Here is a 288358-nt window from a genome sequence, read left to right as displayed (position 1 = left end):
TACTTCCGGGTGAATGCACGTAAGTTCATTAGAAATGCCGATATGGCATATCCTACTGCGCATGCCCAGAGAAAGTGGTTGTCACGGTAACCAAAGGACGCCAATATTGAGAGTGATCCACTAAAAGTTACGTGCATTCACCCGGAAGTGATGGGGTGTCACAGGTGATGCCTCCAGTCTCCGCCTGACGGCGCGTCCTCGTGCTTCCATCTAATGTGGCCGATCAGGTAATTTACCTCAGCTGCTATTATGTTTATCATGGAATATACTTATAGGACTTCCTTAGGACACATTCTGCAGCCCCTGATGAAGCCACCTCGCGGAGGCGACACACGTCGGGCGCGCCACAAGCTCCCCCATGTCACTGTGTGCTATCAGGGTAGTGCGGGCAGGAGCTTTTTCTTACCTCCATTTGCTATATCTTGCGCTCCTCTCTACATTTGGGTGATGCGGGGTAGGGTCCTTCCTCATTCTGGATCTATTTCAGTCTGTCCTTGTCTTCTACCTGCACTGTCTGCTGTATTGTAAGATATGGTTAGCGTCTATTAAGACCACGGTTCATTTACTGTTATGGACAAAGCTAAGGATGTTTCCACATATTGTGATTACTTTAAATAATTCCTTGGTTACTTCTCAGGTCATTCGGAGGCATTTATGCAAATTGTGTGTTATTAATTCTATTGCCCATTATTCGGTTTTACATACATCTCAGATGCCTTTTCATACTGCTACAGTACTGCGATTTATAGGTAAATGATAATAACCATTACTACTGTCACACACAGGGGATGGTGATATTAACAATCACCTGAGCTGTATATAATATTTTTTATAGTATACCATATGAACTTATCATCACAATCCATTGCTTGTCATTTGTTCATATATTACTTTGAGCTGCTCAGTTACTCTCCCTTTACGTGGGGGACGCTTTGGTAGCTTTATCATGAGCCTTGTGTTTGCCTTTGTCATGTTGATTGACTTTTAAGTGTTTTTATATTGGTGTTGTCTATGGTTGTCCAATAAAATTTATGATATTTTTTGGTGATCCCTGCTTTTCTTTGGTCAGTAGCTCTTCTACTTTTTTCAGTGTATGTTATTTACTGACTGCGGGACTATCCCTAATCTCTACCTAGTAGTGCCCTCCTTGGTTTTACTATTATGCTCCAGGAGAACCTGCAGCAGAAGCATGTGGTGGCCAGCATGGCGAGCTCTGGGCGCACAAGGTCGCAGTCAGGTGGCAGCAGTAAAAGTGCTGTGGAGCCTGGAGCCACGAAACCAGCGGTGGTGAAAGTTAAGGAGACGTCTGGTTTCAAGCATCCGGGGACATTGCTGAAAGCAGGATCCCAGGAGGAGACGCCATGTGCACCTGAGCTTCAGGTCGCAGAGGAGATCCCAGGACTGGTCAAGAGGCTCGGTGAGTTACAGCAGCACAAAGACTTGCTGCAGAAGCAAATAGACATGGGCTATAAGGTAAAGGCTGCTAATCCTGGTGGGGATCACACCTTTTGTGATCAGACTCTGAACACACTGGGTATACAGCTGGCAAAAGTGGTGACAGACATGGACTGTGTCCTAGAGAAGATGGGGCCCCTGGCAGAGACTTATAGGAACCAGGAACTGTTTATGTCACACAAGCAGGACTCTGCAGGTTCCAGCTCAGACATCGTCCCAGGTGGGCCTCAGAAGCCGGTGCGGCCAGTGCTGCAGCCTGCAAGTTTCTGCTTCCAAAAGGGATTCCAGCAGGTGTACCACAAGTCTCAGAATGCCAAGCACAGCAGCCTGCAGCAGATTCCAAGCAGCAGCATGGACTGCACTCTCCAGCAGAGGGACTACAAGTCTCAGAATGCCAAGCACAACAGTTGGGAAGTGGACATGTGCTGGTCATTACTGATGGTGCCCAGCAGGGCTCTGATGCTGGGGATAACCGCACTGTATCTGGGGAGTCGGGGGCTTGGGGGAGCACAGTATCTTTGGTGGACGCTGCACAGTCTGATAATGACATTGATGCTGATGATAACAATGTGCATGATAATGTCTGTGATTTCCCCCCTTTAATTTCAAGCACACAAGGTGTGGCTGATCCTCCTGCTGCAGACCTTCACCCCGTCAGTCAACCCAATGTGACCCCGCATGGTCCCCCCAGTAATGCCTGGAGTCGTGGTGCTCCGTCCTTTACCTAAGGTACCAATTATACAGGCCAGGCGTTTAAACAGAGAAACATCGTGCATTTCCGGCACAGAGGTGCCAAGGAGGACCTGCCAGACAGGAGGTTTGTGGTCAGGGAGCTCTTGTGCCACCAGATGGGGTTTGTGCCAGTCAGCATCCTGGCAGTGATTAATCTTCCAGACAGGCAGGGCTATGATGTCAGCTTTAAGCTCATGTCTGACCTGGACAGATTCTGGTCTAGTTTCCCCAAGTTTAGAGACACGGAGGGCTGGAGTAAGTTCAGCTTTATTCCTATCTCTAAGCCAGATACCGTTACTGTTAGTGTCATCTTCTGGAATGAGTCTGTTCCCCCGCAGGACATTGTGGTGTGGCTCCGGAGGCATTGTGACCTGGTCTCTGACCTCACCAAAAGCAGAGACAGTGATGGGATCTGGACGGGAGGGTGGCGGGTTTTGGTGAAACTGCGCCAATGCAATAACATCACTGCCCATTTACCCAACTCTTTCTTTATTGGGAGGGAGAGGGGTGTGTGTTTCTATCCTGGGCAGCCTCGTAAGTGCTTTAAATGTGGCAAGGCAGGTCACCTGGCAAATACCTGTACTGTGGTGAAGTGCAACCTGTGTGGGGAGGTCGGCCATCTAGCTGCAGACTGCCAGAACATCAGGTGCAACCTCTGTGGGAAGATCGGTCACCCTCACAGGGACTGTCCAGACGCCTGGCACAATATCTGTAAGGACTTTCCTGACGAGGACTTGGTGGCAGGGGCAGAGATTCTGGAGGAGGCAGCTTTACTGTCAGGGGAAATACTGACCAGACCAGAGGTCCACCAGGGGTCTACTCAGCTAACACCAGAGCAGCAGGGTTCAGAGAGAGAACAGGGGAGTATGGAGGTTGTACCTCAGGGGCAGCGGTCACAGGAAGGCATTACTTCAGTGCTACCATCTGTGTCTGAAGAGTATAGCAATAATCAGAAAAGGAAGAAAAAGGACAAGGCCTCCCGTAAACCTGAGGGGTATGACACTGGCCAAGGAGCCGGGAAGAAATTCCAGAGTTCTGCAGGTGTAATGGTCGTATCTAACAGGTTTGATGTTCTGTCTGAGTCTGACGGCGATTTTGAAGATGAGCTTAAAAGAATTGATGCAGAGTGTGATAGGGACGTAGAGGACTGTCCTCCGCCAAAGCGGAAGCCCTTACCTGAGGGCACTCGGGTGGAGTCTGAGATGGAGACCGGTGGTGAACAGAATAACTCCGACTCAGATCTGTGACGCTGTCAACCAGATAATGTCCAAACTCAGACAGGAAAATCATTAGGAGAAATTAGAAAATGATAAGATACGGAAGGATGAGTCACTGGGTAGGAACATGATGAGCTCTGTTTGTAAAGTGGTTTTTTTCTTTTTTCTTTCCCCAAGCTAGGAGTATGGACTCTAAGTTAATTTGATATGTATAATCTGGATATGTAAAGAATGTATGTACAATCCTAGTGAATTCAGTTTTGTATTATTGGAGGAATGTTATTTGTATTTGTTTGGTTTTTACAATAAAAATTGCCCCTATGTACAAGAATATAACTACTATAATACTGCTCCTATGTACAAGAATATAACTACTATAATACTGCCCCCTATGTACAAGAATATAACTACTATAATACTGCCCCCTATGTACAAGAATATAACTACTATAATACTGCTCCTATGTACAAGAATATAACTACTATAATACTGCTATGAACAAGAATATAACTACTATAATACTGCCCCTATGTACAAGAATATAACTACTATAATACTGCCCCTATGTACAAGAATATAACTACTATAATACTGCTCCTATGTACAAGAATATAACTACTATAATACTGCTCATATGTACATGAATATAACTACTATAACACTGCTCCTATGTACAAGAATATAACTGCTATAATACTGCCCCTATGTACAAGAATATAACTACTATAATACTGCTCCTATGTACAAGAATATAACTACTATTATACTGCCCCTATGTACAAGAATATAACTACTATAATACTTCCCCTATGTACAAGAATATAACTACTATAATACTGCCCCCTATGTACAAGAATATATCTACTATAATACTGCTCCTATGTACAAGAATATAACTACTATAATACTGCTCCTATGTACAAGAATATAACTACTATAATACTGCCCCTATGTACAAGAATATAACTACTATAATACTGCCCCTATATACAAGAATATAACTACTATAATACTGCCCCCTATGTACAAGAATATATCTACTATAATACTGCTCCTATGTACAAGAATATAACTACTATAATACTGCTCCTATGTACAAGAATATAACTACTATAATACTGCTCCTATGTACAAGAATATAACTACTATAATACTGCCCCTATGTACAAGAATATAACTACTATAATACTGCCCCTATATACAAGAATATAACTACTATAATACTGCCCCTATGTACAAGAATATAACTACTATAATACTGCCCCCTATGTACAAGAATATAACTACTATAATACTGCCCCTATATACAAGAATATAACTACTATAATACTGCCCCTATATACAAGAATATAACTACTATAATACTGCCCCCTATGTACAAGAATATAACTACTATAATACTGCCCCTATGTACAAGAATATAACTACTATAATACTGCCCCCTATGTACAAGAATATAACTACTATAATACTGCCCCTATATACAAGAATATAACTACTATAATACTGCCCCCTATGTACAAGAATATAACTAATATAATACTGCCCCTATGTACAAGAATATAACTACTATAATACTGCCCCCTATGTACAAGAATATAACTACTATAATACTGCCCCCTATGTACAAGAATATAACTACTATAATACTGCCCCTATATACAAGAATATAACTACTATAATACTGCCCCTATGTACAAGAATATATCTACTATAATACTGCTCCTATGTACAAGAATATAACTACTATAATACTGCCCCTATATACAAGAATATAACTACTATAATACTGCCCCTATGTACAAGAATATAACTACTATAATACTGCCCCCTATGTACAAGAATATAACTACTATAATTCTGCCCCTATGTACAAGAATATAACTACTATAATACTGCCCCCTATGTACAAGAATATAACTACTATAATACTGCCCCTATATACAAGAATATAACTACTATAATACTGCCCCCTATGTACAAGAATATAACTAATATAATACTGCCCCTATGTACAAGAATATAACTACTATAATACTGCCCCCTATGTACAAGAATATAACTACTATAATACTGCCCCCTATGTACAAGAATATAACTACTATAATACTGCCCCTATATACAAGAATATAACTACTATAATACTGCCCCTATGTACAAGAATATATCTACTATAATACTGCTCCTATGTACAAGAATATAACTACTATAATACTGCCCCTATATACAAGAATATAACTACTATAATACTGCCCCTATGTACAAGAATATAACTACTATAATACTGCCCCTATGTACAAGAATATAACTACAATATTGCCCCTATATACAAGAATATAGCTGCTATAATACTGCCCCTATGTACAAGAATATATCTAATATAATACTGCCCCTATATACAAGAATATAACTACTATAATACTGCCCCTATGTACAAGAATATAACTACTATAATACTGCCCCCTATGTACAAGAATATAACTACTATAATACTGCCCCTATGTACAAGAATATAACTACTATAATACTGCGCCCTATGTACAAGAATATAACTACTATAATACTGCCCCCTATGTGCAAGAATATAACTACTGTAATACTGCCCCCTATGTACAAGAATATAACTACTATAATACTGCCCCTATATACAAGAATATAACTACTATAATACTGCCCCCTATGTACAAGAATATAACTGCTATAATACTGCCCCTATGTACAAGAATATAACTACTATAATACTGTCCCCTATATTCAAGAATATAACTACTATAATACTGCCCCCTATGTACAAGAATATAACTACTATAATACTGCCCCTATGTACAATATATCTAATATAATACTGCTCCTATATACAAGAATATATCTACTATAATACTGCTCCTATATACAAGAATATAACTACTATAATACTGTCCCCTATATTCAAGAATATAACTACTATAATACTGCCCCCTATGTACAAGAATATAACTACTGTAATACTGCCCCCTATGTACAAGAATATAACTACTATAATACTGCCCCTATATACAAGAATATAACTACTATAATACTGCCCCTATGTACAAGAATATATCTAATATAATACTGCTCCTATATACAAGAATATATCTAATATAATACTGCTCCTATATACAAGAATATAACTACTATAATACTGCTTCTATGTACAAGAATATAACTACTATAATACTGCTTCTATGTACAAGAATATAACTACTATAATACTGCCCCCTATGTACAAGAATATAACTACTATAATACTACTCCTATCTACAAGAATATAACTACTATAATACTGCTGCTATGTACAAGAATATAACTACTATAATACTGCCCCCTATGTACAAGAATATAACTACTATAATACTACTCCTATCTACAAGAATATAACTACTATAATACTGCTTCTATGTACAAGAATATAACTACTATAATACTGCTTCTATGTACAAGAATATAACTACTATAATACTGCCCCCTATGTACAAGAATATAACTACTATAATACTACTCCTATCTACAAGAATATAACTACTATAATACTGCTTCTATGTACAAGAATATAACTACTATAATACTGCCCCCTATGTACAAGAATATAACTACTATAATACTACTCCTATCTACAAGAATATAACTACTATAATACTGCTGCTATGTACAAGAATATAACTACTATAATACTGCCCCCTATATACAAGAATATAACTACTATAATACTGCTCCTATGTTCAAGAATATATCTACTATAATACTGCCCCTATGTACAAGAATATAACTACTATAATACTGCTCCTATGTACAAGAATATAACTACTATAATACTGCCCCTATGTACAAGAATATAACTACTATAATACTGCCCCTATATACAAGAATATAACTACTATAATACTGCTCCTATGTACAAGAATATATCTACTATAATACTGCCTCTATGTACAAGAATATATCTACTATAATACTGCCCCTATGTACAAGAATATAACTACTATAATACTGCCCCTATGTACAAGAATATAACTACTATAATACTGCTTCTATGTACAAGAATATAACTACTATAATACTGCTCCTATGTACAAGAATATATCTACTATAATACTGCCCCTATGTACAAGAATATAACTACTATAATACTGCCCCTATATACAAGAATATAACTACTATAATACTGCTCCTATGTACAAGAATATATCTACTATAATACTGCCTCTATGTACAAGAATATATCTACTATAATACTGCCCCTATGTACAAGAATATAATTGCTATAATACTGCTCCTATGTACAAGAATATAACTACTATAATACTGCCCCTATGTACAAGAATATAACTACTATAATACTGCCCCTATGTACAAGAATATATCTACTATAATACTGCCTCTATGTACAAGAATATAACTAATATTACAGTACATAAGGGGCAGTATTATAGAACTACTACACTACTTTCTTTTCCCATGGTTATGTAGGCAGAATGACCGGGTTTACACACCTTATTCTCTTCGCGGTGACCATTATTGGCACCATTATCTGCCTGTGGACATTCCGGCCTCGGAGTTGTCTGGCCCGGATAAGTTACACCTTAAGAAAACTGTTACTCCTCTTGTTTACCCGTATTTTCACCAATTAGCCGCCTTGCCCTGGTTTTACCCGCTATCTCCCTGTGTGGAGTAAATATCTGTTAGAGTAAATACGTTAACCTTTGCTCTGTCTCCTGTCTGTCACCGCATCCCGTTCAGTTATCTAATTGAACACAGAGCAGACGCTGTACATTTCTCCTCTTTATTATTGGTGGCTCAGTGTCGTGACTCCTGTGTGTGGACATCGTATCGGTAGTACACATCTATGAACTCTATGTATCTGCTGTAGCAGTTTTCTGGGTAGCAGTGGCGGGTCCTCCTGAATCCCATCTTATCATAGAGGTGGCAGGAGCTGGCCTGGTGCAGTGAGGTATCTAGCACCACCGCCTTGTAGTCTCTTTCTCGAGCAAAGTCAATGATGGTTCGGCACAAGGCTGCCCCTATTCCTCTTCCTCTGTGTCTTCTAGGAACCGATAATCTCTTGAGCTCCATTTGCTTCTCTCCTCCCTCTTGTAGTTTTGGAGCTGCCGCCACGGTCCCTACGATCTCGCCATCTGATTCTGCCACCCAGAAGCAACGGTCCTCCCGTTGTAGATAATACTTCTGAATGTCCAACATGTCGTCACTCAAACTGTGCTCTGTGTAAGAGGTGAAGATGCGTCTGTTCATGAACCAAATGACACCCAGGATGGTGATCCCTATCAGAGCAGAGGCCAAAGGAGATCCTGTGATCAGGAGAGGAAGCCAGGTCACCGCCAGAGCGGGGAGCCAAACCTGCGGGAGACGCAGCGTGTAACGGAAGGCAACGCCAACATGTTCCGTAATACCACGAGCAAAGATGTCTCTGACAATATGGTAATCAGAGTCCTGGTAGAAGCGGATGTGGAAGCCGGACATGACCGGGGTTTTCTGCAAGTAAATACAACAGACGCTCAGGTCTAATCGGAGATGGAAAAGAACAATTTCTAATAACTCTTACTATACAGTTACTATTCGGTCTCCCTCCTTCTACACTCTCCCCTCTGCAATCTATCATGAATTCAGCAGCCAGGATCATGTACCTGTCCAACTGCTACACTAATGCCGCCACCTTGTGCCAATCTTTCCACTGGTTGCACATCAGCTACAGAATCCAATGTAAACTTATCGCTCTGAGACACAAACTCTCCATAGTTCTGCACCAAACTATATCTCCTCCTCATCTGTCTACTGCCTACCCGTCCTCTCCACAGTGCTGAACCGCCCTACATCTCCTCCTCATCTCTGTCTACCACCTACCCGTCCTCTCCACAGTGCTGAACCGCCCTACATCTCCTCCTCATCTCTGTCTACAACCTATCCATCCTCTCTACAGTGCTGCACCACCCTACATCTCCTCCTCTGTCAACCACCTACCCGTCCTCTCCACAGTGCTGCACTACCCTACATCTCTCCATCTCTCTACCACCTATTCATCCTCTCCACAGTGCTGCACCACCCTACATCTCCTCCTCATCTCTGTCTACCACCCTACCCATCCTCTCCACAGTTCTGAACCACCCTACATCTCCTCCTCATCTCTGTCTACCACCTATCCATCCTCTCTACAGTGCTGCACCACCCTACATCTCTACATCTCTCTACCACCTATTCATCCTCTCCACAGTGCTGCCCCACCCTACATCTCCTCCTCATCTCTGTCTACCACCTATCCATCCTCTCTACAGTGCTGCACCACCCTACATCTCTACATCTCTCTACCACCTATTCATCCTCTCCACAGTGCTGCACCACCCTACATCTCCTCCTCATCTCTGTCTACCACCCTACCCATCCTCTCCACAGTGCTGCACCACCCTACATCTCCTCCTCATCTCTGTCTGCCACCTATCCATCCTCTCCACAGTGCTGCACCACCCTACATCTCCTCCTCATCTCTGTCTACCACCTATCCATCCTCTCCACAGTGCTGCACTGCCCTACATCTCCTCCTCCTCTGTCAACCACCTACCCGTCCTCTCCACAGTGCTGCACTACACTACATCTCTCCATCTCTCTACCACCTATCCGTCCTCTGCACAGTGCTGCACCACCCTACATCTCCTCCTCATCTCTGTCTACCACCTACCCGTCCTCTCAGCATTGCTGCACTGCCCTACATCTCCTCCTCACCCATCTGTCTAACACCCTACCCATCCTCACCACAGTGCTGCACTGCCCTACATTTCCTCCTCATCTCTATCTACCACCATACACATCCTCAACACAGTGTTGCATCGCCAAACATTTCATAGTCCTGCACCGCCCTGCATCTCCTTCTGATCTCTCTACCACCCTACCCGTTCTCTGCCCAGTGCTGCACCACCCTGAATCTCCTCCTCATCTCTTTCTACCACCCTACATCTCCTCCTCATCTCTAACACCTACTCGTCCTCTCCTCAGTGCCGCACTACCCTACATTCTACTCTTCATCTGTCTACCTGTCCTCGCAACAGTGCTGCACCACCCTACATCTCCACCCCATCTGTCTACCACCTTTCCATCCTCTCCACAGTGCTGCGCCGCCCTACATCTCCTACTCATCTTCTCTGTCCACCACCCTATCTATCCTCTTCACATTGCTGTACCATCCTACATCTTCTCATCTCTGTCTACCAACCTACAGGTCCTCTCTACATTATGTGCCCCCCCTATTTCCTCCTAGATAGCAGTTGGTAAGCAGTCCTCTACAGTTAGGACACATCTCATGCTCCTATACACCGTCTGCTCTTGTACGGTCTCTGCCTGTCCCGCTCTGCCTCTACCTCCCACATAGTGTCATCTACATTTAGGATACACCCCATGCTCATGTACACCGTCAGCTCCTGTACAGTCCCTGCCTGACGCACTTTATCTTCTGCCTTCTGCATCAGTATAGCTGCACTGTGGTTTTATATCATTGCTAGCTAGTTTCTAGCAGAGCACAACTGTTCTGCACTGCTCCACAATAAAGACTGTAATAACTGAGCAGTGCAGAGCTGAGCTTTGTCTGTGTTCTGCTGCTGAGAGATGCTTATCTATGGATGCATATGGCAGAAGATAATCTCCTAAAATATGGATCAACAGAGCAGCGGTTGCAGGGTGACAATATTGATCTCTCAGCAAGCAGCAGGAAACATAGCTCAGCCCTGCCAAGCTATTACAAGCTCTCTGTGCAGGAGATTCAAGTTCTGCTATAAACCAGCTAACAATTATACACAACCTCCCTGCAGGTACGCTGATGTCAGAAGACAGAACTGATCAGGCAGGATCTGCACAGGAGCAGAGAGAGAATATTTCATGGGGTTAGTCAGGAGCAAGCATGAAAAGGGGGGGGCATGCAGCACTATGGTGCAGCAGGTGCTGCTGGGAAATGTAGTTTTAGCAGCTCTGGGAAGCTGGGTGCACTGAGGGGCAGAGAGAGATGGAACAAACACAAAGCTACCAGGCAACATTCACAAGAATTCTACATTTCCTTAACTTTGTGAATGATTCTGCAAATAAACCAATAAGGACAAAATTAAGAAAAAAGAGCCTGAAGAAAAGAGGAAGAAATAAAGAGAAGAAGATGAGGAAGAGAGAAAAACCACACTGGAGAAAACACGGAAATAGGAGAGGTAATAGTAAAGGAAAAATCCAGAAGAGAAGAGGTTAACCATAAAAGTAATGTAGGTGCAATGAAGAAGATGAAGGAGAACCAGGCAGATAAGACAGAAGTGAAAGGATATTAGTGGGGCCACAGCAGTGTCAGCAGAGGAACCTTTGTAAAACAATGGTGGGAAGTCCAGCAATGATTATATATATATATATATATATATATATATATATATATATATATATATATACGGTATATATACAGCGCTAGCGCTCCTCCTGTGACATCTACAGGACATCACCGGGGCAGCGTCACCGGTGGGACCAGCCAGGTGGGAGATGTGTCTGCCGGACCCCTCGTTACCTCTGGTGACTCCTCACTGATTACAGCTCTGAGGTTTCCCTTCATTATTAACAAGCGCATTTCGCATGTCATTGGTCACTGGAGTCAGGGGGTCTCAGCTCCAAGTCATATGGATCCAGAGGGTCTCAATTATGAGCTATGTGCCCTGTAAGTCAGGGGGTCTCAGCTCCAAGTCATATGGATCAGAGGGTCTCAATTATGAGCTATGTGCTCTGTAAGTCAGGGGGTCTCAGCTCCAAGTCATATGGGTCAGAGGGTCTCAATTATGAGCTATGTGCTCTGTAAGTCAGGGGGTCTCAGCTCCAAGTCATATGGATCAGAGGGTCTCAATTATGAGCTATGTGCTCTGTAAGTCAGGGGGTCTCAGCTCCAAGTCATATGGGTCAGAGGGTCTCAATTATGAGCTATGTGCTCTGTAAGTCAGGGGGTCTCAGCTCCAAGTCATATGGGTCAGAGGGTCTCAATTATGAGCTATGTGCTCTGTAAGTCAGGGGGTCTCAGCTCCAAGTCATATGGATCAGAGGGTCTCAATTATGAGCTATGTGCTCTGTAAGTCAGGGGGTCTCAGCTCCAAGTCATATGGATCAGAGGGTCTCAATTATGAGCTATGTGCCCTGTAAGTCAGGGGGTCTCAGCTCCAAGTCATATGGATCAGAGGGTCTCAATTATGAGCTATGTGCCCTGTAAGTCAGGGGGTCTCAGCTCCAAGTCATATGGATCAGAGGGTCTCAATTATGAGCTATGTGCTCTGTAAGTCAGGGGGTCTCAGCTCCAAGTCATATGGATCAGAGGGTCTCAATTATGAGCTATGTGCTCTGTAAGTCAGGGGGTCTCAGCTCCAAGTCATATGGGTCAGAGGGTCTCAATTATGAGCTATGTGCCCTGTAAGTCAGGGGGTCTCAGCTCCAAGTCATATGGATCAGAGGGTCTCAATTATGAGCTATGTGCTCTGTAAGTCAGGGGGTCTCAGCTCCAAGTCATATGGATCAGAGGGTCTCAATTATGAGCTATGTGCCCTGTAAGTCAGGGGGTCTCAGCTCCAAGTCATATGGATCAGAGGGTCTCAATTATGAGCTATGTGCTCTGTAAGTCAGGGGGTCTCAGCTCCAAGTCATATGGATCAGAGGGTCTCAATTATGAGCTACGTGCCCTGTAAGTCAGGGGGTCTCAGCTCCAAGTCATATGGATCAGAGGGTCACAATTATGAGCTATGTGCCCTGTAAGTCAGGGGGTCTCAGCTCCAAGTCATATGGATCCAGAGGGTCTCAATTATGAGCTATGTGCCCTGTAAGTCAGGGGGTCTCAGCTCCAAGTCATATGGATCAGAGGGTCTCAATTATGAGCTATGTGCTCTGTAAGTCAGGGGGTCTCAGCTCCAAGTCATATGGGTCAGAGGGTCTCAATTATGAGCTATGTGCCCTGTAAGTCAGGGGGTCTCAGCTCCAAGTCATATGGATCAGAGGGTCTCAATTATGAGCTATGTGCTCTGTAAGTCAGGGGGTCTCAGCTCCAAGTCATATGGATCAGAGGGTCTCAATTATGAGCTATGTGCCCTGTAAGTCAGGGGGTCTCAGCTCCAAGTCATATGGATCAGAGGGTCTCAATTATGAGCTATGTGCCCTGTAAGTCAGGGGGTCTCAGCTCCAAGTCATATGGATCAGAGGGTCTCAATTATGAGCTATGTGCTCTGTAAGTCAGGGGGTCTCAGCTCCAAGTCATATGGATCAGAGGGTCTCAATTATGAGCTATGTGCCCTGTAAGTCAGGGGGTCTCAGCTCCAAGTCATATGGATCAGAGGGTCTCAATTATGAGCTATGTGCTCTGTAAGTCAGGGGGTCTCAGCTCCAAGTCATATGGATCAGAGGGTCTCAATTATGAGCTACGTGCCCTGTAAGTCAGGGGGTCTCAGCTCCAAGTCATATGGATCAGAGGGTCACAATTATGAGCTATGTGCTCTGTAAGTCAGGGGGTCTCAGCTCCAAGTCATATGGATCAGAGGGTCTCAATTATGAGCTATGTGCCCTGTAAGTCAGGGGGTCTCAGCTCCAAGTCATATGGGTCAGAGGGTCTCAATTATGAGCTACGTGCCCTGTAAGTCAGGGGGTCTCAGCTCCAAGTCATATGGATCAGAGGGTCACAATTATGAGCTATGTGCTCTGTAAGTCAGGGGGTCTCAGCTCCAAGTCATATGGATCAGAGGGTCTCAATTATGAGCTATGTGCCCTGTAAGTCAGGGGGTCTCAGCTCCAAGTCATATGGGTCAGAGGGTCTCAATTATGAGCTACGTGCCCTGTAAGTCAGGGGGTCTCTGCCATAAGTCCTGTGTCTCTGCTGGTCCTTACTATAAATAATTTGGGTCAGTCTTGGCTATGAGCAGCAGAGATCGAAGTTACATGTGGTCCTTGATTCTTCAGGAGGCCAATGACCGCTTTGCCAGAAAACATCACCCCAGGATTATATATAGGAGGGGGCCTCCCTTATACCGATTTTTTGGGAACCTAAAAGTCTAACAATGGAGCGTTAATATTTGAGGCGTTGAGTTACCAGAACCCGGTGTCTCCATTATATGAACCCTGGAAGACCCCAGAATACAAACCTGCAAGACCTGTGGACGCCGAGTGGAAATTGTGTGGACGCCGTGGGGAGTCATGTGCAGGATTAATAGTTATAGGAGTGTGGTCATAGTCCTCGGGACGGCGGACCCCTGTCAGCTAATATACAAGTGAAATCTTTAATGATTTACTATGAATCCATCAACAGTAAACAGGTAATTATTCCACCAGGGCGATCTACTCACCATGTGTTATACAAGGGTCGTCCTCCACACTGATGAGAATCACTGCAGCAGGTGGGATTACTAGTCTTAAGTGGACACAGCAGGGGGTCAGGCAGTGGGCAGACACAGTGAGGGGGGACACCAGAGGTAATAGCCCCTCTTGCCTGTGATATGGCCCTGGAAATGGTCTCCGATTACTAAATGTATCCCGGCTATCCAGAACTAAAACACTGAAGTCTGAGTCTTCTGATAGGACATTATTGTGTGATTGAGGGTATCCAGCCTCCGGAACTCCCACAAATCAACTCACCATGGGCAACTTCCCTTTATTCTTAGGCAAGTACAGTGGTGGACCAACTTGGTCAACCATGCCAGGTGCTGTGGAACTCCCCAATCTCAGAGAAGATCTGCAGGGATCCTGGAAAATGGACCTCCATCTATGTATATGGCCAATTTTAATAAAAGGCCACCATCATGGAGTCATCACAAGATGTTCTGCTTGGTCATGTTGTTCGTTGGAGTGGAGTGTTATTTGTTACAGGGAGGACTAGACGATGCATCTGGCTTCATACGGCCAATATTCCACCCTCGCCAATAGCACCAATATTTTGTTGCACAATGGTGGCTTTTGGCTCAGTCTTGGAGAGCAGAGCTTTAGCCGTAAGGATGTCACACCAGCACCGCACCGTCTGGCTCTTATAGATTGTCATTTGCTCCTCACTGAAGTGACAGATATTCCCCATGATCTTTAGGACCTGCCCTGTCTTCCTCGCACGTTCTTTATTCCTCTAAAACATCATACTTCATAGAAAAGGAAAACAAGAGTTTTATATTTCCAGCTTTTTAATGGTGAGTAACAAGAATGACTTTCTAGGAAGCTCAGGTTCCTCCATATTGATCGTGGTCGATCTGTATAAAAACCTGAAACTTGACATTTCTGCACTTTTCACCTGTGAACAGGAAGATTGTACTGGTAGAACAGTAACGTAAAGCCGATTAATTTTGCCTTCAGTGACGGGGCAAAGAAGGTTCTCATTCTCCTAAAACCCATCTTCTCATACATCCGCCAGGCATCAACCTGAGGATATGAGGTCTCCAAGATCACCGCCTCACAGCCTCTCTCCCGAGCAAAATCAATGACCACCCTGCACAAGGCCTTCGCAATGCCTTTGCCCCGGTATTTTCTGGGTACGGACATCCTCTTGAGTTTCACTTGTCTCTCTCCTCCGGGATGATCTGGTGGGGTCGCAGCCACCATCCCTGCAATCTCTCCTGAAGACTCCGCCACCCAAAAGCAGTAACCGTCTCTCTGAAGGTAATATTTCTGAATCTCTAACATGTCGTCACCCAGACTGTGCTGGACATATGACACGAAGATGTTCTTATTGATAAGATATAGGCATCCAATATCAGTGATCACAGCTAAAATGGACACCAGCAATGACCCAGTGATATGTGAGAATAGAAGGAACGTCACCACAAATAAGGCCCAGATGCGGGGGAGACGGAGTGAAAAATGGAAAGCTTTGACGGTGTGTTCAGTTATGCCATGAGCAAAGATCTCTCGAACTCTCTCATAGTCAGAGTCCTTGTAGAGCCGGATCCGGTATTCAGACATGATTTCCTGCAAGAGAAGAGGAACTGTGAGTTATCCTTCAGGTCATGGACTGCACATGCCCCATACAAGGGTGTGTCTATAAAACATACTGTCCCATTGCCATACAGTCTCCCGATAAATAGTGAACATTGGAGACTACGAAAGCCGTACAGAACTCTTTAGCTTCATATAGTTCTCATACGTTCCCCATAGAGGATCATACTTTGTCTGTAAAACATCCCACAATGGTCACATAATGCCATATTGTGTTCAGATGGTGACAAGAAGCACAACAAATACCAGAATAGAGCTGCAAAGTGCTAACGACTGCCCATAACCTGCCACACAGTCTTGCCATACATTGTCCCGGTACGGTATATAGTACCTCACTGGAGAGTATGGTGTCCGTTCAGACTTTACCACCAACATATTGTCTAGAGCTCACAGTTACCTCCTCACGAGGGCTCAGTCCTCAAGGGTTGCATATTAAAGTCCATGTCCTCTCCACCCTTGTGTATCAGTATGGCTGGGCTCACACGTAGCGGAACTCTCGCGGAAATTACCGCAAGAATTCCAGAATTCCATTCCGCGGTGTGAGAATCATGTGGGAATAGTGGATGAGGGCAGGTATATCTCGCCCAGATTCCTTTCCTATGTGGCCTAGTCTGGTCAGTATCGCACCTGCTTACTAATGGATAATGGGAGGTGGATATAAAAGGATGCAAGGTGGTTGTGTGAGTGTCTCAGCCTGGGACACAGAGAGCCTGTCTGTGTGAGAGACACACGTGAGTGGAAGCAGTGCCCACTGCAACTGTGGTTTGGCTGGACGGGAGAAGCCTGCCAGTTGGTAGTTAGGTTGTACTTTGTTTAGTTAGTGCCGGACAGGCAAGGATTTGTTTTATGTTTTATTTCTTTATGCATTGCTTTCACCATTAATAAACCTGACCCAGTGTCAGTTATACCCGAATCCCAGCTCTGCGCCTGAGTTTCATGCTGAACGCACGTGACCTTTGACCCCAGCAAAGGCGATCCCGGAGTGTTTTATCACATTGTGGTGGAGAATGCGGGCATCACGTTGCAAGCATGAGCATGGAGGACGTGGTGAAAGCGCTGGTACAGTCCACCGCCGTCCAGCAAGAAGCTAATCGGGTGATGATGGCCCAGCTGAAGGAGTTGGTGGACATGACAGCTACCGATCGTTCGCTTCTCCTGCAGGTGGCGCAGCGCCTGGCAAGCCTACATGAGGTTAACCTGGAAGCCGAGTCGAGAGTGATTCACGTGAGTCGGTACTGGCAGAAGATGACGACCGAAGATGACGTCAAGGCATACCTGACCACATTTGAACGGACGGCGGTACGAGAAAAATGGCCGAAGGCACGATGGGCCGGCCTGATTGCCCCGTTTCTTTCCGGTGAGGCCCAAAAGGCTTATTATGACTTAGAGCCTGAAGCTGCGCAGGACTTTGACAAACTGAAAGCCGAGATCTTGGCCCGGCTGGGAGTGACGACCGCTGTCCGTGCACAGAGAGTGCATCAATGGACTTATCAGCCGGATAAACCACCGCGGTCACAGATGTTCGACCTGATCCACGTGACGAAGAAGTGGGTAAGCCATGGAAATCCTACGACGGCAGATCAACTGGTGGATCTGGTTGAACGTTACTCCGTGGCTGGACTCCGAGACGACGTTACCCCACCTCGTTCTTCATCATCTCCACGTGGAACCGGTAAGACTGTTCCAGGGAGTTGGGGAGATGGAAAAATCCCTAAGACAGTGGGGGAGGAAAATGGGACTGCCCGCACTGCGAGGCCGAGAGTAACGAACTATGGTCTAAGCAAGGGGCCCGTTAGGTGTTTCCGATGCCAAGAGATGGGACATATTGCTGCGAACTGTCCGGTCACTACTGAACCCATGCAGTGCGACGTCACAGACTCTAAAAACCGCATGTCTAAGGTTGCACGGGTAGTGAGTGTGAATGCCGGTCAAAAGGATGCGGAAAAACACTTGTGTGATTTAACTGTTGATGGCAAAAATGTGGTGGCATTGTTAGACTCGGGAAGTGTGGTGACTCTGGTGAAGGCCAGTCTGGTGTCAGCCCCGACTGGACCATCAGACAAATTTTCTGTAACGTGTGTGCATGGAGACACCTGTTCGTACCTCACCACGGTCATATGCATTACTACTTCCTATGGGTCTGTGCAACATAAAGTGAGACTCGTCCCGGCGTTATTGCATGATGTTATCCTGGGCTGGGATTTTCCCCACTTCTGGCAATTGTGGGAGAATCAGTTGATGCCCTTGGGTAATCGTGTACATGATTCTTCTCCCAGGGCGCGTGGGGGTCCCGAACCCCTGGAAGAGGTCTCCCCGGAAGACTCGGGGGAAGAGTCTGCGGGAAATGACCTGCAGTTCCCGTTTTCAGTCATGGCGGGTGATACGGAGAAGACCGGGGAAGAGGCCGACAGCCGTCCACCTCCCCGTTTGCCGGATTTAGAAGTTCAGAAAGATGACTTCCAAAGCGAGCAAATAAAGGATCCTACCCTTTCTCAGGCTAGGACAAATGTAAAAGTGATAAACGGGGTACCCGTAGAACCTGACTCTAGGCTGGCATATCCTTACATGGTTCTGGAGAATGATTTACTCTATCAGATAGAGAAAAAGGGGGAAGGTACGGTGCAACTATTAGTCGTGCCAAAACCCTACCGGCGGCAGTTGCTGGACCTGGCCCACGGACATGTGATGGGAGGTCACCTGGGAGTCCAGAAAACCACCGAAAGGATATTACACTGTTTTGTTTGGCCAGGCATGCATCACGATATTCGTGTATATTGTGAGTCTTGTCCTGACTGCCAAGCCTCTGCACCTAAGCCCCGGTTCTGTAGCCCTTTGGTACCCCTACCTATTATTGAAGTCCCGTTTGAGAGGATTGGGATGGATTTAGTTGGACCCCTTCCACGGTCTGCACGTGGACACCAACATATCCTGGTCATCTTAGATTATGCCACTCGTTACCCTGAGGCCATCCCTTTGCGTAACACGGCCACCAAGACGATTGCCAAGGAACTGGTGCATGTGTTTAGTCGGGTCGGTATACCAAAACAGATACTCACCGACCAGGGGACCCCCTTTATGTCCAGGGTAATGAAGGAGCTCTGCCGATTGTTACAAATCGAACCGTTACGCACATCCGTGTATCACCCTCAAACAGACGGGTTGGTCAAACGGTTCAATAAAACTCTGAAGCAGATGCTGAGAAAGGTGATAGACAAGGATGGGAAGAACTGGGACTATTTACTTCCGTATTTGCTTTTTGCCATCAGGGAAGTACCCCAGTCTTCCACGGGATTCTCGCCTTTCGAGTTATTGTACGCCCGACGTCCTCGCGGACTGTTAGACGTTGCAAAAGAAACCTGGGAGGGTCAGGTCACTCCGTTTAAAACGGTGATAGATCACGTCACACAAATGCAGGACCGTATTGCGGCTGTTATGCCTATCGTCAAAGAACACATGATACAGGCTCAAGGAGCCCAAAAAAGAATCTATGATAGGGGCGCCAAGATCCGTACGTTTGCACCCGGAGATAGGGTGTTGATCCTGGTCCCCACGGTGGACAGTAAGTTCCTAGCAAAGTGGCAGGGCCCCTTTGAGATTAAGGAAAGAGTTGGTGAAGTAAACTACAAAGTATACCAGGCAGGTAAGCGGAAACCTGAACAGATTTATCATGTAAATCTGATAAAACCCTGGAAAGATCGGTCTGCCTTGTCAGCGGAGCTGGCCCGTCCCGTCTGCTCGCATACCGTACCGGAGGTACGGGTTGCAGAGACTCTCTCGGAGCGGCAAAAGACTGAGGTCAGGCAGTTTCTACTTCATAACCAAAAGTTTTTCTCAGAAAAACCAGGGCAGACTACGCTAATGAAACATGACATTGTAACGGAACCTGGTGTCACAGTTCACGTAAAGCCCTACCGAATCCCGGAAGCGCGCCGTGAAGCCGTTTCCCGAGAAGTGAAGGCAATGTTAGAGTTAGGTGTCATTGAGGAATCGCATAGTGCGTGGTCCAGCCCGATTGTGCTAATTCCTAAACCGGACGGCACCATCCGGTTCTGCAATGACTTCAGGAAACTGAATGCGGTCTCAAAATTTGATGCCTACCCTATGCCCCGGGTCGACGAGTTAATAGATCGGTTAGGAAAAGCCCGGTATATTACGACCCTAGACCTAACAAAGGGGTATTGGCAGATCCCTCTGGTGGAGGCTGCCAGAGAAAAGACGGCATTTGCTACGCCGGAAGGTTTATTTCAGTATGTGTATATGCCGTTTGGACTGCACGGGGCACCGGCGACCTTCCAGAGACTGATGGATCGAGTCTTGAGGCCACATAGGCGGTACGCTTCGGCCTATTTGGATGACATTGTCATTTACAGCTTGGACTGGGAGACTCATCTCCAGAAAGTACAAGCTGTGATTGACGACCTGTGGGAGGCAGGTCTAACCGCGAACCCCAAGAAATGTCACATCGGGCTAGAAGAAGCCCGGTATTTGGGGTATGTAATTGGGAGGGGTGTTGTTAAACCCCAGGTTGATAAGATGCAGGCGGTTCAGGACTGGCCACAACCTGTCAACAAGAAGCAGGTGCAAGCCTTCCTGGGGATCGCCGGCTATTATCGCCGGTTCATACCCAATTTTGCAGCCATCGCTACCCCCCTGACGGATCTTACAAAAGGGAAAGACTCCGTCATGATTAAATGGAATTTAGCGGCTGAAGAATCCTTCCATAGCCTAAAACGGGCACTTTGCTCTCAGCCCGTACTGGTGACTCCAGACTTCCGCAGCGAGTTTGTGGTACAAACGGATGCCTCTGATACCGGTATCGGGGCTGTACTCTCACAAGCGAGGGACGGAGTGGAACACCCAGTCCTCTATCTCAGCAGGAAGCTGAATAAACACGAGCAAAGGTATGCAGTCGTAGAAAAAGAGTGCCTCGCCATTAAGTGGGCTCTAGAGGCCCTGAAATATTACCTGGTGGGCCGAAAGTTCAGGCTGATCACTGACCATGCCCCTCTCAAGTGGATGCACTTGAACAAGGAACGGAATAGCCGGGTGACCCGGTGGTTCCTTGCCCTGCAGGCCTACACTTTTACTGTGGAGCACCGCCCAGGGGTACAGATGGGAAATGCAGATGCTCTGTCCCGAGTGCACTGTTTGGCGGGTGTCATTGCTCGACCAGAGTGGTCTGAGCAGAGGGGGGGATATGTGAGAATCATGTGGGAATAGTGGATGAGGGCAGGTATATCTCGCCCAGATTCCTCTCCTATGTGGCCTAGTCTGGTCAGTATCGCACCTGCTTACTAATGAATAATGGGAGGTGGATATAAAAGGATGCAAGGTGGTTGTGTGAGTGTCTCAGCCTGGGAACACAGAGAGCCTGTCTGTGTGAGAGACACACGTGAGTGAGAGCAGTGCCCACTGCAACTGTGGTTTGGCTGGACGGGAGAAGCCCGCCAGTTGGTAGTTAGGTTGTACTTTGTTTAGTTAGTGCCGGACAGGCAAGGATTTGTTTTATGTTTTATTTCTTTATGCATTGCTTTCACCATTAATAAACCTGACCCAGTGTCAGTTATACCCGAATCCCAGCTCTGCGCCTGAGTTTCATGCTGAACGCACGTGACCTTTGACCCCAGCAAAGGCGATCCCGGAGTGTTTTATCACAGCGGGAAAATCGCATTTTAAATTCCAGCGGAAAAACTAGCATTTTGCAAGCGTAATTAGCTTGCAGAATTGCTAGCGTTTTCCAAGCGATATAGAGCATCACTTGGAGAACTGATTGACAGGTTGGTCACACTCGTCATACATAGTGTTTGACGAGTGTGACCAACTTTTTACTATTGAGGCCGCCTATACGGCCTCAATAGTAAAAGATAGAATGTAAATAATAATAATATTTTTTTTTTGTTATTCTCACCTTCCGACGTCCCGCGCAGCCTTCCCGCCTCTCTCCACGCTCCCGGTCCAAGTAATCCTTTGTGACAATTACCGCGATGACGTCTGTTCTCGCGGGATCGCGACGTCTTGTGGTAATTTGCGATGACGTCGCGCGAACGACCACGAGACTTCGTGATCCCGCGAGAATGGACGTCATCGCTCGCAAAGGCTTACTGGGACCGAGAGAGTGTAGAGAGACGGGAAGGCTGCGCGGGACGTCGGAAGGTGAGAATAACAATATTTTTTATTTTAAATTCTATTTTTTACAGGGATATGGTACCCAGAGCCCGGAGGACAGTCTCCTCTCCTCCACCCCCTGGGTACCATTCGCAAATGTTCTGCTTACTTCTCGCATGGTGTGCACAGCCACATGCGGGAAGTAAGCGGAACAATGCATTCCTAAGGGTGTAGGATCGCCGCGATTCCGCGAAATTAATGAGCATGCTGCGTTTTTTACCGTGAAGCGATTCCGCCGCGGTAAAAACCGCAGCATTAGCACAGCATTGCGGAATCCCATAGGAATGCATGGGATGCTTATTTTTCACGTTTTTGCGGCAAAATCACGCGGTTAAAACCGTCGCGGAAACGCGAAAAAAACGCCACGTGTGAACTCAGCCTAAGGCTATGTGCACACGGTACGGATTCTGCTGCGTTTCCCCAGCGGTTTTGGCCCTGCGGAAACGCAGCAGTTCTATGGGTTTTCAAAAACGCTGTGCTGACGGTGCGGTTTTTTTCCGCACGGTTTTGCTGCAGTTTAGAAACCGCAGCATGTCAATTGTTTGGGCGGTTTCCGCAGCGGTTTCACACCTTTAACATAGTAGAGGTGTGAAACCGCAGGGCAAACCGCAGACCAAACCGCAGGAAATCCGCAGGTCACTTTACCTGCGGTTCCGCGCGGAAAAAAACCGCAGGTGAATCTGCAACGTGTGCACATAGCCTTAAGGGGTGGTGAGCAGAAGATGCACCCACTCAAGATCTCACACTATTTAGGCTGAGTTCACACATGGCGTTTTTTTCGCGTTTCCACGGCGGTTTTAACCGCGCGATTTTGCCGCGAAAATAAGCATCCCATGCATTCCTATGGGATTCCGCAATGCTGTGCTAATGCTGCGTTTTTTAACGCAGCGGAATCGCTTCACTGTAAAAAAACGCAGCATGCTCATTAATTTCGCGGAATTGCAGCGATCTCGCACCCATAGGAATGCATTGTTCTGCTTACTTTCCGCATGTGGCTGTGCCAACCATGCGAAAAGTAAGCAGAACATTTGCGGATGGTACCCACCGTCCGGAGGAGAGGAGACTGTCCTCCGGGCTCTGGGTACCATATCCCTGTAAAAAGTAGAATTTAAAATAAAAAATATTGTTATTCTCACCTTCCGACGTCCCGCGCAGCCTTCCCGCCTCTCTCCACGCTCCCGGTCCCACACTATGTTTGACGAGTGTGACCAACCTGTCAATCAGTTCTCCAAGTGATGCTCCAGATCGCTTGGAAAACGCTAGCAATTCTGCAAGCTAATTACATTTGCAAAATGCTAGTTTTTCCGCGGGAAAATCGCGGGAATTTAAAATGCGATTTTCCCGCGGAATGGAATTCCGGAATTCTCGCGGTAATTTCCGCGAGAGTTCCGCTACGTGTGAACCCAGCCTTACAAGTAAATGTCACCATCTGCTGGTCTGACTGGACAGGCAGGAACTGAAGGATTGCAAAAAAGGAGAAGGAGTGTTTGCTTTTCAAAAATGCATACAAAATGGAATTAATACAATTGGACAAACAATAACATAACATGCAAAAAGTGCAAATAAGGACACGCAGTAGTGATACCCAGTGTATAAACTCAGAGTCACCAACTGTTAGAATTCATCATTACGTGACAAGATAAGACGTGCCGTATAAATATATATATGTTATTGTTTGTCCAATAGTGTCAATAAAATATTGTATGCATTTTTTAAAAAATCTCACAAGTTGCTATGAGACTGGGTTTCTGTCTAACAGGAACTGAAGGATGAAGTGTTTCCCGAGGGAAGAGTTTGAAGAGGGCGCCGGATCAGGTGTCAGCTGTGGTGCAGTTGCTATATATAAAAGGCCGGGATGATAACGGAGGGATGCAGTTGGTGCCAGGATATGAAAGGAAGAGTATGTGTACACAGCGGAACAGGTTTGTGGCTAACACTACAGTAGAAGTAGCTGAGAGCCATCTGATCCTGGAGAAGACCAGACTTCTCAGGTCAAGTGCTGAACACCAGACTTCTCAGGTCAAGTGCCGAAGACCAGACTTCTCAGGTCAAGTGCCGAAGACCAGACTTCTCAGGTCAAGTGCTGAAGACCAGACTTCTCAGGTAAAGTACTGAAGACCAGACTTCATAGGTCAAGTGCCAAAGACCAGACTTCTTCAGGTCAAGTGCTGAAGACCAGACTTCTCAGGTAAAGTACTGAAGACCAGACTTCTCAGGTCATGTACCAAAGATCAGACTTCTCAGGTAATGTGCTGAAGACCAGACTTCTCATGTAAAGTATTGAAGGTATGAGACTGGGTTTCTGTTTAACAGGAACTGAAGGATGAAGTGTTTCCCGAGGGAAGAGTTTGAAGAGGGCGCCGGATCAGGTGACGGCTGTGGTGCAGTTGCTATATATAAAAGGCCGGGATGATAACGGAGGGATGCAGTTGGTGCCAGGATATGAAAGGAAGAGTATGTGTAAACAGCACAACAGGTTTGTGGCTAACACTACAGTAGAAGTAGCTGAGAGCCATCCGATCCTGGAGACAACCAGACTTATCAGGTCAAGTGCTGAAGACCAGACTTCTCAGGTCAAGTGCCGAAGACCAGACTTCTTAGGTAAAGTATTGGAGACCAGACTTCTCAGGTAATGTGCTGAAGACCAGACTTCTCATGTAAAGTATTGAAGGTATGAGACTGGGTGTCTGTCTAACAGGAACTGAAGGATGAAGTGTTTCCCGAGGGAAGAGTTTGAAGAGGGCGCCGGATCAGGTGACGGCTGTGGTGCAGTTGCTATATATAAAAGGCCGGGATGATAACGGAGGGATGCAGTTGGTGCCAGGATATGAAAGGAAGAGTATGTGTAAACAGCGGAACAGGTTTGTGGCTAACACTACAGTAGAAGTAGCTGAGAGCCATCTGATCCTGGAGAAGACCAGACTTCTTCAGGTCAAGTGCCGAAGACCAGACTTCTCAGGTAAAGTACCGAAGACCAGACTTCTCAGGTCATGTACCGAAGACCAGACTTCTCAGGTAAAGTACTGAAGACCAGACTTCATAGGTCAAGTGCCAAAGACCAGACTTCTTCAGGTCAAGTGCTGAAGACCAGACTTCTCAGGTCATGTACCGAAGACCAGACTTCTCAGGTAAAGTACTGTAGACCAGACTTGTTCAGGTCAAGTGCCAAAGACCAGACTTGTTCAGGTCAAGTCCCGAAGACCAGACTTAGACCAGACTTCTCAGGTAAAGTACTGAAGACCAGACTTCTCAGGTCATGTACCGAAGACCAGACTTCTCAGGTAAAGTACTGAAGACCAGACTTCTCAGGTCATGTACCGAAGACCAGACTTCTCAGGTAAAGTACTGAAGACCAGACTTGTTCAGGTCAAGTGCTGAAGACCTGACTTGTTCAGGTCAATTGCAGAAGACCAGGCTTCTCAGGTCATGTGCCGAAGACCAGGCTTCTCAGGTCATGTGCCGAACACCAGACTTCTCAGGTCATGTGCCGAACACCAGACTTCTCAGGTCATGTGCCGAAGACCAGACTTCTCAGGTCATGTGCCGAAGACCAGACTTCTCAGGTCATGTGCCGAAGACCAGACTTCTCAGGTCATGTGCCGAAGACCAGACTTCTCAGGTCATGTGCCGAAGACCAGACTTCTCAGGTCATGTGCCGAAGACCAGACTTCTCAGGTCAAGTGCCGAAGACCAGACTTCTCAGGTCATGTGCGCAAGACCAGATTTCTCAGGTCATGTGCCGAAGACCAGACTTCTCAGGTCAAGCGCTGAAAGCCAAACACTGATCACCAGACAGAGAGGAACGAAGAATAAAAGAAGTTCAGTGTAGCGGGCCATCGCTTCCTGTGCAGAGGTATGTACTACTTGGGAAATGTTTCTACCTTGAATTGGACTTGCACCATGGTCCCTATAGGCCCTCCATGCAATAGTGTGGAATCATCTATCTGTATATTGAATTGTAGAATTGAGCGAAACGGGTCAAAAAATTTCAAAAGTCGCCGACTTTTGGTAAAGTCGGGTTTCATGAAACGAAACCCGACCCTAGGGTGAGGTCGGCCACGAGCTCGGCGACTTTAGCGCCAAAGTCGCATTTCAAAAGTTTGTTTTCCACCCTTTTCCAGCCAATCAGGATCCACGGACACTGTGGGCAACGTGATGACATAGGCAGGGGTCACCACCATCTTTGAGAAGGGCATGCAAGTGATTGGCTTGCTTTGGGGGGCGTCACAGGGGGTATAAAAGGGCGTGCACGCCGACCGCCATGTTACTCATGCTGATCTCAGAATAGGGAGAGCTGCTGCTGCTGCTGATTCTGTAGGGAGAGCGTTAGGCAGAGAAGAAGACACCAAAAACTGCTGCTGCTAGCGATTTTGCCTGTACAACACACCAGTCACTGTGTGTGCAGTGCAAGGGGAGGCTATATTTTGCTGGATCAGCTGTGTTGGTTCTTAGGCTGCCTTATAAGGCTTCCTGAGAGCTGCATTGCTGTTTTCCCACTGCTCTGCAAACTGCTTTTTTAAAAGCAATCCAAATTTTTTTTTTTTGCCCTGGTGAGGTACTGAGCGTGCATTTTTTCACACCATACAGCGATGTACGCTCCTCACACAGTACCGTGTAACGGCTGTTATCACGGCCACAGTGAAGCTATCTGTGTGTGACTCTGTAAGAATAAGTCGTGGACATGTTCCGTTCTTACAGACCTCCACCTTCTAGTTTTGTCTGTTTTTCAAACAGTTAAGTAGATTTGCTGTTTGATCACATTCAAAACTATAGAGAGACAGCGTGTGTCAGACCGTATACTTAAAAACACGGAGCTTGACAATTTTACGGACACCGGACAGCGGTGTACGTGCACGCTCCTCTCTCAGTATCGTGTAACGCCTGTTATCACGGCCACAGTGAAACTATCTGTGTGTGACTCTGTAAGAATAAGTCGAGGACATGTTCCGTTCTTACAGACCTACACTCTAGGGAGATTCCTATTCTGCCCAATTCTATATACACCTTGTAGTTTGTCATACACTAGCCAATTTCTGCCTGTGACATAGCGGTGTGATATTCACTGGGCCTCACACAATCCAACAGTGTCCACAAGTGTGTTCAGAAATTCTTCATCTCCCCTGTCCTATAGTGACATTTTTCACACCTGCGACACTGAGCCTGTGACATAGCGGTGTGATATTCACTGGGCCTCACACAATCCAACAATGTCCACAAGTGTGTTCAGAAATTCTACATCTCCCCTGTCCTATAGTGACATTTTTCACACTTGCGACATTGAGCCTGTGACATAGCGGTGTGATATTCACTGGGCCTCACACAATCCAACAATGTCCACAAGTGTGTTCAGAAATTCTACATCTTCCCTGTCCTATAGTGACATTTTTCACACCTGCGACACTGAGCCTGTGACATAGCGGTGTGATATTCACTGGGCCTCACACAATCCAACAATGTCCACAAGTGTGTTCAGAAATTCTACATCTCCCCTGTCCTATAGTGACATTTTTCACACCTGCGACACTGAGCCTGTGACATAGAGGTGTGATATTCACTGGGCCTCACACAATCCAACAGTGTCCACAAGTGTGTTCAGAAATTCTACATCTCCCCTGTCCTATAGTGACATTTTTCACACCTGCGACACTGAGCCTGTGACATAGCGGTGTGATATTCACTGGGCCTCACACAATCCAACAGTGTCCACAAGTGTGTTCAGAAATTCTACATCTCCCCTGTCCTATAGTGACATTTTTCACACCTGCGACATTGAGCCTGTGACATAGCGGTGTGATATTCACTGGGCCTCACACAATCCAACAGTGTCCACAAGTGTGTTCAGAAATTCTACATCTGCCCTGTCCTATAGTGACATTTTTCACACCTGCGACATTGAGCCTGTGACATAGCGGTGTGATATTCACTGGGCCTCACACAATCCAACAGTGTCCACAAGTGTGTTCAGAAATTCTACATCTCCCCTGACCTATAGTGACATTTTTCACACCTGCGACATTGAGCCTGTGACATAGCGGTGTGATATTCACTGGGCCTCACACAATCCAACAGTGTCCACAAGTGTGTTCAGGAATTCTACATCTCCCCTGTCCTATAGTGACATTTTTCACACCTGTGACATTGAGCCTGTGACATAGCGGTGTGATATTCACTGGGCCTCACACAATCCAACAGTGTCCACAAGTGTGTTCAGAAATTCTACATCTCCCCTGTCCTATATACACCTTGTACCTTGTTTTACATTACTATATAGTTTGTGGGATTTTGTGTACATTTTTACCAAAAATGAGGAAGGCTGGTGGAAGAGGCCGTGGAATTGGGCGGGGGTTGCCAGCTGGTAATGATGGTGTTGGTGGTGGATCTGATGGTAGTGGCAAAAGCAAAATAGGACCGAATGCAGGAGGTGTTGAGCCTGCGTCATCGTCTGGCTCCACAAGGCCTCGAAGGCTTAGTTTTCTAGGAGTTGGCAAACCGCTTTTAAAGCCAGAGCTTCAGGAAAAAGTTTTGGCTTACATTGCTGACTCATCCTCCAGCTCTATCGCCTCCTCTTCTGAAGTTGTAAAAAATAAAAGCACTGAGTCGTCATTGGAGGCTCATGTTCATGAACCACACCTTTCCTTGTGTCCTTCACCCCAACCAAGATTGAAGGATGACGCAGGCCATACAACTGATTACTCCATGGAGCTGTTTTCACATACCATGCCTGGATTATCAAGTGAAATGGTGAATTACCCAGGCCAAGATGAATCTGACATGGAGTGCACTGATGCACAGCCACTGATAGATGATTCTGCTGGTACATTCACTCAGAGCACTACATTGTCCTCGCAGTGTACAGAGCCAGATTCTGACCCTGATGAGACTCAGGTGCCCCTTACCGCATACAATACCACCATACACGGTGACACAGAGGAAGGTGCACATGACATTGAAGAGGAGGTGATGGATGACCCAGATTGGCATCCATTGGGGGAAGAGGGTGATGCTTCCAATAGCTCAGATGAGGAGGAGGAGCATCCACAGCAGATATCGACATCGCCACAGCTGTTATCTGGCAGGCCCGGAGCACTCCAAAGACAGGTTCCAAAAATCAAAAGAGTTGCTGGACAGCTTGTCCAGACGGTCAAAATAGCACAGCGTGCTAGGCCGCAAAATGTCTTCCAAAGTAGGAAGAGTGCAGTGTGGCACTTTTTTGAACAAAATCCTCATGATCAGGGCAAGGTTATCTGTAAGAAGTGCGCAAAGACCTTTAGCCGAGGGAAAAATCTGAAAAATTTGAATACCAGTTGCATGCTTAGACATTTAACCAGCATGCACTTGCAAGCATGGACACAACACCAAACCTCAAGTACCACATGTGCAACTGATCACAAAGAAGGTAGTCAGCAACGCTACATTGTTTCCCCCACTGTAAGCCCACCGGTTAGCACAGCAGCAAATGTTGAGGTGTCGTTGCAAGGCCAAAGCAGTCAGGGAATCCCACTGTTATATCAACGAAAGACTGAATCTAGGCCATCAGAAAGAACACCAACTCCATCACCATCATCAACCCTCTCTCAGTCCACCCTGTCCACCGCTAGTTCCACCATATGCAGCTCTCAAATCCAGCTCACCTTCCAGAGACTATGAGTAGGTCAAGAAAGTACTCAGTCTCTCATCCGCGTACACTGGGTTTGAACGCCCACATTGCCAAACTAATCTCGTTAGAGATGATGCCCTATCGGTTGGTGGAAAGCGCAGCTTTCCGCGAACTCATGGCCTATGCAGTACCACGCTATGACCTACCCAGGCGCCACTTTTCTCGCAAAGCCATCCCAGCCCTCCACCATCATGTGAAAGACCGCATTGTCCATGCACTCAAGCAGTCAGTGAGTGGAAAGGTGCACCTCACAACAGATGCATGGTCCAGTCGGCATGGCCAGGGCCGTTACGTGTCCATCACTGCGCACTGCGGAGGTGCTGGCCGAGTACTTTCAGCGACAAACTGAGTCATGGCTGGGCAGTATACATCTTGAGGCAGGCAAGGTAGTGATAACGGCCGTAATTTTGTGGCAGCCATAGCCCTTTCAAAACTCAGCCATATACTTTGCTTGGCTCACACCTTGAACCTGGTGGTGCAGTACTTCCTCAACAATTATCCGGAGTTAACAGCCCTGCTCCAGAAGGTGCGAAGACTGTGCGCGCACATCCACCGGTCGCCTGTACACTCCATTCGTATGCAGAAGCTGCAGCGATCGCTCCACCTTCCCAACCACCGCCTCATTATCGACATTGCAACAAGGTGGAACTCCACCCTGCACATGGTTGAGCGGCTGTGCGAACAGAGGCAGGCCATAATGCATTTGTGGGAGGATACACGGCCAGGCACTTTGAGAGCAGACATGGAGTTGACAGGTGTGCAGTGGTCGAAGCTGAAAGACCTCTGTAAAGTCCTTCAGTGTTTTGAGGAATGCACATGGCTGGTGAGCGCAGACGACGCCATCCTAAGCATGAGCATCCCACTTATGCGTCTGCTCATGCAAACTTTGATGCACCTTAAGGAGCAGGCGTCTGCAGCCAATGTTGACGAGGAGGAAGAGGAGGAGGGAATCCTTGATGACATTCAGCCATTGTCTGCTCAGGGATCTCTCCTGGACGAGGTGGAGGAGGAAGAAGAGCAGGAGGAGGATGATGATGGGGATGATTACTTAAGGGTGGAGGATGCATCTCGTGGGGCAAGTGAAAATGTTGTCGTGGCAAGGTCTGGTACAGGGTTTGTGCGTGACTGGAGGGATGTGGATTTGCCAGAAAGTGCTCCTCCAACCAGCACTCGCAGTGCATCATTGACACCGGGAACATTGGCCCACATGTCAGATTATGCCTTGCAGATCCTAAAAAGGGACCCCCGCATTGCCAAAATGATGAACGATGACGACTACTGGTTGGCCAGCATCCTGGCAAATTACAAAACATCATGCCACACGAGAACCTTGACCTAATATTGGCTAATAAACAAGCAACTCTGGTAAACCGGTTGGTTGAGGCATTCCCAGCACACAGCAGCGGTGATGGTTCTCACACGAGCCGTACGGGCCGGGGTCAGCTTGGCAGAGGTGTTCGTGGTGCACACAGCAGAAGTGGCGTTGGAGACAGGGGTTTCATGACAATGTTGTGGAGTGATTTTTCCAGTACCGCTCACACAACTGGTAATACTGCATCGATGGAACGTGACAGGAGACAGCAGTTGTCAACTATGGTTACAAACTACTTTTCCTCCCATATCGATGTTCTCCCACACAGGTCATTCCCCTTTGACTATTGGGCCGCTAAACTGGACACCTGGCCTGAATTGGCACAATATGTCTTACAGGAGCTCGCTTGCCCAGCTGCAAGTGTGCTATCGGAAAGAGTCTTCAGTGCAGCTGGATCAATCCTGACAGAAAAAAGGACACGTCTGTCAACCCAAAATGTGGATGATCTAACCTTCATTAAAATGAACCATGCATGGGTTTCCAAGGATTTTGTCCCACCTTCCCTTGATGACACATAGGTTGCCAGAAAAATGGCTTGCTTTGGTCCTCCTCCTATTCCGCGAACTTGACCTATTTCGCCTTTTGCAGCAGCTGAATGTCCCACATCAACATATGCCACTTTGTAAACCTCCATAACTGGGCTGCACCCCCCCATGGCCGGGGTCACCACCTAGCGCACGACACCGTGCGAGTGCCGTTGCCCTGGACAGGTGGGTAGGCCGACTCTTGGGCGCGGGCACTGGCACAGGGTCCCTTGTAGTGCAATCAAGTGTCTCTGACGGTGGTGGTGCACACCCGCCGTCAGACACACCGCCGTACTATGAGGGGCCCAGTGCCAGTACCGACGCCTACGAGTGTGCCCCCCTTGCTTGGGCAGGGCCCCAGCATTTGCAATGATTACCTCTCCCTGCTCCTCCGCTGTGTAGTCTGGGCTGTCAAATCCTTCACTGGGAGTGCCACTACAAATTGATTGAACTGAAAGATGATGGTTAAGATGCAGCTATGCCCTGTCCTGCTGGCCAGGCTCTAGCTCCAGATGATCAATGGCTTCCATTTCTTATGGACGTCGACTCACAATTACATGCAGTGGTGGTTTATCATCAGCTTTCACAGTTTTCCTACTCACAAACGTGTGACATTCCGGCGCACATTTTAAAATGTGCCCTCTCATGCCAATCAAATAGAATCGCCTATGGCCTGTGGCTTCTGTCTTTTGCACTCCAAAGTTACGTGACAGATCATGATAGCCAGTGAGCACCATGTTTACATCGCTCCCTGTGATAAAAATTTGATTGAGATGAGTAACAGTGATGGAATCAACGGAAGTGCGATACAGCAAGACTTTATTCACAAAAAAATTTTTTCACTGTCTCAACACACAAATTAATTGAGGGTCAGCATCGCCTATGAGAATTGTGACGGAAGTTTTTCCCATGAATAGTAATTCCTAGATTTCTGCAATCACTAGCCTTTATGTCAGTAATTGTATGCATCTCATTTCCTATTGCGGAGAGGCTGGACTGTATTACTGAGACAGAAATATATATGAAGATTTAAAAATAACACCAAAAGTATATAGTTGTGTACGCCTCAAATGCATTTCCTTTTTTCCACTTTTTAGATTGCTGTGTAATCCATACTGAGAACACGGAGATTTTACATGTTTAAACCAGGGCTGTGGAGTCGGAGTCGGAGTCGGTGCTCATTTTGGTGGAGTCGGAGTCGGAGTTGGAGTCTGTATAAAATGGACCGACTCCGACTCCTAAAATATATAATAAATTGGGTACAGTAATTCAATGCAGGATGTGCTGAATATTTTTTATAGGAGTTTGGGAAAGTTATGAAATGTCCTATAAATGACTGTTCTATTCCTGATCTAAGGCTACATTCACACACAGCGTTTTTCCTGTGTTTTTTGAGGATACGTTTTTCAGCTGCAAAAGTTGATCATCTTTTTAAAAAACTGCATCACCTGAAAGGTTTTTGAGCTCATAGATAATGTTTTCAATAGCAAAAGCAGATTAGAAATCTGCTCTATCTATATATCCATTTATCCATATCTGTCTATCCATATCGTATCTGTACCAAAAAGAATGAAAACCGGGTAGTACACCAATATATATTCTGTTCTATCTAAATATCTTGATTATTGGATCATAAAAATGATTAAATGTCTGAGGTTCACATTGTACTACAATAAATTTTTCACTTAAATATAAGCAATATGTGTGGGAGTCGGAGTCGTGGAGTCGGAGTTGGAGTCGGAGTAAGGGAAATTTCGGAGTCGGAGTCGGAGTCGCAGGTTTGGCTTGCCGACTCCACAGCCCTGGTTTAAACTATGCTATATATACCTGCTATCCAGTGATAAAGTACCCTTTCTCAACTTTGTACAATCTGGTCAAATCCATACTGGGCCTGAGAACATCTGAGTCTGCCTCCTGATCTATAGACATATATTTTTAATGTGTAAACTAGGCTACATATATACGTGTTATCCGGTGAAACTGTACCCTTTATCAACTTTCTACAATGTTGTTGAATCCATACTGGGCCTGAGAACGGCTGACGAGCTGTTATGCAAGCTACAGCACCTGTGGTTTGGACACGTAATTTTTTCACGAATGACGGTTAGGCCTAACTCCGGAATTGCGGTTGACCTGAACTTACTGGGAAATCATCGTTCGCAGGGAATAATCTGAATCCCAGATCCCCATCACTAACGGAGTTCAGCAGGTTATCTGCACCTATAAGCGACAAAAGCTGGTCCTTTCAGTGTAGCGTGCATGCAGCCCTGGACATGTATGGGAATGCTAGACCTGTTATTGCTCGATCTCATGTGCCAGAGCCTCGCTTATCCCTCTAGTAAGCTTGACGCGTACCGCGGGGCCATGCCGGAGTCTCGGTTGTTAACGGAATAAAGCTGAGAAATCGCTAGCACAACTACAAACACACATACCACACCACACACAGAATCGACAAAGCTTTCAAAGTGTGCATCTTCTCTTTAGGTGGCATGGTTGTGGTTTCCCGGGTAGAGTCCAATTAAGCCACAGGCTCCACTCCTGGTGGTGCCCTTTTGGACATTCCTTTAAGGTTCAGCTTTGCAATCATACTGCCCCCAGAAACCAAAAACTTTGCCTTCATGGACGCTGTTTGGAGGTTCATGGGAATAACGCCGCCCGATCAGCAGTCGGCATATGGGTCGCCCTCCCAGGGCTGTGGGGTACTGGGTACCGGGCCGGTGTCAGTGGGATGTGTCACAGCAGCGGTGACCCGGACGGTGGCCCTGGGCGCCCATGTAAATGGCGTGGTATAATGGTAAAGAGTTTATATAGATAGTTTGACGCCACCTGTGGTGTTCAGTAACATAAATGTTAGGCCGACGCTGCATGCAGATCCTCTGGGACTGATGGTGTTGTGCAGCAAAGATGGTGAAGCTCCCCGCAGGTGGAGCTGGAGTCCCAGGGAAGTGTAGATGTAGTGATGGGGAAAGGCACAGGCGGTGTAGGTGCTGGTACCCAGATGTAGCGGTGCTGGAATAACTGTAGGACACCAGAGCGTGCAGTTCCAAAGCTTTACTCACAGTCTGCAGGTTACACAGATGCCTGCCTCCGTGCTGTGTCCTCCGGGTCAGGACCTCAGCCAACCTCTGGGACCAAAATGGAAAGCTCCCTTCCAACACTCCGCCAACATGTACCTTCCTGAACGTCTCCTTTCTAGCGCTTGTGGGGGAAGCACTCACAGGACCGTGGTTCACTGAAGCGCCTCCTGTCTAACAGATGTTCCTCAGACTTTACTTGTATGGCAGACAGCTGTAGCCTTTTCCTTCTGGCTCCCACACGTCGGTGCTGGGGCCTCCGAGCCTTAGTTGGGTACAGAGCATTTATAGCTGCTACTTCCCCCGGTTTCTGCTGCAAGAACGTCAGTCTCCCTACAAACTCGGAGACCAGAATCGGGACCATGCGCTCCAGCTAGGAGTGAGCCTTAACTCTGCTCATCCTCCAGCTCCCCTTCTCACGTCCACACACTTCCCCTTCCCTGCACAGAGTGCCCTAACTTACCTCCTCCCGACCACAGAGAGCAGCTCCTCAGCAGTCAGGTTCAGAGGTCTCCCTGCTGGCCTGGAGTGGGAAATGTGTTGTGTGTTGGTTTCACAGCTAGAGAGATCCTTCGTTGCTCCCAAGCATGACATCACACTCCCTAGGAGGAAGGTAATGCCACTGTGGCGACCGTACTCTTGGGGATGCCACAAGTGCACTGAGGCCCAGCCACTGCTGGATGATGCTGCTGGTACATTGACCCAGACCACTACATTCCCCTCGCACTCTACACTGCCAGAATCTGACCCAGAGGAAACTCAGGTTCCCCTTCCCGCATACTATACCACCTTACACGGTGACAAAGAGGAAGGTGCAGATGAAAGTGCAGGTTCCTCGAGCAGGTGGGGGGGCATACTCATGGGCGATGGCACTGGCACAGGGCACCGCATAGTACGCAAAAGTGTCTCTGCCGGTGGGAGGGCCTAAACAGCCAAGTGCAGTGAGATGGAAGATGGGGACGACAAGGAGTTCAGAGTAGTGCTGGGATTCCCTAGCAAGGAGACTTATGTAATTGTTTTCAATGTTGGGACAGCAATTTTTGGGGAGCACTATACTCTGGTGAATGATATATGGTGCCCACCATACACTGGAGCATTCCAACGGTGGACATCAGACACAAGCAGCATTTACAGGGCCCATTATACACTAGAGCATTCCAAAGGTGGACATCAGACACAAGCAGCATTTACAGGGCCCATTATACACTAGAGCATTAGAAATGGGGCCCATTATGTATGGAGCATTATTTGGGCTGATAAGACAGTGGAGCTTCATCCATTGGGACCGACATATACTGTAGCATTATGTGGAGCTCATCATATACGGTTTGAAACATTATATGGGATCAATGATTCTGTATGGAGAAATATATGGGCCTCATTACTCTGTATAGCGCACTAAGCGCTGGCCATAATACTGTATGGAGTTATATACTGTCCGTTTTTGGAGGTATTGGAGAATTTAAAATGGATATCAGTCATGAGATGTAAGAAGTGAGGTATTTTTCATTGTACTATACCGCTATTTCTCTGCCGTATCGGAGCATGATGAGTTGTGGTAGGTGTTAAAGGGGAGCTCTTTGGCCCTGGGCACATGAAAACTTGGAGCCAGCCCTACCCCCCTCAACTGTAGCCAAATAACCCCCATTTTTCAGTGCGTAACTAGTATTATGAAGTAAATTAAGGTTGACAAGCTTCAGTAATAAGAATTTATGCTTTTGGCATTCAAATGGGCACTGTTGGTGTGTTTCCTGTCCTCCTCTCACTGCCGACTTTAATTCTCCATTGACTTACATTGGGTTTCGTGTTTCAGTCGGACCCCCGATTTTTCCCTATAATCGGCCGATTTTGCTCGACCCGACTTTTGGAAAAGTCGGGTTTCATGAAACGAAATTCGACCCTAAAAAAACAAAAGTCGCTCAATTCTACTGAATTGTTCTTATATGGGAAGTGGTGACTGGTTAGGATAATACTGATGTTCCCCTGACCGAGAGACCAGGGTTACATAACGTTAGGTTATGTCTATTCTACAGAAATATTGCCTGAATACTTCGTATTTTATCGATCTGCCTGTTGATAGTGATCTGTAATATTTCCTTCTTATCACTACTGTTTTCTTTGTTTTGTAAAATAAACACCCCTTGTGAGTTATCACCGAGCCGCCCTTCCTGCGCGGTGTCATTCTCGGACATTGTTCACATTTCAGTCTGTGCTACAACTACTTCTATACTGGAAAAACAGATATTAAACTATCGAAAGAAGAATCATAAATGGGGGAAGTAAGAATATCAGCATGATGCGCCTTCACAGGTCCGCCTACAAAAAGTACGAGTGAGACGGTCGGTTCTTACTAGCAGTGTGGCCTTCTGCTGGCCGTCTGTGTGTACATGGGTGACATCCATGTGACATCTATGACATCTGTGTGACATTCCTGTTTACATGTGTCCCATGTGTCTGACATCCATGTGACATCCGTATAGATGGTAAACATAATAGACAGAGGAGCCACGACCAAGTACTGAGTGCATTTACTGATCATACATTTCAGGAGGACAACATTCCGGATTTCACAATCAGGTTTCAGGCCGGTGTTATAAAGTATTCTAATTTCCTGAGATAATGATGTAACGGGGTCTTCCAAGCTGGGGTACCTCTTTCAGTACCACCCCGTGTTTTCGGAGGTCCGCTCTGCGTTGGCTGGAGTCTGAATGAAGGACGCTGGCTGGAATTCCTCTGAGTGCATGGGCGCATATAAAAGATCACTGCTTCTCCACGTATTTCCAGTCTGCCAACACTTTACTCACAGGACACAGAATATATCACACAGCTACAGAGGGCCGTCCAATAGACAAGCGTCAGGCCAGACATGCATTACAATAGCCACAGGTGGCCGGAGCCTGTGGATGTTTACTGTGGGAATTACAAAGGTGGGGGGAGGGCACACACTGCTGATACATTAGGGACATGCATCTCACATGGAACCTATTATATATACATATAACTGCACAACATATTCTGGGTGCTGAGTGGTTCTGTAACACGGCTCCCCCTTTTCAGCGACGCGATCGGCATACACAGTCTGATCCTCAATGGATCAGTTTGGGGATGACCGAAGTTTATGGGGTTGGTACAAGTTCCGTTTGTCGACTTAGTCCATTGGCGTTACCATTTTGTTTGCCAGGTCTGTGGTGGATGGTGAAGTCCAGAGGTTGTAGGGCTAAACTCCACCGCAGCAATCTGGCGTTGTCTCCAGAGACCCAATTAAGCCAGACTAGGGGATTATGGTCCGTTAGGAGGGAAAACTGTCGTCCATACAAATATTGTTGCAACTTCTTGAGTGCCCATACTACCGCCAGGCACTCCTTCTCGATGGCCGCATAGCTTACTTCACGGGGCAGTAGTTTCTGACTCAGGTAAGCTACCGGGTGTTCTTGGCCGTCCGGCCCGACTTGGCTCAGTACTGCCCCCAATCCAAACATAGAAGCGTCTGTATGAACAAGGAAACGTTTAGTTGGATCGGGTGCGGCCAATACAGGGGTATTGGTGAGGGCGTCCTTTAGTTGGCGGAAGGCTTCCTCACACTCTGAGGTCCAGGTTACCTGGCGGGGTTGATTCTTACGGGTCAGATCAGTGACGGGCTTGGCTACGCTGCTGTAATTGGGAACAAATTCCCCGTAATACCCCGCTGTCCCTAGAAACGCCATGACCTGGGTTTTAGTGCGTGGGATGGGCCATTTGGCTATGGCCTCAATCTTGGCTGGTTCTGGTCGCTGTTTCCCACTTCCCACCCAATGCCCTAAATACTGAACCTCTGCTTTGCCCACGTGACACTTGTTTGGGTTCAGGGTGATTCCGGCCTGGTGGATCCTGTCCAATACTGTCTCTAGGTGATTTAGATGCTCTTCCCATGTCGCACTGTAGATGGCGATGTCGTCCAGGTAGGCACAAGCATAGTCCTGGAGACCATCCAGACGCCGGTCAGCCAGCCTTTGGAAGGTCGCCGAGGCATTCTTCATCCCGAATGGCATAACTCGAAACTGGAATAAGCCGAGCGAGGTGACAAATGCCGACTTGGGAATAGCGTCAGGACTAAGGGGAATCTGCCAGTAGCCTTTGCATAGATCGTTGGTGGTCAAATACTTTGCCCCCGCCAGCCGGTCTAACAACTCATCCACACGCGGCATGTGGTATGCATCCATCACTGTTTTCTCATTGAGCTTACGATAGTCTACACAAAACCGTGTAGTCCCATCCTTCTTGGGCACTAACACTACGGGGGATGCCCAGGGACTATCTGACTCTTCAATGACCCCTAAACGCAACATCTCTTGTCGCATCCCCGCTCGTACAGACTCAGGGACGCGGAAGGGGTTTTGTCACAGGGGGGTCTGATCCTGGGTCTCAACCTTGTGTTGTGCCAGGCGAGTGTACCCCGGTCTCTCTGAAAACATCCTCTATGGCAGCCTCAACAACGCCTCCGCCTGCTGTCTCTCCCGGGGGCCTAGGTCTTCACCCAAGTGTACCTGGTCCCATGTTTTAGACTGAGTCCTTTCCCCTAAGACATCCGGCAAGGGAAGTCCGACTAAATCCTCTGCTTCAGGTGCACAGATGGCCACTACCTCTTCAGGGCGCTCCCGGTAGGGCTTCAGCATATTCACGTGGAACATGCGGATAACCCTGGGGTCGTCACAATCGGCGACATTATAGGTTGTGTCGGCTATTTTCCCCATCTACCTGGTAGGGCCCCTGCCATGCAGCTTGAAACTTATTCTGCTTAGTGGGCTCTAACACCAGGACCTTCTGTCCTATTTCCAAGGTGCGCTCTCTGGCCCTCCGATCGTACCATATGCGCTGGCGCCTCTGTGTCGCCTGCAGGTTCTCACGTACAACCTGGGTCAGCTCCTGTAGGCGGGCCCGGAATTCCAACACATAGGGTACAATAGGTACCCCTTCTATGAGGCCCTCCCCTTCCCAGTGTTCCAGCACTAAGTCTAGGGGTCCCCTTACCCGTCTCCCGTATACCAGCTCGAACGGGGAGAACCCCGTGGATTCTTGGGGCACCTCCCGATAGGCAAACAGGAGGTGTGGCAAGAATTTCACCCCGTCCCTGTAGGTCCTGGTAAAAGTCCCAATGAGCTGTTTTAATGTCCCGTTAAAGCGTTCACACAACCCACTGGTTTGCGGGTGGTACGGGGCGCTTCTAATGGACTTTACGCCGCACAGCTTCCACGGTTGGTTGGTCACCTCTGCTGTAAACTGTGTACCCTGGTCCGAGATAATCTCCCGGGGAAATCTAACCCGTGAGAACACCTGGAGCAGGGTGGCCGCCACCGTCTCTGCCAGTATGTTAGGTAACGCAACCGCCTCTGGATACCGTGTGGCATAATCTACCACTGTCAATATATACTTTTTCCCGGACGGACTGGGTTTGGCTAACGGCCCTATCAAATGGACCGTTACTCGGCTAAATGGTTCCTCCACAATGGGGAGGGGGCGTAATTTGGCCTTGCATCGATTCCCCCTATTGCCAATGCGCTGACAACTGTCACAGGTCTGGCAGTACTGACGAACATCATAGGTTACCCCCAGCCAAAAGAAGTTTTGTGTCAGACGATGCCTGGTGCGACTGACGCCAAAGTGCCCGGCCAAGGGTATATCATGACAGATTCACAGTAGCTCCTGCCTATACTTCTTGGGAACTACCAGCTGTTGTTTTATAGTGGGGCTCGTCCCTGTGTGGTGCTGCTCTGTGATCCGGTAGAGGAGTCCCTGCTTCCATACAAACTGTTCCCCTTCTAGTACTCCTCTCCCCTCCTGTGCCTTCCCACAATATCCCTCCAATGAAGGATCCTCAAGTAACTCCCTCTTAAATTCATCTGGGCTGGCCCAAGAAATGTGTCTGGCTATGGGAATACGTGCAGGGCTGGGATGTCTTACCTGGGCCTCCTCTGAGTGTGATTCCGCCTCCGCAGCTCGAGCTTGTCTCCGGGTGGTCACAGCATAGGTCTCAGCCAGAGGGGCCACCGAGAATGCAGACAACATGGGCCCCAAGTCATTTCCCAGCAAGACGTCTGCAGGCAAATCCTCCATCAAGCCGACCTCAACAAGGCCATCCCCGACTCCCCAGTTCAGGTGAATCCTGGCAGTGGGTAGTCGATGTATGGCTCCCCCTGCTACACGGACTGCCACTGTCCGGTCCGTCTTCTTTTGGTCCCGGACGAGATGAGGCTTCACAAGGGTCAAAGTTGCTCCGGAATCTCTTAGTCCCTGCATATGTTTCCCATTAACCCACACGACCTGTCGATGCTGTTGTCGATTATCTGCCCGGGTTGCCTGCACGGGGTCTACTTCATGCAGCACTTCCTCCATCTCTTCCACCCCTTGGTTTGTCGTAGCCCCCAATGCCGGGTCAGCTTCGCCTTGGTAGCAGTGTACAGCAGCCCGGCTGAATGTAGCTGTTCCCGCCTTTGGCCACTGGATATGCTGAGTCCGGTTGGGGCATTGTCTTTGCAGGTGGCTCAGCTGACGGCAGGTGTGGCATCGCGCCCCAGGGGGACTGTGGTAGGCCGGGTTTCTAGCTCATCCCCCTACAATCTTCGGTGGTTTGGGGCCCTCCAGGTCCATGGGCGGGCCCCTAGTGACCACCTTTGATCCGGAGAACTGCGGCCTCCTGGCATCATGATGTTCTTCGGCCAGACGACCGGCTTCCTCAAGAGTCGTTGGCCGCCTGTCCCGAAGCCATTCCTGTGTCTCGGGGTTTAGTCCATTAAAGAATCGCTCTAACAGCAAGAGCTGGAGGACGTCCTCCTTAGTGGTTGCTTGGCTTCCTTGTACCCACTGTAGCAGTGACCGCCGTAATTTACAGGCCCATTCAGCGTGGGTATCGGTTACGCATTTTATAAGTCCGCGGAACTTTTGGCGATAGGCCTCTGGTGTCAGCGCATACCGGGCCAAGATCACTTCTTTGATCCGCTCATAGTCCATACAGTCCTCATCAGGTACCGTGCGATAGGCGTCCGCTGCCCGGCCTGTCAGCTTGCTGGCCAGAATCTGAACCCGTTCCTCCGGCTTTACTTGATGAAGGGCACACTGCCGCTCAAAGTCCTGCAGAAAGCCATCAATGTCTTCCTCTGCCTCCCCCAACTGTCGGAAGGCACTGTACTGGATCTTTTTGTGGCTTACTGTTGAAGGTACCTGGTCGAAGGCCAGAGCTCCCCCTGCTCGCTGACTCTCCTCTCTCTGCTCTGCCATCTCCATCTTGGCCAGCTCTACTTTGGTCCGCTCTGCCATCTCCATCTTGGCTAGCTCTATCCTGGTCCGCTCGGCCATCTTTTCCTTCAGATCAGTACGCACATCAGCCATCACCTCTCTTATGATCTCTACTGCAGGGTTTGGGCCATAGAACGCCAGTCTGCTCTTTACCTCCCTCTGGAATTCGGTCTCCTCCACGTTCACATTGGGGGGCGCTGCACTGTCGTGTTCCATGATGGCTGCTATCAAATCCGCTATTGTTTTGTTGCTGGCGATCAACCCTCGGGCTTCCACCAGGTCTTTTAAAGTAGTCCTCTTTAACTTCTGGTAGTTATTTTCCATTCATTCCTTTCCTCCTGTAGAAGGGGTATCATGTCCCGCTGTCTGCCACCAGTGTAATGGGGTCTACCAAGCTGGGGTACATCTTTCAGTACCACCCCGTGTTTTCAGAGGTCCGCTCTGCGTTGGCTGGAGTCTGAATGAAGGACGCTGGCTGGAATTCCTCTGAGTGCATGGGCGCATATAAAAGATCACTGCTTCCCCATGTATTTCCAGTCTGACAACACTTTACTCACAGGACACAGAATATATCACACAGATACAGAGGGCCGGCCAATAGACAAGCGTCAGGCCAGACATGCATTACAAAAGCCGCAGGTGGCCTGAGCCTGCGTATGTTTACTGTGGGAATTACAGTGGGGCAAAAAAGTATTTAGTCAGTCAGCAATAGTGCAAGTTCCACCACTTAAAAAGATGAGAGGCGTCTGTAATTTACATCATAGGTAGACCTCAACTATGGGAGACAAACTGAGAAAAAAAAATCCAGAAAATCACATTGTCTGGTTTTTTTTCATTTTATTTGCATATTATGGTGGAAAATAAGTATTTTGTCAGAAACAAAATTTCATCTCAATACTTTGTGATATATCCTTTGTTGGCAATGACAGAGGTCAAACGTTTTCTGTAAGTCTTCACAAGGTTGCCACACACTGTTGTTGGTATGTTGGCCCATTCCTCCATGCAGATCTCCTCTAGAGCAGTGATGTTTTTGGCTTTTCGCTTGGCAACACGGACTTTCAACTCCCTCCAAAGGTTTTCTATAGGGTTGAGATCTGGAGACTGGCTAGGCCACTCCAGGACCTTGAAATGCTTCTTACGAAGCCACTCCTTCGTTGCCCTGGCGGTGTGCTTTGGATCATTGTCATGTTGAAAGACCCAGCCACGTTTCATCATCAATGCCCTTGCTGATGGAAGGAGGTTTGCACTCAAAATCTCACGATACATGGCCCCATTCATTCTTTCATGTACCCGGATCAGTCGTCCTGGCCCCTTTGCAGAGAAACAGCCCCAAAGCATGATGTTTCCACCACCATGCTTTACAGTAGGTATGGTGTTTGATGGATGCAACTCAGTATTCTTTTTCCTCCAAACACGACAAGTTGTGTTTCTACCAAACAGTTCCAGTTTTGTTTCATCAGACCATAGGACATTCTCCCAAAACTCCTCTGGATCATCCAAATGCTCTCTAGCAAACTTCAGACGGGCCCGGACATGTACAGGCTTAAGCAGTGGGACACGTCTGGCACTGCAGGATCTGAGTCCATGGTGGCGTAGTGTGTTACTTATGGTATGCCTTGTTACATTGGTCCCAGCTCTCTGCAGTTCATTCACTAGGTCCCCCCGCGTGATTCTGGGATTTTTGCTCACCGTTCTTGTGATCATTCTGACCCCACGGGGTGGGATTTTGCGTGGAGCACCAGATCGAGGGAGATTATCAGTGGTCTTGTATGTCTTCCATTTTCTAATTATTGCTCCCACAGTTGATTTCTTCACTCCAAGCTGGTTGGCTATTGCAGATTCAGTCTTCCCAGCCTGGTGCAGGGCTACAATTTTGTTTCTGGTGTCCTTTGACAGCTCTTTGGTCTTCACCATAGTGGAGTTTGGAGTCAGACTGTTTGAGGGTGTGCACAGGTGTCTTTTTATACTGATAACAAGTTTAAACAGGTGCCATTACTACAGGTAATGAGTGGAGGAAAGAGGAGACTCTTAAAGAAGAAGTTACAGGTCTGTGAGAGCCAGAAATCTTGATTGCTTGTTTCTGACCAAATACTTATTTTCCACCATAATATGCAAATAAAATGAAAAAAAAACAGACAATGTGATTTTCTGGATTTTTTTTTCTCAGTTTGTCTCCCATAGTTGAGGTCTACCTATGATGTAAATTACAGACGCCTCTCATTTTTTTAAGTGGTGGAACTTGCACTATTGCTGACTGACTAAATACTTTTTTGCCCCACTGTACAAAGGTGGGGGGAGGGCGGACACTGCTGATACATTAGGGACATGCATCTCACATGGAACCTATTATATATACATATAACTGCACAACATATTCTGGGTGCTGAGTGGTTCTGTAACAAATGACTTTTGGGTTTTCATTGGCTGTAAGCCATAATCATCATCATTACCAGAAATAAACCCGTGACATAGATCAGTCTGTGTGTAATGTCTCTATAGAATGGAGGAGAGTTTCTGTCTGTATTGAAGGACTGAAATAAATTTACTTTTTGATGATATTCTAATTTTGGGAGAAGCTCCTGTATTTGACAGATAGACAGATAAAAGGTAGATAATTAGATTAATATATAATAGATAGATACACACGTGGTCAAAATTGTTGGTACCCCTCGTTTAATGACAGAAAAACCCACAATGGTGATAGAAATAACTTGAATCTGACAAAAGTAATAAAAAATCAAGAATCTATGAACATGAACAGATGAAGGTCAGACTTTTATTTTTTATATAAATTCTGTGGCAGCATGGCTGAAAAGCAAACTCATGAAATCGGCCTGGACAGAAATGATGGTTCCCCTGACAATAGTGTGACAGACGGGACATGTTACATCGCGGTGTGTCCACTAATGATCATCACAGGTGTCTACAATCCTGGAGTCAGTGAGCGGCCTGTATAGAGGCTACAGATCCTCACTGTGCTGTGTGGTGACATGGTGGGTATCACACTCAACATGGACCAGAGGAGGCGAAGGAAAGAGTTGTCTCAGGAGATTAGAAAGAAAGTTATAGACAACCATGTCACAGGTAAAAGTTATAAGACCATCTCCAAGCAGCTCGATGTTCCTGTGACTACAGCTGCACATATTATTCAGAAATGTAAGCTTCATGGGACTGTAGCCGACCTCCCTGGACGTGGCCGCATCATACGAATGGTAACAAAAGAGCCCAGAAAAACTTCTAACCAGATTAAAGGTGAACTTCAAGCTCAAGTAACATCAGTGTCAGATCGCACCATCCGTCGTTGTATGAGCCAAAGTGGACTTCATGGGAGATGACCAAGGAGGACACCATTATTGAAAAAATTATAAAAAAGCCAGACTGGAATTTGCCAAACTACATGTTGAGAAGCCACAAAGCTTCTGGGATAATGTTCTATGGACGGATGACACAAAAATGGAACTTTTTGGCAAGTCACATCAGCTCTATGTTCACAGATGGAAAAATGAAGCATATCAAGAAAAGAACACTGCCCCTACTGTGAAATATGGAGGAGTCTCTGTTATATTCTGGGGCTGCTTTGCTGCATCTAGCACAGGGTGTCTAGAATCTGCAGGGTACAATGAACTCTCAAGACTATCAAGGGATTCTACAGAGAAATGTGCTGCCCAGTGTCAGAAAGCTTGGTCTCAGTCTCAGGTCATGGGTGCTGCAACAAGATAATGGCCCAAAACACACAGCTAAAAACACCCAAGAATGGCTAAGAGGAAAACATTGGACTGTTCTGACATGGCCTTCTATGAGGCCTGACCTAAATCCTATGGAGCATCTTTGGAAAGAGCTGAAACATGGCATCTGGAAAGGCGACCTTCACACACGAGACAACTGCAGCAGGCTGCTCTTGAGGAGTGGGACAAAATACCTGCGAGAGGAGCAGAAGTCTAATTGACAGGTACAGGAATCATTTGATTGCAGTGACTGCCCCAAAAGGTTGTGCAGCAAGATATCAAGTTAAGGAACCATCATTTCTGTCCAGGCCGATTTCATGAGGTTTATTTTTTATAAATTCTGTGGCAGCCTGGCTGAAACGCAATGTCTGACCTTCATCTGTTCATTTTCATAGATTTGTTGATTTATTATTACTTCTGTCAGATTGAAGTTATTTCTGTCACCGTTGTGGGTTTTTCTGTCATTAAACGAGGGGCGCCAACAATTTGACCACGTGTGTAAGAGATAAATAATAATAGATAATATATAGATAATAGATATATGATACAGTATATATGGGGTATATAGGTGATAGATATCCGTGAGATATAGAATTAGTTCCTTGCACTGTACTTGTAAACTCATCCCCAGACTACGTCGGACCTGCGTGGGTTCTCTTTTTTTTATAAATTGGTGAATTTGGAGACATAGGGAAGAGTTTATTGAGATAAGGTGTTTCTGTTTTTTTGTGTAATAACGGACTGCTCTGCTGTGTTCCTATGTGCACAGAGCAATGCGGTTTCTCCATGTAATGTGAATAGTGATGTGCGCCTTCCATAGTGTGTGATGGTAATGTACAGAGTGTCAGAATATAAAGCGTTCATGTACGATGTGAGTAGTGCATAGTGCGGGGTGAGTCCGGGATTCGATAAGGACACCAGGTTCAGCCTACAGGATAGGATAGAGTTAATGGATAGAACTAGCCCAGTGGGCCGGGACTAGTGTAAGTATAAAGGGTGCACTTTCTGGTTGAGTGAAAGTGAATGTCAAGTTCAGGTGTAGTGGGCTGCTAGGGCCAGCATGTACCACTGACCCAAAGCAGGGGGAAGCACTACCGGAATCCCAAGCCGACGCTTGTCACGCATGGAGCCCAAGGTCTGGCATAGAGGCCGCTGGACACATCGTGTCCTCTGATGTAGTGGAAGATTGACAGGGATCCGCTAAGACGGAAGGCGGTGGATCCCGGGTGCACTGCTGAAGTGGACAGGAAATTCCTGTGACTGACAGAGTCAGTGGGCTTAGGGATAGTCCAGGACGAATGAGTGGTAGAGCTGAACATGTGTGTTCCACCCTGAAGAACTTAGACTGACGAGTAAACATTTGCTTGTTCCAAAGAAATTTGTGTCCCCTGAGTTATGTGCAGCGGCTACTGAGGATGGAGGCTATTAGGTTCTCTAGGTAAACCCGAGACTGGACCCTCTGGGTCGTGATTCCAGAGCCCCCGAGGGCAAGCGGACCAGATAAGGGGCCTGAAGACACAGAAAGACGCCAGGCGCACAGACGCTGGCACGGACCTAGACCATAATCAGGCACCTTACCTGTCCCGAGGCCGTGCAGAAATACCCTGTGGGCGCCGCCAAGACTGGGCAGAGCCTCCGGGTCACGACCTCCCAGGGACACCCACGGCAGAACGCGGCCGCGCATGCGCAGACCGCTGCCTCGCCGAGACCCAGAGAAGGGAGGCGAGTGGCGGTGCGAGACAGCAGCAGGGGCGTGCACAGCAACGGAGTGGTCCTGGACAGTAGCGGGGGCGCGCACAGCAGTGGAGGGGCGCGGGTGAGTACCAGAGAGCGTGACAGAGGCCTGTGGCCCGCACACGAGTGTAATTCACTCAACACCCTACAGCACACTGGGACTGGGGCAAGATTTTCCCGTAGGGTGTCGGAGCGTAAATGTACAGCAACTCAGTCATCACTACCACTTGTGGCAACTTTACGTGTGTGTGTGGTTTTTTTTATCGTGTTAGTAATGGGGGTGTTTGATGGACTCCTCTCCATTACTAACCCCAGGGCTTGATGTCTGATAGACCTCTCTCTATTACTAAACACAGGGCTTGATGTCTGATAGACCTCTCTCCATTACTAAACACAGGGCTTGATGTCTGATAGACCTCTCTCCATTACTAAACACAGGGCTTGATGTCTGATAGACCTCTCTCCATTACTAAACACAGGGCTTGATGTCTGATAGACCCCTCTCCATTACTGACTCCAGGGGTTGATGTCTGATAGAGCCCTCTCTCCATTACTAACCCCAGGGCTTGATGTCTGATAGACCTCTCCATTACTAGCCCCAGAGTTTGATGTCTGATGTTCCCCTCTCCATTACTAACCCCAGGCCTTGATGTCTGATCAACCCCTGGGGACAGTAATGGCGTGGGTTTTATGTCTGATAGACCTTCTCTCCATTACTGTCCCGAGGGGTTGATGTCTGATAGACCCCTCTCCATTACTAACCCCATGGGATGAAGTCTGATGTCTTTTTTTCCTGCCACTTCACCAATGCCTCATTCCCTGCTTTGAGCAGGGGGTTGGACCAGATGACCCAGGAGGTCCCTTCCAACTCTACCATTCTGATTCTACCCATCTTTTCCACAGTGCAGCACAGCCCTACATCTCCTAATCTCTAACACCCTACCTGTCCTCTCCCCAGTGCTGCATTGACATACATTTCCTCCTCACCTTTGTCTACCACCCTATCCGTCCTCTCCTCGGTGCTTCACCTTGATACATCTCCTCATCTCTGTCTACAACCTACCTGTCTTATCCACAGTGATGCACCACCCTAGATCTCCTCCTCATCTATCATTCTACCTGTCCTCTCCACAGTGCTGCACTGCCCTATATCTCCTCCTCATCTCTATCTACCACCCTACCCGTCCTCTCCAGTGCTGCACTGCCCTACATCTCCTCCTCATCTGTATACCACACTACCCGTCCTCTCCACAGTACTGTGGGTCGCCCTCCCAGGGCTGTGTGGTACTCGGTACCGGGCCGGTATCAGCGGGACGTGTCACAGCAGCAGTGACCCGGACCGTGGCCCTGGGCGCCCAAGCAATGGCGGGGGATGGGAAGGGTGGAATGTAGTTAGATGAATAGTTTGTGACGCCACCTGTGGTGTTCGGCAAGGGAGGTATTAAGCCGACGCTGCATGCAGATCCTCTGGGACAGATGGTGTGGTGCAGCAATGATGGTATAGCCCTCCACAGGCTGGGCTGATGTCCCAGGGCAGTGTAGATGTGGAGACACTTAGATGGTATAGTGTCCGGCGCAGGGGATGTAGCAGTGCCAGGCGGACGGGCGCAGGAAGGAATGGAGGACACCAGGGCATGTAGTTCCAAAGCTTTAATCACAGTCTGTAGTGCCCGCTTCTGTGCCGTGTCCTCCGGGTCAGGGACTCAGTCAACCTCCAGGCAAGATGGAATGCTCCCTTCCACGCTCCGCCAACTTATGTGCCTTTTCTGAACGTCTCCTATATAGCGCCTTTAAGTGTGAAGATCTCCTAGTACTGAGTTACACTGGAGTTCCTCCAGACAGATGTTCCCAAGAACTCTACTTGTACGGCAGACAGCTGTACCCTGCTTCGGGGACTCCCTTACTCCTGAGTCCCGGCTCTCTATCCGTGTTGCTGTTGTGCCCCCAAGTCTTAGATGGGAGTAGTGCATTTACAGCCCACTACTCCTCCGGTGTCTGCTGTAGAACCATTAGTGTCCATACAACCTCGGGGACCGGGCCCCGGCCTTGCGCTTAGAACTTCTAGCAGGGTTCTTCCTCTAACCCACGTCCTCTGTGTTCCCTTTTACTCCTACTTTCCGTACTTGTCTTTCCCTTCTATGGAAGCTCAGGCTTCGGTTCAATGTCTTTCTCCTTCTTTCCTTTCCAAACATTTTATTATTATATTATAATAATGATAACATAGTAGACTCATTGTCTGCATAATGTGGGAGAGAGGTGGGGGGGGGAGAGAAGGGAAGGGATGGAGGAAAGAGGGAAGGGGAAACAAATCAGAGAACTCTGGTTCATGGTCAATACCATGTTCAAAGAATAACATAAGAACAATAATACAAACAATTAGTTCAAGTGAGTAATTGGCACATTATATGATATATAATGCACAATACCAAAATCTGGCTTTTAATTAAAGGGCAGTTTCCTATGTAATGGGTGTAGGAAAGATGTGATTCCACTTAGACCAATTGGAATAAAACTTTGAAAAATGATCATTAGCCAGAGCAAATTTATGTTCTTCTTTCCTTTCCCGTGCCAGCTGGCTCAGGTCACTGAGGCAGCTGCAGCACTCCTTCCTCCAGCCCTCTTCCAGGGATCCCCACTCCTCTCCGAGTGGCTTCCTCTCGCTTCCTCAACCTGACTGTACCCGACTGAACCTCTATCCTGGAACTGTCCCGTTCTTTTATATCTAGTCTAAACTCCACCCACCTCCCAGCACGTTTCGTGTTCCAAGCAGGGAACCACCAAAGGTGCTCTGCTTCTCTCTAAGCAAGGAGCCGCAATGTGGTTTTGCTGAACTACTCTATTGTGTGGGGTGCGAGTGTTGGAGCGTGGTCAGGAGCCTCCAACTAACCTGGATGGTGGGGCACCACACCTTAGGAGAAGGTGCAGTACCTCTGTGGCAACTGAAGCCTCAGGGGCGCCACAACTGCATTGCCGTACATCTCCTCATCTGTCTACCACACTACCCATCCTCTCCACAGTGTTGCACTGCCCTACATCTCCTCATCATCTGTCTGCCACCTACCAGTCTTCTTCACAGTACTGCACCACCCTACATCTCCTCATCTCTATGTACCACCTACCTATCCTCTCCAGAGTGCTGCACTGTCATACATCTCCTCTTCATCTTTGTCTACCATCTACCCATCCTCTCCACAGTGGTGCACCGCTGTTCATCTCCTCCTCACCTCTTTCTATCACCCTACAAGTCCTTTCCACAGTGCTGCACTGTCTAACATCTCCTCACCTGTCTTACACCTGCCTATCCTTTCCATAGTGTTGTACTACCCTACATCTCCTCCTCACCTCTGTCTACCACCCTTACTGCCCTCTACACAGTGCTACACCACCCTACATCTCCTCCTCACCTCTGTCTACCACCCTTACTGCCTTCTACACAGTGCTACACCACCCTACATCTCATCACTGGTCTACCACCCTTACTGCCTTCTACACAGTGCTACACCACCCTACATCTCATCACCGGTCTACCACCCTACCCATCTCCTCCTCACCTCAGTCTACCACCCTACCTGTCCTCTACACAGTGCTACACCACCCTACATCTCATCACCTGTCTACCACCCTTACTGCCCTCTACACAGTGCTACACCACCCTACATCTCATCACCGGTCTACCACCCTACCCGTCTCCTCCTCACCTCAGTCTACCACCCTACCTGTCCTCTACACAGTGCTACACCACCCTACATCTCATCACCGGTCTACCACCCTTACTGCCCTCTACACAGTGCTACACCACCCTACATCTCATCACCGGTCTACCACCCTTACTGCCTTCTACACAGTGCTACACCACCCTACATCTCATCACCGGTCTACCACCCTACCCGTCTCCTCCTCACCTCAGTCTACCACCCTACCTGTCCTCTGCACAGTGCTGCACTGCCTTACATGTCCCCTTATATCTCTCTACCACCAATTATTATTTCTTTGCACTTACGAAGTACAGTGATGGGATTCAATTTGGACCCATTATATGAAATTATTTATTGTCCTAATGGAAGAAGCTTGTGTATCTACTATATTATGATGTGATATTTATAAATGAAATAAAACTCCCATTAATACTATGGCCACAGACTCTGTGACATACTTGGAGTTCACATCCATTGTCACCTCATTTAGATTACTGCAGTTTATAAGTCAGGGTTAGATGCAATTATTCAACATACGTGATTCAGCACCAAAAATCCACTTGTAATTCTTCCACATGAAGCTGTGTCCTGATCACTCACAATGTGTGATTACATTCTCTCCATTTTTCTTTAGTTCAAGGTGCAACAATGGAGTCGAGTCTTGCCCCATGATGGGGAAGTAGGTTGTGAGGAGATGGCCGCTTACTAAAGACTATAGGAAGAATGGAAGTAGACCTGCACAAGACCTTGGCGACCCCTTTGCCCCTGTGCCGCTTCAGGATACTAGTCACTCACAATATAAACTTGTCCTATTCTTTCATTCCGACAAGACCCCACAGGCAATAAAGCCTTCTGCTACTGCTTTTCCCTGCCCATGTTAATGCACTTGAATGCGGTTGCATGTCGTTTCCTTGCACATTGAGAGGCCAGGTGTGCCATTTTGCAAGTTAACGCAACAAGTATCTTTTGCCCCTTTTTCCTTTTATCAGATAAGATTCCAAGGGTCTCATGATCTCAAAGGGGAAATCCCAAAATACACCTATCTACCGGAAATATGATTAAATCATCATTTCTAGGACGCTAGTTGTTGAGATCTTCACCGATCCAGAGAGTGGGGGTCCCAAAGTCCTTTGTGGGAATGGAGCAGTAGTGAGCATGTGAGACCACCACCCTTACAGGCAGTGACTGGGGCAGTGGATGGTGGTGCATGCCGGGGACTTTGGGATCCTTGCTCTTGTGATCAATGAGTGTCCCATTAGGTTTTCCCCAAACAATGGCATGTTATCGGTCATTACTACTGGCCCGGAAATGCTCCGGCCATAGTGACACACATCGCTCTGGATTCTAACAGTATCCACAGGATGGCTCTTCATTTACTAATCCTATGTTCTTGTTCTTTTCTGAAATTTTTTTTTTTTTTTTTTTTTTTAAGGTAAAAATCAGATTTTTATTAATTTAAAAAAATTCACATTCCATGTAAAGAAGTAAAGTCAATGTGTAACATACCGATACATCATAGTCCTCAATACGAGGAAATCAGACACAACGAAAAGAGGAATCACGTGACCATTACAAATACCACTGCTCCATCAGGAACATCATCAGGAACATTAGAAATAGGGTTAGCATGTCTGGGCTTTGTGGAGTGAGGTATGTAGGATGAGTGTCCGGGCTTTGTGAAGCGGGGTATGTAGGCATGAAGTGTCCAGGCTTTGTGAAGCAGGGCATGTAGGGAGGGTGAGTGCCCAGGCTTTGTGAAGCAGGGTATGGAGGCATGATGTGTCCGGGCTTTGTGAAGCAGGGTATGTAGGGAGGGTGAGTGCCCAGGCTTTGTGAAGCAGGGTATGTAGGGAGGGTGAGTGCCCAGGCTTTGTGAAGCGGGGTATGTAGGATCAGAGTGTCCGGGCTTTGTGAAGCGGGGTATGGAGGCATGAAGTGTCTGGGCTTTGTGAAGCGGGGTATGTAGGGTGAGTGTCCGGGCTTTGTGAAGCGGGGTATGTAGGGTGAGTGTCCGGGCTTTGTGAAGCGGGGTATGTAGGGTGAGTGTCCGGGCTTTGTGAAGCGGGGTATGTAGGGTGAGTGTCCGGGCTTTGTGAAGCGGGGTATGTAGGGTGAGTGTCCGGGCTTTGTGAAGCGGGGTATGTAGGGTGAGTGTCCGGGCTTTGTGAAGCGGGGTATGTAGGGTGAGTGTCCGGGCTTTGTGAAGCGGGGTATGTAGGGTGAGTGTCCGGGCTTTGTGAAGCGGGGTATGTAGGGTGAGTGTCTGGGCTTTGTGAAGCGGGGTATGTAGGGTGAGTGTCCGGGCTTTGTGAAGCGGGGTATGGAGGCATGAAGTGTCCAGGCTTTGTGAAGCGGGGTATGTAGGGTGAGTGTCCGGGCTTTGTGAAGCGGGGTATGGAGGCATGATGTGTCCGGGCTTTGTGAAGCGGGGTATGTAGGGTGAGTGTCCAGGCTTTGCGAAGCGGGGTATGTAGGGTGAGTGTCCGGGCTTTGTGAAGCGGGGTATGGAGGCATGATGTGTTCGGGCTTTGTGAAGCGGGGTATGTAGGGTGAGTGTCCGGGCTTTGTGAAGCGGGGTATGTAGGGTGAGTGTCTGGGCTTTGTGAAGCGGGGTATGTAGGGTGAGTGTCCGGGCTTTGTGAAGCGGGGTATGGAGGCATGATGTGTCCGGGCTTTGTGAAGCGGGGTATGGAGGCATGATGTGTCCGGGCTTTGTGAAGCGGGGTATGGAGGCATGAAGTGTCCGGGCTTTGTGAAGTGGGGTATGGAGGCATGATGTGTCCGGGCTTTGTGAAGCGGGGTATGGAGGCATGAAGTGTCCGGGCTTTGTGAAGTGGGGTATGTTGGGTGAGTGTCTGGGCTTTGTGACGCAGGGTATGTAGGTTCGGAGCATCCTACTCCAGGCCCATATCACTTTTATGCTGCTGGCATATCATACTGATAGGCCAGGACCCTGAAGTCTACGAGTCTGCTCAGCAGCTTAGAGTAGTAAAAGACATCTGTCAGCCTGAAGCCCAGCTTCTCGTACATTTTGCAGGCCTCCCACTGGGGTAACGTGGTGGTCAGGACCACCGCCTCACAGCCTCTCTTCCGGGCGAAGTCAATGAGCTTCCGGCACAAGACCTTGGCGACCCCTTTGCCCCTGTGCCGCTTCACCACCGAGAGTCGTCTCAGTTCCAGATGTTTTTCGCCTCCGGGTTCAGAAGACGGGAGAGCAGCGATCATCCCCATGAACTCCCCTCTTTTAGACTCCGCCACCCAAAAGCAATAACCGTCCCGCTGCAGGTAATATTTCGTAATGTCCAACATGTCATCAGAGAGGGCATGGTCTATGTAAGACGTGTACATGTAACGGGCACAAAGCCACAGAGCGACCAAAGCCAAGGCAACCGCAAGGGCGAAGGTGGTCACAGACACGAGGTCTAGCACAGGAAGGGCTACCGTGGCCAAGGCTGGAAGCCAAATGTGCGTCAGGCACAGAGCGTGCCGGAAGGCTTTATTGACGTGCTCCTTAAGGCCACTAGCAAACAGGTCCCTGGCCTCGTGGTAGTCAGAGTCCTTGTAGAGTCGGAGGAAGTAGTCAGACATGTTGGTGCTCTGCAAGAAATGAAAGTAATTCTTAAAGGGATGGCTCATCTCCTCTAAATATCTCCTGCTGGCCGTCAGTTAGCGGAGGTCTCGGGTACATCTGAAGGCTGAAAACGCATCGTGACCTAATTAATGCTTCTCACAGCTGTAGCGGTCAGGAGGAGATGTGACCGGAGATCTGCTGCCTTGTAGCCAATGCATTATTCCCATGGTTGACGCTGCACCTTCCTCGTCCTAAGGGCAGGGTCCCCTGCGGGGCAGACATGTGCAGGGGTGGCCTGCCCCTGAGTATGACCCTATTCACACTTGCTTTCTATCATTGCCTTACAGTCAATAAGACATGGATATTTATTACCAGCACGGCTATAAGAACCTGCTGTGAAACGCAATGAGAGCATGTGAGCACTGGGGTCCTGGATCCCACCAAGGACGACATCTGCCAGGAGTTAGTATGTTCCCCCATATTTCCTCCAAAGACATACTAATAGGGAATCTAGATTGTGAGCCCCGATGGGGACAGAGATGATAATGTCTATAAAGCTGTAGAATTAATGGCACTATATAAGTGAGTAAATAAATGTGGGGGCTCGTGTGTAGGGTCCTGGGGCTCTCTACACTTATGTATTATGCTTTTCTTATATAGCGCTATCATATACCACAGCGCTTTACAGACATTATCATCACTGTCCCCAATGGGGCTCACAGTCTACATCCCCAATCAGTCTTTGGAGAGTGGGAGGAAAGCGGAGAACCCGGAGGAAACCCACGAAACATGGGGAGAACAAACAATACTCTATACAGGTGTTCCTGCACGAGACTGTAAGGGGTTAATAACACGTGTCCTGCCTATGGTGGCTCCCAGACATCTGGGACTTATCGGGCCCTGGCTACACTGAGACTTTCTGGAAACTGATCGATTTTTACTACTGCACTACCATCCTCGGGAATACAGATCTGCAGAACGGATTGGTCCCTTCCTCTCAATATCCGGCGCCTGAGCGCCGAGCAATAAGTCTAGGTAACAAGGAGGGGGCACGACGAAGAAGTGACCCAATGCATCTTCTGGGGGAGAAAGCTGGGGGTCCGTCCTAACCCTGCCCTGGAATGAGTGGCACGTACCCTGAGAGCTGTAGCCCCCTGGGGGTCCCTGCCCTGGAATGAGTGGCACCTACCCTGAGAGCTGTAGCCCCCTGGGGGTCCCTGCCCTGGAATGAGTGGCACCTACCCTGAGAGCTGTAGCCCCCTGGGGGTCCCCGCCCTGGAATGAGTGGCACCTACCCTGAGATCTGTAGCCCCCTGGGGGTCCCCGCCCTGGAATGAGTGGCACCTACCCTGAGAGCTGGAGCCCCCTGGGGGTCCCTTGCCCTGGAATGAGTGGCACCTACCCTGAGAGCTGTAGCCCCCTGGGGGTCCCCGCCCTGGAATGAGTGGCACCTACCCTGATAGCTGGAGCCCCCTGGGGGTCCCTTGCCCTGGAATGAGTGGCACCTACCCTGATAGCTGGAGCCCCCTGGGGGTCCCTTGCCCTGGAATGAGTGGCACCTACCCTGATAGCTGGAGCCCCCTGGGGGTCCCTGCCCTGGAATGAGTGGCACCTATCCTGAGAGCTGTAGCCCCCTGGCGGTCCCCGCCCTGGAATGAGGGGAACATACCATAAGAGCTGGAGCCCCCTGGGGGTCCCCGCCCTGGAATGAGTGACACCTACCCTGAGATCTGTAGCCCCCTGGTGGTCCCCGCCCTGGAATGAGGGGAACGTACCATAAGAGCTGGAGCCCCCTGGGGGTCCCCGCCCTGGAATGAGTGACACCTACCCTGAGAGCTGGAGCCCCCTGGGGGTCCCTTGCCCTGGAATGAGTGGCACCTACCCTGATAGCTGGAGCCCCCTGGCGGTCCCCGCCCTGGAATGAGTGGCACCTACCCTGAGAGCTGTAGCCCCCTGGGGGTCCCTGCCCTGGAATGAGTGGCACCTATCCTGAGAGCTGTAGCCCCCTGGCGGTCCCCGCCCTGGAATGAGGGGAACGTACCATAAGAGCTGGAGCCCCCTGGGGGTCCCCGCCCTGGAATGAGTGACACCTACCCTGAGATCTGTAGCCCCCTGGGGGTCCCCGCCCTGGAATGAGTGGCACCTACCCTGAGAGCTGTAGCCCCCTGGGGGTCCCCGCCCTGGAATGAGTGGCACCTACCCTGAGAGCTGTAGCCCCCTGGGGGTCCCCGCCCTGGAATGAGTGGCACCTACCCTGAGAGCTGTAGCCCCCTGGAGGTCCCCGCCTTGGAATGAGTGGATCGTACCCTGGGAGTTGTAGTCCTCTGAGAGTTGTCCTCAGGGCTCGGCCTCCTCTCTGCTTCCTCCCCTTCCTGAGTGCAGTCTGGGGACTCTGCCAGTAAAATCTCTCCAGGATAGATCAGGTCAGTGATCAGGGAGCTGAGCCTGATTAACCCATGACTGACTGGATGACTGGGCACCAAGGCAGAGGCGTTCATTAATAACAGACGCGTCACACCGGTATAGTGTACAACCAGCCCCGAGTCCACATCCGACTTATCAGGGGGACATGTCAGGCAGTCACAGAAACACCGAACTTCAGGAAGGCAAAGTCTGACCAGCCTAGAGATGCCCTTAATCTGGTGACTGGGACAATGTCCTCAGAAATAAGAATACAGAAAATAAATGGGAAATGTGTAAGAACATCCTAGATAGGCGCTGTAAGCGGTTTATACCTTGTGGGGATAAAAGGACAAGAAATAGGAAAAACCCAATGTGGCTAAACAGAGAAGTAAGAGGGGCGATTACCAGTAACAAGAAAGCATCTACACTACTAAAGCAGGACGGCCCCGCTGAAGATCTAAAAAAACTACAGGGAGAAGAATACTTTATCTAAAAAACTAGTTATAGCTGCCAAAAAGGAGACAGAGAAGCACAAAGGAGAGTAACACTAATCCCAAACTGTTCTTCACCTATATCAATAGTAACAGAATCACAAGTGACAGTGTAGGAGCCTTATAAAACTGTGAGGGAAGAATGGTTGTAGATGATGAGGAAAAAGCGAATATATTACACACCTTCTTCTCCGCGGTATTCACAGTGGAAAATGAAATGCCGAGAGACAAAGAAAACCCGATATTAAGGGTCACCAATCTAACCCAAGAAGAGGCGCGAAACCGGCTAAATAAGATTACAATAGATAAATCTCCGGGTCCGGATGGCATACACCCACGAGTACTAAGAGAACTAAGGAATGGAATAGACAAGCCATTACTTCTTATGTTTAGAGACTCTATAGCGACGGGGTCTGTTCCACAGGACTGGCGCATAGCAAATGTGGTACCAATATTCAAAAAGGCTCTAAAAGTGACCTGGAAATTATAGGCCAGTGAGTCTAACCTCTATTGTTGGTGAGATATGTGAAGGGTTTCTGAGGGACGTTACACATTCTCATTGAGATAATCCAGAATAACTCCATATCAGCATGGGTCTATGAGGAATCGCTCCGGTCACACCAATCTAATCAGTTTTTATGAAGAGGTAAGCAATAGACTGGACCAAGGTGAGTCATTGGACGTGGTAGATCTTGATTTTTTCCAAAGCATTTGATACCGTGCCACACAAGAGGTTGGTACACAATGAGAATGCCGGGTCTGGGAGAAAAGGTGTGTAATGGGTAAGTAACTGGCTGAGTGATAGAAAGCAGAGGGGGGTTATAAATGGTATATTCTCTAACTGGGTCGCTGTGACCAGTGGTGACCGCAGGGGGTCGGTGTTGGGACCTCTTCTCTTCAACATATTTATTAACGATCTGGTAGAAGGTTTACACAGTAAAATATCGATCGTTTTGTATCATCTGCAAATATGTAAAGAAGTCAGTACAAGAGAAGATAGTATTCTGCTACAGATGGATCTGGATAAGAGGGAAACTTGGGCTGAAAGGTGGCAGATGGGGTATAACAATGATAAACATGGATTTTTGTGAGTACTCACCGTAAAATCCTTTTCTCCGAGACGCTCATTGGGGGACACAGAGACTGTGGGTGTGTGCTTCTGCCGTCTGGAGGCCGACACTAAGTGTACAAAAAAAGAGTTAGCTCCTCCTCCGCCGCATACACCCTCGCCCCTAGGCCGGGCGTAACTCAGTTTAGTGCATAAGCAGTAGGAGAACGCGCCTTAAACTCAGGCAAGAAACTATATGTCTGAAAAAGGGGGCCACCCTAAACCTTGTACAAGGATTTGTATAACTCAAAATAAGTAAATGCCAACTGGCTGATAGGGTGGGTGCTGTGTCCCCCAATGAGCGTCTCGGAGAAAAGGATTTTACGGTGAGTACTCACAAAAATCCATGTTTCTCCTTCGTCTCATTGGGGGACACAGAGACTGTGGGACGTTCTAAAGCAGTCCTCTGGGCGGGATCTTAGCTCACCCAATCCATGCTAATTTGCGCCCCTGATTAGAGGTGCGCAACTGCTGCCTGGAGAATCTTTCTTCCCAGGCTTGCATCCGAGGATGCCTGGGTATGTACGTTATAATGTTTGACAAACGTATGCAAACTGGACCAGGTAGCTGCTTTGCATACCTGCTCCGCTGAAGCCTGGTGTCGCAGTGCCCATGAGGCACCCACTGCCCGTGCCGAGTGAGCCTTGATCCCTGCCGGAACCGGCGTGCCACTGATTTGATAAGCTTCTTGGACCGTCAGGCGAACCCATCTGGCCAAAGTCGCTCTGGACGCAGCGAGCCCCTTCCGCCGCCCCTCTGGAACCACGAATAGAGAGTCTGTCTGGCGGGATGGCGCTGTCCTTGTCACATACCTTCTAAGAGCTCTTACCAGATCCAGGGTGTGCAAAGCCTTCTCTACCCTGTGCACCGGTGCCGGGCAAAACGAGGGTAAGACAATGTCTTCGTTGATATGAAATGCAGACACAACCTTCGGCAAGAAGGGAGGAGCTGGCCTTAAAACTACCTTATCTTTATAAAAGGTCAGGAACGGCGGTTTACAAGATAAGGCCGCCAATTCCGAAACCCGCCTAATAGACGTTATAGCTACTAGAAAAACGACCTTTCTGGACAGGTAAGGTAAGGAGACCTCTTGCAATGGTTCGAAAGGAGCCTCCTGAAGGGCCCTGAGCACCAAGTTCAGGTCCCATGATTCCGTCGGCGCCTTATAGGGGGGTACTAAATGTGCGACCCCTTGCATAAACGTCCTAACCTGCCAGACGGAAGCGACTTTTCGTTGGAAAAGCACCGACAGGGCCGAGATTTGCGTTCTGAGCGAACTCGGAGCCAACCCTGCGTCCAGCCCTGCCTGTAGAAAAGCCAGTACGTTGGGGATCGAAAAAACCAGAGGAGCCACTTCACGATCCCTACACCAACGGAAAAAAACTTCCCAAGTTCGATGATATACTCTCGCCGAGGAAGGCTTTCGGGCACTCACCATCGTGGCCGCCACATCGCGCCTGAATCCTGCCTGTGTTAACAGCCAAGATTCAATGGCCACGCCGTCAAACACAGGGCCCCTAAGTTCGGATGGCAGATCGGCCCCTGGGACAGTAAGTCCGGCCGATCTGGAAGACGCCAGGGTACGTCCACCACTAGTTGGACCAGATCTGCATACCAGGCCCGCCGGGGCCAGTCTGGGGCCAGCAGAATTGCTGGAACCTTCTCTCTCCTTATTTTCCTGATAACTCTTGGAAGCAGCGGCAGCGGGGGGAACAAGTACGGGAGACGAAACTGGCTCCACGGGAGCACCAGAGCGTCTGCTGCGATTGCCTGCGGATCGAGGGATCGAGCGACAAACCTTTGTACTTTGGCATTCTCTCTGGATGCCATAAGGTCCACGTCTGGTGTCCCCCACCGTTGGCAGATCTGCTGAAAGATCTCGGGGTGCAGGGACCATTCCCCTGCCGCGACCCCCTGTCGGCTGAGAAAATCTGCCGCCCAGTTTTCGACTCCTGGAATGTGCACCGCTGAAATTACCACGCGGTTCTTCTCTGCCCAACGCAGTACCAGTCCGACCTCGCGCATGGCTGCCTGGCTGCGCGTGCCCCCTTGATGGTTGACATATGCTACTGCTGTAGCATTGTCCGACTGGATGCGCACCGGCCGGTGTCTCAGGAAACACTGGAAATGTTGCAGGGCCAATCGTATTGCCCGTATCTCCAGAATGTTGATCGGGAGAACTATCTCCTGAACGGACCACCGCCCCTGGGCTATGTGACTCTGGAAAACTGCTCCCCAACCTTGCAGGCTTGCATCGGTCGTCACCACCAACCATTGTTCCGGGGGAAAGGGTTTCCCCTGGACCAGAGACGAGTCGCGAGTCCACCACCGGAGTGAACCTCGTACCAGCGGAGACAACTTGCACCGATGACTGAGAGACAGCAGCCTCCGGTCCCATGCTGTCAAGAGCGCATGCTGAAGCGGACGGAGATGGAACTGGGCAAACGGGATTGCTTCCATCGCCGCCACCATTCTGCCCAACACACTCATGCCGTACCGGATGGATCTGGTGCCCGGCTGTAGAAGGTTCCGTACCCCTTGCTTGATTTTTTGCGCCTTGTCCTGAGGGAGGATCACCAGCCCCCGGGAGGTGTCGAAAATCATGCCTAGGAACACGATTCTTTGGGCTGGAACCAAGGACGACTTGCTCCGATTGATCAACCAGCCCAGACGGGCCAGGGTATCCAGAGTGATACTGACATTGTCCTGGCACTCCTGAAACGACGGCCCCTTTACCAAAAGGTCGTCCAGGTAAGGTAACACCGTTATGCCCCGTGCATGCAGGATGGCCATAACCACCGCCATTATCTTTGTAAAGACTCTGGGGGCAGTGGCTAAGCCGAAGGGCAGAGCCACAAATTGGAAATGACGTCCTCCGATCGCAAATCGCAGGAACCTCTGGTGTGGGGGAAATATCGGAATATGCAGATATGCATCCTGCACATCGATCGAGGCCAGGAATTCCCCTGGATCCATGGCTGCAATGACCGAGCGGAGGGACTCCATCCGGAATCGCCTGACCCTGATGAATCTGTTCAGGATCTTTAGATCCAGTACTGGCCTCACAGTCCCGTCTTTTTTGGGGACCGAAAACAGATTGGAGTAAAACCCCTGCGACTCTTCGCCCTGCGGCACTGGGGCGATGACCCCTTTGCGCTGTAGCGTCATTATAGCCTGTAACAAACTCTCCGCCTGCGAATCTGTCTTGGAAAGTCGGGAACGGAAGAATCGCTGTGGTGGCCGTCCGACAAACTCTATCTTGTACCCGGACGATATTAGTTCTGCCACCCAAGTGTCGCGTGTCACTGCGACCCAAACGTGGCTGAACCCTAGTAGGCGTCTGCCCACTCTGTCGTCCGTAGGTACGGAGCGCCTCCAGTCATTTAGCTGGAGGTTTTTGGGACCTGGCCCCCCTCGCTCTGGGCAAACGGCCTCGGCCTCTACCCAGCGGATTGGCCCTGTAAGAGGCTTGCTTTTCCCTACTCTGGCCATCGTTTGCGGAGGAGTATGCCCTGGCCGAAGTCCCCCCCAGGGGCTACGAAAGGGTCGAAAACGCCTCTGCGTTTGCCTGAATGCCGGGCAACTTCTCTGCTGCGGGAGGAAACTACTTCTCCCCCCTGTGGCTTCTGAGATAAGCTTGTCCAGCTTCTCACCGAACAGCCGATTGCCCTGAAAAGGCAATGAGGTTAAGGATTTTTTAGAGATAGAATCCGCTTTCCACAGCCTCAGCCATAATGCACGCCTAATGGCGATCGCATTCGCTGCCGCCACAGCCGAACACTCGGCCGCGTCCAGTGAGGCGCTGACAAGATAATCACTCGCTCCTGATATCTGATTTGCCACCTCCAAGACCTCCGCGGGCAGATCCCTGTCTTGGAGGGCCTTATACAGAGCGTCCCCCCACGAAACCATGGCTTTAGCCACCCAAGTTGCCGCAAAGGAGGGGGCCAGAGCCGACCCTGCTGCCTCATATACCGAGCGGGCAAGCCCGTCCATGAGGCGATCAGTTGGGTCCTTTATAGAAGAAACACTGGGTATCGACAATAGCGATCTTGATGCTAAACGTGATACCGGTGGGTCCACTACTGGCGACTCTACCCAACCCTTATGGAGCTCAGGAGGAAACGGATACTTTGCTTGCAGTGCTTTTTGCATTGCAAAACGCTTATCCGGGTGTTCTCTATGTTTCTGGACTAGCTCCTCAAACTCCGGATGCGTGGCAAACCTTCTATGTGGTCGCCTGGATTTCTTGAAAGAGACCTTGTGACCTGAGGCTGTGGGCACATCGTCCTCGATCTCTAATGTCTGGTTGACTGCCTCAATGAGACTGTCCACCGAGTCCTGGAACCCCAGGCTTTCTAGATTCCAGGCCTCCTCCTCCTCTCCTTCATCCTGATCGCTCCCTGAGCTCAGCGACGGGGAACGGGATGCCCTAATACCCGCTGCCGAAGCCCCGGAGGGCCCGGCCGACGGGGAACGAGCCCTTTTGATATGAGCTTGCCTGGTACTGGAGCGACCTCTAATGGTTGGAGGGTCCTGAGACGAGGACGAGCTCTCTTCCGCTGGCAGACCACCATCCTTGTTCCTGCCCGGGCCTTGAAGGGATTCAATTGCCCTTGTAAGGGACAGCATAGAATGCGATAAGGACACCGCCCATTCCGGGGGGTCCTGACCCCTGGGTTCAGAAACAGTGGGGGGCTCCTGGGCGCGCTCCGACTCGCAGGCTTCACAATATTTACCCGCCTGTGCCTTTGGCAGCCTGACCCCACAGGACACGCAAACCGCGTAAAGGAAAGAGTGAGCTTTCCCTTTGGCAGACATACTTGCACAGGCTGAAGGCAGGGTAGAAGGAGGAGGAGGGTAACCCCTTCCCTGACAACCAGTGCGGTTCTCCAAACGGAGTTACACTCACCCACCGGCAGGGTCCCACTCCTGTTTGAAGTACCCCGGGAAGCTCCGGATGCGTGGACGCGAGGTGGTAGGGCGGAAGTCTCCTCTCCGGGACCTGTGCGCCCGCCGTTTTCCACCCCTTGACCTCCAGGCCTCCTGCTCCTATACAGCGCGTCTCCCCGACGTCAGTGGGCGGGACTTCCGGCTACCACCGGAAGTCGGCGCGCGACCTCGCGCGATAGTCACGGACCTCCTCCTGCAGCGGGGCCGCGGCCGCCGGCGGGCTTCCGGCCGCACTCCGGTACACGCGGTGTGCGGCGTCCGGTTGCAACGCCACTCTGGCTACCGTTACTCACCGGGGCAAACTTGCGGTGCGCTCCAGGAGCGGATCCCCCAAATATTAAAGGTGAGCAGGGCCATCCGCCGTGGGCTCCATCCCCGGCAGGGGGGGGGGGGGGGGGACTTCTGCACGTCCACAAACTAGATCGGCTCACCTGCGCCTCCAATTCAGCCCCTGGACTCACTACCAAGGGGTGGAAGGGGCCTCCATACATTGTTGTTGTAGGAGAGGAACAACGTGGAGGCTGACCCCTGGTTCTGCTCACACGTGCTCGCCTGATGAAGTTATGGGGAAACCGAATCCTCTTATCAGGACGCGTTGCCCCTCTTTTAAAAAAATAGTTGTCTGGCAAAAAGTCCCAGATGTGTCCCTCGGTGCGGGAGAGGACACGTGGAGGGTTACTCACACGTGGTCGCCCGTTGATGATTTGGGGAGATCGGATCCTCTCTATAGGATCCGTCGCCCCTGTCTTATCTTCATAGAAAAAAAGGGAAAAAAAAAAAAAAAAAATCTAGTCTGGAGCTCCAGACTGCGTGTGCCTCCATCAGACACTAAGCAAAAACTGAGTTACGCCCGGCCTAGGGGCGAGGGTGTATGCGGCGGAGGAGGAGCTAACTCTTTTTTTGTACACTTAGTGTCGGCCTCCAGACGGCAGAAGCACACACCCACAGTCTCTGTGTCCCCCAATGAGACGAAGGAGAAATGTAAGGTTATACACATGGGAAGTAGGAATCAATATCATCATTACACACTGAACGGGAAACCACTGGGTAAATCTGACATGGAGAAGGACTTGGGGATCCTAGTTAATGATAAACTTACCTGGAGCAGCCAGTGCCAGGCAGCGGCTGCCAAGGCAAACAGGATCATGGGGTGCATTAAAAGAGGTCTGGATACACATGATGAGAGCATTATACTGCCTCTGTACAAATCCCTGGTTACACCACACATGGAGCACTGTGTACAGTTTTGGGCACCGGTGCTTAAGGAGGATATAATGGAACTAGAGCATAAACCATGCATAAGTATATAAGGGGACAATACAAATATCTGAGGATCTGTTTATACCAAGGAAGGTGACGGTCACAAGGGGGCATTCTCTGCGTCTGGAGGAGAGAAGGTTTCTCCACCAACATAGAAGAGGATTCTTTACTGTTTGGGCAGTGAGAATCTGGAATTCCCTGCCTGAGGAGGTGGTGATGGCGAACTCAGTCGAGGGGTTCAAGAGAGGCCTGGATGTCTTCCTGGAGCCTAACACTATTGTATCTTACAGTGATTAGGTTCTTTAGAAGGACGGAGATCTGGGGATTTATTCTGACGGAATATAGGCTGAACTGGAGGGACACAGGACTTTTTTCGGCCTTGCTAACTATGTTACAAACCCGTGTTTAAGAACTTTTTTTGTTCAAAACCCGTATGGTTCTCTTCATGCATCACCCTCTGTTTCATATTGCAGTGTTGTCTGAGACGTCCTAATTGATGTGTCATTTTAAAAAGAATTTTTCTAAATAAAGCAGAAAGAAAAGACTTTGATCATCATCACCCTGGTATGTGAGCTGGATCCATATTCAAGTGTCAGGCTGTGCTCCCTCATGCAGAGAGCAGCCTCAGTCAGCTTCTCCATAGACTTCAGCAGAGCACGCTTCATACTTTGAGTCAGTAGGCGAGAGCCCCTCACAGTCCGCATCGCCCGGTGAGAGCCCCTCTCAGTCCGCCACTGTTTACTCAGATCGTGACTCCAGAGTGGCCGCCGTACAGTAACAGGCCATCACATTAAATATAAGAGCGATGAAGCCTCAGACCCCACAATAATCTGTTTGTCACAGCAGCTGCCAATCCCTCCACAATACCCCTCACCACAGCCCCCTGTGCCCGCTCAGCACCTCACACTCACCTGCACTCAGCAGCCTTTGCACTGTCATAAAATACAATAGTGAATGATATATGGTATTACATACAGCAAATGATTTACAGGTCCTACAGGAAGACACTATGGACTGCGCTCCAACAGGGAGGACTGTCTAATAGGCAAACTCCAGGCACAGAAGCCGTGACCAAAGGGGAACTACAACTTCCAGCATGCTCAGGATGTAACTCAGGATCAGTAATGTAATGTATGTACACAGTGACTGCACCAGCAGAATAGTGAGTGCAGCTCTGGAGTATAATACAGGATGTAACTCAGCATCAGTAATGTAATGTATGTACAAAGTGACTGCACCAGCACAATAGTGAGTGCAGCTCTGGAGTATAATACAGGATGTAACTCAGGATCAGTAATGTATGTACACAGTGACTGCACCAGCAGAATAGTGAGTGCAGCTCTGGGGTATAATACAGGAGGTAACTCAGGATCAGTAATGTAATGTATGTACACAGTGACTGCACCAGCAGAATAGTGAGTGCAGCTCTGGGGTATAATACAGGAGGTAACTCAGGATCAGTAATGTAATGTATGTACACAGTGACTGCACCAGCAGAATAGCGAGTGCACCTTTGGAGGATGGGATGCAGGCTGGGGGAACCCTGGCATTATAGCTGTAATGGACGCAAATGTGTAAAGCTTTTTATAGTTTGCATATGCTCTCAGGAGTCTACACAGTCAGGATTTGATTTTGGGGGTACCTACATAACTACTGTGGGGAAAAAAAGTATTTAGTCAGTCAGCAATAGTGCAAGTTCCACCACTTAAAAAGATGAGAGGCGTCTGTAATTTACATCACAGGTAGACCTCAACTATGGGAGACAAACTGAGAAAAAAAAAATCCAGAAAATCACATTGTCTGTTTTTTTTTCATTTTATTTGCATATTATGGTGGAAAATAAGTATTTGGTCAGAAACAAGCAATCAAGATTTCTGGCTCTCACAGACCTGTAACTTCTTCTTTAAGAGTCTCCTCTGTCCTCCACTCATTACCTGTAGTAATGGCACCTGTTTATAAAAGACACCTGTGCACACCCTCAAACAGTCTGACTCCAAACTCCACTATGGTGAAGACCAAAGAGCTGTCAAAGGACACCAGAAACAAAATTGTAGCCCTGCACCAGGCTGGGAAGACTGAATCTGCAATAGCCAACCAGCTTGGAGTGAAGAAATCAACTGTGGGAGCAATAATTAGAAAATGGAAGACATACAAGACCACTGATAATCTCCCTTGATCTGGTGCTCCACGCAAAATCCCACCCCGTGCGTGGGGGTCAGAATGATCATAAGAACGGTGAGCAAAAATCCCAGAACCACGCGGGGGGACCTAGTGAATGAACTGCAGAGAGCTGGGACCAATGTAACAAGGCCTACCATAAGTAACACACTAGGCCACCATGGACTCAGATCCTGCAGTGCCAGACGTGTCCCACTGCTTAAGCCTGTACATGTCCGGGCCCATCTGAAGTTTGCTAGAGAGCATTTGGATGATCCAGAGGAGTTTTGGGAGAATGTCCTATGGTCTGATGAAACCAAACTGGAACTGTTTGTGTTTCTACCAACTTGTCGTGTTTGGAGGAAAAAGAATACTGAGTTGCATCCATCAAACACCATACCTACTGTAAAGCATGGTGGTGGAAACATCATGCTTTGGGGCTGTTTCTCTGCAAAGGGGCCAGGACGACTGATCCGGGTACATGAAAGAATGAATGGGGCCATGTATCATGAGATTTTGAGTGCAAACCTCCTTCCATCAGCAAGGGCATTGAAGATGAAACGTGGCTGGGTCTTTCAACATGACAATGATCCATAGCACACCGCCAGGGCAACGAAGGAGTGGCTTCGTAAGAAGCATTTCAAGGTCCTGGAGTGGCCTAGCCAGTCTCCAGATCTCAACCCCATAGAAAACCTTTGGAGGGAGTTGAAAGTCCGTGTTGCCAAGCGAAAAGCCAAAAACATCACTGCTCTAGAGGAGATCTGCATGGAGGAATGGGCCAACATACCAACAACAGTGTGTGGCAACCTTGTGAAGACTTACAGAAAACGTTTGACCTCTGTCATTGCCAACAAAGGATATATCACAAAGTATTGAGATGAAATTTTGTTTCTGACCAAATACTTATTTTCCACCATAATATGCAAATAAAATGAAAAAAAAAAAACAGACAATGTGATTTTCTGGATTTTTTTTTCTCAGTTTGTCTCCCATAGTTGAGGCCTACCTATGATGTAAATTACAGACGCCTCTCATCTTTTTAAGTGGTGGAACTTGCACTATTGCTGACTGACTAAATACTTTTTTTCCCCCACTGTGTCAGATCATTCACCACAGAAGCAGCCAAATTTTTATTTTTTTATTGATATAAAAAAAGAAAAATACAACAAGAATAAACAGATACACACATGAATCCATATAACAATGGCTATACAGCTGATTACAGACTTGCGCTAGACACACAAGTAATGGCGGGTTCTCCGCCGGCCCCCGAGTTCCGAGTGCAGCAGCGTCCTGGTTCCTCATCACTTGGACTGTAACACATCATAGCGGTACTTGGAGATGGTGAAGTTGACCAGCTGGCCGTACACCGTGGGTAGGACGAACTCCATGGACTTCCTGAAGCCGACGCTCTCGTACATTCTCTGGGCTTCATGCTGAATCATCAATGTATTCAGGACGACCGCCCGATAACCTCGCTGCCGCGCAAACCCAATAACCTCCCGTGACATAGCCTTAGCAATGCCAAAGCCCCGGAAGTCCTTCCTCACAGACATTCGCTTTAGCTGTAGCTCCTCGCGGATCTCGTCTGAAGGCTTTGCTGCAACCGTCCCAATCACCCTGTCCTCAACCTCAGCCACCCAAAAGTGAGAGCCCTGGGCCTCCATGTAGGTCTTCTGGATGTCCTGTAGGTCTTCCTTCAAGCAGTGATCGATGTATAAGCTCCAGCAATAACCAATAACATGGCGGCCCACGGCCAACAAAAGGGTGACGGCCAAGACTGGGAAGATGAAGGACTTAGAGCTGAAAAGCAGGGACAGGAACATACAAGTAATGGCAAAGATGACCCAGGAGCGCATCAGCACATGGAGACAGACGCCGGGGACGTACTCACTCATCCCGTGAGAGAACAGATCCCGCACCGCCTCATAGTCCGAGTCCTGGTAACTGCGGATCTTGTACTCCAACATCTCTGCCTGGAAAGAGGAGGCCAAGGTCAGATATGAAAGTTATACAGTCCAGAAAGAAAGCCAGGTCATCCGTCACTACATATACAGCCCAGATACAGGGAAGGAAGCCGGGTCATCAGTCACTACATATACAGCACAGATACAGAGAAGAAAGCCGGGTCATCAGTCACTACATATACAGCACAGATACAGAGAAGGAAGCCGGGTCATCAGTCACTACATATACAGCACAGATACAGAGAAGAAAGCCGGGTCATCAGTCACTACATATACAGAGCAGATACAGGGAAGGAAGCCGGGTCATCAGTCACTACATATACAGAGCAGATACAGGGAAGGAAGCCGGGTCATCAGTCACTACATATACAGAGCAGATACAGGGAAGGAAACAGGGTCATCAGTCACTACATATACAGAGCAGATACAGGGAAGGAAGCCGGGTCATCAGTCACTACATATACAGCCCAGATACAGGGAAGGAAACAGGGTCATCAGTCACTACATATACAGCCCAGATACAGGGAAGGAAGCCGGGTCATCAGTCACTACATATACAGAGCAGATACAGGGAAGGAAGCCGGGTCATCCGTCACTACATATACAGCCCAGATACAGGGAAGGAAGCCGGGTCATCAGTCACTACATATACAGAGCAGATACAGGGAAGGAAGTCGGGTCATCAGTCACTACATATACAGAGCAGATACAGGGAAGGAAGCCGGGTCATAAGTCACTACATATACAGAGCAGATACAGGGAAGGAAGCCGGGTCATCAGTCACTACATATACAGAGCAGATACAGGGAAGGAAGCCGGGTCATCCGTCACTACATATACAGCCCAGACACCGGGAAGGAAGCCGGGTCATCCGTCACTACATATACAGAGCAGATACAGGGAAGGAAGTCGGGTCATCAGTCACTACATATACAGAGCAGATACAGGGAAGGAAGCCGGGTCATAAGTCACTACATATACAGAGCAGATACAGGGAAGGAAGCCGGGTCATCAGTCACTACATATACAGCCCAGATACAGGGAAGGAAACAGGGTCATCAGTCACTACATATACAGCCCAGATACAGGGAAGGAAGCCGGGTCATCAGTCACTACATATACAGCCCAGATACAGGGAAGGAAGCCGGGTCATCCGTCACTACATATACAGCGCAGATACAGGGAAGGAAGTCGGATCATCAGTCACTACATATACAGAGCAGATACAGGGAAGGAAGTCGGGTCATCAGTCACTACATATACAGCCCAGATACAGGGAAGGAAGCCGGGTCATCCGTCACTACATATACAGAGCAGATACAGGGAAGGAAGCCGGGTCATCAGTCACTACATATACAGCCCAGATACAGGGAAGGAAGCCGGGTCATCAGTCACTACATATACAGAGCAGGAAGCCGGGTCATCAGTCACTACATATACAGAGCAGGAAGCCGGGTCATCAGTCACTACATATACAGAGCAGATAGAGGGAAGGAAGTCGGGTCATCAGTCACTACATATACAGAGCAGATACAGGGAAGGAAGTCGGGTCATCAGTCACTACATATACAGCCCAGATACAGGGAAGGAAGCCGGGTCATCCGTCACTACATATACAGAGCAGATACAGGGAAGGAAGCCGGGTCATCAGTCACTACATATACAGCCCAGATACAGGGAAGGAAGCCGGGTCATCAGTCACTACATATACAGAGCAGGAAGCCGGGTCATCAGTCACTACATATACAGAGCAGATACAGGGAAGGAAGCCGGGTCATCCGTCACTACATATACAGCCCAGATACAGGGAAGGAAGCCGGGTCATCCGTCACTACATATACAGCCCAGATACAGGGAAGGAAGCCGGGTCATCCGTCACTACATATACAGAGCAGATACAGGGAAGGAAGCCGGGTCATCCGTCACTACATATACAGAGCAGATACAGGGAAGGAAGCCGGGTCATCCGTCACTACATATACAGAGCAGATACAGGGATGGAAGCCGGGTCATCCGTCACTACATATACAGAGCAGATACAGGGAAGGAAGCCGGGTCATCCGTCACTACATATACAGAGCAGATACAGGGAAGGAAGCCGGGTCATCAGTCACTACATATACAGCCCAGATACAGGGAAGGAAGCCGGGTCATCAGTCACTACATATACAGAGCAGATAAAGGGAAGGAAGCCGGGTCATCAGTCACTACATATACAGAGCAGGAAGCCGGGTCATCAGTCACTACATATACAGCCCAGATACAGGGAAGGAAACAGGGTCATCCGTCACTACATATACAGCCCAGATACAGGGAAGGAAGCCGGGTCATCAGTCACTACATATACAGCCCAGATACAGGGAAGGAAGCCGGGTCATCAGTCACTACATATACAGAGCAGGAAGCCGGGTCATCAGTCACTACATATACAGCCCAGATACAGGGAAGGAAACAGGGTCATCCGTCACTACATATACAGCCCAGATACAGGGAAGGAAGCCGGGTCATCAGTCACTACATATACAGAGCAGATAAAGGGAAGGAAGCCGGGTCATCAGTCACTACATATACAGCCCAGATACAGGGAAGGAAACAGGGTCATCAGTCACTACATATACAGCCCAGATACAGGGAAGGAAGCCGGGTCATCAGTCACTACATATACAGCCCAGATACAGGGAAGGAAGCCGGGTCATCAGTCACTACATATACAGAGCAGGAAGCCGGGTCATCAGTCACTACATATACAGCCCAGATACAGGGAAGGAAACAGGGTCATCAGTCACTACATATACAGCCCAGATACAGGGAAGGAAGCCGGGTCATCAGTCACTACATATACAGCCCAGATACAGGGAAGGAAGCCGGGTCATCAGTCACTACATATACAGAGCAGGAAGCCGGGTCATCAGTCACTACATATACAGCCCAGATACAGGGAAGGAAACAGGGTCATCCGTCACTACATATACAGCCCAGATACAGGGAAGGAAGCCGGGTCATCAGTCACTACATATACAGAGCAGATAAAGGGAAGGAAGCCGGGTCATCAGTCACTACATATACAGAGCAGGAAGCCGGGTCATCAGTCACTACATATACAGCCCAGATACAGGGAAGGAAACAGGGTCATCAGTCACTACATATACAGCCCAGATACAGGGAAGGAAGCCGGGTCATCAGTCACTACATATACAGCCCAGATACAGGGAAGGAAGCCGGGTCATCAGTCACTACATATACAGAGCAGGAAGCCGGGTCATCAGTCACTACATATACAGCCCAGATACAGGGAAGGAAACAGGGTCATCCGTCACTACATATACAGCCCAGATACAGGGAAGGAAGCCGGGTCATCAGTCACTACATATACAGCCCAGATACAGGGAAGGAAGCCGGGTCATCCGTCACTACATATACAGCCCAGATACAGGGAAGGAAGCCGGGTCATCAGTCACTACATATACAGCCCAGATACAGGGAAGCAAACAGGGTCATCCGTCACTACATATACAGCCCAGATACAGGGAAGGAAGCCGGGTCATCAGTCACTACATATACAGCCCAGATACAGGGAAGGAAGCCGGGTCATCAGTCACTACATATACAGCCCAGATACAGGGAAGGAAGCCGGGTCATCAGTCACTACATATACAGCCCAGATACAGGGAAGGAAGCCGGGTCATCCGTCACTACATATACAGCCCAGATACAGGGAAGGAAGCCGGGTCATCAGTCACTACATATACAGCCCAGATACAGGGAAGGAAACATGGTCATCCGTCACTACATATACAGCCCAGATACAGGGAAGGAAGCCGGGTCATCAGTCACTACATATACAGAGCAGATACAGGGAGGGAAGCCGGGTCATCAGTCAGTACATATACAGCCCAGATACAGGGAAGGAAGCCGAGTCATCCGTCACTACATATACAGAGCAGATACAGAGAAGGAAGCCGGGTCATCAGTCACTACATATACAGCCCAGATACAGGGAAGGAAGCCGGGTCATCCGTCACTACATATACAGCCCAGATACAGGGAAGGAAGCCGGGTCATCAGTCACTACATATACAGCCCAGATACAGAGAAGGAAGCCGGGTCATCCGTCACTACATATACAGAGCAGATACAGAGAAGGAAGCCGGGTCATCAGTCACTACATATACAGCCCAGATACAGGGAAGGAAGCCGGGTCATCAGTCACTACATATACAGCCCAGATACAGGGAAGGAAGCCGGGTCATCCGTCACTACATATACAGCCCAGATACAGGGAAGGAAGCCGGGTCATCAGTCACTACATATGCAGCCCAGATACAGGGAAGGAAACATGGTCATCCGTCACTACATATACAGCCCAGATACAGGGAAGGAAGCCGGGTCATCAGTCACTACATATACAGAGCAGATACAGGGAGGGAAGCCGGGTCATCAGTCACTACATATACAGCCCAGATACAGGGAAGGAAGCCGGGTCATCCGTCACTACATATACAGAGCAGATACAGAGAAGGAAGCCGGGTCATCAGTCACTACATATACAGCCCAGATACAGGGAAGGAAGCCGGGTCATCCGTCACTACATATACAGCCCAGATACAGGGAAGGAAGCCGGGTCATCAGTCACTACATATACAGCCCAGATACAGAGAAGGAAGCCGGGTCATCCGTCACTACATATACAGAGCAGATACAGAGAAGGAAGCCGGGTCATCAGTCACTACATATACAGCCCAGATACAGGGAAGGAAGCTGGGTCATCAGTCACTACATATACAGAGCAGGAAGCCGGGTCATCAGTCACTACATATACAGCCCAGATACAGGGAAGGAAGCCGGGTCATCAGTCACTACATATACAGCCCAGATACAGGGAAGGAAACAGGGTCATCCGTCACTACATATACAGCCCAGATACAGGGAAGGAAGCCGGGTCATCAGTCACTACATATACAGAGCAGATACAGGGAGGGAAGCCGGGTCATCCGTCACTACATATACAGCCCAGATACAGGGAAGGAAGCCGGGTCATCAGTCACTACATATACAGCCCAGATACAGAGAAGGAAGCCGGGTCATCCGTCACTACATATACAGAGCAGATACAGAGAAGGAAGCCGGGTCATCAGTCACTACATATACAGCCCAGATACAGGGAAGGAAGCCGGGTCATCCGTCACTACATATACAGAGCAGATACAGGGAAGGAAGCTGGGTCATCAGTCACTACATATACAGAGCAGGAAGCCGGGTCATCAGTCACTACATATACAGCCCAGATACAGGGAAGGAAGCCGGGTCATCAGTCACTACATATACAGCCCAGATACAGGGAAGGAAACAGGGTCATCCGTCACTACATATACAGCCCAGATACAGGGAAGGAAGCCGGGTCATCAGTCACTACATATACAGCCCAGATACAGGGAAGGAAGCCGGGTCATCAGTCACTACATATACAGAGCAGATACAGGGAGGGAAGCCGGGTCATCAGTCACTACATATACAGAGCAGGAAGCCGGGTCATCAGTCACTACATATACAGCCCAGATACAGGGAAGGAAACAGGGTCATCCGTCACTACATATACAGCCCAGATACAGGGAAGGAAGCCGGGTCATCAGTCACTACATATACAGAGCAGATACAGGGAGGGAAGCCGGGTCATCAGTCACTACATATACAGAACAGATACAGGGAAGGAATCCGGGTCATCCGTCACTACATATACAGCCCAGATACAGGGAAGGAAACAGGGTCATCCGTCACTACATATACAGAGGAGATACAGGGAAGGAAGCCGGGTCATCAGTCACTACATATACAGAGCAGATACAGGGAGGGAAGCCGGGTCATCAGTCACTACATATACAGAGCAGATACAGGGAGGGAAGCCGGGTCATCAGTCACTACATATACAGAGCAGATACAGGGAGGGAAGCCGGGTCATCAGTCACTACATATACAGAGCAGATACAGGGAGGGAAGCCGGGTCATCAGTCACTACATATACAGAGCAGATACAGGGAGGGAAGCCGGGTCATCAGTCACTACTGGTGTGCTGGTAAAAGGGGAAAAAAAAAAAAAAAAAAAAAACCTCTTAAATCTTCTTCCTGAGCGAGTGTGAACGAGCTGAGTGTGACCTGAGCGCAAGTGCGAACTGTGGTAAGTGTGTGACTTGAAATTCAGTGACTTTAGATTCAGGGAGTTTCCAAGGGAGGTCTTACTGAATTGCTGTTATAGTAATACTTTTTATTTTTTTTTTTTTTTTTGTTTTAATTAATTTATTTTTGCTTATCTTATTGTCTGGTGCAATCCCCAGTAGGATGTGCTCCACTATTGCCAATGCCATCCAGTGCATGTCTTGCCGCATGTATGAAATCCTTGAACAGCCGGTGGAGGGTGCATACTGCTGTGCGAGATGTGAGCACGTTGTGCATTTGGAAGCCCAGATACTGGATGTAAATGTGCAGCTGGCAACACTGAGATCCATAGACAATGTGGAAAGGAGTCTTCTGCTCACTGAGCAGACGCTCAATGGGATAGATGAGGGGGGGATGCTAGGTTGGAGCTGCAGGACAATGAAGCAGCTAGCTGGGTGACAGTTAGAAGGCGGGGTAGAGGGAAGAGCGCCAGGGAGGCTAGTCCTGATCTGGCACACCCCAATAAGTTTGCTAAGTTGTCAGATGAGGGGAGTGTTAGTGCAGGAGTAGCACTGCTGCAGCAAGGCATGTCCTCTGAAAGCCGGAGGAGTGTCTGCTCCAGTAAGGGGGGGAAATAGGAGAGCAGGGCAGGCCAGACAGGTTCTGGTAGTGGGAGACTCAATTATTAGGGGAACAGATAGGATCCCTGTCTTTGTGACAGATTGCCCTCGGACGGTGTGCTGCCTACCTGGTGCTCGAGTCCGACACATCGCTGATCGGGTTGACAGATTACTGGGAGGGGCTGGAGAGGATCCAGCGGTCATGGTGCACATTGGCACAAATGACAAAGTTAGAGGTAGGTGGAAGGTCCTTAAAGATGATTTCAGGGAATTAGGCTGTAAGCTTAAAGCAAGGACCTCCAAGGTGGTATTTTCGGAAATACTTCCTGTACCACGTGCCACGCCAGAGAGGCAGCGGGAGATTAGGGAGGTTAATAAGTGGCTCAGGAATTGGTGTAGGAAGGAGGGGTTTGGGTTCCTGCAGAACTGGGCCGACTTCTCAGTTGGCTACAGGTTCTACGCTAGGGACGGGCTGCACCTCAATGGGGAGGGAGCAGCTGTGCTGGGGGAGAAAATGGCTAGAAGGTTGGAGGAGTGTTTAACCTAGGGACGGGGGGGGGGGGGGGGTATTCATTTTATAGGAGGGGAAGACAGTGCAGCTAGAGACCTGGGCACAAATAATGACATTGGGGGTGGAGGTGGCATGGGGGGTGGGGTTAGAACAGTTAATAATTTAAGAAAGAATAGAGGTACAGAGAGATACATAAAGTGCATATATACTAATGCCAGAAGCCTCACCAACAACATGGAGGAATTGGAGTTAATGTTGTTGGAGCATAATTCTGCCATGGTGGGGATATCTGAGACATGGCCGGACGAGAGCCGTGACCGGGGGATAATTTACAGGGCTATAGTCTGTTCAGAAATGACCGTACGAATAAGCGAGGGGGAGGGGGGTGCTTATATGTAAAATCATCCTTAAAACCCATCCTTCGTGATAATATATATGAATCTAATGAAAATGTAGAGTCCCTGTGGGTAGAGATAAGGGGAGGGGGGAAAAATAATAAAATTACTGATAGGGGTTTGTTATAAATCTCCAAAAATAATGGAAGCAACAGAGAATATCCTCATAAAGCAAATAGATGAAGCAGCGACTCAAGGAGAAGTCATTATTATGGGGGACTTCAACTACCCTGAAATATATTGGGGAACCGAAACCTGCAGTTCAGCAAAGGTGATAGGTGTCTGACAACTATGAGAGACAATCACCTTTCACAACTGGTTCAGGACCCAACAAGAGGGGGGCACTGCTAGACCTAATATTACCCCACAGGCCAGACCGCAGATCAGATATAAGGGTTGAGGGTCACTTTCATGTATCCTTTAATAAGATGTGTAGTAGAGGGGTTACAAGGACACTAAACTTCAGGAAGGCAAATTTCCACCGGATGAGAGATGATCTTGGTGCAATTAACTGGGATGATATCCTGAGACATAAAAATACACAAAGAAAATGGGAGACGTTTATTAGCATCCTGAATAGGACCTGTGCACAATATATACCGTATGGGAATAAACATGCGAGAAATAGGAGGAGACCACTATGGCTAAATAGAGCTGTAAGGGGCACAATAAGAGATAAAAAGAAAGCAGAGAATTACAGCAAGTAGGTAGTGATGAGGCATTAACTAAATACAGAAGATTAAATAAATTCTGTAAAAAGCAAATCAAGACAGCAAAGAATGAGACAGAGACTCATTGCCAGAGAAAGGAAAAATAATCCCAAAATATTCAACTACATAAATAGTAAGAAGCTAAAAAATGATAGTGTTGGTCCCCTTAAAAATAGTCTGGGTGAAATGGTGGATGAGGAAAAAGCCAATATGCTAAATGACTTTTTTTCAACAGTATTTACACAAGAAAATCCCATGACGGATAACACGATCAGGGATAAAAATTGTCCATTAAATGTCACCTGCTTAACCCAGCAGGAAGTACGGCGGCGTCTACAAATCACTAAAATTGACAAATCCCCGGGCCCGGATGGGATACACCCCCAAGTACTGCAGGAATTAAGCACAGTCATAGATAGACCATTATTTTTAATCTTTAAAGATTCCATAATAACAGGGTCTGTACCACAAGACTGGCGTATAGCAAATGTGGTGCCAATATTCAAAAAGGGGACAAAAACTGAACTTGGAAATTATAGGCCAGTAAATTTAACCTCAACTGTGGGTAAAATCCTGGAGGGTTTTCTAAGAGATACTATACTGGAGTATCTGGAGAAGAATAACCTTATGACCCAATATCAACATGGGTTTATGAGGGACCGTTCCTGTCAGACTAATCTGATAAGCTTTTATGAAGAGGTAAGTTCCGGTCTGGACCAAGGGAATGCAGTGGACGTGGTGTACATGGACTTTTCAAAAGCTTTTGATACGGTGCCACACAAAAGGTTGATACATAAAATGAGAACAATGGGGATAGGGGAAAATATGTGTAGGTGGGTTAAGAGCTGGCTCAGGGATAGGAAACAAAGGGTGGTTATTAATGGAGCACACTCGGACTGGGTCACGGTTAGCAGTGGGGTACCACAGGAGTCAGTATTGGGTACCACAAGGGTCAGTTTTGGGCCCGCTTCTTTTTAACATATTTATTAATGACCTTGTAGGGGGCATAGAGAGTAGAATTTCAATATTTGCAGATGACACTAAACTCTGCAGGGTAATTAATACATAGGAGGACAATTTTATATTACAGGAGGATTTATGTAAACTAGAAGCTTGGGCTGATAAATGGCAAATGAGCTTTAATGGGGATAAATGTAAGGTCATGCACTTGGGTAGAACGAACAAGTTGTATAATTATGTGCTTAATTGTAAAACACTGGGCAAAACAGTCACTGAAAAAGACCTGGGTGTATGGGTGGACGACAAACTCACATTTAGTGGCCAGAGTCAATCAGCTGCTGCAAAGGCAAATAAAATAATGGGATGCATTAAAAGAGGCATAGATGCTCATGAGGAGAACATAATTTTACCTCTATATAAGTCACTAGTGCGACCACACTTAGAATACTGTGTACAGTTCTGGTCTCTGGTGTATAAGAAAGACATAGCTGATCTGGAGCGGGTGCAGAGAAGAGCGACCAAGATTATTAGGGAACTAGGGGGTCTGCAATACCAAGACAGGTTATTACACTTGGGGTTATTTAGTTTGGAGAATCGAAGGCTTAGGGGTGATCTTATTATAATGTATAAATATATGTGGGGACAATACAAAGACCTTTCTAATGATCTTTTTACTCTTAGACCTGTGACGGGGACAAGGGGGCATCCTCTACGTCTGGAGGAAAGAAGGTTTAAGCATACTCACAGACGCGGATTCTTTACTGTAAGAGCAGTGAGACTATGGAACTCTCTGCCATATGATGTTGTAATGAGTGATTCACTACTAAAATTTAAGAAGGGACTGGATGCCTTTCTTGAAAAGTATAATATTACAGGGTATATACACTAGTCTCCTTAATATTGCGTTGATCCAGGGAGCTAGTCTGATTGCCGTATGTGGAGTCGGGAAGGAATTTTTTTCCCCAATGTGAAGCTTACTGTTGCCACATGGGGTTTTTTTGCCTTCCTCTGGATCAACATGTTAGGGCAAGTTAGGATAGGATATGGCTTGAACTAGATGGACTTAAAGTCTCCCTTCAACCTTAATAACTATGTTACATATACAGAGCAGATACAGGGAAGGAAGCCGGGTCATCCGTCACTACATATACAGCCCAGATACAGGGAAGGAAGCCGGGTCATCAGTCACTACATATACAGAGCAGATACAGGGAAGGAAGCCCGGTCATCAGTCACTACATATACAGAGCAGATACAGGGAAGGAAACAGGGTCATCAGTCACTACATATACAGCCCAGATACAGAGAAGTAAGCCGGGTCATCAGTCACTACATATACAGAGCAGATACAGGGAAGGAAACAGGGTCATCAGTCACTACATATACAGCCCAGATACAGGGAAGGAAACAGGGTCATCAGTCACTACATATACAGAGCAGATACAGGGAAGGAAACAGGGTCATCAGTCACTACATATACAGCCCAGATACAGGGAAGGAAGCCGGGTCATCCGTCACTACATATACAGCCCAGATACAGGGAAGGAAGCCGGGTCGTCACTACATATACAGAGCAGATACAGGGAAGGAAACAGGGTCATCAGTCACTACATATACAGCACAGATACAGAGAAGAAAGCCGGGTCATCCGTCACTACATATACAGAGCAGATACAGGGAAGGAAGCCGGGTCATCCGTCACTACATATACAGCCCAGATACAGGGAAGGAAGCCGGGTCATCAGTCACTACATATACAGCCCAGATACAGGGAAGGAAGCCGGGTCATCAGTCACTACATATACAGCCCAGATACAGGGAAGGAAGCCGGGTCATCAGTCACTACATATACAGCCCAGATACAGGGAAGGAAGCCGGGTCATCAGTCACTACATATACAGCCCAGATACAGGGAAGGAAGCCGGGTCATCAGTCACTACATATACAGCCCAGATACAGGGAAGGAAGCCGGGTCATCCGTCACTACATATACAGCCCAGATACAGGGAAGGAAGCCGGGTCATCAGTCACTACATATACAGCCCAGATACAGGGAAGGAAGCCGGGTCATCAGTCACTACATATACAGCCCAGATACAGGGAAGGAAGCCGGGTCATCAGTCACTACATATACAGAGCAGATACAGGGAAGGAAACAGGGTCATCAGTCACTACATATACAGAGCAGATACAGGGAAGGAAGCCGGGTCATCAGTCACTACATATACAGCCCAGATACAGGGAAGGAAGCCGGGTCATCAGTCACTACATATACAGCCCAGATACAGGGAAGGAAGCCGGGTCATCAGTCACTACATATACAGGGAAGGAAACAGGGTCATCAGTCACTACATATACAGAGCAGATACAGGGAAGGAAACAGGGTCATCAGTCACTACATACACAGCGCAGATACAGAGAAGAAAGCCGGGTCATCAGTCACTACATATACAGCCCAGATACAGGGAAGGAAACAGGGTCATCAGTCACTACATACACAGCGCAGATACAGAGAAGGAAGCCGGGTCATCAGTCACTACATATACAGAGCAGATACAGGGAAGGAAACAGGGTCATCAGTCACTACATATACAGAGCAGATACAGGGAAGGAATCCGGGTCATCAGTCACTACATATACAGAGCAGATACAGGGAAGGAAGCCTGGTCATCAGTCACTACATATACAGAACAGATACAGGGAAGGAATCCGGGTCATCAGTCACTACATATACAGCCCAGATACAGGGAAGGAAGCCGGGTCATCAGTCACTACATATACAGAGCAGATACAGGGAAGGAAGCCGGGTCATCCGTCACTACATATACAGCGCAGATAGAGGGAAGGGAGCCGGGTCATCAGTCACTACATATACAGCCCAGATACAGGGAAGGAAGCCGGGTCATCAGTCACTACATATACAGCCCAGATACAGGGAAGGAAGCCGGGTCATCAGTCACTACATATACAGCCCAGATACAGGGAAGGAAGCCGGGTCATCAGTCACTACATATACAGCACAGATACAGGGAAGGATGTCGGGTCATCCGTCACTACATATACAGCACAGATACAGGGAAGGAAACAGGGTCATCAGTCACTACATATACAGCACAGATACAGGGAAGGAAGCCGGGTCATCCGTCACTACATATACAGAGCAGATACAGGGAAGGAAGCCGGGTCATCCGTCACTACATATACAGTGCAGATACAGGGAAGGAAGCCGGGTCATCAGTCACTACATATACAGCACAGTGTTATGAATGAGTCACCGTAGGAGGCAAAAGCAGAAATACAAGCTAAGTCCAGAAAACCAGAGAAGTTGGCAACTATCAGATTGCAGACCCCTGAACCTATCAACACAACTAGCAGTAGCCATGGGGGGTTCCTACGATGCCCTAGACCCCTCGATCACAGCCGGAGAATTACATAGGCCTAAAGAAAGGGGAAATCTAAACTGCCCCAGAGCAGACCCCAAAGCAATAGGCAGCCCCCAACATATAATGACGGTGAAGCAAGATGAAAATACTAACAGACAGAAAGATAGACTGAGCAAAGACGGGGCCCAAAACTACCTAGATAGGAAAGGACAGGAAGGCTGCTGTCTGCAATCTGCCAAAACCCTATCAAAGACATAAGCCAACAAGCTATGAAAAAGGCCCTGAAGCAGCTAGGCTTCAAAAACTAAACCAGCACTCAGGTATTTTCAGAAGACAGAGCTAAATGAATTCAGCACACCCCAGCAGGGAATGGCAGAAATCCAGAAAAACAAAGCAAAACAAAGTCAAAGCACCAAAGCAAAAGGCCGAGCAGCAAACTTAGCTTTAGAGGAACAGGAATTCAGACTGGTCTCCAAGGATCCCACAGAGAAATCACCCGGAGGGCAGAAGGGCGTCGGCAGCCTTATATCCAGTCAGTAACTCCACTCAGCCAGTCATCATCATCAGCCTCAGATGTTTGATAATCAGGCTCACTAACTTTCTTTACCAGAAGAGGGAGTTCCTCGGGCCTCAGTAATGAAGGGGATAATGAACTCACAACAGCACAGATACAGGGAAAGAAGCCGGGTCATCAGTCACTACATATACAGAGCAGATACAGGGAAGGAAGCCGGGTCATCAGTCACTACATATACAGCCCAGACACCGGGAAGGAAGCCGGGTCATCCGTCACTACATATACAGAGCAGATACAGGGAAGGAAGCCGGGTCATCACTACATATACAGAGCAGATACAGAGAAGAAAGCCGGGTCATCCGTCACTACATATACAGCCCAGATACAGGGAAGGAAGCCGGGTCATCAGTCACTACATATACAGCCCAGATACAGGGAAGGAAGCCGGGTCATCAGTCACTACATATACAGAGCAGATACAGGGAAGGAAGCCGGGTCATCAGTCACTACATATACAGCGCAGATACGGCAGAGTCCCATACAGATACTGAGGGGGATAGGGGACCGTGAGCGGCGGCACAGAGCCCCATACTGACACGGAGGGGGATAGGGGACCGTGAGCGGCGGCACAGAACCCCATACAGACACGGAGGGGGGACAGGGGATAAGGGACCGTGAGCGGCGGCACAGAGTCCCATACAGACACGGAGGGGGATGGGGGAACGTGAGCGGCGGCACAGAACCCCATACAGACACGGAGGGGGATAGGGGAACGTGAGCGGCGGCACAGAGCCCCATACAGACACGGAGGGGGATAGGGGAACGTGAGCGGGGGCACAGAGCCCCATACAGACACGGAGGGGGATAGGGGAACGTGAGCGGGGGCACAGAGCCCCATACAGACACGGAGGGGGATAGGGGAACGTGAGCGGGGGCACAGAGCCCCATACAGACACGGAGGGGGATAGGGGGAACGTGAGCGGGGGCACAGAGTCCCATACAGACACGGAGGGGGATAGGGGGAACGTGAGCGGGGGCACAGAGTCCCATACAGACACGGAGGGGGATAGGGGAACGTGAGCGGCGGCACAGAGTCCCATACAGACACGGAGGGGGATAGGGGAACGTGAGCGGGGGCACAGAGCCCCATACAGACACGGAGGGGGATAGGGGAACGTGAGCGGGGGCACAGAGTCCAATTCAGATACGGAGGGGGCTAGGGGAACGTGAGCGGCGGCACAGAGTCCCATTCAGATACGGAGGGGGATAGGGGACCGTGAGCGGGGGCACAGAGTCCCATACAGACACGGAGGGGGATGGGGGAACGTGAGCGGCGGCACAGAACCCCATACAGACACGGAGGGGGATAGCGGAACGTGAGCGGCGGCACAGAGCCCCATACAGACACGGAGGGGGATAGGGGAACGTGAGCGGGGGCACAGAGCCCCATACAGACACGGAGGGGGATAGGGGAACGTGAGCGGGGGCACAGAGCCCCATACAGACACGGAGGGGGATAGGGGAACGTGAGCGGGGGCACAGAGCCCCATACAGACACGGAGGGGGATAGGGGAACGTGAGCGGGGGCACAGAGCCCCATACAGACACGGAGGGGGATAGGGGAACGTGAGCGGGGGCACAGAGTCCCATACAGACACGGAGGGGGATAGGGGAACGTGAGCGGGGGCACAGAGCCCCATACAGACACGGAGGGGGATAGGGGAACGTGAGCGGGGGCACAGAGTCCAATTCAGATACGGAGGGGGCTAGGGGAACGTGAGCGGCGGCACAGAGCCCCATACAGACACGGAGGGGGATAGGGGAACGTGAGCGGCGGCACAGAGCTCAGACCTCGGGCCCATCCACCCCCTGTAATGGAGACCGTGAGCTTGGACCCCTAACATCAGGATCTGACCCCAGAAATGTTCTTATGGATATAAGAGAAAAAGTCCCACAGACGCCTCCAGGAGCTGGAGAATCAGCGGAGCGGGGAACAACTGCAACACACACACGGTAAGGGGGACATTACCCGGGGAGACACACTACACGGGGGGGACATTCCTCACGGACATTCGTCTCCTCTCACCTCTTCTCCTCCTGGTTGGGCTCCGTTACTTCCGGCCCCAGGTATTGACGTCATCGCTGCGGTCACGTGGCTCTCAGGTTGTCTCAGGCGCTCAGCCCCTTTGCCGGTGTCATGTGTATGAGCGGGGCGGCGTCTCCCGGTCACTGCTCAGCTCTCCTCCCCCGGAACCTACATGCTGCTGACGGCTGCTACACCGGACAATTGCCAGTGTGACGCTGCGACTCACAGCAGCCAGTAACCGCTCAGCTTATAGAGCGCCACCTGCTGTGGTGATATGAGACCTGCACTGTGATTGGGCCAGCACCTCTGTACTTAAATAAAAGCTGTGCTGTGAATTGTTGAAATACTGGTGGAGGGGTGGGGTTATAAGCACAGTGCTGTGATTGGTTGGCTGTGGTAAGATATAAGCTGTGCTGTGATTGGCTGTTACACCACTGTGGTAAAATACAAGTTGCGCTGTGATTGGGTGACTGCTCTCTTTAGATATATATATATACTAGCTGAAGAGCCCGGCGCTGCCCGGACATAGTAACTAACTGTGGTTATAGCAAATTACAATTATCCTCCATCCCATCGTCCCGTGCCCATATACAGTTGTGGCCAAAAGTATTGACACCCCTGCAATTCTGTCAGACAGTTCTTTGGTCTTCTTTCTTTTCTCCATGCTCAATGTGGTACACACAAGGACACAGGACAGAGGTTGAGTCAACTTTAATCCATGTCAACTGGCTGCAAGTGTGATTTAGTTATTGCCAACACCTGTTAGGTGCCACAGGTAAGTTACAGGTGCTGTTAATTACACAAATTAGAGAAGCATCACAGGATTTTTCGAACAGTGCCAATACTTTTGTCCACCCTCTTTGTTATGTTTGGTGTGGAATTATATCCAATTTGGCTTTAGGACAATTATTTTTGTGTTTTTTCATTTAAGACAAATTAAATGAAGATAATAATACCAAAGAATTTGTGTTTGCAATCATTTTCAGGAAGAAACTGAGTATTATCTGACAGAATTGCAGGGGTGTCAATACTTTTGGCCACAACGGTACCAATCACACATCCTCCTTCCCATAGTCAACCATTGTGACATCACAATGAGCGGCGGCGGGGCTTGCTACACACACTGTTTCCCCATTATGTAGATAGGGGCAAAATTGGTGAAATAGAACACGCAGGGTTAAAATTTCGCCTCACAACATAGCCTAGGACGCTCTCTGGGTCCAGACGTGAGACTGTGCCTAGTTTTGTGAAAAATGAGGATGAATGACCTCATGGAGATCAACATCCGACACTGCGGAGACACCATCACGTGTTTCTCAACGCAGTGATTCTACAGCACTGCCCCCATCCCTTATGGGAAATATGCAAAAACATTGATGAACTCTGTGTTTCCTACACCACACTGATGAGGGGCAATACCCCGAAACAGCTGTCTGTGGATGGATACCATGTTTTGGCATAGGTGGTTTCCTTCATTGGAGACTGCCCTTCCCGTGGTTGTTCCTTCCCGGGGAAAGACCTGGCTGGTCATTGCTTGCGTTGAGAAACATGTGATGGTGTCTCCGCGGCTTCTGTTTTGCATGTTTTGCATATTTCCCATAAGGGATGGGGGCAGTGCTCTAGAATCACTGCGTTGAGAAACGTGATGGTGTCTCCGCAGTGTTGGATGTTGATCTCCATGAGTTCATTCATCCTCATTTTTCACAGTCTTCTACTAGGCATTGCTCCTACTGGCCAGTTTCCTACTCCACGCATTTCTTCGTTCTTCCTGCGTTCACGTAGTGTGTCCGCACTTGCGCATTGAAAAGGCCTCCGGCGCTTGTGCAGTATGCTTTGCCCAACTGTGGGCGAAGCATATAATCGGTACTGCGCATGCGCCGGTATTTTTCAGCGCGGTCTATGCCCCGGAAGTCTTCACACGCAGGACACTCTTCCTTGACGCCGGATGCATGCTTAAAAATACCGGCGCATGCGCAGCACCGATAATATGCTTTGCCCACAGCAAGCGCCGGAGGCCTTTTCAATGCGCAAGCGCGGAAACACTACGTGAACGCAGGAAGAAGAACGAAGAAGTGCATAGAGCATGACTGGGAGGGGGGAGTGGAAGTGCATTGAGCAGCAGGGTGGTGTGCTGGTAAAAGGGAAAAAAAAATCTTTTAAATCTGCCTGAGCGACTGTGAACGAGCTGAGTGTGACCTGAGCGTAAGTGCGAACTGTGGTAAGTGTGTGACTTGAGATTCAGTGAAGAGGTGTTTGGAAAACCTATAACAAATACCTGTGTGAGTTGCTGAATTGTATGTTGCTGAGCGCTTTCTACCTGTTCAATTTTTGGGGGGCTTGTTTAATCTATTTTTTCTCTCTACAGTGGCGTACCACAGGGGTCAGTATTGGGCCCGCTTCTTTTTAACATTTATTAATGACCTTGTAGGGGGCATAGAGAGTAGAATTTCCATATTTGCAGATGACACTAAACTCTGCAGGGTAATCAATACAGAGGAGGACGATTTTATATTACAGGAGGATTTATGTAAACTAGAAGCTTGGGCTGATAAATGGCAAATGAGCTTTAATGGGGATAAATGTAAGGTCATGCACTTGGGTAGAACGAACAAGTTGTATAATTATGTGCTTAATTGTAAAACTGTGCAAAACAGTCACTGAAAAAGACCTGGGTGTATGGGTGGACGACAAACTCACATTTAGTGGCCAGTGTCAGGCAGCTGCTGCAAAGGCAAATAAAATAATGGGATGCATTAAAAGAGGCATAGATGCTCATGAGAACATAATTTTAACTCTATATAAGTCACTAGTGCGACCACACTTAGAATACTGTGTACAGTTCTGGTCTCCGGTGTATGAGAAAGACATAGCTGAACTGGAGCGGGTGCAGAGAAGAGCGACCAAGGTTATTAGGGAACTAGGGGGTCTGCAATACCAAGACAGGTTATTACACTTGGGGTTATTCTTAGGGGTGATCTTATTACAATGTATAAATATATGCGGGGACAGTACAAAGACCTTTCTAATGATCTTTTTACTCTTAGACCTGTGACGGGGACAAGGGGGCATCCTCTACGTCTGGAGGAAAGAAGGTTTAAGCATACTCACAGACGCGGATTCTTTACTGTAAGAGCAGTGAGACTATTGAACTCTCTGCCATATGATGTTGTAATGAGTGATTCCCTACTAACATGTAAGAAGGGACTGGATGCCTTTCTTGAAAAGTATAATATTACAGGGTATATACACTAGTCTCCTTAATATTGCGTTGATCCAGGGAGCTAGTCTGATTGCCGTATGTGGAGTCGGGAAGGAATTTTTTTCTCCAATGTGAAGCTTACTGTTTGCCACATGGGGTTTTTTTGCCTTCCTCTGGATCAACATGTTAGGGCAAGTTAGGATAGGATATGGGTTGAACTAGATGGATTTAAAGTCTTCCTTCAACCTTAATAACTATGTTACTATGAATAAGCCCCGCCCATCGGACCGGACCACGGCGATTTACATACATTACAACCGAGATAAAAAAGGTATTTATGCATCAAAGGTGCGGGGTCAGGGGGGATCAAGAGTACTACTAGAATCCTTATGTAACACACAATTGAATGATATCACTAAAAATGGGTGACAGATTCCCTTTAATGTGATAATTTCTATTGTTGTATAGGGTAGTTTGGAGATGTCTGAAGAGTAACAAAGGAGTCTGGATGAGGACTGAGGAGTCTGGAGGAGGACAGGAGTCTGGAGGAGGACTGAGGAGTCTTGAGGAGGAGGACAGGAGTCTGGAGGAGGAGGACTGAGGAGTCTGGGCGGAAGAGGACTGAGGAGTCTGGGCGGAAGAGGACTGAGGAGTCTGGGCGGAAGAGGACTGAGGAGTCTGGGCGGAAGAGGACTGAGGAGTCTGGAGGAGGAGGACTGAGGAGTCTGGAGGAGGAGGACTGAGAAGTCTGGAGGAGGAGGACTGAGGAGTCTGGAGGAGGAAGACTGAGGAGTCTGGAGGATGACTGAGGAGTCTGGAGGAGGAGGACTGAGGAGTCTGGAGGAGGAGGAGGACTGAGGAGTCTGGAGGAGGAGGAGGACTGAGTCTGGAGGAGGAGGAGGACTGAGGAGTCTGGAGGAGGAGGACTGAGGAGTCTGGAGGAGGAGGACTGTGGAATCTGGGGAGTACTGGATAGACCGCAGAAGGAGCGAGGAGACTGGAAGAAGTTAGAGGAGTTTGAAGGAGGAACAGAGTGGACTGTGGGAGAACTGGGAGTGTCAGGCTGCTATTGAGGGAGGGCTTAATTAACCCTTCACGGTTGACCAAGTGATTTACAAATTAATCCACAGGGCGTTGCTAGAAAGTGGGAATGACCAGACGGAGACGGGGGTCTCTGTATGGGAGGATCAAGGCAGATCACTAATCCCGTTTATGATGCCAGCTCTTTTATAGTATTTTGCTTAATTATGCAAAGTGCCCATCTACCAATAACATCGTCGTGACACATTCACTTTATAAGCCAATAGTATTGCAAGAAAACCAGAAATTACATTCATGTCCCTAGCTACTTGACGTAGAGAATAGAACAATAGCACATTGATCAGGGTCTCATCTCTTATATCTTGTTCACACTGGAACAGTCTGGTTTCATAACAACTGTGAACTTTCCCCTAATTAAGTTACAAAATTTAACTCGTCAACAACAAGATGGCGTCGCAAGCACAAAAATGGATCCTGGAGAACAAGATGTCCCTTACATCTGAATGCTGTACTTCACATGATCACATTGGACTGGATCCTTGGCGCAGGGTTTCCTTGTATCAGAGTCACCCCCAGCCTGTACACATGGACCATACTGTAATCAGGCTTACATTAGCAGTCCTTGCCCTGTATCTGGTGGGGTCATGCTTGTCTTTGTTCCACTCTGCAGGGGACATCTCCAATGCACAAACTTGTACAGAGACTGCAGACTGGGTTTCTGGAATGTTCTTAAGGGCCTGTCACACTAAGTGATATCGCTATGTCTGATACTTACCTCCGACCGCTCCCCCGCTGGTAATCGCTGATCGCGCGAGAACATCCTGGACCGTTTCTCACCGTCAGCTTCCTGCTGTGACGACGAGCGACGCGTGGACGCGGGTGGGAGGACGTCAGGATCGCCTTGTCTGACAGGTAAGTAGCGACCCCCGACCCCTGCGATGTCGCTGGTGAGATCTTCCTGTGTGGCAGCTCACTAGCGACCACTTAGCGATTCACCAGCGATCCTGACCGCGTCATATCGCTGGTTGGGATCACTAGTACATCGCTAAGTGTGACAGAACCTTAAGTCCTTGGACTAGCTATGTTAAAGGGGGTGGGTGTTGGGATGAGCCCCTTTGTTGGGCAGAGATACTAAGAGTGGTAGGATAAGGAGCCACATGGTCAGTTAGTTGATGCTGTGTGCTTTGAAGGACAGGGATCTGCAGCTGTGGCTGGATCCTAGTATCATGTATGGAGATTGGAGATCATTTGCCACATGGAATTGTGACGTCTCTCCACCCTGCTGGATTTGAGGACTGAATCTAAAGACTGTTGTTGGTGGTGACCGGCAAAGGGCTGAAATTGTCACGCTCGCGCCTTGGCTGAATGGCGCGAGCCGGGGGTTGTGGCCCCACTGTGCCACAGACCAGACTACCCTGGAAGGGGCGTGACTGCGACAGCTACCTTGGTTTTCACTGGAGCCTCTGATGGTGAGGTCAGGCTTGTGCGGCAGATAGCTGTCAGGTGCCACTCCAGGGTGGTGTCTGGCTGTGGCTGCTGATCCCACTTGGAGACAAGTCACTTGGACAGATGTGACCGACAGCCAGACTGAGACACAGGGCAAGAAGGTACGACAGATACAGGGCAAGCAGGCACGGCTTGGAGACACTGGGCGAACAGGCACGGCTTGAGACACAGGACAGGCGGGCACGGCTTGAGACACAGGACAGGCGGGCACGGCTTGAGACACTGGACAGGCGGGCACGGCTTGAGACACTGGACAGGCGGGCACAGCTTGAGAAGGAACAGGTAGGGACCTGTTCACACAGCAGGTGCAGGTATGGATGCAGGCAGTCAGGAGTGGTATATGAGAGAACGGGTTTAGACCTGTTCACACAGGAGGTGCAGCTATGGATATAGGCAGGAAGGAGTGGTATATGAGAGAACAGGTTTGGACCTGTTCACACAGGAGGTGCAGGCAGGCAGAGCCGCAGGAGTGCGGAGCAGGCAGAGCCGCAGGAGTGCGGAGCAGGCAGAGCTGCGAGGGTGCAGATGCACAGATAAAGCTGCGAGGGTGCAGATGCTCAGATAAAGCTGCGAGGGTGCAGATGCAGAGATAAAGCTGCAAAGGTGCAGATGCACAGATAAAGCTGCGAAAGTGCAGATGCACAGATAAAGCTGCGAAGGTGCAGATGCACAGACAAAGCTGCGAAGGTGCAGATGCACAGACAGGAAGGACACAAGGAAAAACACAGCAAGGAAGGGAGCCACGGACAAGGAGAAAGGGAGACTGATAGACAAAGGTAAGACTGAGTTCAGACAGAGACACAGACAAAGACACAAGGACCAAGACTCAAGGGCCAGGATATTCTGCCCCCTGGCAGGCGGACAAGGTACAAAGCGAGACAGCGTATTCCTACAGAGAAGGAGATACACAGAACAGGGCCTGGCTAGTTCAGCAGCAAGGAGCTAACTGAGTTTAGACATTGCACAGGCAAAGGTCAGTGGGTGTGGTGAAACTAAATAGTCAAGGACTCCAGGTGATTGGTCAGGGACAGATTACACAGGTGCACCCTGACTGCATAAGAACCAGAGAGTTCCGGCGCCGCCCCCCTATACACACAGTCTGGAAACATGGAGAGCAGAGGCACAGAGCTGGCAACAGACAGAATTCACAGCATGGCTTGAAGCAGAAAGTAAGTTGGTGTGCGGGGGATGGGAGGCCATGTAGTGATGCCAGCAGGGTTGTTACAGTACCCCCCCCTTTACGGCCCCTCTTCCTCAAGCCTGCCAGAATGACCTGAAGAAGGAGTATGGAACCACTCACAGTCCAGGCTGACAGGGCATCCTTCTGGTGAGACAAAGTAGGTGTGCCATCCGGAATCACCGAGTGCCAAGTTTCTTGGTGCCCAACAGCCTCCAACACAGAGGGTACAAGGACTTCTTCCTCCTGATTGGCAGAAGGCAGGGACTTGGAAGCTTCAGACTTGACCCCTACATCAGCCAGCCAACTAGAAACAGCAGACACCTTCACTGAGTCCAACTTCAGCCCGACATGCCTGAAAAATTGGACCTCCTCCTCCCGATTGGTGAGAAATGAAGATACGTAGGTCATTGTTCCAACCTCTTCACCCACCTGCCAAATGGAAGCTGGAGGCATACATACAGGGAGCCAATTCAGCCTGTTACCCTGAAAAAACTGGACCACATCTTCCTGGTTAGAGGATGAGTGAAGCTCTGTCTTGGGACCTTCACCCCTCGGCCACAGGGGAGCTGAAGACATACACTCTGGATCCATCTTCAGCCCTTTATCCTGGGGAAGACAATCAAGAGGCAGGGGTGCTCTTGAGAGCAGAACACTGGTATAGTCGCTGGGGACGTGTGAGGAGACTGAGACCGCCTCCCCCTCTTCAGAGGCATCCTCACACCTTGACTCGGCGACTAGCAAACCAGGCGAAGAAGACGACCTTGCTGACTGAATGCGACGCAAGGGAACCAAACACCTCTTGTCCCTTGGTTGTTTCAAGTTTGGTGCCTTGCTGGGTCTCCAAACATAAATGGGCATCAGGATCTCTGGTTCAGAATGACCCATGGGCATACCAGTCAGCAGATGGAAGATGAACTTCTTCATGTATAAAGCTCCGACCTGGAGCTGTAGTTGTCCTTGCAGGACTAGACTGTTCTCCAATAGGGCTCGGCCACCTCGAGACAATGCCCACGCTGGCTTCGGGAGCTGTATGACAGAGACCACACACTGACTCAGTCTGACTGGCGACTTAAACACACCAAAGCTCCCTGAAGGCAGAGAAACAGTCAAAGAGTTTAATGGAGAGGGAGTACTCTCGCCAGGGGCAGCCTCTTCTACTGGCCCAGGGTTCTGGAGTACATGCTTCACAGGGCAGAGGCCAGATTCCGGTTGCAACTTGGCCCACTTTTTCTTTTTAGACCTCTTGGATCTTGCACGGGAGGCTGCACCAGCAGACTGTGGAACAGGTGATGGCTGGACGGTCATAGGTAGTTGAGACGTTTCACCCACAGGTTCCTCTTGTCTGGTCTGTCTCTGGAAGCTTGGAGGGGAAGACTTTACAGGAGCAACTGTACGAGGCACATCAAAGACTTTACGGAAGGCCACCAGGAAGGCCCCTAGGTTCATGACAATAGGATCCCCTGCTTCCCAGAGGGGAGTAATCCATATCAGAGCATCTCCTGCTAGGTAGGACATGATGTATCCCACCTTGAACCGGTCAGAGGGGAACCAGGCTGCATTCTGCAGGATCTGGTGCAGGCACTTTTTCAGGAACCCTTGGCACTCTTTAGGGTCCCCATAGAACCTAGGCGGGTCATCTGGGTTGTGCTCCTCATAGGCCAGAAGTTGCTCATACATAGCCCTGGAGACAATGAGTGGTTCAGACATCTCAACAATTGGAACCACACAAGGCGGAACAAATTCTTCCGGTGGCTCATACTGGCAGGAAGAGAGTTCATCATGCTCTGCAAGCGGAAGGACATGGGACTCAGCGGGGACCATGGCCTGTGCAAACTGTCACGCTCGCGCCTTGGCTGAAAGGCGCGAGCCGGGGATTGTGGCCCCACTGTGCCACAGACCAGACTACCCTGGAAGGGGCGTGACTGCGACAGCTACCTTGGTTTTTCACTGGAGCCTCTGATGGTGAGGTCAGGCTTGTGCGGCAGATAGCTGTCGGGTGCCACTCCAGGGTGGTGTCTGGCTGTGGCTGCTGATCCCACTTGGAGACAAGTCACTTGGACAGATGTGACCGACAGCCAGACTGAGACACAGGGCAAGAAGGTACGACAGATACAGGGCAAGCAGGCGTGGCTTGGAGACACTGGGCAAACAGGCACGGCTTGAGACACAGGACAGGCGGGCACGGCTTGAGACACAGGACAGGCGGGCACGGCTTGAGACACAGGACAGGCGGGCACAGCTTGAGAAGGAACAGGTAGGGACCTGTTCACACAGCAGGTGCAGGTATGGATGCAGGCAGTCAGGAGTGGTATATGAGAGAACGGGTTTAGACCTGTTCACACAGGAGGTGCAGCTATGGATATAGGCAGGAAGGAGTGGTATATGAGAGAACAGGTTTGGACCTGTTCACACAGGAGATGCAGGTATGAATATAAGCAGGAAGGAGTGGTATATGAGAGAACAGGTTTGGACCTGTTCACACAGGAGGTGCAGGCAGGCAGAGCCGCAGGAGTGCGGAGCAGGCAGAGCCGCAGGAGTGCGGAGCAGGCAGAGCCGCAGGAGTGCGGAGCAGGCAGAGCCGCAGGAGTGCGGAGCAGGCAGAGCCGCAGGAGTGCGGAGCAGGCAGAGCTGCGAGGGTGCAGATGCACAGATAAAGCTGCGAGGGTGCAGATGCTCAGATAAAGCTGCGAGGGTGCAGATGCAGAGATAAAGCTGCAAAGGTGCAGATGCACAGATAAAGCTGCGAAGGTGCAGATGCACAGATAAAGCTGCGAAGGTGCAGATGCACAGACAAAGCTGCGAAGGTGCAGATGCACAGACAGGAAGGACACAAGGAAAAACACAGCAAGGAAGGGAGCCACGGACAAGGAGAAAGGGAGACTGATAGACAAAGGTAAGACTGAGTTCAGACAGAGACACAGACAAAGACACAAGGACCAAGACTCAAGGGCCAGGATATTCTGCCCCCTGGCAGGCGGACAAGGTACAAAGTGAGACAGCGTATTCCTACAGAGAAGGAGATACACAGAACAGGGCCTGGCTAGTTCAGCAGCAAGGAGCTAACTGAGTTTAGACATTGCACAGGCAAAGGTCAGTGGGTGTGGTGGAACTAAATAGTCAAGGACTCCAGGTGATTGGTCAGGGACAGATTACACAGGTGCACCCTGACTGCATAAGAACCAGAGAGTTCCGGCGCCGCCCCCCTATACACACAGTCTGGAAACATGGAGAGCAGAGGCACAGAGCTGGCAACAGACAGAATTCACAGCATGGCTTGAAGCAGAAAGTAAGTTGGTGTGCGGGGGATGGGAGTCCATGTAGTGATGCCAGCAGGGTTGTTACAGTAATCTTATACTGAGGCGTGATCCCAGTGACTGTGTGTAGTGTTGGAGCTGCCACGTGGGACTGTGTTGTGTCCCTAATCTGCTGGATCTGTTAAATTCACCCAAGGACTATTTCTATATTTCCCTGGCGTTGGATTGCCGGGTGGCGCCCCCGGATCTGCTCCCTTTGTGTGGACTCATTGTGGACGCTGCAGCATTACCTTCATTTGTGTTGCCCCAGTTCCCTGTTCCAATAAATCTCGTTGGATTGTTTGTCGGCCTGGGGTCTCTTCCTGCTCTGTCGCATACCCTGTCACATTCCTGATCTCACAGGACTAGATCTTTGGCGCAGGGTTTCCTGATCTCACAGGATTGGATCCTTGGCGCAGGGTTTCCTGATCTCACAGGATTGGATCCTTGGCGCAGGGTTTCCTGATCTCACAGGATTAGACCCTTGGCGCAGGGTTTCCTGATCTCACAGGACTGGATCCTTGGAGCAGGGTTTCCTGATCTGACAGGACTGGATCCTTGGAGCAGGGTTTCCTGATCTCACAGGACTAGATCTTTGGCGCAGGGTTTCCTGATCTTACAGGATTGGATCCTTGGCGCAGGGTTTCCTGATCTCACAGGATTGGATCCTTGGCGCAGGGTTTCCTGATCTTACAGGATTGGATCCTTGGAGCAGGGTTTCCTGATCTCACAGGATTAGACCCTTGGCGCAGGGTTTCCTGATCTCACAGGACTGGATCCTTGGAGCAGGGTTTCCTGATCTCACAGGATTGGATTCTCGGAGCAGGGTTTCCTGATCTTACAGGATTGGATCCTTGGTGCAGGGTTTCCTGATCTCACAGGATTGGATCCTTGGAGCAGGGTGTCATGATCTGAAGTGATCTGACAGTTTTGAAAGCACTGTTTGAGCTTTTTTTTCCTTTTGGCAAGTGGCCAAGGTGACTTGACTGTCCCCGGTGGTGGTTAGTGGTATCGCACCTTAGGTTTCAGTTTAATGTGCACGTAATTAGGAATCAGGTGTGGGGCTCTATAAAGGAGTCTCAGGGTGTGCAATCACTGCTGGTGATATTGATTGATTCAGAGTTTGTGAGAGCCTGGTGGAAGGATGGAGCTGAGGAAGAGTCCTGTGCAGCTTAGCCAGGGGGGACGTGTGTCAGCCATGGTGTCTGGACGAAGGGCTGGCATGACGTGGTGGGGCCGCAGTGATGGTGTCAGCGGGAAGTGTCTGCATGGTCTGGTGGAGTGGCTACTATGGAGAGTTGCACTCACCATGTGGGACTTGGCTGCTGAGCTGGACTCAAGCATGCTTGACTTCGTGGCAGAAGCTGAACTCATCCTTGGGACTCTGTTACTAAGCAGCAGCAACTGGTGGTGGACTCTGCTCCTAGGCTGCACTATGGTGAAGGATCCTGTTATGGTGATGGATCCGGGTGGAGGAGAAGACGCACGCAGGTTGAGGGCTCTGTTGCAGGAGCATAAGCACAGAGCATAAAGCTAAGTGGTGTCCCCCTGTATTGTCTCTTTCCCTCATGTGTGTTGTTAGTGCAGTGGTGGGATTAGTTTCCGCACCGACCTATTCCCTAGTGAGGGTTTAGGGTCAGGGCGAGCTAGGGCGTTGAGGTACGCGTGCGGCGCCCGGTGCGGAACCGGCATAGAGTGCGGAACGTTAGGAGTGCAGGGACACTGGCTCAGGGGAGCTCAGAAGGTCTCCACTTCCCTTTTCCCTATCGCAGGGCCCACCACTGTTAATGTTTCCCAGGTCCCCCTTATTATTTAAATTCGCTGTACTGGAGGCGGGGTTTCCAGAATGTTTATTAACGTGTAATACCTAAATTCGCCAGGTGGAGGCGGTGTATCCATCTGCACGTTTTATTATTTAAATTCGCCCCACTGGAGGCGCTGTATCCAGGGTCACGTGTGTTATGGGTTCGCCTTGTGGTAACACCTGCGCCCAGACACACGTGACCGTGACATTATCACCAGCCCAACTTTTTTTTTTCTGGTGAGCCTTGGCCATGTGGAGACCTGTGGGTAATTGCTGCCGGGCCTCACTGAGGCGAGTGAGGAGCGGCATGGTGTGTTAGAGCCGCTGCAGCAGCAGTTATCAGGGTCTGGGGCCTCTGCTCAGACTACCAGGAAATCGATATGGCGGCGTTTGGCAAAAAGCCCCCTAGAGTCGCTGCTGGGGAGCGGGACTTGCTCGTGCACGGGGAGGTACCCAGGCAGGTGGGAGGAATGGTGCCCCACGGAGCTGCCTGGTATTCCCCGAGGTGAAGGGGTACATCCCTGTGGTGAGCAGACTGGTGTGATAGTCCACGGGGTTTATGCCAAATCTTCCATACCATTGAAGAAGCTGCCCCCTCCTGGTCGTGTGGAGGCGACCAGCGAGTGTATTTTTCCTCCATATTCCTGCGGCTCTGGCAAAGTGCCCCCTAGAGTCGCTGCTGGGGAGCGGGACTTGTTCATACAGGCGGACGTAACCAGACAGGTGGGTGGAATTGGTGTCCCCATGGTGCTGTCTGGGGTTCCCCGAGGTGAAGGGGTACGTCCCTGTAGTGAGCAGACTGGTGATAGTCCGCGGGGCTGACGCCAAATCTTCAAATACCACCGAAGAAGCCGCCCCTCCTGGCCGTGTGGAGGCGGCCAGTGAGTATATACAGTGGGGCAAAAAAGTATTTAGTCAGTCAGCAATAGTGCAAGTTCCACCACTTAAAAAGATGAGGCGTCTGTAATTTACATCATAGGTAGACCTCAACTATGGGAGACAAACTGAGAAAAAAAAATCCAGAAAATCACATTGTCTGTTTTTTTTTCATTTTATTTGCATATTATGGTGGAAAATAAGTATTTGGTCAGAAACAAAATTTCATCTCAATACTTTGTGATATATCCTTTGTTGGCAATGACAGAGGTCAAACGTTTTCTGTAAGTCTTCACAAGGTTGCCACACACTGTTGTTGGTATGTTGGCCCATTCCTCCATGCAGATCTCCTCTAGAGCAGTGATGTTTTTGGCTTTTCGCTTGGCAACACGGACTTTCAACTCCCTCCAAAGGTTTTCTATAGGGTTGAGATCTGGAGACTGGCTAGGCCACTCCAGGACCTTGAAATGCTTCTTACGAAGCCACTCCTTCGTTGCCCTGGCGGTGTGCTTTGGATCATTGTCATGTTGAAAGACCCAGCCACGTTTCATCTTCAATGCCCTTGCTGATGGAAGGAGGTTTGCACTCAAAATCTCACGATACATGGCCCCATTCATTCTTTCATGTACCCGGATCAGTCATCCTGGCCCCTTTGCAGAGAAACAGCCCCAAAGCATGATGTTTCCACCACCATGCTTTACAGTAGGTATGGTGTTTGATGGATGCAACTCAGTATTCTTTTTCCTCCAAACACGACAAGTTGTGTTTCTACCAAACAGTTCCAGTTTGGTTTCATCAGACCATAGGAAATTCTCCCAAAACTCCTCTGGATCATCCAAATGCTCTCTAGCAAACTTCAGACGGGCCCGGACATGTACAGGCTTTAAGCAGTGGGACACGTCTGGCACTGCAGGATCTGAGTCCATGGTGGCGTAGTGTGTTACTTATGGTAGGCCTTGTTACATTGGTCCCAGCTCTCTGCAGTTCATTCACTAGGTCCCCCCGCGTGGTTCTGGGATTTTTGCTCACCGTTCTTGTGATCATTCTGACCCCACGGGGTGGGATTTTAAGTGGAGCACCAGATCGAGGGAGATTATCAGTGGTCTTGTATGTCTTCCATTTTCTAATTATTGCTCCCACAGTTGATTTCTTCGCTCCAAGCTGGTTGGCTGTTGCAGATTCAGTCTTCCCAGCCTGGTGCAGGGCTACAATTTTGTTTCTGGTGTCCTTTGACAGCTCTTTGGTCTTCACCATAGTGGAGTTTGGAGTCAGACTGTTTGAGGGTGTGCACAGGTGTCTTTTATACTGATAACAAGTTTAAACAGGTGCCATTACTACAGGTAATGAGTGGAGGAAAGAGGAGACTCTTAAAGAAGAAGTTACAGGTCTGTGAGAGCCAGAAATCTTGATTGCTTGTTTCTGACCAAATACTTATTTTCCACCATAATATGCAAATAAAATGAAAAAAAAACCAGACAATGTGATTTTCTGGATTTTTTTTTCTCAGTTTGTCTCCCATAGTTGAGGTCTACCTATGATGTAAATTACAGACGCCTCTCATCTTTTTAAGTGGTGGAACTTGCACTATTGCTGACTGACTAAATACTTTTTTGCCCCACTGTATTTCCTCCATATTCCGGTGCCCTTCTCCTCCAGGTGTGAGCAGCAGGTGTGCTGTAGGGGAGTAGGGACAAATCTTACCCCTCGCTATTAACCAACCCTGGGAGGCGTAGACCTCATGGTGAAAGGGTTGGAGGGTGGTGTCCCTTGGTGAATAGCGGGGTTGTGAGTGTGGTGACAGCAGGGGGACGCCTCTGTTTTCGAGTCCAGAATGAGTTCACCAAATTTATGACAAACGAATGTGTGCAATAAACGTTCAGGTCCGGACCTGTGTGTGAACGAGCATGTATGTGTGCCACCAAAAATCATCTTGTGGAAGTGTGTTGTGGAGCCTGATCAGCTCATAACAAACAAACATACACATACATAAACTCGTTCCCCAGGTCGGCGCTGTGGAGATGAGTGGTGCCTCCAATATGAACTTTATTGCCAATACCAGCGGTGTGTTGTCATAAACCTGAAGTGTCAGGTAGTGGTGAGTGAACTCAGGATCTGGGCGTCTCCGCTGTAGGTGTTTCCCTAATGAGGAGTGGTCTTGAGGGTCCAGAGGCCCCTCATTAAGGAGGGGGTACTGTCATGATCTGAAGTGATCTGACAGTTTTAAAAGCACTGTTTGAGCTTTTTTTTCCTTTTGGCAAGTGGCCAAGGTGACTTGACTGTCCCCGGTGGTGGTTAGTGGTATCGCACCTTAGGTTTCAGTTTAATGTGCACGTAATTAGGAATCAGGTGTGGGGCTCTATTATGGAGTCTCAGGGTGTGCAATCACGGCTGGTGATATTGATTCATTCTTTGATTCTGAGTTGGTGAGAGCCTGGTGGAAGGATGGAGCTGAGGAAGAGTCCTGTGCAGCTTAGTCAGGGGGGACGTGTGTCAGCTATGGTGTCTGGACGAAGGGCTGGCATGGCGTGGTGGGGTCGCAGTGATGGTGTCAGCGGGAAGTGTCTGCATGGACTGGTGGAGTGGCTACTATGGAGAGTGGCACTCACCATGTGGGACTTGGCTGCTGAGCTGGACTCAAGCATGCTTGACTTCGTGGCAGAAGCTGAACTCATCCTTGGGACTCTGTTACTAAGCAGCAGCAACTGGTGGTGGACTCTGCTCCTATGCAGCACTATGGTGCAGGATCCTGTTATGGTGATGGATCTGGGTGGAGGAGAAGACGCACGCAGGTGGAGGGCTCTGTTGCAGGAGCATAAGCACAGAGCATAAAGCTAAGTGGTGTCCCCCTGTATTGTTTCTTTCCCTCATGTGTGTTGTTAGTGCAGTGGTGGGATTAGTTTCCGCACAGACCTATTCCCTAGTGAGGGTTTAGGGTCAGGGCGAGCAAGGGCGTTGAGGTACGCGTGCGGCGCCCGGTGCGGAACCGGCATAGGGAACGTTAGGAGTGCAGGGACACTGGCTCAGGGGAGCTCAGGAGGTCTCCAATTCCCTTTTCCCTATAGCAGGGCCCACCACTGTTAATGTTTCCCAGGTCCCCCTTATTATTTAAATTCGCCGTACTGGAGGCGGGGTTTCCAGAATGTTTATTAACGTGTAATACCTAAATTCGCCAGGTGGAGGCGGTGTATCCATCTGCACGTTTTATTATTTAAATTCGCCCCACTGGAGGCGCTGTATCCAGGGTCACGTGTGTTATGGGTTCGCCTTGCGGTAACACCTGCGCCCAGACACACAGTGACCATGACACAGGGTTTCCTGATCTCACAGGATTGGATCCTTGGCGCAGGGTTTCCTGATCTTACAGGATTGGATCCTTGGAGCAGGGTTTCCTGATCTCACAGGATTGGATCCTTGGCGCAGGGTTTCCTGATCTCACAGGATTGGATCCTTGGAGCAGGGTTTCCTGATCTCACAGGATTGGATCCTTGGCGCAGGGTTTCCTGATCTCACAGGATTGGATCCTTGGCGCAGGGTTTCCTGATCTCGCAGGATTGGATCCTTGGAGCAGGGTTTCCTGATCTCACAGGATTGGATCTTTGGGAATTGTTTCCTGATCTGACGGGACTTGATTTTGGGTGCAGGGTTTCCTGATCACACAGAACTGGATTTTTACTACAGAGTTTCCTAATCACACAGGACTGGATCTTTGGGCAGGGTTTCCTGATCTGACAGGACTGGATCTTTGGTGCTGGTTTTCATGATATGACAGGACCGGATCTTGGGCAGGGTTTCCTGATCTGACAGGACTGGGTGCAGACGTCTCTGATCTCAGGTTCTCCTGGTGTCGCCATATATGATCTTAGTGACAGACTCTCCTGATGTCTCAGGGCTGGATCCCATGCTAACCTTACACATGAGATCATTATCTGCAGACCATTGGGATCGATTGTGTGGTGGTCGTACATGTGATTTATTCTGCAGATGCATATGTAATTTAGAGCCAGTGTGACGCTAGTCGCTTCTCACAGTCAAGCGTGAGTCAGGAGTGGTCAAGGAGTCCAAGGTCAGAAGTCAGGAGGGTACGTCACAAACAGAAGGAAGAGACAAAAGCGTAGTCAGGTAATGTTTCGAGGTCAGAGTACCGGGAGGATAACGGATCAGAGCTGAAGGGGTTAAACAGGCGGATTGTCAGAACGAAGTCCAAGGTCAGGCCACAGATCAATCATATAGAACACAAGGCAAAGAGAGCACAAACCTCACAAGATGAATGTACGTCTGGCAGTGGTCTGCGAGAAGCTGGTGAGATAAGAAGCATGGCCATTACCGGGGATAGTGAACACCTGAGACAGCCGACGCACCGCAGTCACAGATTGGCTAGTCAAGCTGTCAATCAACACACCGACAGCTCAGCACGCCCCTGAACCAGATCGGATGGCCGAGCTGTCAGTAACTGCACCCCTGACACCCTGAGGGGTGGAACCGGGACAGTCAGGCTCTTTTTATGTAATTTACTCTCTTATTAACTTCTTGTCGTCTTTTGTTATTAAATCTCAAACTCTATAAGTCTGATTTTCCTCTGAGCAGATGTTTGTTTTTAACGCATCCGTCCTCCAGTGCTGAGCAGTATAATAATGTAATTATAGGGTCACAGATTTGGACTTCTGACTCCACCATGGATCCTCCACTAGGGGGAACTCTCTGTATGCAGAATGTTGTCACTAGATTTACACCGTAGAGACTGCGCCCGGATAGAGGCCCCCTTGTGCAATATATATATTCGAAGTGCACCTGAAGAAACAGAGGAATGGAGACATGTGACCCAGAGAAGCAGGAGGATCAGGAGGCAGTCAGCACCCATACTGCTCAGAAACCAGTACCAGGCTCTCACGCAGGAAAACGATGAAGAAATACATCAGGATAAGACTTTGCCAACAAACAGCAACCTTGTACGCCTTCAGAGTCCTCCTGGATGGAGAAAGAAAAATGTTGTGAAGAAGAAACGGAGAGTGGTGGTCATGGGGGATTCCCTGTTGAGAGGAACAGAGGCCGCTATCTGCAGACCGGATATAACTACAAGAGAAATGTGCTGTCTTCCAGGTGCAAAAATTAAAGATGTGTCTGACAGGATATCAGGACTCTTCAGACCTACAGATGACTACCCATTCCTGCTACTACATGTGGGGACAAATGACACCGCAAGAAACGACCTGGAAACCATCTGCAGAGACTTTGAAGACTTAGGCAAGAAAGTGAAAGAACTGGGAGCGCAGGTGGTCTTCTCTTCCATCCTCCCAGTGGATGGCCATGGAACAAGGAGGTGGAATAAGATTCTGCAGGTGAACAACTGGCTACGTCGATGGTGCCGTCAGCAACGATTTGGATTTCTGGATCACGGAGTGAACTACTTATACGATGGACTACTTGCTAGAGATGGGGTGCACCTTACGAAGACTGGAAAGCATGTATTTGGAAGTCGCCTTGCTACACTTGTAAGGAGAGCTTTAAACTAGAACAACATGGGAAGGGAAGCAAAAGACCAGAAAAAGCCATACACCTGACAAATGCTATTGAGAACTCTGCTATTAGAAGTGGAAAGGAAGAACAAAGACGAAAGAATCTAATTAATAAAAATATTGGAGAAAGAGAAACCAATCACAAACTAAAATGTTTCTATACTAATGCACAAAGCATGGGCAACAAACAAGGAGAATTGGAACTACTAACACAGGAAAAGAAATATGATGTCATTGGAATCACTGAAACTTGGTGGGACAATACACATGATTGGAATACAAGACTAGAAGGATACAACTTATTTGCAAGAAACAGACTTGATAAACGAGGAGGAGTCGCATTGTATGTTAGAAACGCGTATATCTGCACAGAGATTGAATCTTCAGAGACTGGGAGTTCTGTGGAAACTGTTTGGGTAAGAATACAAGGACAGAACAATGGAAAGGACACCATTGTAGGCATTTACTACAGGCCGCCTGTGCAAGCTGAAGATATGGATGAACTCTTTATGCATCAAATGGCCAAGTTCTCCAAAAAATATGACATAGTTGTCATGGGAGATTTCAACTATCCAGACATTTGTTGGGAATCTCTCTCAGGCAAAACTAACAGGTCAAGGAAATTCTTATCCTCTCTTGCTGACAACTTTATCTTCCAAAAGGTAAAGGAGAAAACAAGGGGAACTGCTACCTTGGATCTAATCCTTATAAACAGGGAGGAAATGGTTGAGGAGGTAAAAGTGGCTGGGACCCTAGGAGGTAGCGACCATGCTATTTTAGAATTTTGGATAACTAGAGGCGGAAGACCTGTGAAGACTCAGACGTCAAGGTTAGATTTCAGAAAGGCAGATTTTAAGGGATTCAGAAAGAGAATTGGAGGGATCCAATGGCTGGATATCCTAAAAGACAAAAATGTCCAGGAGGGATGGGAAATCTTGAAAAATGAAATTCTCAAAGCACAGTTGTTAACAATTCCGAAAAGAGGGAAGAATAGGAAGCAGTTAAGGAAACCAGGATGGATGAACACAGAACTTAAGCACATGCTAAAAAGGAAGAAAAAAATGTTTATAAAATGGAAAGAGGGAGGCATATCTAAAGAAGAATATAATGCTGTCTGCAGAACCTGCAGGGCACAAATCAGATTACTAAAGCTGAAAATGAATTGAGGCTTGCAAGAGATGTCAAAAGCAATAATAAAGGATTTTGGGGATATGTCAAAAGTAAAAGAAAAGTCAAAGATGCTATAGGATTTTTACAGGATGAAAATGATGAAATGGTAAGACAGGATGTTGAGAAGGCTGAACTTTTAAATTCCTATTTTGCATCTGTTTTCTCTCAGAAAGGAAATGTAACATCAACTGTTATTCACTGTCCTATTAAGGGAATAGAAGAATCCAGGATATCTATAAACAGAAAGATTGTGAGGAAACACTTAGCTAACCTAAATGAATTCAAGTCTCCAGGTCCAGATGAATTACACCCCAGAGTACTGAAGGAGATAGCAGAAGAAATTTTTGAACCCCTCTCCATAATCTTTGAAAATTCTTGGAGAACAGGAGAAGTCCCAGAAGACTGGAGAAGAGCAAATGTTGTTCCTATCTTCAAAAAGGGGAAGAAGGTGGACCCAAGCAACTATAGGCCGGTGAGTCTGACTTCTATACCAGGAAAGATCTTTGAACAAATTATTAAACAACATGTATGTCAATACCTGGATAAGAATGAAGTGATTAAACAGAGTCAGCATGGGTTTGTAACTAATAAGTCATGTCAGACTAATTTAATTTCCTTCTATGATGGTATTACTGATTGGGTGGATCAAGGAAATGCTGTAGATATAGTATATCTTGACTTCAGCAAAGCATTTGACAAAGTATCTCATACAATCCTTATTGAAAAAATGACTAAGTATGGAATGGACAAGGCAACTGTTAGGTGGATTCATAACTGGCTTAGTGATCGGACCCAAAGAGTGGTCGTAAATGGCTGCACATCCAGTTGGAAGAATGTCTCAAGTGGGGTACCACAGGGCTCTGTCCTGGGCCCTGTATTGTTCAACATCTTTATCAACGATTTAGATGAAGGAATTGAGGGTGAACTGATTAAATTTGCTGATGACACAAAGCTAGGAGGGATAGCTAATACTAGAGAAGAGAGAGAGAGGATTCAAAAAGATATAAATAAACTGGAGAAGTGGGCAGCAACAAACAGAATGGTTTTTAACAGGGAAAAATGCAAAGTACTACATCTGGGCAATAAAAATGAAAAAAGCATATATAGAATGGGAGGAATAGGGCTAAGTGACAGCACATGTGAAAAAGACTTGGGTATACTAATAGATCACAGACTGAATATGAGTCAACAGTGTGATGCAGAAGCAAAAAAGGCAAATGCAATTCTAGGATGTATTAACAGAAGCATACAGTCTAGATCACGTGAAGTCATTATTTCCCTCTACTCCTCTTTGGTCAGACCTCATCTGGAATATTGTGTCCAGTTTTGGGCACCACATTTTAAAAAAGACATCAACAAACTGGAGCAAGTTCAGAAAAGAGCGACCAGAATGGTGACCGGTCTGCAAACCCTGTCTTATGAGGAAAGGTTGCAGGATTTGGGAATGTTTAGTTTGCAAAAGAGAAGACTGAGAGGAGACTTAATAGCTGTCTACAAATATCTAAAGGGCTGTCACATTGTAGAAGGATCAACTTTATTCTCATTTGCACAAGGAAAGACTAGAAGCAATGGGATGAAACTGAATGGGAGGAGACACAGATTAGATATTAGAAAAAACTTTTTGACAGTTAGAGTGATCAATGAGTGGAACAGGCTGCCACGAGAAGTGGTGAGTTCTCCTTCAATGGAAGTCTTCAAACAGAGGCTGGACAGACATCTGACTGGGATGATTTAGCGAATCCTGCTTTGAGCAGGGGGTTGGACCAGATGGCCCAGGAGGTCCCTTCCAACTCTACGATTCTATGATTCTATGATTCTATATGGAGATACTGTATGGCGGTCCCCCCCCTCAGGCACCATTTGGAGGTCCCCCAGGCACTGTGTGGAGTCCATCCTTCTAGGGCATCAGGTGGAGGCCCCCCCTCCATCGGGAAAGGTGTGGAGGCCCCCCGGGTACTGTATGGGGGCACATGTGGAGTTGCCCCCCCCCGGGCACAGTGTGGAGTCCCCCTCCCTAGGGCAGTGTGGAGTCCTCCACCTCCAACGTGCACAGTGTGGAGTCCGTCCCCCCTCGGCCATCATGTGGAGGCCCCCCCAGTACTGTATGGGGACACCGTGTGGGCCCCCCCCCTCGGGCACAGTGTGGAGTCCCCCTCTTCCTGTATGGAGTCCCCCCTCGGGCACCATGTGGAGATCCCCCCGGTACTGTATGGGGGCACCGTGTCCTCCCCCTCGGGCACAGTGTGGAGTCCCTCCCTCCCTCGGGCACAGTGTGGAGTCCCCCACCTCCCTCGGGCACAGTGTGGAGTCCGTCCCCCCCGGGGGATCATGTGGAGGCCCCCCAGTACTGTATGGGGGCACCGTGTGGGCCCCCCCTCGGGCACAGTGTGGAGTCCCCCTCGTCCTGTATGGAGTCCCCCCTCGGGCACCATGTGGAGATTCCCCCGGTACTGTATGGGGGCACCGTGTGGAGTCGTCCTCCCCCTCGGGCACAGTGTGGAGTCCCTCCCTCCCTCGGACACAGTGTGGAGTCTTCCCTCTCGGGTACCATATGGAGGCCCCCCGGGTACTGTATGCGGGCACATGTGGAGTCGTCCCCCATTTCCCTCAGGCACAGTGTGGAGTCTTCCCTCTCGGGCACCATGTGGAGGCCCACCCCGGTACTGTATGGGGGCACCGTGAGGAGCCGGCCCTCCCCGGGCACAGTGTGGAGTCTTCCCTCTACAGTGGAGCCCCCCCCCGGGTACTGTATGCGGGCACATGTGGAGTCGTCCCCACCTCCCTCGGACAGTGTGGAGTCCACCCTCTCCCCTCAGGCACCGTGTGGAGGACCTCCGGGTACTGTATGCGGGCACTGTGTGGATGTTCCACGGGTACGTAAGGGGGCACATGTGGAGTTGCCCCCACCCCCCTCGGGCACAGTGTGGAGTTCCCCACCCCCCTCGGGCACAGTGTGGAGTCCCCCACCCCCCTTGGGCATAGTGTGGAGGCCCCCCTGGTACTGTATCGGGGCATATGTGGATTCCCCCCTCCCTCAGGCACAGTGTGGAGTCAATGCCCCCTCGGGCACCATGTGGAGGCCCCCCCGGTACTGTATGTGGGCACTGTGCAGTCCCCCTCCCTCGGGCACAATCTGGAGCCCCCCTCGGGCACCGTGTGGAGGACCCCTGGGTACTGTATGGGGGCACTGTGTGGAGTTTAGCATCCAGTCACAGACACAGATAGAAGAGGTAATATTTATTATCGACTCATACTGATATCACTTGACTAGCAAGTACATAGATATAGATCAATGCCAGCATCCATGTAATTTCTGTTCATGACTTGTTCTGCGCAGGCACAGCCCGCCTGAACATCACAGTCAGTATATTCACGTCTTCCAGAGTCATGGCGCACACTCGCTTAAAGCCTGGCTCCACTGCTCATTTCTTTCTGGTGGTAATTTTAGATCTAGTTGCCCTTCTTTTTTTTTGGCGGGGGGGAAATAACCAGATCAACTCGTGGAGCCGCAGGTATGGAAAAAGTCATCATTGGATGTTCTGTCTGCTGTACAACAGACTGCCACTATAGGCCGCACAGACTTGTGCAAGGAATCCTGAGGTCAGGGTAATCCCTAAACAAGACATTGTGAAAGAAAATGCAATATGGGGGCTGATCATGAAGTTGGGGACATTGTGGAGCCAATGGAGATAGTTTTTAAGGAAGTGCCTTCAAAATGTTTCGGTGAGTGTACCTAGTGCGGTAATGTCTCCTTTATGAAGACTGGCAGGCCTCACTACCACATGAATAGTGAGTGAGGGCTAATGGACATGCCCTCGTAGCATTTTCACAGATAGGTCGTTAGATGGAACCTGATCTTTGTATACATTAACATTTCTAGAGAATAGATTCTAGCCGGCAGCCTCTACGGGACGTAGAGGATCCTTACATTCTTCCAGGTTGTCTCTACGAAGAAATTGTTCATTATACCGGATTGGATTAGCTGCAGGCTTCTCGTCCAGAAAGGACAACCTGATGTAGCCACTACAACCTTATCTTACAGTATGACCCCCAGGACTCCATCTTCCCCGCTTGCATTAAGCATTTAGCAGCTTCTCTACCATAAATGTCGGAAACGGTTTTCCAGCTTTCCCAGTTCTACAGTGGGAAACAGAAGACCTAAAGGTTATATCAGTCTGAGGGACTTGGATTTGTTGGGTGGTCAGACTCTGCCTTTTCTCATCTGCTGGTTTCTTTGGTCATTGGTTCCAGCCATTCACTTGGGGCTCTTGGCTTTCAGCTTGCGGTTCCTCAGCTGACGGAGGCGCAGTAGAAGCTCTTTGGGCAGTTTCTTTCCATTGGCCAGCAGCTCCTTCAGGCGTTGCTTTGGAGTCTTGGATATGTAGAAATCACAGATGGTTGGGCGGTCTTCATAAGAGACGTGACAGGACTTAGTAGATTGGTGATATCCTTCTGCTTTTGCAGTGACCTCATATTCTCCTGGGTTCAGAAGGCGCCAGTAATCTCCATCAGTGGCTAGAACAGAACACACAATATTATGTGTTAGAACATACAACACAATATGGAGTCATCATCAGGTATCTCATGATGTACTCGGGATCCTCCTTCTCTACTCTGCCTTGTTTTTGCTTTGTACCTTTACATGTAACATGGAAACAGGCCAGGGATACCAGTGTGTGACCGCCTGAGAAGTAAAAAACCCAGAGAACTTGCTGATTAAGTATATACACGTGCAGGCTGAGAAGTAGACTTGAAATCTTGTCTGTTAACCCATGTGGGGGTAAAAGCCGAAAGAACGTTGTCATGTACAGTATGTACACAGGCGTGTAGGCTGAGAAACAGACCGGGAGACCAGCCTGTTGTCCTATGTGGGAAGAGGAGCTCTAAGAACTTTCTAAAGTACTAAGCTGGATGCAGAAGACGTCTCTGAGAAGTTGGCCCGTCTTTTGCCCCATGTGGAAACTTTCTAATGTTCATAAAGAGGCTTGTAGTAGGAGAAGTAGGCCAGGAGATTGGTCTGTTGCCCCATGACATTTTAAGCGACTTCTCAAGGTCCAGTTTATATGACTGAGCCGTATATGTTGTGAGGGACACAAGTATGGGCCACTCAGCCACCCAAATTAGAGTTGGAAGTTGAGTTTGGAAGCTTGAAGGTGATATCTGCGTGATCTGAATCCAAAGGAGATATCCCTTCCCATTAATAAGCATGGAGAGGTGGACATTCTGGGTTACATATGGAAGAACATGGGGGCTGATGCTTACTGTCTTTCTTTTCTTTCATTACTACATTTTATGGATTTCTGTTGCTCATTACTGATATTTCTTGGTCTTCCTATTCCATCTCTACATTTTCCACAGATGTGACTTGCACCTTTTCTCCAGGTCTCTTGGCCAATGTTTAGGACCTGAAGTAGTCAACTGTTATGTCTCGTTTTCATGCTAATTTTTTCTTATCTTAATCCAAGGTTTTTGCTTTGGGGGGGGAATAAGTTGATTTGATCTTGGATGTTGTGTATACTTTTTACGCTGTTTTCGCTTTACAGAAGTTTTTACTGTCGTACAGAATGCATAGACTTGTACCTGTGCGGATGTCATGGTTGATCCCATCCACCATTATGACCGCCTCGGGGATTCCTTGGTTAGTATCTTTATCGCGCACAACACCTTTAATCCCACGATGCACCTTAAAAAGGAGACAAACTGTAGTTTTCTACATCAGATTACGTAATTGATGTGACACCCGTCCTCTAACAAGAACCAACGTGAATTGTCCCGAGTAAAGTTGAGCGAAACAGGTCGGTCAGATTCAAAAGTCGCCGACTTTCGCCAACAGTGTGAAGTTGGCCATGCGGTCGGCGACCCAAGCTTCAAAGTCGGGTTTCGCCGAATGCTTGCACGTGACTTTTTTCAGCCAATGAGAGAAGCGGAGCGTAGCTGGAGTGGGAGTGGGAGAGATAGAGGGAGAGGGAGAGAGAGAAGAGAGAGAGAGAGATTTTGCCGCCTCTGGGGTTAAAATTCATGCCAGGTGTGTTTACAGTCGACTTTTCTCCCCATTGTCTTGCATTGGGTTTCGTATTTCCCGACTTTTTCCTATAGTCGGCCGATTTCGTTCGACTCGACTTTTGAGAAAGTCGGGTTTCATGAAAACCGACTCGACCCTAAAAAAGACAAAATTGGTCATCTCTAGTCCCGAGTAACAATCTGTGTGAAGGCACACATAGTCTTTTTGCAGAGTTTTCAGGGCAGAAACTGAGCAGCACCTTCAAGTTTTTGAGGAGGATTGGGAGAGTTTCCACTGTTTTCTACAAAACCTCCTAAAAAAAAAACTACCCTTAAACTCCAGAGCTGTGTTTACAATTCTGCTGCTTGTCACTGGAGACAGTCAGCAAAGCTTGTGAACAGACACCTCCTCCTATGATACCTGGAGCAGTTGTGCTATGTCCAAAGTTCAAACCAAAAGTGTTTCAAACAGAACTTTCTTCAGGAAATCGTCAGCGCCGCCGCTTCAGGACAAAAAAAGGTGGCTTTTTCTCAATCATCATCGCCTTGGAAAACTCGGGGTAGTCTTGGGAGGTTTTAGAGAAGTTTTTGGTTTCCAGAAGAGTTTTGGAACAGATTTTTTTTCCTTCATCATTTTTTTTGCAGCCTCTTGATTGGACAGGGTCTAGTAAGGAGGTCTTTTCAGGATCCTCTTGAAGTAATGTGACATGCCCTCCTTTTTCCACCAGGTGTTTTTTCACAACCTTTTTCTTCGTAGAAACATTAAAGTGAATGCTCATAGGAACAAATTACTTTTGTGAACGCTTTTAAAGATAAGTTTGAGGAGCATTTTTAAGAGGATCCGCTCCCAAAAGCTCTGTGTGAACAGCAGATGGATGCACGAACCACTACAGATATTCTTGTGTTTTCTATTCTGAGACTATGTTCTGTCCAGACGCTAAACAAGCAGGGAAGATTTGCTGGGAGATTTCAGCTGTGAAGCCTGCAGATTAGTAAATGCAGCTTTTTACTTAGAGTGTATAAATAATGGACAAGGCTTCTCCTAGGAGGCATGTCAATTTTCACCCCCCCACTAATGGACGCTTTATAAACAGCTGAGCACAGGGAGTAGTTACTGACCTGCTCAATGTACAGAAGCAGAGACTCCTTGTTGTTCTCCCACTCGGTCGGAAGTTCCACCTCGTGTGGGAATTTGTCGCAAGAAAGTTCTATCGTTACCTCAAAGCAGTTGGTGTGAAGGTAGCTGAAGTCATTCATGCCTAAGCGCAAGAGAAGACATGGTCATTGAGAGGCGAGCCCGACAGTGGTGGCAGCTTCACCGGAGAGGACATCTCACTCACTGCCGGCCACTGTGTGCCAGTTTGCTCCGTTGATGATGTTTCCGACCCTAATGAAGTTATCGTAGTGGCAAATCCTGCGGTTGTCATCGGCCATGATGCGGTGGCTGGAGGCATAGACCGTGGCTAACCAGCGAAACATTGAGTCATCTGCTGTGGGGGTCAGCTCCTTGGCCATCCAGTAGGAACGAGCCATGTCAAAGGGATAGGACACAACGAGCTCTCCACCATGCAAGTTGGCACTGAGGACAAAAGGGATTTTCTGCATCCAGTCAATGATGGCGCGGGTCTCTGGAGCCACCTGAAACACAATAAGGTTGTCTTTACTGCATCAGGCCGGACTCAGATCATGTCTCTGACTCTGTCTTTGCCTTTTATCTGAATCTGTCAGACGCCATGCTACTGCGTCCAGCTGAAGAAATGGACTCGACCAGAAAAATGATCACAAGGAGTCCAAGGCTTCATGTAGAAGTCACTTGCTCCAAGGGCACGTCTGCATCAAGCTTTGTCAGGGGCGCCCATCTGAATCCATACAAAGTCATGAATGGGGGCACAGATGTGGTCTGAGCTGGGCCTAAGGGAGAAGATGTCCTACATCTGTGATGTCATTGTGAAAGCAAGGTTACAGAATGGAATGCCTATGGACTTTAGCGTCACATCCGGCTCCTTCCTTATAGAGTTGTCTGATTCTGCACAATTCTCCACAGCTGCATTTATAATGCTGATAGTTATTGGATACCATCAGTAAGCCTATGGGGTAACACCGCTTACTAGTGCATGTATTGCCCTGCAAACCCTGAACATGCAGGGAATGCTGTAAGATTTCAGTAACTGAGGCATGGAGAACTGTGAGTTCAGCTCTGGAGTCCTAACTCAGTACCTGTTTACAGTGTGACAGTTTATGCAGCCGCTTTCTATACTCCATGGATGTTGTTTGAGTGACCGGCGTGTAATACTACATTGCCCCTGTAGTGGCTGACTTTATGGGACAACCCTTCCATGATTGGAGGTGGCACCACGTAAGGTTTTTGCAGCTGTATGCGATGGGATCCTCTAGCCTCTGGTTACTCACCGTTGCGTTTTCATATGTGTAGTACTCAGGGATCGGGATATAATGGTTGGGGAAATGCTCAGGAACCTGCTCATTGTCTTCTGCATCCCACAGAGGGGTGTTCAGGTCCGCAAAGTTGTGGTTTAGATCAAGCCCCTGGTAATTCCAGCGGCCAATGCCCCATCCAGACAGCTCGGAGCCCTAGGAGGATAGGAGGAGGAGACAGCTCGACCAGTGCCAGAGGGGTCCGGCAGGGTAGGGTTGGCCAGTGAAGGTACATACCAGTTTGTAGGCTATTTCATATCCATCTGGGTTCATGGAGGGCAGGAGATGTATACGGGTCTCGGTGATGAGTCTCAGGATTCTTGGGTTTTCTTTCTTGTATTCCTGACACAGATATTCCATGAGGTTCAACATCAACTCTCGACCCAAGACCTCGTTCCCATGCATCCCGGCCACATAGCGAAACTCCGGCTCCCCTGTAATGTGAGACATCATCACTCTTCTGGGTTATATCTGACCGCTAGACCACCAGCGAGCTCCAACCTGACAAGGAGATCTGCACCCATCATAGTGGAAGGCAAGAAGGTGTCATTGCTCTCCCCCAACCCTCCCGTCTGCTGGGTCTACTACTGTACAGCGTGAAGGATAGCGACTGTCACAGAGTCGAGGACACTCGTCAGGGTGTGACCTGTGCGGGAGTGAAAAGTGGGCACCACATGGGGCAGCGTGACGTCGTATGGGGCACTGTGGATATTACTTATTATGGGGGCACTGTGGATGTCACTTATTATGGGGGCACTGTGGATATCACTGTTATTATGGGGGCACTGTGGATATCACTGTTGTTATGGGGGGCACTGTGCATATCACTGTTGCTATGGGGTACTGTGGATGTCGCTGTTACTTGGGAACTGTCTGTCGGTTCTAGTCACGGCCTGTGTGTTCTCCCTTTCTTCTTCTGCATGTTCCCTGTGCTGTCGTTGGGCAGCCGGGCCTTATCCCGTGCACTGCCATGTGGCCTCCTCCTACCCAGTTCATGCTCTCCTGGGTGGTCCGATATCTCCATCACATACATCTTGAGCCCCAAGTAGCTTTTGCCGATGCTGTAGACTCGAGTGATATTGGGACAGTCCTCGTTAACCTTCTTCATCAGCTGAAAAGACAGAGATTCTACGTCAGACATTGGATACTTGCCGGTTCTGACTTTGGTTGCTGTTGTGATGATAGTCACCTTCCGCATCTCCTTGTAGTTGTGGTGTTTGAACTCCAGCTTGTCGGTCGGCTGCGGTTCTTGTTCCCACATGAAAACAGTGTTCGGATCTGTGTGAAAAAAACACAATCTCATATTAGCTCCGAGTCCTCTCCCCACTCACATCTCCTATGGTAATGGCGCACTGACGCCATAGTTGTGTCTCTCGTTTCGAGATAAATTTATATTGTTCTGAAAGGTTTTACTCCGCATAAATGTCTGACCTTTTCTCTGTAGTTTTTTAAGAAAGTTATATACTTTGCTGATGCTTCTTACCCTAGACAGTTAGAATAAGGCCTCGTATGCGGAAATTCTGGTGGTCTGAGCAAGCGCCTACAAAGTCAGCCAAAGCCAGAAATCTCCAGAGCACAAAAAATCCACTGGCATTCTAAAAAACCACTGCTCTGCTCTTGCGAATTAGTATTTCTACTGACCGGCATCTTTTGAAGCCACGGAGAGGACTACCTCTGGTGCCCACATACTGGTCACCTCACTGTAACTCTCTAGAAGAACCATGGAGTACACCAAAACGTAGTTATGTCTTTCTCACTAGATATTCTCACCAGTCATGTAATTATCAAGATCTTGCTTTTTATCCGAGATATTAAGAAGAAGGAGGCTCTTGTAGATATGTCAGAGATATCTGATGTGATTACTCACCTGGAAGAGGACACCCCATAATCTCAGCTCTCAAGCAAATGGTACCATTCTCAAACCACGTCTGAGGGTTGATCCTGATGTACCGTCCGACCATGGGGGTGGGAAGTTTGTTGAGCACTGGAGTCTCGGGGTCTTTATTGGCTTTAAAAATCTAAGAAAATAAAGATTTGACTTTAACAAGAAGAGGAGACATTAACAGGAAACAGACATGACATTACCAAGAAGGTGACAAGACATTACCAAGGAGAAGACCAGACATTATTATTATTTATTATTATAGCGCCATTTATTCCATGGCGCTTTACATGTGAGGAGGGGTATACATAATAAAAAGGGTGTACAGTAATCTTAAACAATACAAGTCACGACTGGTACAGGAGGAGAGAGGACCCTGCCCGCGAGGGTTCACAATCTACAACGGGATGGGTGAGGATACAGTAGGCGAGGGTAGAGCTGGTCGTGCAGCGGTTTGTTGGATCGGTGGTTGCTGCAGGTTGTAGGCTTGTCAGAAGAGGTCGGTCTTCAGGTTCTTTTTGAAGGTTTCGATGGTAGGTGAGAGTCTGATATGTTGTGTTAAAGAGTTCCAGAGTAGGGGGGATGCGCGGTAGAAATCTTGTATGCGATTGTGGGAAGAGGATATAAGAGGCGAGTAGAGAAGGAGATTCGGAGGTTGCGTGTAGGTACTGTAAGTACCGGGAGACGAGGTCACAGATGTATGGAGGACACAGGTTTTGGATGGCTTTGTATGTCATGGTTAGGGTTTTGAACTGGAGTCTTTGGGTAATGGGGAGCCACTGCAGGGATTGACAGAGGGGAGAGGCCGGGGAATAGCAGGGGAACAGGTGGATTAGTTGGGCAGCAGAGTTCAGAATGTATTGGAGGGGTGTGAGAGTGTTAGAGGGGAGGCCACAGAGCAGGAGGTTGCAGTAGTCAAGGCGGCAGATGATGAGGGCATTGACTAGGGTTTTTGCAGATTCTTGGTTGAGGAATGTACGGATCCGTGAAATGTTTTTGAGTTGAAGTCGGCAGGAAGTGGAAAGGGCTTGTATATGTGGTTTGAAAGAGAGATCAGTGTCAAGGATAACCCCGAGGCAGCGAGCTTGTGGCACTGGAGAGTGTGGGCAGACGTTTACTTTAATGGATAGGTCCGTTAGGGGGGGTCGAGTGAGATGGGAGAAAGATGATGAATTCTGTTTTGTCCATATTAAGTTTTAGAAATCTAGTGGAGAAGGATGAAATAGTGGACAGACATTGAGGGATTCTGGTTAGTAGGGCGGTGATATCTGGTCCAGAGATGTAGATCTGTGTGTCATCAGCATAGAGCATAGGTAGGAAGGAAGGATCATCCCCGTGCTGCCGCAAGAAGAAGTCCAAAAATTGTAGAGGTTTCAGCGTGGTTTATTCTACACGTTTCAGGGTTCAGGTGACCCCTTCATCAGGACATACCACAAATACTACCTAAGTGTATGCTTCAACCAGGTCCTGCACTGACCTGTGGATCTGCAGCAGCCGCCATTAATATATGTCTTTCCTTCACTCTCACCAGGTGAGTAGTTCTCTTGGTGGGCAACTCTGTGTAACGTTTGATAAGACCCTATTTGCGCTTTTGTGTCTCCCTCTTTTCTCTCATCAGCATAGAGGTGATACTGAAAGCCGTGAGATTCTTTGAGCTATCCGAGGCCGAAGGTGTAAATGAAGAAGAGCAGGGGCCCTAGGACTGAACCTTGCGAGACTCCGACAGATAGGGGGCGAGGTGAGGAGGTGGTGCGCAAGGAGGAGACGCTGAATGTCCGGTCTGTTAAGTATAACGAGATCTAAGATGGGCCAAGTCTGTGATGCCAAGAGATGAGAGGGTCTGTAGTAATAGGGAGTGGTGCACGGTGTCAAAGGAAGAGGACAGGTCCAGGAGGATGAGGACAGATTAGTGTCGCTTGGCCTTGGCGGTTGATAGGTCATTGGTGACCTTAGTTAGGGCAGTTTCAGTGGATTAGTGCAGCCGGAGGCCAGATTGAAAACTACCAAAAAGAAGATGAGACGTTGACAAGAAAAAGGCAACACATTATCAAGAATATTGGGATATTACAAAGAGAAGATGACTTATTGCCAAAAAGAAGACAAGACATTGCCAAGAAGAAGATGAGACATTACCAACAAGAAGAGAATGTGATATTACCAAGTCAAGATATTACCAAGAAGATTAGATTATCAAGAAGAAAATGAGATATTACTATGAAAAAGATAAGACATTGAAAAGAAGGTGAGACATTACTAAGAAGAGGAATAGATGTTACCAAGAAGACAAAACATTACCAACAAGATGAGATATTATGAAGATTAGACATTATCAAAAAGAAGATGATGAGCTATAACCAAGAGGAAGACTAGATATTACCAAGAAGAAGAGACATTGACAAGAAGAGGATGAGACGTTTCCACAAAGATGAGACATTGACAAGTTGTTCATTACAAGGTCATATCATCTTTGTGCTATGGAAAGACATTTGTTGTAAGTCTCTAAATCAAGTTGATTTCAGCAAAAATGAAAAAGCACGGCGTGATGACAGGTTTTGTAGGACTTTTATGGTATGTGCACTGTGAAGAAACTAGTTTGTATCTTAATTTCCCAGACAACCATGTTTTTGCAAACCAAGAAGAATTGACTTTTTATCTGTATATTGGCTTGTGGATTTACAGTAAGTGTTTATGTCTGGTGGGTCAAGAAGACAGACTTGCATACTGTGGGGATGTGACTCGCTCAGGTGCAGCGGGAGACAATCAGGAGACCGGTTCTTCCAAAGTTCATGAGGTTTATTTCTGTCATAAACCATAAAACAGCGTATCACCAAAAATAGCCTCTAGCTTAGGCAAACAAAACATAAACCTTCGTGGTTGCAGACTCAGACCGTGAGTCTCAGCACATGCTGGGAGGTGTAGTCCTCCCCACATACAGCTCCCTGGTTCAGGAGCAGGTCACATTATAAGGCTGTAGCCACACCCACGTTCCCAGCAGCTGACTGGTCACATGACTGTGACCTCACCACAGGTCCTTCAAACAAAAACAATAACAATATCTGGTATGCTTTACTTCTGCCTTACATTATGGAGATAAGCCATTTATGAGACACATATCTCCCATCAATTACACGACCCTTAGCCCTGCCACATACCTCCCCCCTCTGCCTAAAGCCGTGGGGCTTGGCACTTTCACCTACCAGGCAAGGGATTCTGGAGAGGGCATCGGCATTCCCATGTAGCTTCCCGGCCCTATGCTCTATATGGAAACTGAAGTCTTGTAGGGCTAAGAACCAGCGGGTGACCCTAGCATTCTTGCCCTTGGTTTCCCTCATCCACCTGAGTGGGGCATGGTCGGATATTAACCTAAACTTCCGTCCCACCAGGTAGTACCGTAATGTGTCCACTGCCCATTTTATGGCCAAACACTCCTTCTCTACAACTGAGTAATTTCTCTCACAAGAAGTCAACTTCCTACTCAAGTAGAGAACAGGATGCTCCTCCCCACGTATCTCTTGGGAAAGGACAGCTCCTACCCCGACATCTGAGGCATCTGTCTGGAGGACAAATTCACGTTTAAAGTCTGGGGCCACCAAAACGGGCTGCTTACAAAGAGCTCCCTTCATTTCTTGGAAGGCTGACTCTGCTTCTTCGGACCAGCTGACCATCACTGACTTTGTCCCTTTAAGCAGATCAGTTAGAGGTGCAGCCATTGTGGCGAAGTTTGGGATAAACCTCCTGTAATATCCCACAATCCCCAGGAAGGCTTTAACTTGCTTCTTTGACAGAGGTCTCGGCAATGTTTGAATTGCCTCCACTTTATTGATTTGGGGTTTGATCTCACCACGCCCCACTACATATCCGAGGTACTTGGCTTCTTCTCTCCCCAAGGCACACTTCTTCGGGTTTATTGTAAACCCCGCCTCTCTTAGAGCGTCAAACACTGCTTGGACCTTTTCCAGGTGAGTCTCCCAGTCCGGGGTAAAGATGACGATATCATCCAGGTATGCGGCAGCGTATAGCTTATGAGGTGCAAGGATTCTATCCATCGCCCTCTGGAAGGTTGCTGGAGCTCCCTGTAGGCCAAACGGCATCCGGACATACTGGAAGCACCCGTCTGGTGTGGAGAATGCCGTCTTCTCCTTGGCTTCCTGTGCCATGGGGATCTGCCAATATCCCTTGGTCAGATCCAAAGTGGTTATGTACCTGGCAGGTCCAAGTCTCTCGATGAGCTCATCAACGCGTGGCATGGGATAAGCGTCGAACTTGGAGACCTCATTCAGCTTCCGGTAATCGTTGCAGAACCTCCATTCACCATCAGGTTTTGGGACCAGGACAATCGGGCTCGACCAGCCGCTCTTGGATTCCTCAATGACCCCGAGCTTCAACATACGCTGCACCTCCTTGGAGATTACCTCTCGCCGGGCCTCAGGAATACAATATGGTTTCACGTTCACCCGCACATGTGGCTCGGTCAGAATTTCGTGCTCCACCACCTTCGTGCACCCCGGCAACTCTGAGAACAGGTCGCGGTTTTTCTGGAGTAACTCCCGGCACTGCTGCTTCTGGGCCTTCGATAGAGTCTCCGCTATGGTAACGGCTCCAACCTCCCCTTCTAGGTTGCCCAGCAAGCACGGAGTTACCGCTGGCTCTCTATCTTGCCACGGCTTGATAAGGTTAACATGGTAAACCTGGTATGGCTTCCGTCTTCCGGGTTGGTGGATCTTGTAGTTTACGTCTCCCAGTTTCTCCACCACCTCATATGGCCCTTGCCACTTGGCCAAGAACTTACTTTCCACCGTCGGTATTAGCACGTGAACTCGGTCTCCCGGATTGAACTGCCTCACTCTGGCTGACCGGTTGTAGACCCTGGCCTGAGCCTCTTGTGCCTGGCAGAGATGTTCTTTAACAATGGGCATCACCTTCGCAACCCTCTGCTGCATCAGTGCCACATGCTCAATGACGCTTCTGTGGGGCGTGACTTCGGCTTCCCAGGTTTCCTTGGCTATATCTAGGAGACCTCGCGGATGCCGGCCGTACAGAAGCTCGAAGGGGGAGAACCCCGTGGAGGCCTGGGGAACTTCACGGATAGAAAACAGTAAATACGGTAAGAGACAATCCCAGTCTCTACCATCTTCCTCTATGACTTTTCTCAGCATGCTCTTCAGGGTCTTGTTAAACCTCTCAACAAGGCCATCTGACTGTGGATGGTACACTGAAGTCCTCAGCTGGGAAACTTGCAAGACTCTGCACAATTCTCTCATCACCTTGCTCATAAAAGGTGTCCCCTGGTCGGTCAGGATCTCCTTCGGCAAACCCGTCCGGGAAAACACATGGACCAGCTCACGGGCTATACTCTTCGCAGAGGAGTTTCTCAGGGGAATGGCCTCAGGATAGCGTGTGGCATAGTCCAGGATGACTAATATATACTGATGGCCCTGAGCTGATTTAACTAAGGGACCGACCAAGTCCATGGCAATTCTCTCAAATGGCACCTCAATAATGGGCAGTGGCACAAGAGGGTTCCGAAAATGAGATGTGGGGGCAGTTAACTGACATGTCGGGCAGGACCTGCAATAGTTTACTATTTCCCGGTGACACCCAGGCCAATAGAACCTCTGTACAATCCGTTCCTGGGTTTTTTCCACCCCCAGGTGTCCCCCCAAGATGTGTGAATGGGCCATGTCCAACACTTTTCGTCTATAGGGGCCTGGTACTATTAACTGCTCTGCCACCTCCTCCCTTATTTTCGTGACCCGGTACAACAATTCCCCACTCAACATAAAATGGGGAAACCTTGTGTCTGCTCCCGGCTCTTGTGCAACCCCATTAATGACGGTGACATTGTTAAAGGCTTCCCTTAGTGTGGGGTCCCTATGTTGGGCAGTCCCAAAATTCTCCCCGGCCACCCCTAACTCCGGGATGTCAGGTACAGGGGACCCTTCCTCTTCATCCCCAACAAGGACACATAAAGGGAACTCGTCTGCCTCTGGTGGTGGCGATACCTCAGTGGGGTGGATTGGTTCCCTGCTCTTGCTAGCACACTCAGAACCCATCCCCCACAGATCCCAAAACAGACAGAAATCCCGGCCAATAATTATGGGATGCAACAAGTCTCGAACAACGCCAACTTCATGCGACTCGGTGCCATGCGCCGTTTCAATCTTCACCCTAGCCATAGGGTAGTCCTTTGCATCGCCATGTATGCACCGAACACCAATCTTTTTACCCGGGAGTATGTTTAGAGGAAAACTGGCCCTCACAAGGGTCACCAAGCTCCCGGAGTCCAGAAGCGCCATTACTGCTCGACCGTTCACCTTCACGGGACACGCTTGTGGCCCCTTGTTAGGTAGCGAGTTCACATTGCAAGCTGGATATGCGTAGTATGAACTACGGCGTCCCATGCTGCAGTCCATCTGCTCGGTGGTCTGGGGACAACGGGCCGCTATATGTCCTGGCCCATGACACTTCCAGCAAATAACACCCGAGGGGACCTTGGGCACCGCCTCCCCCGCCCCTTTTGACCTTGGACGCACCACCCCTTTTTGTGACTCCGCCCCCTGCTGGGACCCCCAATATGGAATGGGCTGCTTCCCCAAGGAACCTTCCATCCCTTGGTATCTCTCGACCAGCCCAACCAGTTCATCAGCATTTTGGGGATCACCCTGGGCAACCCAAGTCTGTAGAGGTCTCGGCAGAGAATGCACAAACCGATCCATCACAACTCGCTCTACCATCTGTGCAGGGGAAGCCGACTCTGGCTGCAGCCATTTCTGGACCAGGTGCAACAGGTCAAACATTTGGGAGCGCGGGGGTTTGTCCCGGTGATAGGCCCAGCGATGAACTCGCTGTGCCCTGGTAGTCATTGTTACCCCCAAGCGTGCGAGAATTTCCGCTTTTAATTTGGGATACTCTCTGGCATCTTGTACCGTCAGGTCAAAGTACGCCTTCTGAGGCTCCCCCGTTAGGTAAGGGGCCAGTACCTCCGCCCACCGCTCTGGCTGAAGTTTTTCCCTCTCAGCCACCCTCTCAAACACCGTCAGGAAGGCTTCCACATCATCCTCAGGGCTCATTTTTTGTAATGCGCGTCTTAACGCCTTCTCGACGTCGGTGGCATCAGCCCGACCTGGGGTTGGGGCGCTCGTCCTGCCCTCCTGGATGGCGGTTGCCAGAAGCTGCATCTGCTGCCGTTGTTCCTGCTGGCTCTGCTGGAACTGCTGCCGCTGCTCCTGCTGGCCTTGCTGGATCTGCTGTAACAACAGCTTGTTGGTTTCCTGCTGCAGTGCCTGGGACTGGACCAGGTGTTTCATGAGGTCCTCCATGATTCCAGGCAATGCTTGTTGCCCCGCTGCAAACTTCACCCAGGACATGCAGCAACTGTCTCATAGAATCATAGAATTGTAGAGTTGGAAGGGACCTCCTGGGCCATCTGGTCCAACCCCCTGCTCAAAGCAGGATTCACTAAATCATCCCAGTCAGATCTCAAGTCTCTGCTGGGACCGCTGCCCGCACGTGTACCACCAATTGTGGGGATGTGACTCGCTCAGGTGCAGCGGGAGACAATCAGGAGACCGGTTCTTCCAAAGTTCATGAGGTTTATTTCTGTCATAAACCATAAAACAGCGTATCACCAAAAATAGCCTCTAGCTTAGGCAAACAAAACATAAACCTTCGTGGTTGCAGACTCAGACCGCGAGTCTCAGCACATGCTGGGAGGTGTAGTCCTCCCCACATACAGCTCCCTGGTTCAGGAGCAGGCCACATTATAAGGCTGTAGCCACACCCACGTTCCCAGCAGCGGACTGGTCACATGACTGTGACCTCACCACAGGTCCTTCAAACAAAAACAATAACAATATCTGGTATGCTTTACTTCTGCCTTACATTATGGAGATAAGCCATTTATGAGACACATATCTCCCATCAATTACACGACCCTTAGCCCTGCCACAATACCATTTAACATACTGTGTAAGCCTGTAATGTTTATCGTTGTTTATTATGCGCTGATATGCTAATTGTGTATTGTATTTATAACCAGTTTGTTGACTTTGAAGGTAAATAGGGAAAGGCTGTGAGGGTGGACTGAAGGACACTGGGTAAATCTAAAACTAGATCACCTGCCTCAGGTATAAAAGAGACTTCTTTTCTTCTGGTTGGTGTCACTCTTCAGGATCTCAGCTCAGGGTACTTCGGACTCAGCTGAAAGCACACAGGACTGCTCTCGGTTATCACCCTATGCTGGTCGTTACCTCCTCTCTGCGTTCGTATCACAGGTGGAGTAGCGACCCTGGGAGCTCGGACATAACATCTACCATTATCCTGGTGAGTCAGCGGAAGGGTTAGGCCCTGTAATGGGAACCATCTTAGGGTAATTGCTGGGATTGTTCTGTTTGCTGTTGGGTGTTGTGGTTCAATAAAGTTTGGCCACCCTGTTTTACCCTAACCCTGTGTTGTCTGTGTAGTGTATTGCCTCCCGGGAGATAGAGCGGGCGATCAGTGGGATGAGCTCTGGTCCATGCAGTCTTGCTAAAGGCAGCCGGGCGAGCGGACGAGAGCACCCACTGACCCCGTTTCTCCACAGCACACAATGCATTTTCCAACAGGTACGCTCCAAAATCTGCCTGAAAAACACAAACTGAAAAGCTCCAAAGAATGAGCATGTGTATTTCTATATAAACGTGACTCACTTTTCATATATTCCGTCTTTGAGTATTTTAAACCATTTCACGTGACCAAAGACGCCAAATGGTTTACAGATGTAACCTGACCCTTCTTCAGGAGAATTCTTCTCTGAAGATGCTCTATACTTTACAATACAAGTCAGTGAGATGATTCATAAAAGCTCCAACAGCCAAAAACAACAAGAAAAGTGCTCAGGATACGACCAAAAAAAAAAATGCAAAAAATAAGACACCATGAAAAAAAGCTGGCATTTCCTGACGCATCTTCCGGCAGGTTCGGCCACCTGAAAAAAATGTCATGTGCAGCACCCAACCTTAGTGACTGGTCCAGAGACGGTCACTGTGGAGTCTTTTTCTGAGTGATGTTATGATCCCTGGTCTCAAGCGCAATTACATAAAACGACCCGGCCTCAAACAATGATCCCAGAATGAATAAGGTGAGTAGGTTATGGCGGAACTAACTGGGTCACAACTTTTTAGATGTGAAATTTGCCATGAAACTAAGGACATACCACATCACGCAATGCTTGGAAAGTAGTGGGTCTATGGTCGGGCACTGCCCTCTTCGTTGTAACTCTCTGACCATTCCCCCTCACTGATGCCTGATATAATGGGTAAAGGGGCTACAGACGAGGGGGCCGTACGGCTCCAGGGCAGATATAGGACCCTGATGAATAAAGGTCCTTCAAGCTAATCCTCTCAGAGGTCCAATCCTGTGGTCAGTGCCGATGGCGACCACACACCTCATAAACTCCACTTTCCAGATGACCATTTTGCTCAAAAACAAAAATGTAACTAAAAAAAATTCAACTCAAGAAGGAAAATAAGGACGCGGCTCCCCCCACACTATACGTCCACAATCGGAGTGACCGTCAAGGACCCCGGTTCTGCTGATCCCCAGAGTCGACCAGTGATGTTCACTGTTGGTTGCCATTCTCTACATGAAGACATTGCCCAATGTTCCCGGACAACCTAATTATATCCGGATATTGGATGAGCAGAGTTAAGTTAGGGACGTTTTCCGTGTAGGACCCCAGGAACGATGGCTGACGGCTGATATTTTACTTTGAAATCCAGACAGGCCGGATGCACAGGGTTAATGTTTCCCAGCTCGCTCCCGTCCAAAATCAGCACGAGACCAAATACTTTTTTGGCTGCTATACAATTTTCATTCCAGGAACGGGAAATATTCCAAAGAAAGTACCACAGAGAGGAGCCGCCAAAACCAGAGCAAACATGTGCCGAGAGGGATTAATAAGCCAGGACCTGAGTGGCGTCCTCTGCGAGGGGCTCCGGACCAACACACAACCTGACTCGCCTCATCTGCTGACTTCAAGAGACACGAAGCGGTCTACACATAGGAGAGGTCTCCTTACTAATACGTGTTGTGCAGTCCTGCAGTGCAAAGAATGGAGGCTTTTATGTCCGACTTTTCTAGTGAAAGGTTTACGAGGAGACGTGACATCACAAGATCCGTCTCTCTAAATCTTCAGGTCTATAAATATTTTATTGCTTCTTGTAATGGAGTCCTGGAAAGGACCTTGGCCGAGTGGGACCTGGCGCGGGCCCAGTGGCCGACTCGCTGAATATTACATGCTGTGTGCTGGTGTCATGGCGTAGTAGTTACAGGGTTTCTACGTGTTACATGTTATAGACTTTCTGCTTTTGTGTAATCGCAGAATTTGGGGCGGTGGGGAAAGACAAAGCGTGCGCACAGGAGCCATGGACACAGGGCTGAATATTCCGGCCCTCCACCATCCTGCATGTCTAGGGTCCAACAGAGCTTGGGGCCGTATCATACTGGGGTCATCCTGTAGAGGCCACCAACCCTCTACCATAGGCCCATGGCCTCCGCTACTATGTGGGCCGTGTGCTCCTCCATAATCCACAGGATCATCCATAAGGAATTGGTCATGAATGGAAGAGAAGATAAGGACCTCCTTCATAGTGGCATGATGGGCTGTGATGTACGAACCACAAATCCCAGTAGGAACCTGACCCTTCTACCTCTTATGGGTCCACATTGAGTGAGATGGCTGCACATCCCAGTACGGCAGGTGCCGGAGGCGTCAGTACGTAGCAATGAATGGGACACTGGTTGGTGTCAGTGCGACTGTCCCTTCTTTCTCAGGAAAAGTAGGGTCTCAGAGGTCGGACCACCACTGGTCATAAATTGATGACATAATTGGGGCCCCCTCCTCTTTAATAGTAAAGGCCAGCACATCAATACATTCCATAAAGTTCAATGGGTGCAGGGAAATGGTCATAACCCCAACAGGGCCTCTCCGTTATCAGCCGATCAGGGGGCAACACAGGATCCCCACAACCAGGTAATTATCGGTGGACCTCCACGCTGGAGGTACGGGGTCCTAACATTGTAACCTGCTTTTGTCTTTGTGCTGATCAGTTGTGGGCTTCGTGCAGAAATGATCATCCCCTATCCTGGTGACCATACTTTCTGTACCATGAGAGGTGCCATCGCCCCTTTGTGGAGAACATTGTGCACCATATTCAGGGGCTCCAGTCTCCAGACATGACAAGCATTATGCCAGAGTGTATGTATACGGGACCGTCTGCCTACGCCGGGTATCCTGTCTGTATATACGGAACCGTCTGCCTACGCCGGGTATCCTGTCTGTGTATACGGGACCGTCTGCCTACGCCAGGTATCCTGTCTGTGTATAGGGGGCCGTCTGCCCACGTCGGGTATCCTGTCTGTGTGGGGAGGAGGACTCCCGTAAAGTATCTGGACCGGAACCAAGGGGATCGCCATCTGGGTTCCTGAAGAAACGGGACCAGGGGGCCAACGAAGGAAAGCGGGTGACTAGAGGTAACAGGGCAGCAGGGGGCGGGGCTAGGGGAAAAGGATCAGGGAGCGCACTGAGAGTTCAGTGGACAGAAAGGCTGACAGGAGAGGAGAGACCATGGAAGATAGAGAGAGCGGGTTGGTCAGACGTTGATCAGCGGGGAGATCGTCAGTGGTCTGTGGAGGGTAAGCGGCAAACTGCCCGACAAGAGGCTTGTGCTTCACCCCAACCCTGGGCTACTCTCCGTCCACGGTCGGCCGCAGCCGTTACCGCTGTCCCTCGCTCTGGTGCAGCTGGTCCGCGACCCCTAGCCACTGCTGTCACGACACACCAGCCCGCTGCAGCGACCTGGACACTGCTTCCCTGCCTCAGCCCGTGGCTGTGGCCCCTTCATCACCGGCCACAGCGGGAGTCATCTCGCCACAGTCGGCAGTTGAGGCCTACTCCCCGCCTACAGAGGGACCCTTAGCATAGGCCTGCCAACAGTCACTATTGCAAACTGCGTCACAATCCCGCTTTAAGAGAGAAGCCTGACAAGACTTTCTGAAAGGCCGACCCCGCCGTGTTGACAGGGGGTTATCTCTACAAAGGAACACTCCAGGGCCTGTTGTGCCCCGACAGCCCAGATCCTTCAGGGCCTGTTGTGCCCCCAGCTTCTGGAACACTCCAGGGCCTGTTGTGACCTGACAGCCAAGATCCTTCAGGGCCTGTTGTGCCCCCAGCTTCTGGATTACTCCAGGGCCTGTTGTGCTCCGATAGCCAAGATCCTTCAGGGCCTGTTGTGCCCCCAGCTTTTGGGTTACTCCAGGGCTTGTTGTGCCCCGACAGCCCAGATCCTTCAGGGCCTGTTGTGCCCCCAGCTTCCGGATTACTACTGGGCCTGTTGCGCCCCAACAGCACCGATCCTTCAGGGCTTGTTTTGCCCCAACTCCTTTTGGATACTGAGACACCTAAGATCACTGCCATCCTTCAGTAGCTGGGCCTAGCGGTTGCGACGTCAAAGCAGACACATCAGTGACGTCAAAACCGCCGCAACAGAGACTTCGAAGCAGACCCGCCAGTGACACCAAAGGACGACCGGAAGGATAAGTTGACTTTAGGAAATAAGTACTCATAGTTGACCGTACGTGGCCTATATTAGCCGGCCCTGCCGGGTTAGTCGTAGTCTCGATAAGAAAAGTATTGTTATTGTTGTTGAGTCCCTGCGTGGACAAATAAGTGTTACCCCTTTTTGGTTGCTCAGCATAGCCCTAGCGGCTCCAGTTCATAAACGTTGCTTTCCAAAAATCATACTCAGTCTCGTGTCTCGTCACTGCATCCTAAGAACCTGTTTGTACCTACATCTGTGTATACGGGACCGTCTGCACACACCGGGTAACCTGTCTGTGTGTACCGGACCGTCCGCCCACGTCGGGTATCCTGTCTGTGTATACAGGACCGTCCACCTCTGGCCGGGTATCCTGTCTGTGTATACAGAACCATCCGCCCCACGCCGGGTATCCTGTCTGTGTATATGGGACCATCCGCCCCACGCCGGGTATCCTGTCTGTGTATATGGGACCGTCCGCCCCACGCCGGGTATCCTGTCTGTGTATACAGGACCGTCCACCTCTGGCCGGGTATCCTGTCTGTGTATACAGAACCATCCGCCCCACGTCGGGTATCCTGTCTGGGTATACGGGACCATCCGCCCCACGCCGGGTATTTTGTCTGTGTATACAGGACCGTCCACCTCTGGCCGGGTATCCCATCTGTGTATACGGGACTGTCCGCCCCACGCCGGGTATTCTGTCTGTGTATACGGGACCGTCCATCCCACGCCGGGTATCCTGTCTGTGTATACGGGACCGTCCGCCCCACGTCGGGTATCCTGTCTGTGTATATGGGACTGTCCGCCCCACGCCGGGTATCCTGTCTGTGTATACGGGACCGTCCGCCCCACGCCGGGTATTCTGTCTGTGTATACGGGACCGTCCGCCCCACGTCAGGTATCCTGTCTGTGTATATGGGACTGTCCGCCCCACGCTGGGTATCCTGTCTGTGTATACGGGACCGTCCTCCCCACGCCGGGTATTCTGTCTGTGTATACGGGACCGTCCGCCCCACGCCGAGTATCCTGTCTGTGCATACGGGACCGTCCGCCTATGCCAGGTATTCTGTCTGTGTATATAGGACTGTCCGCCCCACGCCGGGAGTCCTGTCTGTGTATACGGGACCGAACGCCTACGCTGGGTATCCTGTCTGTGTATATGGGACCGTCCGCCCCACGCCGGGTATCCTGTCTGTGTATACGGGACCGTCTGCCCATGCCGGGTATCCTGTCTGTGTATACGGGACCATCCACCCCACGCCGGGTATCCTGTCTGTGCATACGGGACCGTCTGCCCATGCCGGGTATCCTGTCTGTGTATACGGGACCATCCGCCCCACGCCGGGTATCCTGTCTGTGCATACGGGACCGTCCGCCTCAGGCCGGGTATCCTGTCTGTGCATACGGGACCGTCTGCCTCAGGCCGGGTATCCTGTGTGTATACGCAACCGTCCGCCTCACACCGGGTATTTTGTCTGTGTATACAGGACCGTCCACCTCTGGCCCGGTATCCTGTCTGTGTATACGGGACCGTCCGCCCCACGCCGGGTATTCTGTCTGTGTATACGGGACCGTCCGCCCCACGCCGGGTATCCTGTCTGTGTATACGGGACCGTCCGCCCCACGTCGGGTATCCTGTCTGTGTATACGGGACCGTCCGCCCCACGCCGGGTATCCTGTCTGTGTATACGGGACCATCCGCCCCACGCCGGGTATCCTGTGTGTATATGGGACTGTCCGCCCCACGCCGGGAGTCCTGTCTGTGTATACGGGACCGAACGCCTACGCTGGGTATCCTGTCTGTGTATATGGGACCGTCCGCCCCACGCCGAGTATCCTGTCTGTGTATACGGGACCGTCCGCCCCACGCCGGGTATCCTATCTGTGTATATGGGACCGTCCGCCCCACGACGGGTATCCTATCTGTGTATATGGGACTGTCCGCCCCACGCCGGGTATCCTGTCTGTGTATATGGGACCGTCCGCCCCACGCCGGGTATTCTGTCTGTGTATACGGGACCGTCCACCTACACTGGGTATCCTGTCTGTGTATACGGGACCGTCCGCCCATGCCGGGTATCCTGTGTGTATATGGGACTGTCCGCCCCACGCTGGGTATCCTGTCTGTGTATATGGGACCGTCCGCCCCACGCCGGGTATCCTGTCTGTGTATACGGGACCATCCGCCCCACGCCGAGTATCCTGTCTGTGTATACGGGACCATCCGCCCCACGCCGGGTATCCTGTCTGTGTATACGGGACCATCCGCCCCACGCCGGGTATCCTGTCTGTGTATACGGGACCATCCGCCCCACGCCGGGTATCCTGTGTGTATATGGGACTGTCCGCCCCACGCCGGGTATCCTGTGTGTATATGGGACTGTCCGCCCCACGCCGGGAGTCCTGTCTGTGTATACGGGACCGAACGCCTACGCTGGGTATCCTGTCTGTGTATATGGGACCGTCCGCCCCACGCCGAGTATCCTGTCTGTGTATACGGGACCGTCCGCGCCACGCCGGGTATCCTATCTGTGTATATGGGACCGTCCGCCCCACGACGGGTATCCTATCTGTGTATATGGGACTGTCCGCCCCACGCCGGGTATCCTGTCTGTGTATACGGGACCGTCCGCCCCACGCCGGGTATCCTATCTGTGTATATGGGACTGTCCGCCCCACGCCGGGTATCCTGTCTGTGTATATGGGACCGTCCGCCCCACGCCGGGTATTCTGTCTGTGTATACGGGACCGTCCGCCCCACGCCGGGTATCCTGTCTGTGTATACGGGACCGTCCGCCCCACGCCGGGTATCCTATCTGTGTATATGGGACCGTCCGCCCCACGATGGGTATCCTATCTGTGTATATGGGACTGTCCGCCCCACGCCGGGTATCCTGTCTGTGTATATGGGACCGTCCGCCCCACGCCGGGTATTCTGTCTGTGTATACGGGACCGTCCACCTACACTGGGTATCCTGTCTGTGTATACGGGACCGTCCGCCCATGCCGGGTATCCTGTGTGTATATGGGACTGTCCGCCCCACGCTGGGTATCCTGTCTGTGTATATGGGACCGTCCGCCCCACGCCGGGTATCCTGTCTGTGTATACGGGACCATCCGCCCCACGCCGAGTATCCTGTCTGTGTATACGGGACCATCCGCCCCACGCCGGGTATCCTGTCTGTGTATACGGGACCATCCGCCCCACGCCGGGTATCCTGTCTGTGTATACGGGACCATCCGCCCCACGCCGGGTATCCTGTGTGTATATGGGACTGTCCGCCCCACGCCGGGTATCCTGTGTGTATATGGGACTGTCCGCCCCACGCCGGGAGTCCTGTCTGTGTATACGGGACCGAACGCCTACGCTGGGTATCCTGTCTGTGTATATGGGACCGTCCGCCCCACGCCGAGTATCCTGTCTGTGTATACGGGACCGTCCGCGCCACGCCGGGTATCCTATCTGTGTATATGGGACCGTCCGCCCCACGACGGGTATCCTATCTGTGTATATGGGACTGTCCGCCCCACGCCGGGTATCCTGTCTGTGTATACGGGACCGTCCGCCCCACGCCGGGTATCCTATCTGTGTATATGGGACTGTCCGCCCCACGCCGGGTATCCTGTCTGTGTATATGGGACCGTCCGCCCCACGCCGGGTATTCTGTCTGTGTATACGGGACCGTCCGCCCCACGCCGGGTATCCTGTCTGTGTATACGGGACCGTCCGCCCCACGCCGGGTATCCTATCTGTGTATATGGGACCGTCCGCCCCACGACGGGTATCCTATCTGTGTATATGGGACTGTCCGCCCCACGCCGGGTATCCTGTCTGTGTATACGGGACCGTCCGCCCCACGCCGGGTATTCTGTCTGTGTATACGGGACCGTCCGCCCCACACCAGGTATCCCATCTGTGTATATGGGTCTGTCCGCCCCACATCGGGAATCCTGTGTGTATGTCACCCCCTGTCCTCAGCTCTGATGTCTACATTACGTTCATATTACGGAGCTGCCAGAGGACTGGCTCTTATCCTAGAGAGAAGAAGGGATGGCAGCCGCAGGAGAAAAGCTGCCAATGAAAGCTGCTGCCCAGGATGTGCCCTGGAATGACCCCAGCACCAGTGCTGAACAGAGCCATTGACTCCAAAAACACCGGAGACCCCAGTTATGTAACGCAGGGTGCAGCAGATACAGCACCCCCCCGAATGTAGGTGTAAAGGGGCGCAGATATCACACACGGCACCCACGTCCTCGTCGTATACAGTGTGCTAGTTATATCCATGGTCTACTGACCTCACACCTGCGACACTACTACCACCATCATCCTCACTGCAAGGACTCCAGGAGGCAGACATAGACATGCAAGACATAAGCGTCCGAGACTCCTCACGTGTTAGGAAGTCATTGTTCTGCTCACCACAAAGACATCACAAAATAATTGTATATAAAGTGATCAGTAACGCAACACTGATTGTCACCTAGTGATACAACATTGATCATCACCCAGAGACCAACACTGATCATCACCCAGCGACACAACACCGATCGTCAACCAGCGACCAACACTGATCATCACCCAGCGACCAACACTGATCATCACCCAGCGACACAACACTGATCATCACCCAGTGCCACAACACTGATCACCCAGCGACACAACACTGATCGTCACCCAGCGACTAACACTGATCGTTACCCAGCGACACAACACTGATCGTCACCCAGCGACCAACACTGATCATCACCCAGCGACCAACACTGATCACCCAGCGACACAACACTGATCACCCAGCGACACAACACTGATCGTCACCCAGCGACCAACACTGATCGTCACCCAGCGACCAACACTGATCGTCACCCAGCGACCAACACTGATCACCCAGCGACACAACACTGATCACCCAGCGACACAACACCGATCGTCACCCAGCGACCAACACTGATCATCACCCAGCAACCAACACTGATCATCACCCAGCGACACAACACTGATCATCACCCAGCGACACAACACTGATCGTCACCCAGTGACACAACACTGATTATCACCCAGTGACACAACACTGATCGTCACCCAGTAGCACAACACTGATCGTCACCCAGCGACACAACACTGATCGTCACCCAGCGACACAACACTGATCGTCACCCAGTGACACAACATTGATCACCCAGTGACACAACACTGATCGTCACCCAGTGACCAACACTGATCATCACCCAGCGACCAACACTGATCACCCAGCGACACAACACTGATCATCACCCAGCGACACAACACTGATCATCACCCAGCGACACAACACTGATCATCACCCAGCGACACAACACTGATCGTCACCCAGTGACACAACACTGATTATCACCCAGCGACACAACACTGATCGTCACCCAGTGGCACAACACTGATCGTCACCCAGTGGCACAACACTGATCGTCACCCAGCGACACAACACTGATCGTCACCCAGTGACACAACATTGATCACCCAGTGACACAACACTGATCTTCACCCAGTGACCAACACTGATCATCACCCAGCGACCAACACTGATCATCACCCAGCGACACAACACTGATCGTCACCCAGTGACACAACACTGATCACCCAGCGACACAACACTGATCGTCACCCAGCAACACAACACCGATCCTCACCCAGTGATACAACACTGATCATCACCCAGCGACCAACACTGATCATCACCCAGCGACACAACACCGATCGTCACCCAGCGACCAACACTGATCATCACCCAGCGACCAACACTGATCATCACCCAGCGACCAACACTGATCATCACCCAGCGACCAACACTGATCATCACCCAGCGACACAACACTGATCGTCACCCAGTGACACAACACTGATCATCCAGCGACACAACACTGAACACTGATCGTCACCCAGCGACACAACACTGATCCTCACCCAGTGACACAACACTTATCATCACCCAGCGACACAACACCGATCCTCACCCAGTGACATAACACTGATCGTTACCCAGCGACACAACACTGATCGTAACCCAGTGACACAACACTGATCATCACCCAGTGACACAACATCGATCATCACCCAGTGACACAACACAGATCATCACCCAGTGACACAACACTGATCATCACCCAGTGACACAACACCGATCCTCACCCAGTGACACAACACATATCATCACCCAGCGACACAACACTGATCATCACCCAGTGATACAACACTGATCATCAGCCAGCGACACAACACTTATCATCACCAAGCGACACAACACCGATCCTCACCCAGTGACACAACACTGATCGTCACCCAGCGACCAACACTGATCATCACCCTGTGACACAACACCGATCATCACCCAGTGACACAACACCGATCACCCAGTGACCAACACTGATCATCACCCAGCTACACAACACCGATCGTCACCCAGTGACACAACACTGATCGTCACCCAGCGACCAAGACTGATCATCACCCAGTGACACAAAACTGATCATCACCCAGTGACACAACACTGATCATCACCCAGCAACCAAGACTAATCATCACCCAGTGACACAACACCGATCATCACCCAGTGACCAACACTGATCATCACCCCGTGACACAACACTGATCATCACCCAGCGACACAACACCGATCGTCACCCAGTGGCTCAACACTGGTCGTCAGCCAGTGATACAACACTGATCATCACCCAGTGACACAACATAGATCATCACCCAGTGACACAACACCGATCATCCCCCAGTGACCAACACTGATCATCACCCAGTGACACAACACCGATCACCCAGTGACCAACACTGATCATCACCCAGTGACCAACACTGATCATCACCCAGCGACACAACACCGATCGTCACCCAGTGGCACAACACTGATCGTCATCCAGTGATACAACACTGATCATTACCCAGTGATACAACACCGATGATCACCCAGTGACACAAAATTGATCATCACCCAGTGACACAACACCGATCATCACCCAGTGACCAACACTCATCATCACCCAGTGACACAACACTGATCGTCACTCAGTGACACAACACTGATCACCCAGTGACACAACACCGATCACCCAGTGACCAACACTGATCATCACCCAGTGACCAACACTGATCATCACCCAGCGACACAACACCGATCGTCACCCAGTGACACAACACCGATCGTCACCCAGCGACACAACAACCTGCTGTCATGTAGTCCTGCATATTAATGAGCCCTATATTATTATTATTATTTATTTATATAGCGCCATTAGTTCCATGGTGCTGTACACGAGAAGGGGGAATACAAAGTTATAGATATCGTTAACAGTAAACAAATTTACGATGACAGACTGTTACAGAGGGGATCGGACCCTGTCCTTGCGGACTTACATTCTACGGGATAGCGGGGAAGAGACAGAAGGTCGGGGTGCAGCAGCTCAGGCGGTGGTGATGAGGTGTCAGCTCGGGCAGTGAGGAGGCGGCAGCTCGGGCAGTGGTGAGGCGGCAGAATGGTTATTGCAGGCTGTAGGCTTTCCTGAAGAGGTGGGTTTTCAGGTTCCGTTTGAAGGATCCGAGGGTGGTGGATAATCGGACGTTTTGAGGCATGGCATTCCAGAGGATGGGGGATATTCGGGAGAAATCTTGGAGACGGTTGTGTGAGGAACGAATAAGTGTGGAGGAGAGAAGGAGGTCTTGGGAGGATCGAAGATTACGTGAGGGAAGATATTGGGAGATTAGTTCAGAGATATAGGGAGGGGACAGGTTGTGGATGGCTTTGTAGGTCAGTGTTAGTAGTTTGATCTGGATTCGTTGGGGAATTGGGAGCCAATGGAGGGATTTGCAGAGGGGGGAGACAGGGGAGTAGAGAGGTGGATTAGTCGGGCAGCAGAAATGAGGACAGACTGGAGTGGTGCATGAAAGTTAACAGGGAGGCCACTGAGGAGGGTGTTGCAGTAGTCAAGGCGGGAGATGATGAGGGCATGTACAAGAGTTTTAGTAGATTGAGGGCTGAGGAAGGGACGGATTCTGGAAATATTTTTGAGTTGAAGGCGACAGGAGGTGGCAAGAGATTGGACGTGTGGTTTGAAGGACAGGGCCGAGTCGAGAGTTACTCCGAGGCAGCGGATTTCAGGTGCGGGAGAGAGCGTGATGCCGTTTACCATAATAGGTAGATCGGGTAGTGAAGATACGTGAGATGGAGGAAAGATAATGAGTTCAGTTTTGTCTATGTTGAGTTTTAGGAAGTGAAAAAGGAGGATATGGTTGATAGACAATCAGGGATTCTGGACAGCAGAGAGGTGACATCAGGGCCAGAGAAGTAGATCTGAGTGTCATCTGCATACAGGTGGTACTGGAAGCTGTGGGACTTTATGAGTTGTCCTAGGCCAAGAGTATAGATGGAAAAAAGTAGGGGCCCCAGGACAGAGCCTTGGGGGACTCCAACCGAGAGGGGGCGGGTTGAGGGGGTAGTGTGGGAGTGGGAAACGCTGAATGTGCGGTCAGAAAGGTATGAGGAAATCCAGGACAGGGCAAGGCCTTTTATGCCAAGGGAAGAAAGAATCTGTAGCAGTAGGCAATGGTCAACTGTGTCAAAGGCAGAGGACAGGTCAAGAAGGAGGAGGATGGAGAATTGTCTGTTAGCTTTGGCTGTGAGTAAGTAATTAGTAATTTTGGTCAGGGCAGTTTCAGTGGAGTGGTGGGGACAGAAGCCAGATTGCAGGATGTCAAGGAGGGAGTTAGATGAGAGGTGGGAGGAAAGTTGAGCATGGACATGCTGTTCGAGGAGTTTGGAAGCAAACGGGAGCAGAGATATGGGGCAATAGCTGGGCAGAGCAGTTGGGTCAAGGTTTGATTTTTTGAGGATGGGTGTCATGGTGGCATGTTTGAAGGCAGAGGGGAAGGTACCAGAAGTTAGGGATAGGTTGAAGAGATGGGTTAGGGCTGGAATGATCATGTTAGAGAGGTTGGGGAGCAGGTGGGAAGGGATGGGGTCAAGTGCACAGGTGGTGAGGCGTGATTTGGAAAGGAGATGAGTAAGCGCTCCTTCAGTGATGTTGGAGAGGGAGGTTATTAGGGAAGGGCAGAGGTCTGGCATGTGGAGCGGTTGGGGTGGTGGAACAGTATAACCCCTTTCCCACTTGGCAGCTTTCTGCCTATGCATAGTGTACACAGAAAGCTGCCTGTTAATGGTGTGGGCGGGGTTATATGCAGGAAGCAGCCAATTACTGGTGTGGGCGGGGTTATAGATAGGAAGCTGTCAATCACTGGTGTGGGCGGGGTTATACACAGGAAGCAGCCAATCACTGGTGGGGTTATAGTGAACAGGCAGATGTGCAGCAGAGAAAACGGATTGCATCATGACTGCAGCAAGCAGCCCAGTCAGTGACAGCCCCTCCATCATGGCTGCTGTCACATGGTGACCATATGTGGGCAGTGTATGGTGGCACGTGTGCACACTGTATTGCACTTTTATTGCTCCCAACTTGTGGAGCGTGCACGCGGAGCAGACAGCCGAGCTTACCGCCACTTCTGTGCCGTTCTTGCAGGTCTTCCATGTGTGGGTGTCATTGCTGACCTGCACCTTGTAGGACGTCACCCAGTCATCCCTGCAGAGAAGACTCATAATGTGAAGAGGGCGATAACAAGCATCGAAAAGTATCTGCCCCCTCTGATCGGAGCCTCAGTAACATTCAGACGATGCAGCTCACAGGGGAGGAAGTCCCATGTAAGTTGTAACAAATCCTCACCTGTGAGCTGCCAGAAATGACCGTACTCACGTCCATATTGAGTTCTTCCCCTGAGTGATCACTCCTGAGAAGCGAGTGAGACGCCGAGCGTCCACCTCCAGCCACTGATTCTGGTTCTCCTCACCGGCACACCACGCACCGTCAAAGAAGTCATCATCATAGATCCCAGACTAGAGGAACAGACCGAGAAGGAAAAAGCTGAAAATATCACACCAGCAGAATAGTGAGTGCAGCTCTGGAGTATAATACAGGATGTAACTCAGGATCTGTAATGTAATGTATGTACACAGTGACTGCACCAGCAGAATAGTGAGTGCAGCTCTGGAGTATAATACAGGATGTAACTCAGGATCTGTAATGTAATGTATGTACACAGTGACTGCACCAGCAGAATAGTGAGTGCAGCTCTGGAGTATAATACAGGAGGTAACTCAGGATCAGTAATGTAATGTATGTACACAGTGACTGCACCAGCAGAATAGTGAGTGCAGCTCTGGAGTATAATACAGGAGGTAACTCAGGATCAGTAATGTAATGTATGTACACAGTGACTGCACCAGCAGAATAGTGAGTGCAGCTCTGGAGTATAATACAGGAGGTAACTCAGGATCAGTAATGTAATGTATGTACACAGTGACTGCACCAGCAGAATAGTGAGCGCAGCTCTGGGGTACAATACAGGATGTAACTCAGGATCAGTAATGTAATGTATGTACACAGTGACTGCACCAGCAGAATAGTGAGTGCAGCTCTGGAGTATAATACAGGAGGTAACTCAGGATCAGTAATGTAATGTATGTACACAGTGACTGCACCAGCAGAATAGTGAGTGCAGCTCTGGAGTATAATACAGGAGGTAACTCAGGATCAGTAATGTAATGTATGTACACAGTGACTGCACCAGCAGAATAGTGAGTGCAGCTCTGGAGTATAATACAGGAGGTAACTCAGGATCAGTAATGTAATGTATGTACACAGTGACTGCACCAGCAGAATAGTGAGCGCAGCTCTGGGGTACAATACAGGATGTAACTCAGGATCAGTAATGTAATGTATGTACACAGTGACTGCACCAGCAGAATAGTGAGTGCAGCTCTGGAGTATAATACAGGATGTAACTCAGGATCAGTAATGTAATGTATGTACACAGTGACTGCACCAGCAGAATAGTGAGCGCAGCTCTGGAGTATAATACAGGATGTAACTCAGGATCAGTAATGTAATGTATGTACACAGTGACTGCACCAGCAGAATAGTGAGTGCAGCTCTGGAGTATAATACAGGATGTAACTCAGGATCAGTAATGTAATGTATGTACACAGTGACTGCACCAGCAGAATAGTGAGTGCAGCTCTGGAGTATAATACAGGATGTAACTCAGGATCAGTAATGTAATGTATGTACACAGTGACTGCACCAGCAGAATAGTGAGTGCAGCTCTGGAGTATAATACAGGATGTAACTCAGGATCAGTAATGTAATGTATGTACACAGTGACTGCACCAGCAGAATAGTGAGTGCAGCTCTGGAGTATAATACAGGATGTAACTCAGGATCAGTAATGTAATGTATGTACACAGTGACTGCACCAGCAGAATAGTGAGTGCAGCTCTGTAGTATAATACAGGAGGTAACTCAGGATCAGTAATGTAATGTATGTACACAGTGACTGCACCAGCAGAATAGTGAGTGCAGCTCTGGAGTATAATACAGGAGGTAACTCAGGATCAGTAATGTAATGTATGTACACAGTGACTGCACCAGCAGAATAGTGAGTGCAGCTCTGGGGTATAATACAGGAGGTAACTCAGGATCAGTAATGTAATGTATGTACACAGTGACTGCACCAGCAGAATAGTGAGTGCAGCTCTGGGGTATAATACAGGAGGTAACTCAGGATCAGTAATGTAATGTATGTCCATAGTGACTGCACCAGCAGAATAGTGAGTGCAGCTCTGGGGTTTAATACAGGATGTAACTCAGGATCAGTAATGTAATGTATGTCCACAGTGACTGCACCAGCAGAATAGTGAGTGCAGCTCTGGGGTTTAATACAGGATGTAACTCAGGATCAGTAATGTAATGTATGTACACAGTGACTGCACCAGCAGAATAGTGAGTGCAGCTCTGGGGTATAATACAGGATGTAACTCAGGATCAGTAATGTAATGTATGTACACAGTGACTGCACCAGCAGAATAGTGAGTGCAGCTCTGGAGTATAATACAGGATGTAACTCAGGATCAGTAATGTAATGTATGTACACAGTGACTGCACCAGCAGATAGTGAGTGCAGCTCTGGAGTATAATACAGGAGGTAACTCAGGATCAGTAATGTAATGTATGTACACAGTGACTGCACCAGCAGAATAGTGAGTGCAGCTCTGGGGTATAATACAGGAGGTAACTCAGGATCAGTAATGTAATGTATGTACACAGTGACTGCACCAGCAGAATAGTGAGTGCAGCTCTGGGGTATAATACAGGAGGTAACGCAGGATCAGTAATGTAATGTATGTCCATAGTGACTGCACCAGCAGAATAGTGAGTGCAGCTCCGGGGTATAATACAGGAGGTAACTCAGGATCAGTAATGTAATGTATGTCCATAGTGACTGCACCAGCAGAATAGTGAGTGCAGCTCCGGAGTATAATACAGGAGGTAACTCAGGATCAGTAATGTAATGTATGTCCACAGTGACTGCACCAGCAGAATAGTGAGTGCAGCTCTGGAGTATAATACAGGATGTAACTCAGGATCAGTAATGTAATGTATGTACACAGTGACTGCACCAGCAGAATAGTGAGTGCAGCTCTGGAGTATAATACAGGAGGTAACTCAGGATCAGTAATGTAATGTATGTACACAGTGACTGCACCAGCAGAATAGTGAGTGCAGCTCTGGGGTATAATACAGGAGGTAACTCAGGATCAGTAATGTAATGTATGTACACAGTGACTGCACCAGCAGAATAGTGAGTGCAGCTCTGGGGTATAATACAGGAGGTAACTCAGGATCAGTAATGTAATGTATGTCCATAGTGACTGCACCAGCAGAATAGTGAGTGCAGCTCCGGGGTTTAATACAGGATGTAACTCAGGATCAGTAATGTAATGTATGTCCATAGTGACTGCACCAGCAGAATAGTGAGTGCAGCTCCGAAGTATTATACAGGAGGTAACTCAGGATCAGTAATGTAATGTATGTACACAGTGACTGCACCAGCAGAATAGTGAGTGCAGCTCTGGGGTATAATACAGGAGGTAACTCAGGATCAGTAATGTAATGTATGTACACAGTGACTGCACCAGCAGAATAGTGAGTGCAGCTCTGGGGTATAATACAGGAGGTAACTCAGGATCAGTAATGTAATGTATGTCCATAGTGACTGCACCAGCAGAATAGTGAGTGCAGCTCTGGGGTTTAATACAGGATGTAACTCAGGATCAGTAATGTAATGTATGTCCACAGTGACTGCACCAGCAGAATAGTGAGTGCAGCTCTGGGGTTTAATACAGGATGTAACTCAGGATCAGTAATGTAATGTATGTACACAGTGACTGCACCAGCAGAATAGTGAGTGCAGCTCTGGAGTATAATACAGGAGGTAACTCAGGATCAGTAATGTAATGTATGTACACAGTGACTGCACCAGCAGAATAGTGAGTGCAGCTCTGGGGTATAATACAGGATGTAACTCAGGATCAGTAATGTAATGTATGTACACAGTGACTGCACCAGCAGAATAGTGAGTGCAGCTCTCGAGTATAATACAGGATGTAACTCAGGATCAATAATGTAATGTATGTACACAGTGACTGCACCAGCAGAATAGTGAGTGCAGCTCTGGAGTATAATACAGGAGGTAACTCAGGATCAGTAATGTAATGTATGTACACAGTGACTGCACCAGCAGAATAGTGAGTGCAGCTCTGGGGTATAATACAGGAGGTAACTCAGGATCAGTAATGTAATGTATGTACACAGTGACTGCACCAGCAGAATAGTGAGTGCAGCTCTGGGGTATAATACAGGAGGTAACTCAGGATCAGTAATGTAATGTATGTCCATAGTGACTGCACCAGCAGAATAGTGAGTGCAGCTCCGAAGTATTATACAGGAGGTAACTCAGGATCAGTAATGTAATGTATGTCCACAGTGACTGCACCAGCAGAATAGTGAGTGCAGCTCCGGGGTATAATACAGGATGTAACACAGGATCAGTAATGTAATGTATGTCCACAGTGACTGCACCAGCAGAATAGTGAGTGCAGCTCCGGGGTATAATACAGGATGTAACTCAGGATCAGTAATGTAATGTATGTACACAGTGACTGCACCAGCAGAATAGTGAGTGCAGCTCTGGAGTATAATACAGGATGTAACTCAGGATCAGTAATGTAATGTATGTACACAGTGACTGCACCAGCAGAATAGTGAGTGCAGCTCTGGAGTATAATACAGGATGTAACTCAGGATCAGTAATGTAATGTATGTACACAGTGACTGCACCAGCAGAATAGTGAGTGCAGCTCTGGAGTATAATACAGGAGGTAACTCAGGATCAGTAATGTAATGTATGTACACAGTGACTGCACCAGCAGAATAGTGAGTGCAGCTCTGGAGTATAATACAGGAGGTAACTCAGGATCAGTAATGTAATGTATGTACACAGTGACTGCACCAGCAGAATAGTGAGTGCAGCTCTGGAGTATAATACAGGATGTAACTCAGGATCAGTAATGTAATGTATGTACACAGTGACTGCACCAGCAGAATAGTGAGTGCAGCTCTGGAGTATAATACAGGATGTAACTCAGGATCGGTCATGTAATGTATGTACACAGTGACTGCACCAGCAGAATAGTGAGTGCAGCTCTGGAGTATAATACAGGAGGTAACTCAGGATCAGTAATGTAATGTATGTACACAGTGACTGCACCAGCAGAATAGTGAGTGCAGCTCTGGAGTATAATACAGGATGTAACTCAGGATCAGTAATGTAATGTATGTACACAGTGACTGCACCAGCAGAATAGTGAGTGCAGCTCTGGAGTATAATACAGGATGTAACTCAGGATCGGTCATGTAATGTATGTACACAGTGACTGCACCAGCAGAATAGTGAGTGCAGCTCTGGAGTATAATACAGGAGGTAACTCAGGATCAGTAATGTAATGTATGTACACAGTGACTGCACCAGCAGAATAGTGAGTGCAGCTCTGGAGTATAATACAGGATGTAACTCAGGATCAGTAATGTAATGTATGTACACAGTGACTGCACCAGCAGAATAGTGAGTGCAGCTCTGGAGTATAATACAGGATGTAACTCAGGATCAGTAATGTAATGTATGTACACAGTGACTGCACCAGCAGAATAGTGAGTGCAGCTCTGGAGTATAATACAGGATGTAACTCAGGATCAGTCATGTAATGTTTGTACACAGTGACTGCACCAGCAGAATAGTGAGTGCAGCTCTGGAGTATAATACAGGATGTAACTCAGGATCAGTCATGTAATGTTTGTACGTGGAGACCACGCAGCTTTCGTGGTCGGATATACCCTGTGTAGCGGTGACCAGACCTGAGGACCCCTCTATGTTCTCAGAGATTCTCAGAAAAGCTTCACTTAAAATTAATGTTGAATTTGGGATTATTTGGACTTAAATCATTAAATCCTGGTCAGAGTTTCCGCTTCTTAGCGATGAATTACTTTGCTTAGTACAAATATATTTCCAGCAAAAGAAAACATAAGAAATGGAGACATCTTCCCAATGAGTGAATCACTTAAGGGGGCTGTGTCCTGTCCGCGCCATGTGATATAGTGCTATATATGGGAGCGTCCGTGCGGATGGTGATGACGCGCGGCTGACACGGCAGTATCCACTCACTTCATTTGTTGCCGTGTTTTCCCACTGGAGTCGACATCTCCCCCTAGTGGTCAGAGCAGGTAAGGTGTAAGCGTGTGACCCACCTGGATGTTCAGGCGTCCTCGGTGAGAGCCCAGGCCATAGCGTTTTATGCTGGATGCTCTCAGCTGGTGGTCCGACACCCTCAGCGACTCCAGTCCCAGCGGGGGACAATCTAGTGATAAAGAGAAGTGCAAAACATAATCAGAGATCTTGGCCCGGAATATCAGACTAGTCATAAAGAAAGTGTCTTAAGACGCCCATGCACACTAGTTGTAAGGCAGGTTCACCTCTGGTAAGTCTGCAGGTGCCCCAGCCCTCCACATGCCAGGGAATGAAGGATTAAGCATATTGGATTTTAACATGTCCAGTCCTCGGCTGATAAACTGTGGCCTATATCTCTCTAATAACCACTCATGGTCACTCAGCCGAGCCTGTCGTGGATGTGTAGGGGGGAGTCAGAAGGAAGAGATGTTGGTTGTGTGAATATTTGGCATCGTCCTTTTAGGGTTTGGCTCCTTAATTGATGTAATGGAGACATACAGTTGTGTGAAAACGTCTTTGCCGCCTTCCCAATTTCCTATTCTTTTGCATGTTTGTCACACTTAAATGTTTCAGATCACCAAACAAATGTAAACATTTGATAAAGATAACACAAATAACACAAAATGCAGATTATAAATTAAGGTCTTTATTATTAAGGGAATAAGAAATCCAAACCTACAGGGCCCTGTTTGGAAAAGAGATTGCCCACTCCCCTTTAAAACATAATTTGACTGGTTTATCACATCTTTGGGAAGAGGAGTTCACTTTCCCTACCACATCCAGGCCTGATTACTGCAACACCTGTTCTTAATCAAGAAATCACTTAAATAGAACCTGCCTGACAAAGTGAAATAAGCCTAAACTTGAGATCTATCAGTGTGGAGAAGGTTATAAAGCGTTTTCTAAAGCTTTGGGATGCCAGCAAACCACAGTGAGACCCATTAACCACAAATATCGAAAACATGGAACAGTGGTGAACCTTCCCAGAAGTGGCCGGCTGACCAAAATTAACCCAAGAGGGCAACAACGACTCATCCAAGAGGTCGCAAAAGACCCCACAGCAACATCCAAAGAACTGCAAGCCTCACTTACCTCAGTTAAGGTCAGTGTTCATGACTCCACTATAAGAAGAGACTGGGCAATAATGACTGCATGGCAGAGTTCCAAGACAAAATCCACTGGTGATCAATTAGAACATAAAGGCTTGTCTCAGTTTTGCCAGAATAGATCTTCATGACCCCAAGACTTTTGGGAGACTACTCTGTGGACTGACAAGACAAAAGTTGAACCTTTTGGAAAGCGTATATTCCATTACATCTGGTGTAGAAGTAACACAAACATTTCAGAAAAGGAGCATCACACCAACAGTAAAATATGGTGGTGGAAGTGTGATGGTCTGGGGATGCTTTGTTGCTTCAGGACCTGTAAGACTTGCTGTCATAAATGGAGCCATCAATTCTGCTGTCTACGAAAAAATCCTGAAGGAGAATGTCCGGCCATCTGTTCATGACCTCAAGCTGAAGTGCACCTGGGTTATGCAGCAGGACAATAATCCAAAACACACCAGCATGTCCACCTCTGAATGGCTTAAGGAAAACAAAATTAAGACTTTGGAGTGGCCTAGTTAAAGCCCTGACCTTAATCCGATAGGGATGCTGTGACATGACCTTAAAAAGGCGGTTCATGCTCGGAAACGCTTCAGTGTGGCTGAATTATAACAATTCTGCAGCGATGAATGGCCAAAAGTCCTCCAGAGCCTTGTAAAAGACTCATTGCCAGTTATCGCAAACACTTGATTATAGTTGTTGCTGCTAAGTGCGGCTCAACCAGTTATTAGGTTTAGGGGGCAATCACTTTCTCACACAGAGCCCTGTAGGTTTGGATTTCTTTTTCCCTTACTAATAAAGACCGTTATTTATAGACAGCATTTTGTGATTACTTGTGTTATTTTTGTGTAATATTTACGTTTGTTTGGTGATCTGAAACATAAATCATAAGACATCAGGAAGGGGGTGAACACTTTTTCACAGGACTGTATCTGGTGGGTTTAGTCATGATTGAAGATGATTTTCTTCCATTGATCATCACTGGTCATGTCTTGGGTCGGATTCGAGCAGGATGTCCTCCCGGTGCTCATGTGACCAGCTAGGCTTAGACTACTTGGCTTCCTATGATCTTGATGCTAATAGTTGTGGAGAAGAACTAGAAGATTAATCATTTCTGAGGCCATAAAACACCTTCATCTTGGCTCATCGTCTTCTTCCCTCAGGTGCACATGGGTTTGGTGACCTTCTGAAATGTCCACAGTAAGATCCAACTCTTCATCTCATTATACGAATATTAACTGTAGAAAAATGGAACAATTGCTGGGAACATGGTAAACATGTGACTTGGCAGCATCTGGAGGAATCGTCATACGAGCCGTAATGTGACACAAGTCACCGATCCATCTGTGCCATTTATGATTTCCCTTCCTGGTAAATGTTGCAGTATCGTCTACATGTGGCCCATCATCTACATGCAATGTCTACATGTGGTCCCTCATCTACATGCAATGTCTACATGTGGTCCCTCATCTACTTGCATTGTCTACATGTGGCCCATCATCTACATGCAATGTCTACATGTGGTCCCTCATCTACATGCAATGTCTACATGTGGTCCCTCATCTACATGCAATGTCTACATGTGGTCCCTCATCTACATGCATTGTCTACATGTGGCCCATCATCTACATGCAATGTCTACATGTGGTCCCTCATCTACATGCAATGTCTACATGTGGTCCCTCATCTACATGCATTGTCTACATGTGGGCCCCACATGTTGGGTGTAAAATGTGTCAGATTTCTGGCAGATGCCGGAGGTTATGACTTGTGAGTACTCACAATAATGGAAGGCGATAAACACAGTATCAGAGGAAATGGGTGACTTCTATCTTATAATTCTTCCATCTGTTGTTGCATAATGTGGAGACCACAAGACTTTATTTACTCATCGCACAGAAGTCAGCGGCATCATGACCTGTATTTCGTAACAGGTATCTAACAGAAAATGGCACTAGTTCTCCTACAACTGGTGAGCGTAGCCCTCAACTTACTGGCATGGGCAAAGTGTGCACCTCCCATAGTCTGTGATGGGGCTCCAAATGCTGGAACCCACCTAACCTAGCAATATGGTAACTGACTGAGGGACAAAACTACTGAACCACTGAAAATCTAAACTACTAATCTCCTACAAAGAGAGGAATTAAACAACTGGATTAACGGGACCGAAGACCTAAACCATTGGAAACCAGGGACATCCACAGACAGCAGGCACTAAACCACTGACACCACCGACTGATGGACTAAATTACTGAACACAGGGGCTGAGGAACTAAACCATGGACACCAGGGACAGAGGAACTAAACCATCGACACCAAGGACTGATGAGCTAAATTACTGAACACAGGGGCTGAGGAGCTAAAGAACTGGAAACAGGAACAAAGGAAACTAGACCTAAGGGACAGAGGAACTAAACTACTGAACACCAGCGACAGAGGAACTAAACCATCGACACCAGGGACAGAGGAAGTAAACTATGGACACCAAGGACTGATGCTAACCACCTACTTACAGCCAAATTAAATGGACAATACTCTATACTCCTGCTTCTAAGCCTGTCCTCTTCATTCGGCACAGTTGACCATTGCCTCCTACTACAGATCCTCTCCTCCTTTGGCATCAAAGACCTCGCCCCATCCTGAATCTGCTCAAAAACTTTCCAACCGCACATTTAGCGTCTCCCACTCCCACACCACTTCCTCATCCCACCCTCTCTCTGTTGGAGTCCCCCAAGGCTCTGTTTTAGGACCCCTACTCTTCTCAATCTATACACTTGGTCTGGGGCAACTCATAGAGTCCCACGGATTCCAGTACAACCTTTATGCTGATGACACTCAGATCTACCTCTCTGGCCCAGACATCATCTCTCTGCTGTCCAGAATCCCAGATTGTCTATCAGCCATATCCTCCTTCTCCTCTCACTTCCTCAAGCTCAATGTGGACAAATCTGAACTCATCATCTTTCCTCCATCTCACAGATCTTCCTTACCCGACCTAGCTATAACAATTAATGACATCACACTTTCCCAAGTACCGGAAGTCCGCTGCCTCGGAGTAACCCTTGACTCTGCCCTGTCCATCAAACCACACCTCCTAGCTCTTTCTAACTCCTGTCGCCTCCAGCTCAAAAATATTTCCAGAATCCGTCCTTTCCTCAACCCTCAATCTACTAAAATGCTTGTGCACGCCCTCATCATCTCCCGCCTCGACTACTGCAACATCCTTTTTTGTGGTCTCCCTGCTAACACCATTACACCTCTCCAGTCGATCCTTAACTCTGCCGCCCGACTAATTCATCTCTCTCCTCGCTACTCCTCCGCTTCTTCCCTCTGCAAATCTCTTCACTGGCTCCCATTCCCTCAGCGTATCCAGTTCAAATTACTAATACTGACCTACAAGGCCATCTATAACCTGTCTCCCCCATATGTCTCTGAACTAATCTGACGGAACCTGAAAACCCACCTCTTCAAGAAAGCCTACAGCCTGCAATGACTCCGCTACCTCCTTCTCTCTTCCCACTACCGGTGATATCACCTCAACCAACACCGAAACTGCTGCAACCCCCCAAACTACTGTCTCCTTCCCCACCATCCTGTAGCATGTAAGCCTGAAAGGGCAGGGTCCTCTCTCCCCTCTGTACCAGGCTGTCATTGTTAGTTGGTTTACTGTAAGTGATGTCTGTAATTTGTATGTAACCCCTTCTCATGTACAGCACCATGGAATCAATGGTGCTATAGAAATAATAATAATAATAATAATAATAATAGCAATAATAATAATGCGCTAAAAAATGGACACCACTGACTGATGAGCTAAATTACTGAACACAGTGGCCGAGGAATTAAATGTATGGAAACAAGGACTAAGGAACCAAAGCGCCTGGACATAGGGAGTGAGGAATTAAATAACTAGACCCCAAGGACAGAAGAACTAAACCACAGAAACCAAGGACTGAGCTAAATTACTAAACATGGGGGGCAATTAACTAAATAATTGGACACAGGAACTGAGGAACCAAAGCAACTGGACATAGGGAATAAGATACTAAACTGCTAAACACTGGGGACAAAGGAACTAAAACACTGGACATGAGAGACTAAGAAACCAAAACTACTGGACACCAGGACAGAGTAACTAAACAATTGGACACAAAGACCGAAGATCTGAACTACTAGACACCATTGACTGAAGAACTAAATTACTAGACAACATGGACTGGGGAACTAAATTACTAGACAACATGGACTGGGGAACTAAATTACTAGACACCATGGACTGAGGAACTAAATTACTAGACACCATGGACTGAAGAACTAAATTACTAGACACCACGGACTCAGGAACTAAACTACTAGACACCATGGACTGAGGAACTAAATTACTAGACACCATGGACTCAGGAACTAAATTACTAGACACCATGGACTCAGGAACTAAATTACTAGACACCATGGACTCAGGAACTAAATTACTAGACACCATGGACTGAAGAACTAAATTACTAGACACCATGGACTGAGGAACTAAATTACTAGACACCATGGACGGAAGAACTAAATTACTAGACACCATGGACTGAGGAACTAAATTACTAGACACCATGGACTGAAGAACTAAATTACTAGACACCATGGACTGAGGAACTAAATTACTAGACACCATGGACTGAAGAACTAAATTACTAGACACCATGGACTGAGGAACTAAACTACTAGACACCATGGACTGAAGAACTAAATTACTAGACACCATGGACTGAGGAGCTAAATTACTAGACACCATGGATGGAAGAACTAAATTACTAGACACCATGGACTGAGGAGCTAAATTACTAGACACCATGGACTTAGGAACTAAATTGCTAGACACCATGGACTGAAGAACTAAATTACTAGGCACCATGGACTGAGGAACTAAATTACTAGACACCATGGACTGAGGAACTAAATTACTAGACACCATGGACTGAAGAACTAAATTACTAGACACCATGGACTGAGGAGCTAAATTACTAGACACCATGGACTTAGGAACTAAATTGCTAGACACCATGGACTGAAGAACTAAATTACTAGACACCATGGACTTAGGAACTAAATTACTAGACACCATGGACAGAGGAACTAAATTACTAGACACCATGGACTAAAGAACTAAATTACTAGACACCATGGACAGAGGAACTAAATTAATAGACACCTTGGACTGAGGACCTAAATGACTACATGTCATGGACTGAGGAACTACATCTGAGGATTTAAACAATTTTACATGAGGGATTAATACATAAGTTATTGGACACCATGGAATGGGAAATCAAGCTGCTGAAAATCAGAAACTGGAAAGCTTAATTACTGAGCAGCAGGGGTCAGGACAGTAAAGCACTGTACAGTGGAACTGAAGGACTGGGACTAGGGCAGTGCATGTCAATACAACAGGGACTTGAACATTGTTGCAATTGACAAAGGGACCGTAAACCAAATTTTATACCACAGAGAGAGGACACCTTGTGTACTGGGTTGACTAGGTTTGTGACTCTAGTCCACATCGGGGAAATGTGTAGGGACCTCTAGGACCATGTTTGTGTCCTCTAAATAATACCTAGTCCGCACAATAATGTGTTACACACAAAATACAGCTGAAGTGAAAAAGCAGCGCAAATTTCCCAGAATATTCGATCTGTTCCCGGGGCAGTGAGTCTTCCCACCGCAATAATCTCATTATGTCCAGCATCTTCTTATCTAGTTATGGCCAAATCTGTGATAAGAAAATATCTGCTGATGAGCTCCAGATGTGGGGGGGTAGAAAGACTCCAGGACCATGACTGCGCCAATATCCACTGAAGGGAAATATCACTGGAAGTTGGATATCGCTAAGTGCCCCACCCCACCCACCATGGCCTCCTGCAGACATGTCTGAAGACCACCCTAATGTCGGGATAGATGGACTGTGCCTCCATGTCTGCCTTTGTCAGTTTGCAGCCATATGTCTACATGTCTATTATTCCCACCTTGAAGCCTCACACGTTAATAAGGAGCCATCTGTGGCAGCTGATGAGGTTTGTGGAGATGCAGCCTGTTACATAAGCCCCCCTTTCCTGCCAGGACTCATTGATAGTCAGATACACAGCGGTTTCTTGATGACACAGGAACTTCACATCTGCTCCTAATTCATCGATTTGCTGACTTATGAAAACTGTTTCCTAAGAATAGACACCCCTCCTCATTCCTCAGATGCTGTCGGCCGCCAGCGCCATGCCGGCCTGCTCCAGAACCTGGGTCATCGGTGCTGGGGGTCCTGCCACATCAGAATGGGGGGACAACTGAGACTAACTAGTGGGCAGCTGTCCTTAGCGTACCTCCAGCCAAGTCTCTCCAGGGCGCAAGTCCTATTTCACCAGTCCTGAGACAACCTGAACTCTGCTTCTTACATTACATGAAAAGTTTGTAAAGTTTTTATTAAGTAATCAATCATAATACAATTAATTCAGGCTATTGTGATGGCCAGATCTGTGCCGATGACTCTGCTGAGACCCCTCTGCACTCCACAGACTCAGCTCCATTGTCATCCCCATATATCATCTATCATGGCCAGATCTGTGCCGATGACTCTGCTGAGACCCCTCTGCACTCCACAGACTCAGCTCCATTGTCATCCCCATATATCATCTATCATGGCCAGATCTGTGCCGATGACTCTGCTGAGACCCCTCTGCACTCCACAGACTCAGCTCCATTGTCATCCCCATATATCATCTATCATGGCCAGATCTGTGCCGATGACTCTGCTGAGACCCCTCTGTACTCCACAGACTCAGCTTCACTGTCATCCCCATATATCATGGCCAGATCTGTGCCGATGACTCTGCTGAGACCCCTCTGCACTCCACAGACTCAGCTCCATTGTCATCCCCATATATCATCTATCATGGCCAGATCTGTGCCGATGACTCTGCTGAGACCCCTCTGCACTCCACAGACTCAGCTTCACTGTCATCCCCATATATCATCTATCATGGCCAGATCTGTGCCGATGACCCTGCTGAGACCCCTTTGCTCTCCACAGACTCAGCTCCACCCTCATATCCATATGTCCTCCATCATGGCCGGATCTGTGCCGATGACCCTGCTGAGACCTCTCTGCTCCCCACAGACTCGGTTTCACGGTCATCCCCATTCCCCATATATCCTTCATCATGGTCAGATCTGTGCTGATGACCCTGCTGAGACCCCTCTGCCCTCCACAGACTCAGCTTCACTGTCATCCCAATATATCCTCCATCATGGCCGGATATGTGCCGATGACTCTGCTAAGACCCCTCTGGTCTCCACAGGCTCAGCTTCACAGTCATCCCCATACATCCTCCATCATGGCCTGATCCGTGCTGATGACCCTGCTGAGACCCCTCTCTTCTCCACAGACTGAGCTCCACCTTCATCCCCATATATCCTCCATCATGGCCAGATCTGTACCGATGACCCTACTGAGACCTCTTTGTTCCCCACAGACTCAGCTCTGCCCTCATATACATATGTCTTCCATCATGGCAGGATGTGTGCCGACGACCCTGCTGAGACCCCACTGCACCCCACAGACTCGGCCCCACCGTCATCCCCATTTATCATCCATCATGGCCGGATCTGTGCCGATGACCCTGCTGAGACCCCTCTGCTCTCCACAGTCTCAGCCCCACCGTCATCCCCATATATCCTCCATCATGGCAGGATGTGTGCCGATGACCCTGCTGAGACTCCTCTGCTCCCCACAGACTCGGTTCCACCGTCATCCCCATATATCCTCCATCATGGCCATATCTGTGCCAATGACCCTGCTGAGACCGCTTTGCTCCCCACAGACTCAGCTCTGCCCTCATAATCCATATGTCCTCCATCATGGCTGGATCTGTGCCAATGATTCTGCTGAGACCCCTCTGCTCCCCACAGACTCTGTTACACCGTCATCCCCGTATATCCTCCATCATGGTCAGATCTGTGCCAATGACCCTGCTGAGACCCCTCTGCTCTCCACAGACTCAGCTTCACCGTCATCCTCATATATTCTCCATTATGTACTGATGACCTTTCTGCTCTCCACAGACTCAGCTCTACCTTCATCCCCATATAGCCTCCATCATGACCGGATCTGTGCCGATGACCATGCTGAGACCCCTCTGTTCGCCACAGACTGAGCTCCACCTTCATCCCCATATATCCTCCATCATGGCCAGATCTGTGCAGATGACCCTGCTGAGACCCCTCTGCTCCCCACAGACTCGGCCCCACCGTCGTCCTCATATACCCTCCATCATGGCCAGATCTGTGCCGATGACCCTGCTGAGACCCCTCTGCTCCCCACAGACTCGGTTCCACTGTCATCCCCATAAATCCTCCATCATGGCCAGATCTGTGCCGATGACCCTACTGAGACCCCTCTGCTCCCCACAGACTCGGCTCCATCATCATCTCAATATATCCTCCATCATGGCCAGATCTGTGCCGATGACTCTTCTGCTCTCTGCAGATTCAGCTCCATTGTCATCCTCATATATCCTCCATCATGTGCTGATGACCTTTCTGCTCTCCAAAGACTCAGCTCTACCTTCGTCCCCATATAGCCTCCATCATGGCTGGATCTGTATGATGACCCTACTGAGACTCCTCTGCTCTTCACAGACTTCGCTGCACCATCTACCCTCAGCCTGTGTCAGTATTCAGAACCACTGTTCTTCCTGGATACTCCCGACCCTGTTTTCTGATGTCAAAAATTTTATTCTTGTGCCAAAAATTAGCAAGTATGGGTGAATAGTTGGTGGCTGTTCTTCACTACTGTCCAGTCACACACTATCTGTATTGTAGAGTCTTCTCACTGTTCAGATTCACCCCAAAGTGGCTGCTGCATTCCCTGCCTCTGCTTTTACACAGGTTATTGTCACTGCCTACCATTATGGCCCCCGACCCCCCTGTCACGCTCCCAGCCCAGCGCCCCCGTGCGCGCAGCTATACTTACCTCGCCCGGCAGCCGCGCTCTCTCCAGCAGCCTCGCTCCCTCCAGCCCCGGCGTCGGCGTCTCTCTTCCTCCGGCCCGCGGCTGGTGACGTCACCGCGGGTCTCGCGCATGCGCTGTAGGCCGCGGCTGGCTCTCCACAGCTGAGCTGGTCTCCGGCGGTGCCCTGCCCCGATTGCACTGCTGGACCAATGAGGGCACAGCGGCAGCCATATCAGGCCGCCCTCCCCTAGTGGAGGCGCCTGACCGTGGTTGTTTCTTGCAGTACCTCAGGCCCTGTGTTCTCGCCTGGAATCAGGCTCCCTGCCTAATCTCTGTGTTTGCTTCCAGCCTGCTCCAAGTCCGGTGTCCGTACCTGCTCCAAGTCCTGTGTCCGTACCTGCTCCAGTCCTGTGTCCGTACCTGCTCCAGTCCTGTGTCCGTGCCTGCTCAAGTCCTGTGTCCGTACCTGCTCCAAGTCCTGTGTCCGTGCCTGCTCAAGTCCTGTGTCCGTACCTGCTCCAAGTCCTGTGTCCGTACCTGCTCCAGTTCTGTGTCCGTGCCTGCTATAGTCCTGTGTCCGTACCTGCTCAAGTCCTGTGTCCGTACCTGCTCCAGTCCTGTGTCCGTGCCTGCTCAAGTCCTGTGTCCGTACCTGCTCCAAGTCCTGTGTCCGTACCTGCTCCAGTCCTGTGTCCGTACCTGCTCAAGTCCTGTGTCCGTACCTGCTCCAGTCCTGTGTCCGTACCTGCTCCAAGTCCTGTGTCCGTACCTGCTCCAGTCCTGTGTCCGTACCTGCTCCAGTCCTGTGTCCGTACCTGCTCCAGTCCTGTGTCCGTACCTGCTCCAGTCCTGTGTCCGTACCTGCTCCAGTCCTGTGTCCGTACCTGCTCAAGTCCTGTGTCCGTACCTGCTCCAAGTCCTGTGTCCGTACCTGCTCCAAGTCCTGTGTCCGTACCTGCTCCAGTCCTGTGTCTGTACCTGCTCCAGTCCTGTGTCCGTACCTGCTCAAGTCCTGTGTCCGTACCTGCTCCAGTCCTGTGTCCGTACCTGCTCCAAGTCCTGTGTCCGTACCTGCTCCAGTCCTGTGTCCGTACCTGCTCCAGTCCTGTGTCCGTACCTGCTCCAGTCCTGTGTCCGTACCTGCTCCAGTCCTTTGTCCGTGCCTGCTCAAGTCCTGTGTCCGTACCTGCTCCAAGTCCTGTGTCCGTACCTGCTCCAGTTCTGTGTCCGTGCCTGCTATAGTCCTGTGTCCGTACCTGCTCCAGCTCTGCCTACCCGAGTTCGTACCTGCCGTCAGCCTCAAGCCCTGCCTGCACGGGCCTCAACCTGCCGTCCTGTTCTATTTTAGGTTACCGGTGTCTGTTCCAGCCGTCCTTACGCAGTCCTTCTTCCCATCTACAGCTCTGTGATCCATTCCGAGCCGCCCCTCTTGGTTCCGGCTGCCGTGGCATTTGAGTCTCTGGTCTTGCGCCAAACGGTCCCTGTATAGGGGTCGGTCACACCTGGTTGCTCGTCCGGGGCCCCTCGGTGCCACGGTCCAGAGGGTCCACTCCAGGGAATTCCGCCTTGCCGTGTGCGGTGCTAACAGTTATTATAGTCCTACCTGATTGGCTGCACTATACCATGTGATGTAAAAGCTGCAGGGAATTATGGAGAAAGCCTTCTGAGGTCACGTCAGTGTCCTCTGCTTTGTGAAAAATGACACTGGGCATGTTTTTGATGACCTGCTCAAATCAAATCACAAATTGTTTGAATTCCGCAGGTCCAGAAAATGTCCTAAAATTCAACACAAATTTGATTTGCTCGTTCATCTCTACTAACTGTACGAGTTCATGGCTTTTGTAGTGCAAAGTGTTAACTTTCTGAACCGTGATATCTCTCCTGTGAATTAGATGAAAAATGGCGACAGCTGTGTCACAACAACATCGAAAGAAATGAATGAAAGAACGTTGGTTTGTTTGGCTTTAGGGGAGGCAGCTTTTTGGCATCGACCCTAGGAAAGTCCCATCAGGATTGGTTCCTTAAGAATAAGTGATACCGTGGCGGTATGGCCACAAGGAGGCGCAAGTGTGCAAAGATGGCAGATTCACTTTTAAGACGCGGTTTACGTGAATTTTTGGAATTTCTAGTGACAAGGATCAACCTACGAGAAGTCAATCCGCCAGAGGCTGCAATAGGGGGAACAGAGAAATGTCCGGTCCGGCATCGTAAGAGAAATAAGATTTACATTGGGGAATGAAGCTTTCCTGTCTCAAAAGTAAGTGCCCCCCCCTTCAGAATGTTATATGGCATCATCCAGGAACTTCAGCTGATCTCCACAAAGCCGCTCTCTGGCTGGGGCGTCTGATGTGACAGCCCCATAAGATGCCGGGATGGGACCTACACACGTGGTCAGAATTGTTGGTACTAGTGATGAGCGAGTATGCTCGTTACTCGAGATTTCCCGAGCATGCTCAGGTGATAGCCGAGTATTTGGGCATGCTCAGAGATTTAGTTTCTGTCGCCGTAGCTGTATGAATTGCGGCTGCTAGACAGCCTGAATACACGTGGGGATTTCCTAACAAACAGGCATTCCCCACAAGTCTCTGTATCTTAGCGCTGCTTTATGTGATAAACTTTACTATTACATTTATAAGTCCTGACATCGATAATCTGCTGCTCGTATTCCGGGAAGGCGCTGCACCGATTCACATCACATTCCTGTGGTTGGACCACAGACCTCCTCATCTAGCCGGTATATAGGACCTCAGCCTGGAGCCGAGGAACACGTACCCTACGTCAAGATCGAGAAGTAAACTCTGAATCTGCCGTAACCGGTCAACACCAGATGCTCCTCGTGCGGCCAGAGTTGCACTCATAGGTCATGTGGATGTAAAGCCAGCCATGAATGTAAAATAATGTAATGTAGGATGAATGTTATGATAATGTAGCAACTCACAAAGAAATTAGGTAACACACTAAAAACTACCACTGACCCTGCTGGTCCCTGTAGAGACTAGAGATCCTGACTCTGCAGTTCCTAGCAGTGCCTGCATGGCAGAGATAGCCCTAACCACAGACTAGATGATGGGAACTCAGACCTAAGCTGCCTGAAAAGCCATAGAGCGCTTGATGTTCCTCCAAAAGAACCGGAGGGCAGAGAAGAGTGTGAATTACCGACAGAAAGGAAAGTGTGCTGAAATTGAATGATCCCAGAGCGAGTAAAACAAACCACAAAATACAAAATAAAGGGTTAAGAACATACTGTTAGAGAATATGCTAAAAGGAAACACAAGATAGGTGCAGGGTAAAGAACATAAACAGCAGAGAGATGAACCCTAGCTGGTCTATCACTGACTGACTATAAACTGCAGCAGTATGGCCGGACATCCAAATGAGATTATCACCAGCAGGAAATACCAGCAGAGGGAAAGGCTGAAGGGTTCAAACACAGAAGCATGACACCCCAGGATGGGCCCCCTCCAGACTCCTCTGTCCTGGGCCCAAACGAGAGATAGGCGGCTGCTTAGGGCGCCACTACACATCATAACGGGAGGGGCAGAATTTTCCCTAACAGACTGTTACCTTTTGTTATGCATTGGTCAGCTCTGCTGTGTCCGTTCACAGACACTAAGGTGCAGGGTAATCGCTGCCGCACTGCTCCAGGTTCTGGGCATAGAAAATGGGGTCGTGTCATGCAAGGAGAGGCTGCTGGCCAATGAGGGCTTCCCCATGAGACTGGTGAGAGCGCTCACTGGCTGCTGCCTATGTCCTCCTGTATGGCGCCCCCCAATGGTGAGTGATCAGTAGGGGACAGGAGAGTGGAGGATGCACAGCAGGGATGACATCGTGCTGGGGGCGTCCTCCACCGTCCTCTTCATTGGTGAAGGAACCTCAGAGGTCGGGGGAGGCTCACAGCGAGGGCAGGACCAGGGGCTGTTTTCTGTCCTCTTACTACATGCCAACGATCAGGAATAGCAGCGTTTTGGATGCAGTGGATTTTCACTGCGTTCTAGTTACCGCACTTGTGTTTCGCTACATGCGGAGTTACCGCATATAATGATGTTCTGTTGGTCAAAATATGCAGCGGATGCTAGTATGTCTGTTACAGAGAATGACATGCTGCTGCTCGTAATCCCGCACCGTGGAGAGTTTATGCAGCAGTAAATACAGTGGGTACAGAAAGTATTCAGACCCCTTCAGGCTACGTGCACACGCTGCAGATTGGGGTGCGGATTTGGCCACGCGGATTTTGTAAAATCCGCAGGTAAATCTGCAGGTCAAAAGACCTGCGGTTTTACCTGCGGATTGCTCTGCGGTTTTGCCCTGCGGTTTTTCATCTCCACAATGGAGGAGACGGCAAACTGCAGCGGAATCCGTAGAAAGAATTGACGTGTCAATTCTTTCTGCGGTTTCAAAACCGCAGGAAAACCGCGCGGAAAAATCTGCACCGCCTGCACTGCGGTTTTTTATTCCCATAGGGAATCATTGTACTGTACACCGCAGCAAAAACTGCTGCGGACCCACAGCGGCCAAAACCGCTGCGGAACCGCAGCAGAATCCGCAGCGTGTGCACACAGCCTTACATTTCTCACTCTTTGTTTCATTGCAGCCAATTGGTAAATTCAAAAAAGTTCATTTTTCTCATTACTGTTCACTCTGCACCCCATCTTGACTGAAAAAACAGAAATGTAGACATTTTTGCAAATGTATTAAAATAGAAAATCTGAAATCTCACATGGTCATAAGTATTCAGACCCTTTGCTCAGACACTCACATGTACCGTATTTTTCGCTTTATAAGACGCTTCGGATTATAAGACGCACCACAAATTTTGAGGAGAAAAATAGGAAAAAACTTTTTTTTAATAAAATGGTGGTGCCTCTTATAATCCAGGTGTCTTATTGCTTACCGGGGGTGGTGGCTGTGGTGAAGCGAGGTCCCAGGGTCGCTGCTGGAGGAGGCAGGAGTGGGGTGATACTGCAGGCCGCAGGAAGGGATGAGAGGGTGCTCCGATGTGCAGCGCGCTGCCAGGGGGGCTCATGATGCTATCAGGGGGGCTCGTGCTGATATCAGGGGGGGCTTGTGCTGCTGCCAAGGGTCTGTGCTGCTGTCAGGGGGGCTTGTGCTGCTGCCAGGGGGGGTCTGTGCAGCAGCCCGGGGCTCTGCCGACACTTACCGCGTGTAGGCCGCAGGGGTGTCTCTGGGTGTCCGTCGGCGCTGTGGATGTCGCCGGGTGCCCAGCCGTGTCTCCGGTTCCCATCCCGGGGCTCTGCCGACATTTTGCGACAGGCCAGAGCCCCGGGGCTCCTTCTCGGTTCTCTCTGTATTGGCTGGCTCCGGCAATATGGCGGCCGCCGCCGGGGACGGCGCCTGCGCTGATGGTGATCTCGGGACTGAGATCTCGAGGGATCATATTTCTTCACAGTCTATGAAGAGGGGTGGAGGGAAGGAGTATGTTTGTCCTGAATCATATTCCAGAACACACACATATATATATATATATGTCCCCATCGATCCTGTTACTGTATTTCCAAATTTGAGATGTTAGAAAACAGTTTTTCCCCTTATGTTCTATGTATAGTGTATATAAGTCATCAGAGCATCTAACTTCTCCAAACAGGAGCCAAGAGGAAAACCAAACTAAAACATCAAGCCTACAGAGACAACATGTACTGGACTATTGATTTAGGCGCAGTTTATTGAAAGTTTAGATATTCTTTAAGAAGTACTTACCTTAATCCTGCTTTAAAGAAGAACCCCAAGATCACTGTGGCTGAGCTCCAAAGATGTAGTAGGGAGATGGGAGAAAGTTCCACAAAGTCAACTATCACTGCAGCCCTCCACCAGTCAGGCCTTTACGGCAGAGTGGCCTGACGAAAGCCTCTCCTCAGTGCCAGACATATGAAAGCATAGAGTTTGCTAAAAAACACATGAAGGACCCCCAGACTATGAGAAATAATATTCTCTGGTCTGAAGAGACGAAGATAGAACATTTTGGTGATAATTCTACGTGGTATGTGTGGAGAAAACCAGGCACTGCTCATCACCTGCCCAGTACAATCCCAACAGTGTTGCGTTCCCGTGCGGTCGGCGGGCACGCCAAAACGACACACGTGGACACATCCGCATACAACGCATGTCCCTGAGTACCCAGGACGCATGCAGAAGTAGGCGGAGCTTAAGGGAAGAAGTACGCAGCCATACGTAGACCAGCCAAACGCAAGTGTGAACCCGGCCTAAGACCCTGAGCGATCTGAAAGTTATTCCTCATCTTATGGATAGGGGATAACTTCCAAACTTGAGAATATCCCTTTAAAGAAGAGGGGAGCAGAGATAGATGGAAAATAATTAGCAAACACTGCACTGATTCGGAGACATTTCCTGGTAGACGGCTGCGCTGACTTTGGTCTTGATAAAACACAGTGGACCTACACCAGCAGATGACATGGCTCCCCAAAGCATCACTGATGGTGGAGACTTCACACTAGACCTTGGATATCAAGGTCCCAGAGTCTGGAGGAAGAGTGGAGGCCACAATCCAAGCTGCTGGAGGTCTAGTGTGAAGTCTCCACCATCAGTGATGGTTTGGGGAGCCATGTCATCTGCTGGTGTAGGTCCACTGTGTTTTATCAAGACCAAAGTCAGCGCAGCCGTCTACCAGGACATGTTAGAGCACTTCATACTTCCCTCTGCCGACAAGCTTTTTGGTGATGGAGATTTCATTCTCCAGCAGGACTTGGCCCCTGTCCACACGGCCAAAAGTACCAATACCTGGTGTACACACAACAGTATCACTGTGCTTGATTGGCAGCAAACTCACCTGACCTTAACCCCATAGAGAATCTATGGAGTATTGTCAGGAGGAAGATGAGACACCAGACCCCACAATGCAGACGAGCTGAAGGCTGCTATCAAAGCAACCTGGGCTTCCATAACCCCTCAGCAGTGCCACAGGCTGATCGCCTCCATGCCACGCCGCATTGATGCAGAAGGAGCCCGACCAAGTATTGAAGGCATTTACTGATCATACATTTCAGGAGGACGACATTTCAGCTTTTACAATCATTATTCAGGCTGGTGTTATAAAGTATTCTAATTTCCTGAGATAATGACTTTTAGGTTCTCATTGGCTGTAAGCCATAATCATCAACATTACCAGAAATAAACCCGTGAGATAGATCACTCTGTAATGACTCTATAGAATAGAGGAGGGTCACTGCTTGTATTGAAGAACTGAAATAAATTCACTTTTTGATGATATTCTAATTTTGTAAGATGCACCTGTAAATGTTAAACTAGTAGGTGGAATAGTGCAGCAAGCTGCCCGGCCTGGGCAAGCGTGCACCGTGCTGCTCAGTCATGCCATGGGTGCACTGTTCTCCCTAGTTGTGCCATGGGTGCACCAAGTTGCCTGGTCATGCCATAGGTGCACCATGCTGCCCATTCATGCCATGGGGCACCAAGGTCTTGTAATGGGTGCACTGTGCTGCCCATTCATGCCATGAGTGCACCGGCTGTCATGCCATGAGTTGCCCGGTCATGCTGTGGGTGCACCATGCTGCCTATTCATGCCATGGGTGCACTGAGCTGCCCTGTCACCATGGGTGCACCAAGCTACCCTGTCATGCCATGGGTGCACCAAGCTGCCTGGTCATGCCATGGGTGCACCTTGCACCCTAGTTGTGCCATGGGTGCACCAAGTTGCTCGGTCATGTCATGGGTGCACTGTGCCTGCCCAGTGATGCCATGGGTGCACTGGGTGGCTCTGTCATGCCATGGGTACAGCGAGCGGCCCTGTCATGCCATGGATGCACCTGGCGCCTCATTGGCATTTTTGAATAAAAAAACAATTTTTGGCAAATGCGGAAAAAGATTTGAATAGTAATGCTACGTTTACACGCTCAGTATTTGGTCAGTATTTTACATCAGTATTTGTAGCCAGGAGAGTGATGATACAGAAATGGTGATGTGTTTCTATTACACTGTTTCTCTCCTAATTTTGGTGACAAGCGCTGATGTAAAATACTGACCGTGGCCTAAAGATATTACTTTTGTTAGCCGTGTCCCCTACTTGGTGCTGTGCTTGGTTGAACAATCATTTTATGGTTCCTTTAATTTCTTTGGTTGAAGAGTAAATATCTAAATCAAGGTTCCCCAACTCCAGTCCTCGAGGCCCACCAACAGGTCGTGGTTTCAGGATTTCCTTAGTATTGCTCTGGTGATAATTGCTTCACCTGTACAATACAAGGGAAATCCTGAAAACATGACCTGTTGGTGGGCCTCGAGGACTGGAGTTGGGGAACCCTGCTCTAAACGACTTGTCCCATAACCAACATTTACCACCCAATCACAGAAGAGATGAATGTTTGACCACTGGGTCCAGCTACCCGGAGATCCACTGAAATAAGTGGTGAGGAAGAGGGCGGTGATCTAGTGCTGATCTGTCAGATCTCTCATTATTACTTCAGGGAGACATAAAATGATGGCGACGGCGGGCGGGAACCTGAACTCGAGTGAGATGAGGGCACCCGGGTGTAACGTGGGAAATTATTATTTATACATAGCACTAATTAAATATTCCAATAAAGCAATAATCTATAATCATAGTGTAAGCCCACTGCACACTGTACAGGTGGTCTGCATGCTTTTGTTGTTGGAAATGTAAGGGGGCGCCATTTGCCTTATTTTCCTAGGGCACCAAAATACCTTATCCCTGCCCGGCCTCTGTCTCCTCCCCATCACTATTGCCCTTCTAGACCACATTGTCTCCTCCAGAATCCTGTGCCCCCACTGACTCCTCTGTGTCATTCACAGCCCTGTTCCCCTCCTGACCCCAGATACCTCTGTCTCCCACCAATAACTCTGTCCCCTCCAGACCCCTCTGTCCACAGTCAGACACCTCTGTCTCCCACCAATAACCCTGTCCCCTCCAGACCCCTCTGTCAGTATCTAGTCCTAGAATCTGTTTCTCTTGCCCTTAGACTTGCCCTTAGTTAACATGGATCTTGATGTTTCCACGTCGGCCATCTTGCTTCCTGCCAAAGCTGTATATAAAGCCAGCACCTGCTCTGTTTCATTGCTTGAGTATTATGTTTTGGACTTTGTGCTTCTGCAGTCCCAAACCTGGACTTACTATCCCTGTTGGTCCTCTCTTAACGGCTTGCACAACCCACTGTGTCTGCAGTCTTTGACCTAGCCACTGGTGTCCAGTTGTCTCCACTAGTATCGTGACAGGATACTCAAGCCATAAAAAATGGATGCCGCTGGGTCAGAGACTTTAGAAGTGCGTGTTAAGAAGCTAAATAATATCACTGCCACTGTACACGCTGAAGTGCAGACATGGAAGAGCAGAATAGAAGGCCTAGAGGGGCAGACTAAATATGATATGCAAGTGCTCAGTCAGACCCTTCATGAATTGCGTGGCCGAGTTGCGGCTCTGGAGGCAAAATCTCAGGCTTCTGTTCCTACAATCCCCAAACTACCGCCATTTAGGTTTGGTGGCGACCGAGACAAGTACCGTGGGTTTCTGAACCAGTGTCGTTTATACTTTGCTGCACAGTTTCCTACAGACGGATCCAAAGTATTGACTATCATCATGTTGCTGACTAATAAGGCCCTTGCCTGGGCAAACCCTCTGATAGAATCACAGGATGCATGTCTGAATGACTTCAATATGTTTATCGCCGCCATGGGGCAGATGTTTGACGATCCGAACCGTGGCCTTACAGCTGAGACGGCCCTGCTGAATTTGCGTCAAGGTAAACGCTCAGTGACTGAGTATGCTATGGATTTTAGAAGGTGGGCTCAGGACACCACCTGGAATAATGCAGCAAAGTACTCAATATTTAAGAAGGGGTTGTCCAGTTCCATCAAGGACGAGCTTGCACGTGCGGAGGCTCCCACTGCTCTAGGTGATTTCATCAAGCACGGTATTCGCCTAGACGCTCGCATCTCCGAACGAAAACTAGAAAGGTGGTCTGAGATGAACCGCAGCAATAAATCGCTTCTTCCTTTCCTTCCTAAGGAGAATCCGGACGCAAGTCCCCAGGAGTCCACACCTGAGCCGACGCAGGTAAATTCCCTACGAAGTCGAGTAAGTGACGAACGGAAGGAATTTCGCTTCAAGGAGAATTTATGTTTTTACTGTGGGAAGTCAGGACATTTTATTATCAACTGCCCCAATCGTTCTCGCAGGACAACTGCAGCCGTGGTAGAACGCGACTTCTCTGAATCATACTCCATGACTTCCGAATCAGGGCCACCCGAAATTGCAGCAACCGCTCCTGATTATGACTTTTCAGATATGAACTCTGTTACATCCGAAACAATACTACCCATTAATGCTGTTATTCTATCTTCTGCAGTTTCATACCCTTGCAATAAGAAAAAAGATTCACATTGTTACCTTCCTATCAAGATCTGGATTGACTCCCGTTGGGTGAACAGTTCCGCCATGATAGACTCTGGGGCTAGCGGTAACTTCATTGACACTTCTTTTGCTAAGGAATATGGAGTCCGATCACAGAGAAGGGTATCTTCAATTCTGATGGAGACTGTGGATGGGTCCCCTTTGACCTCGGGGCCCGTAGACCAGCAGACTGAACCACTGAAGGTCCTCATGGGAGATGATCACCAGGAGAAATTGCCCTTCCTTCTGATTTCCTCTCCACATTTCCCTATTATCTTGGGTTTACCCTGGTTGCAGGCTCAAAATCCCGTCATTGACTGGGAGACTAAGAGATTGCGCTTCCCAGCTAAAGAGGTAACTTCTGAGAAATCGATTGATCCATCTCCAGGCAACCCATCATCGGACCTAAGGTTACCGGCAGTTTATAAAGAATTTTCGGATGTGTGCGATAAAAAGAATGCAGAAAAATTACCACCACACCGCTCTTATGACTGCCCAATCGAGCTTCTGCCTGCTGCTTCCATTCCTTTTGGTAATATTTATCCATTGTCCGGTCCTGAGCTCAAGACTCTCAAAGAATATATCGACGAGAACCTAGCAAAGGGATTTATACGCCCCTCATCCTCTCCAGCCGGTGCACCCATCTTTTTCGTTTTAAAAAGAAGGATGGATCCCTCAGACCCTGTGTTGATTACCGAGAAATTAACAAGGTAACCATCAAGAACCGCTACCCCCTGCCATTAATTCCGGAGCTTCTCGAGAGAGTTCGTCAGGCCAAGGTCTTTTCAAAATTGGACCTACGCGGGGCATACAATCTAGTCCGTATAAGATCTGGAGACGAATGGAAAACAGCATTTAGGTCTCGATATGGACACTTTGAGTATTTGGTCATGCCATTTGGACTTTGCCATGCCCCAGCAACTTTCCAACATCTAGTAAATGATATTTTCAGAGACATTCTTGATCTTTTTGTCGTAATCTATTTGGATGACATTTTTTTTTTGGTAAACTGTTTTTTTATTTGTTAAAAGAAAACAAACATTTTTAAAACATAAAATGAAAGGTTACATTTCAGGAGAAAGAGAAGAAGAGAAAATTCCCCTCCTCTCCATTCTTTCCATCAAGTTTAACAAGACTTTTAGACAGGGGGAACGTAGGGACAGGTAGGGAAGGGAAGGACATGAAGGGGTATTTGACATATTTTGCATACGACACATCTGATCGGCATATCAAGGCATGTAAACTGTGCTTACTGGCGGCCAAGTGCAGTTGTTCACAAAAAGGTCCCAAGGTGACCATATCCGTTGGTATTTTTCCAACTGGTTATTAATACATGCGGTGAGGTATTCCAGTCGCTTTGTTTCCTGGATTCTCTGCTCCAGATCCTGAATGGTAGGGGGGGAAGTCTTCTTCCAGAATGAGGATATAAGACACTTTGCCGAAGTCCAAATATGTAGGAGCAGCCTGGCCGAGTCCCTTGAGATACCCATAGGTGGAACATTAAGAAGATAGTTGAACGGATCTAAAGCGACCTCAACCCCCAAAACTCTATGAATCAACCCCCTCACTTCTCTCCAAAACGGAGCCAGGACTTCGCAGTCCCAAAAAATATGGGTAAGAGACCCTTTATCCAGCTTACACCTCCAGCATTGGTCCGATGTGTTGGGGAAGAGTCTATTCAAGACCTCTGGGGTATGGTACCAATGCATCAGTATTTTGTATTGGTTCTCTTTATGTGTGGTGCATATGGAAGTCTTTGCTGTCCTCTCCCAGATGGCCTGCCACATTTGTCTCGGTATCACTCTTCCCAGATATGTTTCCCATTTCGTCATGTACGAGTGCTGTACTTCTACATGTGAAGGAAGCATGTCATATAGTCATGAGATTAATCCCTTAGTTGATGGGCCCTGCCTGCAGAGGCCCTCAAATGGGGTAAGTTTGGGAAATGTAGTAGATTTGATCATTGATATAGCTAAGTGACGTATCTGGGCATAGGTGTATAAAGCTTCTTTAGGGAGTCTAAATTTTTCTCGTAGGGCCGCAAAGGGGAGTATCGCGTTGGTGCAGGGATCCATAATATCTACAAAACGAAAGAGTCTTGCCCGGATCCATGGGAACGTCACACGGCTGTCTGAACTATTCTGTAAGGCTGTTGTGTATAAAAATGGCGTCAGTGGAGATTCAGTTGGTGCTAGTGAGAAGGCCTTCCTGGCCATTCGCCACACTCGTCTCGTGAGTGCCATGGGCCCCAAGAGACTCGCATCCGTGGCATTTGAAGAATCCCCGTATAATAAGGTAGCCGGGTGACTAGGGGTCAGCCATCCCTGCTCCACCTCTCTCCATCTTTCCACTGAGGCCAAATTGGTCCAAGCAGGGACACGTCTCAGGTGTGTGGCTATGTAGTATTTCCATATATGAGGGAAAGCTAGACCACCCAATTTTCTGGGAGATATCAACACCTTTTGGTCAATTCGGTGGCGTTTGTGAGCCCAGACATAGTTATTTAACAATTTTTGAATTCGCCGGATCACCAGTCTCGGGACCGGTATAGGTAATGTCTCCAGCAAATATAGTAATCTTGGAAGTATCGTCATTTTAACGGAGGCCATTCTCCCAAAGAATGATAGATGGAGCTTATCCCACTTGGCCAGTGTTTTTTTTAGGTCTTCCAAAAAAGAGGGGAAATTATGGGAGTAAAGCTTTTTATATGTATCTGTTAAGTGAATCCCTAGGTATTTTAAATGGTCTTTTTTCCAGGTGTATGTAAATGCCGATTGTAGTGTTGCGATGGTCGATGATTTTAGGTTAAGTGGCAGAGCCTCCGTTTTTGTATCGTTAATCTTGTAGCCTGATAGGCTACCATATTCGTTTAGAATTAAGTGTAGATTGGGTAGAGAGATCAGGGGATTCCGTATTGTTAAAAGGACATCATCTGCAAAGAGTGATAACTTATACTCGTGTCCCCCCACCTGAATTCCTTGAATGTCCGGACTCTCCCTGATCTGTGCGGCCAAGGGTTCTATACAAAGTACGAATAATAGGGGGGAAAGGGGGCACCCCTGTCTGGAGCCATTATATATGGGAAAGGCAGATGATGACGCATGAGGAAGCTTCACCGAGGCTCCAGGATTCGTGTATAAGCTCCGAATAGCCTGCAGAAACGGTCCCTCGATGCCGAATCTTTTAAGCGTGGCAAATAGGAAGGGCCAACCCAGCCTATCAAAGGCTTTTTCCGCATCGAGACTGAGGAGTAAGCCCTCATCCCCCCGGCGATTTAATGCATCTATGAGATCTATCGTTCGTCTGGTGTTATCCCCCGCTTGTCTATTCAGGACAAATCCCACTTGATCCCCATGAACCAGCCGTGGAAGAAATACTGAAAGTCTGGTGGTCAAGATTTTTGCAAATATTTTTAAGTCTGTGTTTAGCAATGATATTGGGCGTTAGCTTGCACAGTTCGAGGGGTCCTTTCCAGGGGATGACATTTTGACTTTTTCTAGCTCCATGGAGGAACATCAGCAACATGTCAAGACTGTCTTGCAGCGGTTGAGGGAACACCATCTGTACATCAAGCTGGGGAAATGCAAATTTCACAAGTCGGAGATCCAATTCTTAGGTTATGTAATTTCCCTACAGGATCTGAGTATGGATAACAGCAAGATCAAGGCGATTCAGGAGTGGCCAATCCCCAAGAACGTCAAAGAGGTCCAACGCTTCATCGGATTTGCTAACTTCTACAGACGTTTCATCAAGAACTTCTCTGACATCGTCTCGCCCATCACTCAGTTGACAAAGAAGAAGACAGCATTTATTTGGTCCCTTCAAGCCCAAGAAGCATTCTTTCGGCTCAAGACCGAGTTCACGTCAGCACCGGTACTGATCCACCCTGACCCGGAACTCGCCTTCATTATTGAAGTAGATGCCTCAAACTGTGCCACCAGGGCTATACTGTCCCAAAGAACAGGTGAGAAGAATTTACTTCATCCTTGTGCTTGTAGGAAATAAAGAATTACTGGCTATCATCGCCGCCTTCAAGGAGTGGAGACATCTTCTGCAAGGAGCTTCACAGCCGATCGTGGTGCTCACGGATCACCGCAACCTTGAGTTCATCAGGTCAGCAAGATGCCTGACCCCACGGCAGGCCCGCTGGAGTCTTTTCCTTAATCAATTCAATTTTACAATCTCTTATAGACCAGGTTCGCGCAATGGAAAAGCATATGCTCTATCCTGGATATACTCCACTGACGCTGTTCCAGATGCTTCACCTAAGACCATACTTTCTGATTGCAATTTTGTAGGAGTCATTCATAATCAAGATTTGTTGCAGGTCATCAAAGAAGCTTACAATTCTGATCTTTTCCTGTCTCAGCCATCTGATGAGGTAAGCCTTCTTTTTAGGAATGGAGTATGGACCCGGGAACGGCGCCTCTACATTCCTGAAGCCGTGAGGTTAAGAGTGTTGAGATTGGTTCATGATTCTAAGGTTGCAGGGCACAGAGGAATTCAGAAGACTCAAGAATTCTTATCTCGCTTCTTCTGGTGGCCAGGTTTTCGGAAGGATGTCCAGAAGTACGTTTCATCTTGTGAGGTATGTGCCAAATTCAAGGTTCCACGTGCCTCCCCTACTGGTCTGTTACAGCCTTTGCCGTCTCGCCCGTGGGGATCCATTTCTATGGACTTTATTGTAGAACTGCCCAAAAGAAGAAAGAGTGCGATTTTGGTGGTGGTCGATCGCCTGACCAAGGCGGCCCATTTCATCCCTTGTTCCGGTTTACCCTCTGCAAAGGACACTGCTCACCTAATTATCCAGAACATCTTTTGATGAAGTTGTTTCTGACCGTGGAGTACTGAAGGAGATAGCAGAAGAAATTTTTGAACCCCTCGCCATAATCTTTGAAAATTCTTGGAGAACAGGAGAAGTGCCAGAAGACTGGAGAAGAGCAAATGTTGTTCCTATCTTCAAAAAGGGGAAGAAGGTGGACCCAGGCAACTATAGGCCGGTGAGTCTGACTTCTATACCAGGAAAGATCTTTGAACAAATTATTAAACAACATGTATGTCAGTACCTGGATAAGAATGAAGTGATTAAACAGAGTCAGCATGGGTTTGTAACTAAAAAGTCATGTCAGACTAATTTAATTTCCTTCTATGACGGTATCACTGATTGGGTGGATCAAGGAAATGCTGTAGATATAGTATATCTTGACTTCAGCAAAGCATTTGACAAAGTCTCTCATACAATCCTTATTGAAAAAATGACTAAGTATGGAATGGACAAGGCAACTGTTAGGTGGATTCATAACTGGCTTAGTGATCGGACCCAAAGAGTGGTCGTAAATGGCTGCACATCCAGTTGGAAGAATGTCTCAAGTGGGGTACCACAGGGCTCTGTCCTGGGCCCTGTATTGTTCAACATCTTTATCAACGATTTAGATAAAGGAATTGAGGGTAAACTGATTAAATTTGCTGATGACACAAAGCTAGGAGGGATAGCTAATACTAGAGAAGAGAGAGAGAGGATTCAAAAAGATATAAATAAACTGGAGCAGTGGGCAACAACTAACAGAATGGTTTTTAACAGGGAGAAATGCAAAGTACTACATCTGGGCAATAAAAATGAAAAAAGCATATACAGAATGGGAGGAATAGGGCTAAGCAACAGCACATGTGAAAAAGACTTGGGTATACTAATAGATCACAGACTGAATATGAGTCAACAGTGTGATGCAGCAGCAAAAAAGGCAAATGCAATTCTATGATGTATTAACAGAAGCATACAGTCTAGATCACGTGAAGTCATTATTTCCCTCTACTCCTCTTTGGTCAGACCTCATCTGGAATATTGTGTCCAATTTTGGGCACCACATTTTAAAAAAGACATCAACAAACTGGAGCAAGTTCAGAAAAGAGCGACCAGAATGGTGACCGGTCTGCAAACCCTGTCTTATGAGGAAAGGTTGCAGGATTTGGGAATATTTAGTTTGCAAAAGAGAACACTGAGAGGAGACTTAATAGCTGTCTACAAATATCTAAAGGGCTGTCACATTGTAGAAGGATCAACTTTATTCTCATTTGCACAAGGAAAGACTAGAAGCAATGGGATGAAACTGAATGGGAGGAGACACAGATTAGATATTAGAAAAAACTTTTTGACAGTTAGAGTGATCAATGAGTGGAACAGGCTGCCACGAGAAGTGGTGAGTTCTCCTTCAATGGAAGTCTTCAAACAGAGGCTGGACAGACATCTAACTGGGATGATTTAGTGAATCCTGCTTTGAGCAGGGGGTTGGACCAGATGGCCCAGGAGGTCCCTTCCAACTCTACCATTCTATGATTCTATGATTCTAATTTACATCAAAGTTTTGGCGAAGCTTTTGTTCAGCATTAGTCATAGAAGTTAACTTATCTTCTGCTTTCCACCCTCAGTCCAACGGGCAGACAGAACGTACCAACCAAACACTAGAGCAATACCTTCGCTGCTACATTTGCCATTTGCAAGATGATTGGGTAAGGCTACTCCCATTGGCTGAATTTTCTTATAACAACTCCCAGAGTGCCTCCACCAAGCAGTCTCCATTCTACGCTAACCTGGGATATCACCCTAGCATTCTCCCCAGATTACCGGTAGATACATCTTTACCAGCAGTTGCCGACAGGATCTCTTCACTTCAACAGAACCTTAAACTTCTGAAAGAGACTTTGGGTTCCGCACAAGAGAGGTACAAGAATACAGCTGACAGATTTCGCAAACCAACACCAACATTTAAGGTAGGAGATTTAGTCTGGTTATCTACGAAGAATTTAAAGATGAAGATCCCTTCCCCTAAGTTGGGACAGTCCATCCATCGGTCCTTATAGGATCAGTGGTCTGGTAGGTGCTGTTGCATGTCGCTTAAAACTCCCAAGAACACTGAAGATACATCCTGTCTTTCATACTTCCCTACTAAAGACTGTAGTACCAAATCCTTTTCCAGGACGTTCATCTCCTCCTCCCGATCCCGTTCTTGTGGATGGTCAAGAGCAGTTCATCGTTGAGAGGATTCTGGATTCAAGAATCTACAGAAATCGACTGCAGTATTTGATTAAATGGCAAGGCTATTCCTCAGAGGAGAATTCCTGGGAACCCGTGGATAATATTAATGCCTCCCGACTGATTGAGCAGTTCCATCAAAGGTACCCTGGCAAGCCTGGTTTAGGGTCGTCCGGGGGCCGTCCCTAAGGTGGGAGTAATGTCAGTATCTAGTCCTAGAATCTGTTTTTTCTTGCCCTTAGTTAACATGGATCTTGATGTTTCCACGTCGGCCATCTTGCTTCCTGCCAAAGCTGTATATAAAGCCAGCACCTGCTCTGATTCATTGCTTGAGTATTATGTATTGGACTTTGTGCCTCTGCAGTTCCAAACCTGGACTTACTATCCCTGTTGGTCCTCTCTTAACGGCGAAGTCCTCCGTCAACCTGCACGTCCGGATCCCTGCCTGCTGACCGAGTGATTGCTGAACACTTGACTTCAGGAACCTCTGCCTGACTACACCTGCGGTGAAGTAAGAACTCCAGCCAGCTAGTGTGTTCCTCCGCCCTGCAAGAGTCTGGGTCTTGTGGCCGCATTGCTCAGAGACTTTGCATGCTGTGTCGCAGAGTATCAGCTCTGCTATTACCGTTTATCAGATTGACTGAACATTTATCTGGACTTATATGCTATCAGATCACTAATACAATATTGCTTGCGCAACCCATTGTGTCTGCAGTCTCTTTGACCTAGCCACTGGTGTCCAGTTGTCTCCACTAGTATCGTGACACCCTCTGTCCACGGTCAGACACCTCTGTCTCCTACCAACAACTCTGTCCCCTCCAGACCCCTCTGTCCATGGTCAGATACCCCTGTCTCCTACCAACAACTCTGTCCCCCTCCAGACCCCTCTGTCCATGGTCAGACACCTCTGTCTCCTACCAATAACTCTGTCCCCTCCAGACCCCTCTGTCCATGGTCAGATACCCCTGTCTCCTACCAACAACTCTGTCCCCCTCCAGACCCCTCTGTCCATGGTCAGACACCTCTGTCTCCTACCAATAACTCTGTCCCCTCCAGACCCCTCTGTCCACGGTCAGACACCTCTGTCTCCTACCAACAACTCTGTCCCCCTCCAGACCCCTCTGTCCACGGTCAGACACCTCTGTCTCCTACCAATAACTCTGTCCCCTCCAGACCCCTCTGTCCACGGTCAGACACCTCTGTCTCCTACCAATAACTGTCCCCTCCAGACCCCTCTGTCCACGGTCAGACACCTCTGTCTCCTACCAACAACTCTGTCCCCTCCAGACCCCTCTGTCCACGGTCAGACACCTCTGTCTCCTACCAACAACTGTCCCCTCCAGACCCCTCTGTCCACGGTCAGATACCTCTGTCTCCTACCAATAACTCTGTCCCCTCCAGACCCCTCTGTCCACGGTCAGACACCTCTGTCTCCTACCAACAACTCTGTCCCCCTCCAGACCCCTCTGTCCACGGTCAGACACCTCTGTCTCCTACCAATAACTCTGTCCCCTCCAGACCCCTCTGTCCACGGTCAGACACCTCTGTCTCCTACCAATAACTGTCCCCTCCAGACCCCTCTGTCCACGGTCAGACACCTCTGTCTCCTACCAACAACTCTGTCCCCTCCAGACCCCTCTGTCCACGGTCAGACACCTCTGTCTCCTACCAACAACTGTCCCCTCCAGACCCCTCTGTCCACGGTCAGATACCTCTGTCTCCTACCAATAACTCTGTCCCCTCCAGACCCCTCTGTCCACGGTCAGACACCTCTGTCTCCTACCAACAACTGTCCCCTCCAGACCCCTCTGTCCACGGTCAGACACCTCTGTCTCCTACCAACAACTCTGTCCCCTCCAGACCCCTCTGTCCACGGTCAGACACCTCTGTCTCCTACCAATAACTGTCCCCTCCAGACCCCTCTGTCCACGGTCAGACACCTCTGTCTCCTACCAACAACTGTCCCCTCCAGACCCCTCTGTCCACGGTCAGACACCTCTGTCTCCTACCAATAACTCTGTCCCCTCCAGACCCCTCTGTCCACGGTCAGACACCTCTGTCTCCTACCAATAACTGTCCCCTCCAGACCCCTCTGTCCACGGTCAGACACCTCTGTCTCCTACCAACAACTCTGTCCCCTCCAGACCCCTCTGTCCATGGTCAGACACCTCTGTCTCCTACCAACAACTGTCCCCTCCAGACCCCTCTGTCCACGGTCAGACACCTCTGTCTCCTACCAATAACTCTGTCCCCTCCAGACCTCTCTGTCCACGGTCAGACACCTCTGTCTCCTACCAACAACTCTGTCCCCTCCAGACCTCTCTGTCCATGGTCAGACACCTCTGTCTCCTACCAATAACTCTGTCCCCTCCAGACCCCTCTGTCCACGGTCAGACACCTCTGTCTCCTACCAACAACTCTGTCCCCTCCAGACCCCTCTGTCCACGGTCAGACACCTCTGTCTCCTACCAATAACTCTGTCCCCTCCAGACCCCTCTGTCCACGGTCAGACACCTCTGTCTCCTACCAACAACTCTGTCCCCTCCAGACCTCTCTGTCCACGGTCAGACACCTCTGTCTCCTACCAATAACTGTCCCCTCCAGACCCCTCTGTCCACGGTCAGACACCTCTGTCTCCTACCAACAACTCTGTCCCCTCCAGACCCCTCTGTCCACGGTCAGACACCTCTGTCTCCTACCAACAACTGTCCCCTCCAGACCCCTCTGTCCACGGTCAGACACCTCTGTCTCCTACCAACAACTCTGTCCCCTCCAGACCTCTCTGTCCATGGTCAGACACCTCTGTCTCCTACCAATAACTCTGTCCCCTCCAGACCCCTCTGTCCACGGTCAGACACCTCTGTCTCCTACCAACAACTCTGTCCCCTCCAGACCCCTCTGTCCACGGTCAGACACCTCTGTCTCCTACCAATAACTCTGTCCCCTCCAGACCCCTCTGTCCACGGTCAGACACCTCTGTCTCCTACCAACAACTCTGTCCCCTCCAGACCCCTCTGTCCACGGTCAGACACCTCTGTCTCCTACCAATAACTCTGTCCCCTCCAGACCCCTCTGTCCACGGTCAGACACCTCTGTCTCCTACCAACAACTCTGTCCCCTCCAGACCCCTCTGTCCACGGTCAGACACCTCTGTCTCCTACCAATAACTCTGTCCCCTCCAGACCCCTCTGTCCACGGTCAGACACCTCTGTCTCCTACCAACAACTCTGTCCCCTCCAGACCCCTCTGTCCACAGTCAGACACCTCTGTCTCCTACCAATAACTCTGTCCCCTCCAGACCCCTCTGTCCACGGTCAGACACCTCTGTCTCCTACCAACAACTCTGTCCCCTCCAGACCCCTCTGTCCACAGTCAGACACCTCTGTCTCCTACCAATAACTCTGTCCCCTCCAGACCCCTCTGTCCACGGTCAGACACCTCTGTCTCCTACCAATAACTCTGTCCCCTCCAGACCCCTCTGTCCACGGTCAGACACCTCTGTCTCCTACCAATAACTCTGTCCCCTCCAGACCCCTCTATCCACAGTCAGACACCTCTGTCTCCTACCAATAACTCTGTCCCCTCCAGACCCCTCTGTCCACAGTCAGACACCTCTGTCTCCTACCAATAACTCTGTCCCCTCCATACCCCTCTATCCACAGTAAGACACCTCTGTCTCCTACCAATAACTCTGTCCCCTCCAGACCCCTCTGTCCACGGTCAGATACCTCTGTCTCCTACCAATAACTCTGTCCCCTCCAGACCCCTCTGTCCACGGTCAGATACCCCTGTCTCTTACCAATAACTCAGTCCCCTCCAGACCCCTCTATCCACGGTCAGACACCTCTGTCTCCTTCCAATAACTGTCCCCTCCAGACCCCTTTGTCCACGGTCAGATACCTCTGTCTCCTACCAATAACTCTGTCCCCTCCAGACCCCTCTGTCCATGGTCAGATACCTCTGTCTCCTACCAGCAACCCTGTCCCCTCCATACCCCTCTGTCCACGGTCAGACACCTCTGTCTCCTACCAATAACTGTCCCCTCCAGACCCCTCTGTCCACGGTCAGACACCTCTGTCTCCTACCAATAACTGTCCCCTCCAGACCCCTCTGTCCACGGTCAGACACCTCTGTCTCCTACCAATAACTCTGTCCCCTCCAGACCCCTCTGTCCACGGTCAGACACCTCTGTCTCCTACCAATAACTGTCCCCTCCAGACCCCTCTGTCCACGGTCAGATACCCCTGTCTCCTACCAATAACTGTCCCCTCCAGACCCCTCTATCCATGGTCAGACACCTCTGTCTCCTACCAATAACTGTCCCCTCTGTCCACGGTCAGACACCTCTGTCTCCTACCAATAACTCAGTCCCCTCCAGACCCCTCTGTCCACGGTCAGACACCTCTGTCTCCTACCAATAACTCTGTCCCCTCCAGACCCCTCTGTCCATGGTCAGACACCTCTGTCTCCTACCAATAACTCAGTCCCCTCCAGACCCCTCTGTCCACGGTCAGACACCTCTGTCTCCTACCAATAACTCAGTCCCCTCCAGACCCCTCTGTCCACGGTCAGATACCCCTGTCTCCTACCAATAACTCTGTCCCCTCCAGACCCCTCTATCCACGGTCAGACACCTCTGTCTCCTACCAATAACTCTGTCCCCTCCAGACCCCTCTGTCCACGGTCAGACACCTCTGTCTCCTACCAATAACTCTGTCCCCTCCAGACCCCTCTGTCCATGGTCAGATACCTCTGTCTCCTACCAGCAACCCTATCCCCTCCAGACCCCTCTGTCCACGGTCAGACACCTCTGTCTCCTACCAATAACTCTGTCCCCTCCATACCCCTCTGTCCACGGTCAGATACCTCTGTCTCCTACCAATAACTGTCCCCTCCAGACCCCTCTGTCCACGGTCAGACACCTCTGTCTCCTACCAATAACTCTGTCCCCTCCAGACCCCTCTATCCACGGTCAGACACCTCTGTCTCCTACCAATAACTGTCCCCTCTGTCCACGGTCAGACACCTCTGTCTCCTACCAATAACTCAGTCCCCTCCAGACCCCTCTGTCCACGGTCAGACACCTCTGTCTCCTACCAATAACTCTGTCCCCTCCAGACCCCTCTGTCCATGGTCAGATACCTCTGTCTCCTACCAGCAACCCTATCCCCTCCATACCCCTCTGTCCATGGTCAGATACCTCTGTCTCCTACCAATAACTCTGTCCCCTCCAGACCCCTCTATCCACGGTCAGACACCTCTGTCTCCTACCAATAACTGTCCCCTCTGTCCACGGTCAGACACCTCTGTCTCCTACCAATAACTCAGTCCCCTCCAGACCCCTCTGTCCACGGTCAGACACCTCTGTCTCCTACCAATAACTCTGTCCCCTCCAGACCCCTCTGTCCATGGTCAGATACCTCTGTCTCCTACCAGCAACCCTATCCCCTCCATACCCCTCTGTCCATGGTCAGATACCTCTGTCTCCTACCAATAACTCTGTCCCCTCCAGACCCCTCTATCCACGGTCAGACACCTCTGTCTCCTACCAATAACTCAGTCCCCTCCAGACCCCTCTGTCCACGGTCAGACACCTCTGTCTCCTACCAATAACTCTGTCCCCTCCAGACCCCTCTGTCCATGGTCAGATACCTCTGTCTCCTACCAGCAACCCTATCCCCTCCATACCCCTCTGTCCATGGTCAGATACCTCTGTCTCCTACCAATAACTGTCCCCTCCAGACCCCTCTGTCCACGGTCAGACACCTCTGTCTCCTACCAACAACTCTGTCCCCTCCAGACCCCTCTGTCCATGGTCAGATACCCCTGTCTCCTACCAACAACCCTATCCCCTCCATACCCCTCTGTCCATGGTCAGATACCTCTGTCTCCTACCAATAACTGTCCCCTCTGTCCACGGTCAGACACCTCTGTCTCCTACCAATAACTCAGTCCCCTCCAGACCCCTCTGTCCACGGTCAGACACCTCTGTCTCCTACCAATAACTCTGTCCCCTCCAGACCCCTCTGTCCATGGTCAGATACCTCTGTCTCCTACCAATAACTCTGTCCCCTCCAGACCCCTCTATCCATGGTCAGACACCTCTGTCTCATACCAATAACTCTGTCCCCTCCAGACCCCTCTGTCCACGGTCAGACACCTCTGTCTCCTACCAACAACTCTGTCCCCTCCAGACCCCTCTGTCCATGGTCAGATACCCCTGTCTCCTACCAACAACTCTGTCCCCCTCCAGACCCCTCTGTCCACGGTCAGACACCTCTGTCTCCTACCAGCAACCCTATCCCCTCCATACCCCTCTGTCCATGGTCAGATACCTCTGTCTCCTACCAATAACTGTCCCCTCTGTCCACGGTCAGACACCTCTGTCTCCTACCAATAACTCTGTCCCCTCCAGACCCCTCTGTCCATGGTCAGATACCTCTGTCTCCTACCAATAACTCTGTCCCCTCCAGACCCCTCTGTCCATGGTCAGATACCTCTGTCTCCTACCAATAACTCTGTCCCCTCCAGACCCCTCTATCCACGGTCAGACACCTCTGTCTCATACCAATAACTGTCCCCTCCAGACCCCTCTGTCCACGGTCAGACACCTCTGTCTCCTACCAACAACTCTGTCCCCTCCAGACCCCTCTGTCCATGGTCAGACACCTCTGTCTCCTACCAACAACTCTGTCCCCTCCAGACCCCTCTGTCCACGGTCAGACACCTCTGTCTCCTACCAACAACCCTGTCCCCTCCAGACCCCTCTGTCCACGGTCAGACACCTCTGTCTCCTACCAACAACTCGGTCCCCCTCCAGACCCCTCTGTCCACGGTCAGACATCTCTGTCTCCTACCAACAACCCTGTCCCCTCCATACCCCTCTGTCCAAGGTCAGATACCTCTGTCTCCTACCAATAACTCTGTCCCCTCCAGACCCCTCTGTCCATGGTCAGATACCTCTGTCTCCTACCAATAACTCTGTCCCCTCCAGACCCCTCTATCCACGGTCAGACACCTCTGTCTCCTACCAATAACTCTGTCCCCTCCAGACCCCTCTATCCACGGTCAGACACCTCTGTCTCCTACCAATAACTGTCCCCTCCAGACCCCTCTGTCCACGGTCAGACACCTCTGTCTCCTACCAACAACCCTGTCCCCTCCAGACCCCTCTGTCCACGGTCAGATACCCCTGTCTCCTACCAACAACTCTGTCCCCCTCCAGACCCCTCTGTCCACGGTCAGACACCTCTGTCTCCTACCAGCAACCCTATCCCCTCCATACCCCTCTGTCCATGGTCAGATACCTCTGTCTCCTACCAATAACTGTCCCCTCTGTCCACGGTCAGACACCTCTGTCTCCTACCAATAACTCAGTCCCCTCCAGACCCCTCTGTCCACGGTCAGACACCTCTGTCTCCTACCAATAACTCTGTCCCCTCCAGACCCATCTGTCCATGGTCAGATACCTCTGTCTCCTACCAGCAACCCTATCCGCTCCATACCCCTCTGTCCATGGTCAGATACCTCTGTCTCCTACCAATAACTGTCCCCTCTGTCCACGGTCAGACACCTCTGTCTCCTACCAATAACTCAGTCCCCTCCAGACCCCTCTGTCCACGGTCAGACACCTCTGTCTCCTACCAATAACTCTGTCCCCTCCAGACCCCTCTGTCCATGGTCAGATACCTCTGTCTCCTACCAATAACTCTGTCCCCTCCAGACCCCTCTATCCACGGTCAGACACCTCTGTCTCCTACCAATAACTGTCCCCTCCAGACCCCTCTGTCCACGGTCAGACACCTCTGTCTCCTACCAACAACTCTGTCCCCTCCAGACCCCTCTGTCCATGGTCAGACACCTCTGTCTCCTACCAACAACTCTGTCCCCTCCAGACCCCTCTGTCCACGGTCAGACACCTCTGTCTCCTACCAACAACCCTGTCCCCTCCAGACCCCTCTGTCCACGGTCAGACACCTCTGTCTCCTACCAGCAACCCTATCCCCTCCATACCCCTCTGTCCATGGTCAGATACCTCTGTCTCCTACCAATAACTGTCCCCTCTGTCCACGGTCAGACACCTCTGTCTCCTACCAATAACTCAGTCCCCTCCAGACCCCTCTGTCCACGGTCAGACACCTCTGTCTCCTACCAATAACTCTGTCCCCTCCAGACCCCTCTGTCCATGGTCAGATACCTCTGTCTCCTACCAATAACTCTGTCCCCTCCAGACCCCTCTATCCACGGTCAGACACCTCTGTCTCCTACCAATAACTGTCCCCTCCAGACCCCTCTGTCCACGGTCAGACACCTCTGTCTCCTACCAACAACTCTGTCCCCTCCAGACCCCTCTGTCCATGGTCAGACACCTCTGTCTCCTACCAACAACTCTGTCCCCTCCAGACCCCTCTGTCCACGGTCAGACACCTCTGTCTCCTACCAACAACCCTGTCCCCTCCAGACCCCTCTGTCCACGGTCAGACACCTCTGTCTCCTACCAACAACCCTGTCCCCTCCATACCCCTCTGTCCAAGGTCAGATACCTCTGTCTCCTACCAATAACTCTGTCCCCTCCAGACCCCTCTGTCCATGGTCAGATACCTCTGTCTCCTACCAATAACTCTGTCCCCTCCAGACCCCTCTGTCCACGGTCAGACACCTCTGTCTCCTACCAACAACCCTGTCCCCTCCAGACCCCTCTGTCCACAGTCAGACACCTCTGTCTCCTACCAACAACTCTGTCCCCCTCCAGACCCCTCTGTCCATGGTCAGACACCTCTGTCTCCTACCAACAACTCTGTCCCCCTCCAGATCCCTCTGTCCACGGTCAGACACCTCTGTCTCCTACCAATAACTCTGTCCCCTCCAGACCCCTCTGTCCACGGTCAGACACCTCTGTCTCCTACCAATAACCCTGTCCCCTCCAGACCCCTCTGTCCACGGTCAGAAACCTCTGTCTCCTACCAATAACTGTCCCCTCCAGACCCCTCTGTCCACGGTCAGATACCTCTGTCTCCTACCAACAACCCTGTCCCCTCCAGACCTCTCTGTCCACGGTCAGACACCTCTGTCTCCTACCAGCAACTCTGTCCCCTCCAAAACCCTTCTGTCCACGGTCAGACACCTCTGTCTCCTACCAATAACTGTCCCCTCCAGACCCCTCTGTCCACGGTCAGACACCTCTGTCTCCTACCAACAACCCTGTCCCCTCCAGACCTCTCTGTCCACGGTCAGATACCCCTGTCTCCTACCAACAACCCTGTCCCCTCCAGACCCCTCTGTCCATGGTCAGACACCTCTGTCTCCTACCAACAACTCTGTCCCCTCCAGACCCCTCTGTCCACGGTCAGATACCCCTGTCTCCTACCAACAACCCTGTCCCCTCCAGACCCCTCTGTCCATGGTCAGACACCTCTGTCTCCTAACAATAACTCTGTCCCCTCCAGACCCCTCTATCCACGGTCAGATAACTCTGTCTCCTACCAGCAACCCTATCCCCTCCAGACGCCTCTGTCTACGGTCAGACACCTCTGCCTCCTACCAATAACTCTGTCCCCTCCAGACCCCTCTGTCCACGGTCAGACACCTCTGTCTCCTACCAATAACTCTGTCCCCTATAGACCCCTCTGTCCACGGTCAGACACCTCTGTCTCCTACCAATAACTCTGTCCCCTCCAGACTCCTCTGTCCATGGTCAGACACCTCTGTCTCCTACCAATAACTCTGTCCCCTCCAGACCCCTCTATCCACGGTCAGACACCTCTGTCTCCTACCAATAACTCTGTCTCCTCCAGACCCCTCTGTCCACGGTCAGACACCTCTGTCTCCTACCAATAACCCTGTCCCCTCCAGACCCCTCTGTCCACGGTCAGATACCTCTGTCTCCTACCAATAACTCTGTCCCCTCCAGACCCCTCTGTCCACGGTCAGATACCCCTGTCTCCTACCAGCAACCCTGTCCCCTCCAGACCCCTCTGTCCACGGTCAGATACCCCTGTCTCCTACCAGCAACCCTGTCCCCTCCAGACCCCTCTGTCCACGGTCAGATACCCCTGTCTCCTACCAGCAACCCTGTCCCCTCCAGACCCCTCTGTCCACGGTCAGATACCTCTGTCTCCTACCAGCAACCCTGTCCCCCTGCAGACCCCTCTATCCACGGTCAGATACCTCTGTCTCCTACCAATAACTCTGTCCCCTCCACACCCCTCTGTCCACGGTCAGATACCCCTGTCTCCTACCAACAACCCTGTCCCCTCTGTCCACGGTCAGATACCTCTGTCTCCTACCAGCAACCCTGTCCCCCTGCAGACCCCTCTATCCACAGTCAGATACCCCTGTCTCCAACCAATAACTTTGTCCCCTCCAGACCCCTCTGTCCACGGTCAGACACCTCTGTCTCCTACCAATAACTCTGTCCCCTCCAGACCCCTCTGTCCACGGTCAGATACCTCTGTCTCCTACCAATAACTCTGTCCCCTCCAGACCCCTCTGTCCACGGTCAGACACCTCTGTCTCCTACCAATAACTCTGTCCCCTCCAGACCCCTCTGTCCACGGTCAGACACCTCTGTCTCCTACCAATAACTCTGTCCCCTCCAGACCCCTCTGTCCACGGTCAGACACCTCTGTCTCCTACCAATAACTCTGTCCCCTCCAGACCCCTCTGTCCACGGTCAGACACCTCTGTCTCCTACCAATAACTCTGTCCCCTCCAGACCCCTCTATCCACGGTCAGATACCTCTGTCTCCTACCAGCAACCCTATCCCCTCCAGACGCCTCTGTCTACGGTCAGACACCTCTGTCTCCTACCAATAACTCTGTCCCCTCCAGACCCCTCTGTCCACGGTCAGACACCTCTGTCTCCTACCAATAACTCTGTCCCCTCCAGACCCCTCTGTCCACGGTCAGATACCTCTGTCTCCTACCAATAACTCTGTCCCCTCCAGACCCCTCTGTCCACGGTCAGACACCTCTGTCTCCTACCAATAACTCTGTCCCCTCCAGACCCCTCTGTCTACGGTCAGACACCTCTGTCTCCTACCAATAACTGTCCCCTCCAGACCCCTCTGTACTCGGTCAGATACCTCTGTCTCCTACCAATAACTCTGTCCCCCTGCAGACCCCTCTATCCACGGTCAGATACCTCTGTCTCCTACCAATAACTCTGTCCCCTCCAGACCCCTCTGTCCACGGTCAGATACCCCTGTCTCCTACCAACAACCCTGTCCCCTCTGTCCACGGTCAGATACCTCTGTCTCCTACCAGCAAACCTGTCCCCCTGCAGACCCCTCTATCCACAGTCAGATACCCCTGTCTCCTACCAATAACTCTGTCCCCTCCAGACCCCTCTGTCCACGGTCAGATACCTCTGTCTCCTACCAATAACTCTGTCCCCTCCAGACCCCTCTGTCCACGGTCAGACACCTCTGTCTCCTACCAATAACTCTGTCCCCTCCAGACCCCTCTGTCCACGGTCAGACACCTCTGTCTCCTACCAATAACTCTGTCCCCTCCAGACCCCTCTGTCTACGGTCAGACACCTCTGTCTCCTACCAATAACTGTCCCCTCCAGACCCCTCTGTACTCGGTCAGATACCTCTGTCTCCTACCAATAACTCTGTCCCCTCCAGACCCCTCTGTCCACGGTCAGACACCTCTGTCTCCTACCAATAACTCTGTCCCCTCCATACCCCTCTGTCCACGGTCAGACACCTCTGTCTCCTACCAATAACTCTGTCCCCTCCAGACCCCTCTGTCCACGGTCAGACACCTCTGTCTCCTACCAATAACTCTGTCCCCTCCAGACCCCTCTGTCCATGGTCAGACACCTCTGTCTCCTACCAATAACTCTGTCCCCCTGCAGACCCCTCTATCCACGGTCAGATACCTCTGTCTCCTACCAATAACTCTGTCCCCTCCAGACCCATCTGTCCACGGTCAGATACCCCTGTCTCCTACCAACAACCCTGTCCCCTCTGTCCACGGTCAGATACCTCTGTCTCCTACCAGCAAACCTGTCCCCCTGCAGACCCCTCTATCCACAGTCAGATACCCCTGTCTCCAACCAATAACTCTGTCCCCTCCAGACCCCTCTGTCCACGGTCAGACACCTCTGTCTCCTACCAATAACTCTGTCCCCTCCAGACCCCTCTGTCCACGGTTAGACACCTCTGTCTCCTACCTATAACTCTGTCCCCTCCAGACCCCTCTGTCCACGGTTAGACACCTCTGTCTCCTACCAATAACTCTGTCCCCCTGCAGACCCCTCTATCCACGGTCAGATACCTCTGTCTCCTACCAATAACTCTGTCCCCTCCAGACCCATCTGTCCACGGTCAGATACCCCTGTCTCCTACCAACAACCCTGTCCCCTCTGTCCACGGTCAGATACCTCTGTCTCCTACCAGCAAACCTGTCCCCCTGCAGACCCCTCTATCCACAGTCAGATACCCCTGTCTCCAACCAATAACTCTGTCCCCTCCAGACCCCTCTGTCCACGGTCAGACACCTCTGTCTCCTACCAATAACTCTGTCCCCTCCAGACCCCTCTGTCCACGGTCAGACACCTCTGTCTCCTACCAATAACTCTGTCCCCTCCAGACCCCTCTGTCCACGGTTAGACACCTCTGTCTCCTACCTATAACTCTGTCCCCTCCAGACCCCTCTGTCCACGGTCAGACACCTCTGTCTCCTACCAATAACTCTGTCCCCTCCAGACCCCTCTGTCCACGGTCAGACACCTCTATCTCCTACCAATAACTCTGTCCCCTCCAGACCCCTCTGTCCACGGTCAGACACCTCTGTCTCCTACCAATAACTCTGTCCCCTCCAGACCCCTCTGTCCATGGTCAGACACCTCTGTCTCCTACCAATAACTCTGTCCCCTCCAGACCCCTCTGTCCACGGTCAGACACCTCTATCTCCTACCAATAACTCTTTCCCCTCCAGACCCCTCTGTCCACGGTCAGACACCTCTGTCTCCTACCAACAACCCTGTCCCCTCCAGACCCCTCTGTCCATGGTCAGATACCTCTGTCTCCTACCAATAACTGTCCCCTCCAGACTCCTCTGACCACGGTCAGACACCTCTGTCTCCTACCAATAACTGTCCCCTCCAGACCCCTCTGTCCATGGTCAGACACCTCTGTCTCCTACCAATAACTCTGTCCCCTCCAGACCCCTCTGTCCACGGTGAGATACCTCTGTCTCCTACCAATAACTCTGTCCCCTCCAGACCCCTCTGTCCACGGTCAGACACCTCTGTCTCCTACCAATAACTCTGTCCCCTCCATACCCCTCTGTCCACGGTCAGACACCTCTGTCTCCTACCAATAACTCTGTCCCCTCCAGACCCCTCTGTCCACGGTCAGACACCTCTGTCTCCTACCAATAACTCTGTCCCCTCCAGACCCCTCTGTCCACGGTCAGACACCTCTGTCTCCTACCAATAACTCTGTCCCCTCCAGACCCCTATATCCACGGTCAGACACCTCTGTCTCCTACCAGCAACCCTGTCCCCCTGCAGACCCCTCTATCCACGGTCAGATACCTCTGTCTCCTACCAATAACTCTGTCCCCTCCAGACCCCTCTGTCCACGGTCAGATACCCCTGTCTCCTACCAACAACCCTGTCCCCTCTGTCCACGGTCAGATACCTCTGTCTCCTACCAGCAAACCTGTCCCCCTGCAGACCCCTCTATCCACAGTCAGATACCCCTGTCTCCAACCAATAACTCTGTCCCCTCCAGACCCCTCTGTCCACGGTCAGACAACTCTGTCTCCTACCAATAACTCTGTCCCCTCCAGACCCCTCTGTCCACGGTCAGATACCTCTGTCTCCTACCAATAACTCTGTCCCCGCCAGACCCCTCTGTCCACGGTCAGACACCTCTGTCTCCTACCAATAACTCTGTCCCCTCCAGACCCCTCTGTCCACGGTCAGACACCTCTGTCTCCTACCAATAACTCTGTCCCCTCCAGACCCCTCTGTCCACGGTCAGACACCTCTGTCTCCTACCAATAACTCTGTCCCCTCCAGACCCCTCTGTCCACGGTCAGACACCTCTGTCTCCTACCAGCAACCCTATCCCCTCCAGACGCCTCTGTCCACGGTCAGACACCTCTGTCTCCTACCAATAACTCTGTCCCCTCCAGACCCCTCTGTCCACGGTCAGACACCTCTGTCTCCTACGAATAACTCTGTCCCCTCCAGACCCCTCTGTCCACGGTTAGACACCTCTGTCTCCTACCTATAACTCTGTCCCCTCCAGACCCCTCTATCCACGGTCAGATACCTCTGTCTCCTACCAGCAACCCTATCCCCTCCAGACGCCTCTGTCTACGGTCAGACACCTCTGTCTCCTACCAATAACTCTGTCCCCTCCAGACCCCTCTGTCCACGGTCAGACACCTCTGTCTCCTACCAATAACTCTGTCCCCTCCAGACCCCTCTGTCCATGGTCAGACACCTCTGTCTCCTACCAATAACTCTGTCCCCTCCAGACCCCTCTGTCCACGGTCAGACACCTCTATCTCCTACCAATAACTCTGTCCCCTCCAGACCCCTCTGTCCACGGTCAGACACCTCTGTCTCCTACCAACAACCCTGTCCCCTCCAGACCCCTCTGTCCATGGTCAGATACCTCTGTCTCCTACCAATAACTGTCCCCTCCAGACTCCTCTGACCACGGTCAGACACCTCTGTCTCCTACCAATAACTGTCCCCTCCAGACCCCTCTGTCCACGGTCAGACACCTCTGTCTCCTACCAATAACTCTGTCCCCTCCAGACCCCTCTGTCCACGGTCAGATACCTCTGTCTCCTACCAATAACTCTGTCCCCTCCAGACCCCTCTGTCCACGGTCAGACACCTCTGTCTCCTACCAATAACTCTGTCCCCTCCAGACCCCTCTGTCCACGGTCAGACACCTCTGTCTCCTACCAATAACTCTGTCCCCTCCAGACCCCTCTGTCCACGGTCAGACACCTCTGTCTCCTACCAATAACTCTGTCCCCTCCAGACCCCTCTATCCACGGTCAGATACCTCTGTCTCCTACCAGCAACCCTATCCCCTCCAGACGCCTCTGTCTACGGTCAGACACCTCTGTCTCCTACCAATAACTCTGTCCCCTCCAGACCCCTCTGTCCACGGTCAGACACCTCTGTCTCCTACCAATAACTCTGTCCCCTCCAGACCCCTCTGTCCACGGTCAGACACCTCTGTCTCCTACCAATAACTCTGTCCCCTCCAGACCCCTCTGTCTACGGTCAGACACCTCTGTCTCCTACCAATAACTGTCACCTCCAGACCCCTCTGTCCACGGTCAGATACCTCTGTCTCCTACCAATAACTCTGTCCCCTCCAGACCCCTCTGTCCACGGTCAGACACCTCTGTCTCCTACCAATAACTCTGTCCCCTCCAGACCCCTCTGTCCACGGTCAGACACCTCTGTCTCCTACCAATAACTCTGTCCCCTCCATACCCCTCTGTCCACGGTCAGACACCTCTGTCTCCTACCAATAACTCTGTCCCCTCCAGACCCCTCTGTCCACGGTCAGACACCTCTGTCTCCTACCAATAACTCTGTCCCCTCCAGACCCCTCTGTCCACGGTCAGACACCTCTGTCTCCTACCAATAACTCTGTCCCCTCCAGACCCCTCTGTCCACGGTCAGATACCCCTGTCTCCTACCAACAACCCTGTCCCCTCTGTCCACGGTCAGACACCTCTGTCTCCTACCAATAACTCTGTCCCCTCCAGACCCCTCTGTCCACGGTCAGACACCTCTGTCTCCTACCAATAACTCTGTCCCCTCCAGACCCCTCTGTCCACGGTTAGACACCTCTGTCTCCTACCTATAACTCTGTCCCCTCCAGACCCCTCTGTCCACGGTCAGACACCTCTGTCTCCTACCAATAACTCTGTCCCCTCCAGACCCCTCTATCCACGGTCAGATACCTCTGTCTCCTACCAGCAACCCTATCCCCTCCAGACGCCTCTGTCTACGGTCAGACACCTCTGTCTCCTACCAATAACTCTGTCCCCTCCAGACCCCTCTGTCCACGGTCAGACACCTCTATCTCCTACCAATAACTCTGTCCCCTCCAGACCCCTCTGTCCACGGTCAGACACCTCTGTCTCCTACCAATAACTCTGTCCCCTCCAGACCCCTCTGTCCATGGTCAGACACCTCTGTCTCCTACCAATAACTCTGTCCCCTCCAGACCCCTCTGTCCACGGTCAGACACCTCTATCTCCTACCAATAACTCTTTCCCCTCCAGACCCCTCTGTCCACGGTCAGAAACCTCTGTCTCCTACCAACAACCCTGTCCCCTCCAGACCCCTCTGTCCATGGTCAGATACCTCTGTCTCCTACCAATAACTGTCCCCTCCAGACTCCTCTGACCACGGTCAGACACCTCTGTCTCCTACCAATAACTGTCCCCTCCAGACCCCTCTGTCCACGGTCAGACACCTCTGTCTCCTACCAATAACTCTGTCCCCTCCAGACCCCTCTGTCCACGGTGAGATACCTCTGTCTCCTACCAATAACTCTGTCCCCTCCAGACCCCTCTGTCCACGGTCAGACACCTCTGTCTCCTACCAATAACTCTGTCCCCTCCAGACCCCTCTGTCCACGGTCAGACACCTCTGTCTCCTACCAATAACTCTGTCCCCTCCAGACCCCTCTGTCCACGGTCAGACACCTCTGTCTCCTACCAATAACTCTGTCCCCTCCAGACCCCTATATCCACGGTCAGACACCTCTGTCTCCTACCAGCAACCCTGTCCCCCTGCAGACCCCTCTATCCACGGTCAGATACCTCTGTCTCCTACCAATAACTCTGTCCCCTCCAGACCCCTCTGTCCACGGTCAGATACCCCTGTCTCCTACCAACAACCCTGTCCCCTCTGTCCACGGTCAGATACCTCTGTCTCCTACCAGCAAACCTGTCCCCCTGCAGACCCCTCTATCCACAGTCAGATACCCCTGTCTCCAACCAATAACTCTGTCCCCTCCAGACCCCTCTGTCCACGGTCAGACACCTCTGTCTCCTACCAATAACTCTGTCCCCTCCAGACCCCTCTGTCCACGGTCAGATACCTCTGTCTCCTACCAATAACTCTGTCCCCTCCAGACCCCTCTGTCCACGGTCAGACACCTCTGTCTCCTACCAATAACTCTGTCCCCTCCAGACCCCTCTGTCCACGGTCAGACACCTCTGTCTCCTACCAATAACTCTGTCCCCTCCAGACCCCTCTGTCCACGGTCAGACACCTCTGTCTCCTACCAATAACTCTGTCCCCTCCAGACCCCTCTGTCCACGGTCAGACACCTCTGTCTCCTACCAGCAACCCTATCCCCTCCAGACGCCTCTGTCCACGGTCAGACACCTCTGTCTCCTACCAATAACTCTGTCCCCTCCAGACCCCTCTGTCCACGGTCAAACACCTCTGTCTCCTACCAATAACTCTGTCCCCTCCAGACCCCTCTGTCCACGGTTAGACACCTCTGTCTCCTACCTATAACTCTGTCCCCTCCAGACCCCTCTGTCCACGGTCAGACACCTCTGTCTCCTACCAATAACTCTGTCCCCTCCAGACCCCTCTGTCCACGGTCAGACACCTCTGTCTCCTACCAATAACTCTGTCCCCTCCAGACCCCTCTGTCCACGGTTAGACACCTCTGTCTCCTACCTATAACTCTGTCCCCTCCAGACCCCTCTATCCACGGTCAGATACCTCTGTCTCCTACCAGCAACCCTATCCCCTCCAGACGCCTCTGTCTACGGTCAGACACCTCTGTCTCCTACCAATAACTCTGTCCCCTCCAGACCCCTCTGTCCATGGTCAGACACCTCTGTCTCCTACCAATAACTCTGTCCCCTCCAGACCCCTCTGTCCACGGTCAGACACCTCTATCTCCTACCAATAACTCTGTCCCCTCCAGACCCCTCTGTCCACGGTCAGACACCTCTGTCTCCTACCAATAACTCTGTCCCCTCCAGACCCCTCTGTCCATGGTCAGACACCTCTGTCTCCTACCAATAACTCTGTCCCCTCCAGACCCCTCTGTCCACGGTCAGACACCTCTATCTCCTACCAATAACTCTGTCCCCTCCAGACCCCTCTGTCCACGGTCAGACACCTCTGTCTCCTACCAACAACCCTGTCCCCTCCAGACCCCTCTGTCCATGGTCAGATACCTCTGTCTCCTACCAATAACTGTCCCCTCCAGACTCCTCTGACCACGGTCAGACACCTCTGTCTCCTACCAATAACTGTCCCCTCCAGACCCCTCTGTCCACGGTCAGACACCTCTGTCTCCTACCAATAACTCTGTCCCCTCCAGACCCCTCTGTCCACGGTCAGGTACCTCTGTCTCCTACCAATAACTCTGTCCCCTCCAGACCCCTCTGTCCACGGTCAGACACCTCTGTCTCCTACCAATAACTCTGTCCCCTCCAGACCCCTCTGTCCACGGTCAGACACCTCTGTCTCCTACCAATAACTCTGTCCCCTCCAGACCCCTCTATCCACGGTCAGATACCTCTGTCTCCTACCAGCAACCCTATCCCCTCCAGACGCCTCTGTCTACGGTCAGACACCTCTGTCTCCTACCAATAACTCTGTCCCCTCCAGACCCCTCTGTCCACGGTCAGACACCTCTGTCTCCTACCAATAACTCTGTCCCCTCCAGACCCCTCTGTCCACGGTCAGACACCTCTGTCTCCTACCAATAACTCTGTCCCCTCCAGACCCCTCTGTCTACGGTCAGACACCTCTGTCTCCTACCAATAACTGTCCCCTCCAGACCCCTCTGTCCACGGTCAGATACCTCTGTCTCCTACCAATAACTCTGTCCCCTCCAGACCCCTCTGTCCACGGTCAGACACCTCTGTCTCCTACCAATAACTCTGTCCCCTCCAGACCCCTCTGTCCACGGTCAGACACCTCTGTCTCCTACCAATAACTCTGTCCCCTCCATACCCCTCTGTCCACGGTCAGACACCTCTGTCTCCTACCAATAACTCTGTCCCCTCCAGACCCCTCTGTCCACGGTCAGACACCTCTGTCTCCTACCAATAACTCTGTCCCCTCCAGACCCCTCTGTCCACGGTCAGACACCTCTGTCTCCTACCAATAACTCTGTCCCCTCCAGACCCCTCTGTCCACGGTTAGACACCTCTGTCTCCTACCTATAACTCTGTCCCCTCCAGACCCCTCTGTCCACGGTCAGACACCTCTGTCTCCTACCAATAACTCTGTCCCCTCCAGACCCCTCTATCCACGGTCAGATTCCTCTGTCTCCTACCAGCAACCCTATCCCCTCCAGACGCCTCTGTCTACGGTCAGACACCTCTGTCTCCTACCAATAACTCTGTCCCCTCCAGACCCCTCTGTCCACGGTCAGACACCTCTATCTCCTACCAATAACTCTGTCCCATCCAGACCCCTCTGTCCACGGTCAGACACCTCTGTCTCCTACCAATAACTCTGTCCCCTCCAGACCCCTCTGTCCACGGTCAGACACCTCTGTCTCCTACCAATAACTCTGTCCCCTCCAGACCCCTCTGTCCACGGTCAGACACCTCTATCTCCTACCAATAACTCTGTCCCCTCCAGACCCCTCTGTCCACGGTCAGACACCTCTGTCTCCTACCAACAACCCTGTCCCCTCCAGACCCCTCTGTCCACGGTCAGACACCTCTGTCTCCTACCAACAACCCTGTCCCCTCCAGACCCCTCTGTCCATGGTCAGATACCTCTGTCTCCTACCAATAACTGTCCCCTCCAGACTCCTCTGACCACGGTCAGACACCTCTGTCTCCTACCAATAACTCTGTCCCCTCCAGACCCCTCTGTCCATGGTCAGACACCTCTGTCTCCTACCAATAACTCTGTCCCCTCCATACCCCTCTGTCCACGGTCAGACACCTCTGTCTCCTACCAATAACTCTGTCCCCTCCAGACCCCTCTGTCCACGGTCAGACACCTCTGTCTCCTACCAATAACTCTGTCCCCTCCAGACCCCTCTGTCCACGGTCAGACACCTCTGTCTCCTACCAATAACTCTGTCCCCTCCAGACCCCTCTGTCCACGGTTAGACACCTCTGTCTCCTACCTATAACTCTGTCCCCTCCAGACCCCTCTGTCCACGGTCAGACACCTCTGTCTCCTACCAATAACTCTGTCCCCTCCAGACCCCTCTGTCCACGGTCAGACACCTCTATCTCCTACCAATAACTCTGTCCCATCCAGACCCCTCTGTCCACGGTCAGACACCTCTGTCTCCTACCAATAACTCTGTCCCCTCCAGACCCCTCTGTCCATGGTCAGACACCTCTGTCTCCTACCAATAACTCTGTCCCCTCCAGACCCCTCTGTCCACGGTCAGACACCTCTATCTCCTACCAATAACTCTGTCCCCTCCAGACCCCTCTGTCCACGGTCAGACACCTCTGTCTCCTACCAACAACCCTGTCCCCTCCAGACGCCTCTGTCTACGGTCAGACACCTCTGTCTCCTACCAATAACTCTGTCCCCTCCAGACCCCTCTGTCCACGGTCAGACACCTCTATCTCCTACCAATAACTCTGTCCCATCCAGACCCCTCTGTCCACGGTCAGACACCTCTGTCTCCTACCAATAACTCTGTCCCCTCCAGACCCCTCTGTCCATGGTCAGACACCTCTGTCTCCTACCAATAACTCTGTCCCCTCCAGACCCCTCTGTCCACGGTCAGACACCTCTATCTCCTACCAATAACTCTGTCCCCTCCAGACCCCTCTGTCCACGGTCAGACACCTCTGTCTCCTACCAACAACCCTGTCCCCTCCAGACCCCTCTGTCCACGGTCAGACACCTCTGTCTCCTACCAACAACCCTGTCCCCTCCAGACCCCTCTGTCCATGGTCAGATACCTCTGTCTCCTACCAATAACTGTCCCCTCCAGACTCCTCTGACCACGGTCAGACACCTCTGTCTCCTACCAATAACTCTGTCCCCTCCAGACCCCTCTGTCCACGGTCAGACACCTCTGTCTCCTACCAATAACTCTGTCCCCTCCAGACCCCTCTGTCCACGGTCAGACACCTCTGTCTCCTACCAGCAACCCTATCCCCTCCAGACGCCTCTGTCTACGGTCAGACACCTCTGTCTCCTACCAATAACTCCGTCCCCTCCAGACCCCTCTGTCCACGGTCAGACACCTCTGTCTCCTACCAATAACTCTGTCCCCTCCAGACCCCTCTGTCCACGGTCAGACACCTCTGTCTCCTACCAGCAACCCTGTCCCCCTCCAGACCCCTCTGTCCATGGTCAGATACACCTGTCTCCTACCAACAACCCTGTCCCCTCCAGACCCCTCTGTCCATGGTCAGATACCTCTGTCTCCTACCAATAACTCTGTCCCCTCCAGACCCCTCTGTCCACGGTCAGATACCCCTGTCTCCTACCAACAACCCTGTCCCCTCCAGACCCCTCTGTCCATGGTCAGACACCTCTGTCTCCTACCAATAACTCTGTCCCCTCCAGACCCCTCTATCCACAGTCAGACACCTCTGTCTCCTACCAGCAACCCTGTCCCCTCCAGACCCCTCTGTCCACGGTCAGACACCTCAGTCTCCTACCAGCAACCCTGTCCCCTCCAGACCCCTCTGTCCACGGTCAGACACCTCTGTCTCCTACCAGCAACCCTGTCCCCTCCAGACCCCTCTGTCCACGGTCAGACACCTCTGTCTCCTACCAGCAACCCTGTCCCCTCCAGACCCCTCTGTCCATGGTCAGACACCTCTGTCTCCTACCAACAAGCTTGTCACCTCCAGACCCCTCTGTCCACGGTCAGACACCTCTGTCTCCTACCAACAACCCTGTCCCCTCCAGACCCCTCTGTCCACGGTAAGACACCTCTGTCTCCTACCAGCAACCCTGTCCCCTCCAGACCTCTCTGTCCACGGTCAGACACCTCTGTCTCCTACCAACAACCCTGTCCCCTTCAGACCCCTCTGTCCTCGGTCAGACACCTCTGTCTCCTACCAATAACTCTGTCCCCTCCAGACCTCTCTGTCCACGGTCAGACACCTCTGTCTCCTACCAACAACCCTGTCCCCTCCAGACCCCTCTGTCCATGGTCAGATACACCTGTCTCCTACCAACAACCCTGTCCCCTCCAGACCCCTCTGTCCATGGTCAGATACCTCTGTCTCCTACCAATAACTCTGTCCCCTCCAGACCCCTCTGTCCACGGTCAGATACCCCTGTCTCCTACCAACAACCCTGTCCCCTCTGTCCACGGTTAGACACCTCTGTCTCCTACCAATAACTCTGTCCCCTCCAGACCCCTCTATCCACAGTCAGACACCTCTGTCTCCTACCAGCAACCCTGTCCCCTCCAGACCCCTCTGTCCACGGTCAGACACCTCTGTCTCCTACCAGCAACCCTGTCCCCTCCAGACCCCTCTGTCCACGGTCAGACACCTCTGTCTCCTACCAGCAACCCTGTCCCCTCCAGACCCCTCTGTCCACGGTCAGACACCTCTGTCTCCTACCAGCAACCCTGTCCCCTCCAGACCCCTCTGTCCACGGTCAGACACCTCTGTCTCCTACCAGCAACCCTGTCCCCTCCAGACCCCTCTGTCCATGGTCAGACACCTCTGTCTCCTACCAACAAGCTTGTCACCTCCAGACCCCTCTGTCCACGGTCAGACACCTCTGTCTCCTACCAACAACCCTGTCCCCTCCAGACCCCTCTGTCCACGGTCAGACACCTCTGTCTCCTACCAGCAACCCTGTCCCCTCCAGACCTCTCTGTCCACGGTCAGACACCTCTGTCTCCTACCAACAACCCTGTCCCCTTCAGACCCCTCTGTCCTCGGTCAGACACCTCTGTCTCCTACCAATAACTCTGTCCCCTCCAGACCTCTCTGTCCACGGTCAGACACCTCTGTCTCCTACCAGCAACCCTGTCCCCTTCAGACCCCTCTGTCCTCGGTCAGACACCTCTGTCTCCTACCAATAACTCTGTCCCCTCCAGACCTCTCTGTCCACGGTCAGACACCCCTGTCTCCTACCAACAACCCTGTCCCCTCCAGACCCCTCTGTCCACGGTCAGACACCTCTGTCTCCTACCAATAACTCTGTCCCCTCCAGACCCCTCTGTCCACGGTCAGACACCTCTGTCTCCTACCAACAACCCTGTCCCCTTCAGACCCCTCTGTCCACGGTCAGACACCTCTGTCTCCTACCAATAACTCTGTCCCCTCCAGACCTCTCTGTCCACGGTCAGACACCCCTGTCTCCTACCAACAACCCTGTCCCCTCCAGACCCCTCTGTCCACGGTCAGACACCTCTGTCTCCTACCAGCAACCCTGTCCCCCTCCAGACCCCTCTGTCCATGGTCAGATACACCTGTCTCCTACCAACAACCCTGTCCCCTCCAGACCCCTCTGTCCACGGTCAGACACCTCTGTCTCCTACCAGCAACCCTGTCCCCCTCCAGACCCCTCTGTCCATGGTCAGATACACCTGTCTCCTACCAGCAACCCTGTCCCCCTCCAGACCCCTCTGTCCACGGTCAGACACCTCTGTCTCCTTCCAATAACTGTCCCCTCCAGACCCCTCTGTCCACGGTCAGACACCTCTGTCTCCTTCCAATAACTGTCCCCTCCAGACCCCTCTGTCCACGGTCAGACACCTCTGTCTCCTTCCAATAACTGTCCCCTCCAGACCCCTCTGTCCACGGTCAGACACCTCTGTCTCCTTCCAATAACTGTCCCCTCCAGACCCCTCTGTCCACGGTCAGACACCTCTGTCTCCTACCAATAACTCTGTCCCCTCCAGACCCCTCTGTCCACGGTCAGACACCTCTGTCTCCTTCCAATAACTGTCCCCTCCAGACCCCTCTATCCACGGTCAGACACCTCTGTCTCCTTCCAATAACTGTCCCCTCCAGACCCCTCTGTCCACGGTCAGACACCTCTGTCTCCTACCAATAACTCTGTCCCCTCCAGACCCCTCTGTCCACGGTCAGACACCTCTGTCTCCTTCCAATAACTGTCCCCTCCAGACCCCTCTATCCACGGTCAGACACCTCTGTCTCCTTCCAATAACTGTCCCCTCCAGACCCCTCTGTCCACGGTCAGACACCTCTGTCTCCTACCAATAACTCTGTCCCCTCCAGACCCCTCTGTCCACCGTCAGACACCTCTGTCTCCTACCAATAACTCTGTCCCCTCCAGACCCCTCTGTCCACGGTCAGATACCCCTGTCTCCTACCAACAACCCTGTCCCCTCCAGATCCCTCTGTCCACGGTCAGACACCTCTGTCTCCTACCAGCAACCCTGTCCCCTCCAGACCCCTCTGTCCACGGTCAGATACCCCTGTCTCCTACCAACAACCCTGTCCCCTCCAGACCCCTCTGTCCTCGGTCAGACACCTCTGTCTCCTACCAATAACTCTGTCCCCTCCAGACCCCACTGTCCTCGGTCAGACACCTCTGTCTCCTACCAACAACCCTGTCCCCTTCAGACCCCTCTGTCCTCGGTCAGACACCTCTGTCTCCTACCAATAACTCTGTCCCCTCCAGACCCCTCTGTCCACGGTCAGATACCTCTGTCTCCTACCAATAACTCTGTCCCCTTCAGACCCCTCTGTCCTCGGTCAGACACCTCTGTCTCCTACCAATAACTCTGTCCCCTCCAGACCCCTCTGCCCTCGGTCAGACACCTCTGTCTCCTACCAATAACTCTGTCCCCTCCAGACCCCTCTGTCCTCGGTCAGACACCTCTGTCTCCTACCAATAACTCTGTCCCCTCCAGACCCCTCTGTCCATGGTCAGATACCCCTGTCTCCTACCAACAACCCTGTCCCCTCCAGACCCCTCTGTCCACGGTCAGACACCTCTGTCTCCTACCAGCAACCCTGTCCCCTCCAGACCCCTCTGTCCATGGTCAGATACCCCTGTCTCCTACCAACAACCCTGTCCCCTCCAGACCCCTCTGTCCACGGTCAGACACCTCTGTCTCCTACCAGCAACCCTGTCCCCTCCAGACCTCTCTGTCCACGGTCAGACACCTCTGTCTCCTACCAGCAACCCTGTCCCCCTCCAGACCCCTCTGTCCATGGTCAGATACCTCTGTCTCCTACCAGCAACCCTGTCCCCTCCAGACCCCTCTGTCCATGGTCAGATACCCCTGTCTCCTACCAACAACCCTGTCCCCTCCAGACCCCTCTGTCCACGGTCAGACACCTCTGTCTCCTACCAGCAACCCTGTCCCCCTCCAGACCCCTCTGTCCATGGTCAGATACCTCGGTCTCCTACCAGCAACCCTGTCCCCTCCAGACCCCTCTGTCCATGGTCAGATACCCCTGTCTCCTACCAACAACCCTGTCCCCTCCAGACCCCTCTGTCCACGGTCAGACACCTCTGTCTCCTACCAGCAACCCTGTCCCCTCCAGACCTCTCTGTCCACGGTCAGACACCTCTGTCTCCTACCAGCAACCCTGTCCCCCTCCAGACCCCTCTGTCCACGGTCAGACACCTCTGTCTCCTACCAACAACCCTGTCCCCTTCAGACCCCTCTGTCCTCGGTCAGACACCTCTGTCTCCTACCAATAACTCTGTCCCCTCCAGACCTCTCTGTCCACGGTCAGACACCTCTGTCTCCTACCAATAACTCTGTCCCCTCCAGACCCCTCTGTCCACGGTCAGACACCTCTGTCTCCTACCAGCAACCCTGTCCCCTCCAGACCCCTCTGTCCATGGTCAGATACCCCTGTCTCCTACCAACAACCCTGTCCCCTCCAGACCCCTCTATCCACGGTCAGATACCTCTTTCTCCTACCAGCAACCCTGTCCCCTCCAGACCCCTCTGTCCTCGGTCAGACACCTCTGTCTCCTACCAATAACTCTGTCCCCTCCAGACCCCTCTGTCCACGGTCAGACACCTCTGTCTCCTACCAATAACTCTGTCCCCTCCAGACCCCTATATCCACGGTCAGACACCTCTGTCTCCTACCAGCAACCCTGTCCCCCTGCAGACCCCTCTATCCACGGTCAGATACCTCTGTCTCCTACCAATAACTCTGTCCCCTCCAGACCCCTCTGTCCACGGTCAGATACCCCTGTCTCCTACCAACAACCCTGTCCCCTCTGTCCACGGTCAGATACCTCTGTCTCCTACCAGCAAACCTGTCCCCCTGCAGACCCCTCTATCCACAGTCAGATACCCCTGTCTCCAACCAATAACTCTGTCCCCTCCAGACCCCTCTGTCCACGGTCAGACACCTCTGTCTCCTACCAATAACTCTGTCCCCTCCAGACCCCTCTGTCCACGGTCAGATACCTCTGTCTCCTACCAATAACTCTGTCCCCTCCAGACCCCTCTGTCCACGGTCAGACACCTCTGTCTCCTACCAATAACTCTGTCCCCTCCAGACCCCTCTGTCCACGGTCAGACACCTCTGTCTCCTACCAATAACTCTGTCCCCTCCAGACCCCTCTGTCCACGGTCAGACACCTCTGTCTCCTACCAATAACTCTGTCCCCTCCAGACCCCTCTGTCCACGGTCAGACACCTCTGTCTCCTACCAGCAACCCTATCCCCTCCAGACGCCTCTGTCCACGGTCAGACACCTCTGTCTCCTACCAATAACTCTGTCCCCTCCAGACCCCTCTGTCCACGGTCAGACACCTCTGTCTCCTACCAATAACTCTGTCCCCTCCAGACCCCTCTGTCCACGGTTAGACACCTCTGTCTCCTACCTATAACTCTGTCCCCTCCAGACCCCTCTGTCCACGGTCAGACACCTCTGTCTCCTACCAATAACTCTGTCCCCTCCAGACCCCTCTGTCCACGGTCAGACACCTCTGTCTCCTACCAATAACTCTGTCCCCTCCAGACCCCTCTGTCCACGGTTAGACACCTCTGTCTCCTACCTATAACTCTGTCCCCTCCAGACCCCTCTATCCACGGTCAGATACCTCTGTCTCCTACCAGCAACCCTATCCCCTCCAGACGCCTCTGTCTACGGTCAGACACCTCTGTCTCCTACCAATAACTCTGTCCCCTCCAGACCCCTCTGTCCATGGTCAGACACCTCTGTCTCCTACCAATAACTCTGTCCCCTCCAGACCCCTCTGTCCACGGTCAGACACCTCTATCTCCTACCAATAACTCTGTCCCCTCCAGACCCCTCTGTCCACGGTCAGACACCTCTGTCTCCTACCAATAACTCTGTCCCCTCCAGACCCCTCTGTCCATGGTCAGACACCTCTGTCTCCTACCAATAACTCTGTCCCCTCCAGACCCCTCTGTCCACGGTCAGACACCTCTATCTCCTACCAATAACTCTGTCCCCTCCAGACCCCTCTGTCCACGGTCAGACACCTCTGTCTCCTACCAACAACCCTGTCCCCTCCAGACCCCTCTGTCCATGGTCAGATACCTCTGTCTCCTACCAATAACTGTCCCCTCCAGACTCCTCTGACCACGGTCAGACACCTCTGTCTCCTACCAATAACTGTCCCCTCCAGACCCCTCTGTCCACGGTCAGACACCTCTGTCTCCTACCAATAACTCTGTCCCCTCCAGACCCCTCTGTCCACGGTCAGGTACCTCTGTCTCCTACCAATAACTCTGTCCCCTCCAGACCCCTCTGTCCACGGTCAGACACCTCTGTCTCCTACCAATAACTCTGTCCCCTCCAGACCCCTCTGTCCACGGTCAGACACCTCTGTCTCCTACCAATAACTCTGTCCCCTCCAGACCCCTCTATCCACGGTCAGATACCTCTGTCTCCTACCAGCAACCCTATCCCCTCCAGACGCCTCTGTCTACGGTCAGACACCTCTGTCTCCTACCAATAACTCTGTCCCCTCCAGACCCCTCTGTCCACGGTCAGACACCTCTGTCTCCTACCAATAACTCTGTCCCCTCCAGACCCCTCTGTCCACGGTCAGACACCTCTGTCTCCTACCAATAACTCTGTCCCCTCCAGACCCCTCTGTCTACGGTCAGACACCTCTGTCTCCTACCAATAACTGTCCCCTCCAGACCCCTCTGTCCACGGTCAGATACCTCTGTCTCCTACCAATAACTCTGTCCCCTCCAGACCCCTCTGTCCACGGTCAGACACCTCTGTCTCCTACCAATAACTCTGTCCCCTCCAGACCCCTCTGTCCACGGTCAGACACCTCTGTCTCCTACCAATAACTCTGTCCCCTCCATACCCCTCTGTCCACGGTCAGACACCTCTGTCTCCTACCAATAACTCTGTCCCCTCCAGACCCCTCTGTCCACGGTCAGACACCTCTGTCTCCTACCAATAACTCTGTCCCCTCCAGACCCCTCTGTCCACGGTCAGACACCTCTGTCTCCTACCAATAACTCTGTCCCCTCCAGACCCCTCTGTCCACGGTTAGACACCTCTGTCTCCTACCTATAACTCTGTCCCCTCCAGACCCCTCTGTCCACGGTCAGACACCTCTGTCTCCTACCAATAACTCTGTCCCCTCCAGACCCCTCTATCCACGGTCAGATACCTCTGTCTCCTACCAGCAACCCTATCCCCTCCAGACGCCTCTGTCTACGGTCAGACACCTCTGTCTCCTACCAATAACTCTGTCCCCTCCAGACCCCTCTGTCCACGGTCAGACACCTCTATCTCCTACCAATAACTCTGTCCCATCCAGACCCCTCTGTCCACGGTCAGACACCTCTGTCTCCTACCAATAACTCTGTCCCCTCCAGACCCCTCTGTCCACGGTCAGACACCTCTGTCTCCTACCAATAACTCTGTCCCCTCCAGACCCCTCTGTCCACGGTCAGACACCTCTGTCTCCTACCAACAACCCTGTCCCCTCCAGACCCCTCTGTCCATGGTCAGATACCTATGTCTCCTACCAATAACTGTCCCCTCCAGACTCCTCTGACCACGGTCAGACACCTCTGTCTCCTACCAATAACTCTGTCCCCTCCAGACCCCTCTGTCCATGGTCAGATACCTCTGTCTCCTACCAATAACTGTCCCCTCCAGACTCCTCTGACCACGGTCAGACACCTCTGTCTCCTACCAATAACTCTGTCCCATCCAGACCCCTCTGTCCACGGTCAGACACCTCTATCTCCTACCAATAACTCTGTCCCCTCCAGACCCCTCTGTCCACGGTCAGACACCTCTGTCTCCTACCAACAACCCTGTCCCCTCCAGACCCCTCTGTCCACGGTCAGACACCTCTGTCTCCTACCAACAACCCTGTCCCCTCCAGACCCCTCTGTCCATGGTCAGATACCTCTGTCTCCTACCAATAACTGTCCCCTCCAGACTCCTCTGACCACGGTCAGACACCTCTGTCTCCTACCAATAACTCTGTCCCCTCCAGACCCCTCTGTCCATGGTCAGACACCTCTGTCTCCTACCAATAACTCTGTCCCCTCCATACCCCTCTGTCCACGGTCAGACACCTCTGTCTCCTACCAATAACTCTGTCCCCTCCAGACCCCTCTGTCCACGGTCAGACACCTCTGTCTCCTACCAATAACTCTGTCCCCTCCAGACCCCTCTGTCCACGGTCAGACACCTCTGTCTCCTACCAATAACTCTGTCCCCTCCAGACCCCTCTGTCCACGGTTAGACACCTCTGTCTCCTACCTATAACTCTGTCCCCTCCAGACCCCTCTGTCCACGGTCAGACACCTCTGTCTCCTACCAATAACTCTGTCCCCTCCAGACCCCTCTGTCCACGGTCAGACACCTCTATCTCCTACCAATAACTCTGTCCCATCCAGACCCCTCTGTCCACGGTCAGACACCTCTGTCTCCTACCAATAACTCTGTCCCCTCCAGACCCCTCTGTCCATGGTCAGACACCTCTGTCTCCTACCAATAACTCTGTCCCCTCCAGACCCCTCTGTCCACGGTCAGACACCTCTATCTCCTACCAATAACTCTGTCCCCTCCAGACCCCTCTGTCCACGGTCAGACACCTCTGTCTCCTACCAACAACCCTGTCCCCTCCAGACGCCTCTGTCTACGGTCAGACACCTCTGTCTCCTACCAATAACTCTGTCCCCTCCAGACCCCTCTGTCCACGGTCAGACACCTCTATCTCCTACCAATAACTCTGTCCCATCCAGACCCCTCTGTCCACGGTCAGACACCTCTGTCTCCTACCAATAACTCTGTCCCCTCCAGACCCCTCTGTCCATGGTCAGACACCTCTGTCTCCTACCAATAACTCTGTCCCCTCCAGACCCCTCTGTCCACGGTCAGACACCTCTATCTCCTACCAATAACTCTGTCCCCTCCAGACCCCTCTGTCCACGGTCAGACACCTCTGTCTCCTACCAACAACCCTGTCCCCTCCAGACCCCTCTGTCCACGGTCAGACACCTCTGTCTCCTACCAACAACCCTGTCCCCTCCAGACCCCTCTGTCCATGGTCAGATACCTCTGTCTCCTACCAATAACTGTCCCCTCCAGACTCCTCTGACCACGGTCAGACACCTCTGTCTCCTACCAATAACTCTGTCCCCTCCAGACCCCTCTGTCCACGGTCAGACACCTCTGTCTCCTACCAATAACTCTGTCCCCTCCAGACCCCTCTGTCCACGGTCAGACACCTCTGTCTCCTACCAGCAACCCTATCCCCTCCAGACGCCTCTGTCTACGGTCAGACACCTCTGTCTCCTACCAATAACTCCGTCCCCTCCAGACCCCTCTGTCCACGGTCAGACACCTCTGTCTCCTACCAATAACTCTGTCCCCTCCAGACCCCTCTGTCCACGGTCAGACACCTCTGTCTCCTACCAGCAACCCTGTCCCCCTCCAGAACCCTCTGTCCATGGTCAGATACACCTGTCTCCTACCAACAACCCTGTCCCCTCCAGACCCCTCTGTCCATGGTCAGATACCTCTGTCTCCTACCAATAACTCTGTCCCCTCCAGACCCCTCTGTCCACGGTCAGATACCCCTGTCTCCTACCAACAACCCTGTCCCCTCCAGACCCCTCTGTCCATGGTCAGACACCTCTGTCTCCTACCAATAACTCTGTCCCCTCCAGACCCCTCTATCCACAGTCAGACACCTCTGTCTCCTACCAGCAACCCTGTCCCCTCCAGACCCCTCTGTCCACGGTCAGACACCTCAGTCTCCTACCAGCAACCCTGTCCCCTCCAGACCCCTCTGTCCACGGTCAGACACCTCTGTCTCCTACCAGCAACCCTGTCCCCTCCAGACCCCTCTGTCCACGGTCAGACACCTCTGTCTCCTACCAGCAACCCTGTCCCCTCCAGACCCCTCTGTCCATGGTCAGACACCTCTGTCTCCTACCAACAAGCTTGTCACCTCCAGACCCCTCTGTCCACGGTCAGACACCTCTGTCTCCTACCAACAACCCTGTCCCCTCCAGACCCCTCTGTCCACGGTAAGACACCTCTGTCTCCTACCAGCAACCCTGTCCCCTCCAGACCTCTCTGTCCACGGTCAGACACCTCTGTCTCCTACCAACAACCCTGTCCCCTTCAGACCCCTCTGTCCTCGGTCAGACACCTCTGTCTCCTACCAATAACTCTGTCCCCTCCAGACCTCTCTGTCCACGGTCAGACACCTCTGTCTCCTACCAACAACCCTGTCCCCTCCAGACCCCTCTGTCCATGGTCAGATACACCTGTCTCCTACCAACAACCCTGTCCCCTCCAGACCCCTCTGTCCATGGTCAGATACCTCTGTCTCCTACCAATAACTCTGTCCCCTCCAGACCCCTCTGTCCACGGTCAGATACCCCTGTCTCCTACCAACAACCCTGTCCCCTCTGTCCACGGTTAGACACCTCTGTCTCCTACCAATAACTCTGTCCCCTCCAGACCCCTCTATCCACAGTCAGACACCTCTGTCTCCTACCAGCAACCCTGTCCCCTCCAGACCCCTCTGTCCACGGTCAGACACCTCTGTCTCCTACCAGCAACCCTGTCCCCTCCAGACCCCTCTGTCCACGGTCAGACACCTCTGTCTCCTACCAGCAACCCTGTCCCCTCCAGACCCCTCTGTCCACGGTCAGACACCTCTGTCTCCTACCAGCAACCCTGTCCCCTCCAGACCCCTCTGTCCACGGTCAGACACCTCTGTCTCCTACCAGCAACCCTGTCCCCTCCAGACCCCTCTGTCCATGGTCAGACACCTCTGTCTCCTACCAACAACTCTGTCCCCTCCAGACCCCTCTGTCCACGGTCAGACACCTCTGTCTCCTACCAACAACCCTGTCCCCTCCAGACCCCTCTGTCCACGGTAAGACACCTCTGTCTCCTACCAGCAACCCTGTCCCCTCCAGACCTCTCTGTCCACGGTCAGACACCTCTGTCTCCTACCAACAACCCTGTCCCCTTCAGACCCCTCTGTCCTCGGTCAGACACCTCTGTCTCCTACCAATAACTCTGTCCCCTCCAGACCTCTCTGTCCACGGTCAGACACCTCTGTCTCCTACCAGCAACCCTGTCCCCTTCAGACCCCTCTGTCCTCGGTCAGACACCTCTGTCTCCTACCAATAACTCTGTCCCCTCCAGACCTCTCTGTCCACGGTCAGACACCCCTGTCTCCTACCAACAACCCTGTCCCCTCCAGACCCCTCTGTCCACGGTCAGACACCTCTGTCTCCTACCAATAACTCTGTCCCCTCCAGACCCCTCTGTCCACGGTCAGACACCTCTGTCTCCTACCAACAACCCTGTCCCCTTCAGACCCCTCTGTCCACGGTCAGACACCTCTGTCTCCTACCAATAACTCTGTCCCCTCCAGACCTCTCTGTCCACGGTCAGACACCCCTGTCTCCTACCAACAACCCTGTCCCCTCCAGACCCCTCTGTCCACGGTCAGACACCTCTGTCTCCTACCAGCAACCCTGTCCCCCTCCAGACCCCTCTGTCCATGGTCAGATACACCTGTCTCCTACCAACAACCCTGTCCCCTCCAGACCCCTCTGTCCACGGTCAGACACCTCTGTCTCCTACCAGCAACCCTGTCCCCCTCCAGACCCCTCTGTCCATGGTCAGATACACCTGTCTCCTACCAGCAACCCTGTCCCCCTCCAGACCCCTCTGTCCACGGTCAGACACCTCTGTCTCCTTCCAATAACTGTCCCCTCCAGACCCCTCTGTCCACGGTCAGACACCTCTGTCTCCTTCCAATAACTGTCCCCTCCAGACCCCTCTGTCCACGGTCAGACACCTCTGTCTCCTTCCAATAACTGTCCCCTCCAGACCCCTCTGTCCACGGTCAGACACCTCTGTCTCCTTCCAATAACTGTCCCCTCCAGACCCCTCTGTCCACGGTCAGACACCTCTGTCTCCTACCAATAACTCTGTCCCCTCCAGACCCCTCTGTCCACGGTCAGACACCTCTGTCTCCTTCCAATAACTGTCCCCTCCAGACCCCTCTATCCACGGTCAGACACCTCTGTCTCCTTCCAATAACTGTCCCCTCCAGACCCCTCTGTCCACGGTCAGACACCTCTGTCTCCTACCAATAACTCTGTCCCCTCCAGACCCCTCTGTCCACGGTCAGACACCTCTGTCTCCTTCCAATAACTGTCCCCTCCAGACCCCTCTATCCACGGTCAGACACCTCTGTCTCCTTCCAATAACTGTCCCCTCCAGACCCCTCTGTCCACGGTCAGACACCTCTGTCTCCTACCAATAACTCTGTCCCCTCCAGACCCCTCTGTCCACGGTCAGACACCTCTGTCTCCTACCAATAACTCTGTCCCCTCCAGACCCCTCTGTCCACGGTCAGATACCTCTGTCTCCTACCAATAACTCTGTCCCCTCCAGACCCCTCTGTCCACGGTCAGATACCCCTGTCTCCTACCAACAACCCTGTCCCCTCCAGACCCCTCTGTCCACGGTCAGACACCTCTGTCTCCTACCAGCAACCCTGTCCCCTCCAGACCCCTCTGTCCACGGTCAGATACCCCTGTCTCCTACCAACAACCCTGTCCCCTCCAGACCCCTCTGTCCTCGGTCAGACACCTCTGTCTCCTACCAATAACTCTGTCCCCTCCAGACCCCTCTGTCCTCGGTCAGACACCTCTGTCTCCTACCAATAACTCTGTCCCCTCCAGACCCCACTGTCCTCGGTCAGACACCTCTGTCTCCTACCAACAACCCTGTCCCCTTCAGACCCCTCTGTCCTCGGTCAGACACCTCTGTCTCCTACCAATAACTCTGTCCCCTCCAGACCCCTCTGTCCACGGTCAGATACCTCTGTCTCCTACCAATAACTCTGTCCCCTTCAGACCCCTCTGTCCTCGGTCAGACACCTCTGTCTCCTACCAATAACTCTGTCCCCTCCAGACCCCTCTGCCCTCGGTCAGACACCTCTGTCTCCTACCAATAACTCTGTCCCCTCCAGACCCCTCTGTCCTCGGTCAGACACCTCTGTCTCCTACCAATAACTCTGTCCCCTCCAGACCCCTCTGTCCATGGTCAGATACCCCTGTCTCCTACCAACAACCCTGTCCCCTCCAGACCCCTCTGTCCACGGTCAGACACCTCTGTCTCCTACCAGCAACCCTGTCCCCTCCAGACCCCTCTGTCCATGGTCAGATACCCCTGTCTCCTACCAACAACCCTGTCCCCTCCAGACCCCTCTGTCCACGGTCAGACACCTCTGTCTCCTACCAGCAACCCTGTCCCCTCCAGACCTCTCTGTCCACGGTCAGACACCTCTGTCTCCTACCAGCAACCCTGTCCCCCTCCAGACCCCTCTGTCCATGGTCAGATACCTCTGTCTCCTACCAGCAACCCTGTCCCCTCCAGACCCCTCTGTCCATGGTCAGATACCCCTGTCTCCTACCAACAACCCTGTCCCCTCCAGACCCCTCTGTCCACGGTCAGACACCTCTGTCTCCTACCAGCAACCCTGTCCCCCTCCAGACCCCTCTGTCCATGGTCAGATACCTCGGTCTCCTACCAGCAACCCTGTCCCCTCCAGACCCCTCTGTCCATGGTCAGATACCCCTGTCTCCTACCAACAACCCTGTCCCCTCCAGACCCCTCTGTCCACGGTCAGACACCTCTGTCTCCTACCAGCAACCCTGTCCCCTCCAGACCTCTCTGTCCACGGTCAGACACCTCTGTCTCCTACCAGCAACCCTGTCCCCCTCCAGACCCCTCTGTCCACGGTCAGACACCTCTGTCTCCTACCAACAACCCTGTCCCCTTCAGACCCCTCTGTCCTCGGTCAGACACCTCTGTCTCCTACCAATAACTCTGTCCCCTCCAGACCTCTCTGTCCACGGTCAGACACCTCTGTCTCCTACCAATAACTCTGTCCCCTCCAGACCCCTCTGTCCACGGTCAGACACCTCTGTCTCCTACCAGCAACCCTGTCCCCTCCAGACCCCTCTGTCCATGGTCAGATACCCCTGTCTCCTACCAACAACCCTGTCCCCTCCAGACCCCTCTATCCACGGTCAGATACCTCTGTCTCCTACCAGCAACCCTGTCCCCTCCAGACCCCTCTGTCCTCGGTCAGACACCTCTGTCTCCTACCAATAACTCTGTCCCCTCCAGACCCCTCTGTCCACGGTCAGACACCTCTGTCTCCTACCAATAACTCTGTCCCCTCCAGACCCCTCTGTCCACGGTCAGACACCTCTGTCTCCTACCAATAACTCTGTCCCCTCCAGACCCCTCTGTCCACGGTCAGACACCTCTGTCTCCTACCAATAACTCTGTCCCCTCCAGACCCCTCTGTCCATGGTAAGACACCTCTGTCTCCTACCAACAACTCTGTCCCCTCCAGGCCCCTCTCTCCACAGTCAGACACCTCTGTCTCCTACCAATAACTCTGTCCCCTCCAGACCCCTCTGTCCACGGTCAGACACCTCTTTCTCCTACCAATAACTCTGTCCCCTCCAGACCCCTCTGTCCACGGTCAGACACCTCTTTCTCCTACCAATAACTCTGTCGCCTCCAGACCCCTCTGTCCACGGTCAGACACCTCTTTCTCCTACCAATAACTCTGTCCCCTCCAGACCCCTCTGTCCACGGTCAGACACCTCTTTCTCCTACCAATAACTCTGTCCCCTCCAGTCCCCTCTGTCCACGGTCAGATACCCCTGTCTCCTACCAACAACCCTGTCCCGTCTGTTCACGGTCAGACACCTCTGTCTCCTACCAATAACTCTGTCCCCTCCAGACCCCTCTATCCACAGTCAGATGCCTCTGTCTCCTACCAGCAACCCTGTCCCCTCCAGACCCCTCTGTCCACGGTCAGATACCTCTGTCTCCTACCAGCAACCCTGTCCCCCTCCAGACCCTTCTGTCCATGGTCAGATACCCCTGTCTCCTACCAACAACCCTGTCCCCTCCAGACCCCTCTGTCCACGGTCAGACACCTCTGTCTCCTACCAATAACTGTCCCCTCCAGACCCCTCTGTCCACGGTCAGACACCTCTGTCTCCTACCAATAACTCTGTCCCCTCCAGACCCCTCTGTCCACGGTCAGATACCTCTGTCTCCTACCAGCAACCCTGTCCCCCTCCAGACCCCTCTGTCCTCGGTCAGACACCTCTGTCTCCTACCAATAACTCTGTCCCCTCCAGACCCCTCTGTCCACGGTCAGATACCCCTGTCTCCTACCAACAACCCTGTCCCCTCCAGACCCCTCTGTCCACGGTCAGACACCTCTGTCTCCTACCAATAACTGTCCCCTCCAGACCCCTCTGTCCACGGTCAGACACCTCTGTCTCCTACCAATAACTGTCCCCTCCAGACCCCACTGTCCACGGTCAGACACCTCTGTCTCCTACCAATAACTCTGTCCCCTCCAGACCCCTCTGTCCTCGGTCAGACACCTCTATCTCCTACCAATAACTCTGCCCCCTCCAGACCCCTCTGTCCATGGTCAGATACCCCTGTCTCCTACCAACAACCCTGTCCCCTCTGTCCACGGTTAGACATCTCTGTCTCCTACCAATAACTGTCCCCTCCAGACCCCTCTGTCCACGGTCAGACACCTCTGTCTCCTACCAATAACTCTGTCCCCTCCAGACCCCTCTGTCTACGGTCAGAAACCTCTGTCTCCTACCAATAACTTTGTCCCCTCCAGACCCCTCTGTCCACGGTCAGATACCCCTGTCTCCTACCAACAACCCTGTCCCCTCTGTCCACGGTCAGACACCTCTGTCTCCTACCAATAACTCTGTCCCCTCCAGACCCCTCTGTCCACGGTCAGACACCTCTGTCTCCTACCAATAACTCTGTCCCCTCCAGGCCCCTCTGTCCACGGTCAGATACCTCTGTCTCCTACCAATAACTCTGTCCCCTCCAGACCCCTCTGTCCACGGTCAGATACCTCTGTCTCCTACCAGCAACCCTGTCCCCTCCAGACCCCTCTGTCCACGGTCAGACACCTCTGTCTCCTACCAACAACTCTGTCCCCTCCAGACCCCTCTGTCCACGGTCAGATACCTCTGTCTCCTACCAATAACTCTGTCCCCTCCAGACCCCTCTGTCCACGGTCAGATACCTCTGTCTCCTACCAATAACTCTGTCCCCTCCAGACCCCTCTGTCCACGGTCAGATACCTCTGTCTCCTACCAGCAACCCTGTCCCCCTCCAGACCCCTCTGTCCATGGTCAGACACCTCTGTCTCCTACCAACAACTCTGTCCCCTCCAGACCCCTCTGTCCACGGTCAGATACCTCTGTCTCCTACCAGCAACCCTGTCCCCCTCCAGACCCCTCTGTCCATGGTCAGATACCTCTGTCTCCTACCAACAACCCTGTGCCCTCCAGACCCCTCTGTCCACGGTCAGATACCTCTGTCTCCTACCAGCAACCCTGTCCCCCTCCAGACCCCTCTGTCCACGGTCAGACACCTCTGTCTCCTACCAACAACCCTGTCCCCTCCAGACCCCTCTGTCCACGGTCAGACACCTCTGTCTCCTACCAATAACTCTGTCCCCTCCAGACCCCTCTGTCCACGGTCAGACACCTCTGTCTCCTACCAATAACTCTGTCCCCTCCAGACCCCTCTGTCCACGGTCAGATACCTCTGTCTCCTACCAATAACTCTGTCCCCTCCAGACCCCTCTGTCCACAGTCAGATACCTCTGTCTCCTACCAACAAGCTTGTCACCTCCAGACCCCTCTGTCCACGGTCAGACACCTCTGTCTCCTACCAGCAACCCTGTCCCCTCCAGACCCCTCTGTCCACGGTCAGACACCTCTGTCTCCTACCAATAACTCTGTCCCCTCCAGACCCCTCTGTCCACGGTCAGATACCTCTGTCTCCTACCAATAACTCTGTCCCCTCCAGACCCCTCTGTCCACAGTCAGATACCTCTGTCTCCTACCAACAAGCTTGTCACCTCCAGACCCCTCTGTCCACGGTCAGACACCTCTGTCTCCTACCAGCAACCCTGTCCCCTCCAGACCCCTCTGTCCACGGTCAGACACCTCTGTCTCCTACCAACAACCCTGTCCCCTCCAGACCCCTCTGTCCACGGTCAGACACCTCTGTCTCCTACCAGCAACCCTGTCCCCTCCAGACCCCTCTGTCCATGGTCAGATACCCCTGTCTCCTACCAACAACCCTGTCCCCTCCAGACCCCTCTGTCCACGGTCAGACACCTCTGTCTCCTACCAGCAACCCTGTCCCCCTCCAGACCCCTCTGTCCATGGTCAGATACCTCTGTCTCCTACCAGCAACCCTGTCCCCCTCCAGACCCCTCTGTCCACGGTCAGACACCTCTGTCTCCTACATACAACCCTGTCCCCTCCAGACCCCTCTGTCCACGGTCAGACACCTCTGTCTCCTACCAATAACTCTGTCCCCTCCAGACCCCTCTGTCCACAGTCAGATACCTCTGTCTCCTACCAACAAGCTTGTCACCTCCAGACCCCTCTGTCCACGGTCAGACACCTCTGTCTCCTACCAGCAACCCTGTCCCCTCCAGACCCCTCTGTCCACGGTCAGACACCTCTGTCTCCTACCAATAACTCTGTCCCCTCCAGACCCCTCTGTCCATGGTCAGATACCCCTGTCTCCTACCAACAACCCTGTCCCCTCCAGACCCCTCTGTCCACGGTCAGATACCTCTGTCTCCTACCAGCAACCCTGCCCCCCTCCAGACCCCTCTGTCCATGGTCAGATACCTCTGTCTCCTACCAACAACCCTGTCCCCTCCAGACCCCTCTGTCCACGGTCAGACACCTCTGTCTCCTACCAACAACCCTGTCCCCTCCAGACCCCTCTGTCCACGGTCAGACACCTCTGTCTCCTACCAATAACTCTGTCCCCTCCAGACCCCTCTGTCCATGGTCAGATACCCCTGTCTCCTACCAACAACCCTGTCCCCTCCAGACCCCTCTGTCCACGGTCAGATACCTCTGTCTCCTACCAATAACTCTGTCCCCTCCAGACCCCTCTGTCCACGGTCAGATACCTCTGTCTCCTACCAATAACTCTGTCCCCTCCAGACCCCTCTGTCCACAGTCAGATACCTCTGTCTCCTACCAACAAGCTTGTCACCTCCAGACCCCTCTGTCCACGGTCAGACACCTCTGTCTCCTACCAGCAACCCTGTCCCCTCCAGACCCCTCTGTCCACGGTCAGACACCTCTGTCTCCTACCAATAACTCTGTCCCCTCCAGACCCCTCTGTCCATGGTCAGATACCCCTGTCTCCTACCAACAACCCTGTCCCCTCCAGACCCCTCTGTCCACGGTCAGACACCTCTGTCTCCTACCAGCAACCCTGTCCCCTCCAGACCCCTCTGTCCACGGTCAGACACCTCTGTCTCCTACCAGCAACCCTGCCCCCCTCCAGACCCCTCTGTCCATGGTCAGATACCCCTGTCTCCTACCAACAACCCTGTCCCCTCCAGACCCCTCTGTCCACGGTCAGACACCTCTGTCTCCTACCAATAACTCTGTCCCCTCCAGACCCCTCTGTCCACGGTCAGACACCTCTGTCTCCTACCAGCAACCCTGTCCCCTCCAGACCCCTCTGTCCATGGTCAGATACCCCTGTCTCCTACCAACAACCCTGTCCCCTCCAGACCCCTCTGTCCACGGTCAGACACCTCTGTCTCCTACCAGCAACCCTGCCCCCCTCCAGACCCCTCTGTCCATGGTCAGATACCCCTGTCTCCTACCAACAACCCTGTCCCCCTCCAGACCCCTCTGTCCACGGTCAGACACCTCTGTCTCCTACCAGCAACCCTGTCCCCCTCCAGACCCCTCTGTCCACGGTCAGACACCTCTGTCTCCTACCAGCAACCCTGTCCCCCTCCAGACCCCTCTGTCCACGGTCAGACACCTCTGTCTCCTACATACAACCCTGTCCCCTCCAGACCCCTCTGTCCACGGTCAGACACCTCTGTCTCCTACCAATAACTCTGTCCCCTCCAGACCCCTCTGTCCACGGTCAGACACCTCTGTCTCCTACCAATAACTCTGTCCCCTCCAGACCCCTCTGTCCACGGTCAGATACCTCTGTCTCCTACCAATAACTCTGTCCCCTCCAGACCCCTCTGTCCACGGTCAGATACCTCTGTCTCCTACCAATAACTCTGTCCCCTCCAGACCCCTCTGTCCACAGTCAGATACCTCTGTCTCCTACCAACAAGCTTGTCACCTCCAGACCCCTCTGTCCACGGTCAGACACCTCTGTCTCCTACCAGCAACCCTGTCCCCTCCAGACCCCTCTGTCCACGGTCAGACACCTCTGTCTCCTACCAATAACTCTGTCCCCTCCAGACCCCTCTGTCCATGGTCAGATACCCCTGTCTCCTACCAACAACCCTGTCCCCTCCAGACCCCTCTGTCCACGGTCAGACACCTCTGTCTCCTACCAGCAACCCTGCCCCCCTCCAGACCCCTCTGTCCATGGTCAGATACCTCTGTCTCCTACCAATAACCCTGTCCCCTCCAGACCCCTCTGTCCACGGTCAGACACCTCTGTCTCCTACCAATAACTCTGTCCCCTCCAGACCCCTCTGTCCACGGTCAGACACCTCTGTCTCCTACCAACAACCCTGTCCCCTCCAGACCCCTCTGTCCATGGTCAGATACCCCTGTCTCCTACCAGCAACCCTGTCCCCTCCAGACCTCTCTGTCCACGGTCAGACACCTCTGTCTCCTACCAATAACTCTGTCCCCTCCAGACCCCTCTGTCCACGGTCAGACACCTCTGTCTCCTACCAGCAACCCTGTCCCCTCCAGACCCCTCTGTCCATGGTCAGATACCCTGTCTCCTACCAACAACCCTGTCCCCTCCAGACCCCTCTGTCCACGGTCAGATACCTCTGTCTCCTACCAGCAACCCTGTCCCCTCCAGACCCCTCTGTCCACGGTCAGATACCTCTGTCTCCTACCAGCAACCCTGTCCCCTCCAGACCCCTCTGTCCACGGTCAGATACCCCTGTCTCCTACCAACAACCCTGTCACCTCCAGACCCCTCTGTCCACGGTCAGACACCTCTGTCTCCTACCAGCAACTCTGTCACCTCCAGACCCCTCTGTCCACGGTCAGACACCTCTGTCTCCTACCAGCAACCCTGTCCCCTCCAGACCCCTCTGTCCACGGTCAGACACCCCTGTCTCCTACCAACAACCCTGTCCCCTCCAGACCCCTCTGTCCACGGTCAGACACCTCTGTCTCCTACCAGCAACCCTGTCCCCTCCAGACCCCTCTGTCCACGGTCAGATACCCCTGTCTCCTACCAACAACTCTGTCCCCTCCAGACCCCTCTGTCCACGGTCAGACACCCCTGTCTCCTACCAGCAACCCTGTCACCTCCAGACCCCTCTGTCCACGGTCAGACACCTCTGTCTCCTACCAGCAACCCTGTCCCCTCCAGACCCCTCTGTCCACGGTCAGACACCCCTGTCTCCTACCAACAACCCTGTCCCCTCCAGACCCCTCTGTCCACGGTCAGACACCTCTGTCTCCTACCAGCAACCCTGTCCCCTCCAGACCCCTCTGTCCATGGTCAGACACCTCTGTCTCCTACCAACAACCCTGTCCCCCTCCAGACCCCTCTGTCCATGGTCAGACACCTCTGTCTCCTACCAACAACCCTGTCCCCTCCAGACCCCTCTGTCCACGGTCAGACACCTCTGTCTCCTACCAGCAACCCTGTCCCCTCCAGACCCCTCTGTCCACGGTCAGACACCTCTGTCTCCTACCAACAACCCTGTCCCCTCCAGACCCCTCTGTCCACGGTCAGACACCCCTGTCTCCTACCAACAACCCTGTCCCCTCCAGACCCCTCTGTCCACGGTCAGACACCTCTGTCTCCTACCAACAACCCTGTCCCCTCTTGACCCCTCTGTCCACGGTCAGACACCTCTGTCTCCTACCAACAACCCTGTCCCCTCCAGACCCCTCTGTCCATGGTCAGATACCCCTGTCTCCTACCAACAACCCTGTCCCCTCTTGACCCCTCTGTCCACGGTCAGACACCTCTGTCTCCTACCAGCAACCCTGTCCCCCTCCAGACCCCTCTGTCCATGGTCAGATACCCCTGTCTCCTACCAACAACCCTGTCCCCTCCAGACCCCTCTGTCCACGGTCAGATACCTCTGTCTCCTACCAACAACCCTGTCCCCTCCAGACCCCTCTGTCTACGGTCAGACACCTCTGTCTCCTACCAGCAACCCTGTCCCCTCCAGACCCCTCTGTCCACGGTCAGATACCCCTGTCTCCTACCAACAACCCTGTCCCCTCCAGACCCCTCTGTCCACGGTCAGATACCTCTGTCTCCTACCAACAACCCTGTCCCCTCCAGACCCCTCTGTCTACGGTCAGACACCTCTGTCTCCTACCAATAACTCTGTCCCCTCCAGACCCCTCTGTCCACGGTCAGACACCTCTGTCTCCTACCAGCAACCCTGTCCCCTCCAGACCCCTCTGTCCACGGTCAGATACCCCTGTCTCCTACCAACAACCCTGTCCCCTCCAGACCCCTCTGTCCACGGTCAGATACCCCTGTCTCCTACCAACAACCCTGTCCCCTCCAGACCCCTCTGTCCACGGTCAGACACCTCTGTCTCCTACCAATAACTCTGTCCCCTCCAGACCCCTCTGTCCACGGTCAGACACCTCTGTCTCCTACCAGCAACCCTGTCCCCTCAAGACCCCTCTGTCCACGGTCAGATACCCCTGTCTCCTACCAGCAACCCTGTCCCCTCCAGACCCCTCTGTCCATGGTCAGATATCCCTGTCTCCTACCAACAACCCTGTCCCCTCCAGACCCCTCTGTCCACGGTCAGACACCTCTGTCTCCTACCAGCAACCCTGTCCCCTCCAGACCCCTCTGTCCACGGTCAGACACCAATGTCTCCTACCAATAACTCTGTCCCCTCCAGACCCCTCTGTCCACGGTCAGACACCTCTGTCTCCTACCAGCAACCCTATCCCCTCCAGACCCCTCTGTCCACGGTCAGACACCCCTGTCTCCTACCAACAACCCTGTCCCCTCCAGACCCCTCTGTCCACGGTCAGACACCTCTGTCTCCTACCAATAACTCTGTCCCCACCAGACCCCTCTGTCCACGGTCAGACACCTCTGTCTCCTACCAATAACTCTGTCCCCTCCAGACCCCTCTGTCCACGGTCAGATACCTCTGTCTCCTACCAACAACCCTGTCCCCTCCAGACCCCTCTGTCCACGGTCAGACACCTCTGTCTCCTACCAATAACTCTGTCCCCTCCAGACCCCTCTATCCACAGTCAGATACCTCTGTCTCCTACCAACAACCCTGTCCCCTCCAGACCCCTCTGTCCACGGTCAGACACCTCTGTCTCCTACCAATAACTCTGTCCCCACCAGACCCCTCTATCCACAGTCAGATACCTCTGTCTCCTACCAACAACCCTGTCCCCTCCAGACCCCTCTGTCCACGGTCAGACACCTCTGTCTCCTACCAATAACTCTGTCCCCTCCAGACCCCTCTGTCCACGGTCAGATACCTCTGTCTCCTACCAATAACTCTGTCCCCTCCAGACCCCTCTGTCCATGGTCAGACACCCCTGTCTCCTACCAACAACCCTGTCCCCTCCAGACCCCTCTGTCCACGGTCAGACACCTCTGTCTCCTACCAGCAACCCTGTCCCCTCCAGACCTCTCTGTCCACGGTCAGACACCTCTGTCTCCTACCAACAACCCTGTCCCCTCCAGACCCCTCTGTCCACGGTCTGACACCTCTGTCTCCTACCAACAACCCTGTCCCCTCCAGACCTCTCTGTCCACGGTCAGACACCTCTGTCTCCTACCAACAACCCTGTCCCCTCCAGACCTCTCTGTCCACGGTCAGACACCTCTGTCTCCTACCAACAACCCTGTCCCCTCCAGACCCCTCTGTCCACGGTCAGACACCTCTGTCTCCTACCAGCAACCCTGTCCCCTCCAGACCTCTCTGTCCACGGTCAGACACCTCTGTCTCCTACCAACAACCCTGTCCCCTCCAGACCTCTCTGTCCACGGTCAGACACCTCTGTCTCCTACCAACAACCCTGTCCCCTCCAGACCCCTCTGTCCACGGTCAGACACCTCTGTCTCCTACCAGCAACCCTGTCCCCTCCAGACCTCTCTGTCCACGGTCAGACACCTCTGTCTCCTACCAGCAACCCTGTCCCCTCCAGACCCCTCTGTCCACGGTCAGATACCTCTGTCTCCTACCAATAACTCTGTCCCCTCCAGACCCCTCTGTCCACGGTCAGACACCTCTGTCTCCTACCAACAACCCTGTCCCCTCCAGACCCCTCTGTCCACGGTCAGACACCTCTGTCTCCTACCAGCAACCCTGTCCCCTCCAGACCTCTCTGTCCACGGTCAGACACCTCTGTCTCCTACCAGCAACCCTGTCCCCTCCAGACCTCTCTGTCCACGGTCAGACACCTCTGTCTCCTACCAACAACCCTGTCCCCCTCCAGACCCCTCTGTCCATGGTCAGATACCCCTGTCTCCTACCAACAACCCTGTCCCCTCCAGACCTCTCTGTCCACGGTCAGACACCTCTGTCTCCTACCAATAACTCTGTCCCCTCCAGACCCCTCTGTCCACGGTCAGACACCTCTGTCTCCTACCAATAACTCTGTCCCCTCCAGATCCCTCTGTCCACGGTCAGATACCCCTGTCTCCTACCAATAACTCTGTCCCCTCCAGACCCCTCTGTCCACGGTCAGACACCTCTGTCTCCTACCAGCAACCCTGTCCCCCTCCAGACCCCTCTGTCCACGGTCAGACAACTCTGTCTCCTACCAACAACCCTGTCCCCTCCAGACCCCTCTTTCCACGGTCAGACACCTCTGTCTCCTACCAGCAACCCTGTCCCCTCCAGACCTCTCTGTCCACGGTCAGACACCTCTGTCTCCAACCAGCAACCCTGTCCCCTCCAGACCTCTCTGTCCACGGTCAGACACCTCTGTCTCCTACCAGCAACCCTGTCCCCCTCCAGACCCCTCTGTCCATGGTCAGATACCCCTGTCTCCTACCAACAACCCTGTCCCCCTCCAGACCCCTCTGTCCATGGTCAGATACCCCTGTCTCCTACCAACAACCCTGTCCCCTCCAGACCCCTCTGTCCACGGTCAGATACCCCTGTCTCCTACCAACAACCCTGTCCCCCTCCAGACCTCTCTGTCCACGGTCAGACACCTCTGTCTCCTACCAACAACCCTGTCCCCCTCCAGACCTCTCTGTCCACGGTCAGACACCTCTGTCTCCTACCAATAACTCTGTCCCCTCCAGACCCCTCTGTCCACGGTCAGACACCTCTGTCTCCTACCAGCAACCCTGTCCCCTCCAGACCCCTCTGTCCATGGTCAGATACCCCTGTCTCCTACCAACAACCCTGTCCCCTCCAGACCCCTCTGTCCACGGTCAGATACCTCTGTCTCCTACCAACAACCCTGTCCCCTCCAGACCCCTCTGTCCACGGTCAGACACCTCTGTCTCCTACCAACAACCCTGTCCCCTCCAGACCCCTCTGTCCACGGTCAGACACCTCTGTCTCCTACCAGCAACCCTGTCCCCTCCAGACCCCTCTGTCCACGGTCAGACACCTCTGTCTCCTACCAGCAACCCTGTCCCCTCCAGACCCCTCTGTCCACGGTCAGACACCTCTGTCTCCTACCAACAACCCTGTCCCCTCCAGACCCCTCTGTCCACGGTCAGACACCTCTGTCTCCTACCAGCAACCCTGTCCCCTCCAGACCCCTCTGTCCACGGTCAGACACCTCTGTCTCCTACCAGCAACCCTGTCCCCTCCAGACCCCTCTGTCCATGGTCAGATACCTCTGTCTCCTACCAACAACCCTGTCCCCTCCAGACCCCTCTGTCCACGGTCAGATACCCCTGTCTCCTACCAATAACTCTGTCCCCTCCAGACCCCTCTGTCCACGGTCAGATACCTCTGTCTCCTACCAACAACCCTGTCCCCTCCAGACCCCTCTGTCCACGGTCAGATACCTCTGTCTCCTACCAATAACTCTGTCCCCTCCAGACCCCTCTGTCCACGGTCAGATACCTCTGTCTCCTACCAACAACCCTGTCCCCTCCAGACCCCTCTATCCACAGTCAGATACCCCTGTCTCCTACCAATAACTCTGTCCCCTCCAGACCCCTCTGTCCACGGTCAGATACCTCTGTCTCCTACCAACAACCCTGTCCCCTCCAGACCCCTCTGTCCACGGTCAGATACCTCTGTCTCCTACCAACAACCCTGTCCCCTCCAGACCCCTCTGTCCACGGTCAGACACCTCTGTCTCCTACCAATAACTCTGTCCCCTCCAGACCCCTCTATCCACAGTCAGATACCCTTGTCTCCTACCAACAACCCTGTCCCCTCCAGACCCCTCTGTCCACGGTCAGACACCTCTGTCTCCTACCAATAACTCTGTCCCCTCCAGACCCCTCTGTCCACGGTCAGACACCTCTGTCTCCTACCAACAACCCTGTCCCCTCCAGACCCCTCTATCCACGGTCAGACACCTCTGTCTCCTACCAGCAACCCTGTCCCCTCCAGACCCCTCTGTCCATGGTCAGATACCCCTGTCTCCTACCAACAACCCTGTCCCCTCCAGACCCCTCTGTCCACGGTCAGATACCTCTGTCTCCTACCAACAACCCTGTCCCCTCCAGACCCCTCTATCCACAGTCATATACCTCTGTCTCCTACCAGCAACCCTGTCCCCTCCAGACCCCTCTGTCCACGGTCAGACACCTCTGTCTCCTACCAGCAACCCTGTCCTCTCCAGACCCCTCTGTCCACGGTCAGATACCCCTGTCTCCTACCAGCAACCCTGTCCTCTCCAGACCCCTCTGTCCACGGTCAGACACCTCTGTCTCCTACCAACAACCCTGTCCCCTCCAGACCCCTCTGTCCACGGTCAGACACCTCTGTCTCCTACCAACAACCCTGTCCCCTCCAGACCCCTCTGTCCACGGTCAGACACCTCTGTCTCCTACCAGCAACCCTGTCCCCTCCAGACCCCTCTGTCCATGGTCAGATACCCCTGTCTCCTACCAACAACCCTGTCCCCTCCAGACCCCTCTGTCCACGGTCAGACACCTCTGTCTCCTACCAGCAACCCTGTCCCCTCCAGACCCCTCTGTCCATGGTCAGATACCCCTGTCTCCTACCAACAACTCTGTCCCCTCCAGACCCCTCTGTCCATGGTCAGATACCCCTGTCTCCTACCAACAACCCTGTCCCCTCCAGACCCCTCTGTCCACGGTCAGACACCTCTGTCTCCTACCAGCAACCCTGTCCCCTCCAGACCCCTCTGTCCACGGTCAGATACCCCTGTCTCCTACCAACAACTCTGTCCCCTCCAGACCCCTCTGTCCACGGTCAGATACCCCTGTCTCCTACCAACAACCCTGTCCCGTCTGTCCACGGTTAGACACCTCTGTCTCCTACCAATAACTCTGTCCCCTCCAGACCCCTCTGTCCACGGTCAGATACCCCTGTCTCCTACCAACAACCCTGTCCTCTCCAGACCCCTCTGTCCACGGTCAGACACCTCTGTCTCCTACCAGCAACCCTGTCCCCTCCAGACCCCTCTGTCCATGGTCAGATACCCCTGTCTCCTACCAACAACCCTGTCCCCTCCAGACCCCTCTGTCCACGGTCAGATACCCCTGTCTCCTACCAACAACCCTGTCCCGTCTGTCCACGGTTAGACACCTCTGTCTCCTACCAATAACTCTGTCCCCTCCAGACCCCTCTGTCCACGGTCAGACACCCCTGTCTCCTACCAACAACCCTGTCCTCTCCAGACCCCTCTGTCCACGGTCAGACACCTCTGTCTCCTACCAGCAACCCTGTCCCCTCCAGACCCCTCTGTCCATGGTCAGATACCCCTGTCTCCTACCAACAACCCTGTCCCCTCCAGACCCCTCTGTCCACGGTCAGACACCTCTGTCTCCTACCAGCAACCCTGTCCCCTCCAGACCCCTCTGTCCATGGTCAGATACCCCTGTCTCCTACCAACAACCCTGTCCCCTCCAGACCCCTCTGTCCATGGTCAGATACCCCTGTCTCCTACCAACAACCCTGTCCCCTCCAGACCCCTCTGTCCACGGTCAGACACCTCTGTCTCCTACCAGCAACCCTGTCCCCTCCAGACCCCTCTGTCCACGGTCAGATACCCCTGTCTCCTACCAACAACTCTGTCCCCTCCAGACCCCTCTGTCCACGGTCAGATACCCCTGTCTCCTACCAACAACCCTGTCCCGTCTGTCCACGGTTAGACACCTCTGTCTCCTACCAATAACTCTGTCCCCTCCAGACCCCTCTGTCCACGGTCAGATACCTCTGTCTCCTACCAATAACTCTGTCCCCTCCAGACCCCTCTGTCCACGGTCAGATACCCCTGTCTCCTACCAACAACCCTGTCCCGTCTGTCCACGGTTAGACACCTCTGTCTCCTACCAATAACTCTGTCCCCTCCAGACCCCTCTGTCCACGGTCAGACACCTCTGTCTCCTACCAGCAACCCTGTCCCCCTCCAGACCCCTCTGTCCATGGTCAGATACCCCTGTCTCCTACCAACAACCCTGTCCCCTCCAGACCCCTCTGTCCACGGTCAGACACCTCTGTCTCCTACCAATAACTCTGTCCCCTCCAGACCCCTCTATCCACAGTCAGATACCCCTGTCTCCTACCAACAACCCTGTCCCGTCTGTCCACGGTTAGACACCTCTGTCTCCTACCAATAACTCTGTCCCCTCCAGACCCCTCTGTCCACGGTCAGACACCTCTGTCTCCTACCAGCAACCCTGTCCCCCTCCAGACCCCTCTGTCCATGGTCAGATACCCCTGTCTCCTACCAACAACCCTGTCCTCTCCAGACCCCTCTGTCCACGGTCAGACACCTCTGTCTCCTACCAATAACTCTGTCCCCTCCAGACCCCTCTGTCCATGGTCAGACACCTCTGTCTCCTACCAGCAACCCTGTCCCCCTCCAGACCCCTCTGTCCATGGTCAGACACCTCTGTCTCCTACCAATAACTCTGTCCCCTCCAGACCCCTCTGTCCATGGTCAGACACCTCTGTCTCCTACCAGCAACCCTGTCCCCTCCAGACCCCTCTGTCCACGGTCAGACACCTCTGTCTCCTACCAATAACTCTGTCCCCTCCAGACCCCTCTATCCACAGTCAGACACCTCTGTCTCCTACCAATAACTCTGTCCCCACCAGACCCCTCTATCCACAGTCAGATACCCCTGTCTCCTACCAACAACCCTGTCCTCTCCAGACCCCTCTGTCCACGGTCAGACACCTCTGTCTCCTACCAATAACTCTGTCCCCTCCAGACCCCTCTGTCCACGGTCAGACACCTCTGTCTCCTACCAGCAACCCTGTCCCCCTCCAGACCCCTCTGTCCATGGTCAGATACCCCTGTCTCCTACCAGCAACCCTGTCCCCTCCAGACCCCTCTGTCCACGGTCAGACACCTCTGTCTCCTACCAATAACTCTGTCCCCTCCAGACCCCTCTATCCACAGTCAGACACCTCTGTCTCCTACCAATAACTCTGTCCCCTCCAGACCCCTCTATCCACAGTCAGATACCCCTGTCTCCTACCAGCAACCCTGTCCCCTCCAGACCCCTCTGTCCACGGTTAGACACCTCTGTCTCCTACCAATAACTCTGTCCCCTCCAGACCCCTCTGTCCACGGTCAGACACCTCTGTCTCCTACCAGCAACCCTGTCCCCCTCCAGACCCCTCTGTCCATGGTCAGATACCCCTGTCTCCTACCAACAACCCTGTCCTCTCCAGACCCCTCTGTCCACGGTCAGACACCTCTGTCTCCTACCAATAACTCTGTCCCCTCCAGACCCCTCTGTCCACGGTCAGACACCTCTGTCTCCTACCAGCAACCCTGTCCCCCTCCAGACCCCTCTGTCCATGGTCAGATACCCCTGTCTCCTACCAGCAACCCTGTCCCCTCCAGACCCCTCTGTCCACGGTCAGACACCTCTGTCTCCTACCAATAACTCTGTCCCCTCCAGACCCCTCTATCCACAGTCAGACACCGCTGTCTCCTACCAATAACTCTGTCCCCTCCAGACCCCTCTGTCCACGGTCAGACACCTGTCTCCTACCAGCAACCCTGTCCCCTCCAGACCCCTCTGTCCACGGTCAGACACCTCTGTCTCCTACCAATAACTCTGTCCCCTCCAGACCCCTCTATCCACAGTCAGACACCTCTGTCTCCTACCAATAACTCTGTCCCCTCCAGACCCCTCTGTCCACGGTCAGACACCTGTCTCTTACCAACAACCCTGTCCTCTCCAGACCCCTCTGTCCACGGTCAGACACCTCTGTCTCCTACCAATAACTCTGTCCCCACCAGACCCCTCTATCCACAGTCAGATACCCCTGTCTCCTACCAACAACCCTGTCCTCTCCAGACCCCTCTGTCCACGGTCAGACACCTCTGTCTCCTACCAATAACTCTGTCCCCTCCAGACCCCTCTGTCCACGGTCAGACACCTCTGTCTCCTACCAGCAACCCTGTCCCCCTCCAGACCCCTCTGTCCATGGTCAGATACCCCTGTCTCCTACCAGCAACCCTGTCCCCTCCAGACCCCTCTGTCCACGGTCAGACACCTCTGTCTCCTACCAATAACTCTGTCCCCTCCAGACCCCTCTATCCACAGTCAGACACCTCTGTCTCCTACCAATAACTCTGTCCCCTCCAGACCCCTCTATCCACAGTCAGATACCCCTGTCTCCTACCAACAACCCTGTCCCGTCTGTCCACGGTTAGACACCTCTGTCTCCTACCAATAACTCTGTCCCCTCCAGACCCCTCTGTCCACGGTCAGACACCTCTGTCTCCTACCAGCAACCCTGTCCCCCTCCAGACCCCTCTGTCCATGGTCAGATACCCCTGTCTCCTACCAACAACCCTGTCCTCTCCAGACCCCTCTGTCCACGGTCAGACACCTCTGTCTCCTACCAATAACTCTGTCCCCTCCAGACCCCTCTGTCCACGGTCAGACACCTCTGTCTCCTACCAGCAACCCTGTCCCCCTCCAGACCCCTCTGTCCATGGTCAGATACCCCTGTCTCCTACCAGCAACCCTGTCCCCTCCAGACCCCTCTGTCCACGGTCAGACACCTCTGTCTCCTACCAATAACTCTGTCCCCTCCAGACCCCTCTATCCACAGTCAGACACCTCTGTCTCCTACCAATAACTCTGTCCCCTCCAGACCCCTCTGTCCACGGTCAGACACCTGTCTCCTACCAGCAACCCTGTCCCCTCCAGACCCCTCTGTCCACGGTCAGACACCTCTGTCTCCTACCAATAACTCTGTCCCCTCCAGACCCCTCTATCCACAGTCAGACACCTCTGTCTCCTACCAATAACTCTGTCCCCTCCAGACCCCTCTGTCCACGGTCAGACACCTGTCTCTTACCAACAACCCTGTCCTCTCCAGACCCCTCTGTCCACGGTCAGACACCTCTGTCTCCTACCAGCAACCCTGTCCCCTCCAGACCCCTCTGTCCATGGTCAGATACCCCTGTCTCCTACCAACAACCCTGTCCCCTCCAGACCCCTCTGTCCACGGTCAGACACCTCTGTCTCCTACCAGCAACCCTGTCCCCTCCAGACCCCTCTGTCCATGGTCAGATACCCCTGTCTCCTACCAACAACTCTGTCCCCTCCAGACCCCTCTGTCCATGGTCAGATACCCCTGTCTCCTACCAACAACCCTGTCCCCTCCAGACCCCTCTGTCCACGGTCAGATACCCCTGTCTCCTACCAACAACCCTGTCCCCTCCAGACCCCTCTGTCCACGGTCAGACACCTCTGTCTCCTACCAACAACCCTGTCCCCTCCAGACCCCTCTGTCCATGGTCAGATACCCCTGTCTCCTACCAACAACCCTGTCCCCTCCAGACCCCTCTGTCCACGGTCAGACACCAATGTCTCCTACCAATAACTCTGTCCCCTCCAGACCCCTCTATCCACAGTCAGATACCTCTGTCTCCTACCAGCAACCCTATCCCCTCCAGGCGCCTCTGTCTACGGTCAGACACCTCTGTCTCCTACCAATAACTCTGTCCCCTCCAGACCCCTCTGTCCATGGTCAGATACCCCTGTCTCCTACCAACAACCCTGTCCCCTCCAGACCCCTCTGTCCACGGTCAGACACCAATGTCTCCTACCAATAACTCTGTCCCCTCCAGACCCCTCTATCCACAGTCAGATACCTCTGTCTCCTACCAGCAACCCTGTCCCCTCCAGACCCCTCTGTCCACGGTCAGACACCTCTGTCTCCTACCAATAACTGTCCCCTCCAGGCGCCTCTGTCTACGGTCAGACACCTCTGTCTCCTACCAATAACTCTGTCCCCTCCAGACCCCTCTGTCCACGGTCAGACACCCCTGTCTCCTACCAATAACTCTGTCCCCTCCAGACCCCTCTATCCACAGTCAGATACCTCTATCTCCTACCAACAACCCTGTCCCCTCCAGACCCCTCTGTCCACGGTCAGACACCTCTGTCTCCTACCAATAACTCTGTCCCCTCCAGACCCCTCTATCCACAGTCAGATACCTCTGTCTCCTACCAACAACCCTGTCCCCTCCAGACCCCTCTGTCCACGGTCATACACCTCTGTCTCCTACCAATAACTCTGTCCCCTCCAGACCCCTCTATCCACAGTCAGATACCTCTGTCTCCTACCAACAACCCTGTCCCCTCCAGACCCCTCTGCCCCTTTGGAGTCAGCTTATCTCCTGTAGGAAATACTTCAGGCATGTTAAAAACAAACATGTCCAGTCCTTCTTCACCCCTAAATCTGTGATTGGAGGTACAGCCTGGTGGCTCCACATTAAGCAGCCGGCTGGTCCCACAGAAAACGTCTTGGTTGGCTGACCTATATCTGGTGTGTGGACACTTTAGACGACTTTTTCGTGTTCTGCCATCTGGCCTCTTACATTTGAACATCATCTCTCACTTCTGGAGAAACTTCTTAGTGACTTATGTTGCTGGTCAGTAGATCTGCCGGATGTCCGCAGCCTGATCTGGAGTCCTGTGACTCATCGGGACATGTGCGGCCAACGTCTCCCTCAACCTTTCATCCCGGTCGTTTCATAATTCTCTCATCCTCTTCCATAATCAAAGCAATGAAAGAGTTTTGTTTCTCATCTCCATATAAAAGCCAAGGCCGTCCACATTTCCCAATAACCGTGTCATTTTGTCCTTCAGATGTTTCAGAGAAGCACAATGCTAAAACCATAAGCAGAAGGAAATCCACCACATGTGCTTGGACCTGGAAGAGTCCGGCACTTACTACCAGAATGTAAAAATGTTCTGACTCTGGTATCTGAGGGAATACAGGAAAATTCTTAGAAAATATAGTTATAGAACTTTCCACAGAGCTGTGAGAATTACTACTGACGTATGGACTTATAGTGGGTACGGAAAGTATTCACACCCCTTTACATTTTTCACTCTTTGTTTCATTGCAGCCATTTAGTAAATTCAAAAAAGTTATTTTTTTCTCATTAATGTGCACTCTGCACCCCATCCTGACTGAAAAGAAACAGAAATGTAGAAATGTTTTCAAACTTATTAAAATAGAAAAGCTGAAATATCCCATGGTCATAAGTATTCAGCCCCTTTGCTCAGACCCTCACATGTAAGTCACCTGCTGTCCATTTCCTTGTGATCCTCCTTGAGATGGTTCTACTCCTTCATTGGAGTCCAGCTGTGTGTAATTACACCGATAGGACTCGATGTGTAAAGGCGCACACCTGTCTATATAAGACCTCACAGCCATGGGTGGATATACCGCCTGTTTATCCACTGCGGCTGCACTGGGGCCGAGGGGTGGAGGGAGGGCTCCTGCAGGCCGGCTAATAATGAGGGCAATCTGGCCAATTTATCCAGACCTGAGGCTCCGGGGGGCTCCTGCCCTCATGTGCAGCGGGTAGGGAGCAAACCCTGCAGCTCTACTACATGCAAGAGAAAATGGCCGCTGAGCGGAGCTGCAGGGATCCGTCCTGTTTCCTGCCCGCGCTTTCCGTCTCACACAGCAGCGGCTGAATGACATCATCATTCAGAGCTGCGGCTGTGCGAGACAGGAAGCGGCCGGTGATGCTGCGGCTGCAGGATACAGTACGCAGAGGTGAGTGGGGTGTGTGCGTGTTTAGGTGGACCAGAGGGCAATGATGGGCGTGATGGGGGAGAAGGCAATGATTGGATTGACGGAGAGGGCAATGATGGGGTGATGGGGCAGAAGGCAACGATTGGGTTGACGGAGAGGGCAATGATGTCGGTGATGGGGCAGAAGGCAATGAATGGGCTTATGGAGAGGGAAATGATGAGGGTGATGGGGCAGAAGGCAATCATTAGGTTGATGGAAAGAGCAATGATGGGGTGATGGGGCAGAAGGCAATGATTGAGTTGACGGAGAGGGCAATGATTGGGGTGGTGGGGGATAAAGCAATGATGGGGTGGTGGAAAGGGCAATAATGGGGCTGGTGGGGGAGGAGGAAATTATGAAGGGAGTGGAATGGGCAATAATGGGGGTGGTGTAATGGGCAATGATGGGGGTGGTGGGGGAAAAGACAATGATGGAGGTGGTGGAAAGGGCAATGATGGGGATGGTGGGGGAGGAGGAAATATTGGAGGTCGTGGAATGGGTAATGATGGTGGTGATGGGGGAGAAGACAATTGTGATGGCGGTGGTGGAAAGGTCAATGATGGGGGTGGTGGGGAGGAGGCAATGACGGAGGTGGTGGAATGGACAATAATGGGGTGGTGGGGACAAAGAAATGATGGAGGTGGTGAAGAGGGCAATCATAGGGGTGAGGGAGAGGACAATAATGGGATGCGGGGGGAGGAGGACAATGAGGGGTGTGGGGGATTGGAATAGGAGGAAGTGGGATTTATAATGGATTTAGGAACAGGGAGAGGAGGAGAAAGACGTTATTATCAATTATTATGTCTAACACAGTCCCTTAGAACAAAGTATACTCACTTATGTACAGCACAGTCCCTTAGTATATAGTGTACTTGCTTATTATGTATAACGCCATCCCTCAGTATATAGTTTAGTCACTTTTTATGTATAGCACAGTCCCTTAGTATATAGTGTACTCATTTATGTATAACACAGTCCCTTAGTGTATAGTGTACTCACTTATTATGTATAACACCATCCATATTTACATGGTTTCCTCTTTTGTTAAGTATAACACCGTCCCTTATTACGTATCATCCTCTCTAGTTATATATGGTGCCGTCCCTTATTATATAGCTTCCTCTGCTGTGATATGTAGTGCTGTCTCTTACATAGTGTATTCTTGTTAATTTTGTTATTCACAGTGCCCTCTTTTATTACATAGTGCCCTCTCTTGTTAGATATAAAATGACTGCTGATGGAGGAGCCGGTGATCAGACGACCAGTTCATCAGTTCCTCCTTTAGAAAAGAAGCTTTCCCATGCTCCATCAGCCATCATTGCATTATACGGTATGTAATAAAAAACAGGGCTCTATATAATCCAATATGTAAGGGATGGTACTGTACATAACAAGAGAGGGCACTGTGAAAGGACAGCAATATACATAATAGAGGAGACTATGCATATATTCATGTATGTGTGTGTGGCGCTATATATATATATATATATATATATATATATATATGTACGTATGTAGCTTTGTTTCCTTAAAAGGCAGGGAAGCCCAGACACATTTCCTGCACAGGGACCCCAAGCTGTCAGTGTCCGCCCCTGCTCACAGCGCATATCTGTCACGATCCATTTTTGGATCGATGTCAGATCTGGATCCTCATATATAACCTTTTTTCCTTTCAGGCCATCGGGGGTTAATATGAGTTTTTGCCCCCGGTGGCCGCTGGTGTTACTACAAGTTTAGTTAGTCTGCTGGTGGGTTTTTGCCCCCGGTGACCGCTGGTGTAATTGCATGGTAGGTCTATCTGTTGAGGCAGGTGGAAACCACTCCCACCTTCCTATATAAGCTCTCCAGGTGCACCAACTAACTGTTGGTGATATTGTTCCTCTTTGGAGACCAACTAAGCTGGAGTTCAGGAGCTGACAGAGTTCTGTCGTGCTTCAGTTCTATGCTGTTTTCAAGTGACTAACTCTGCTGTCCTGGAGCATTGCAGCAGAGTAAGCTAAGTGTTGTTTTGTATTACTCCATTCTGTTGAATTCTTTCCTTTTGGGCTTTTGTGCATTACACTTTATTCCCTGTCTCACCTCCTGGGAAGGGAGTTGGGGATTTAGCTCAGGGCTAAACAGGAGACAGGGACAGGTCGGAAACTTGGGCCTCACTACCATTAAGTGTACCCCCAAGTTAAGGAGTCAGGGCCCTCCTTTAGCCTGAGGGGCAGTTTAGGGGCCCTGGTTCCTCTTCCCCTGTCTTCCCACTACTGCTCCATGACAATATCAGACCAAATGAGAATCATGAGGTCAAAGGAACTGGCCAAGGAGCTCAGAGACAGAATTGTGGCAAGGCACAGATCTGGCCAAGATTACAAAAGAATTTCTGCAGTACTCAAGGTTCCTAAGAGCACAGGGGCCTCCATAATCCTTAAATGGAAGAAGTTTGGGACCACCAGAAGTCTTCCTAGACCTGGCCAATCAGAGCGATCGTGGAATAAGAGCCTTGGTGAGAGAGATAAAGAAGAACCCCAAGATCACTGTGGCTGAGCTCCACAGATGAAGTTGGGAGATGGGAGAAAGTTCCACAAAGTCAACTATCACTGCAGCCCTCCACCAGTCGGGCTGTTATGGCAGAGTGACCCGACGGAAGCATCTCCTCAGTGCCAGACATATGAGAGCCCGCATACAGTTTTCTAAAAAACACAAGAAGGACTCCCAGACTATGAGAAATAAGATTCTCTGGTCTGATGAGACGAAGATAGAACTTTTTGGAGATAATTCTAAGCGGTATGTTTGGAGAAAACCAGGCACTGCTCATCACCTGCCCAATACAATCCCAACAGTGAAACATGGTGGTGGCAGCATCATGCTATGGGGGTGTTTTTCAGCTGCAGGGACAGGACGACTGGTTGCAATTGAAGGAAATACTTTCTGTACCCACTGTAAATAACGTTGCGATCTTGTATATATTGGAAGAATGGCAGATGTTCTGTATGGGGCAGGAGGTAATGAGTCCCACTGAGAACTCAGTAATAATCTGGAGGGAACATAATGAGGCTAATCTAATGGTGACGGAAAACATCTGCTGTGGAAGAGGCCGGAATTAACTTTACAGTAATGTCCATACTCATCAGAGGATTCTCCTAGAGAAATAGTCAGCAATCCATGTATATTAGACTCCTACATGTTTTCTGGATAGTGGCTCACAACATGCGGCAAAAAAAGGGGAGAAGGCAGGAAAATGGATTTGTATTCAAAGGAGAAGGGAAGAGAGTTGTCCCCCAAAAGAAGAAAAAGATCGTAATTGAGGTTTACAACAATAAAAAAAAGAACAAAAGAACCATGACCTCTAGATCTAGATAACTGACCATGATCTACACCTCTACATACAGAGGAGAGATAGGACTGAGATCTACACCTACATAATGTATAGAAGAAGACATTGGACTTTAACCTAGGACTGAGACTATAGAAGAGTCACCATGATCTACACCTCTAGATATAGAGTGACAGGACCTGTGATCTACATCTATGGATACAGAAGAGTGACAGGACCATGATCTACCTCTAGATATAGAAGAGAGAATGGACTGAGATGTACACCTCTAAATATAGAAGAGATATAGAACTAAGATCTACACTTACATATACAAGAAAGATAAGACCATAACCTAAATCTCTAGATACAGAAAAATGATAGGATCAAGATCTTTAGAGAGATAGGACTGTGATCTGCACCTCTAGATGTAGAAGAGAGATAGGACTGTGATCTACACCTCTAGATGTAGAAGAGAGATAGGACTGTGATCTACACCTCTAGATATAGAAGAGAGATAGGACTGTGATCTACACCTCTAGAAGTAGAAGAGAGATAGGACTGTGATCTACACCGCTAGATGTAGAAGAGAGATAGGACTGTGATCTACACCTCTAGATATAGAAGAGAGATAGGACTGTGATCTACACCTCTAGATGTAGAAGAGAGTTAGGACTGTGATCTACACTTCTAGATATAGAAGAGAGGAGTGAGATCTGCACCTCTAGATATAGAAGAGAGATAGGACTGTGATCTACACCTCTAGATGTAGAAGAGAGATAGGACTGTGATCTACACCTCTAGATGTAGAAGAGAGATAGGACTGTGATCTACACCTCTAGATGTAGAAGAGAGATAGGACTGTGATCTACACCCCTAGAAGTAGAAGAGAGATAGGACTGTGATCTACACCGCTAGATGTAGAAGAGAGATAGGACTGTGATCTACACCTCTAGATATAGAAGAGAGATAGGACTGTGATCTACATCTCTAGATGTAGAAGAGAGATAGGACTGTGATCTACACCTCTAGATATAGAAGCGAGATAGGACTGTGATCTACACCTCTAGATATAGAAGAGAGATAGGACTGTGATCTACACCTCTAGATGTAGAAGAGAGATAGGACTGTGATCTACACCTCTAGATGTAGAAGCGAGATAGGACTGTGATCTACACCTCTAGATATAGAAGAGAGATAGGACTGTGATCTACACCTCTAGATGTAGAAGAGAGATAGGACTGTGATCTACACCTCTAGATGTAGAAGCAAGATTGGACTGTGATCTACACCTCTAGATGTAGAAGAGAGATTGGACTGTGATCTACACCTCTAGATATAGAAGAGAGGACTGAGATCTGCACCTCTAGATATAGAAGAGAGATAGGACTGAGATCTGCACCTCTAGATATAGAAGAGAGATAGGACTGTGATCTACACCTCTAGATATAGAAGAGAGATAGGACTGAGATCTGCACCTCTAGATATAGAAGAGAGATAGGACTGTGATCTACACCTCTAGATATAGAAGAGAGATAGGACTGTGATCTACACCTCTAGATGTAGAAGAGAGATAGGACTGTGATCTACACCTCTAGATATAGAAGAGAGATAGGACTGTGATCTACACCTCTAGATGTAGAAGAGAGATAGGACTGTGATCTACACCTCTAGATATAGAAGAGAGATAGGACTGTGATCTACACCTTTAGAAGTAGAAGAGAGATAGGACTGTGATCTACACCGCTAGATGTAGAAGAGAGATAGGACTGTGATCTACACCTCTAGATATAGAAGAGTGATAGGACTGAGATCTACACCTCTAGATATAGAAGAGTGATAGGACTGAGATCTACACCTCTAGATACAGAGGAGACATAGGATCATGATCCACACCTCTAGAAGTAGAAGAGAGATAGGACTGCAATCTCGATCTACATCAATATTTAGAAGAGAGATAGGACCGAAATCTTCATTTCTAGAAATAGTAGAGTGATAGGACTGAACTACATCTCTGTCACTGTGACGGAGGTGCCATTCATGCGCTGCGAATAATGAACCCACAGTATATTGAATAGGTTTACAGAGTCAACGCATTTTGAGGCCACGCAGGACGTCTTCAACAGGACAGAAAACATCACATTGTCTTTGTAATGTAAAATGTCTGTAAGATCTGTATGTTAAAGTAAAGTATGATGTTTCTAGCACCTTCTAGAAATCTCCCATTTCACTCTACTGAGGACATTGTAGCCTGTCATGTAGCTGCAACCCCCCTCCTTATCAGCTCTGTGCTTGCTTGTAACATGAAACCGTCCATTTCCTCTCCAAGCACTGCTAGGGGGAAAAGATCTTTGTTCTGAAAACACAAGGCTGTATGCCAGTATATGGGAAGTATTAAAACAAGGCATATTATAAAAACCATACACCTCAGAGATATAATAACCATATCACTGCGTAGGCAATGAAACCAGCTTACTAATTCCTAATTTTCACAGTTATAACCTCTCCAGAACCTGAGATATGGATTGCTCCCAAACGAAGTGTCCTAAGTATGGCATGCTTGGTGTCTTCAGATTCTATTCGGTAAATCACAAACAATGATGCCCTATGTGTGTTGGTACGGGCTTTTCTCGTTTAGATATAGTTATTCTAAGTTTTGTAGCCAAATCCTAACTTGGAGAGAGGGAGGTTGGACCTCTCCAGACCGCCCATTTCGTGAGGTCACAGACCCTAGGCTAGAGGTATTCCCTACCAAATTCCAGGCAGTTAAGCTGTAGTTCTGATGCTGAACAGACCTACCCCATGTCTTGGGATGTTTGGCTGCTGCCCATCCCCCGAGCCGCATGGTCTGCCTGATACCGACTGAACACATGTGAGTGTTACTTTCTGTTCTTTCATCCACTTTGTTTTATATTTGTATTTGTACATATGTAATGTCTCAATTTTGTAACAATTCTATATCTATGTAATCACTGCCATTTTGGGACTAAATGATAAAAATCTATTAGTTTGCCTCCATGCTCTAAGAAATGAACTATGCGCCTTTTTTAGATAATTGCTACTAATTTCAGGGGTTTGCCGCGGACCCTCTTAATTAACTCTTTGATTAAGTAAAGTGTGGCTGGTGGCAGCGTGGTGTGCATGGCTGGCTAGGCTAGCTGGCAGTACAGACGGGTCTTACATGCTGAAGGAGGGGCTGCGGCCGCAGCATTGATAATTCCCTTACTGCAGTAGTCTAGTGGCCCGGGCACAACAGCCCGTCCGGTGACTAATTATCCTAGGTGCAGTTCCCTGACTGACCTGAGGGTAAGGGGGCGCCAGAGAGCTGCGAGTTCCAAAGTGGAACTGAGAAAGTGGGATATACGTAAATCCCTGCAGTTCTTGGGAGGTTGTTAGCAGTGGTGGGGCAACCAAAATACCCCCCTGCGATAAATTGTTAGAGCAAGATTAGCTTGCTGTATTTTTGTCACATGGTGCCAGTGGTGGAATAACTAAGATAAGCCCCCACTGTGCCTGTGATAGCGTCTGTCAGCAGTGTGTTGCATCCCTCCGTCTGCTGACCTACTGGTGCCAGTGGTGGGATCGTGACCTATTGGTGGCACAGGGTCCGCTGTCCGTCACAATTTGGCGACACCGGCTGCGCCGTTCGTCACATATTGGTGGCAGCGGTGGGCTGTTCCTGACAGTCTTCATTCAATTTGGTCCTTTCAAGACTGGTGTCCTTGCAGCAGCTGTGTTATAATTATACTGTATATGCAAGATACATGTTGCTTTGTAGCAACCATACTAGATGAGTGAAGTTCCTTCCCTTACACCTCATTGTTTATAGAGTTAAGACCCTATTGTGCTCTCTTTTTCCAATTTTCTCTACTCACATCTTTGTCACGACTCAGCTGTCACGTGACCTGGGACCAGGGACTCCTTCCATGTCCCTAACACTAAGGGGCGCCCTATCTTGCCCTATTCCCCAGGATACTTCTGAAGGTGAAGATGCCGGGGCCAGCACCCTTGCCTTACCTACTGAATCAGCCCTCCATCTGTTCCCTTCCCCCATCTAGGGAAGAGGGAAGCATCTATGCACCCCAGTACACCAACATGATGAACAAGGCAACATGAGCAAGGAGTAACTGAAGATTCCAGGCATCCAAATATTCACTCACATATAACAGTGGAATGCATTAGGGAGTGGAGGACAGGGGGGATGAAAGTGAGAGGAGGGAAGGGAATACGCAACAGTCACAGATAGCTCCTTCTCATATAAACACCTCTCCTTCAAGCCATGCAGCATAAGCTAGCTCTGACATGGATTTCAATCAGGACCCAGATTATATAGGGGATAGGAGCTGCTAACCGAGCTCAGCTGAGAGCTCAGACTCCCAGAGCTCCCAACATGGCCGATTAACCCCTGTTCAGCCAAAAGAAATTAACAATATTTAAAAAGAAGGTGAAGTGCTTCTTTTCAGTGCAGGAGTAGGAGCAATCAAACCCTGCGGTCTTCTGGCTTCTCTCTGTTGCGGTAACCCCGTGACAACATCTACATACAGACAGGGAAAGTCCTGTACTCACTGCTTGAATTTAGCCACTGAAAGCAGCAGAAGGCAAAATATAGTGAACTGGTGAAGTATAATACTAGAATTCTTACATTTTCATTGCCAGGAGAATAATAAAATATAAAGTTACTTTTTAAATGTATTTTAATTTTATTTCTCTTGAAATATTTCACCAATTCTTCAATATATTTTGTTCCATTTGTCCAATTACTAAGTTTGTAAATTGCTATACCCCCAGTACTTCTTAACATTTCTCAGCTGGCTGGTCATCTGCAGAGGGTATAACAGGTCACACACCCAGGGTAGACTCCCAAGTTCTTTGTCATGATTTGTAGTCTTGCCCTGTCCTGTATTTTGTATAATAGGTCATTTAACTTTCCTCTGATTCATTTGCTGTAAATTAACCATGTCTCCTTCCCCCAATACTTTGCAATGTCTTGTGATGTACCGGGACCATAATCTAATTTAGGCTTGTGTCAACAGCTACTGGAACTTTGGCTATTGTTTTCCTAAGCAGAAGATAACCTACAATACACATCCTGTAGACTAAGTGGAGCCCTTACATTTCTAGAATCTTCTGATGGACCAAACCATTGAATAGTAGGTGTGACCCCTACCCCCCTTCAGATGGACTGATCCCAGGAGCCCTGACAATACATTCTTGCTTTAAGATCAGATGTGAGTTGGATGCTAAAAGAGAAGGGCGAGGCTGTCTGAGGAAGCTTCGGCCTCTGTGTGATCGTGGTGGATTTCTGGGACTCTTAAAGGACTATGGTTTTGTGATCTGGCACAAGGATTGTCGGGAGGTGCCCCCGAATCAGTTTCCTGTGGACTTATTTTGGGACTCTGCAAATTACCTTCGTGTTGTTCCTTTTTTTTGGTCAATAAATCTGTTGGATTATTCCCAGGCCTGTTGTCCCTCCTTGCTCTGGAGAATACTCCCGTCACAAACTGGTTGGCAGCGGTGGGATCAGAGCAGAAGAAATGGAGGACAACGGCCCATCAACTTCTGGAACCAGAGCCTCAGAGTACAAGAACTGGACTGCAAAGAACCTACAAACAAAGGCCCGTGAACTGGGAGTCAGCTGCAAGGGACTCTCCAAGGAGCAGCTGATTGAAGCTTTGGAAGCAGTTCGCCTGCAAGATGATGCTGAGGAAGGATCCTCACAGCAAAGAGAGGAAAGGCGGCAGTCGGAGGTAAATACCCAAAAAAGTCAGTGGGTTGTGTGGTACGAGGAGGAGATGGCCTTACTGGGAGAAGAGGCTACCATAGAAGATAAGAGGGAGGTCATGCGCACAGCCAAGGAGAGGCAGCGCAGGATGGAGGAGAGGGCAATGCTGGAGAGGGAGATCGCTTTGGAGGCAGCGAGAAGCTCCAGACAGACTGTACCCACAGCATCCCCCATGAGGGAACTCCCCAGAGTGTCCCGCAAAGACTTCAAGCCGTTTAATGAGGCTTCCGGTGACATTGAGGGCTTCTTCCTGGACTTTGAGCATCAGTGTCGATTAATGGAAGTCCCGGAAAGGGAGCGCGTCCGACATCTTGTGGGGCTCTTAGAGGGTGGAGCTGCCGCAGCCTATAGAGCTATGGACCCTCGGTGGAACTGTGAGTATGCAGAGATTAAACGGACTGTTCTAGAACATTATGCTGTGACCCCAGACACTTACAGGACCCAGTTTCGTACTTTAGCCTGTAATGAGGAAGTGTCTTTCAAGATGTATGCCCACAGACTCAAACAAATATGTAATCGCTGGCTGGAGGCAGAGGAGGCCTTAACCTGGAACACCTGTCTCCAGGTTATCCTAAAAGAACAATTTTTTGCCCAGTGCCCCGCTGAGATCAGGGAATGGGTGCGTGAGAGGAAACCTGCTACAGTGGAAGAAGCTGCATCTCTCGCTGATGAGGCTCTCACCATCAAGCCTCGGTGGAGAGTTCTGTTGGAGGATGGAGAGAGGCCTACCAGCTCCACAACACCGGTGGCCCCCAGTTCTTCTGTCCCCATTGTTCCCCGTTCCTCTGAGCCACCACCTCGTGTTGATACCTGTGTTAATGTGCCTCCTGTTGCTTCCACTGCGTTTTCTGGAATACGACGAGGAGAGGAAGTAGCAGAGCGCAGGTGTTATGGTTGTGGGCATCCGGGGCATCTGCAGGCCTCATGTCCAGCCAGCTCATGGAGGAATCGTCCTCAAACCCCTACAGCACCTTCAGGTGGGAGCCGACCGGCAGGTTCCCTTACTCCTCGCCCAAGAGGACGCATTGGATGGAGTGAGACACAGCACAGATGCTATCGATGTGGGCAGCCTGGGCATCTGCAAGCCTCCTGCCCAGTTGTTCAAATGAGGATTGATCCTGTACCCAATCATATTATTAATTATGTACAGCCAAGTGCCATGGAGGAAGACGTGTCACCACTAAGTGAGGACTGGCCTAGTGCCTCACCCACCCATGTTGCACCACTAGGAGTTTATGGTGTGCGACCCGCAGCTATGACGACTTCAGCTCATCGAGGTAAGCACTTGCAGGAGGTCGTGCTGGATGGACAAAGACTTGTTGGATTTTGTGACTCAGGGGCTTTCCTCACGCTGGCTGATCCCCGAGTGGTTCGGCCTGAGGCAATCCATAGAGGACCTGGAATTGTCATTGAACTGGCTGGTGGACAATGGAGGACTATTCCCACAGCCACTGTGGATCTGAACTTTGGTTTTGGGGTCAGGCGATGTTTGGTTGGGGTGATGGGTGGTCTGCCTGCAGCTGTTCTCCTGGGCAATGATGTGGGAAAGCTACGATGCCAATTCGTGGCTGCATGAAGCCACATGTAAGTTACGCCATGCCTGTGTGTACTTAACCAGTGACCTGTAGAGGTCCCTAGTACGTACACAAATTAGGAGGGGAAGGGATTGTCATGATTTGTAGTCTTGCCCTGTCCTGTATTTTGTATAATAGGTCATTTAACTTTCCTCTGATTCATTTGCTGTAAATTAACCATGTCTCCTTCCCCCAATACTTTGCAATGTCTTGTGATGTACCTGGACCATAATCTAATTTAGGCTTGTGTCAACAGCTACTGGAACTTTGGCTATTGTTTTCCTAAGCAGAAGATAACCTACAATACACATCCTGTAGACTAAGTGGAGCCCTTACATTTCTAGAATCTTCTGATGGACCAAACCATTGAATAGTAGGTGTGACCCCTACCCCCCTTCAGATGGACTGATCCCAGGAGCCCTGACAATACATTCTTGCTTTAAGATCAGATGTGAGTTGGATGCTAAAAGAGAAGGGCGAGGCTGTCTGAGGAAGCTTCGGCCTCTGTGTGATCGTGGTGGATTTCTGGGACTCTTAAAGGACTATGGTTTTGTGATCTGGCACAAGGATTGTCGGGAGGTGCCCCCGAATCAGTTTCCTGTGGACTTATTTTGGGACTCTGCAAATTACCTTCGTGTTGTTCCTGTTTTTTGGTCAATAAATCTGTTGGATTATTCCCAGGCCTGTTGTCCCTCCTTGCTCTGGAGAATACTCCCGTCACATTCTTGTCTTGTAAAAAAAATCCTAGCAAGAAGAATCAGTCTAAAATTCCCCCTTTAAAGTTGACCAGAATCTGTACAATTCAGTTGAAAAAGAATCGTAAATATTTTCAAGTGGAAAAATAAAAATAAAATAAAGTACTAATACTTTGGTGCAATCCCCTCTGAATTTCTGGCAAATTTCAGTCTTTTTGGGTCAGAGTCTAGCACACGGCACATGTAGAATTGGAGATCTCTGCCAGATCCACCCTGCAGCAGGTCAACATATGTCAGATTGGGGGGCATCTCCTGTGTACAGCACCCTCCTCAGGTCACCACAGATTGTCATTTGAGTTCAGTTCTCGGCTGAGCCATTCCAGAACTGCATCTTCTTCTCTTGAAGCCAATGTTTTGGTGATGTGGAGGTCGCTTAGGGTCAACCAGCCCCAAGGGAGCAATGCTGCCCCCACCATGCCTCACTGTGGGGATGGAATTTTCTGGTGTTGAGCCGAGTCGGCTTTGTGCCTTTTGGAATTAAGTTCAAAGTTCACCCTTGGACTCATCAGAAATACCATGTTCCCCACATGTTTTTGTTGGACTTTATGGAGTTTTTGGCAGAACATCGCCAAGCTTGGATGTTCTTTGTAAGAAAAGACTTCTGTCGGACATGTGAAGAATACGGGAGATTTTTGTCACATGCAGGAAACAACCAGGGCTGGCCGGAAATTCCTGCAGCTTCTTTAATGTTGTTATTGGCCTCTCGGCTGCCTCCAGGACAAAAAATCATCTTGTCTTCTTGACGGCGTTTTCATGGTTTCCAGGGGTGCACTAATCAGCGCTCTCTTTGCCCCAGGACATGATGGATATGTACATACAATGATATTTTTCTTCCCCTTCGTTTGGGCATCTGTGCAATAGATATATAGTGCTGATCGTTTTTCTGCCTGGATTGTACTGCACCCGCTGCTGCGGGGACGCTGGTCCGGTGGTGATGATTTATTGCCCCCCTTATGACATGCTGCATTTTCAGATTATATTGCCCACAGCGAATTAGATATCAGTGGGGGTCACACTCATTGCCACAGCACTATAGAGTCATACTGCCAGGGTCTAGTGCAATATACTTCTGTGGGGATTAACTCTTTTCAGTGCAGACTCCCTAGAACTTTGTACCCGCACTAATTCATTTCCCTTACAAAGGGCCTGAGTGATTTTCACATGATAACAAATTTACTTGTTGCTGATTTGTCTGTCTCAGTGGGCTCCGGCATTCATTTATTGCCTTCTTATTATACTATCATGATTGTTCTGTTACTCTATATGTGCCTGTTTTTTGTCAATAACATTTTGCACTGCTTTAGCTAGATCTGGACTCCAGCATTCTCTTGTTTATTTCCAATTTAGTGGGAGCCGTCTCTGTTGGTTGAGACCACATGAGGCACAATTCTTGTACTTACAGTAATGGACTAAAAAATGCTTCTTTGGAGAATTTTCTTTATAGTTTCCATGGTAGATGTAATGCATTGGAAATGTTTTTGCACCTCTTCCTGATGGACAACTTTCCATATTGAGATCCTTTGCTGTGTTGTGAGCTGTTTATCGACTTGAAAATGCCAGGAAAATCCTCCGAGAGCAGCGACACTTTCTCTGGGGTTAATCAGAGTCACTGTAAATGGCGGCGGCCAAGCACTGACTACGATGTAACATAGGAGTAATGTGACCGGCTGATACTGAGCACAACCACAGCCCCGATTATAAGACGATGTGCACACTTATGCAATCACATTATTGTGAGTTTGTGATTTTTATTTTCCCCTCAAATTAATTTTATTTCTCAATGGATTTGCCCAGATTATGGGTGAGATTAAAGGGGGAAAAAGTTCTGGAATGATTCTTATTGGTAGGGTTGTATTACATGACAAACATCTGGTATTTTACCAAGGGTGTGTACACTTTCTAGAGGGTCTTACAAGGTGCCGCGTGTCCGGGATCCGCTCCCCTTCATCAAGCCTAACACAAGACATCCCCAGGACCATGGACATCCACAATGTATAGGCACAAAAATGGCGGAAAAACCAGAGTGAGAGTGGGAGTGGGGTGGGAGGGCAACAAAATGGCGCAGTCACCAGTGGATTGACATCACAATGAATACAAAGGATATCAATCCAGTCATAAGTGATAATAAGTATCAGGAAAGAATCCAATTCCCGGAGATACAATGTATCTAATGACTAAAGAGAAGTTCATAAAACAGGTTTGATTGCCTGAATAGACTTTGTTTCTCGTCTGCAGAAACCTGGAGATCTGGACTGACGTGTGCAAGAGAAATTTTTCTCATTTTATTTTCTCAGCTGAAGCCGTAGGTTGACGCTGTGGCCACTTTCCTCCCGCTGGGGTCGTATATATATCTACACTGTGCACTCATGTGCAAATAGCGACTCCTCTACGGCCTCAGTAAAGGTACAGTCCCATCACAACATATTGAAGGCCACATTTCAGGTTTCCCTTAAAGGGCTTCTCCATGAACAGATAAAACATAAAAACTAAAGGAAACTTCACTATAGACAAATTCCTAAATACATTTAAATAGCAAATCACAATCGCTTTGTAATTACTATAAAAGTAAAATGGCCGGCGCCTTGGTTTACTGAGAGAAACCTGTGGCAGAATGTGAGGACAGTGTCACGATTCCTCGGCTCAGTGAGTGATTGCTATGCTGTTCTATGGAAACTGTCTTGCTGAGATGTCTGTGTCTTGATTGACAGCTCAGCTGTCCAGTCTGTGACTGAGAGGTGCGGGACTTTCTCCAGGTGTTTGGTGTTCTGCTGATTGTCCAGCTACTTAACTGAGCTGTCTGCCCCTGATCCCTGCCAGACATAGTTTGTGCTTCTTGGTGAGTGTTAGCCTGATTCTGCTGCTCTGAGTTCTGATCTTCTGCTGCCTTACCCTTTAGACCGTGTTGTCTTGTCTTTTGGCTATCTACGTACTCTCTTGGTATTGACCCCGGAACGCCTGACTCTTCTGCCTCACGGTTTGTCCGCAAGTATTGACTAGCGTCACAGACAGGGGCCTGTAAGCATGTGCAGTAGGAAGCTCCACCCTCCTTCATATGTAGCAAGATGTGCTTCAGTGATACTGCTGGAAACCCCTGGAATACTAAGGTAAGAAGAGGCTGCTCACACTGCTGTCCACCCTGTGTATCTGATCTAATACTGGAGATACCAGGGACTCTGCGGTAAGAATAGGCTGCTCACACTGCTGTCCACCCTGTGTATCTGATCTAATACTGGTGATACCAGGGACTCTACGGTAAGAATAGGCTGCTCACACTGCTGTCCACCCTGTGTATCTACTCTAATACTGGAGATATCAGGGACACTGCGCTAAGAATAGGCTGCTCACACTGCTGTCCACCCAGAGTATCTGATATAATACTGATACTGGAGATGCCAGGGATGGTGCAGTAAGAAGAGTCTGCTAACACTGCTGTCCACCCTGTGTATCTGATCTAATACTGGAAATAACAGGGTCGCTGTGCTAAGAAGAGGCTGCTCACACTAGTAGGGATATCAGGGATGCTGCTATAAGAAGAGGCCACTCACACTGCTGTCCACTCTGCGTATCTGATCTAATACTGGAGATACCAGGGAAGATGCGATAAGAAGAGGCTGCTCACACTGCTGTCCACCATGTGTATCTGATATAATACTGGAGATAGCAGGGACGCTGCACTAAATGGAGGCTGCTCACACTTTTTTCCACCCTGTGTATCTGATCTAATACTAGAGATACCAGGGACTCTGTGCTAATAAGAGGCTGCTCACACTGCTGTCCACCCTATGTATGTGATCTAATACTGGAGATGCCAGGGATGCTGAGGTAAGAAGAGGCAGCTCACACTGCTGTCCACCCTGTGTATGTTCTCTAATACTGGAGCTATCAGTGACACTACGCTAAGAATAGGCTGCTCACACTGCTGTCCACCCTGTGTATCTGATCTAACACAGGAGATACCAGGGACGCTGTGCTAAGAAGAAGCTGCTCACACTGTTGTCACCCTGTGTATTTGATCTAATACTGACGATAACAGGGAAGCTGCGGTAAGAAGAGGATGCTCACATTGTTGTCCACCCTGTGTATCTGATCTAATACTGGAGATAGCAGGTACACTGTGCTAAGAAGAGGCTGCTCACACTGCTGTACACTTTGTGTATCTGCTCTAATACTGGAGATACCAGGGACTTTGTGGTAAGAAGAGGCTGCTCACACTGCTGTCCACCCTGTGTATCTGATCTAATACTGGAAATAACAGGGACGCTGTGCTAAGAAGAGGCTGCTCACACTAGTAGGGATATCAGGGATGCTGCTATAAGAAGAGGCCACTCACACTGCTGTCCACTCTGCGTATCTGATCTAATACTGGAGATACCAGGGAAGATGCGATAAGAAGAGGCTGCTCACACTGCTGTCCACCATGTGTATCTGATATAATACTGGAGATAGCAGGGACGCTGCACTAAATGGAGGCTGCTCACACTTTTTTCCACCCTGTGTATCTGATCTAATACTAGAGATACCAGGGACTCTGTGCTAATAAGAGGCTGCTCACACTGCTGTCCACCCTATGTATGTGATCTAATACTGGAGATGCCAGGGATGCTGAGGTAAGAAGAGGCAGCTCACACTGCTGTCCACCCTGTGTATGTTCTCTAATACTGGAGCTATCAGTGACACTACGCTAAGAATAGGCTGCTCACACTGCTGTCCACCCTGTGTATCTGATCTAACACAGGAGATACCAGGGACGCTGTGCTAAGAAGAAGCTGCTCACACTGTTGTCACCCTGTGTATTTGATCTAATACTGACGATAACAGGGAAGCTGCGGTAAGAAGAGGATGCTCACATTGTTGTCCACCCTGTGTATCTGATCTAATACTGGAGATAGCAGGTACACTGTGCTAAGAAGAGGCTGCTCACACTGCTGTACACTTTGTGTATCTGCTCTAATACTGGAGATACCAGGGACTTTGTGGTAAGAAGAGGCTGCTCACACTGCTGTCCACCCTGTGTATCTGATCTAATCCTGAAGATACCAGGGACACTTCGGTAAGAAGAGGCTGCTCACTGCTGTCCACCCTGCTCATGCTTACCCTTTTCTGCTATGTTGTCAACTTATTGAACTAATTATATATGGTCTGTACTTTCCATCAGGTTGCCTCATTTGTGGGTTTTCTTTGCTTTTAACAATTATGTTATGTATCTGCTTTTCCTAATTTTGGCCAAGTTCTGGCATCATCGTAAGGTCCTCGACCTAAAATTCGTTTTTGTTTTTTATTTGTTTAGATATAGTAAAATATTTAGCAAATTGTTAGTTTTTTTCATTATCAGATGATACTTACTAATTATTTTTCCCTCTCTTTATATTTGCTGTTTTTTCTGTGACCTCTTGGCGTTTTGGATCCGGGTCACCAACCGCTATATAAATCTTATACCTGGGGAAGAGATGACAGGGGTCTCGAAGGGTCAGTCCCAGCTTCTGCGGACTGCGCTGGCATTTCTACTCCGGATCTGGTGCCTATGGGAGCCTCCGTGTGAATATTTTTGCTCGGCCCATCATCTGCATTCACTAGTCCGATGCCTAATTGTGGAACCGCTATGGGTGCATGCACACTGCCTGGTTTTATATATATCTCTGCTGTTGGATTTCACCCTGTGCTCTGCTCTTCGAGGGCAGTGGTCCTGTATTCACAAAGGCTCCACTAGCTGCTCCACATATTACAGGTTACACAGTGTGTTGTGTCCTGCGACTGTGGCATGCTTACACTGTGCTGTGGGTTGTTGATTCCTTTTTTATAGGTGGATTTCTATTTGCAAGGTACAGCATGAAAACACCCCCTCCCGTGCCATTCTCCTGCACACATTGGTGTTGCGCTATTCGATACAAGGAGATCACAGCTCCTTGTACTTATCACGGATTATGGGTGCCCTCATGTCCTCATAGATGGATATGTCAGGTGTTCAGTACATACGTTCCTCTGGGGTTCCTCCTGCTCCAGGACTGGTCTTTTCCTCTTTCACCTTCTTCAGAACTTTTATCGTTTTCACAATTTTAACCTTTTTTTTCGCCACCTTCACTAGAAAATGCAAAACAGGAGATTGGATGATTTATCTGGTGCCATATAGATTATACACACAGTGCTCATATATCCATATACAAACTGTTCACCATCCTACTAACATCCCCTCCATTATTCATCCCAGGCAACAAGCACCCACTCTAATGCCTGTCTGTCTTCATGCATCCCATCCAACCACATCTCATCCTTCATGCGTCCCATCTAGTGTGCAACTCATCCTTTAACTAACCCATGTACCACACATCTCTTCTTTCATGCGTCCTGTCGACTGTGCATCTCATCTTTTATGCGGACAGACAAGAATTCATCTCAACCTTTGTGCGACCCTTTTACATGCATCTCTTCCTCCATGTGACCCATCCACGATGCATCTCTTCCTTCATGCGACCCATCCACCATGCATCTCTTCCTTCATGCGACCCATCCACCATGCATCTCATCCTTCATGCTACCCATCCACCATGCATCTCATCCTTCATGCTACCCATCCACCATGCATCTCATCCTTCATGCTACCCATCTACCATGCATCTCATCCTTCATGCAACCCATCCACCATGCATCTCTTCCTTCATGCGACCCATCCACCATGCATCTCATCCTTCATGCTACCCATCCACCATGCATCTCATCCTTCATGCTACCCATCCACCATGCATCTCATCCTTCATGCTACCCATCTACCATGCATCTCATCCTTCATGCGACCCATGTACCATGCATCTCATCCTTCATGCGACTCATCCAAAATGTATCTCATCCTTCATGCGACCCATCCACCATGCATCTCATCCTTCATGCGACCCATCCACCATGCATCTCATCCTTCATGCTACCCATCTACCATGCATCTCATCCTTCATGCGACCCATCTACCATGCATCTCATCCTTCATGCGACTCATCCAAAATGTATCTCATCCTTCATGCGACCCATCCACCATGCATCTCATCCTTCATGCGACCCATCCACCATGCATCTCATCCTTCATGCTACCCATCCACCTTGCATCTCATCCTTCATGCTACCCATTCACCATGCATCTCATCCTTCATGCTACCCATACAACCTGCATCTCATCCTTCTTGCTACCCATCCACCATGCATCTCATCTTTCATGCTACCCATCCACCCTGCATCTCAGCCTTCATGCTACCCATCCACCATGCATCTCTTCCTTCATGCGACCCATCGACCATGCATCTCATCCTTCATGAGACCCATCCATAATGTATCTCATCCTTCATGCGACCCATCCACCCTTCATCTCATCCTTCATGCTACCCATCCACCATGCATCTCATCCTTCATGCTACCCATCCACCTTGCATCTCATCCTTCATGCGACCCATCCACCATGCATCTCATCCTTCATGCTACCCATCTACCATGCATCTCATCCTTCATGCGACCCATCTACCATGCATCTCATCCTTCATGCGACTCATCCAAAATGTATCTCATCCTTCATGCGACCCATCCACCATGCATCTCATCCTTCATGCGACCCATCCACCATGCATCTCATCCTTCATGCTACCCATCCACCTTGCATCTCATCCTTCATGCTACCCATTCACCATGCATCTCATCCTTCATGCTACCCATACAACCTGCATCTCATCCTTCTTGCTACCCATCCACCATGCATCTCATCTTTCATGCTACCCATCCACCCTGCATCTCAGCCTTCATGCTACCCATCCACCATGCATCTCTTCCTTCATGCGACCCATCGACCATGCATCTCATCCTTCATGAGACCCATCCATAATGTATCTCATCCTTCATGCGACCCATCCACCCTTCATCTCATCCTTCATGCATCTCATACTTCATGTGACCCATCCAAAATGCATCTCTTCCTTCATGCGACCCATCCACCACGCATCTCATCCTTCATGCTACCCATCCACCCTGCATCTCATCCTTCATGCTACCCATCCACCATGCATCTCATCCTTCATGCTACCCATCCACCATGCATCTCATCCTTCATGAGACCCATCCACTATGCATCTCATCCTTCATGGGACCCATCCACCATGCATCTCATCCTTCATGCTACCCATCCACCCTGCATCTCATCCTTCATGCTACCCATCCACCATGCATCTCATACTTCATGTGACCCATCCAAAATGCATCTCTTCCTTCATGCGACCCATCCACCTTGCATCTCATCCTTCATGCTACCCATCCACCATGCATCTCATCCTTCATGCTACCCATCCACCATGCATCTCATACTTCATGTGACCCATCCAAAATGCATCTCTTCCTTCATGTGACCCATCCACCTTGCATCTCATCCTTCATGCGACCCATCCACCCTGCATCTCATCCTTCATGCTACCCATCCACCATGCATCTCATCCTTCATGTGAACCATCCAAAATGCATCTCTTCCTTCATGCGACCCATCCACCATGCATCTCATCCTTCATGCGACCCATCCACAATGCATCTCATCCTTCATGCGACCCATCCACTGTGCATCTCATCCTTCATGCTATCCATCCACCATGCATCTCATCCTTCATGCTACCCATCCACCATGCATCTCATCCTTCATGCGACTCATCCAAAATGTATCTCATCCTTCATGCGATCATCCACCCTGCATCTCATCCTTCATGCTACCCATCCACCATGTATCTCATCCTTCATGTGACCCATCCAAAATGCATCTCTTCCTTCATGCGACCCATCCACCATGCATCTCATCCTTCATGCTATCCATCCACCATGCATCTCATACTTCATGTGACCGATCCAAAATGCATCTCTTCCTTCATGCGACCCATCCTCCATGAATCTCATCCTTCATGCTACCCATCCACCATGCATCTCATACTTCATGTGACCCATCCAAAATGCATCTCATCCTTCATGCGACCCATCTACCATGCATCTCATCCTTCATGCGACTCATCCAAAATGTATCTCATCCTTCATGCGACCCATCCACCATGCATCTCATCCTTCATGCGACCCATCCACCATGCATCTCATCCTTCATGCTACCCATCCACCTTGCATCTCATCCTTCATGCTACCCATTCACCATGCATCTCATCCTTCATGCTACCCATACAACCTGCATCTCATCCTTCTTGCTACCCATCCACCATGCATCTCATCTTTCATGCTACCCATCCACCCTGCATCTCAGCCTTCATGCTACCCATCCACCATGCATCTCTTCCTTCATGCGACCCATCGACCATGCATCTCATCCTTCATGAGACCCATCCATAATGTATCTCATCCTTCATGCGACCCATCCACCCTTCATCTCATCCTTCATGCATCTCATACTTCATGTGACCCATCCAAAATGCATCTCTTCCTTCATGCGACCCATCCACCACGCATCTCATCCTTCATGCTACCCATCCACCCTGCATCTCATCCTTCATGCTACCCATCCACCATGCATCTCATCCTTCATGCTACCCATCCACCATGCATCTCATCCTTCATGAGACCCATCCACTATGCATCTCATCCTTCATGCGACCCATCCACCATGCATCTCATCCTTCATGCTACCCATCCACCCTGCATCTCATCCTTCATGCTACCCATCCACCATGCATCTCATACTTCATGTGACCCATCCAAAATGCATCTCTTCCTTCATGCGACCCATCCACCTTGCATCTCATCCTTCATGCTACCCATCCACCATGCATCTCATCCTTCATGCTACCCATCCACCATGCATCTCATACTTCATGTGACCCATCCAAAATGCATCTCTTCCTTCATGTGACCCATCCACCTTGCATCTCATCCTTCATGCGACCCATCCACCCTGCATCTCATCCTTCATGCTACCCATCCACCATGCATCTCATCCTTCATGTGAACCATCCAAAATGCATCTCTTCCTTCATGCGACCCATCCACCATGCATCTCATCCTTCATGCGACCCATCCACAATGCATCTCATCCTTCATGCGACCCATCCACTGTGCATCTCATCCTTCATGCTATCCATCCACCATGCATCTCATCCTTCATGCTACCCATCCACCATGCATCTCATCCTTCATGCTACCCATCCACCATGTATCTCATCCTTCATGTGACCCATCCAAAATGCATCTCTTCCTTCATGCGACCCATCCACCATGCATCTCATCCTTCATGCTATCCATCCACCATGCATCTCATACTTCATGTGACCGATCCAAAATGCATCTCTTCCTTCATGCGACCCATCCTCCATGAATCTCATCCTTCATGCTACCCATCCACCATGCATCTCATACTTCATGTGACCCATCCAAAATGCATCTCTTCCTTCATGCGACCCAACCACCATGCATCTCATACTTCATGTGACTCATCCAAAATGCAGCTCTTCCTTCATGCGACCCATCCACCATGCATCTCATACTTCATGTGACCCATCCAAAATGCATCTCATCCTTCATGCTACCCATCCACCATGCATCTCATCCTTCATGCTACCCATCCACCCTGCATCTCATCCTACATGCTACCCATCCACCATGCATCTCATCCTTTATGAGACCCATCCAAAATGTATCTCATCCTTCATGCGACCCATCCACTGTGCATCTCATACTTCATGTGACCCATCCAAAATGCATCTCATCCTTCATGCTACCCATCCACCATGCATCTCATACTTCATGTGACCTATCCAAAATGCATCTCTTCCTTCATGCGACCCATCCACCATGCATCTCATCCTTCATGCTACCCATCCACCCTGCATCTCATCCTTCATGCTACCCATCCACCATGAATCTCATCCTTCATGTGACCCATCCACAATGCATCTCATCCTTCATGCGCCCCATCCACTGTGCATCTCACCCTTCATGCTACCCATCCACTGTGCATCTCATCCTTCATGCTACCCATCCACTGTGCATCTCATCCTTCATGCGACCCATCCACCCTGCATCTCACCCATCATGCTACCCATCCACGATGCATCTCATCCTTCATGTGAACCATCCAAAATGCATCTCTTCCTTCATGCGACCCATCCACCATGCATCTCATCCTTCATGCGACCCATCCACAATGCATCTCATCCTTCATGCGACCCATCCACTGTACATCTCATCCTTCATGCTACCCATCCATGCATCTCATCCTTCATGCGACTCATCCAAAATGTATCTCATCCTTCATGCGATCATCCACCCTGCATCTCATCCTTCATGCTACCCATCCACCATGTATCTCATCCTTCATGTGACCCATCCAAAATGCATCTCTTCCTTCATGCGACCCATCCACCATGCATCTCATCCTTCATGCGACCCATCCACTATGCAACTCATCCTTCATGCTACCCATCCACCCTGCATCTCATCCTTCATGCTACCCATCCACCATGCATCTCATCCTTCATGTGACCCATCCAAAATGCATCTCTTCCTTCATGTGACCCATTGACCATGCATCTCATACTTCATGAGACCCATCCAAAATGTATTTCATCCTTCATGCGACCCATCCACCATGCATCATATCCTTCATGCTACCCATCCACCCTGCATCTCATCCTTCATGCTACCCATCCACCATGAATCTCATCCTTCATGCGACCCATCCACAATGCATCTCATCCTTCATGCGACCCATCCACCGTGCATCTCATCCTTCATGCTACCCATCCACCATGCATCTCATCCTTCATGCGACTCATCCAAAATGTATTTCATCCTTCATGCGATCCATCCACCCTGCATCTCATCCTTCATGCTACCCATCCACCATGTATCTCATCCTTCATGTGACCCATCCAAAATGCATCTCTTCCTTCATGCGACCCATCCACCATGCATCTCATCCTTCATGCGACCCATCCACTATGCATCTCATCCTTCATGCTACCCATCCACCATGCATCTTATCCTTCATGTGACCCATCCACTATGCATCTCATCCTTCATGTGACCCATCCACTATGCATCTCATCCTTCATGTGACCCATCCACTATGCATCTCATCCTTCATGTGACCCATCCACTATGCATCTCATCCTTCATGTGACCCATCCAAAATGCATCTCTTCCTTCATGTGACCCATCCAAAATGCATCTCTTCCTTGATGCTACCCATCCAAAATGCATCTCTTCCTTGATGCTACCCATCCACCATGCATCTCTTCCTTCATGCTACCCATCCACCATGCATCTCATCCTTCATGCGACCCATCCACCCTGCATCTCATCCTTCATGCTACCCATCCACCATGCATCTCATCCTTCATGTGACCCATCCACCATGCATCTCATCCTTCATGTGACCCATCCACCGTGCATCTCATCCTTCATGCGACCCATCCACCGTGCATCTCATCCTTCATGCTATCCATCCACCATGCATCTCATCCTTCATGCTACCCATCCACCCTGCATCTCATCCTACATGCTACCCATCCACCATGCATCTCATCCTTCATGCAACCCATCTACCACGCATCTCATCCTTCATGCAACTCATCCAAAATGTATCTCATCCTTCATGCGATCCATCCACCCTGCATCTCATCCTTCATGCTACCCATCCACCATGTATCTCATCCTTCATGTGACCCATCCAAAATGCATCTCTTCCTTCATGTGACCCATCCAAAATGCATCTCTTCCTTCATGCTACCCATCCACCATGCATCTCATCCTTCATGCGACCCATCCACTATGCATCTCATCCTTCATGCTACCCATCCACCATGCATCTTATCCTTCATGTGACCCATCCACTATGCATCTCATCCTTCATGTGACCCATCCACTATGCATCTCATCCTTCATGTGACCCATCCACTATGCATCTCATCCTTCATGTGACCCATCCACTATGCATCTCATCCTTCATGTGACCCATCCAAAATGCATCTCTTCCTTCATGTGACCCATCCAAAATGCATCTCTTCCTTCATGCTACCCATCCACTATGCATCTCTTCCTTGATGCTACCCATCCACCATGCATCTCTTCCTTCATGCTACCCATCCACCATGCATCTCATCCTTCATGCGACCCATCCACTATGCATCTCATCCTTCATGCTACCCATCCACCATGCATCTCATCCTTCATGCTACCCATCCACCATGCATCTTATCCTTCATGCGACCCATCCACCATGCATCTCATCCTTCATGCTACCCATCCACCATGCATCTTATCCTTCATGCGACCCATCCACCATGCATCTCATCCTTCATGCTACCCATCCACCATGCATCTCATCCTTCATGCTACCCATCCACCATGCATCTTATCCTTCATGCGACCCATCCACCATGCATCTCATCCTTCATGCTACCCATCCACCATGCATCTTATCCTTCATGCTACCCATCCACCATGCATCTCATCCTTCATGCTACCCATCCACCATGCATCTCATCCTTCATGCGACCCATCCACCATGCATCTTATCCTTCATGCTACCCATCCACCATGCATCTTATCCTTCATGCGACCCATCCACCATGCATCTTATCTTTCATGCGACCCATCCACTATGCATCTCATCCTTCATGCTACCCATCCACTATGCATCTCATGTTTCATGCGACTCATTCCCGATGCATCTCTGCATTTATGTATCCCATCCTCCATGCATCTTATCCTACAAGCGTCCCATCTTGCATACTGTCGTCGTCATATACTACGCTAACCCTGTGTGCCTCATCTACCAAATGAAATAGCAAATAATCCAACTAGACTTTTTTATAAAAAAAAGTGCTAGAAGACAGAAAACTGGGAGTTGTGAGAGATTGCCACAAAAGTCTACGTAAGGACTTTCCCTTTAAGAAGGCGTCCTCCTATAACTCCGTCCCCACACTGGGCTCTAGTCCTCTCTGTGTTGAGGCCAGAGCGGGGTCTGTATAAACATGGGGCAGCTGCAGTGAATATAATGAGAGGGTCCTGTGTATATGATCTTCACCCCGTCTGTTCTCCTGGCTGCACCGTCCCCTCTAATGCCTCCTCTGCAGTCAGTAATGTGGGGCCACCCCGGGCTCCCAGTGTAAATGATGCCATAATGATCATCTAAGCCTCCGGTATTATTGTATCACAGCTATGTGTCACAAGCTCCAATGCAACATCTGCAACCACCCCGGGAGGCCCAAGCGACATTTATACAATGTGGGCTGCCATATATGCACCCGCCACCCCAATGTCACACAGCACTGCAGATCACTGCATGAAGACGACTGATCGAGAATAACACACATACACCCCCATACACTCATATAGACCAGGTATATAGCCACATATATACAGTGGGTACGGAAAGTATTCAGACCCCTTTACATTTATCACTCTTTGTTTCATTGCAGCCATTTGGTAAATTCCACAAAGTTCATTTTTTCTCATTAATGTACACTCTGCACCCCATCCTGACTGAAAAGAGAACAGAAATGGAGAAATTTTTGCAAATTTATTAAAAAGGAAAGACTGAAATCTCCCATGGTCATAAGTATTCAGCCCCTTTGCTCAGACACTCATATTTAAGTCACATGCTGTCCATTTCCTTGTGATCCTCCTGGAGATGGTTCTACTCCTTCATTGGAGTCCAGCTGTGTGTAATTACACTGATAGGACTTGATGTGTAAAGGCGCACACCTGTCTATATAAGACCTCACAGCTCACAGTGCATGTCACACCAAATGAGAATCATGAGGCCAAAGGAACTGGCCAAGGGGCTCAGAGACAGAATTGTGGCAAGGCACAGATCTGGCCAAGGTTACAAAAGAATTTCTGCAGTACTCAAGGTTCCTAAGAGCACAGTGGCCTCCATAATCCTTAAATGGAAGAAGTTTGGGACCACCAGAAGTCTTCCTAGACCTGGCCGTCCAGCCAAACTGAGCAATCGTGGGAGAAGAGCCTTGGTGAGAGAGGTGAAGAAGAACCCCAAGATCACTGTGGCTGAGCTCCACAGATGCAGTAGGGAGATGGGAGAAAGTTCCACAAAGTCAACTATCACTGCAGCCCTCCACCAGTCAGGCCTTTATGGCAGAGTGGCCCAACAGAAGCCTCTCCTCAGTACCAGACATATGAAAGCCCGCATAGAGTTTGCTAAAAAAAACACATGAAGGACCCCCAGCCTATGAGAAATAAGATTCTCTGGTCTGATGAGATGAAGATAGAACTTTTTGGTGATAATTCTAAGCGGTATGTGTGGAGAAAACCAGGCACTGCTCATCACCTGCCCAATACAATCCCAACAGTGAAGCATGGTGGTGGCAGCATCATGCTAGTGGGGTGTTTTTCAGCTGCAGGGACAGGACGACTGATTGCCATTGAAGGAAACATGAGTGCGGCCAAGTACAGATATATCCTGGATGAAAACCTCTTCCAGAGTGCTCTGGACCTCAGACTTGGCCGAAGGTTCACCTTCCAACAAGACAATGACCCTAAGCACACAGCTAAAATAACAAAGGAGTGGCTTCAGAACAACTCTGTGACCATTCTTGACTGGCCCAGCCAGAGCCCTGACCTAAACGCAATTGAGCATCTCTGGAGAGACCTGAAAATGGCTGTCCACCAACGTTCACCATCCAACCTAATGGAACTGGAGAGGATCTGCAAGGAAGAATGGCAGAGGATCCCCAAATCCAGGGGTGAAAAACTTGTGGCATCATTCCCAAGAAGACTCATGGCTGCACTAGATCAAAAGGTGCTTCTACTCAATACTGGGCAAAGGGTCTGAATACTTATGACCATGTGAGATTTCAGTTTTTCTTTTTTAATAAATTTGCAAAAATTTCTACATTTCTGTTTTTTTCCCGTCAAGATGGGGTGCAGAGTGCACATTAATGAGAAAATATGAACTTTATTAATTTACCAAATGGCTGCAATGAAACAAAGAGTGAAAAATGTAAAAGGGTCTGAATACTTTCCGTACCCACTGTACATCCATTCACACTCACTTAGACCTAGTATATACACACACATACATACACCCATGGTATACACCCTGTGAGGCAGTAACTAGTGTTACATGTGAGGGTCATTGTATGTTCCCCCTAGAGGCACATAGAGGCGTATTGAGGCCATGAGAGGGCATTGCGGTCACAAGCGTAGCTGTGGTTGCAAAGCAGACTAAAGGGAATATAGGTCTTGGACATGCTACCTATAGGGAAAACCTGCTCTGGGCTTGTGTTGTGAAACATACTACAGATGGTAGTATTGCAGTCCTTTTCATTCCCGGCCCGGGTTTTCCATGTGGCTGAGGGCCACAGCTTGCTAGTTAAAAACCCTGCAGTATAGGGTTTTGGTGTGTCAGGTTCAGTGTCAGTGTCAGTCTGGAGTTTGCTAGGGTGCAGAGCAGACGGCTCTGCACAGCTCCGCCTGTGTGAGGCAACACAGGCCAGTGGAGCCAAACAGCCTAGGCAGCAGAGAAGTCTGGCACTCACAGCGTGCACAGCGGTGCAGTCACCCATGGCAACCAGTCAGAGGAGGACTGGCGTGGTTAGTGACTGTAAACTGGAGGAAATGGGGCCTGACTGCGATCCGGAGGATATCGTGTACTGTGTAAGCTGTGAGTAGAACGTTAACATGGTGGTGCAGTCGCCCATGGCACTGGTCTCAGGAGGTGGACTGGCGTGTTTAGTGACTGTAATAGAGAGCATATGTGCCTGACTACAAACTGGAGGTGGACTGTCTTGTTCCAGGCTGCAATCCGGAGGATATTGTGTGCTGTGTTTTTTGAGTCGAACATTAATGTGAGGTTTTACTTTGATCTTTGCTGGGTCACTGCCTCATTACTACACAGGGTGCTACTGTTGCACTACAACCCACATACATGTAAAATCACAGACTGCATGCATCTCGTGCAGGCACCAGGTGAAATGACCCATGCACTGGTGGCAGGTGAAGGCAGGACCAGTTGGTCTGAGTAGAGCGCGATGATCCAGTGCCATGCAAACTCCAAGCTTGGCCCACCTAGTGCACATGAGATGTTTGAGATGGGTAGTCCGCACCTCGGCAGGACAGGGATCTCTGCACAACATCATGGAGATTATAGATGAACCAGTGAGTGAAAAGGCAAGAAAAGCAAGAAGGTGACATCATCAGGTGCAGAGACGTGCAAACTGCGGCATGCCAAAGTGACGTCCATCTGTGAGCGTGAAGCATCTGTGCAGTACGAGGCTGGAGGTACCATTGTGTATGCCCATGTCCCACCCCGCAGCCGGCGTGAAGCTCTTTTTCAGGAGATGCACCTGGGTCACGGCTGGAGATGGACAAAGGGAGGAACGTCGCTGCCTCCTTTAGTATAGACAGTTATGGGCGATCACTCCTCAATGCTGAGGGCCAGTGATGGACACCAGCTACAGATACCTGGGCGCCAGATGATGGCCATTACCATGATTAATGCCACGGCTCCGTGTAAAGTCAATCTCAGATCTGGTCAGACTCTAATCGTTATCAAACCAGGCTGCTGAATCATGGTACCCCTGTGTTCCCGCTGCGGGGGTCGGTCAGGTGACTATGTTTGTGGTTTGCTTACATACGGACAGGTGCAAACGATACTCACCCGGCTTCTCCCAATTCTCTCTTGGCTGTTAATTTTACACCAATAATAAATATGGAGCATCTAAACTATTTACTGGAAACCTGTGAGCGGTTTGTGCAGTGTAATCTGAGAACAGCATGATGCAGGGACTGAGACCCTGATTCCAGCCATGTCACTTACTGGGCTGTATTTTGCTGTTTCAATACAATCAGTGTTTTATCAGCAGTAGATTAGCACTACTAGACTAGCTGCTGCATGCCTCCTGATCTAACCCCTCCCCCAGCACTGATTGACAGCTTTCTGTCACTATACAATGTACACAGGAAGCTGCCAATCTCTGGTGTGGGTGGGGTTATACACAGAAAGCTGCCAATCACTGGTGTGGACGGGGTTATACACAAAAAGCTACCTGTCAAAGAAAACATTAAAATCCATAACACATGTCCAGGGAGAGGGCCTTCACCCCCTCCTCTTTCAGACAGGTAATTAAACAGGAAAGATCTTTTCTGAGGTCCAGACATGAGACATGAGTGTACACATAGATGGAAAAGCAGAGAAGTCTCTTTTGTTTCCAGGAAGCACATCCTGAGTAGAAAAGAAATGTTTCATCTGCAGCCAGTTGTTTCAGTGCTGATGGGAAGTTTTGAATATTGAGGTTTGTAAAGATCCGACATTGATGGAACTTACATTTTCAACTTGAGGACTAATCGGGGAACAATATGTATATTTTGTCATAACTGTGAGACCTGCCTAAAAGCCCCAAATCATTAGTGTTCAGATGACAACAGCAAAGCCATGTTTCCTATCTATGGAAAGGTAAAATAAATACCAATAAAAAATATGGCGGTGATATCGGACTCCTGTGATCATCAGGAGTGAAGATATTGTGAATGTTGAGACTATCATAATTTTCTCAAACTGAAGCCAAAATCTGTGACCAGCATTGTTATGAGTCATCAAGGGGAGCTTCCAGACTGCTTCCATCCACTAAGTTGAGTTATTACTGTGATCAGCGAAGTAAGATTCTCGGTTAATCCATTTTATGCTATGTAACTGTATATGCTGTATTGTTTTCCCTCTTTGTAAAATCTTTTGTATTTTTCTTATATAATATGTAATAGTTCTGTTCCTTTTGTTTTGTAAACCGCACCCCAAAGCCATACACTACCAGATAGCAGATCGGCCTGTGTAAATGACTGGTGGTGGCAGCGAGTAGTTCTTCAATTATCATGAAGTTAGCAGTAACCGTACTGGGGAATATATATATATTCCATTCACTGTAATCGGAGGTGTATTTACCATATGCTTACTGTTAGTTCTCCAATAACCGCCTATTAGTGATAACATCCGCAGCCTCCTCCGTTAATCATGCAATTGCCAAGATGATGGGGGCTGCAGAAAGATCTTTCTGACAAAAGGTAACAGCGGGGTGGTTTAACGTGACTTCCCTGGTTGCGATGTCTGAAATTACCAATCACTGGTGTGGGTGGGGTTATACACAGAAAGCTGCCAATCACTGGTGTTTGGGGGGTTACACAGAAAGCTGCCAATCACTGGTGTGGGCGAGGTTACACAGAAAGCTGCCAATCATTGGTGTGGGTGGGGTTACACAGAAAGCTGCCAATCACTGGTGTGGGCGGGGTTATACAGAAAGCTGCTAATCACTGGTGTGGGCGGGGTTATACAGAAAGCTGCCAATCACTGGTGTGGGCAGGGTTATACAGAAAGCTGCCAATCACTGGTGTGGGCGGGGTTATACAGAAAGCTGCCAATCACTGGTGTGGGCGGGGTTATACAGAAAGCTGCCAATCACTGGTGTGGGTGGGGTTATACAGGGCTCAGCATTTGAGCTCTGCTAAATCAACAGCAAAACTATGACCCACAACTGCTGCCCCCAGTAAACTAAGTGACACATGCCTGGAATCAGCTTCTCTGCCTCTACATTTTGTTACTGTGAGGTTACATAGCAAAATAACCTCCTGACAGATTAATTTAATAAATGTGTTATATAGCGTACAGCTGACATTCTGATGCATTTTATTGGTAAATCTTCACCAACGCTCTGGTAGAAAATGAAGAGCATATTTTCAGCGACAGTGTCTGCAGATATCACATATCGCACAGTGTCTGCTGATATCACATATCGCACCGTGTCCGCTGATATCTCATATCGCACCGTGTCTGCTGATATCACACATCGCACCGTGTCTGCTGATATCGCACATTGCACCGTGTCTGCTGATATCACATATCGCACAGTGTCTGCTGATATCTCATATCGCACCGTGTCTGCTGATATCACACATCGCACCGTGTCTGCTGATATCACACATCGCACCGTGTCTGCTGATATCGCACATCGCACCGTGTCCGCTGATATCTCATATCGCACCGTGTCTGCTGATATCACATATCGCACCGTGTCTGCTGATATCACACATCGCACCGTGTCTGCTGATATCACATATTGCACCGTGTCTGCTGATATCACATATCGCACAGTGTCTGCTGATATCACACATCGCACCGTGTCTGCTGATATCACACATTGCACCGTGTCTGCTGATATCACATATCGCACCGTGTCTGCTGATATCACATATCGCACCGTGTCTGCTGATATCACATATCGCACAGTGTCTGCTGATATCACATATCGCACCGTGTCTGCTGATATCGCACATCGCACCGTGTCTGCTGATATCACATATCGCACCGTGTCTGCTGATATCACATATCGCACAGTGTCCGCTGATATCACATATCGCACCGTGTCCGCTGATATCTCACATCGCACCGTGTCTGCTGATATCACACATCGCACCGTGTCTGCTGATATCGCACATCGCACCGTGTCTGCTGATATCTCATATCGCACCGTGTCTGCTGATATCACACATCGCACCGTGTCTGCTGATATCACACATCGCACCGTGTCTGCTGATATCGCACATCGCACCGTGTCTGCTGATATCACACATCGCACCGTGTCTGCTGATATCGCACATCGCACCGTGTCTGCTGATATCACACATCGCACCGTGTCTGCTGATATCACACATTGCACCGTGTCTGCTGATATCACATATCGCACCGTGTCTGCTGATATCACATATCGCACCGTGTCTGCTGATATCACATATCGCAGTGTCTGCTGATATCACATATCGCACCGTGTCTGCTGATATCGCACATCGCACCGTGTCTGCTGATATCACATATCGCACCGTGTCTGCTGATATCACATATCGCACAGTGTCCGCTGATATCACATATCGCACCGTGTCCGCTGATATCTCACATCGCACCGTGTCTGCTGATATCACACATCGCACCGTGTCTGCTGATATCGCACATCGCACCGTGTCTGCTGATATCTCATATCGCACCGTGTCTGCTGATATCACACATCGCACCGTGTCTGCTGATATCACACATCGCACCGTGTCTGCTGATATCGCACATCGCACCGTGTCTGCTGATATCACATATCGCACCGTGTCTGCTGATATCTCATATCGCACCGTGTCTGCTGATATCTCATATCGCACCGTGTCTGCTGATATCTCATATCGCACCGTGTCTGCTGATATCGCACATCGCACCGTGTCTGCTGATATCGCACATCGCACCGTGTCTGCTGATATCACACATCGCACCGTGTCTGCTGATATCACATATCGCACCGTGTCTGCTGATATCACATATCGCACCGTGTCTGCTGATATCACATATCGCACAGTGTCTGCTGATATCACATATCGCACCGTGTCTGCTGATATCGCACATCGCACCGTGTCTGCTGATATCACATATCGCACCGTGTCTGCTGATATCACATATCGCACAGTGTCCGCTGATATCACATATCGCACCGTGTCCGCTGATATCTCACATCGCACCGTGTCTGCTGATATCACACATCGCACCGTGTCTGCTGATATCGCACATCGCACCGTGTCTGCTGATATCTCATATCGCACCGTGTCTGCTGATATCACACATCGCACCGTGTCTGCTGATATCACACATCGCACCGTGTCTGCTGATATCGCACATCGCACCGTGTCCGCTGATATCTCATATCGCACCGTGTCTGCTGATATCACACATCGCACCGTGTCTGCTGATATCGCACATCGCACCGTGTCTGCTGATATCTCATATCGCACCGTGTCTGCTGATATCACACATCGCACCGTGTCTGCTGATATCACACATCGCACCGTGTCTGCTGATATCGCACATCGCACCGTGTCCGCTGATATCGCACATCGCACCGTGTCTGCTGATATCGCATATCGCACCGTGTCTGCTGATATCTCATATCGCACCGTGTCTGCTGATATCACACATCGCACCGTGTCTGCTGATATCACACATCGCACCGTGTCTGCTGATATCGCACATCGCACCGTGTCCGCTGATATCGCACATCGCACCGTGTCTGCTGATATCGCACATCGCACCGTGTCTGCTGATATCGCACATCGCACCGTGTCTGCTGATATCGCATATCGCACCGTGTCTGCTGATATCGCATATCGCACCGTGTCTGCTGATATCTCATATCGCACCGTGTCTGCTGATATCGCACATCGCACCGTGTCTGCTGATATCTCATATCGCACCGTGTCTGCTGATATCGCACATCGCACTGTGTCCGCTGATATCGCACATCGCACCGTGTCTGCTGATATCTCATATCGCACCGTGTCTGCTGATATCACACATCGCACCGTGTCTGCTGATATCACACATCGCACCGTGTCTGCTGATATCGCACATCGCACCGTGTCTGCTGATATCGCACATCGCACCGTGTCCGCTGATATCTCATATCGCACCGTGTCTGCTGATATCGCATATCGCACCGTGTCTGCTGATATCGCATATCGCACCGTGTCTGCTGATATCGCACATCGCACCGTGTCTGCTGATATCGCATATCGCACCGTGTCTGCTGATATCGCATATCGCACCGTGTCCGCTGATATCACACATCGCACCGTGTCCGCTGATATCACACATCGCACCGTGTCTGCTGATATCGCATATCGCACCGTGTCTGCTGATATCACATATCGCACCGTGTCTGCTGATATCACACATCGCACCGTGTCTGCTGATATCACACATCGCACCGTGTCTGCTGATATCACATATCGCACCGTGTCTGCTGATATCGCATATCGCACCGTGTCTGCTGATATCGCACATCGCACCGTGTCTGCTGATATCGCATATCGCACCGTGTCTGCTGATATCACATATCGCACAGTGTCTGCTGATATCGCATATCGCACCGTGTCTGCTGATATCGCACATCGCACCGTGTCTGCTGATATCGCATATCGCACCGTGTCTGCTGATATCACATATCGCACAGTGTCTGCTGATATCACACATCGCACCGTGTCTGCTGATATCGCATATCGCACCGTGTCTGCTGATATCACATATCGCACAGTGTCTGCTGATATCGCATATCGCACCGTGTCTGCTGATATCGCACATCGCACCGTGTCTGCTGATATCGCATATCGCACCGTGTCTGCTGATATCACATATCGCACCGTGTCTGCTGATATCGCACATCGCACCGTGTCTGCTGATATCGCATATCGCACCGTGTCTGCTGATATCACATATCGCACAGTGTCTGCTGATATCGCATATCGCACCGTGTCTGCTGATATCGCACATCGCACCGTGTCCGCTGATATCTCACATCGCACCGTGTCTGCTGATATCGCATATCGCACCGTGTCTGCTGATATCGCACATCGCACCGTGTCTGCTGATATCGCACATCGCACCGTGTCTGCTGATATCACACATCGCACCGTGTCTGCTGATATCACATATCGCACAGTGTCTGCTGATATCGCATATCGCACCGTGTCTGCTGATATCGCACATCGCACCGTGTCCGCTGATATCTCACATCGCACCGTGTCTGCTGATATTGCATATCGCACCGTGTCTGCTGATATCGCACATCGCACCGTGTCTGCTGATATCGCACATCGCACCGTGTCTGCTGATATCACACATCGCACCGTGTCTGCTGATATCACATATCGCACAGTGTCTGCTGATATCACACATCGCACCGTGTCTGCTGATATCGCATATCGCACCGTGTCTGCTGATATCACACATCGCACCGTGTCTGCTGATATCGCATATCGCACCGTGTCTGCTGATATCGCATATCGCACCGTGTCTGCTGATATCGCATATCGCACAGTGTCTGCTGATATCGCATATCGCACCGTGTCTGCTGATATCGCATATCGCACCGTGTCTGCAGATCCTGTATAGGACACATGCTAGCGTACCCCAGTGAGACCTTAGCGCTTAGTGCACGGTCAGCGCAGCCGGGCAGGGTGCAGGCGGTCGGGATCGCTCAGGGCTCTCGCCTCATCCTCACCTGTCTTGTCTGCAGGTTTCTCCTCCGACAGCCTCAGTCTTCTGTTCTTGGGGACCGGCTCGTCCAGGTCCTCGCTGACATAGGGCTGCGCGGTCCCACTGGCTCCTGTAGTGCTGGAGGGGCTCCGGCTTTGGGTCTGGTTGCTGATTTTGAAGACCAGGGTGGCGGTGATGTTTGGGGGTGCAGTGGAGCCCCCACATGTGATAACAGCAGCACAGAGGACTGACAGCAGCACGGGGGTCCGGTCCATGGTCACTGGTCCTCTACTGACCTCAACTCCAGGGTTTGTAAAGGAAAACTCGGCTGCACTGAAGCCTCAGCCGTCCTCTCCCCCAATCTCACCTCCTCCTCCTCCTCCTCCTCGCCAAGCTCCCAGCCCCCACCTCAAATTCCATGTAATTCCAGAGGGGAGCTGAACTCACAATGCAGCCCTCTCCCCACCGCCTGCAGTGTAAAGCATCAGCTCCTGGCATGACACTGAGGCTTCCATTCATTATGGATGTCGGGGGACAGATGTCAATCATTGTGACAGGTGACATCATAACACAGAGCCAACATAGTCTGCAGCGCAGTACAGGAGGGTGCGGACCTCACAGTCCTGACAATACATAGGTAACATGATATATGGTGTAACACCCCCCCCAACCACAGGGGGCAGCACTGAGCCATGCATGGCATCTGCCACTGCAACGGGGTCTGCAGTGGGGACTTACCATACACAGAGTAAGGGTAGCGGCTCCATCAGGACCAGGCCGCTGTCACAAGGGCTCCATGGCATGGGGCAGGTCACAGATTACACACAGAGAGGACAGCAGAGATTACAGATTACACACAAGTCTGGAGACATCACAGAGAGGACTGCAAAGACTGGGGAGATTACAGATTACATACAGGTCTGGGGAAATTACAGATTACATACAGATTACATACAGCTCTGTAGTGATTACAGATTACATACAGCTCTGAGGAGATTACAGATTGCAAACAGGTCTGGGGAGATTACAGATTGCATACAGCTCTGGAGATTGCAGATTACATACAGCTCTGGGGAGATTACAGATTACATACAGCTCTGGAGATTACAGATTACATACAGGTCCGGGGAGATTACAGATTATATTCAGATTACATCTCGATTACATACAGCTCTGTAGAGATTACAGATTACATACAGCTCTGAGGAGATTACAGGTTGCAAACAGGTCTGGAGAGATTACAGATTACATACAGCTCTGGAGATTGCAGATTACATACAGCTCTGGGGAGATTACAGATTACATACAGCTCTGGAGATTACAGATTACATACAGGTCCGGGGAGATTACAGATTATATTCAGATTACATCCCAATTACATACAGCTCTGGAGAGATTACAGATTACATACTGCTCTGAGGAGATTACAGGTTGCAAACAGGTCTGGAGAGATTACAGATTACATACAGGTCAGAGGAGATAACAGGTTACATTCAAGTCTGGGGAGATTACAGATTACATACAGGTCAGAGAAGAATACAGATTACATATATGTCTGGTGGGATTACAGATTACATACAGCTGTGGGGAGATTACAGATTACATACAGCTCTGGAGATTACATATTACATACAGTTTTGGGGAGATTATAGATTACATACAGCTCTGGAGATTACAGATTACATACAGGTCTGGGGAGATTACAGATTACATACAGTTTTGGAGAGATTACAGATTACATGCAGCTCTGGGGGATTACAGATTACATACAGATCTGGAGAGATTACAGATTACATACAGTCCTGGGGAGAATACAGATTACACACAGGTCAGAGAAGATTACAGAATATATACACCTCTGGAGACATTACAAATTACATACAGCTGGGGGAAGATTACAGATTACATGCAGCTCTTTAGTGATGACAGATTGCATACAGGTCTGGGGAGATTACAGATTACAAACAGGTCTGGAGATAATACATACAGCTCTGGAGAGATTACAGATTACTTATGGCTCTAGAGAGATTACGTACAGATCAGAGAAAATTATAGATTGCATACAGATCTGGGGAGATTGCAGATTACATACAGCTCTGGATATTATAGATTTCATACAGGTCTGGAGAGATTACAGATTACATACAGGTCTGGGGAGATTACAGATTACATACAGTTCTGGAGAGATTAGATACAGGTCTGGGGAGATTACAGATTACACACAGCCCTGGGGAGATTGCAGATTACATACAGCTCTGGGGAGGATACAGATTATGTACAGCTCTGGAGATTACATAATACATACAGCTCTGGAGAGATTCCAGATTACATATGGTTCTAGAGAGATTACATACAGATCAGAGGAGATTATAGATTGTATACAGGTCTGGGGAGATTACAGATTACAAACAGCTCTGTAGATTACAGATTACATACAGCTCTGTAGATTACAGATTACATACAGCTCTGTAGATTACAGATTACATACAGCTCAGGGGAGATTACAGATTACATACAGCTCTGGAGATTACAGACAACATACAGCTCTTGAGATTTCAGATTACATACAAGTCTGGAGAGATTTCAGATTACATACAGCCCTGGGGAGATTACAGATTATGTACAGGTCTGGAGATTACAGATTACATACAGCTCTGGGGAGATTACAGATTACGTACAGCTCTGGAGATTACAGATTACATACAGCTCTGGGGAGATTACAGATTACATACAGCTCTGGAGTTTACAGATTACATACAGGTCTGGGGAGATTGCAGATTATATTCAGATTACATCTCGATTACATACAGCTCTGTAGAGATTACAGATTACATACAGCTCTGGAGAGATTACAGATTGCAAACAGGTCTGGAGAGATTACAGAGTACATACAGCTCTGGAGAGATTACAGATTACATACAGGTCAGAGTAGAGATAACAGGTTACATTTAGGTCTGGGGAGATTACAGATTACATACAGCTCTGGAGAGATTACAGATTACATACAGGTCAGAGTAGAGATAACAGGTTACATTTAGGTCTGGGGAGATTACAGATTATGCACAACATAGAAAAAGATTTTCCAGCGTCTCCAGGAGATAAAATAACAATTGCTTTATTGAAAATATAAAATCTTCTTACCATCAAGTAAAAACAACATAAAGAGGCATATGGAGGGGAGCACTTTCCTACGCGTTTCACCCTGAATTCCATGATTAAGCCCTTTCAGGGTGAAACGCGTAGGAAAGTGCTCCCCTCCATATGCCTCTTTATGTTGTTTTTACTTGATGGTAAGAAGATTTTATATTTTCAATAAAGCAATTGTTATTTTATCTCCTGGAGACGCTGGAAAATCTTTTTCTATGTTGTGCATGCACTATACACCCGGGTCAGGGTGTTTCCGTGCGTCGGAGGTGTGATAAGGAGTGAAGAGGGGTGAGCAGAAAATTTCCTTTTGTAGATTACAGATTACATACAGCTCTGGAGACTACATTTTACATACAGCTTTGGGAAGATTATAGATTACATACAGCTCTGGAGAGATTACAGATTACATATGACTCTAGAGAGATTACATACAGATCAGAGAATATTATAGATTGCATACAGGTCTGGGGAGGTGACAGATTACATACAGCTCTGGATATTACAGATTACACACAGCCCTGGGGAGATTACAGATTACATACAGCTCTGGGGATATTACAGATTACACACAGGTCAGAGAAGATTAGAGAATACATACATCTCTGGAGACATTACAGATTACATACAGCTGGGGGGAGATTACAGATTACATACAGCTGTAGAGTGATCACAGATTACATACAGCTCTGTAGAGATTACAGATTACATACAGCTCTGGAGAGATTACAGATTACATACAGCTCTGAGGAGATTACATATTGCAAACAGGTCAGAGGAGATAACAGGTTACATTCAGGTCTGGGGAGATTACAGATTATATACAGCTATGGAGATTACAGTTTACATACAGCTCTGGAGAGATTACAGATTACATACAGGTCAGAGAAGAATACAGATTACAAATAGCTCTGGTGGGATTACAGATTACATACAGCTGTGGGAAGCTTACAGATTACATACAGCTCTAGAGTGATGACAAATTACATACAGGTCTGGGGAGATTACAGATTACATACAGTTTTGGGGAGATTACCGATTACATACAGCTCTTGAGATTTTAGATTACATACAGGTCTGGAGAGATTTCAGATTACATACAGCCCTGGGGAGATTACAGATTATGTACAGGTCTGGGGAGATTACAGATTATGTACAGCTCTGGAGATTACAAATTACATACAGCTCTGGAGATATTACAGATTTACATATGGTTCTAGAGATAATACATACGGATCAGATGAGAATATAGATTGCATGCAGGTCTGAGAGGATTACAGATTACATACAGCTCTGAGGGGATTACAGATTACATACAGCTCTGGAGAGATTACAGATTATATACAGGTCTGAGAGATTACAGATTACATACAGGTCTGGAGAGATTACAGATTACATACATTCCAGGGGAGTTTACAGATTACATACAGCTCTGGAAATTACAGATTATATATAGCTCTGGATATTACAGATTACATACAGGTCTGGAAAGATTGCACATTAAATACGTTCCTGGGGATTTTACAGATTACATACAGGTCTGTGGATATTACAGATTACATACAGGTCTGGGGAGATTACAGATTACATACAGGTCTGTGGAGATTACAGATTACATACAGGACTGGGGAGATTACAGATTACATACAAGCCTTGGAAGATTACAGATTACATACAGGTCTGGAGAGATTACAGATTACATACAGCTCTGGAGATTTCAGATTACATACAGGTTTGGGGAGATTACATACAGATCTGGAGAGACTACAGATTACATACAGCTCTGGAGAGATTACAGATTACATACAGGTCAGAAGAGATTTCAGATTACATACAGGTTTGGGGAGATTACATACAGGTCTGGGGAGATTACAGATTACATACAGCTCTGGAGATTACAGATTACATACAGCTTTGGGGAGATTATAGATTACATACAGCTCTGGGGAGATTACAGATTACATACAGGTCTGTGGAGATTACAGATTACATAAAGGTCTGGGGAGTTTACAGATTACATACAGGTCTGGGGAGATTACAGATTACATACAACTCTGGAGTTTACAGATTACATACAGGTCTGGGGAGATTGCAGATTATATTCAGATTACATCTCGATTACATACAGCTCTGTAGAGATTACAGATTACATACAGCTTTGGAGAGATTACAGATTGCAACCAGGTCTGGAGAGATTACAGAGTACATTCAGCTCTGGAGAGATTACAGATTACATACAGGTCAGAGTAGAGATAACAGGTTACATTTAGGTCTGGGGAGATTACAGATTACATACAGCTCTGGAGACTACATTTTACATACAGCTTTGGGGAGATTATAGATTACATACAGCTCTGGAGAGATTACATATGGCTCTAGAGAGATTACATACAGATCAGAGAATATTACAGATTGCATACAGGTCTGGGGAGGTGACAGATTACATACAGCTCTGGATATTACAGATTTCATACAGGTCTGGAGAGATTACAGATTACATACAGCTCTGGAGTTTACAGAGTACATACAGGTATGGGAAGATTACAGATTACACACAGGCCTGGGGAGATTACAGATTACATACAGCTCTGGGGAGATTACAGATTACATACAGGTCAGAGAAGATTAGAGAATACATACATCTCTGGAGACATTACAGATTACATACAGCTGGGGGGAGATTACAGATTACATACAGCTGTAGAGTGATCACAGATTACATACAGCTCTGTAGAGATTACAGATTGCATACAGCTCTGGAGAGATTACAGATTACATACAGCTCTGAGGAGATTACAGATTGCAAACAGGTCAGAGGAGATAACAGGTTACATTCAGGTCTGGGGAGATTACAGATTATATACAGCTATGGAGATTACAGTTTACATACAGCTCTGGAGAGATTACAGATTACATACAGGTCAGAGAAGAATACAGATTACAAATAGCTCTGGTGGGATTACAGATTACATACAGCTGTGGGAAGCTTACAGATTACATACAGCTCTAGAGTGATGACAAATTACATACAGGTCTGGGGAGATTACAGATTACATACAGCTCTTGAGATTTTAGATTACATACAGGTCTGGAGAGATTTCAGATTACATACAGCCCTGGGGAGATTACAGATTATGTACAGGTCTGGGGAGATTACAGATTATGTACAGCTCTGGAGATTACAAATTACATACAGCTCTGGAGATATTACAGATTACATATGGTTCTAGAGATAATACATACGGATCAGATGAGATTATAGATTGCATACAGGTCTGAGAGGATTACAGATTACATACAGCTCTGAGGGGATTACAGATTACATACAGCTCTGGAGAGATTACAGATTATATACAGGTCTGAGAGATTACAGATTACATACAGGTCTGGAGAGATTACAGATTTCATACATTCCAGGGGAGTTTACAGATTACATACAGCTCTGGAAATTACAGATTACATATAGCTCTGGATATTACAGATTACATACAGGTCTGGAAAGATTGCAGATTAAATACATTCCTGGGGATTTTACAGATTACATACAGGTCTGTGGATATTACAGATTACATACAGGTCTGGGGAGATTACAGATTACATACAGGTCTGTGGAGATTACAGATTACATACAAGCCTGGGAAGATTACAGATTACATACAGGTCTGGAGAGATTACAGATTACATACAGCTCTGGAGATTTCAGATTACATACAGGTTTGGGGAGATTACATACAGATCTGGAGAGACTACAGATTACATCCAGCTCTGGAGAGATTACAGATTACATACAGGTCAGAAGAGATAACAGATTACATACAGGTTTGGGGAGATTACATACAGGTCTGGAGAGACTACAGATTACATACAGCTCTGGAGATTTCAGATTACATACAGGTCAGAAGAGATAACAGATTACATACAGGTTTGGGGAGATTACATACAGGTCTGGAGAGACTACAGATTACATACAGCTCTGGAGATTTCAGATTACATACAGGTTTGGGGAGATTACATACAGGTCTGGGGAGATTACAGATTACATACAGCTCTGGAGATTACAGATTACATACAGCTTTGGGGAGATTATAGATTACATACAGCTCTGGGGAGATTACAGATTACATACAGGTCTGTGGAGATTACAGATTACATACAGGTCTGGGGAAATTACAGATTACATAAAGGTCTGGGGAGATTACAGATTACATACAGGTCAGAGGAGATTAGAGATTACATACAGGTCTGGAGAGATTACAGATTACATACAGCTCTGCAGATTACAGATTACATACAGGTCTGGGGAGATTGCAGATTACATACAGCTCTGGAGATTACAGATTACATACAATTTTGGGGAGATTACAGATTACATACAGGTTAGAGGAGATTACAAAGCAGATTACATACAGTTTTGGGGAGATTACAGATTACATACAGGTCTGGAGATTACAGATTACATACAGGCCTGGAGAGATTTCACATTACATACAGCCCTGGGGAGATTACAGATTATGTACAGCTCTGGGGAGATTACAGATTATGTACAGCTCTGGAGATTACAGATTACATACAACTCTGGAGATTACAGATTACATACAGGTCAGAGAAAAATACATTTTACATACAGCTCTGGTGGGATTACAGATTACATACAGCTGTGGGGAGATTACAGATTACATACAGCTCTAGAGTGATAACAGATTACATACAGGTCTGGGGAGATTACAGATTACATGCTGGTGTGGGGAGATTACAGATTACATACAGCGCTGGAGATTACAGACTACCTACAGTTTTGGGGAGATTACAGATTGCATACAGCTCTGGAGATTACAGATTACATACAGGTCTGGGGAGATTATAGATTAAATACAGATTACATACAGATTACATACAGCTCTGGTGAGATTACAGATTACATACATTTCTCAGAAGATTACAGATTACAAACAGGTCTGGAGAGATTACAGATTACATACAGCTCTGGAGAGTTTACAGGTCAGAGGAGATAACAGATTACATACAGCCCTGGAGAGATTACAGATTACATACAGCTCTGGGGGATTACAGATTACATACCGATCTGGAGAGTTTACAGATTACATACAGTCCTGGGCAGATTACATGCAGCTGGGGGGAGATTACAGATTACATGCAGCTCTATAGTGATGAAAGATTACATACAGCTCTGGAGAGGTTACAGATTACATATGGCACTAGAGAGATTACATACATATCAGAGAATATTATAGATTGTATACTGGTCTGGGGAGATTACAGATTAGATGCAGCTCTGGATATAACAGATTTCATACAGGTCTGGAGAGATTACATATTACATACAGCTCTGGAGTTTACAGATTACACACAGACCTGGGGAGATTACAGATTACTTACAGCTCTGGAGATTACAGATTACATACAGGTTTGGAGAGATTACATACACGTCTGGAGAGACTACAGATTACATACAGCTCTGGAGAGATTACAGATTACATACAGGTCAGAAGAGATAACAGATTACATACAGGTATGGGGAGATTGCAGATTACATACAGCTCTGGAGATTACAGATTACATACAGCTTTGGGGAGATTACAGATTACATACAGGTCAGAGGAGATTACAAAGCAGATTACATACAGTTTTGGGGGAGATTACAGATTACATACAGGTCTGGAGATTACAGATTACATACAGGTCTGGAGAGATTTCAGATTACATACAGCCCTGGGGAGATTACAGATTATGTACAGCTCTGGGGAGATTACAGATTATGTACAGCTCTGGAGATTACAGATTACATACAGCTCTGGAGATTACAGATTACATACAGGTCTGGGGAGATTACAGATTACATACAGGTCAGATAAGAATACATTTTACATACAGCTCTGGTGGGATTACAGATTACATACAGCTGTGGGGAGATTACAGATTACATACAGCTCTAGAGTGATAACAGATTACATACAGGTCTGGGGAGATTACAGATTACATACAGGTGTGGGGAGATTACAGATTACATACAGCTCTGGAGATTACAGACTACCTACAGTTTTGGGGAGATTACAGATTGCATACAGCTCTGGAGATTACAGATTACATACAGGTCTGGGGAGATTATAGATTACATACAGATTACATACAGCTCTGGTGAGATTACAGATTACATACATTTCTGAGAAGATTACAGATTACAAACAGGTCTGGAGAGATTACAGATTACATACAGCTCTGGAGAGTTTACAGATTACATACAGGTCAGAGGAGATAACAGATTACATACAGCCGTGGAGAGATTATGGATTACATACAGCTCTGGGGGATTACAGACTACATACCGATCTGGAGAGTTTACAGATTACATACAGTCTTGGGGAGAATACAGATTACACACAGGTCAGAGATGATTACAGAATACATACACCTCTGGAGACATTACAGATTACATGCAGCTGGGGGAGATTACAGATTACATGCAGCTCTATAGTGATGAAAGATTACATACAGCTCTGGAGAGGTTACAGATTACATATGGCACTAGAGAAATTACATACAGATCAGAGAATATTATAGATTGCATACAGGTCTGGGGAGATTACAGATTACATGCTGCTCTGGATATTACAGATTTCATACAGGTCTGGAGAGATTACAGATTACATACAGCTCTGGAGTTTACAGATTACTTACAGCTCTGGAGATTACAGATTACATACAGCTCTGGGGTGGGGAGATTACAGATTACTTACAGCTCTGGAGATTACAGACAACATACAGCTCTTGAGATTTCAGATTACATCCAGGTCTGGAGAGATTTCAGATTACATACAGCCCTGGGGAGATTACGGATTATGTACAGGTCTGGGGAGATTACTGATTATGTACAGCTCTGGAGATTACAAATTACATACAGCTCTGGAGATATTACAGATTACATATGGTTCTAGAGATATTACATATGGATCAGATGAGATTATAGATTGCATACAGGTCTGGCATTTACAGATTACTTACAGCTCTGGAGATTACAGATTACATACAGCTCTGGAGTTTACAGATTACTTACAGCTCTGGAGTTTACAGATTACTTACAGCTCTGGAGATTACAGATTACATACAGTTCTGGGGAGATTACAGATTACTTACAGCTCTGGAGAGTACAGACAACATACAGCTCTTGAGATTTCAGATTACATCCAGGTCTGGAGAGATTTCAGATTGCATACAGGTCTGGGGAGATTACAGATTACATACAGCTCTGGGGAGATTACAGACAACATACAGCTCTGGAGATTTCATCTTACATACAGGTCTGGTGAGATTTCAGATTAAATACAGGTCAGAAGAGATTACAGATTGCATACAGATATGGGGGATTACAGATTACATACAGGTCTAGAGAGATTGCAGATTTCATAGAGGTCTGGAGAGATTACAGATTACATACAGCTCTGGAGAGGTTATAGATCACATACAGCTCTGGAGAGGTTATAGATCACATACAGCTCTGGTGGGATTACAGATTACACACAGCTATGGAGCGATTACAGTTTACATGCAGCTGTGGGTAGATTACAGATTACATACAGGTCTGGAGAGATTACAGATTACAGACAGCTCTGGAGATTACAGATTACATGCAGCTCTGAGGCGATTACAGATTACATTCAGCTCTGGAGAGATTACAGATCACATACAGGTCAGAGGAGTTTACAGATTACATACAGCTCTGGGGAGATTACAGATTATGTACAGGTCTGGAGATTACAGACAACATATAGCTCTTGAGATTTCAGATTACATACAGTCCTGGGGAGATTACAGATTATGTACAGGTCTGGGGAGATTACAGATTATGTACAGCTCTGGAGATTACAAATTACATACAGCTCTGGAGATATTACAGATTACATATGGATCTAGAGTTATTACATACGGATCAGATGAGATTATAGATTGCATACAGGTCTGGGTAGATTACAGATTACATACAGGTCTGGAGAGATTACAGATTACATACTGCTCTGTAGATTACAGATTACGTACAGCTGTGGGGGGGATTACAGATTACACACAGCTCTGGGGGGGATTACAGATTACATACAGCTCTGGGGAGATTACACACAGCTCTGTGGGGGATTACAGATTACATACAGCTCTGGGGGATTACAGATTACACACAGCTCTGGGGAGATTCCAGATTACATATAGCTCTTGGGGGGGGATTACAGATTACATACAGCTCTGGGGAGATTACAGATTACAAACAGGACAGGTCTTGAGAGATTACAGATTACATACAGCTCTGTAGATTACATATTACATACAGCTCTGGGGAGATTACAGATTACTTACAGCTCTGGAGATTACAGACAACATACAGCTCTTGAGATTTCAGATTACATACAGGTCTGGAGAGATTTCAGATTACATACAGCCCTGGGGAGATTACAAATTAAATACAGGTCAGAAGAGATTACAGATTGCATACAGATCTGGGGGGATTACAGATTACATACAGGTGTAGAGAGATTGCAGATTTCATAGAGGTCTGGGGAGATTACAGATTACATACAGTTCAGAGGAGATAACAGATTACATACAGCTCTGGAGAGGTTATAGATCACATACAGCTCTGGTGAGCTATGGAGCGATTACAGATTACATGCAGCTGTGGGTAGATTACAGATTACATACAGGTCAGGAGAGATTACAGATTACAGACAGCTCTGGAGATTACAGATTACATGCAGCTCTGAGGGGATTACAGATTACATTCAGCTCTGGAGAGATTACAGATCACATACAGGTCAGAGGAGATTACAGATTACATACAGCTCTGTAGATTACAGATTACATACAGCTCTGTAGATTACAGATTACATACAGCTTTGGGGAGATTACAGGTTACACACTGCTCTGGGGGGATTACAGATTACATATAGCTCTGGGGAGATTTCAGATTACATACAGCTCTGGGGAGATTACAGATTACATGCAGCTCTGGAGATTACAGATTACATACAGGTCTGGGGAGATTACAGATTATGTACAGGTCTGGGGAGATTACTGATTATGTACAGCTCTGGAGATTACAAATTACATACAGCTCTGGAGATATTACAGATTACATATGGTTCTAGAGATATTACATACGGATCAGATGAAATGATAGATTGCATACAGGTCTGGGGAGATTACAGATTACATACAGCTCTGGGGAGATTACAGATTACTTACAGCTCTGGGGAGATTACAGATAACATACAGTTCTGGAGATTTCAGATTACATACAGCCCTGGGGAGATTACAAATTAAATACAGGTCAGAAGAGATTACAGATTGCATACAGATCTGCGGGGATTACAGATTACATACAGGTCTAGAGAGATTGCAGATTTCATAGAGGTCAGAGGAGATAACAGCTTACATACAGCTCTGGAGAGGTTATAGATCACATACAGCTCTGGTGGGATTACAGATTACAGACAGCTCTGGAGATTACAGATTACATGCAGCTCTGAAGGGATTACAGATTGCATACAGCACTGGGGGGATTACTGATCACATACAGGTCAGAGGAGATTACAGATTACACACAGCTCTTAAATATTGGGTCTCTTATACTGTTATTGCGTATGCAGTGAGTGGCAGGGCTGCCAAATATTTGGACGCACCCCAATAACCCATTGAACAGACGTCATGGATGATCATATACAACCAAAGTTCCCAGCATTCATTTGGTCCTCCCATACTGTTAACCTATGCATTGAATGTAACACCTGCCCTGCACCAAAGTTACACGCACCCCAAGAAGCCTTGGAATAAATGTGGAGGCCTCCGAAAAATGTTTTCCCAGGTTTCATGAGCGGGTCTCCTATACTTGTAATGTCCATACAGTAAGTGTATGGGCTGACAAACATTTTCCCCTGGGGGGTACACATCAACGTAATGTGCAAAGCAAATTTTTTACGGGATCATAAACACCCTTTAACACAATAACAAGGCTGTTGCATCACGAATCACTGTCACCCTGGAGATCTCGTGGTGGATGATGAGGAGAAGGAAACAGAAAATAGCCAAAATCAGGAAGCGTATACCCATGTGTGGGTGTGAAGAGGTGCATGGAATTATAGAAACATAGACTCAAAGAATGGTAGAGTTGGAAGGGACCTTCTGGGCCATCTGGTCCAACCCCCTGCTCAAAGCAGGATTCACTAAATCATCCCAGTCAGATGTCTGTCCAGCCTCTGTTTGATGACTTCTATTGAAGGAGAACTCACCACTTTTCGTGGCAGCTTGTTCCACTCATTGATCACTCTAACTGTCAAAAAGTTTTTTCTAATATCTAATCTGTGTCTCCTCCCATTCAGTTTCATCCCATTGTTTCTAGTCTTTCCTTGTGCAAATGAGAATAAAGTTGATCCTTCTGCAATGTGACAGCCCTTGAGATATTTGTAGACAGCTATTAAGTCTCCTCTCAGTCTTCTCTTCTGCAAGCTAAACATTCCCAAATCCTGCAACCTTTCCTCATAAGACAGGGTTTGCAGACCGGTCACCATTCTGGTCGCTCTTCTCTGAACTTGCTCCAGTTTGTTGATATCTGCCTTAAAATATGGCTCCCAAAACTGGACACAATATTCCAGATGAGGTCTGACCAAAGAGGAGTAGAGGGAAATAATGACTTCACGTGATCTAGACTGTATGCTTCTGTTAATACATCCTAGAATTGCATTTGCCTTTTTTGCTGCTGCATCACACTGTTGACTCATATTCAGTCTGTGATCTCTTAGTATACCCAAGTCTTTTTCACATGTGCTGTTGCTTAGCCCTATTCCTCCCATTCTGTATATGCTTTTTTCATTTTTATTGCCCAGATGTAGTACTTTCCATTTTTCCCTGTTAAAAACCATTCTTGTTATGAATGAGTCACCGTAGGAGGCAAAAGCAGAAATACCAGCTAAGTCTAGAAAACCAGAGAAGTTGGCAACTATCAGATTGCAGACCCCTGAACCTATCAACACAACTAGCAGTAGCCATGGGGGGTTCCTACGATGCCCTAGACCCCTCGATCACAGCTGGAGAAATACATAGGCCTAAAGAAAGAAAGGGGAAATCTAAACTGCCTCAGAGCAGACCCCAAAGCAATAGGCAGCCCCCAACATATAATGACGGTGAAGCAAGATGAAAATACTAACACAGACAGAAAGATAGACTGAGCAAAGACAGGGCCCCAAAACTACCTAGATAGGAAAGGAAAGGAAGGCTGCTGTCTGCAATCTGCCAAAACCCTATCAAAGACATAAGCCAACCAGCTGATATGAAAAAGGCCCTGAAGCAGCTAGGCTTCAAAAACTGAATCAGCACTCAGGTATTTTCAGAAGACAGAGCTAACTGAATTCAGCACACCCCAGCAGGGAATGGCAGAAATCCAGAAAAACAAAGCAAAAACAAAGTCAAAGCACAAAAGCAAAAGGCCGAGCAGCAAACTTAGCTTTGGAGGAGCAGGAATTCAGACTGGTCTCCAAGGATCCCACAGAGAAATCACCCGCAGGGCAGAAGGGCGTCGGCAGGATTATATCCAGTCCGTAACTCCACTCAGCCAGTCATCATCATCAGCCTCAGGTGTTTGACAATCAGGCTCACTACCTTTCTTTACCAGAAGAGGGAGTTCCTCGTGCCTCAGTAATGAAGGGGAAAATGAACTCACAACAGTACCTCCCCCTTGAGGAGGGGTCACCGAACCCTCAACTATGCCACCAGGGCGATCAGGGTGAGCCCGATGAAAGGCACGCACCAATCGTTTGGCATGAATATCAGAGGCGGAGACCCAGGAATTATCCTCCTGACCATAACCCTTCCACTTAACCAAATACTGGAGTCTCCGTCTAGCCAGATGGGAATCCAGTACTTTCTCTACCTCATACTCCATGTTACCTTCAACCAATACAGGGTCTGGAGGTGCCACCCCCGGAACAACAGGTTCAACAAACCTCTTCAACAAAGATTTATGGAACACATTATGGATTTTAAATGTGACAGGAAGAGCCAAACGAAAAGAGACCGGATTAATCTCCACAATCTTGTAAGGTCCAATAAATCTAGGCTTAAACTTAGGAGAAGCCACCTTCATAGCAATATTTTTTGATGATAACCACACCATATCACCAACCTTAAACTGGGGACCAATGGTCCTATGTCGGTTGGAAAACCGCTGGGCCTTCTCCTGGGAGAGAGATAACTTATCCACCACTTGGTCCCAGATCTGGTGCATTCTCTCCACCACAGTGTCAACACCTGGGCAGGCAGAGGGCTCCACCTGCCCTGAAGAAAATCGAGGATGAAACCCAAAGTTACAAAAAAAAAGTGATATCATAGTGGCAGAACTAGCTCTATTATTCAAAGCAAATTCGGCCAAGGGCAAAAATGAAACCCAATCATCCTGATCAGCAGAAATAAAACATCTCAAATATGACTCCAAGGTTTGGTTTGTACTCTCTGTCTGCCCATTGGTCTGAGGGTGAAAAGCAGAGGAGAAGGACAACTGAATTCCCAGCCTGGAACAGAAAGTTCTCCAAAATCTAGACACAAACTGCACTCCTCTGTCAGATACAATGTTCTCAGGAATCCCGTTGTAAAAACAGGGGCACCAACTCAGAGGAAGACGGCAACTTAGGGAGTGGTACAAGATGAACCATCTTAGAGAACCTATCACAAATCACCCAAATAACAGTCATCCTCTGAGAGACAGGCATATCAGAGATGAAATCCATTAAAATATGGGTCCATGGCCTCTTGGGGACAGGCAAAGGCATCAACAACCCACTAGAGCGAGAACACGATTTAGACCGGGAGCACGTCCCACAGGACTGCACAAAATTCCTGACATTACGAGACAAGGAGGGCCACCAAAAAAACCGACTCACTAGATCTCTAGTACCAAAAATACCTGGATGAACAGCCAAAGCAGAGCAATGAACTTCAGACATCACTCTCTTCTTCCACTGGTCAGGAACATACAACTTTCCACTGGGACAACGCTCAGGTTTGTCCTCCTGGAACTCTTCCAGAGCACGTCTCAAATCGGGCGAGATGGCAGAAAGAACTACCCCTTCGCCTAAGATGGTAGCAGGCTTGGTCACCACAGGAGAATCAGCAAGGAAGCTCCTAGAGAGGGCGTCTGCCTTGACATTCTTTGTTCCAGGAAGAAAAGAAACTACAAAATCAAAACGTGTAAAAAACAAGGCCCACCTAGCCTGTCTAGGGTTCAAGCTCTTAGCCGACTCTAGGTAAATCAAATTCTTGTGGTCAGTGCGGACCACGACTTGATGCTTAGCTCCCTCCAACCAATGTCTCCACTCCTCAAATGCCCATTTCATGGCCAACAGTTCCCGATTCCCCACATCATAGTTACGTTCAGATGGAGAGAACTTTCGGGAAAAGAAAGCACAGGGATTAATGTTAGATGTTACAGGATCCTTTTGGGACAAAACAGCTCCTGCACCAATCTCAGAAGCATCCACCTCTACCTGGAATGGAAGTGAGACATCAGGTTGCCGCAAAACCGGGGCGGAGGTGAATCTTCGCTTCAACTCCTGAAAGGAAGAAACAGCCTCTGGAGACCAATTTAACACATCATCACCCTTTTTAGTCAAATCAGTCAATGGCTTGGCAATACTAGAAAATTTTGCTATAAATTTCCGATAAAAATTAGCAAAACCCAAAACTTCTGGAGGGCCTTCAAAGAAGTGGGCTGAACCCAATCATAAATGGCCTGTACCTTGGCCGGGTCCATTTCAATAGTTGACGGGGACAAAATAAATCCCAAAAAAGAAATCCTCTGTACTCCAAAAAGGCATTTAGATCCCTTGACTTACAGGGAATTCTCCCTCAAGATCCGGAACACAGTCCGAATATGTTCCACATGAGAATCCCAATCCTTGGAGAAGATCAAAATATCATCCAGATAGATAATCAAAAATTTATCGACAAAATCTCGGAAAATATCGTTCATGAAGCACTGGAAGACAGAAGGGGCATTAGTGAGCCCAAAAGGCATCACCAGGTACTCAAAATGTCCCTCTGGAGTATTAAACGCCGTCTTCCATTCATCCCCATGCTTAATGCGGATAAGATTATACGCCCCCTGAGGTCAAGCTTGGTAAACCAGCAAGCACCTTTAACTCTGGAGAATAGATCAGAAATCAGGGGTAACAAATACTGATATTTAACAGTAATTTTGTTGAGGGCACGATAATCAATACAAGGTCTTAATGATCCATCCTTTTTGGCTACAAAAAAAAAAAACGGCACCTAAGGGTGAAGAGGATGGTCTAATATGACCCTTCTCCAACGCCTCCTTAATATAGGATCGCATAGCCTCGTGCTCGGGTACAGATAAATTGAAGAGCCGACCCTTGGGAAATTTACACCCCGGGCTCAGTTCAATTGCACAGTCATAACTCCTATGAGGAGGCAGAGACGCAGACTCATTCTCACTAAATACATCATAAAAGTCCACCAAATAATCAGGAGCATCATGCGACTGAGGAGAGGTGGAAAACATCGGAGCCTCACTAAAGGCACACCGACAACCCCAACTCACCACAGACACAGATTTTCAATCCAAAACTGGATTATGAATCTGTAACCAGGGAAACCCCAGAACAATAGTATCATGCAGATTATGCAACACCAGAAATCTGCAATTTTCTTGATGGTCTGGGGAGACCCGCATTACCACCTGGGTCCAAAACTGGGGTTTATTTTTAGCCAAAGGAGTAGCATCAATTCCCCTCAAAGGGATAGGCGTCTGCAGAGGTGTCATCGGAAATCCACAATGTTTAGCAAAATCCAAGTCCATTAGGTTTAGGGCTGCTCCCGAATCCACAAACGCCTTGGCGGAAAATGTGGACAGGGAGCAGATCAGAGTAATAGCCAGAAGAGACTTAGGTTGAACACCACCAACAGAAAACGTGTGTGCAAAGCGTTTCTCTCGTTTGGGACAGACAGAAATAATATGCGAGGCGTCTCCACAGAAAAAACACAACTTATTACGCCTTCTGAATTCCTGACGCTGCTCTCTGGAAAAAACTCTATCACATTGCATAGGTTCAGACATTTGTTCAACAGGTGGCAACACCTCTCGTGCAGCTTTGCGTTCGCGCAAACGCCGATCAACCTGAATGGCTAATGACATAGAATCGTCAAGACCAGAGGGAACAGGAAATTCCACCATAGTATCTTTTACGGCTTCTGACAACCCCTTCCGAAAGAGAGCAGCCAAGGCATTATCATTCCAGGTAGTAAGGACCGCCCACTTTCGGAATTTTTGACAGTACAATTCTGCAGAATCACGACCCTGGTTCAATGCCAGCAGGGTCTTTTCAGCCTGATCAATGGCATTAGGTTCGTCATACAACAACCCCAAGGCCTGAAAAAATGCGTTCACATTAGTCAGAATAGGATCATCTGGTTTCAAAGAAAACGCCCAATCCTGGGGATCGCCACGCAGCAAAGAGATGACAATTTTAACCTGCTGTGCGGAGCTCCCTGACGAGTTAGGCTTCAAGGCAAAAAATAATTTACAATTATTTTTGAAATTCAAAAATTTAGACCGCTCCCCAAAAAATACATCAGGTGTAGGAATCTTTGGTTCAGCAGCATGTGAATGAGCAAGATAGGCGGAAATTCCCCGCACTTCCGCAGCGAGCTGCTCCACACGATCAGACAATTGCTTTATCTCCATTGAGAGAAAAAAATTCCCCCTACGGCCTCAGAGATATAGAGGAAAAAATATACACACTTTTTTATTTTTTTTTTTTACAATTCTTTCCTGCTATTGAGTACCCTAGAATCTGCGGTACGGCGGGTGATTCTGTTATGAATGAGTCACCATAGGAGGCAAAAGCAGAAATACAAGCTAAGTCCAGAAAACCAGAGAAGTTGGCAACTATCAGATTGCAGACCCCTGAACCTATCAACACAACTAGCAGTAGCCGTGGGGGGTTCCTACGATGCCCTAGACCCCTCGATCACAGCCGGAGAAATACATAGGCCTAAAGAAAGAAAGGGGAAATCTAAACTGCCCCAGAGCAGACCCCAAAGCAATAGGTAGCCCCCAACATATAATGACGGTGAAGCAAGATGAAAACACTTACACAGACAGAAAGACAGGCTGAGCAAAGACGGGGCCCAAAACTACCTAGATAGGAAAGGAAAGGAAGGCTGCTGTCTGCAATCTGCCAAAACCCTATCAAAGACATAAGCCAACCAGCTGATATGAAAAAGGCCCTGAAGCAGCTAGGCTTCAAAAACTGAATCAGCACTCAGGTATTTTCAGAAGACAGAGCTAACTGAATTCAGCACACCCCAGCAGGGAATGGCAGAAATCCAGAAAAACAAAGCAAAAACAAAGTCAAAGCACAAAAGCAAAAGGCCGAGCAGCAAACTTGGCTTTGGAGGAGCAGGAATTCAGACTGGTCTCCAAGGATCCCACAGAGAAATCACCCGCAGGGCAGAAGGGCGTCCGCAGGATTATATCCAGTCCATAACTCCACTCAGCCAGTGACAATCATCAGCCTCAGGTGTTTGACAATCAGGCTCACTACCTTTCTTTACCAGAAGAGGGAGTTCCTCGGGCCTCAGTAATGAAGGGGAAAATGAACTCACAACACATTCTGTTAGTTGCTGCCCACTGCTCCTGTTTATTTATATCTTTTTGAATCCTCTCTCTCTCTTCTCTAGTATTAGCTGTCCCTCCTAGCTTTGTGTAATCAGCCAATTTAATCAGTTTACCCTCAATTCCTTTATCTAAATCATTGATAAAAATGTTGAACAATACAGGGCCCAGGACAGAGCCCTGTGGTACCCCACTTGAGACATTCTTCCAACTGGATGTGCAGCCATTTACGACCACTCTTTGGGTCCGATCACTAAGCCAGTTATGAATCCACCTAACAGTTGCCTTGTTCATTCCATACTTAGTCATTTTTTTAATAAGGATTGTGTGAGATACTTTGTCAATTGCTTTGCTGAAGTCAAGATATACTATATCTACAGCATTTCCCTGATCCACCCAGTCAGTGATTCTGCCATAGAAGGAAATTAAGTTAGTCTGAATACACCTCCCAAAAAAAGACAATGTAATGGAGGTTATGTTTCGCTGTTATCATTCGGTGGTGTAGAGAAGTCTGGCCCAATCCAGCCCTTGTTCATTTTTATAAGAGTCAGCCTGTCAGCATTTTCAATTGACAGGCGAATGCACTTATCAATTATAAATCCACCTGTGGCACTAAAATCCCGGTGTGACAAAGCGCTAGCAGCAGGGCAGGCCATTACCTCCGATAGGCATGGAGAACCAGTTCATGCCACGTGTCCAGCTTACATACCCAATAATTAAAAGGCACAGAGGAATCACAGAGGATGCTGGTACGGTCAGCAAGGAACTCTCTCAGCATTTTCCAAAACTTTGCACTCCTTATGACATTACCCCGTGCCTCAGGGCCAGTGTGCTGGAAGGGTCTGAGAAAACTCTCCCAGAACTTTGCCAGTGTTTCCCTGCCTCTGCTGGATTGGAGTTGTGTCCCTATCACCTGTACTCCTTGGTTGTCCAACAAACTGTGATGTCTGCCACCAGCATTTTCAGATGGGAACTTTTTTAATAATTCCACAAGGGCCCTCTCGTACTGCCCCATTCTAGTAGACCTGTCTGCCTCTGGAATACAATATTGAAAGTTCTCCTTGTAGCGTGGGTCTAGAAGTGTCACCAACCAGTGATGAGTGTCACCCAAAGTTTGGAGAATGTGAGGGTCACGGGAAAGGCAGCGTAACATAAACTCAGCCATGCGTGCCAGACTGCTAACAGGCAAGACTTTCGTGTCCTCACCAAGAGGATGACTGACCATGCTGTCCTCCTCCTCCCTGTCCTCAGGCCATCCACGCTGAACAGACGGTAATACTTTTGTGCTTGTGGTACCATCTAGAGCGCATGAAAATAGCTCCTGTTCTTCATCCTCTTCCTCATTGTCACACAATCCACGTTGGGATGACATGAGGCTGGGCTCTGTGTAATTACCCTGTATGCTTCCTTGCTCCATGTCCTCATGCTCCACCTGCAATTAATCCTCCTTCATTGTGAGCAGAGAGAGTTTCAGAACACAGAGAAGAGGGATGGTAACAATAATTATGGCGTCATTGCTGCTCACCATCTTGGTGGACTCCTCAAAGTTTTGGAGGATGGTACATAAGTCTGACATCCATGTCCACTCCTGAGGTCTTATGTGTGGAGTCTGAACTGAATATTGATGGCCTTGTTGATGTTGGTATTCAACAACTGCCCTCTTCTGCTTACAAATCCTTCCCAACATCTGCAGTGTAGAGTTCCAACGCATGCGGACATCACACACCAGTCAGTGAGCTGGAAGCTGCAAACGCTGCTGAAGAACATCAAGGGCGGTGGAAGCTGTAGCTGACTTTCTAAAATTAGCACACAGGCGGCGTACTTTCACAAGCAGATCCAGCAGCTCTGGGTAGCTTTTGAGAAACCATTGAACAATGAGGTTAAGCACATGGGCCAGGTCAGAGCTGCCAACAGGTTTCAGCCATTGTCACACACAACCATGCCTGGCTGTAGGCTCAGCGGTGTAAGCCATAGATCTGCCTGCTCTTTCAGAGCTGTCCACAACTCTTCAGCATTGTGCGGTTTGTCACCTTAGCTTTAGCACAGCCTATTGCCGCTTGGCTTTGGCAGTGCTGCAGTGCTTCCAGCTTGTGACTGATGTGCTCATTTCAGAGATGGAGGCTGAAGAGGAGGAGAAGGAGGATGAGGTGCAGGAGCTGTACACTGTGGAGGCAACCATGATTGCTGCACGGAAATTACCACCTTTACTACAAAAAGATGCCCGATTACAATCCATATTTCCAGACCCCCCCACTGCGGTGCTTTAGGCAGCCCCCAAATCTAAGAAGCATCATTGTCAGAAGCTCCCTGTCCTCAACAGCTGCAGGAACCTTTCCTTGCAACCAGAAAAAATGTAAAACCTGTCCATTTATAATGACCACGGACAAGATAAAGATCCCCAACTCACATCAGGACTACAAGATCCCAGGTACTCTCAGCTGCATCACATCTAATGGGGTGTACTTAATTATTTGTACTAAATGTCCAACTGGGAGTCTGTATGTGGGGGAGACAGGGCAAAACCTGAGAACAAGGATGAATTCTCATCGCCACACAGTAAAAGAAAAAAGAATGGATCTACCTGTGGCCCAACATTTTTGTATGCCTGATCACAGCACCATGGACATGAAATTACTTGTACTGACAGGTAACTTCAAGTCTCAGAGAGACAAGAGGGTCTGGGAGTATAAACTCATGACGACTGGTGACAGTGCAGGAATGAATGTGTCACATGGCTTTATGTCTTCCTATTTCAGCTAAGGAATGCGCTCCTCAGAGCTGGGGGCATCAGGACCATGGACCAGACCTCAATCAGAGGACAATAAAACATTCACACTCCTTATCTATGAAGTGTTCCAATATTTATGTCTATCCCTCTCCCGCAATGATTGTTCTGCTTCACGTCACTTGTCTTATCTATTGCGTTATTTCTGTGCTGTGTTGTGTATAAATATGTGATTCTTCAGATGTTGTATAAGTCAATGCCTGATGAAGAGACCTGAGGAGTCTCCAAAGCTGCAATGTGTCACCATCTTTTCAGTTCTCCATTAAAAGGTATCAACCACTGAGGACTATCCATTCTGAATATTTAACATCGCAGTGTGAGATTTCTCCACTAGGTGGCAGCAGTGCACCAGGGTACAGGGTGAGCATTCTGCCACTTGTAACAAATGTTGCTTTTCACATTTCTCCTCTTCAGTTCTTTTATCTTTTAGTTGGACGTTTCTATGGTTACTGAGGGACAATTACAAACATTCCGCACGTTCCTGTCAGTCTCACAACGTGGCGTCTATTGTACAGCCGGGGACGGAGGACTTATGGAGCGTCCGAGGTGCTGAATCCTCCTGGCAGATTAATGCTGCACTCCTCTCCCTGACCAGCAGGGGGCGGTATGATTCCACAGTGAGCTCTCCGCTGATATAATCTCCGGGGTCTATAGATGTCTCTCGCCCTCACGTCATACAGATATGGCCGAAGCCCCCAGCGACATCTTCTCCTGTCCAGATTAATTCTGCAGATTTGATTTCTTAAAGTTGTTTCAGGTCTATGATCTCCAAGTGTTCAGGGCTGGTTTTAGACAAAGTGGAGCTCTGGACAAAAGTTTAAAGTGGAGCCCAAATGCTGACACATTGCAGCATTGTTTGGCTCTTGTTTCCCGGCCTCTTTACAGCGGCTGCGGAGCGATAATGAGCGCAGAACGGTCACTAATAGATCAATCTGTCCCCATACATATCATGTTATCTCAGCATATCTGCAGGTTATGTGGCGCCCCTGAGGCTCAGTCGCCACAGAGGTACTGCACCTTCTCCTAAGATGTGGTGCCCCACCGTCCGGGTAAGGTGGGAACTCCTTTCCACACTCCAACACTCGCACCCCACACAACAGGGAAGTTCTGCACAACCACATTGCGGCTCAGTGCTTAGAGAGTAGCAGAGCACCTCTGGTGGTTCCCTGCTTGGAACACTGGATGTGCTGGGAGGTGGGTGGAGTTTAGATCCATATAAAAGGTTGGGAAGGTTTAGAATTATACGTCAGTCTGACGGGAGGTCAGTCTCAGATCAGTCTGAGAGAGGAGAAGGACAGTCAGTCAGGAGAGTCTGAGGACAGGTCCGAGGAGAAGGAGAGAGACGTAGAACTGTAACATAAGCATCCATAGGAAGGAGAGACAAGTACGGAACGAAGGAGTAGAGAGAACAGAGAGGAGTTGTGGGTTGGAAGAGGAACCCTGCCTATAGGTTCTCAGCGCAAGGCCGGGGCCCGGTCCCCGAGGTTGTATGGACACTTATGGTTCTGCAGCAGACACCGGTGGAGTAGTTAGCTGTAAATGCATTACTCCCATCTAAGACTTGAGGCACAACAGCAACACGGATAGAGAGCCGGGAGTAAGGCGTCCCCGAAGCAGGCTACAGCTGTCTGCCGTGCAAATAGAGTTCTAGGAACATCTCTTAGGAGGCATTCCAGGATTACTAAGTACTGGAGTGCTTCACACCACAAGGCGCAATAGAGGAGTCGTTCAGGAAGGTACACGTTGGCGGAGTGTTGGAGAGGAGATCCCTGACTTGCCCGGGAGGTTGATTGAGTCTTTGCCCCGGAGGACACGGCACGGAGGCAGGCACCAGTGTGTACCACGAACTGTGAGTAAAGCTTTGAAACTACAAGTCCTGGTGTCCTCCATTCATTTGTGCGCTAACACCTTCAGCACCGCTACATCTGGATACCAGCATCCATACCATCCTGCGCCTATCCTCATCCATACTCTGCCCTGGGACTACAGCTCCGCCTGTGGGAAGCTACACCATCTTTGCTGCACCACACCATCAGTCCCAGTGGATCTGCATGCAGCGTCGGCTTAACACCTCCCTTGCTGAACACCACAGGTGGCGTCACAAACTATTCCTTTAACTACAAAAACAACATTGATTTGGGCGACCAGGGCCACGGACCGGCTCACCGCCGCTGTGACGCGTCCCACTGACACCGGCCCGGTACCGAGTACCACACGGCCCTGGGAGGGCGAGCCAGTTACACTGGGTGATGTGCTGCCGAGTACAATGATTTCTGTTCCTCCAATCACCTGAAGAATAGGCAGCATTATACCTGATTATTAGTGATTGCCACGATGGTTATGAACTTGTCTGCGCTGCCGGGATTTATAAATGTAGATATTACACAAAGACACATGTGTATCTAGTACATACAGACATGGGTGTATACACAGAGCACATACAGACATGTATATACACAGAGCACATACAGACATGTATATACACAGAGCACATACATACATGTATATACACAGAGCACATACAGACATGTATATACACAGGACACATACAGACATGTATATACACAGAGCACATACAGACATGTATATACACAGAGCACATACAGACATGTATATACACAGAGCACATACAGACATGTATATACACAGAACACATACATACATGTACATACACAGAGCACATACAGACATGTATATACACAGAGCACATACATACATGTATATACACAGAGCACATACAGACATGTATATACACAGAGCACATACAGACATGTATATACACAGAGCACATACAGACATGTATATACACAGAGCACATACAGACATGTATATACACAGAGCACATACAGACATGTATATACACAGAGCACATAGACATGTATATACACAGAGCACATACAGACATGTATATACACAGAGCACATACAGACATGTATATACACAGAGCACATACAGACATGTATATACACAGAGCACATACAGACATGTATATACACAGAGCACATACAGACATGTACATACACAGAGCACATACAGACATGTATATACACAGAGCACATACAGACATGTATATACACAGAGCACATACAGACATGTATATACACAGGACACATACAGACATGTATATACACAGAGCACATACAGACATGTATATACACAGAGCACATACAGACATGTATATACACAGAGCACATACAGACATGTATATACACAGAGCACATACAGACATGTATATACACAGAGCACATACAGACATGTATATACACAGAGCACATACAGACATGTATATACACAGAACACATACATACATGTATATACACAGAGCACATACAGACATGTATATACACAGAGCACATACAGACATGTATATACACAGATCACATACAGACATGTATATACACAGAGCACATACAGACATGTATATACACAGATCACATACAGACATGTATATACACAGAGCACATACAGACATGTATATACACAGAGCACATACAGACATGTATATACACAGAACACATACATACATGTATATACACAGAGCACATACAGACATGTATATACACAGAGCACATACAGACATGTATATACACAGAGCACATACAGACATGTACATACACAGAGCACATACAGACATGTATATACACAGATCACATACAGACATGTATATACACAGAGCACATACAGACATGTATATACACAGAGCACATACAGACATGTATATACACAGGACACATACAGACATGTATATACACAGAGCACATACAGACATGTATATACACAGAGCACAAACAGACATGTATATACACAGGACACATACAGACATGTATATACACAGAGCACATACAGACATGTATATACACAGAGCACATACAGACATGTATATACACAGAGCACATACAGACATGTATATACACAGAACACATACATACATGTATATACACAGAGCACATACAGACATGTATATACACAGAGCACATACAGACATGTATATACACAGGACACATACAGACATGTATATACACAGAGCACATACAGACATGTATATACACAGAGCACATACAGACATGTATATACACAGAGCACATACAGACATGTATATACACAGGACACATACAGACATGTATATACACAGAGCACATACAGACATGTATATACACAGGACACATACAGACATGTATATACACAGAGCACATACAGACATGTATATACACAGAGCACATACAGACATGTATATACACAGAGCACATACAGACATGTATATACACAGAGCACATACAGACATGTATATACACAGAGCACATACAGACATGTATATACACAGAACACATACATACATGTATATACACAGAGCACATACAGACATGTATATACACAGAGCACATACAGACATGTATATACACAGAACACATACAGACATGTATATACACAGAGCACATACATGTATATACACAGAGCACATACAGACATGTATATACACAGAGCACATACAGACATGTATATACACAGAGCACATACAGACATGTATATACACAGAGCACATACATACATGTATATACACAGAGCACATACAGACATGTATATACACAGAGCACATACAGACATGTATATACACAGAGCACATACAGACATGTATATACACAGAGCACATACAGACATGTATATACACAGAACACATACAGACATGTATATACACAGAGCACATACAGACATGTCTATACACAGAGCACATACATACATGTATATACACAGAGCACATACAGACATGTATATACACAGAGCACATACAGACATGTATATACACAGAGCACATACAGACATGTATATACACAGAGCACATACAGACATGTATATACACAGAGCACATACAGACATGTATATACACAGAACACATACAGACATGTATATACACAGAACACATACAGACATGTATATACACAGAGCACATACAGACATGTATATACACAGAGCACATACAGACATGTATATACACAGAGCACATACAGACATGTATATACACAGAACACATACATACATGTATATACACAGAACACATACAGACATGTATATACACAGAGCACATACAGAC

General features: G+C 49.5%; 4 protein-coding genes across 12 annotated transcripts; all 4 read right to left on the bottom strand.

The window, feature by feature from the left end:
- Window positions 1-8186: 8186 nt before the first annotated feature.
- On the bottom strand, window positions 8187-15419 carry LOC141075703 (N-acetyltransferase 8-like). 2 transcript variants are annotated; one of them, XM_073562833.1, is made up of 2 exons: window positions 14756-15419; window positions 8187-8912 (listed from the first exon to the last, which is right to left on the bottom strand). In XM_073562833.1, exons 1-2 carry the CDS (start codon window positions 14756-14758, stop codon window positions 8220-8222), a joined length of 696 nt encoding a protein of 231 aa, XP_073418934.1. In that variant the 5' UTR covers window positions 14759-15419; the 3' UTR covers window positions 8187-8219. The 2 variants fall into 2 exon arrangements, with proteins under 2 accessions (XP_073418934.1, XP_073418933.1); XM_073562832.1 differs by lacking the exon at window positions 14756-15419 and adding an exon at window positions 14555-14608.
- Window positions 15420-15559: 140 nt separating this feature from the next.
- On the bottom strand, window positions 15560-85154 carry LOC141075704 (probable N-acetyltransferase camello). Of its 5 annotated transcripts, none has more exons than XM_073562836.1 (3): window positions 84842-84890; window positions 69434-69519; window positions 15560-16358 (listed from the first exon to the last, which is right to left on the bottom strand). In XM_073562836.1, the coding sequence occupies exon 3, from the start codon at window positions 16350-16352 to the stop codon at window positions 15681-15683; it is 672 nt and encodes a 223-aa protein (XP_073418937.1). In that variant the 5' UTR covers window positions 16353-16358; window positions 69434-69519; window positions 84842-84890; the 3' UTR covers window positions 15560-15680. The 5 variants fall into 5 exon arrangements, with proteins under 5 accessions (XP_073418937.1, XP_073418938.1, XP_073418939.1 ...); XM_073562837.1 differs by lacking the exon at window positions 15560-16358 and adding an exon at window positions 68669-69346 and having other exon boundaries at window positions 84842-85154; XM_073562838.1 differs by lacking the exons at window positions 15560-16358; window positions 84842-84890 and adding exons at window positions 68669-69346; window positions 84785-84829.
- LOC141075702 (N-acetyltransferase 8-like) lies at window positions 53006-57735 on the bottom strand. 2 transcript variants are annotated; one of them, XM_073562829.1, is made up of 2 exons: window positions 57478-57735; window positions 53006-55197 (listed from the first exon to the last, which is right to left on the bottom strand). In XM_073562829.1, exons 1-2 carry the CDS (start codon window positions 57667-57669, stop codon window positions 54517-54519), a joined length of 873 nt encoding a protein of 290 aa, XP_073418930.1. In that variant the 5' UTR covers window positions 57670-57735; the 3' UTR covers window positions 53006-54516. The 2 variants fall into 2 exon arrangements, with proteins under 2 accessions (XP_073418930.1, XP_073418932.1); XM_073562831.1 differs by lacking the exon at window positions 57478-57735 and adding an exon at window positions 56308-56370 and having other exon boundaries at window positions 53009-55197.
- A 22491-nt stretch (window positions 85155-107645) lies between the features above and the next one.
- CPXM1 (carboxypeptidase X, M14 family member 1) lies at window positions 107646-261015 on the bottom strand. 3 transcript variants are annotated; one of them, XM_073562826.1, is made up of 14 exons: window positions 260682-261015; window positions 242611-242715; window positions 143046-143155; window positions 137100-137239; window positions 136844-136928; window positions 114724-114874; window positions 114046-114134; window positions 113844-113967; window positions 113094-113290; window positions 112833-113012; window positions 111764-112061; window positions 111543-111682; window positions 110004-110106; window positions 107646-108938 (listed from the first exon to the last, which is right to left on the bottom strand). In XM_073562826.1, the coding sequence occupies exons 1-14, from the start codon at window positions 260929-260931 to the stop codon at window positions 108679-108681; spliced, it is 2232 nt and encodes a 743-aa protein (XP_073418927.1). In that variant the 5' UTR covers window positions 260932-261015; the 3' UTR covers window positions 107646-108678. The 3 variants fall into 3 exon arrangements, with proteins under 3 accessions (XP_073418927.1, XP_073418928.1, XP_073418929.1); XM_073562827.1 differs by lacking the exon at window positions 242611-242715; XM_073562828.1 differs by lacking the exon at window positions 110004-110106 and having other exon boundaries at window positions 108764-108938.
- Window positions 261016-288358: the final 27343 nt, after the last annotated feature.

Source organism: Dendrobates tinctorius, unplaced genomic scaffold, assembly GCF_039654945.1.
Source record: "Dendrobates tinctorius isolate UK_male_01 unplaced genomic scaffold, ASM3965494v1 ptg000367l, whole genome shotgun sequence".
NCBI lineage: Eukaryota > Metazoa > Chordata > Amphibia > Anura > Dendrobatidae > Dendrobates > Dendrobates tinctorius.
This window is presented reverse-complemented; position numbering and strand designations above follow the sequence as displayed.

Excerpts from the sequence above, each read along its gene's own strand:
- CPXM1 (XM_073562826.1), bottom strand. The coding sequence starts at position 260,931 with ATGGACCGGACCCCCGTGCTGCTGTCAGTCCTCTGTGCTGCTGTTATC. Across the intron at positions 242,716-260,681 it reads GAAACCTGCAGACAAGACAG|TGAAGGTGGCGAAAAAAAAG; the intron begins GTGAGGATGAGG and ends TGCATTTTCTAG. Across the intron at positions 113,291-113,843 it reads CCCAGGAGAGCATGAACTGG|GGGAGCCGGAGTTTCGCTAT; the intron begins GTAGGAGGAGGC and ends CTCACATTACAG.
- LOC141075704 (XM_073562834.1), bottom strand. The coding sequence starts at position 84,895 with ATGACGTCAATACCTGGGGCCGGAAGTAACGGAGCCCAACCAGGAGGA. Across the intron at positions 69,520-84,841 it reads CCCAACCAGGAGGAGAAGAG|GCAGAGATGTTGGAGTACAA; the intron begins GTGAGAGGAGAC and ends TCCTCTTTCCAG.
- LOC141075702 (XM_073562829.1), bottom strand. The coding sequence starts at position 57,669 with ATGAACGCCTCTGCCTTGGTGCCCAGTCATCCAGTCAGTCATGGGTTA. Across the intron at positions 55,198-57,477 it reads AGAGGACTACAACTCCCAGG|AGCACCAACATGTCTGACTA; the intron begins GTACGATCCACT and ends CATTTCTTGCAG.
- LOC141075703 (XM_073562832.1), bottom strand. The coding sequence starts at position 14,608 with ATGACTCCCCACGGCGTCCACACAATTTCCACTCGGCGTCCACAGGTC. Across the intron at positions 8,913-14,554 it reads GGCGTCCACAGGTCTTGCAG|AAAACCCCGGTCATGTCCGG; the intron begins GTTTGTATTCTG and ends ATTTACTTGCAG.